This window comes from Cnephaeus nilssonii (genome assembly GCF_951640355.1).
Source record: "Cnephaeus nilssonii genome assembly, chromosome: 10".
In the NCBI taxonomy this organism is placed as follows: domain Eukaryota; kingdom Metazoa; phylum Chordata; class Mammalia; order Chiroptera; family Vespertilionidae; genus Cnephaeus; species Cnephaeus nilssonii.
Window position 1 is genome coordinate 49,804,249 of NC_137081.1, and position 220,094 is coordinate 50,024,342.

Genomic DNA, 220,094 nt, shown 5'->3' on the forward strand with positions numbered 1-220,094 from the left:
AAGGTCTCATGAATAATGCAGTTATAAACAGGTGGCCATGTCAGGATCTCTTCACTTAATGCTATTCTCAAACACACTCTGAGGAAAGTAATTGGATACCTTCATTACCAATTGATCTGTACAGGAAGAAAGTGTGATTAAAAGCTTTGCAAGGCATTGATTGCATGTGCATTAGCTTGCATTGGCCTGCATTATTTTCTACCGAAAACTCACGTAAATTGTAGCAATAACCAGAATTGTGAGGCTTAACAGAAATATAAACTATTTTAAAGCCACAAGTATGAGAATCCAGAGCAATCCTTCCACTGCAGAATATGTAAAAAGCAAAAGCAGCTTATCGTGAGGCCACCTTATAATTGGGTAAGTGCTTGTGAGGCAGTGTCGACTGCTGATGTATTACCAAATGGAACATCTTGTAAAATATGAATCCACTCTAGTCCATTTTCTTAACACCAGTGACAAGAACTGTCAGGAGGCTCCAAGCATCTTCCTGGAACAGCCATCATTAATCTCCAAAATGATCACATTATCTTTTTATTATTTTACAAAAAAATAATGGGCCATACCTACCCCCCAAATCACATACTATTTGTTAAACCTACAAACCTTTGTGCATTCAACCAGCCAGAATTATCGACGCAATTGTGAAAGTTAACTGCTCTTGGTGGTGAGGGGAAGGAGGTAGATGTCCATCATGACCAAGTCATATACTACAGATACAAACTTCTTGACTCCTTTATACAAATCTTCTTTAACAAGAAGATTGAAATGTGGTATACAATTTCAACTATACCATGAATTATTATTATTACTAGTGGCCCAGTGTATGAAATTCGTACACGGGGTTGGGGGGAGAGGGGTGTCCCTCAGCCTGGCCTGCACCCTCTCCAATCTGGGAACACTCGGGGGATAACCAGCAGTCGGACATCCCTCTCACAATCCAGAACTGCTGGCTCCTAACTGCTCCCCTGCTGGCTTGATTGCCCCTAATCACCTATGCCTCAGCCCCGCACACGGGACCCAGGATTCCCTCCTCCAGCCGACCACAGGCACCCGGGATCTGGGCTTCCCGCCCTCTGGTCTGGCCGGCTGCAGCTGCAGGGGATGGTGGGCAGGTGGCTTCACCTGGGCTGCAGCGGCAAGTGCTGGCGCCCGGGACTGCGGGGTGGACGGCTTCTCCGTCTCCCGAGCCACAGCCAGCCACAGATACTGGTGCCTGGAACTGCGGGGTGGGCAGCTTCTCTGTCTACTGTAGCCATCCTCAGGCACTGGCACCCTGTTTCTCCATCTCCCCCAGGACGTGGGGCAGGCGGACGTGAGGCTTCTGCAGCTGGCTGACACCTGGGATCACAGGACAGGCGGCTTCTTTGTCTCCCGGGCCACAGCCAGACTCAGGCACTGGCACCCGGTTTCTCCGTCTCCCCCAGAACATGGGGCAGGAGGACATGAGGTGGGCGGTTTCTGCGGCTGGCTGTGGCCTGGGATCACGGGGCAGTCAGCTTCTTCATCTCCCAGGTCGCACCCAGCCTCAGGCGCTGGGGCCCGGTTTCTATGTCTCCCCCAGGACGTGGGCAGGCGGATGTGAGGCTTCTGCAGCTGGCTGACACCTGGGATCACGGGGCAGGTGGCTTCTTCATCTCCCCGGCTGCAGCCAGCCTCAGGCACTGGCACCCAGTTTCTCCGTCTCCCCCAGAACATGGGGCAGGAGGACGTGGGGCGGGCAGCTTCTACGGCTGGCTGTGGCCTGGGATCACAGGGAAGGCGGCTTCTTGGTCTCCCTGGCCGCAGCCAGCCTCAGGTGCTGGCGCCCGACTTCTCTGACTCCTACAGGCCCAGAGCGGCTGGGGGGCAGGGCTGCTGCCATCTTTGTCAGTTTAATTTGCATACTCACTCCTGATTGGCTGGTGGGCGTAGCAAAGGTATGGTCAATTTGCATCTTTCTCTTTTATTAGTGTATATTGTAAGTATCTATGGGCATTTGTAAGACAGCATTACAATGATTTCTGCATGCTTTTTTACATATTATTTCATCTTAGTGGTTATTATATTAGCAATAAGGTCTATATAATATTAACTATATCTGATTACCTTTTTTCTCCCTGAGATTATAGAGTGATTTATCTAGGTGCTCTGGAGATTCTATAATGCTCATTGTCTATAGAAAGTTTTATTTATATTACTACTGGACCAGTGCACAGATTTATGTACATTGAAAGGAAATTAATTAGAAGAAATATTTTAATATCGCTATTCAGCCTTTCTCTATAATAGAAGTGTCAGAGATGAAAGAAAATTAGTAAGATGTATACAAAATAGTATATAAATTGATTAATAAATAAACAATAACATGATATAACAACAAAGACATGATATAAAAACAACAAAAACATGATATAGAAACAACATTGATAAAAACAATGACTGATAAATTGATTAAACTTATTCTAATATCTCCTTGTATACCATATTAAGAGTAAAAACACTTTCAGAGTGCTTGACTAATTTCCCTTGTGATGAAGTATTTACAACTTTAACTTTAATGTCACATGCTCTTCGAACTCGAGAGAAAGCAACATATAACTGACCATGTCTGAAATCGGGCTCAGGTAGGAATATTCCTACTCTGTCTAGATTGGCACCAGCAAGAGCTTTATATGTCTCGCACATACGCGAGTCAACGTTTGTTTTTACATTGCCAGTGCACGTCATATTTACTGGCTGATTGGTCGTTCAGAAGGTCTGACGGACGGATGGTTGGTCACTTAGCCTTTTACATACAGAGATTACTCTATTTAGTTATGTTCTTCATATCTTAGTTATTCCTCCTTATCTTTTTTGGTTGAATGCATAAAATTAAATATTCTAGTGTGGAAGAGAAAAAATAAAATTCTAAACGTTCATTAGTGTGAGGTTCAATCATTGGGAAAAAGGAATTAATTTTAGGTTATTTAAAATTAAGGCTAAGATCTGCTTCCATTTGTGAAAGATTAACTGTAGTGGGAATTGCCATCACACTGTAAACAAGGAGAAAACTTGACAAAAATGTATGAAACACATATTTTTAGACTTTGGATAATATGGAGCACAGAATTGTGATATCAGACAGAAGGAGTCCTGAGACAACTACGTTTCAGAATCCCTGCCCTAATCGGAAAAGGGCGCTCCAGACCTGACTTAAATACACTTTAACACAAGCCTCAAAAAGGCTAACCAAACCTGAAAGTCATTGAGTATGTACCATATTTAAGGACTACATTAAAATGCATCACTCAGAAATGTAAAATTCACAATGTCTCGTGAATTTTACATTACTGAGTGACAAGGTAAGAAGCAGGAAAATATGACTCTTAAGCAGAAGTAAAAACAAATAGACTCAGTTATGATATTAATTATAAAATAGGCAGACTATAATATTAAAATGGCTATTCTAAATAGTATAACTATGAGCAGGAGGTAAAAGAACACATGTATTGCCCGACTGGTGTGGCTCTTGGTTGAGCGTCGACCTATGAACCAGGAGGTCACGGTTTGATTCCCTGTCAGGGCACATGCCCTGGTTGCAGGCTCAAATCCCCATTAGGGGGTATGCAGGAGGCAGCCAATCAATGGTTTTCATCATTGATGTTTCTCTGTCTTTCCCTCTCTGAAATCAATAATAATAAAAAAAGAACACATGAATTAATAAGGAGAGAATAAAAATTGTTTTAAAAATCCAAAGATATACCAGAGATTTAAAACCATCATTTGAAATGAAAAACTGATTGGGTTAAGCTGCAGTTTAGAAACTGAAGATATCTGGGAACTTGAAGAGATGGGAATACAAACTATTCAAATTTAACAGAGAAAAATAAAACTAAAAAATAAAGAACAGAATCTTAGTGACCTGAGGGCAAATATCTAGCAACCTTACATATGTGTAATCTTTCCAAAATGAAGATAAATAAATATTTTAAAGCAAACAAAACATGTTAATAAAATTGTCACTAGTAGTGCAGCACTACAAGAAAGGTGAAAGGAAGTTCTTCAGGTGGAAAGCAAATGATATCAGATTGAAATGTGGATTTAAACAATGGAATAAAGAGCATTAGAAATTGTAATTATGTAAGAAAATATAAAATATACTAGAAGCCCATTGCACGAAGTTTCGTGCAATAGACCTTCCTTCACCTGGCTGCCAGCACCAGTTTTCTGCCAGCAGCAGTTTTCCTCTGGCCACCCACCAATCAGTGCACCTCCCTCAGAGGAACTCCGATCGGGAGGCGCTCTGATCGGCGGGTGGCCAGAGGAAAACTTCTGCTGGCGGAAAACTGGTGCTGGCAGCCACGCAATCAGCCACCCCGAGTTCCGCCACCGGCGCCTTCCGCTGGCTCCATCGGTCCTCCTGCATTGCTGGCCTTTGGGGCCTACAGGAGGAACGGGGGGCGGGGACTCGTGAGTCCCCGACCCCCGCTCATCCTGTCAGCCCAATTGGCCACCCCAAGTCCCGCCCCCAGCCTGCCGCTGGCCCAATCGTGGGCATAGCGGAGTGATGGTTATTTGCATACTTCCCTTTTATTAGGTAGGATATATTTTCTCATTTTAATATATTTTAAAATTGTATAAAGGAAAGGTAATAACCATGTATGTGGTTTATAATATGTTTGTAATATATATATATAAGAAAAATTCATAACAACATAGCACAAAGGACAAGATTGAATAAATGAAATTCTGTTGAAATAAGGATTTACTCAGTATATGTGAAGTGGTATAATATTATTTGAAGCCAGACTATGACAAGTTAAAGGAGCACATTCTAAATTATAGGATAACCACTGAAAATATAAAACAAAGAAAAGGCTAATAAGCCAAAAGATGGGATATAATGAAATCCCAAGAAGTACTAAAATAATTTGTAAAAATGAAAAAAATTTTTAAAAAAGGACAAATAGAAAACAAAAAGTAAGATAGCAAGATTTGAATTCAACTATATAAATAATTATATAAAGTGTAAATGATCTGAATACTCCAAAAGACAAAAATGTCAAATAGAATAAAAAGAATATCAAACCCACTTTTCCCTTTATATTGAATTTATTGGGGTGACATTGGTTAACAAAATTATACAGATTTCAGGTACACAATTCCACAACAAATCATCTGTATACTATATAGTGTGTATACCACCCCAAGTCAAGTTCAAGCCCACTTTAAATATGAGATACAAATAGATTAAAGTACAAAGATGTGATAAAATATGCAATGAAAACACTATTCCAAAGAAAGCTGGTCTGGCTGTATTAAAATAAAGAATAAGTATATTTAAGATAAATATCACTAGAAATAAACTTGTACATTTTCTAATAATAACTGAGTCAAGTTATCAAAAAGAAATATCAACCCTAAATAGATATGTATATAATAGTAGAATTTTAAAGCACATACAATAAAACTAATGAAACTAAAAAGAAGAACAGGCAGTCACAGTACACTCAGAGATTCCAACGCTCTTCTTTCAGTATTGACAGAACAAGTAGACATAAAATCAGAAATGTTGTAGGAAATGTGAACAACCAGCTTGACTTTATTGACATTTTAGAACTCTCTGCCAACAACAGCAAAATATAAATTTTTTTCAAGTACAAATGAATTATCCATCCAGGTACAATAAGCTGAGACATAAAACAAATTTGAAAGGAATGAAGTTAGACCAATATGTTCTTTGACTGCATCAAAATTAAATAAAAATCAATAAATAAAAGGTATATGAAAAATCCTCCAAATTTTTAAAAATGAAAGCCTCAGCTAAATAACCCATGGGTCAAAGGAGAAATAGAAATGAAAGGATGGACTAGATCTGTTTTTATCTTGAGACAAAAACATTGTGTACATAGAAAATGCCATGGACATTTTTATAAATAACTAGAGGCCTGATGCACGAAATTCATGCAAGAGTAGGCCTTCCTTCCCCCCCCCCCGCCGCCCCCACTCCCCCGGCTGCCGGCACCGGCTTTCCTCCGGCACCTGGACCCGGGCTTCCCTCGCAGCCACGGCTTCTTCGGGAAGGATGTCTGGTCTAATTAGCATATTATGCTTTCATTATTATAGATTTTTGAAAAAGCTATGACACAGCATAGAATTTAGAAAGATGCAAGGTCAGTAAACAAAATTAGAGAGTGTTTCTCTATAATATTAGATAATTATTGGAATATTGATGTTAAATAAATAATAGTATAAACAAAAGCATAAAAATATGAAGTATGTAGGGATAAATTTGACAAATTATGTACAAAACTTGTACTCTAAATATTGTAAAACATTTCTGAGAGAAGTGAAGGAAAATGTAAATAAATGAAAAGAGATACACTGTTCATTGATTGGAAAATTTAATATTGTTAAAGATGCCAATTTTTACCCAATTAATCTGTAGGTCAATACAATCCCAACCAATATCCCAGTAGAAATCATCAAACTAATGGTACATTTGGAAATCCAAAGACCCTAGCAGAGCCAAAGATCCTAGAGGAGCCAAAATAACTTTGACAAAGAATACAAAGTTTGCTGACTTACATGATTTGATTTAAAAAGCTACGATAAAGTTACAGTAATCAAGATAGTGTGGTATCAGAATAAGAACAGGCATACATAAATCTGGAACAGAATAGAGTCCCAAAATAAATCCATAATTATATGACCATTTGTTTTTTAACAATGTTACCAAGATAATAAAATGGAGAAAGAAGATTTTTCAACAAATTATTCTGGAGGAGTAGTACAGCCACATTCAAAAGAAAAATCTTGACTATACCCCCCATCAGTTAAACAAAAATTTTACTTTGAACAGATCTTATATCTAAACATAAAGACTAAAACCATTAAAATTTTACAGGAAAGCAGAGGAGATAACCATTATAATATTGGGTTAACCAAGGATTTCTGAAACAAGATATAAAAAGCAGGAACCACTACAGAAAAAAATTTGATTACTTGGACTGCATAAATATTTGCTCATTAAATACACTGTAAATAAAATGAAGTCAATTATGATCAGGAGGAAATATTTCAATACATGTATCTGACAAGAAACTTTGCTCCATAATATGGAAATAATTGTTATACATCAATATCAGAAGATAAAAAATGGAAAAAAAATTGGATACTTCGCAAAGGGAAAGGTATAAGTGACAGATATAAGAGATATAAGTAACAAATAAACTCAAGATAACTAGTCATAAGGGAAATGCAAATAAAAACCACAATGATATACTAGAACATACCATGAGAATAGAAAAAATTTTTTTAACTTTATTTTTATGGTTGACACTATTAAAGATGTCCCTATCCTCCCCCTTTGCTCACCTCCACCCAGGTCCCGCCACCCCTTCTTTCAGACCATAATCACACTGCTGTCTGTGTCCATGGGTTATGCATATACGTTCTTTAGCTAATCGCTTCACCTTCTTTTTTCCAGTCTCCTACATACCCGCACCCCACAAAAGCTATCCATCTGTTCCATGTACCCATGCCTCTGGTTTTATTTTGTTCATCAGGTTATTTTGTTCATTAGATTCCACATAAAAGTGATACCCTATGGTATGTGTCTTTCTCTGACTGGCTTATTTCACTTAGCATAACAATCCTCAGGTCCATCCACGGCTGTTGCAAAAGGGAAGAGTTCCTTCTTTTTTATGGCCACATAGTATCCCCTTGTTTAAATGTACCACAGCATTTTTGTCCACTCATCTATTGAGGAACACTTAGGGTGTTTCCAGATCATTATAAATAATGCTCCTATGAATACAGGGGTGCATATATATTTTCTGATTGGTGTTTCAGGATTCTTAGGATATATTCTAAGAAGTGGAATCCCTAAAATTCTAATGAAAAATAAATTGTTCAAGCATAGCAAAGACAATTATAAACAAACAAACAAATAAATAAAGCAATCACATTTCCAGACATAAAAAATAGCAACAATTTATTTCCTCCCTTCCTTCCTCCCTCCCTCCTTCTCCTTTCTTTCTTCACAATTTTCTTCTTTCCTTTCTAGTTTCCCTGAAATCCTCCTGCTCTCTCTGTTTCTTCCTCTCTCCCTCCTTTCTTTCCTTTTCACTTATTTATGTAACCTGATCCCATAATGGAAAAGAGTAACTTCAGCCAAGGTATTGGAAAACAATATTCTGACTTCTCACACACTCCTACTACCTTACATCACAATTTCAGGAAACTTTATCTTCAGAAATAGTAATTTTTGGCTGAGCCATCAAATGTATCCAAACCAAGGAGTGACTTTTCAGATAACAAGATGGGTCCTAAGTTGGACTCCAGTAAAATTAATGATTTAAGAAAATAGTACTAATCAGGGGATTTTCATAGAGCAATAATTTATATATCATTTTAATAAATCACAGGATATCTCACTTTATTGGGGCAAAGGCAAAGACTAGTCTTATTCTTAATTCTTATCATGGTTTTCCTTAATTAAATCTACAGTATAAATAATATATATACTGGCAGCAGTTGATACTTGGGGGTATTTTTTATCAATCAAATTATCGACATGCAAATTTAAGGAAAAATGTTTCAAATAAATCTACATTGAAGATTTTAGTGGTTAAAATAACGAAGCACTTATAGCATTTTATATAATGCTATAAATTCCACTCCTGCCCTTAGTTGTAATGAATGACAATAGCTAATAATAGTGGCTATCATTTACTGAATGTTTATTATAATCTGAGCACTATGCTAAACATTTTATTTGTATTATCTCCTTACAAAGAAATCTATTGGATGGGTATTATTATTATCCCCATTTTACAGATAATTCTTAGGATAGGATATGATAGAGATAAAATTCAAGCCTATGTGGTCACACTCGATTACACATCAGTACTTCTAACTAAAAACATGTGAAGTGCCTGCCACTCTATACTTTCATAAATTAAAATAAATTTATATTTGTATAGATATTTATTAGTACCCCATCTTGTTCTAGAATGAAGTTAAAGTACCTCTCAAAAATACCTATGTAGTAGATTGTATTTATGGTACAAAGTTGTCACTCTTCCCTGTATCCACGCCCTTTGCTATGTGGTGTTACAGTTTATCTCACTAAAGAGTGAAATAAATTCATTTCCCACCCTCGAATCTGAGCCTGGCCATGTGTCTTGCTTTGGCAATTCGAATGTGGCAAAAGGCTCTGCATACCAATCCTGAGGCAAGGCTGAAAGAGAGCATGCAGGTCTCCACTTAGTGTCTTGTGCCTGAAAACATGAAAACATGCCTAGGCTAGCCTCCTGGATGCCGAGCCATCTGTCCACCAGAACTAAGCTGTCCAAAGTTTCCCAGTGGAGGCCCGTCTAAATGAGCCCAGATTAGTCACATCAAGCCGACAACCTGCAGATGTGTAAGTCCAGCCCACATCAACAGAGCTACCTATCCAACTCCCAGTAAACTAACTATGGCAATAAATTCTGAATGTTGGATGCCAGTGAATTTTTTTTTTTACTGTGTGTTATATATTATTATTTTGGTCATAAATAACGGTCAGAAAAATAGCATAAGTTTCATTGAGCAAGACTTGGAGCGCTCACTCTATTTAAGACACGATTGTAGGTGCTAAGGCTACAGTGGTAATCAAGAAACAAGGTCCCTGCTCTTTGCAGAGATCATGTTCTACAGAGGGGCACAGAGGAACACATTGTGCACAAGATACTTTCAGATAGTGAAAAGTGCATGAAGAAAATCAGGCTAAAGGGAAGAGGGGGGAAAGGGAAAAGGGGGAGGTGGGCAAAGGAAGGGAAAATGGGGACATCTGTAAGCAATAAAAAAGAAAATGAAGCCAGATGGTATAATAGAGACCAATTGGGAAATAGAAGATGTGAGACAGGAAGTGTGGGGTCAGGGAAAAGGAACATTTTGGTGTGGTGTCACCTTACTTTTGATTTGAGAAGATGACATTTAGGCTGGTACCATGCTTAAGAAGGTAGCCATGCTAAGATTTGAAGGCAAATCATTCCAGGCAGAAAAAAACAGCAGTGTTAGACTCTGGGCTGCTGTTGTGGGTTGCATTGTGTCCTGCAAAAAGAAATGTTCAAGTCCTAACCCCTAGCACCTGTGCATGTGACCTTTAGAAATAGAGTCTTTGTGTATGTAATCAAATTGAGATGAGGACATAATGAATTAGGCTGGGTTTATAGTGTTATTATAGGAAGAGGGAAATTTGGACACACACACACACACACACACACACACACACACACACACACAGAGATCACCACGTGAAAACAGACTAAACGAAGCATTTACAGGCCAAGGAAACCCAAGAAATGTTGGCAACTATCAGAAGCCAAGAGAAAAGTCATGGAGTAACTAGATTCTCCCTCCAGAAGGAGGAATAAACCCTGCCGACACCTTGATTTCAGACTTCTGGCCTCCAGAATGGTGAGAGCATAACTGTCTGTTGTTCTAAAGCAACCAGTTTGTGATGCTTTGTCACAGCAGCTCCAGGAAAAGCATACAACTCAGAACAATGTGGGTGGATTCTAAAACCTGAAAAAAGGCTCATCAACTTGAATATGGTGACTGAGGAGGAGAGTATAGACAATGAAGTGAAAGGGACTGGCAGGGGCCCCATATGGGCACTGAGGGGTTTACAGGTTGTAACTATTTTATTGCACTATTTTTTATCGCTTCCTTATTGGTATATGCTGCTTGATGAAATATCTCACCATCATCAGCCCCACATTCACTTGTCTATTTCTTATTATTCTTTATTATTTCATTCGTTTAATAACTGAGTTTCTCTTTATCAGACATCCTTTAACATTAAGGCATAGAAATAAACAAAGTAGGTATATTCCGTTTTCACAGAGCTTTGGTTTTGTAGCTAGGCTAAAAATAATTAGACAATTAATTACAATTGTGTCAAGCATGATGAAAGGAAAGTTCAAAGCTAAGGCAGGGAAAACCTGACCCAGCCGTGGGAGTTGAAAATTGGCTTAAAGCTGAGAAGTAATGGATGAAAAGAGTTGGCTAAACAATGAATGGGAGTGTCCTTCCAATCAGAGACAGCTGCATGATCAAAGGCTCTTGAAATAAAGGAGTATTTCATGTCTCAGCAAACTAAAGAACACTTCTTCTCTTTTCTCTCTTCTCTGGCTTTTTCTTCCTTCCTCTCTCCCTTCCTCTTTCTCTTTCCCTCCTTTGGTTGTTGATTTTTGTTTCCACTCAATAGAAGTAGAATAGCATCACTTACTCTTTGTGTAAAAGGTTATTTATTTAAGATAGTCCTCAGTATCCTTATTTGTTAAACAGGTGTAATAAAAATGTGTACCTTATGGATTGTAATGAGGATTTAATGTGATTGTGTGCCAATGCCTGGCATGCCATGAACACTCAAAATACGATCTATTACTCTATTTACTTATGTATTCATCATTGAGCATTAACTATGTGTTTTATGTGCCAAGCCCAGTGTTAAGGTTTTTATATAGATGTGGTCTTATGCAATCCTCACAGACTCAGAAAGTCAGGTATCATTGTTCCCAGATGAGAGAACTAGATCCTAGAGTGAGTCAAGAACTTTCTCAGACTAACACAACAAGCATCACCCTGTGATGTATTTGTTTATTTCATCTTTTTAAAAATGGAAAGATGTTTTCTTTAATATTGACCCTAAACAGATTTTTTTAGCTTTGTTTAGATATAGAGATTTTGAACTAAATGTAGAAAAGAAAGATAAGATTGCATGACTCTATAGCTCATTACTAGTAATACTACAAAGCAAATCACTGGGAAAGGGATAGAAAGCAAATTGATTGATAAAAAGAATGTTAAAGGAAATAAATAGTCACATAAATCTGTCAAAATTGAGTCATTATGTTCTTAATTCCTGAGAAATACAATCCAGGTTGATGATACAGATCATTTTTCAAATATGTCTAATATGGGAGACTTCCAAGAACTTGTAGGGTGGATCATTAAAAGCTACAATTAGCCAGTAGCCATCATTTCAGCCTTCTGTCACCATCCCCTTCCTTCTCCAATTCCCATAAGGCTGATTGATGCTTATCACATCCCCTAATGTAGGCTGATGGCCCAAGAGAACAGGAAAAGCAGTTGTACCAATTGGGCCTCAATTTATAGTTCATTGATGATCTAATTCAGATATATATATTTTGGGAAGTGTCCATAAATAAGAAGTACATATGGATGGCTGAATATTCTAAGTGTATCCCCCTTTTTTTCAACAGTGCTATTGAAGCACAGTACATAATAAATTCTCTGATAAATACAATGAAGCAAAGATGGTATTTTTAAGAAATAGTGCTGGAACAACTGGACATCCATGTGCAAAAAAAAAAAAAAAAAAAAAGAATCTAGACACAGACCTTAAGCCCTTCACAAAAATTAACTCAAAATGGATCACAGACCTTAATGTAAAGTGCAAAACAATAAAACTCTTATAGGAGAACACCCTAGATGACCTTGGATATGGTGATGATGTTTTAGATATATCAAAGACAAAATCCATGAAAGAAAGAACTGGTAAGTGGACTTCGTTAAAATTAAAAGTGCTGCTCTGTGAAAGACAATATCAGAGAATTAGAAGGAGAGTCCCATAGTGCGAGGAAATGTTTGCAAAAGACACATCTGATACATGACTGATATCCAAAATATACAAAGAGCTCTTAAAACTCAACAATATGAAAACAAAACAAAACAAAAACTATTAAAAATGAGCCAACAACCTTAATAGGCACATCAGATATATAGAAGGAAATACACCGATGGCAAATAAGTATATGAAAAGATGTTCCATAGCACATGGAAAATTAGGAAAATGCAAATTTAAACAACAATGAGATACCTCTACACACCTATTAGAATGGCCAAAATCTGTAACACTGTCAACACCAAATGCACATGAGCATACAGACCAACAGAAATTATCATACATTGTGGTAGAAGTGCAAAATGGTACAGTGACTTTGGAAGATGGTTTTGCAATTTCTTACAAAACTAGATATACTCTTAGCATATGACCCAGCAGTTATACTCCTTGGAATTTACCCAAAGAATTTGAAAACTTAGGTCCACATGAAAACCTGCACATGGATGTTTAAAGCAGCTTTATTCAGAATTGCCAAAACTTGGAAGCAACTAAGATGTCCTTCAGTGAATGATAAATAAAATGCCAGACAACAATGGACTATTATTCAGCGCTCACCCCCCCCCCCACAAAAAAAACAACAAAAAACGAACTATCAAGCCATGAAAAAAGACATGAAAGAAATTTAAGAACGTATTACTGTGAAAGAAGCCAGTCTGAAAAGGCTAAATACTTTATTCTTCCAATAATATGACATCTGAAAAAGGCCAAACTGTGGAGATAATAAAATAATTAATGATTGCAGAGGCGGAAAGGGAAAAGGCCGAGCACAGAGTATGTTTAGGGTAGTGAAGCTACTCTGTATGATATTATAATGATGGAGAGGTGCCATTATACATTTGTCTAAAACCATAGAATGTAAAACACCAAGACTGAATGCTAAGGTAAACTATGGGCTTCAGATGATTATGATATGTGAATGTAGGTTCATCCTTGGGTAAATAATAATAATAATAATAATAATAATAATAATAATAATAAAAAGTATCATTCTGGTGAGTGATGTTGATAATGGGGAGGCTATGCATGTGTGGGGCGTGGGGATATATGAGAAGTCTCTGTACATTCATCTCAATTTTATTGTAGAGTTAAAACTGCTCTAAAAAGAAGTTTTTTAAAAAAATAAAAGGTTTTTAGTTTACCTTCTAAGACATTTGACTTATTTTGAACACCAGGTGGCAGCAGATATAGCACTTACCAAAAATGAATGAGGAGGAAACTGATTTTGAACTGTATGTATGCAAATTAATGGTGTACACAGAGTGTCCACTGTGAGCACTGTGCTAGAATTTTTTGAACTGGGGTAGCTCTGAAGGAAACAGTCATAATCCAGTGAAGTAAAGAAAACTTCATATTGAAGTCTATAACTTCTATTTAATTTTCTCATTTGATTATTTCTCTTCCAAAAGTGGCTATCATAGAGAAAATATACTAGTACATGTTGCTCACAAACAACAATGTTTCAATGAAAGAATGTTCTATTTAAATTTTACTTAGAAAGATGCATATATCCATACAAAAGAAACAAATCTAAAAGATCAGAGAAGAAAGGACCTTAAAATTAATTGAGCACAGACCTAATTTACGAAGGAGAAAACTGGAATACACAGAGATTAGGATTCACACCCACTGGAAGCAGGTAGTAATTGGTAGGTAGATCAGGAAATGGCTTCTGTACTGTTTCCACAGTACTCTGAAGAGATTCCACTTCACCAACGTGTTTGTTTCAGTCAACAGTTTTGTTTGTGAATGAATCAACTATTGAGGGTTGAGCTTACTTTATGTTTATGTATTTTGTTCTACACTTACCAAATTTTATTTTCATAATTTTAATGTAGTCTGGCTAATATGTTCTAAATACACATATTATCTTTATTAGACATAGAATAGCCACTTCCCTCTAAAGGTACTTACTTGAGGGGCGCCGCCACCTTTGTTGTGGAGTTACAGTCAATTTGCATATTCCATCTTTATTAGATAGGATACAACTCCTGCAGGTAGGTAAAATTATAATTCCATATTTCCAGCTAACAAAACTAAGCTATGAAGGATTAAACAACTTGCCCAAGGCCACGCAGCTATGCAGAAGAGCCAATAAGCTCACTCTATATTTTAAGTACTCAGGTTCTGGGGCCCACAACCAATAAGGAAGGAATATGCAAATTGATGCGATAAGGCGAGAGGCGAAAGGTGGCTCCGGGCTGGAGCGAAGGCGGTGCCAGCAGCCAGGGGAAGGAAGGCCTATTCTTGCAAGAATCTTCATGCATCGGGCCTCTAGTGTATTAAATAAGTTAAACAAGTAAAGCTTTAAAAATAATACCGGGTACATATTAAAACTTCAATAGGCATTATTACTAATTGCACTGGCAAGAACCAAAATAATTGCAAAAAGTTTAACCTAATTACATTTCAAAATTTTTTATAAAAACACTAGAAGCCAGGTGCACGAAATTCGTGCATGGCGGGGGGTTGTCCCTCAGCCCAGCCTGTACCCTCTCCAATCTGGGACTCCTGGAGGGATGTCCGACTGCCCGTTTAGGCCCGATCCTGGTGGGATCGTGCCTAAACGGGCAGTCGGACATCCCTTTCACAATCCAGGACTGCTGGCTCCCAACTGCTTGCCTGCCTGCCTTCCTGATTGCCCCTAACCGCTTCTGCCTGCCAGCCTGATCACCCCCTAACCACTCTGCTGCCAGCCTGGTTGATGCTTAACTGCTCCCCTGCCAGCCTGTTTGCCCCCAACTTCCCTCCTCTGCCAGCCTGGTCACCCCTAACTGCCCTCTCCTGCAGGGTTGATCACCTCCAACTGCCCTCCCTTGCAAGCCTGGTCCCTCTCAACTGCCCTCTCTTGCAGGCCTGGTCCCTCACAACTGCCCTCCCTTGCAGGCCTGGTGCCTCCCAACTGCCCTCTCCTGCTGGCCATCTTGTGGTGGCCATCTTGTGTCCACATGGGGGCAGGATCTTTGACCACATGGGGGCAGCTATATTGTGTGTTGCAGTGATGATCAATCTGTATATTACTCTTTTATTAGATAGGATAGAGGCCTGGTACACGGGTGGGGGCCAGCTGATTTGCCCTGAAGGGTTTCACAGATAAGGGTGGGGGTTCCCTTGGGGTGTGGGGCGGCCTGAGCGAGGGGCCTGTGGTGGTTTGCAGGCCGGCTACGCCCCCTGGCAACCCAAGGGGAGGCCCTGGTATCTGGAATTTATTTTCCTTCTACAATTGAAACTTTGTAGCCTGGAGCGGAGCCAAGCCTGGGGCTCCGGCAGCCATTTCTGTGGCAGTTAATTCACCTTCTACAATTGAAACTTTGTAGCCTTAAGCGGGTGAGCCCGGCCAGGGTGTGGGGAAAGCTTTGCTTCCACTATTGCCGCCGGCAACCCTGGCCTGCTCTCTCAAGCTCCATTCTGCCGCCATTTGTTTGAATTTGTTTACCTTCTATAATTGAAACTTTGTAGCTTGAGTGGAGGCTTAGGCCTGCAATGGCTATGGAAAGCTTGGCTTCCTCTGTTACCTGGGAAACCTTGCTCTCTGTGGTTGTAGCCATCTTGGATTGGGGTTAATTTGCATACTCGCCCTGATTGGCTGGTGGGCGTGGCTTAGCTGGTGGGCGTGGGTTATGTAGTGGAGTGATGGTTAATTTGCATATTACCATTTTATTAGAGAGGATATTGACCATTTGTTAAAAATATATTATTATTTGCCATTCAACCTGTCTTCACTACATTTTCACTTGATAATGCATTCTCAGAATATCATCATGTGTCTTGGAATAGTTAGGTAATTCAGACATCACTAAATCAGGCCTCAAATTCAAAATTTACCATCTTATTCATTACTATATAAATACATCCTTTTAAGCTTTGTTGGAATAAATCTAGAGCAACTTTAATCTAAAGCTATTTTAGCCCCATTATTAGGAAAATACCTTTCTAAAGACTCTACCCAATATTGCATGTGTGATGAGGGATTTTCACTTTGGCTGGGGGGAACACAAATTATTTCTAGCTCTGTGTGAAATCCAGATATTTTTTTACTTGAAGCATTCCATTAGTTTTTTTCCCCTGGCCTTATGTATTTTTATTTATTTCATTGTCTTCATATTACTGTCTATTTATCTTTCCTCCAGAAATGTCTATAGTTTTAAAAACTGGAGTGGCAATTATGGAGAAGATAAAAATGTGGATTTGCACAGTACCACACAGTAAAATAAAATTCTTTATTCCTGTTATGATTTTGAAGTATAACATTAGTTTCAACATGTAAACATCTCCACTTCTTTCTACCCAAGTTATAGATGATCTTTGTGAATAGTCTTAGGAATTTATTGGTTCAACCAGGTATCTTAGCTGGTTGAACCAATAAATTCAAGCCTCCCATAATTCAAGCCTACCCTTTAGCCTTCTCGCTGGCACCATCTACTTATGTCTACATTTGACAGGATCACTTAGTGTTTGGTGAATTCTCAGAGGTGTTTAGTATAATATTCAATGAAAGACTCAGTCTTTTTCTTGATTTAAACAGAAACAAAAAATCTCAGCGCTGTCAAAAGAGCAATAAAAGCACAGACAACATAGACTAAAAGTAACCGATTACAAATACTTGGGAGAATAAGAATGGCACATAAAATAAATAGGTGGAAGGTAAATAGTATTTTGGGATGAAAGAAAAATGGGAAAATAATGAACAATATACACCATGCTTTGCCAATGAGCTCAAAGGCAAAATCTTACAAGGGGTACTTAACACAGACCTAGGAGGCTTTCTCTTTGAAACTTTTAAAAAGAACTTAGGTATATTGAGAATGTATTTGTGAATATACTCTTATGGTGGAAAAATCCTATATAATAAAGAGCTAATATGCAAATGGTTGTCACACCCTTGCGCCGGGATGGGGGGACCTGAAGCCACGTCCCCCACCTGTGCCAGGCCGGGGAACCTGAGGCCGCACCCTCTACCCGGCAGGGCTTGATGGGGAACCTGAGCCTGTGCACCCCACGCGGCAGGGCTTGATGGGTGTGGGGCCGGCCGGGTCTGGGTCTGGCATGATTTCGAGGCACACGCAGGTGGGTGGGGACTTGACTCTGGGTCCCACAGCATGCCCCAGACTCTGACAGGAGGAATATTTTCATATACGTTTTACTAATTTTCTTTCATCTCTGACACTTCTGTTATAGAGAAAGGGCAAATAGCAATATTAAAATGTTTCCTCTAATTAATTCCCTTTTAATGTGCATGAATTTAATAGGGAATTAATTAGAGGAAACATTAATAAAAATACACACTCAAAAATACACACTCATTGGCAAAGCAGGATATATATTATTCATTATTTTCTTAGTGACGGGGGGAAGGGACAAAAAATTCCTTTCCCATCACACAGAGGGAAAGTAATTTTTGTCCAGTGTTAAAAATTGCTATACTTGCCATGGCTGGGTGGCTCAGTTGGTTGGAGCATTCTTCTCCATAACCAAAAAGTTGTGGGTTCGATTCCCAGTCAGGGCACATACCTAGGTTGTGGGTTCCATACCCTGTCAGGGCTCATACAGGAGGCAACCAATTGATGTTTCTCTCTCACATCAGTGTTTTTATCTCTCTCTATCTCTAAAAAAAAAAAAAAAAAAAAAAAAAAAATCAATAAAACCTTATCCTTGGGTGAGGTTTTTGAAAAATTGCTATACTTCATTAAAACCAGCCCAATATTCTTTCACTATCCCAATGGTATTTTCTGAATAGTGCTATATGATATTAACTACCAAAGGTGACCCCAATTTCCTATAATAATTCCATATGGTGCCATCATTTATTAATTCATCCTGGATCTATTTTTGTCTTAATTTTGCATTATTTCTAGGAATAACAAATCCAATAAACTCACTATATTTCATAATATAGTAATTTGATTTGTTCTTGAGTGAGTATTTTGGAATTTATTGATCAAATCTGTGCTAATCATCTTAATAAATTTTATAATTTTAGAGCCATTGATGATTTTTTAGTTGTCTTAATCAGCTAGAGTCTTTAGGTTCTAATTTATCCGCTTAAGAGAAAATATAACATAGATATGAAATCCCATGGATTCTAATTATTCTGTGTCATATGGATTTTTCCCTGATAGAAAGGAGATCAGATGTCAGATAACGATAAGAGAAAGGATTGATTGTGCTCATTTTACTTCTCAGTGACAACTGAGTTGAAGGCTATCTTGAGGGTGTCAAGAAAACAAAATGGCAATGATTGCATCTCATCAAAAAGGCTGTCATTGCTAATACAGTTGAACTCTTCTTATGTCTGCAACCAATCAAGGAGGAGAAGGTGACTTACATTGAGAATTACTAGTATCCCCAAGTGACCAAGTTCACCCTTCAGTGGAGAACCTCAGAAACTGAAAGTTTCCTTCCTTCCTTCCCTAGCACATCTTACACAGCAAGAATGTACGGTCCAAAAGCCTACAGCAAACCTCAGAAGCTCAATAAGCATCAATGAAGGGTAAATCCTGGGGCTTGAAATCCTGTGTGTTTACCACTAAGTACCATGTCCACAACAGAAGGCGTGGACACAAATAACACTAGAGCTGCAAATGCCCATCACTCAGGTTTATACTGCGAAGTGATCTGCCCCTTTTAAAAGCCTAAATCCAGAAATCCACTCTACCCCAAAGTAACCCTTGATTTTTCTCCTTGGTGGAAATTGACAATTTCTCTTTGAGAAAGAGAATTCAGTCCTGTTTCCATCAGTCTTCCTCCCAGCAGGCTGCTGTAGAAAACTCTCTAACTCTCTCTCTCTCTCTCTCTCTCTCTCTCTCTCTCTCTCTCTCTCTCTCGGATTTAAAAAGATCTTTTCACAGTCGCACCTACCCAGCTCAAACTCACAACCCTTATGACCCATGGTGCTCTGAGAAAGCAGCCTCTCCCCATGTCTCCCTCTCCCCCACGTCTCCCTCTGACTCCTCACTCCACCTTAGGAAAAAAAAAAAAAAAAGTATAATTCTTTGCCTGCCTGGAAGACTCGGCGACCCGGTCGATCGATTATAAAAAAGAAAAGAAAAATCGTAGCCTAGACACCGTCTTGCGCGCCACCGCCGGTCTCCGCGGGCAAAGCCCCGGGGAAGACACTGATTCCAGTCTCCAATCCTCAGAGCCCAGGGCCGTGGCCACGGGTCCCGCCTCCTCCGCCGGGAGTTCTCCTCCGGCGCCCACCAAGCCCCGCCAAGTGACTTCTCGGAAACATCAGCAGATTCTGCTGAGCAGGGAGGCAGGGAGGGGTGGTGGGGCTGGGGGAGAGGTAAGGGAAGGGCTCTTCTGACGGTTGGACACACAAACGCACATACATGCACACTTGTACGCGCGCGCGCACACACACACACACACGTGTACGCACGCGCGCGCGCACACATACACACACACACACACGCCCCACCTCACCCCACCCCGTAGGGTAGCTGTCAGTGAGAGGTCGCGACCCCTCCTCTGCCTCCTACTTGGCCCAGAGTGGAAGGGCTACAGCTGCGCCACCACCGCGCCCGGAGCGGGTCCCGGCCTTGCGCGCCCTGGGGAGCGGAGCGCAGAGGGAGGGTGGACAGGTCTGCAAGGAGGGGGGCGGGGGGGACGGATGGAGAGGGGGGCGGGGCCCGCTGGGGCGGGGCTGCGGGCCTGGGCGCGCCCGGAAGGAGGGGCGCAGCGGCGGAGGGCCCTGCCAGCGCTCCCCAGCGGGTGTCCGCTTTCCAATTCCTCCGCTCGCTGGCGGCTGGCCGGGCTGGGCTGGCCCGGGTGCAGGCGGCTGGTGGCGGCGGGCGCCCGCTGGGCTGCAGGAGCCTGAAGAGCAAGGGAGGAGCGGCAGCGGAGGGAACGCCGCGGGAGCGAGGAAGGCTCCCTGAGCCCGCGCCCCTCCGGGGGCCAGATTCTGCGGGGGGACTGGTGGGCATGACCAGCGGGCCAGGTTGCAAGTAAGTGCCTTCTCTCTCGCTCCTCTGGTGGCGGCGGCAGGGAAGCCACCGGGGTCGCCGGTGCCCTCAGCCGCCACACCCACCTGTGTCCATGTTCGCATCTCTCGGCTGTGGCCGCCCGGGGTGAAGCCACCTGGAAAGCAGAGAGCGGGGAGCTGGGCGGGGTGCGGCGGGGACGGCCCACTATTTGGGGCCAGAGGAGCTGAGAGGGCTGGAGAGGCTACTGTGTCCATTGCGGCGCCGGTCCTTGGCGGGTTTTGACCTCGTGAGTTTGCTGCCAGGTTCTGAAATGTGGAAAGGGCAAGACACCTGATGGGGTTTTCTTCCTGTTGATGCCAGCAGAGTTGTTGGATGGGTTTCGGTCCCAGGGACAGGTCTTTTCTTTATGAGCAGAAAAATAAAGTGTTCTCTGCCCCATTGGCTAAGGTGAGAACCAGGAGCTGATGGCTAAAACGTGAGGGACAGGGAAGAGATGCCACAACCCTTTGGGGCACACAAACCAATGATTGACAAGACTGCTTAGTACCCAGTTCTCCACGCAGCTGGTTTTTCAAAGGATTACGCCTTTTATAGTGAAATTCAGATAAGGTTCAGAATCACTTTAACTTTTTATCCACTTCAACAGAAACGGATATTTACTTTCTGGGGGAAAAAATAGGTATTTCGTTACTTGTAGTAAGGCAATTAAAAGATCAAAACAAGATTCCCAAACCAGAAAATGTAATGACAACTTTGTGATTATTTAATTCATTATTTTAGTGTTTTTTAATTATTACAGCTGCAGCTCTCCCGGTAATTTATATCTCCTTTGAAGCGAAGAGCAATTTTTATGAGAGAAGCGTAGGGGAGTTTTTATAAAGCTCAGTTCAGTAAGATAAAGACCAAATCAATATGAGCTTTTAAAATAATGGTGGCTTTTCAGTGGCTGAGTGTGACTTGGGGGTTAAGTTCTTTTCAAAAACACCGACTCTTAATGTTCTTTTCTATTTCTATTGCTGTTTTTCTTCCTTTCTTTTGGTATTTTAAAATATATTTCCACTTTAACATAAATATAGCCTGTCTACATATAATATGCAAACCAAATCAAATTATTAAGTGGTCCTTTTCATTGAATCTTCTAATTATTTTTTTCATCATTTTTTTTAAAAATTAGAGTTCACTTTCTTAGGATTTTAAAAAAAGATCTTGGTTATTTGAAAGCTAGTCTAATTTGATCCCTGTGTATGGAATTATCATGATTGTTAGAATACTGCTTACAACAAAGTGCTAGACAAAATACGGCATTAGATGTAATGGAGGATGTGCCCTCTATTTAGGAAACTGATAATAGTTTTACTTAAGGTCAATTTTTTGTATGTTGTAGGTGTTTAAAATACCTGTCTACTAGAGGTTCCCATTTGGAAGTGAACCACTGTGCAGTCATGGGACACAGTGACATATTTTTACAGAGGGTGGGTACACAGTATGCCGTGATTCTTATGGTGCAGGGCAGGGCTCACCCGTACCTGGTGCTTCTATGCAAGAAAGATGAGTCAGGTCTGGCTCTCTCCCAAGGGCATTCTGGTGCCTCCTTGTGTCTCCTGGGACCCAGAGATAATCTTGGGAGCCCTCCTGTCTCAGTGCTTGTGTTTTTGCTACCTGTGGCTGAGATGTGTTTTGGCAGCAGAGAAAAAGTAAGAAATTCAGAGGTGGGATCAGAGGGGTCCTGTCCAACTTTTTATTAAGACCAACCCATTTTCTCTGTGGCAAGGACAAAACAATAGAGTCTTACATTTTTGCATGAAGAATGAATACTAATATTTATCTACTATCTATTCCTCTTAGATATGTGGGGAAAAAGTGCGAAGTGCTGAAAGGATTTATACGCTATTTTTCTAACCTTGTAAAGGAGCTAAATGTTTACAAATGTGAATGGGCCGTTCTAAATGTCATGATAGTTAGTAATAGCATGATTTTTCCTAAAACTCTGTCCTTAGATTCTTTCCCACATCCATCCTTTGAATAAATGGCTCAACCATCCACCAGGTGTTGATTGCTCTCTCTTCCTCATGATGGCATTTCATCCCTGACCAGGCCATATTTAGATCTATCAGTCTTATTATCCAGACACACTTCTATTCAATTATACTTCTCAGATGTATCTCTTCCACTCTGTTATCTATATCTCTCCTGCCACCAAATTAGTTTAGGCCATCGTCATAATTTACTCGGGTACCTGCTACAGCCTTTATAGTTTGTTCTACTTCCATACATTTTTTTTTTCCTCCTGCAAGTAACTCTTCATAATAAGCAATGATGCCTCTTCTTAAAAATATTCATGGACTCATGACTGCAGAGATATGAATAAATGCAGAACCACAGAAACGGATCAACAGCAAATTCTTTCTGTTAACATGCAGCTCACTCTGTGATCTGGCCCCTTCTCTACAACCTCACTGAACCCATCTCCCTCTCATGTATATGCTCCAGCCACACTGGTCTTTTACTACCTGGACCATGTGGAGAAATTTCCTAAGGCGTTTTCAAATGCTCTTCTTAGAGCCTGGAGCATTCCTTTCTCTCTTTGAATGGCTAGCTCCTTCTAAGCCTCAGCTCAAAGGCCTCTTCCTCAGATCATTCTGGATCACCTTGTCAAAAGTAGGTTGTCATCTGTTAGTTTCTATCTTGGTACCTGGTTTGTTTCCTTCACAGTGCTTATTATACAGCATGCAGATATTTTGTGGATTTGTACAATGCATGCTTCATAGTGCAGGTCTTTATTGTTGAGTTAGCTTCCAGTAGTGCCTGGCATAAAGTAGTGAGGGAGGGTGTCCCCAGATATTTCAATACAAAGATATGACTTATTTCATCATAGAGCACATCAATCCAGTAAATATATGCATTTCCTGTTGTTGTTGAGCATCTGGTACGTTCACAGCCTTGTACTATGATTTTGAATAGGTAAAATTAAAATATCCTGAGATGTATTCCTATCTTTAAGCAATTATTAGGCAATAACATGTCCACAGGTAAGTAGATTATAATGTATTCTTAGGAAAGCAGTGATGACAACTGAATTAAAATGTATTTTAAAGAAAAATTGGAGTGCATGAGCCAATATGACTTTAGTATGAATGACTCCTAATATACAATGATGACTGTATTTGGTTTAAATCTGTATATTTTACCAAGAATTTAGGATAAATTGGTAATTAATAAATTTAAAATATTTTTGCAATAAAAATGAGCATTTGAGTAGGCTCAGCTGATGTAAATATGGTCAAGTGAGGCTCAGGCTTAAGATTTGGTGCTCACATGATCCAAGTTGGTGTTTACTCCAGGCTCAAGGGGCAAATTATCTCTCAAATTCAAAATGTTCACTGAGAAAAGCTCTGAGAGACACTGTGGGCTAATCCAGGAAGATCCATCACTATTATTTGGTGCCAGAGGAGGGACTTCAAACTGCATGCTGGCTAATGATAGCATCATATTTATACACACACTCACAAAACTCTGTGTGGCAATAAAACCTCAATTATTTTTTTTTTGAGACTGCACCTAAGGATAAACCAAACAAGTAGTTTTGCTACTAATATTTGGTTGAAAATTTTGCTTGCAAGTAGGTGACCAGCATTGATTCATGATATTGTTTTCATTTTGGGGAGCTTTGGGTCAAGAATTTGGCAATCATGTCTCTTCCGAAGGACTAAAAGTATTTTATGAATTGTCACCAGGGATTTTGTTAAATGTGCTATTAAGATGGCACATCGTGGTTGTTGTAATGTTTTGGAGTGCATCTGTGTACTAATTGAAGATGGCCTTCTGTTTTACATACCACAGTCCGCTAATTTATTATTTCACAGGGTATTATAGCTTCCTTCTTCAGAACTATGAAAATCAGATTGCCACTTAAGATGGCAAGGTCATACTAAAGGACACTATAAGACTATATAAAAATAATTTTCATATGAGGATTTATGAAAGAGCATTCACGAATGTGAGATATGAAAGAACAGTGTTGGTGTCTCGCCGTCCTGCACAAAGAAATTTCTTCATTGGAGGTTTAACTTACTTCTCTGTATATCTGGAAAGAAATGGCTTTAGGCAACAGGGAAAGCCTCAGCTTTTGGCAGCTAAAGTCGGAATACAGTTTGGAGGAATGAAACTTGGATGGTGAGGAAAAATGCCAGGCCATGGTGAAGAAGGAAAGGAGAAGGGAACCCTTGAGCAGTGCCAATAAACAATAGCCACAGACAAATTGCAGTTGGCATTATATACAGAATTGAATTTTATATTTTTTACCTCACTGACAAAAGAGTTCCCTCTTTAAAATAATAATTGCATTTTAAGTAAAACTATGCTATTATTGCTTTCTTTATAGAGGAAATGGAATAACTTTAGATTTTTAAAGTGATGTAATAGGGAGCCAAATATGCCATATATTATTATTAAAATACACCATTACTTTAATTGTAATTTCATTGCTGTTAATTTTATTATTTCCTTTTGTTGTGTCAAGTGTTTGAGAGGCTGCCATTATTGATCATGAATTTCTTTAAAATGTCTCCTGGATCTTTTACAAAGCTTTCTGAATAACTTATCAAAATAAGATAAAGGTCTAATTCTACCTGTGATTGTCCACTTGGAAATTTAGAGGGAGAAGTACATTTACAATGTCATTAACTGACCATCTCTGCTCTGCTTTGAATGCTTTTTTCTTTCCCAGTCTCCTCTTCTCCATCTCATCTTCTGAACATTTGATAGACATGCCAGTAATACAAATTTTGCTTGATTATTAGGTCAAACTATTAATACAAAGAATTGGATAATTGAGCCTCTAAAGAAGATTAATAAGATTAGATAGATGAATTAAAATATAAGCATAAAGACATTTCTGTGCAGATTTTTAGTGAAATTTTCTATGTGTTATACGCCAAACTTGACTTCCTGTGTCTGGTTGTTTTTTAAAAAATAGGGATGATTTCACTAGACATAGTGTCTGTCAACTGTTCTACTTATTCATAAATATGTACCTTAGAATATAATGTAATTGTTTAAAATATGTCATCTTCTTGAAGGTCTGTAATTTAGAGATTCAGAAAAGAAGTAAATGTAGATATTCAAATACATACAGGAAAGTTAAACAGGGGAAAGTAAAAGAAATGTTACATGATAATGAGATATCCCCTTATGTATATATTTTTCTTGTTAATCCTCACAGGATTTTTATCCATTGCTTTTCAGAAAGAGTGGAAGGGAGGGATCGAAGGAGGGAAAGAGGGCAGGAGGGAGGGAGGAAGGGGGAGAGAGAAAGAAAAGCAAACATGGATGTGAGAGAGACACATGAACTGGTTGCCTCCGACACCTGCCCACCTCAACTGGGGGCAGGGAGCAAACCCATAACCCAGGTACTTGCCTTTGACTAGGAATCGGACCTGCAACCCTTCAGTGCACAAGCTGATGCCCTAACCACTGAGAAACACTGGCCAGGTCACCCCTTACGTATTGCTTTAAACTTCATAAATGATTGTTTTTTTTTTAAGTCCAATGGACAGTGCTTCTTTTGGGGCTTGGGAAAGATAATTGAGTAACTGAATGTATATTTTGAGTAGGATAAATAGAATATTTTACTTGTAAATTGTATCCTTTCTTTATCTGGCTGATGATATAAAGTCTCAGGAAATATTATGGGACCAATCTTTACAGATGATCCTTTCATGGTATAAAATAATACAAATTTTAAGTGAAGGGTTTTGTCTTCTTAATGTAATATATATTCTTGTTACCCTGGACAAACTTGGCTCATAGTAATTAGGTAGGGAGAAGGCAAATGGCATCCTCAGGGGCCAGCTGGGAGCAAGGTTCTTACCATCCCATGAGATCATCCAGCAGGCTTTCAGGAATGAATGTTTGGAGAATGGTTATATAGAGAAGTTCTTTTGAAAATTCATATTATAAACCTACTGTACTTCAGAATTTTTGTAAATATTTTTATAAAGTGTTAAAAGCACGGAAGAATAAAATTATAATCATATTAGTATAGTGGTTTTAGTCAAATGCTTTAATTTCTAAAATGTAACTTCATTGTAAAATAAGTAGTGTCTAATTCTAAGGGTATCTGTGCAAATTAAGTAAAATATATACACATACACACTAAAAAGGGCATTTTTGTGTCTCACATGATAAGTAGTTATTCAATAATGGTAGGTAGACCATTGTGAACACTGTATTATAATCAAAGTGAGTTTTGATTATATCTTAAATACAATGATACAGCATCTAAAGTTCATTGTTGTTACTTTTACTTTTAATCCTATTTCAATGAATATTAACAATGCAGTTTCTCTATTTTTAATGACATCTCTATTATAGGAGGGTTCTATTTTGAATTTTGTATATCACTCTCTTGCTAAAGTTGTCAGTTATAGGGCTATTATAGATAGTTTATATGAAGTATCTAAAAACTTGTCAGCAGGAAAATATGGGAGAGATACTTAAACGTCAAGAATTTGTTAAATATTCAATTACATTATTTTTATGTTTTGAACCTGATCTATCAGAATTCTTTATTAATGGAGAACAGTACAGGGAAGGTGACCTGCCAGATATCCTATTAATTAGTACATCATACAACTAATATCTAATTTTATAGGACATTTTTAAAAAGAGTATATCATAGAATTTTTTACTTATATATGAAATCAAAATTACTCTAATAATTCAGTCATCATGAATGTAACTCCTAATTTTTAAACCAGCAAATAAGATGTCTGATCCTGATGGAAATATTTTCCAATATGTCCACTCACTTGCTTTATTTCATTGGTGATGCATTTACAAAAATAGAATCTTATACAGCAAACCATCAAATTAAGGATAATAACTGAATATTTTATTTGTTTTCTTTATCAATCCATAATTCTTCCCCAGTTACAAAGAATAATCAACTATGTATTGCAAGAGGTAGATCATGGAAATATCATGAAGACAGAAAATAAATATATAACAGATACACTGCCATATAAATAGCACAGTTTACATCTTATTAATATTACTGACAATAACATTAATTTAACAGCCTCGAATACGGTGGTCTCATTTTTGCCAAGCAATACAGTAAGGGATTTGCAAATGCGTCTTTTAAATCCCCACAACCACCCTTTGAGGTGAGAACCCTAAGGCTCAGAAGTTATATTACCTTCCCAAAGACTCACAGTGATTGCTAAACCTGAGTAACACTCATCCTTTTTAATGGAGAGAAAATCTTATTTATCCCAATATACTTTCACATATCCCACACAGCTATACCCTATCGTTATGTTACCAGGAATTCCACAAAAGCCTTTTTAGCCCTAATGGTACTGAAATACTCTACATTTGTAATTGAACATAGCAAACTAAGTAGTTACAATACTAGAGAACAAGAAAAAGAAAGATTGTTTAAATGTTCATCTTGAATGCTGATTCTTGGGGAGTGCATTTGTGTGAAACTGCAATTGAGATTTAGGTGGATGACTGAAGATGTTATAAAATGTATCTATACATTTAAAGTGTTATTAAGGTTGTTTCAGAGGTTGAGAGACTTTACTTTCCTGGTCTAGGGTTGTCATTGCACTACTCTGATTTGACTTGGCCATGAGTGTTTTTGTTTGTTTTATTATGAGGGAGTCAAAACAGGAAAAGGGACTTTCCTAAGGTAGACAAGAGTTGAAAGAAGAGGAGTATTGTCATTAAAAGGGGTATGTATATGAAATGTTGTGGATGAAGTTTATGTATCTTTAAGTGATGTAATGGATAAAATAGAATAAAGTTGCATATATGAGATCCTGGTGTTAGAGGTTGGAGAAATAGAGAAAGTAAAGTGACCTTCTGTAGGGTAAGGAAGGAAGAAGATGGTTCTTATGTCCTAGAAATTAAGAATATATTAGAAGAGTACAAATACTAGTATTCTTAGTACCAAAAATTGATATGCTCAAATGTAACCTAAATCATAGTACTTACTGTCACAAAGACAATTATTTATGTCAATTAAAGTGTTTCTTTAACATCAATGATTCAAGGTGTTCACTCTTAAGGGTTTTAAAACAGTTTTGGAAAATTAATTTACATTATACTTATAGTAATTTCTAATACAGGTAATTTTAAAAATATTTATTATATACTTTGCATGGGTTATAAAAACCATAGGAAATTGGGCCCCTGAGTTCTATGATATATCTCAATCTGTTCTAATGTTTGTGGATTGGAAACCGTGTGCCACAAGAATTTTAAAAACATACAATACCTGACTATTTATTCAAGGGCACTGACCTTTTTACTTAGATTGTCAAATAAAAAAAAAATGACAACAGCCAACACAACAATAGCTGTACAGTGTGAATAAATAAAAATTATACCTTTTTTTTGTCAGATCGGCAAAAAAATACATTTTTTTGCTGTGCCACAGAATTTTAGTAATTACTATATGTGTGCCATGAGTTGAAAAGGTTGAAAATTGCTGTAACTAGACTATTTAAGGGAAAAGAACATAGCTTGTTCATATTGACATCCCTGCATAGTGTCTTACATGCAGTCATTCTTAATCAATAGCTGCCGATTAAATGAATCATTTATTGCTCACCTATATATGCTCAACTTTTATTAAAAACTAGTAGCCCGTTGCACGAAGTTTCGTGCAATAGACTTTCCTTCACCTGGCTGCCAGCACCAGTTTTCCGCCAGCACCAGTTTTTGTCTGGCCACCCGCTGATCGGAGCGCCTCCTGAAGGCTGAGGGCGGGACTTGCGAGGTGCTCCGATGGGGGGCGGTGGCCAGAGGAAAACTGGTGCTGGCGGAAAACTGGTGCCGGCAGCCATGCAATTGGCCACCTGCGTCTTCCGCCACCACCGGCTTCTTCTGCGGGCCCCATGGGTCCTCCCGCAGCAACAGCCGTTTAGGCCTGCGGGAGGAGCAGGGAACGGAGACTCGCAAGTCCCCGCCCCCCCGGCTCCTACTGCCAGCCAATCGGCCACCCTGAGTCCTGCCCCCCGCGCCTCCAGCCGGCCCAATCGTGGGTGTAGCGGAGTGATGCAATTTGCATATTGCCTTTTTATTATGTAGGATAGTTCTTTTTCACTGAAAGTTTCTAAGCATGTGGGAGGAATAACTTAAGGATTTATTAATTTATGCTTCTCAAACCCAGCTTTCTATCATTACTAGGTCCTAATGAAATGTCATATATCTTATTTCCTAGGAAGGGAACAGCACTCCTGTTTATTTTCTGCCACAATTTGGGTTCACTCATTCTAGATGACAATATTTAGTTTTCTTTGCATAAAATAGCCAAACTATTTTAACATGTTTGACACATTACAAAGACCGAAGCCCACATCCTTTCCTGAGAGTTAAAAGATTTTCTTAAGAGGTGGACTGCAGTCACATAAAAAAAAAAAAAAAAAAGAGTGAGAGCTGAAATATCCAATTGGCCTGGTGATCAGTCATTAAACCCTATCTGGTTGCCTTCCAACATGTGTAGGTCAGGAATTGGAATCCAAGTTGGTATCAATGCCACTGAGGTTTGTGGGAAGGGAGAACCTGGCAGAGATCCCAGGAGTGGTGGTAAAGGGATGCTGAGTTGCTCCGGGTCCGTTCCCAGAACTCTTAGCATCACTATTCTCAGCACTTGTATGTTTTCTGAAATTTAGCAATAATTTCTTTTTCCCCTCCCTCTTCCTTTATTCACTCCCTTCCTTCAGCAGGTATTTATTGAGCCAGCTACTCAAGCACTATTATAGACACTGTAGATACAGCAGTGAGCAAAACATGAAACTTTATGCAAGTTTGGAGACAGATGGTGAGTAAATAAATAAATAAATATTTACTCATCATCTGTCCTTGTATTATAATATATGCTGTCAAGAAACATGCAGCAGGACAGGGAAAATTGAGGGAAAGAGGCATCTATACTAATAAAAGGGTAATATGCTAATTAGACTGGATAGACCCAATGTCTTCCAGACGTCCTTCCTGACAAAGCTGCAGCAGCTGCGAGGTCCGAGGGCCTGCAACGCGGGAGTGGCGGTGGTGCGGGAGGGGGGGCAGCCCAGGCGTGGCAGCGGCGCAGGCCGGTCCAGCACCACAGCCCCTTCTGCAGAGGCAGCGGGAGAGGGGGCTGCGTGGTCCTAATCCCAGTGCTGCCCCTTCCACAGAGGCAGCCACAGAGGCAGCGGCACAGACCCGGTCCCGGCGCCACACCTCCACAGAGGCTGGACGGGGTGCAACCTGCTGTGCCTCAACCTCCCACAGCCCCTCCCCCAGCTGGCCTGGCCCCAGATCACCCCCCACCCACCAGTGGACGGGGGCGCAGGGCCAGCGCTAAGAAGCGAGGGCTGAGGACCAGCAGCCGTGGCAGCTGGCAGTGGCAGCAGCAGTGGAATGATGGGGGTGGTGCCTTCCCATGATCAGCCCAGTCTCTTCCCATAAAGGGAGGCCAGACTGTGGCTGTAGGACATCCCCTGAGGGCTCCTGGACTGTGAGAGGGGGCAGGCCAGGCTGAGAGACACTGCCCCCCAGTGCACAAATTTTCATGCACTGGGCCTCTAGTTATTTAAAAGGGTGGATAGAAAGCTTTTTAATTTTTTTCTCTTTCTTTAAAATTTATTTTTATTAAATTTTGGGGGTTACATTGCTTAATAAAATTATATAGGTTTCATGTGTACATGTCTATGATACATCATCTCTATATTGCATTGTGCTCTCTACCCAAAATCTATAACTAGGCACTCAACTCCCTTGACCCTTCACTACCTTCCAATCTTCCTTCCCTCTGGTACCACCATAGTGTTATCTATGTCTATGCATTTTTGTGTGTCTTGTTTGTTCATTTATTGCTTTACATTTTTGAGGATCCTCAAAAAATTAAGAATAGACTTACCTTATGACCCAGCAAACCCCTCTTTTGGATATCTACCCCCCAAAATTGGAAAACATTTACATATTTGTAAAGATATATGCACCCCTATGTTCATTGCAGCATTACTAGTATTCACAGTGGTCAAGACATGGAAACAACTGAAATGTCCTTTGATAGATGATTGGGTAAAGAAGATGTGGTACACATATACAATGGAATACTGCTCAGCAATAAGAAAATGCAAAATACTGCCATTTGCAACAACATGGATTGATTTTGAGAATATCCTGTTAAGCAAAATAAATCAGACAGAAAAAGTCAAGAACCATATGATTTTACTCATATGTGTGATATAAAACTGAAAGCAACAAAAAAATGCTTTTTTGAGGTGATATTTGAGCAGAGACCAGAAGGAGGTCAGGAAGTGAGGGAGCAAGTTATGTAAGAGGAAAATCATTCCAGTCACAAAGAACTTCAATTGCAACATATCTGATATGTTTATGGAACAGCAAGGAAATCAGTGTGGCTGAAATGCAGAGAGAAAGGTAGAAATTAGTAGAAGATGAGGGCCTTTTCTTAATTTGGAAAAAAAAATGCTAAGTCTGCCTAGAGATCTGTATGATAAGCCAATTCAATAGTGATGGGATGGGAGAACCAGGAAGGGGATCAAGTGTGCTTCTCTCCCCGCCCCACCCCCCACTGGATCCCATTTTGGGCAAATAAATGATTGGGGAACTTCTAATTTCCATACATCTTTTTGTCTTTTTTATGGGTAACTTATATGTGATTGTTTTATATTCTATTCCCGTGTGCAATGGCTTAGATCCTTCATTATTACCATTTGAGAGAAAAAGGCTCATTTGACCAGAGGTTACATTTGAGAATATCATTAAATGTTTACATCTGGAAACTAAAACATGGTGCAAGTACAGTACTATTTTGCATAATACATACCATGGAAGCACATGTGTATCCTGTCAAGGTTGATCCACTGCTACTACTTTGACTTTAGTATCCTACTGACTCAATTACAGTTTTAAGGAAAATATTATGAATTAAAAAAAATTAATTGTGATAAAATATGCATAAGATATTTACCATTTTAACCATTTAAATGTATAATACAGGGGCATTAAGTGCATTCACATTGTTGTGCAACCATAATCACCATTCATCTCTAGAACTTGTTCATCATTCCACACTGAAACTCTGTACTCATTAAAAAATAATTCCTCATTTCTTTGCCTCCTTCCCAGTCCCTGGTAATAGTTAACATTCTACTTTCTCTATAAATTTAACTATTCTCAGTATCATGGAATCATACAATATTTCTTCTTTTGTGTTTGGCTTATTTCATCTAGCATATTTTAAAGATTCATGGCATGTATAAGAATATTCTTCATTTTTAAGGCTGTATAATATCCTATTGTATGTTTATACCATACTTTGTTTATCCAATCAAACATTGATGACATTGGTATACAAACAGCTCCTAATTCTTTTGGGTATATACCCATAATTGGAATTGCTGGATCATATACTAATCCTATGTTTAATTTTTGTGAAGAACTGCTGTACCATTTTCCACAGTGAATAAACTATTTTATATTCCCATTAGCAATGCACAAGGCCTCCAATTTCCACATCAGGAAATTGTAAGCAACACCCTTGCTTACATTTTTTTCTCTTTTTTAATAATACCCACCCTAGTGGGAATAAAGTGGTATCTCATTGTGGTGTTGATTTGCATTTCTGTAATGATTAGTGAGGTGGAATATATTTTTATGAACTTAGTGACCATTTGTGTATTCTGTTTGAAGAATTGTCTCTTCCAGTCTTTGTGCACTTTAAATGGGTATGTTTTTGTTGTTGAGTTGCAGGAGTCCTTTATATAGTGTGGATATTAATTCCTTATCAGATATGATTTACACATATTTTTTAAGTTCTCTGAGTTTACTTTTCATTCTCTAACAGTGTCCTTTGATATACAAAAGTTTGTGATTTTGATGAAATCCACTTTATCTGTTTGTTTGTTTTTATTTTGTTGCCTGTGCTTTTGAGGCCATATCTGAGAAAATGTTGTTCAACCTAATTTACCCCCTATGTTTTCTTATTATAGTTTTAGCTCTTTCATGTTGTTTCTTTTTCACAATTACTTTAGACATTACAGAGTCTAACAGTTTCCAACTTCCCTTCACCAATAATTCCAAGAGGTCTGGTTTTTAGCTCAAATATTTCTTACTCTGAGCATTTACCTTCCATTTCAAGAACCCCATCTAATTTTTTTTCTTACATGAAGGATTACAATTCTTGAATTGTTGGAAGAGTGTACCAGCAACTTTAGGGCATTCCTGATGTGGAAAGAATATTATATATTCATATTTTCCTACCATCTGATGGGGTTCATTCACTTTTTTTACCAGTCCTGTTATTGGAAAAGTTTGGGTTTGGTCCCTTCCTGTATAGTCTAGGAAGTCTAATTCCTTGTTAACTAGTTAATAGATTCAGGAACTCTTTATGTTCTTATCCTAAGAATTAGATAATGTAATTAAGTGGAGCAAGAATTCTACCTGGCCCGGGTGGTGTGACTCAGTGGTTGAACATCAACTCACGAACCAGGAGGTCACATTTCGATTCCTGGTCAGAACACATGCCCAGTTGCAAGCTCAATCCCCAGGAGTGGGTGTGCAGGAGGCAGTCGATTGACGATTCTCTCTCATCATTGATGTTTCTATCTCCCTCTATCTCTTCCTTTCTCTTTCTGAAATCAATAAAAACATATTTTAAGGGGGAAAAAAAGGATTTTATCTGCTACAATCATAATACCCTCTGACCCTAGCACAATGTTTTGCACAGAGTGGCACTCATAATACTGGAGTGAGTAGACAAATGAATAAATGAATGCAAAAGAAAGACTATCTTGTTTTTTAAGCATTTAGACTTCTACTATTTAAATCTTAGATTTATTTTAATAAAACAAGTTCAGAAATTTATTTTCTCCATAGTGAAAATTAGTAAAGAAACTAATTTTTCATTCAGTTTTGTTCAGAGTGTTTTTAGAAGTTTGCTAATGAGAACTGAAGTTTGAAGGTTGGAGATTGTACCACAAATATTTCTTGTTCCATTAGACAGTCCTTGTGGAGGTTCAGTCCCATAGGCAGCAGTTTTTCCCATGGGTAGCTACCAGCAAATGAAAACGTGACAGTTTACACTGAATATGGTATATATTGTCATGAAAATAACACATTTAAGTATATTTTGTTTATGAACAGTTCAATACATTCATCATCATAATAGTTAAAAGAGTTAAAGCCTGTAAATAAAAGTTAAGCACCTTTGCCATTGAATTGTTGGATACTCTTTTTGCCTAAACACTTACCGTTTTCAGAATCCAAGTCTCCTGGACAGATACACTATGTGTACCAGTTAATAATGCGGATTTTTTTCAATAGATGGAGTTACACATATGTTGATATGTATGCGATTTGATATGTATGCTATTTTGTTGTATTGACAACAAGCTTCAAAACTTCATATGTCAAATTTTCTGAAGGTGTTAACATCATAGATATTTTTACACTTAAAAATGTCGAATTTCATGCCAAAAAAAGAGCATTTGTGGGAAGTTATAATTCATTACTTTATTTTGAAGAAAAGTGCTGCTGAATACTTCGGGAAGCTTATGGTAAACATGCTCCATCTCAAGATACTTGTGAACACTGGTTTAAATACTTTAAAAGTGATGATTTTGATATGAAAGACAAAGAACGTCCAGGTCAACCGAAAAAGTTTGAAGGCCAACAATTACAAGCATTATTGCATGAACATGCATGTCAAACTAAAAAAAAAAAACTTGCAGAAAGATTAAATGTTGCTCAGCAAACAATTTCTGATTATTTACAAGCAATGGGAAAGATTTTCAAGGAAGGAAAATGTATGCCACATCAACTGAACAAAAGACAAATGGAAAACCAAAAAGTCATCAGTAAAATGTTGCTTCAACGGCATGAAAGAAAGTCTTTTTTTATGACTGATGATGAAAAGTGGATTTACTTTGAGAATTCCAAATGCACAAAATCATGGGTTGATCCATGTCAACCATCAACATCGACTGCAAGGCCAAATCGCTCCGGAAAGAAGACAATGCTCTGTGTTTGGTGGGATCAGGAAGGTGTGGTGTATTGTGAGCTTCTGAAACCAGGTGAAACAGTTAATACTGATCGCTACCAACAACAAATAATCAATTTGAACCACACTTTGATCATGAAATGACCAGAATGTGCCAGAAGACACAGCAAAATAATTTTGCTTCATGATGACACACCATCACACACTTCAAAACCAGTTGAAGACACATTAAAAGATCTTGCCTGGGAAGTATTAATGCACCCACTGTATTCACCAGACCTTGCTCCTTCCGGTTACCACTTGTTCCAATAGATGGCACATGCACTTTCTGAGCAGCACTTCAAAACATACGAAGAAATGGAAAATTGGGTCTCTGAATGGTTTGCCTCAAAACAAGAAAACTTCTGTTGGGACAGTATCCACAAATTACCTGAAAGATGGGGAAATGTGTAGCTAGCGATGGACATTACTTTGAATGTTGATGTTTCTCTTGAAATTATCATGTTTTCTTTGATTACAAAATCCACTGTTATTAACCGGTACACCTAGTATACTGGAATATAAATTTGAGGAAGGATGGGAATTATTTTATTCCCGTTTAATTATTATTCTGTAGCAATGGTCTAATCTGGAATTTTCTTCATGAGTCTAAGCCTGTTTACATCTACTATGAGCTTCTGAAAGCCCTGTCTTAAACAGTAGAAAATAAGAAATGTTATCATGTAATTCACCCATTAAAAAAATCTATGCCCTAAATCTTCTGAATACCCTTTACACAACAATAACCTTCAAAGAGAATACATTTTAAACAGTATTATATGGGTTTCATCTTATTCCGATTGAGGTCAAGGCTACGAAATGCCTTGCTGCAATTATAGCCTGTAGTTCTGAGAGAGTAGAGAAATATGAAACACAGGATGTTTCTGTTTATGAACATGTTAATTTTGTAAAAACTTGTTTGTAAGTTCATGTGATTTATCCCATAGTACTTCAGCATCCTTAGATTAATTTCTACTATATAAGCTATTTCTTTAGAATCATAAAACTGGGTACCTCTTCCCTCTGCCAATATACATTCTAAAAAAATGTCTAAAGCAAAAAATCTTATAAGTACACAACCACTTTTCTTGATAATATCCACAAATATTCCAAGGAATTCTTTGGCATGCATACTACTGAATTCACTTGTCCCAATATTAAATTCAAGAACCTTGAATGTATTGAACTATTCCTGGCCTGTTGTGAGTGTTTCTTCAGAAATTGTCACTATGCTTGGATTTACCTTCTTAAGCAACTACCTCGCCGCTCTTGTTTAATGTTAGGTTCTAGAGCATTCGTTACTAATGAAGAGACACTATCTGACCTGTGCTAAAACGTTCTCCCTTAAAACATTTTTTTCTTTGTGTCTTTCTAGTTTTTGCCTAGGTTCAGCATTTTTAACCTATTGTATAAACCTGCTCAGTACTAAATAAACATGTCTAGTATTGGATGATTAATCCTTTATGCACTTGCCACATTGCTTTACACTTTAAATTATTTTCTTATTTCTGCTTTGAGTTCCATAACATTCCAATTCCTTGGTTTTTAAATCTGTCAGCACTCTCATTTGCATTTAACAAGCCTGATGGGCTTAGTCTTCATCACCACTTAAAAACTGTATACATTCTGCATGTACTGCATGGACTAATGAGCCTTATGTTGACAGGGTCTTTATAAATGGCTTTGTGTGATATATATCACCATATATTGGTAGAATGCAGTGTGGTCTTGGTTTTGCAATGATAATGGCTTTGTTTTAATCTTTAAAATATTTAAAGTTGAAATCTCCTCAAGGATAAATGGTTCTGTACATGCAATATAAACATCTATCTATTATGAATAACCAACTTTATTCTCCTTAAGAATGTTAGGTGTGCAAAGTCAATTTATAGGGAAGTTGATAAAAAGCACTAATAACAATAGTGATTTTTTGCACTTAAAATGTATCAGGAAATGTGCTAAGTGAATGGTTTAGGATGTATTGTATATTTAAAGTGCACTAGGAAATGTGCTTAATGATTAAAGTGCAGTGTCTCATTTTTTCCCTTGGAATGATCTTATACGATAATCATTTTCAGCCCTGCCTTATGATGCAGAAACTAAGCTTTAGAGAGATTAATTAATGTGCCCCAGCACACAAGCTAGTAAGCAGTAGAGATGGAATTTGAACCCAGGTCTCTCTCACTCTGGAGCCACAAACCTGACAACTATGTTATGTTTTCTTTCTTATTGCAGACCTATTTTAGAATAAAGCCATAAACATGTTATGAAATAACATATAAGTAACAAATATTCTCCACTTAAATGTTAATAAGTTTTTACTTTTAATGACCAGCTCACGGTTTATAATTTAAAATTGCAGTTGGTAAAATTGCTATATGGAAAGGATAATAATACTGGTAAGATTTATTTAGTTTAGGCACTATGGTAGGTATTCTACAGAAACTGTTTCTATTTTATCTAATAATCTTTGAATACATATTTTCTCCATTTCATTTATGAGGAATTTGTATAATGCCACAGAGCTAGTTATGTGTTTTAATCAAGAATTAAAACCTAAGTCTGCCTGATACCGAAGTTATTAGACACTTTTTCCTAAACCATGTTGATGTTTTGGAGGAAGTGGATATGTGCATAATCAAAGAGTGGAAATGCATTCTTTATACAAGACTCTATGAAAAGGAGTAGGATCTCTTTTGCAACCACACTTCAGTCTGTGATGATTTTGTGATCTCAAGTAAGGGTTAATTCTGACTATATAAAATTATTGTTAGCTAAGATATATTTTCTCTTTCATATATCATGCATAAATAAGAACACATGAATTTTTCTATTAAACGTTTCAGATATGCCAGCAGTCATTGACAATAACCTTCCTTTTCCCCAACACTTCTTGAGAGTTTAAACTTACTTACTTACTTACTTTATTTATTTATTTATTTAGTAAATTTGAGTTCTATATTTTGTATTCTCAGGCATGGAGACAACTTCTTTCTTTTGATATTTTTTTCTCACCAAAGAACTAGAAATAAATTCCTACTATTCATCTGCCACTCTAAATATAAAGTTGTCAGATACACCTTTAAGGTGTTGCTTTTTGCCTAGCAATTATTCAAAAAAACATAAAATATTATAAAACTCTTCGAGTGAATGGCTAAATAATTTTGGTACATCTGTACAATAGGAATTTATGAAGCTGCTGTAAAGAGAAGTGGTGACTCTATACATACTAATGTGGAAATATTTCCAGGTTATAATTTTAAGTGACAAATGTAAAGCAATGTGTATATATGGTATTATTAGTGTAAAAAGAAAATTTCATAGGTATATATGTGTTTTTGCAAACATGTAGATGGATACACAAAGGACTGGTATAAGTGGTTGCCTCTAGGATAGGAATCTAGGTGCCTAGGGAAAAAAGGAGGGAGAATAAATTTTCATTATGCATACTTTTGAGTTTTGTGGCTATATTTATTCTATAAAAATAAATACAAAAATACTACTTAGGGAAGAAACAAGAGTCATAAACATGCAGCATTAGCCCAATTACTCAACTTAAAAGTGTCCTGTCAATAACTTCTCTGAGGTTTAGGATTATAATCAAATAAAGGGTTCTCAAAAATTTGTCTCGAATGAATTAAATGATGAATGTGAATGAATGATGAATGATGATGAATGATGTATCTAAGTGTCTTACAAACCATATATAATAATAAAAGCATAATATGCTAATTAGACCGGACGTCCTTCCGACGTCCTTCTGGATGACCTTCCAGACGAAGCCAGGGCTGCAGCTGCGGGATTGAGGAAGCCACTGTGGCTGCAAGGGAGGGATCCAGGCAGCCACTGCAGCTGCAAAGGCCTACTCTTGCACAAATTTCATGCATCGGGCCTCTAGTCATCTTACCTAATAATAGACAAATATGTAAATTGACTGTACCTTCGCTATGCCCACAGCTAATCGGAGTGAGTGAGTATGCAAATTAACCCACCAAAGATGGCGGTTAATTTGTATATGAAGGCAGGGCGGGCAGCACCATGGCCTGCTTCGGGGGGTACGGGTCCATCGGGGATGGAGGAGGCCCTGCAAGCAGCGCCAGACACCGCCCACAAGGTACCAGTCCATCAGCAGAGGAGGCGGTGGGGTAGGCAGTGTCAGACAGCACAGGAGGGGTCCGGGTCCATCGCAGGCCCCAGGAGGGGCAGCGGCCTGCCTAGCCACTCCCCGGAGTCCCTGGGATGATTGCAGCCCCGGGGAGGCGAGGCCGGACCCGCCTAGCCACTCCCGGGGGTCCCTGGGAAGATCATGGCCGGACCCGCCTAGCCACTCCCGGGGGTCCCTGGGAACATTGCAGGCATGGGGTTGCTGAGACACAGACCTGGCCTCTGGCCACAGATTCATAGCTTCGCGGAGATCGAGGGCAGGGATCTGCCTCATCTGCAGAGAGACAGAGATTCTGCAGTGGCCCCAAGATGTGGGTGGGCCCAGCCAGGGATCAAGGGGCATGGAAGGACTCCCAGGCAGAAGGGCAAGGACCCTCATCCCTAAGCCGGGGGTTGAGGGGTGGTGCCACCTCAGTGGAGGGGTGCTGCACTGCAGGGTACTGGACTGACTGATGTGATTCAGAGAAGCTCCCAGTGCTAATGGTCCTCGCTCTTCACACTTCAGAGGCAGCGACTCCTGCTTCTGCCTTGACCCAAAAGCAAGCCCAACACCCTGCCCCATGGCAGAGCATGCCTAGGCAGTGAGTGCAAAGCCTTCCACCTGCTCCGGAGAAGCAGGGGCAGTAAAGAATGGGGGGCAGGGGACGGGGAGAGGAAAGAATGTGGAGCATCCGCAATGAAGAGGTGCTCGAGAAAGAGGCTCGGAAGCCTGACTGGAAGGTTTGTTCTGTTTGCCAGGCGGCTGCCTCTTAGGAATCGCAAAGAGCATGGCTCTGAGGGCTTCCTGTGTGCTGAGTCAAGTTCCACAGCTAACTGGAATTGGCCTCAGTTTCCTCGTCTGTAAAATGGATGAAGCGTGTCCCAGTGCCTTCACTGAGCTTTGATGGCCAATTGAGATACTATATAAAGAAAATGAGGGAAGAAGTGAGAAAGAAAAGGAAGGACAAGCAACACAAAAGAAAGACTGAAAGGAACCTGTAAACCCATTGTCACTTAAATAGGGAATATAGTTAATAGTGTTGTAATGATGGTATGATGCCAGGTGGGTACTAGAAATATCGGGGAACACTTTGTAAAGTATATGATTGTCTAACCACTATTCTGTAACTAATATAAAACCTGAAACCAATACAAAATAATATTGAATGTAAAATGAAAATTGGAGTGAAATTTTTATAAATTTCAAAGTTTAAATAAAAGCTGTAAAGGAAGGAAGGGGAGAATAAAAATAGTGTTTTTCATTTTACCACTTCATTAAAAAGACAGTTGTCTTTATATGGTGCTTTTATACTTTTCTAAGTCATTATCTCATTTTAATTTCTGGGCAACTTAAAGACAAGATAATTATTCCATCCACTATTCAAAGAAAGGAAATCTTGGTGTCTGGTCCTAATGATTCAATCATCAAGCCCTTATTGTACAGCAGGGTTAGTAAAATTTTCTGTGCAGGGTCATATCTATACTAATAAAAGCCTTGGGGGTGATCAGGCCAGCAGGGGAGGGTATTTGGGGGCAATCAGGCCCGCAGAGGAGCAGTTAGGTGTCAATCAGGCCAGCAGGGGAGGGTATTTGGGGGCAATCAGGCCCACAGAGGAGCAGTTAGGTGTCAATCAGGCCAGCAAGGGAGCAGTTAGGGGGCAATCAGGCAGGCAGGTGAGCAGTTAGGAGCCAGCGGTCCTGGATTGTGAGAGGGATGTCCAAATGCAGGTTTAGGACCGATTCCACAGGGATTGGGCCTAAACCTGCAGTTGGACATCGCCCGAGGGGTCCCATATTGGAGAGGGTGCAGTCTGGGCTGAGGGACACCCTCCCCAGTGCAGGAATTTCATGCACCGGGCCTCTAGTCCTATATAATAAAAGCCTAATATGCAAATTGACCTAACTAGTGGAATGACTGGTTGCTATGACATGCACTGACCACCAGGAGGCAGACGCTTAATGCAGGAGCTTCCTGCAGGCCCCAGGCCAGCCAAAGCGGGTGCCATTGGGCACCCCCAATTGCCCCGCTGGTCGCCCTGCAGAGGGAGGTGAGTGGTGGCGGTGGCAGTGGCGGGGGACAGGGCTGGCTAGCGGGCAGCACCAGGCTGGCCACCCTGCCAGTCGCCCCACAGATTGGCCCTGATTGCTGGCCAGGCCTAGGAACCCTACCCATGCACCAATTTCGTGCATCGGGCCTTTAGTAATGTATATAAAAATATGTAATGTCATTATTAGCCTTTAGGAATAGTCATCTGAATTAAAGAAACTGCATTATACAAAACTCAAAGTGCAGAAAAGGTTGTGCAGAAGATCTGAGGAGGTGCATGACCCAACTACTGAGAAAAGAGCAGAGCAAAACATTTTATGTCAGTTGGATGGTTCCATTTGAGATACAATGGGCAAACTCAGCATCAGACAAGACTCCAGGGACTGTGTGAATATTTCATTCCCAGGTCTATGCTTCCCAGAAATATATCTTGAAGATAAAACTCTATTCTCATAATAGAAAAAAATATATATGCACAAAAGTGTGAATATTTTAATTATAAAATAACTGCATAGTTCTGTTAAGTAGTAATTAAGATTTCTTTTTACTAAAAAAACAGGTTTACCAAAGGTAAAAACTTGAAAAATGGCAAACTGACAAATAAATAAATGGAAACTTTTGTGAAAAGTGATCAATACCTTAGCGTAGCAAAGAAGGAAATGATGAGTTCCCCAATAGGAAAAGGACCAAGAGAAGAAACAGATTCATCAAATAAGAAATAGAAATGTTCCATGTATTGCACATTTTAAAAGAAACTTTTTCCCCATTAATTTGGGAAGCATTTTAAAATTTACTATAGTTAATATTGTTCTGGTGTGGAAAATATATTTCCATACCAGAGGGAACATAAATTATTATAGCCTTTTTGGAAAACATTTAGCTTTCTGTTTGTACGTAAAAAGACAAAGTAAATAGCTCAAAATATCAGTCATTTTCTCTGAGTAGATTAACTTTATTTTATGCTTTATCCTTTTTAACACTTTCCACATTTTCTGCCAATAAAAATTTGCTATATGTATATTCAATTCTATTAATAACCCCAAATTCGTTATATGCTCAACTTTCTGCATAAGATTATATCTTGGATTTAATGATAATAAAATGTTTCCTCTCTAACTTGACCCTGTTATTTACCTACAAACTATTAAATAAACTTTATTGTTTAATGGCAAACATTAAGTTAGGATAAATCAAGTACGGCATTTGGGCATGTGTCTCTAAAATAACTGTGTAATTTATCACTTTGTTAGATATCCAGACATTTGGTGATTTGTCCTTAAACAAATATATATTTTAAATGAAATGTTTTCAGTTTTGGGGTGCATGAGTATTGGTGAAAATGGAAAAATACTCCTAGTGGATTTTTAACTTCTACTGTGATTACTGCTGTGACGAGTGTAATTCAGAATTAGGGAATTTTAAAGTTTAATTAGTTGGTGTCCACTGTATTGGTTTTCCTTCTCATCCATCTGATCAAGCTTTTGACTTTACTCCTTATGGTTGGGAGAAAGCTGCTTTAATTAAACTTAAGCAGATGGATAGTAGTCTTTATTTTGGTGTAATTAAAATGAGAAACAGGTTATATTTCTTGTGCACATCTGCCTACCTATAAGTTTTAGGAATTGTTTTTTTATGAACACGTTTTAATTTTTTTAATGAGGAGAAAAAGAAAAATTGAGAGTGCCATAAATTTAAAAAAATGTTTCTGATGTAAAGTCAATGATAGCTATTGTATATTATAAGTATTTGAAGGTGCTCTCAGAATATTGAAAAATCTTAAGTAATTTTGTTAAGTAATAGAGTTTGCTTACAAATCAGTGTGACATACATGTTATCTTAAGGACAAGATGCTTACTTGTTCAGGTGTTTGGGTTAGGAAAAGTCATCATTCCTCAAGTGTTTAACAGGTTTCTGTGATGTCCAGATATCACGGTATACACTGGATGTAAATGATAGCTGAGATAAATTTCCTACCTAAGGAGTTTATTTGAAAAAAGCATGGAGACTGATGGAAGAAATGAGGCATTATTGGAACTATGGTAAAAAAACAAAACAAAACAAAACAAACAAACAAACAAACAAAAACACAACACACACAAAAAACAAAACCAAACCCTGCATTAGGGAGCAGATGGGAGTCCAAAGCAGACAGGAGATGAGAAGAAGCTGATGAACAGTTTAATTTATATGTGAGGGAAAGAGGGGATGAAATAAGGTCAGGTCTCTTAATAGAGGAGATGTTGAGCTGCATATGAAAAGATAAGTAATTGGATGATCAGGATCGTTGAAACTGTTTGGACAGAGGGAACATCATGAGAAGGCAAGAATCATAGAAATACCTGGCTGCCCCTTTGGGGAAATGAAATGTAGGGTGATGTATCTGGAATGTAGATTGAATAGGGGGAAAAAGAAGCTGTCAGCACCGGAGTAGGAACGTTTTTTATGCCATACAGAGACATGACAGTTAGTGGTCAGCTATAGAGGATTATTATTTTTTTTATTTTTTTTTTGGCAAAAGGGATCTAAATCAGTATGGGTTCAACAGTTTTAAATTTTCTATTAAGCTATCATAAGCAAGGCTGTGTAATACTGATAATATGTTCAAATTATGATAGGAACACATCAATATTCCAAGCTAGCAGTTTTTCTTCAATCTTACAGGTATAGGTTTATTGCTAGCAATGTCAAATATAGTTTCCACATTGTACATGTCCCTTAACATCATGCCGAGAAAGGAGACTGGGGAAGAGTATTTATAATAGAATCCAGTCCTCATTTTTTTTACTGTCTTACAGTAATAACAAAAACATACCATCTACTGGAATGAAAAAACATGTTTCAAGTGTCACTGTATTATTTGGCATGTAAGCATATTCTTAGGTAGTAGTATCAGGTGCTTCATAGTAATCCCTTAAAACTTCACAATGAGATTTGTTTCTATTCCAATCAAGGAGGAAAAGGCATTTGGGAAATGAATAAATAAAATATTTGTTTTCTGGTAATTAAACTTAACCATATGGGCTTCTGGTTCAAAAAGTTTGGACACACTGAATCCACGTGATATTTGCACCCAACCCCCAAGCCTAATGACGTGGATGGCCATGTTGTATTCACTTGTCCCTAGCAAAGGCGGATGGATCAGCCAGGGAATTCTTCGCTAACTTGGCCTTTCTGAAACCACAAAGTCAGGAAATGCAATCAGAGTGCTCAGCTGAGCCCAGAGCAAGAGCTTTCCTAATGGGTAACTATGACTTGAGAAATCACATCCATTAGATAAAGTGATTAAATATACATCAGTCCTTTGGCAAGGGAGCCATGAAGCTATTGCAACAGAACATCAGGATGTGACCAATCTCTCCTGCTCGAAAAAGAAACATGTTTTGACCTTTGACATGTATCATTTCTGAATTCCTCAGCTTAGTCAAAGGAAGAAATTTTTTCATGGTGTGGATTTATTCACTTCCTGTTTTTTTTGGTGAAATATAAAGTAATTGTGTAATAATAAAACATTATAAAGGAAATATTTCTGAATTGCTCACCCCCCCACACACACACACTTTTTTGTTTTTGTTTTATATTATTGTTCTTTCTTCATGTTTTAGGCATTTTAATTTCATTATTTTTTTAAATTCTTCCAACAGAAGACTTTGTGTCCCAAATTAGATTTTATTCACTTATATAAATGTATCATAAATATCTAATTAGAAAAAAATACGTTTTCTGGTATTTATGAAAATTTATCTTAGGTTTCCAAATATGCTTTTTTTAAATTAAAATGATGTTGAAAGAAAATTTAGTCATAAAGAAATGTCAGTCATAGTCTTAGAAATTTGTTTCTCACTCCTAACCATCTTTTGATTAATGATATGCTGCTCATCATATATTAATAGATATGAATTCCTTTCACTTTTCCCCTTGTTACCATCAGTAGGCAACTGCAAGATGACTGACAAAATGTGTTTACAATCATGGAATCATAGATAAAAGTGCCCTCAAAAATTGTAGCCTATCTCCTTGTTTTACAAGCAAGTTTCTTAGAGCTCAATTCCATGTGTCAAGAGTAATAGGAAGCACAATTAAAGAAATTATCAAAAGTAGTAATTGTCATTTAACAAATTTATTAGTGAATTCCTGATCATACTCAAAGTCAGCACAGATGAGGGAAGGGAGCTCTGATTATACTGGGTTTTCTGTTGGTGAGGCACATATAGGGATGCCTACTTTCAGGACTCCAAGTGGTGGGGATATTATATGCAAAGAGAAGGTGTCACAAGCAAGCCCAAGAATGAATAGGAAATGCCTGGAGGGGAATCGTCACTAGCCTGTTTGATAATCTCTGTGGTTGTGTACAATACTCAAATTACTTGTAAATTATACATGCAGGAAAAATAGAATCATACAGTTTTCAAGCCTGATTGATGTCCTAGTCGAAGCTTCTCTTTATAAATATCTCTTTATAAATATTCTTGATGCCCAAAGATAGTTTGGCTATAGCACACCAAGTTAGAGTTAAGTTCATGAACCAATAGTAGAAAGGCTTTCAACTGGAAATATAGCAGACCTAGCAAGTTAATTTGAAACATTTTTTTTAAAACAAATATTGTACCAGCCTTGCATCCCTGGAATAAATCCCACTTGATCATGGTGTATGATCTTTTTAATATATTGCTGGATGCGATTGCTAATATTTTATTGGGGATTTTAGCATCTATGTTCATCGGGGATATTGGCCTGTAATTCTCTTTCTTTGTAGTGTCTTTACCTGGTTTTGGAATTAGGACAATGCTGGCCACATAAAAAGTTTGGAAGTATTCCTTCCTCTTGGATTTTCTGAAATAGTGTGAGGAGTATAGCTGTTAGTTCTTCTTTGAATGTTTGGTAAAACTTCCCTGTGAAGCCATTGGGACCTGAGCTTTTGTTTGGTGGGAGTTTTTTGATTACTGCCTCTATTTCATCAGTTGTTATTGGCCTATTCAGGTTTCCTGATTCCTCCTGATTCAGTCTTGGGAGGTTATATTTTTCTAGGAATTTGTCTATTTCATCCACATTGTCCATCTTGTTGGCATATTTCCTTCCTTCTACTTATTCTGGGCTTTTCTTGTTGTTCTCTTTCTTTAAGTTGCAGGGTTACGTAGTTTATTGCTGATTTTTCTTGGTTTTGAGGTATGAATTTCCCTCTCAGGACTGCTTTTGCTGTGTCCCAGAGATTTGGGGTTGTTGTGTGTTCATTTTCATTTGTTTCCAGGAAGATTTTTATTTCTTTCTTGATCTTGTTAGTAACCCATTCATTGTATAATAACATGCTATTTAACTTACATGTGTTTGAATGTTTTGTGGTGTTTTTAGTGTAGTTGCTTTCTAATTTCATTCCACTGTGATCTGAGAAGATGCTTGATGTGATTTTAATCTTCTTGAACTTGTAGAGACTTGTTTTGTGTCCTAACATGTGGCCTATCTTTGTGAATGATCCGTGTGCACTTGAGAAGAACATATATTCTGCTGCGTTGGGGTGATATGTTCTATATATATCAATTAAATCCATTTGATCCAGTGTGTCCTTTAGAGTCTCTGTTTCCTTGTTAAGTTTTTGTCTGGAAGATCTATCCAGTGAAGTCAGAGGGGTGTTAAAGTCCCCTACTATGATTGTATTGTTGTTGATCTCTCTGTTAAAGTCCTCTACAAGTTTATATATATTTAGGTGTTCCTATATTGGGTGCATATATGTTTACCAGGGTCATATCCTCTTGTTGGATCAATCCCTTTAGTTTTGCATAGTGACCTTTGTTGTCTCTTGTGATAGCCTTCATTTTAAAGTCTATTTTGTCAGATATGAGTATTGCTACTCCAGCTTTTTTATTCTTTTCCATTTGCATGGAAAAATTTTTTTCCATCCCTTCACTCTCATCCTGTGTGTGTCTTTTGTTTTGAGGTGGGTCTCTTGTAGACAGCATATAGTTGGGTCATATTTTTGTATCCATTCAGCTACCCTAAACCTTTTGATTGGAGCATTTAATCCGTTTACATTTAGGGTTATTACTGATAAGTACTTATTTATTGCCATTTTAATTCTGTATGGCTAAGTTTCTCTTCCTGTTTCTTCTTCTCATTACAGCAGTCCCTTTAGCATTTCTTGTAATGCTGGCTTGGTGGTAAAGAACTCGTTTAGCCCTTTTTTTTGGTCTGGGAAGCTCTTTATTTGACCATCTATTTTGAATCATAGCCTTGCTGGATATAGTAATCTTGGTCTCAGATCCTTCCTTTCCATTACTGTGCGTACTTCATGCCATTCCCTTCTGGCCTGAAGATTTTCTGATGAGAAATCAGGTGTCAGCCTTATGGAAACTCCTTTGTAAGTAACAGTTTTATTTTCTCTTGCTGCCTTTGAGATTCTCTCTTTGTCTTTAATTTTTGGCATTTTAATTATGATGTGTCTGGGCGTGGTCCTGTTTGGTTTCTTCTTGCTTGGGGTTCTCTGTGCCTCCTGAACTTGTGTGATTTTTCCTTTACCAGGTTAGGGAAGTTTTCTGCCATTATTTCTTCAAACACATTCTCTATTTATTTCTCCCTTTCTTCCTCTTCTGGCACACCTGCTATTCTAATATTGTTACGTTTCACATTGTCCCACAGCTCCCTTAAGCTATCCTCCTGTTTTTTAATTGTTTTTTTCTTTTTGGTTCTCTGATTGAGTGATATTTTCAACTCTGTCTTCTAGTTCACTGATTCGATCCTCAGCTTCCCCTAATCTGTTGTGCATTCCTTTCAATGTGTTCTTTATTTGTGTATTTCATTCTTTAGCTCAGATTGTTCTTTTTTCATAGTTACTATAACTTTTTTCGTGCTGTTGAACATCTTTACATCATTACCCTGAACTCTGTTTCAGATAAATTTCATATCTCTGCTTCATTTATCTCTTCTTCTGGAGAATTCTCCAGTTCTTTCATTTTTTTTTTTTTTTTCGTCTCATCATTTTGGCTGTTTGTGACTATGTATTAGGCAGGTCCTCTACACCTGAAACATTTTTATATAGATGGTTTCTCTAGCCTCCTATGATATACTGTTTCCAATATCTACTATGTGCCCCATTGGGCTAAACATTGAGAATAGAAAGATGAATACGATATCAAATCATGATGAGAGTAACCACTTTGGAGATTTGACGACAGTGGTCCTGGGTGAAATAACCATTGTTCTGGCTCTTGAAGGTTGAATAGGAATGTCTATTGGACTGTAGACATCTATCCAGAGCATTGCAGGGGATGAGGCTGGGGTCACTTAGAAAAGGCCCTGATGGGTTAATCTCATATACCTTGGGGGAGACATTGACAGCATTTAAAGAAAGAGTGATGTGATTAGTTTTTATTCATTATTTTATTTATTATTCTCATAGTAATGTGTAGCCTATAGATAAGAGGAAGAGGCTGAAAACCTAGAAATTAGACTTGTGATAATGCAAATAAGAGGTAAAGAGATAAAGAGAAAAGCTGTGGGGATGTAAAAAGGAATGAATTTAGAGAAGACTTAGACAGAATAATCAATAAGACTTGATTAGATGTTAAGAGTCTATTCTGAGTCCCCAGTTAGTGAATGATATCTGTCATTTCTAGTGCTGGCTACTGATTAGTAGCATCATTTAAATGAGCAGGGAGATGCAAGAGGAGATGCACAATTATATATGAATTTGTTGAACCTGAAGGGCATATCTAGACAAGAAAATAGTTATTTTTCATATTTTTACCTTGGAAAGCCTTTCCATTCTTAGTGTGTAGGAAACAATCTATACTAATAAAAGGGTAATATGCAAATTGGTCAGGAGGCCCTCACAGTAACGACTGAACAGCAGGCTGCATGGGGTGACCAGGCTGGCAGAGGGGGCAGTGAGGGGCGACCAAACGACCAAACAGTAGGCTGTGTGGGGCAACTAGGCTGGCATGGGGGCAGTGAGGGGCAACCAGGTGGGCAGAGGGGGGCAGTTAGGGGCGATCAGGCCAGCAGGCAGGTGAGCAGTTAAGAGCTAGCAGTCCCGAATTGTGAGAGGGATGTACAACTGCCGGTTTAGGCCCAATTCCCGGGATCGGGACTAAACTGGCAGTCTCACATCCCCCAAGGGGTCCCGGATTGGAGAGGGTGCAGGCTGGGCTGAAAGAACCGTCCCCCCACCTCCTGTGCATGAATTGCATGCACCAGGCCTCTAGTCTATGTGATAATCAACAAACAATTGCACATGTGCAAAGGTGGTATATTAGTTCATTTTCATTGACTCACATGTTGATTGCTGCCAGGAATCCTCTGGGAGAGTCACAAGTTATCAGCTGGGAAGTGGGCAGTGTCTCCCCACATGTTCTCCCTGATTATACACCTACTTTGAGTACCCAGCCATCCTGCTATAGGAATAGGCTTAGTCCTTCTGGAATATGCTCATGAACAGTTGCCAATTTCTATGTAGGTTCTGGGTTTATCTGAAATCCAGATTCATCTGGGCAACATGTACTTTATCTGGCAACCCTATCCTATGTTTTTCTGTCTCTTCAAGACCCCTTATATAAACTCTAGATCTGAATGTACCAGACCCCTTAAATTCTTGAACATGAATTTCTAGTGCATGTGAAGAATAGGGTTCGGGGAGGATAGTCTACTAGTCAATTCCAGGTACTTCAGACACTAATTCCTGGATTTAGTTGTTATTTATTGATTACTTCACAGAAAATCTAATGTGTTTAAAACAGAAATAAAGCTGGAATAGTACCTAAAGAGCCACATGTGTGTTGAGCATTTATTAGTTAATTATGAAACAGTTAGAGGCATTCTAAATAGCACAGAACTCAAGGCTTTTCACCTCGATTGGGGGTCCACTTAAATAGCACTTTACTAAGCCAGGAAAAACAAACACAACTTTTACAGGAGGAACAACACTCACTAGGAATGCTGATCTCGCAGTGTGACTGCTTGCATAAAAATATCCCCTGGGTATCCACGTCTTTCTAAGGGTAGTGATTCATGAGCCTTCTGGATTTAGGATGATGTTGTGAAGTTATTTTTATCAGTATTCTTAGTTGACATGAATGAAACATTTTACATTTTGATCTAGGAGTTAAGGGGAAGTGAATACAATAGAATATTCCAAACAATATAAAATCCCAGAGGAGACTAAGAAGGTGGAGAAGGCAGTGGCTAGGAAGAGGGAGAGAGAGAGTGACAGAAAAGTGCCCAAAGATTTTAGACAAACTTGCAATACTAATACCTCTTGTTTGTGTTCTCTAAATACCATTCTTTTTTAGGGTCACCATACTACATAAAAACATTAAAAAATATATACCAGACAGATGTCAGCAAATTGATGTGGAGAATGTGGCAGATACATGGGTGACTCAGTCCCAGTCACAATTGCTCATTTTATTTTTCATTTGAAATATGTATATATCTTCAAGCACACTGAGTTCTATTCAGAAGCTCAAGTGATTTGCATGATCACCTCAAAGCTAATGTGCAGATATCTGTTTTTCTATATTTTTGTTGTCTGAGTTTTCCCTCTCCTGGCTTCTCTGCCTACTGTTAGATAGCATATACTTATTATGTGCACTTATATGTCATATGCCCTTTTCAATGAGCTCAGTTCCCACCTGAACGCATGCTTTAGAGAGGACAATGCTGGGTTTTTCTGCACCTGCTCTATGTTTAGTAAGTGTCCAATTCATTTCTGTGTCAAACAATAGCAGGTATCTCTGCAGTCCCTTAGGTCGCTAGCTAATGTGCTCGGTTTTGTTGTCAAGGTAGCAGCTGAACTACATCTTTCACAAACATGTGATACTTTTTTTTTTCCAGCTTGGGCAGCACACCTCCCATTTATTAGGGAAAATGCCCCTAGAGGCTCATCTCTACGTCCTTGACATTGTTCGAACATTGTACACTTTAAAATCTTTAATACGTTCTCTATTGTACAGGATTGGATTGTTTTAAAATATTACGAATTTTAATAAATCCTCTTATTTTGTTGAGATAAATCAAAGGTGTTTGTCTTCCTGAGGCAAAACTGAAACAGTCTATGAAAAATGCCAAGTCATGTTAGATTCATTGGAGGGGGAAAAAAATAGAGAAAAGGTTCATGGTCTTTGATATTTGATTTTTAGAATTAAGGTTAGACCTAAATAATAAGAAGATTTTCATGATGATCTGTTCCATTTTTATATCCCTTGACCAAGCCCATGGCATCGGAGAAAATGACTAAAGCAGGAGAGAGGGGCAAATGTTAGGACATCACTGGTCCTTCTTCCCTTGTTTGTTTACAAGTGGCAAGAAAGTTACCTCCCACAGCAGCGAGGTTCATCCGGAGGCTCGGAGCACGAGGATGAGACGCTCCTCATTGATATTTCAGTACTGGAGTCTCTTCCATTGTGGTGGTTTCAAGGCAAAACCTCCTCAGCCTAGAGATCCCAGTTAGCAGACCTGATGACATAGAACTTCATCACGTGGTCCACGGTGGCTGTTGTAAGTGCAGGATATTCCCAAGATTCAGAGGATGCTAGGTCTAATTGCTTTTCAGTCAGGGTATTGGAGAATGTAACTTATCATGACTATGTTTAAGCAGCCTTTTTTATTTTTATGTTTTTAGAATAATCTTTTTAAAAAAATAGTATCTTTATTGTTAAAAGTCTTTTTAAATAACAGGTTATAACTTCTACAATTAGATGCTCATTTGGGGGTGAGAATGAAAAGATACAGGCTAGACACTGTTCGTTTTATTTTGGGAGGAAGTTATAATAGGTGAAAACACAACCAAGGCTCTCATCCTCGTTCCTAGTCATGGCAGCATAGAGCTCTGGGAATCCAGAGGGAAGAAAAGCAACAAATACCTTCACCTTCAACAGGATCTTCTGGCAGAATTACCTGTTTGGCTTTTTGTTGTGTTTTATGCCTCGATTGATTTGAAATACCTATTTCTGTTGTGTTTTCTTGTAACTTGCATCTTTATGGCAGTCAATAATCCCCTTTTCCCTATTTTTTTTCTTTCTTCCTACTTTTTCAAGAGCCTACTGACCTCACAAGATAAAAGCTTTCAAAACACCAGAACTGAGTTTAAACGCTGCCTCTGCCCCTGTCCTAGCTGTATCAAATGACCTGTGTAAGTCTCCATGGATTGAAATGATAATAATAACACATGCTTAGTCTTGCTGAAAAATTTCACTTGTAACACACTAGAACACTTGATGTATAGCGCTGTAATACTTTATGTATAGCTGCTTTATATATACTAGTATTCTTCTGTTGCACAACTGAACTCCACCTGTTGTCAGAAATCGTATTCTCTCCTCATGGCCTTTACTGCTTTGTAAGAACTCCTTTATCACTGGCCAGTTTTCTAAGCTATGCACTTCACACTCAGTACCAATTTTGTTGTGAAATGTCCTAAAGATAGCCTAAGAACAGAGATTAGGGAGCGAACTTTGGGTGCCACTAAATCATGGCATGTATTCTAAAGCAGGGATCCACTTGCTGCTCTTCCCCACAGATGATAGCTGAAGTCTATTTAAGCCACTTGATGCCCATTGTACATGGCAGCTGTGATATTTTAACTTCTGAAGTAATTGGGGTGTATTTGCAATGCAATCAGCTCAAATCTAATTTATCAGTTTTATGAGGTCTGAACCGTGGTCAGAGCTCCCTTTCAGTGCCTTGAGAAAAAGCTGCTTGTCAAGATAACAAAGGGCATGACACAACTGCTTTCTGACTTGCGCGCCTGCTTCACATCAGAGGCAGGGGATTTTATGTTTGGTGACCTACTCCTTTCACACAGTTTGGATTTGCTCATCTCAAAGCACAGCTGTGACATCAGTGGTGGAAATTTCCACCTTGGTTTGTTATCATGAATGTTTTTTTTCTGTTTGCGTAAAGGATTTAGGTGGCTTTCCATAAGACACACATGGACGGCACTTCAAAACAAATCCAATATTATTTGCAGTGGAGAAAAAAAAATCCAAGCAGTAGGAAATTTCCTTTTGTCTTTTGCACAACAAGATCTAACACATACTGATGAATAGCTCCTATGACAATTACTTATACAGCTCAGGTACATCTTAAAATTCGTTCTCTGTTTCTTTTGACCAAGCCCAGTACTCTAGAGAGGTTGAACGATTCTTAGGACAGATGATTAAAGGATCCCTTTCAAAGCCAATGTAAAACATTACAAATTCTTAGTTTCACCAGATGGCTTCTCACTAAGAGGCTTTATTTGTGGTGTCTCGTGTTTCACATTTTTGTTAACGCCTAGGTGATGGTTAATGGTATCTTTTCAGCAGTGTTGTCAGATTCAAAGGAAATAATAGACACTAAAAAGCCTTATAAAGTTAAAAATATATCAAAATACGGTTTTAATGTTGCTTTATTTTTCTAAGTAATGTGATGTGGCTCATAATTTTTCAATTAAGTATTCTTCTGTGCCAGTTTAGTCTGGTTGATTGGAAAATGATGCTACTGAAGCTAATGGAATGGATTGGGTCCCTGTAGGAATACTTTGCATTTCTCCATGGAAAAACATTTTCTTATACAGTCCTATTTGACCCAAGCTAGTTACTGTATCTCATACAAACATGGAATTGATCCATAGCATTTTGAGATTTAATGCATTGTTCTTTCTGTTTAGTACCCCTCACTCACTTTATGTTATCAAGTATGGCTTTATATGCATTATCTATTGTAATGCAGAAGAGTAACATAATGAGGATGGGCACTTCTTAGATGAGAAAAACCAAGGCTTAGAGAAGTAACAGATACTTGTCTATCACTCACAACCAGAAAATGATAGAGGTGGAATTCAAACTCAGGTTTGTCTGACTCATAATCCCTAATATTATGCTTTGTTCCTCAAACCAAGGGCTCCCTCTTGCCTGATTTTGAAATACATAGAATAATTCCTAAAAAAAAAACCCAACAATTTTCTTTCCCAGAAAAGTCATCTGCCATGTATTTTGCATCAATAGGGAACTTCTTTTATGAAATACAGACATTTCCAGTGACATATATAAAGTCTCCTGAAAGCTTGTGGTTACTATATATAAAAACTTTATTTCTTTCAAAATAAAACATCAGTTAAAATTGTATAAGAATTATCCCAAACATATAATTTTCTCTTATAAACTAGCAAAATATATGACAAAATTTTTGTGTGCTTTCTTTTTCACCCCAAGAAAAATCAATCTTACAATTATATCATATGAATAAGACTTTTTCACCTGTGCTAAATTATATAGTTAATTTATAACACCTAAAAAGATATTATACTGAAGATGTTACCATTAATCTTGGTGTTGAAAGAATGCCAGTTTATTTTTAATTTATTTCAGAGAAAGAAAGGGAGAGAGAAAGAGAAAAACATTGATCTGAGAGAGAAACATCAATCGGTCACCTCCCACACCCACCCTGACCGGGAATTGAACCCACCACCTCTTAGTGTACAAGAGGACACTCTAACTAAATGAGCCACACCAGCCAGGGTGAAAGAATGCTAGTTTTACAACCAATTGCACTCAATGTGATAAAAGTATTTTTGCAATATAAAGGCAGGAATAGATGGGGACATGTTTGCCAGAGTTCTCCAAGGAAGTTTTGGTGATGGATGTGAGACCTGAGCCGTGCCTGTCAAATAGATTAAGTTTTAGACATGTAGATGGCACAATATGTGGTCTCCAAGTGGAACATACACACCTAAGGACTCTGGAAGAATTTGTGTGGTTTGTTGTTGTTGTTGTTAATCCTTATATTTACATTTTCAAATTTTCATACATTTTATGCATAAAACTTTTCACAGTTGCACATGTAGATTTTTAAAAATTTAACAATAGTATAAATTCATGTAGTGGGAGATGCTTAATTTTTTATTATTACTGCTATTATTACTAAATGCTAGTAAAAATGAGTCTAGGATATTTTCTTAATTATAAGGATGGAAAAGCTTATTTTATAATTATCACCATCTTAAGAAAAGGCAGGAAAATTAACTGCAGAAATTGACTGTTGGCATGATACAGGGGTCATGATTGGCCTAGACCAGTGGTTCTCAACCTTTCTAATGCTGCGACCCTTTAATACAGTTCCTCATGTTGTGGTAACCCCCAACCATAAAATTATTTTCGTTGCTACTTCATACCTGTAATTTTGCTACTGTTATGAATCAAAATGTAAATATCTGTGTTTTCCGATGGTCTTAGGCTCTACAGCAGCGGTTCTCAACCTGTGGGTCGAGACCCACAGGTTGAGAACCAATAGCAGGGTCACCTAAGACCATCAGAAAACACAGATATTTACATTACTAGCAGGGTCGCCTAAGACCATCGGAAAACACAGATATTTACCAACAGTCAATTTCTGCAGTTAATTTTCCTGCCTTTTCTTAAGATGGTGATAATTATAAAATAAGCTTTTCCATCCTTATTATTAAGAAAATATCCTAGACTCATTTTTACTAGCATTTAGTAATAATAGCAATAATAATAAAAAATTAAGCATCTCCCACTATATGAATTTATACTATTGCTAAATTTTTAAAAATCTACATGTGCAACTGTAAAACATTTTATGCATAAAATGTATGAAAATTTGAAAATGTAAATATAAGGATTAACAACCTGTCGAGACCCACAGGTTGAGAACCACTAGCAGGGTCACCTAAGACCATCGGAAAACACAGATATTTACATTATGATTCATAACAGTAGCAAAATTACAGGTATGAAGTAGCGACGAAAATAATTTTATGGTTGGGGGTCACCACTACATGAGGAACTGCATTAAAGGGTCGCGGCATTAGAAAGGTTGAGAACCACTGGCCTATTCTATCAGGACGTGACCAAACACAAACATCTCTATATGGCATTGACTGAATAGATTGGTCCTGCCACTGATTTCAATCATTTGTGTTTCCTACACAATCTTGAAATAACACAATAATCTAAGTTATTTGAAAGCAAATACTTTGTATTATTAATATTATATATTCTATACATAGGTGTTCATATACAATTATTTGCTTTCCTTTTTTCTGTTTGTAAGACATCATAATTTCCCAAATGTCAAAGACAGTATAGTAAAATCATGACAAGATTTTTGAAAAGTATACACATCCCTTAATTAATTATTATTTTGATAGATATTTATGACACACACAGAGAAATATAAGTCTGAGACATTTCCTATAAATTGACCACATTATTCTGCAAGTATGCTTACAAGACAATATAAGTAAAACCAGAATCTCCTAGTATTCTTAAAGTTAAGACCAAAACATACCTCATATTTCCTGAATGAAATGACAAGTTAATGTTATTGATGAAATGATTATGGCTTGGCTTCCTTGAAATATAAGCTGTTAGTCAAGAAAAGCAATTAGGAACTTAAGAAATGAAACAGCAATTCCTCTTCCATTTTTCCTTTCATCTGTATTGTGTCATAAGCAAAAGTAACCTAATAGCCACTAATTATAGGAAACCTTTCAGACTTTGTAATTGGATCTTTCATTTTTCCCACAGCACCTGGGAACTAAGAATTTATTCACAGATAAGCATAGTTTATTCCTATGAACTCTTGTCAGTGTCTTCGTATGAGAGTCTTAGAAAAAAGAGACTCATGTTTGTATTTAGGCATATTGGCTAACCTGGTACATTCTTTTGGTAAGAGCAAGTATAATTGTATATCAAGAATATGGTAGCAGGACTACACAATACCATATTTTTTGGTAATATTTGTACAACAAGAAATAAACTTAATGATATGATTAGAATACTGAGTCTAAAACATTAGAAACTTGATCAAATAAAAATAGAAAACCAAGAATCAATAGTACTAATTGAAAGAGGGAAAGTAAAACTGAGAAGTAGTGGTAGAATTGATGTAGAAACAATATTTGATAAAAATACACATGGATATTTCCTTTAAATAATATATATTAATGTTAAAAATTATATAGCTTGGAAGTCACTCCATGTCAAAAGTAGTTTTATTAATTATAAAATTTTCAAAGTATATTCTTCCCAGTTTCTATTATTTGGGGATTTTGTTTTCATGTTTCCCATTTTCCCTTCTTCTCTCTCTCTCTCTCTCTCTCTCTCTCTCTCTCTCTCTCTCTCTCTCTCTCTCTCTCTTGTCTTTAATGCTGTAGAACAAAACGAGTCAGTTTCTTGACATGCCTTATTTCATGATCTTTTCCCCAACAGATTAGCCAGGTAAGTTCTTCACCAGTGAAATGAGGTGTATAGTTCCTGAGGAAGTGAGAGAACATGTCGCTTGCTTCTCACACAGCAGTGGTAAAGCCAGCATTCAGACCTCTGCTTTTGTGACAATGGGGCTTATGATTTTCCAAGTATAGTATGCTGCCTCTGTAGACAGTAGACTTATTTCAAAGAGATATCATAAGAAATGTTATAAATACATATATTCTGCACTAAGATTCCCATTTACTTCATTTTTTACCATTCTATTATATAGAGGTTATTAAAATAAAAGAGCTAATGCAACTTAACATGATTTTTATACTAGCATTAACTTTTTTGATGGTGAATTTGCAATTAATTAATAAATAGTTGTTGAGCAGGAACTTAGATGCAAGGGAATCAAATTTGTTGTTAATGTATTTCTTTTTTACCTAAATAGACTTGATATCAACTATTGGAATGAAAGGTAATAGATTTAAGACAGTTTCTTCAATAAATGGTGTTGGGAAAACTGGACAGATACATGCAAAAAAATGAAACTAGACCACCAACTTACACCATACACAAAAATAAACTCAAAATGGATAAAGGACTTAAATATAATACTGGAAACCATAAAAATACTAGAGGAATCCACAGGCAGCAAAATCTCAGACATGTGCCGAAGCGTTTCTTCACCAATACAGCTCCTAGGGCAATGGAAACTAAGGAGAAAATAAACAGATGGGACTACATCAAAATAAAAAACTTTTGCACATGCCCTAACCGGTTTGGCTCAGTGGATAGAGCGAGAGCCTGAAGACTGAAGGGTCCCAGGTTCGATTCTGTCAAGGGCATGTACCTTGGTTGCAAGGCACATCAACAGTAGGGGGTGTGCAGGATGCAGCTGATCGATGTTTCTAACTCTCTATCCCCCTCTCTTCATCTCTGTAAAAAATCAATAAAATATATGTTAAAAAAATTGATGTTTTTTCTAAAAAAATTTTTGCACAACAAAAGAAACCATCAACAACACAACACGAAAGCACACTTCATGGGAGAACATTTTTTAAAATATTTGTTAAATAATATTTGCCAATATTTGCCAAATATAATATTTGCCAATGTTATCACCAATAAGGGTTTAATCTCCAACATTTACAGGGAACTCATACAACTTAACCCAATCAAAAAATGGGCAACAGACCTAAATAGAATCTTTTCAAAAGAAGACATAAAGGCCAAGAGACATATGAAAACATGCTCAAAGTCACAAATCATCTGAGAGATGCAAATCAAAACAACAATGCGGTACCATCTCACACCTGTCAGAATGGCTATCATCAACAAATCAACAAACGACAAGTGCTGGTGAGGATGTGGAGAAAAAGGAACCCTCATGCACTGCTGGTGGGAATGCAGACTGGTGCAGCCACTGTGGAGAACAATATGGAGTTTCCTCAAAAACTAAAAATGAAACTCCCATTTGACCCAGTGATCCCACTTCTAGGAATATATCCCAAGAAACTAGAAACACCAATCAGAAAGGATATATGCACCCCTATGTTCACAGCAGCACAATTTACCATAGCTAAGATTTGGAAACAGCCTAAGTGCCCATCAGCAGGTGAGTGGATTAAAAACCTGTGATACATCTATACAATGGAATACTATGCTGTGGTAAAAAAGAAGGAATTCTTACCATTTGCAACAGCATGGATGGAACTGGAGAGCATTATGCTAAGCAAAAGAAATCAGTCAGAGAAAGATAAATATCACATGATCTCACTCATTTATGGAATATAATGAGCAACATAAACTGATGAACAAAAACAGATCCAGAGACAGAGAAGCATCAATCAGACCGTCAAATCTCAGAGTGTAGGTAGGGGAAGGTGGGGGTAAGTGGGAGAGATCAACAAAAGGACTTGTGTGCATGCATATAAGCCTCACCAATGGACACAGACACCAGGCGGGTGAGGGCATGAGTGGGGGGATAGGTGACAATGGGGGGATAAGGACACATATGTAATGCCTTAATCAATAAAGAAAGAAAAAAAGAAGTGAATAGGGTCATTTTAATTATTTAACAATTAGTAAATTCGAGTATTGGGTGTATTAATGCTTAGTATGATAATAAGGCCAAAAAAAAAAAAAGAAAAAAAATGATAATAAGGCCAAAGTAAAACAGAATGGAGATGGTGATATTTAGGAAGTGATTATGTAATAATTTGTTTATCTATAGAGTTGTAACTTGCTGAGTAATAAAGCAGAAATTGTTGCCATCACTAAAAAAAAAAAAAAAAAAGAAGAAGCTTCTCCAGCACCTTTATACATTTATCATACTTAGGGGCAGGGGGCCTATAAAAATACATGGACCTGTAGATCTTAAACAGAATGCTGAGAAAATGTATTTCCTTCTCAAGACATTTCTTTAATTTTCCCTTCTCTTCACCCATTTTTACACACGTATTCATAAATTAATTATGAATTTAGAAATTCCCAAATTATGTTGCTGTTAATAAAAGATTCCAAATGAGACTTTTCTGTGGCACGTTAAATATCAGAGTTTGCAATTACCTGTTCATGCCTTTAAAGAAGTTAAGAGCAACCTGGCTGTCATTTTAAATTTGATTTTCAAAGAGCAGTGTGTCAGAAACAGTGTAGCTTCTATGTGTTACCGATGTGTAGGCATTCCTCAATTAAGTTCCTGGGGATTGTTTTTATTTAATTACAAGGTCAGTTAAGCAGATAAACTACTCACTGATTGAATTTCTAAACTCAGGCCTGCTGACAAAAGCCAAATGAGTCATCAGTTAAAAACTTCAGTGATTCTGATGCCCAGACATTTGACAGGTACATACCCTTACCCTAAGCTATATACTTCTGTATTTTGAATTTTTTGGAAGATAAACATCCCTCACCTAATGTTGTTTTTTTCTGTTTTTGTTTGTTTGTTTGTTTTGGTTTTTCCTAGTCCTGGTTTTCCTCTATAGAGCTCTGTCACCTTTAACAAAGTAACCCTCTAGGTCAAGCATGTCAAACTAGAAGGCTAACACGGGCCAAATAAACAAGGTTTAAGTTTATGTGGGCCGCAAAAAAACAAAAGCTTCAATTTTCAGAGAAACATAGGTTTATTTTGATAGAATATGCTGAATACAAAGGGCTGAAATAAATGATTAATCTTAATATGCTAATTAGACCGGATGGCCTTCTGGACAAACCTGGATGAAGCCAGGGCTGCGAGGGAAGCCTGGGTCCTGGGTGCCAGAGGGAAGCTGGTGCCAGTAGCCCGGGGAAGGAAGGCCTACTCTTGCACGAATTTCATACCTTAGGCCTCTAGTCATTAACATAACATAATAGAACATTTTAATAAAAATTAATATTTTTTCTTGAACATTAACTTACCAGACACTGAATAAGTGCACAAATTAATAAGCATAACGCAAATAAACCTTTTTTTGTTGTTGTTGTTTCTGAAAGTGAAATATTTCCTGTTGCACACACCAAACAAGTCAGTACAACACTAATGATGTGGCCATCGGCTGCTAACATATTCGCTGCTAGTATTTGTGGAGAGAAATGGTGCACCTGTGCATAAGGCACATAAGGGAAATGAGTACAACATGATTATAGTAATAAGTCATTAGCAAACTTGTAGTTCATTATTAATAATTATGTATAACAGGATATTGTAAAAATTAAGTTATATGAAATTTTTATTAAAACGTTTCTTACATACCGATATATTGGCTTGGCTGCAAAAATATTCATTGTGGGCCGCATACTGCCCGCGGGCCGTGAGTTTGATATGCTTGCTCTAGGTGACATTTCAGCTTCCTGATTTGTGAATTGAGAGGTCTGATTTAGATTTCCTCTAAGCCCTAATAACTCTAGAATAGTATTTTTAAACAGGATTAGCGAGTTGTAGGTTTGGAATGGGGGTAGACTGGAAGAGAGAACATCAGTGAGTAATGCATAGTAATAATAAATATTGTTTTATGAAGCTTTGTTTTAGGTATAGGTGAATATGTATGCTCAGACACACAGTGTAAAATATAGTTTGTACTGTGGGTCATGGTCCAATATGTGCAAAAAACTTCTCTAGAATCCTAACCAGCATTCCCACTCTATTTATAATGGTTGAAAATGAGAAACTTAGCAAATAACATTTGTTCCCAATACAGAGTTTAATTGTCACAGCCTTAAAAATGCCATTCCCACCCTGGCTGATGTTGCTCAGCTGGTTGGAGCATCGTCCCCTACATCAAAATGTGGCGGGTTCAATTCCCTGTCAGGGCACATACCCAGGTTGCTGGTCGGATCCCCAGTTGGGGTGCATGGGGGAGGTAACCAATTGGTGTTTTTCTCTCACATGAATGTTTTTCTCTCTCTCCCTTCCTTTCACTAAAAATAAAAAAAATAAAAATCCATACCCCAAATAAACCCCAAAATGAAGCCAATACAAACAAGGGTAATTTATGCCTGGAATATATATGGCAAAGGTTTTGTTTTTATTATCTACCCTAAATTTTGTCATGGAAAGGAAAAATGTGTTTAAGCACTATATTGTGCCCTATTAGGGTGAGGTGCATTTTAAAGTATTTGCTGCGTTTTAAAATATTTGCTGCATCCTAAAAGTCAATTGATAATTAATTTTTAATGTTAGCTTTGCTGTACCCTGTTCCTTTCAGAACAATGAGTCTGATAATTGCTATCTGAGATTTGCATATTAAGTCAAGATGGTTAATAATTGTTGAGCCTTGGGAGATAGTAATTAATGTAGTCTTAAATATTCAAATTTTCTTTTTATTTCTAGGCTATAAAATAGATATTATCACTATTGGTGTTGGAAAACTTCAATTAGGGAGAATTGTTTTAATATAGCCATTTATAAACAGACCATTTGGACTAAGGTCTATATACACTATAATTGCTGGAGTCTTATTAAACTACTAGAGGCCCGATCCACGAAATTCGTGTAAGAGTAGGCCTTCGCAACCTTGGCGGCTGCCTGGATCCCTCCCTCGCAGCTGGCAGCTTCCTCGATTCCGTGGCTGCAGCCCCGCTTTGTCCAGAAGGTCGTCCGGAAGGACATCTGGTCTAATTAGCACATTATACCTTTATTATTATAGATTACCTACGGATTCATGGGATACTCTAAGTAAACTGATATTTTTCCTGTGCTTTGAACTTTCTTTTGAGTGCTATCTAAGATATAGTTACCCTATGCTTTATTTTTCTTTTTGGAAAAAATATTAATTATTGTATTAAAATTGTTCAATTATGGGATTGTTTTTATAGCCCTTGGCAAGTTATAAAGTATTTGCTTCTTGAGGGAACCAACCTCATGGTAAAATGTCAAACACTAAGGTAATTTCTTAAAAGTAGAAATAATTGTGAAAAATGAAATAAAGTTAATAAGTATGAAAAATCAGAAGCATGTACAATGTGTTTCAGTGTTGTATATGGTGTTACTAAGAATAACTTTATTCAGAGTTAAGCAGCTTAATATACTATGAATCAGATTAATGTCATTTAATTTGATAGTTTTTAATAAAACTTTATTGCTATTTGAGATTATATTCAACTGCTAATAATAGAGACCTGGACACAGTAGCTCAAAGGCCCAGGTTTTATGCTTTCACTTAATAGAAGCCCAAGGTAGATGCCTAAAACTGGTGCAAAGTCACAGAGTACCTGGTTCCTTCTGCTTTCCTGCTCTGGTGCTTCTCACTTCCAGCCAGAAGGTCACGTTGAAGGATTATGGTCCTGTCAGTTTAGAGAATGGGCTTGAGTTTATTGCATATAGATGTCCATGATTCCTTTAAAGGCTGAGAGTAACAGTGGGAGAAATAGAAGAGTAGTGTATTTAAAGTGAGGGTTAAATATTGAATTTAGTCCATAATAGAAGTTTTGAACTACTTATTTTACAGAAAGCCTTTTTTTCTATAAAATACTATAGTGATTATAGGCAAAATAATTATACCTGCTTTATAAACTAAGTCATATGAAATGGATTCTCTGTTTATAAACTACATCATTTTTCTTTTAAATTATGACTTTGAGGTTAAATAATTATTTTTCAGATGATTCAGAAGAAATGTTTTAATCATTTAGCAAAACAGCTCAGTCTAGTTTCCACACCATGAGTCAACAGTAATTTCTCCATATTGAACAAGAATATTTGTTGAAAACAAGAGAAACTGTTTGACCCAAGCCAAAGGGAGATTTATTGGAAGGTTCTGGGTTCTCACAGAGTTATTGGAAGAATTTGGGAAGCTGGATGAGCTGGAGGTGAAATGAGCAGACTAAAGAGAGGAGCAGAGGCTGTTGACAGACTTATCTGGCCAGGACAGGACTGCTGGACAGTTCTGCCATAGCGGCCCAAAGGCTCCAGCACAGAGGAATTCCAGCCAGACCTTCCTGCATCCTGGCTTCACTCATTCCAGGATCAAAGTAGAGAGCAAGTGAATCCATTTGGATGAGCTTAGGAGTAAGTTTGGCCTCACCGTACTTAGAAGGGTGGAAGGAAGGATAGTTCACCTTAGATTCCCACAGTAAGAGGTAGGTCTCCGGTTTCCACACCACTGCTCAGCCTGGGAGATCCCCCTTCATTCCAAATGAAAAATATCGGATGGTGCATAAACATAATACTAATAATTACATATAAATAAATATATATGTATAGAGACATATACATATATACATATACATAATATGCATAAACATATCTATAATTTGCTTTTGGATTAAAAAGGAAGAAAATAAGATTGGCCAGGTATTTGCAATCAGATGTGGAGTGACTGAATAGTTAAAATGTATACATCTTATATACTTGAAGCAAAAGAAGGTATTTTACCTCAAATAGTATAACTTTCAAATAGTGTCATCTTACATTTGATTTTAAGTGCCATTCGATGGCAATGGTTAGCCCCTCCCCACTCAGGTAATAATACGTGGTAGTTTTCTAACTTGTGAAATTGTAATTCTACAGTTCAGACAATTCCCAAGTGGTTTAGACTCAACTATACCTATTGTCGAATTTGATAAGGGAACTACAAAGTAGTATATTATGAAGAGATAATATGAGTGCAAGAGGTAATGCACTAAGCATAGATTATATTAAAAAGAAGCAATTAAAATTGAGGGCAATGGATTTTGTCTTATCATTGAATTCCCAGATCTCACCCAGTATCTGACACAAAGTGGTTACTCACACTTCTGATTGGTGCTCCAAGAAAAGAAAAAGAAATACAAGGATAAAAAAATATTTGAAATAATGTTCTCAATTATCAGTAATAAAAACAATACACACACACACACACATACAGTGATGCTAAAGGAAGGACTAAATTACCTCTGTTCCCTTCATTTCAAAATTGTTGCCCTGTAAAGAGATAACCAAAGAGAAGGAAGGCAAAAATTAAGGGAAAGCATTAAAAAGGTGTGCTAGGAAGTTTACTAATTAAACTAGTAGCCCGTTTGCACGAAGATTCGTGCAATAGACCTTCATTCACCTGGCTGCCTGCACCAGTTTTCTGCCGGCACTGGGGACCCAGGCCTTGGCTGTGGCCCCCGCCTTCTGCCTTCTTTCAGGGTCGGGGCTTGGCCCCGGGCGGTGGCCTTGGGCTCAGCCGACCCCAGCGTCCCTGCTACGGATCGTAGGAGCCGACCCCCTGGTCGTTGCCTGCGATCCGTGCAGGCTCCCTGCTGGTGCCCAAGGCCGGGAAAGACTCCGCCCGAGGCTTTCCGGGCCTTGGGCTCCGCCACACCCCAACATCCCTGCAATGGTTTCCTGGTGGGCGTGGTTGGTGGGCGTGGCTTGGGCGTAGCGAAGGTGTGGTCAATTTGCATATTTGTCTATTATAAGGTAAGATTTTGGAATTTGTGGTGTTTGTGGTATTCGTTAGTTTATGAAAAATAAACAATCCATTTCATTTCTGAGGTCACTTTTAATATTATTACTTTTGTATCTAATTTTCATTTGTATTTTGCATTTTTGGGTCACCACCCCCTCTCCCCAGTTGTATAAGCTACAGGCCTATAAAACCTGGATTTGTCTCTGGGTTGTAGGGGGCTAGATGTTCCAACTAAGAGAGCAAATAGGTAAAATGTCTGATAATGTACATTGAAGAATTGTCCAGTAGTTAGAAATATAGTTTAGATGTACTTATAGTAACATGTTTGGATCTTAAACCCATAGTGCTTAGTAAAGAAAAGAAAAAAAAAACCCAAACGAAGTATATAACTCAATCTATGTAAATTAAAGACATATAAATTCAAGATAATATTTAGTTTTCAAGAAAACATAATACAAAGATGCATAGTAAGCACATTGGATGGTTGCCCAAGGATGGGAATGGGAAGGGGCTGGAGCGGTGAGGAATGGAACATGGGGCTGACAAAGAAAAAGTAATAATAGAGAGGTTTGCATGGCCAATGATGACATGGGCCATGAACTGGGGAGTTTTAACTCTCTAAACACGAGATTAAAAAAGAAAAGTCTATAGAATACAGGAACTTTGATTTATATTATCCACAATATAGCTAAATTATTATTCAATCTTATAAGCTTTGTGCCAACTTTTAATTTTAAATTAGACTAGCCTGAGTGTATAGAAAACTGGAAATTGAATGTAAAGAGCTTATTAAGTTATACATGTCAAATCCCATGGAAGGACAAGCCAAAGATGATTTTTTTGTTGTTTGGAAGAGCTGAGAGTAGTGAAGATGATCAGACTGCAGAAAAACCTAACAAATGAGAAAGACAGTTCCTATACCATAGCAACACTTAATAAATAATCTTCTGAATGAAGAGGGTGGAGAGAGAGGACTTATTAGGAGTATAGTCCTGATAAAGAATAGCAAGCTTCTACTCAACTTTCCTTCTTGACCAAAACCCCCTTCCTGAATCCAGGTCAGGTGGCTTTTCAATGTGGTGTGTTCTCATTGCTTTCATGATAGCTGAAGTGCAATTATTTACCTGCCCATATTCCCCAATAGACCATAAGTCCCAAAGGACAAGGACCAAGGATGCCTTATTTGTATTTGTGTACCTAGCACCTGGCATCATATCTAGCACTTAGTAGTCACTTTTAAAAAAATGGTTGAAGAGTAAATAACACAGAATGAACATATGAAAGGCATATTAGCATCACATGATTTCACACATATAACAATCATTGTTTGTATAACCTGTTAGTGGGATTATCTTAGAATCAAGATTACTTTCTTTTTGTTTTAGTAATTTGAACAATAAGGAATTGATAACACTTAGATCTTTATGCTTTAATCTTTTGTAGCTTAATAAAGAAAAATCCCAAAGCATATTTTGTTAATTCTGCTAATAGGTTATTGTGATGGCATTTAAAAAAAAATAAAGTTTAGCCCTAGCAGGTATGGCTCAGTGGATAGAGTGTCAGCCCATAGAGTGAGGGATCCAAGGTTCAATTCCAGTTAAGGGCATGTACCTCGGTTGCAAGCTGAATTTCCAGCCTTGTTTCTCTCTTTTGATCCCTTCCACTCTCTAAAAATCAATGAAAAAATAATCCTTGGGTGGATAAACAAAAAAATAAATTTTAGCCCAGCTGGGGTGGCTCAGTGGTTGAGCATCAACCCATGAACCAGGAGGTCAGGGCACAAGCTCAGGTTGTGGGCTCAATTCCCAGTAGGGAGTGAGCAGGAAGCAGCCAATCAATGATTCTTTCTCATCATTGGTTTTTCTGTTTCTTTCTCTTTGAAATCAATAAAAATATTTTTAAATACATAAATTTTAATACCAATAATATTGCAAATAATTTAACTGAAGACTGGTCATTCAAGCTTCATTTTCTAATTACTTTTAAGTTATAGGGTCTTTCAAAATAAGGCTACATTGAAAAATAGTAATTTTTATACAATAGTATACTCTAAGGGAATTCTTGGACAGTATTTCCTACACAAGAGCGGAAAATTCCATCTACTTTTTTAAAAAACTGAGAACAGTTGCCTTAACAATAAAACCACTCAAGGTTGTAGACTGAGCCCAGCTGGTGAGGGCACATGCCCGGGTTGTGGGCTCAATCCCCAGTAGGGGCCCTGCAGGAGGTAGCCTCTCTCATCAATGTACCTCTCTCATCAATGTTTCTATCTCTCTATCTCTTTCCCTTCCTTGCTCTCTAAAAAAACACACACAAAAAAACACACACACACACAAAAAAACACACACACACAATAAAAAACATATTTTGAAAAAAATAAAAGATTGTTGACTAAAATAAATGAAAGTCAAATAAGATGAAAGGAAATCTAGTTTGTATATACTAATTGAAGGATTTAATAAAAGATACTAATTGGAATTCATTCATGCATTTTATTCCACACAGTCTTAAAATCCATAAGACATGGTCATTGCTTAGTATGGTATTTGTTCACTTTGCATGGTAGAATCCATTTTTCCTGATATGACACAGAAGCATACCCATTCTGATATTCTTCAGTTCTTTCTCCATTTCCATTTTTCTGCGTTAGGATCTTTTCCTTCTGCCTAAAAACTTCTTTTAATATATACTTTAGTTAGAGTGATGATTTCTCTCCATTTGTCTTCTTTTTAAATTCCACATTTACATTTATCTTTCAAGAAGTACAATATTCTTATAGAAAAAATGTTGGGAAGCATGAGACTTGGTTGGAAAGTTTGTAAGGAGAATATTCTGATAAAAGGGAAATGTGTGGAAGGACCCCTTCCCTGTTTATCAGAATTCTGACTTAGGGGAGACTTAAAGGAGTGTCGAAGGCGGCACCCCTAATTATTCCTCAACTTTTCTAAACAAGTCTGTGCAAATGCAGACCCCCAGGTGTTTACTGGAATCCTTATGCTTAATCCCTCAATGCCCTTACCTAGAGTACGATAAAGGCCTAATGAGGCAGGCAATCTACACTGTCTGGCTGCTATCAGCCAGGTTGTCCCTTAGCCCTCTCTTTCACAGTGAAACTGTGTTGGAGTAATCTGTTCATCTGTCATTCAGGGGTTGCTGGTCATCCCTGGCAAAAAATATATATATATATACTAAATATAAAGTCCAATGAATTCTTCCAAATTATACAAGCCATGCAACAAGGGCTGGAATAAAAACACAGAACTCCCTCACTCTAGAAGGATATTTTTACTTCCTGTAATATTCTGGATGCCAGGGACCAGTAACTATGAAATCAAGCAGCAGGTCTACTTTGTTCCAACAAAATTATAAGCTAAGGACACACTGCTCTCTAGGATTTCATAATCTAATTCTAGCAGTCAGTTAAGTGAAGTTATGGATTTATGGACTGTAGTTTAAAGGGATAGGGATAAATGTACCTACCCCACCTTGTTGGGGAAAGCTTACTAATGATGAGGCATGAGAAACCACTAGAAGTTACCAGGCTCAGGGGGTTGGGGAGAGTTATCCTGCTTCAAACTAGCTTTCTAGTGAAAGGGACTAGCTAAAGCCATAAGGAAGATAGGCAATTATTTTATAAACTAGAGGCCTGGTGCGTGAAATTCATGCACTGGGGGCAGGGGGATGTGCCCCTTAGCCTAGCCTGCACCCTCTCCAATCTGGGACCTCTCAGGGAATGTCCAACTAAACCGGCAGTCAGACATCCCTCTCACAATCTGGGACTGCTGGCTCACAACTGCTTGCCTGCCTGCCTGCCTGAGTGCCCCTAACTGCTACCCTGCCGGCCCGATCACCTCCAACTGCCCTCCCCTGCTGGCTTGGTCACTCCTAACTGCCCTCCCCTGCAGGCCTGGTCATGCCTAACTGCCCTCCCCTGCAGGCCTGGTCCCTCCCAACTGCCCTCCCCTGCCAGCCTGGTCACCCTAACTTCCCTCTCCTGCAGGCCTGGTTGCCCCCAACTGCCCTCCCCTTGCAGGCCTGGTCCCCCCTCAACTGCCCTCCCCTGCAGGCTTGGTTCCCCCTAACTGCCCTCCCCTGCCAGCCTGGTTGCCCCTAACTGCCCTACCCTGCCAGCCATCTTGTGGCAGCATCTTGTGACCACATGGGGGCAGCCATCTTGTGCGAGGGTGTGACAGTCAATTTGCATATTACCTCTTTATAGGATAACCTTTGGCTGTTTATCTTTGTTTACTTCTGATGCCATTTTAAGAAACTATATAAAGTTAAAAGCAAATTGAGGAAAAAGAGGATTGTATGTAGATTTATAAAGGCTGTCTGAATGAATTCAAGTCTTTCTGCCTACTTAAGTGTAAAAGTTTTGGTTAACTTTTAAATTTCAGGTAACAAATATTATATGGGCATTACCTAAATATGTCAATATAATGGATTATTACCATTGCTTTTAGTGATTGGTAAAGGGGAAGATAAAGCATTAGAGGTAGAACATTATTGGCTATTTGAAAATTTGTGCAGTGTCCAAGTATAATAAACTGATGATCCTCAGGAAGTGTCAGAGCTAAAATTATGCATTTTATTTTGATCAAAATAGGACACATATCAAGACAGCAAATTAAAACATTGGTCAGGTTTCAAAGACCTTTTCTTGCATATTAAATGCAATGCCAAGCAGAATTTGGATAACTGAAGTTGGGAATCCTCTGTTATCTAAGGTTTCCAGCTCTAAGACTCACGAGGATGCCATTTAAGCAAGGTGCAGGATTTCCAAACAGTAGCAAATGTCAGTATGATGAAATCTTAATAACTTAAGACTTAAGATCTCCTCATGTTTAATTCAGTACTGCTGTGCAGCCATGCAATCTGTCTTCCAGAAAAGCACATGGTAACTGTGGTTACCTTGATAAAGAATAATGATTAAGACAATCAGTCTCCTATGCTCCCCCCAAAAAGTAAATTGTACTAGGCAGGTCCTATTTGGTAATTTCTCCAAGGAGCTCTCAAAAGTCAGATGAGCAAATATCTAAGCTTGCCCAGAACAGCCCCACTTTATGTCTATTGTCTTGATGTCCAATGTGATGTAACATTTATTTTTTACATAAAACTCTTGGTTCATAACATGGTTGCTGTGGTCATATTGCCAAGGATGGAACCAAATTTGCAAGTGTATTCCTTACAGTCAGGGAAGATCTAGTTGCTTTCCTCCAGTGATGTTCTTAGGTGTTCAAATATCAGTAAAATGAAAATCTATTGAGAGTCCTTTTAATTACAATTCAGAGAGCAGATAAGACTGGACTCAAATCTGGTTTAATAATTATGTTTTCCGATATTCACCAGATTCAGTTTTCAAGCAGTTTTCACGTTCTTATCTAAATAGTAAGTAGAGCTACTGGATGATAAAGTGCACTGCCTCTTCTCTTTGAATGTTTCAGCTTTGTCGCCTTGCTGTTGACATACAGGATTTATATGATCTTGATATTTCCCTCACCTCCTGAGGCTGGGTGTAGGAAGGACTCACACTCTTCATTTGATGCCAGGATATAGAGCAGAACTTCCAGACTCATGTATAAGTATTTTAGGTCTCATGGAAGAAAGCTTATGTCATCACAGTTCATACTGGAAGTAAACATTGCCTCTCATCTTTCATGATTATGTATTTCTCTTTTATCATGGGATTTTAGATTTTATGAATAGGAAGGGGGTGAAGGAGATGCCACTGATTATAGAAGATTTTAAAATGCCATGGCGGCAAAAAGAGGTCTTTGTAGTTTTAAGCAATGGTTAAGTGTTTCCCTGGTGGCCAGAGTGGGGCTGTTCTTTTGCCTTGTTTTGTTGATATTATCAGGTGTTCAGTATCAGCACAATGAGAATTGCTGAGGCAAATAGGTTTCTTTCATCTCATTATTACCCCACAATTCCTAAAGTAACACAGAAACCAAAAGAGAGATTTTTGTAGCGTAACAGCATCATTCAGACATATAAAATGAAGCCTTAATTTAACAACTTAAAAAATATTTAGTATGTGTAACACTACCAAGTGAGTTAAATTATCCTTATTCTAAAACAAAATACATATAATCCCTTACAGATGTATTTTTTAGCCTACTTAATCATAATGACTCTCACGTATAATTAGGGCTCAGACATTGTGACTCCAATCTAGTGCACATTTGTAGAAAGTTATCATCCCAAACATAATGACTTAAAAAAATTGATCAGCATTTCTAATGGATCTTTCATTGATCAAACTGATGCTATTTTGTACTTTGTAAAATATTATTTTATCTATTAATTATGACCCATTTTAATTAAAAGTAGTTAGAATTATAGGTCTATTATAGCTTAGTTACATTATCGATTATGGCAATGTATTTATTTGATAAAGTCAAATTTACTGAGACATTGTTAATTTTATATAACATCATTGTAATTCTACATCTGTGATTTCTTTTTTAAATAATCTTTTTCATCTTGGAATAGTTTTAGATTTATGGGAAATTTATGCAGATAGAACAGAGTTCCTATGTACTCTATACTCAGGTTCCCCTATTATTAACAATTTACATTAATATGGTGCATTTTCCCCAATTAATGAAACCATACTGGTAAGTATTATTATTAACATTTTTAGTCACCTTTTCTTAGTTTTTCCCTACTGTCCTTTTTCTTTTGCTAGATCCCATCCAAAACACCATGTTATATTTCACTATCCTGTCTCCTTGGGCATCTCTAGGCTCTGGCAGTTTCTCAGATTTTTCTTGTTTTTGATGATCTTAACCATTTGAAGGTGTACTGGTCAGGTTTTTGTAGAACATCCCTGACTTGGGATTTTTCTGATGTTTTTCTCATTATTAGATCTAAGTTGTGAGTTTTGGGGAGGAAAACTGTGTGTACAAGTACCATTTTCATCATATCATTTCAAGGGACTATATTACCAACATGAGTTATCACTGATGATGATAGGTATAAATTATTTTAAAATGCTTTTTTTAAATGCTCATGTATTGATGCCTTTGTGGCTTGAGAATGCTTTAAAAATGAATGGTGTTCCAGCCAAAACCAATATCTGTGGAAAATAGCATTATCTGTTTCCAGAGCAGTGACATTTTCAAAGCAATTTTTCAATTTCCAACAGTGAGCACCAATAAAACATTCTATTTTACTTATTTTTACATTTGTCCACTATCTTAAGTAATTTAGATCTGACCTAATTTGACTCAGATTTTGGCAGACATTCAAAATGATTTATTGGACCAATTTTAATTTTGTAAAAATAGAATTTAAGTTAGCTACAGGTAAGGGACTTGATGGTGAAATATAAAACAGAGCCATAAATTATTATAGAGTTATTAACATATAATTACTCCCCTGCTTCTTTGAATAATGAAATATTATATCTTAACTAGAAGCCCGGTGCACGAAATTCGTGCATGGCGGGGGGTTGTCCCTCAGCCCAGCCTGTACCCTCTCCAATCTGGGACTCCTGGAGGGATGTCCGACTGCCCGTTTAGGCCCGATCCCTCTCACAATCCAGGACTGCTGGCTCCCAACTGCTTGCCTGCCTGCCTTCCTGATTGCCCCTAACTGATTCTGCCTGCCAGCCTGATCACCCCCTAACCACTCCCCTGCCAGCCTGTTTGCCCCCAACTTCCCTCCTCTGCCAGCCTGGTCACCCCTAACTGCCCTCCCTGCAGGCTTGATCGTCCCCAGCTGCCCTCCCTTGCAGGCCGGGTGCCTCCCAACTGCCCTCTCCTGCTGGCCATCTTGTAGTGGCCATCTTGTGTCCACATGAGGGCAGGATCTTTGACCACATGGGGGCAGCTATATTGTGTGTTGCAGTGATGATCAATCTGCATATTACTCTTTTATTAGATAGGCTGGAGGCCTGGTGCATGGGTGGGGGCCAGCTGGTTTGCCCTGAAGGGTGTCCCAAATCAGGATGGGGTTCCCTTGGGGTGTGGGGCAGCCTGAGCGAGAGGCCTGTGGTGGTTTGCAGGCCGGCCACGCCCCATGGCAACCCAAGCCAAGGCCCTGGTATCTGGAATTTATTTTCCTTCTACAATTGAAACTTTGTAGCCTGGAGCGGAGCCAAGCCTGGGGCTCCCTCCGAGGCCGGCAGCCATTTGTGTTGGGGTTATAATTGAAACTTTGTAGCCTTAAGTGGGTGAGCCTGGCCAGGGTGTGTGGAAAGCTTTGCTTCCCCTGTTGCCGCCGGCAACCCTGGCCTGCTCTCTCAAGCTCCATTCTGCCGCCATTTGTTTGAATTTGTTTACCTTCTATAATTGAAACTTTGTAGCTTGAGTGGAGGCTTAGGCCTGCAACAGCTATGGAAAGCTTGGCTTGTTCTGTTACCTGGGAAACCTTGCTCTCTGTGGCTGTAGCCATCTTGGACGGGGTTAATTTGCATACTCGCCCTGATTGGCTGGTGGGTGTGGCTTATGTAGCGGAGTGATGGTTAATTTGCATATTACCATTTTATTAGAGAGGATCCTTTTAATCACAGTTGAAAAAACAAGAAATTCAAAGATTTCTTGCTTTTTACAAGAAATGTTGAAAATTGTCAATGAAAGCTGCTTCCTAAAGACATTTTATGAAAAAATATTTTAAGAGAATAATTCCATTTTTAAAAATATAAATTTCATATGTAATACAAAGTGCTGATAATAATCATTACAAAAGCACAATTCTTATTATAATATTATATGGACTTAATACACACATATCCTACATGAACCATAACAGAGTTGACACTCTGACATTAATAAATTAATTTGGAGCTGCAGTTTGGAGTTGCAGAATTAGGAACTAGTTCTCTAATTATCTCTTAATATGAGATTAGGTGGGTAAAACAATTATGAGAACAAAAAGATGTTTTTTTGTGTGTGCAATATTGTGATCTCACTCTAAAGAAGATGCCATGATAATACTATTAATAAGAAGTGGAAATGTGCCCTAGCTGGTTTGGCTCTGGATAGAGCGCTGGTCTGCAGACTGAAGGGTTCTGGGTTCGATTCCGGTCAAGGGCACATGCCTGGGTTATGGGCTCAATCCCTAGCAGGCGACATGCAGGAGTCAGTCAGTCAATGATTCTCTCTCCTCATTGATGTTTCTATCTCTCTCTCTCCCTCTCCATTCTTCTCTGAAATCTATAAAAATATATTTAAGAAAAAGAAGTGGAAATGTAATAATACGTTTTTCAAAATTACAAATTAAACATAAATAAATATTGACTTATTAAATATATTAAAATTATGTCAAATCAGTTTAAGTGCTTTTCAAATACACTTGTTGAATAAAAAAGCATGACATTTTCCTTGTAAAAAATTAAAAAATAAAGAAAAATGTCAATAAAAATTAATAGAAATAATCCATAATCCCTCAGATAAGAATAAGCTTCATTAAATATATTGTATGTTTAATTTCAGATTTACTTTATATACATTTTAAAAATTTAAATGAATATACAAGTATGTTTCTGTGCGTGTAACCTGCATTCCATTAATTATCCATTATAACATTTTTTAGAATTCATTTAATAGTCATTAAAAGCACTCTTTAGAGGCTACTGAGTTGCTCAGTTTTTCATTTTTTGCTCATTTTTTATTTAATGAAATCCTGAATATTGGACTTTTGGATTGATTACAATTTTTCAATATTATAAAAACACTGTAGTAAACATCTCATAAATGTTGGAGGACATCTGATATTATTGCTTTTGAATAAATTCCTAGAAGGGAAATTATTTGGCAATATAAATGAATCAACATATTTAAAGTTTTTCATCGGTAGTGTGAAATTACACTAAAAAAGTTGGTACACATTATTTATTCCCATCATTCAGATAGGGGGTAATGATTTTTCCTATACCCTCCAAACTAGAGAATGATGACAGACTCTGATCAGGGTCATCTTCAACTTACTTTCCAAAGACCCTAATATTAAGCAAGTGCCTAGGGTCTTCCTTTAGTTTAGCCTGATCAGGAAAAGATCTCCCATGCATAGTACCACTGGCACCCATCATCCCAACCCCCACTGTTTGTACCTACTTCAGTGATTCAAAAACTGTATATTGAGGGTGTGAGTGTACAGAGAGAGTGAGGGGAAGAAAAGGAGGGGAAAAGGAACACTGGAGAGTGTCACTTCTTTCAAAAATTATTTGAGTTCATGACATTTACTTACCTGAATTTCTGTCAAATAATTTTTGAAAGAAGTGACACTCTCCACTTGAATACAGGATATAATAATTCTTTAGCCATCCTTTCTCCAGGAGATCAAGCCTGTGAACACTGAAAGAGTCTGTTGAGGGAAGTAATCTCTCCTACTCTCCTTTATGATTTCCAAAGTGTTTTAATATGTATCTTTTATATTTATATGTATTATATTTATGTATCTTTTTATGTATCATTCATGTTTTAATATGTATCATACTTCCTTTCTTTTTATTATCAAATAATATTCCATGGTGTGGATACACCACATTTTCTTTACCCATTTATCATTTGAGTTGTTTTCATTCTTTTGCCCATTATGAATAATGCTTTTATGAACACTCATGTATAAGTTTTTTGTGAGGCCATATGTTTTCAGTTCTCTTGAGCACATACCCAGTAGTGGAATGTCTCTTGTTTTTATCTACATTATTTGTAAAAAATCAACTTTAGCTTTAATTAAAATATATGTCTGTTCTTAATCATGTTGAATTTATAGAAATAATGAACCCCTTTAAGTCACAGGAGGAGATTTGACTTTGGGTGGTGGGCACATGGTCCTGTATACAGATTTTGTAAATTAGTAATCCACACATGAAACCTATATGTTCATGTTGACTAATGTCATCCTGATAAAATAAAAATAAAGAAATAATTCTATCTAATAAAAGAGTAATATGCAAATTGACTGTACCTCTGCCACACCCTCAATCCATGCTCACCAGCCAATCAGGAGTGAGTATGCAAATTAACCCAACCAAGATGGCTGCGGCCAGGGAGCGAGCAGGAGGCTTGGGTTTCCTGGCAATGGAGGAAGCCAAGCTTCATGCACACCCTGACAGACCCACCCCTAAACTCAAGGCTACAAAGTTTCAATTATAGAAGATAAATAAATCCCAACAAAAATGGCGGCAGCCACGGAGCTGGAGAGAGCAGGAGGCTTGATTTGCCCCCAGCAATGGAGGAAGCCAAATTTTCTGGCCGGCCCAGACCTCTGCTTAAGGCTACAAAGTTTCAATTATAGAAGATAAATAAATCCCAGATAACAGGGCTTCCGCTTGGGTTGCCGGGGGGCATGGCCAGCCTGCAAACAACCACAGGCCCCTCAACCAGGTCACCCCACACCCCAAGGGAAGCCCCACCCTGATCCGGGACACCCTTCAGGGCAAACCAGCTGGCCCCCACCCATGCACCAGACCTCTATTCTATCTAATAAAATAGTAATATGCAGATTGACCATCACTCCAACACACAATATGGCTGCCCCCATGTGGTCAAAGATCCTGCCCCCATGTGGACACAAGATGGCCACCACAAGATGGCCAGCAGGGGAGGGCAGTTGGGAGGGGCCAGGTCTTCAAGGGAGGGCAGTTGAGAGGGACCAGGCCTGCAAGGGAGGGCAGTTGTGGGCAATCAGGCTAGCAGGGGAGGGCAGTTGGGAGGGACCAGGCCTGCAAGGGAGGACAGTTGGGGGCGATCAAGCCTTCAGGGGAGGGCAGTTAGGGGTGACCAGGCTGGCAGAGGAGGGCAGTTAGGGGTGACCAGGCCAGCAGGGGAGGGAAGTTAGGGGCAATTGGGCTGGCAGGGGAGCAGTTAGGCATCAATCAGGCTGGCAGGGGAGTGGTTAGGGTGTGATCAGGCTGGCAGGCAGAAGCAGTTAGGGGCAATCAGGAAGGCACACAGGCAAGCAGTTGGGAGCCAGCAGTCCTGGAATGTGAGAGGGATGTCCAACTGCCCGTTTAGGCCCAATCCTACTGGGATCAGGCCTAAACGGGCAGTTGGACATCCCTTGAGGGGTCCCAGATTGGAGAGGGTGCAGGCTGGGCTGAGGGACACACCTCCCCATGCACAAATTTTGTGTACCGGGCCTCTAGTGGATTAAATAATCTTAGTAAAATACCTTAAAACTAAGGACAAACCAGCAAACATATAGTCAGTTAACTATTGAATTCTGTCATCAAGCAATATCAATTGCATGTGGCCATCAGGTAGACTGAGTTGTTCTTTGTTCATAATTACGAAATTCCATAATTCTAAATCTATAACTGTTCTTATTTCCAAAAATGTCATTGCATGGTTTTCAACATATTCTCTCCCATGAAATGTTGCTATATATCAAAGTACTTATAAGAGGCTTTTAGCTCTCCACTGTTGGAGAGACTGATAAAAGAACCCAGGAATTTATATCAGAAATTTATACAACTTGTGCTTAAATCAGAGGAACTCACCTCCTCCTGTTACCACTCTCTTTATCTCTGTCTCTGCACCAGGATATATATAAAAAAGAGAGTTATTTTGGCTATATTCTCCTTTACCACAGAGCAGCCAGGTTTGTCTTTGCTGTATGATTTGGTGTCATTGGTGTCCCTTTTTAGAATCTAAGCTCCTTCAAGACAAAAACTGTGTTTTCTCTTTACTCTCACAGTTCTAAATATCTTATATGATAACATACCCAGATTAAGAATTTGGTAAAAACATTGAAATGAAGGTGGGTTAGCAAATTTAAAAAGAAATATGATGATACATACCAAGACAAGAGGCAGACTCAATTGTGTGATAAACCATAAAAAGGGCATTTTTTTTTTCAGAAAGCCAAATCAGCTTTATAAAGTTTAAAGCAGATCATTACATTACAAAATGATTAATTTTTAAACTGGTTATTTTTAAATTGATTTACCACGTTCTTTTAAAATGCATACATTTCTGGTAAAGGTTTATAATGATATATTCTGCTCAAATAATTAAGAGGAAAATAAACTATTTTTTTCTAAATATACGTGAAATTTATTTATTTTTTGTTATGGGAACAGGAGAAACTTTGAAAGTAATAATTTCTGCTTCAAAACATATTTTACAAAATCTTTTGTAATGTTGTTACTACTGTGATCCCCTTACCTTTTATATTAATACTAGTGGCCCAGTGCACAAAATTCATGCACATTAAAAGGGAATTAATTAGAGGAAATGTTTTAATATTGCTATTTGGCCTTTCTCTATAATAGAAGTGTAAGAGATGAAAGAAAATTAGTAAAATGTATATGAAAATCTCCCTCCTGTCAGAGTCTGGGGTGTGCCACAGGACCCAGAGTCTAGTCCCCGCACACCCGCACGTGCGCTTTGAAATCGCTTGATACCTAGACCTGGCCGGCCCCACCCCCATTGGGAAAGACCCAGACTCGGCCGGCCCCAACCCTGTCAAGCCCCGCCGGGTTGGGGGCACAGCCTCAGGTCCCCCGGCCCAGCACTGAGGCGGAGGGGTGCAGCTTGAGGTCCCACTGCCTGGCTCTGGGGCGGGGGGCATGGCCTGAGGTCCCCCGTCAAGCCTCTCTGGGCGGGGGCGCGTGGCCTGAGGTCCCCTGACCCAACCAGGCACCACGTCGCCTCGGTCCCTGCTGATCAGTCATTACGTGTCATGGCATGATGACCATTTGCATATTAGCCTTTTATTATTATAATTGGAAAATAAAAAAGCAGACTATGGCTCCTCTTCATTCACCCTCCCTCTGTATGTGATGATGTCAGTTAATGTACACCCTTTTAAGCTGTTCACCGAGGGTTGGCATGGTGGAAGTTAGTGTGTCCCAATTCTCAGGCAACCCTAATGCCAAAAAGAAAGTAAGAGTTTTCACTTTCTAATGCAGGTGTTATGAAGGTATCTTGACTTATTGAAATAATGTCCGTTATTTTTTTAAATAACCTACTTTTATGCTATTTATTTGGAAAATTCCAAAATAATAATATATAGAAAAGTGAATATTCTATTTTTTCTGTAGGTTTTTTTAATGTTTTGTATTCATATATAGGTTAATTAAGGAAGTCATGGTTTGAATGCATATTCTAGTGGTATTTTTACCTTTTTAATTGAATCACAAACATTTCCCAAATTTCCCTCCTTTGTGCTTTCCAAAATATTTTCCCAAATTGTTTTTAATTCAAAAAAGAAATGTATTTTTTATGATTTGTGAAGGGATATGTATCCTATCTAATAAAAGAGTAATATGCAAATTGACCATCACTCCAACACACAAGATGGCTGCCCCCGTGTGGTCAAAGATGGCTGCCCCCATGTGGACACAAGATGGCCACCACAAGATGTCCAGCAGGGGAGGGCAGTTGGGAGGGACCAGGCCTGCAAGGGAGGGCATTTGGGCGTGATAAATCCTGCAGGGGAGGGCAGTTGCGGGGGACCAGGCCGGCAGAGGAGGGAAGTTGGGGGCGACCAGGCCTGCAGGGAAGGGCAGTTGGGGGGGGACCCAGGCCTGCAGGGGAGAGCACTTGGGGGGAACCAGGCCTGTAGGGAAGGGCAGTTAGGGGTGACCAGGCCTTCAGGGGAGGGCAGTTAGGGGCAATCGGGCTGGCAGGGGAGCAGTTAGACATCAATCAGGCTGGTAGGGGAGTGGTTAGGGTGTGATCAGGTTGGCAGGCAGAAGCGGTTAGGGGCAATCAGGAAGGCAGGCAGGCGAGCAGTTGTGAGCCAGCAGTCCTGGATTGTGAGAGGGATGTCTGACTACCCTTTTAGGCCCGATGCTAGGATCGGGCCTAAATGGGCAGTCAGACATCCCTTGAGGGGTTCCAGATTGGAGAGGGTGCAGGCTGGGCTGAGGGACACCCTTACCCCTTCCCCCCGTGCACGATTTTCGTGCACTGGGCCTCTAGTATATTATAAAAGAAATGAATGTGTAAAATAGAATAAAACAGTCTTCACCACCTCATTCACAGAAATGAGTTTCCCCAAGAGAGAAGCAGGGGTTGAGAGCATGTTATGAGAAGAGGATCAGAGAGGCAAGAGGAGAAGCTGGGGAGTGGTGCTCTCAGAAGCATTCTCATAAAGTCTTTTAAATGGGGACAGTTGAGTTGAAATGCACTAAGAGTGAATACATATGAAAAATAAAGGAAATTCATTGTTTTTCATTAAGTTGTCACTTTTTTACTTTAAAAAAGTTCAAATTTTAAAATAAAGGTGGCTAGAAAGCATGGAAAATGTGTTGCATATAATAGTCACTTAATAAATGCTGACTTAACATGCTAATAATTCTGTGAACATCATGTTTTATAGTTGAAACCAAAAAGTGGTTTATTAATAATAATAATGATTGCTATTATTACTATTATTTTGATGTGCCATCATTGGTTGGCAAACACTTAAGACTTTAATTTTCAATTCCCACTTAGGCCTCTTATGAAGGAGCTGAAGGGGAAATAAAATATACAGGATGAAAAGATGGCAATGTTGCCTCCCCCAGGACCTCAGAGCTTTGTCTACTTCACAAAACAGTCTCTTGCCCTCATTGAACAACGTATTGCTGAAAGTAAAACAAAGGAACCCAAAGAAGAAAAGAAAGACGATCATGAAGAAGGCCCAAAGCCAAGCACTGACCTGGAAGCTGGCAAACAGCTGCCCTTCATCTATGGGGACATCCCTCCAGGCATGGTGTCGGAGCCCCTGGAGGACCTGGACCCCTACTATGCAGACAAAAAAGTGAGTGTACTGGGATTGCAGTGGTGCAATCTCTGCCTCTTTCTGTATGGAAAGTTAGTTAAAATTGGAGTGGAATTGAGGGAAAATCCACATCATGACTAAAATATTCAAGTAAATACATATGTAGGATATTCAGAATATCTACTTTTTCTAATTTTTTGTTGAAACTGGTTCTATCATACCATTTTGATTTCCTTAATCTTTTAAAAGTGTTCAGCATAATGTTCTTCCTTTCTGGACATGCCTTAAATGCATACCAGTAGGAACAAAACAAGTGTCAATTGACAAGTCATGGGGATATGTCCAGAGTGCATTTTGTGGAGGTGACAGCTGACTCCCTGGGAGTCTATAAGATTGCTCAATTAATAATGAAGTTTGGAGAGCTGCTTCATTTCCAGTGTTGGAGAGAAGGAGGAGTCTGGGATATCAGGGAGGTAGGGCATAAATCAGAAAAATTTTCCATTGATTCAAGAAGAAGGGAAAAGAGTATCTTATAAAATTACCCAGAAAGTTGAGGAGAGAAAGGCTATTGCAATGAATAAGGATGAGAAATCTCCCGGATAATTTTGACAGACATATGACCCTATTCCCTCTTTGCTCTCATACTCCTCCATTTGTATTTCTCTGTATGATTCCTGTCACATCTTGTCTTTAATATATTAGAGTTATCATGTTCCTATTGCCTTTCTAGAAAGTTCCTTGAATGCAAAACTCATGCCTCATTTAAGTTCAAACTCCTTTCATTGCCTCTTACACTATAATTGCTCACTACACAATTGTAGAAAATAATGGATGAATGAATTTTAAACACGGTATATTGAAATTTAAGAAAACAGTACTTATACTCAAACACTAGGTATTCATTTTAAAACTAATTTTCAATGTAAAAGTGAACTTTATTTTTTTTTTAATTCTTTATTGATTTCAGAGAGGAAGGGAGAAGGAGAGAGAGAGAGAGAAACATCCATGATGAGAGAGAATCATGGATCGGCTGCCTCCTGCACGCCCCCGACTGGGGATCGAGCCCGCAACCCAGGCATGTGCCCTTGGCTGGAATCGAACCCGGGACCTCTCAGTCCGCAGGCCGACGCTCTATCCACTGAGCCAAGCCGGCCAGGGCAAAAGTGAACTTTATGTTAAATTATGTTTAGACATAAAACTAGTACAGTGAAAGAAACCAGGAATATTAAAAGGGCATCCAAAAATAATAGATTCAGATTCATTTTCTTGAGAAGAGTGTCACATGCAATTGAAAAGCAAGATATTCAAACTTATGTCCCCAGTTTAGAAAAATATTGACTATCAGAAGCCCACTCATTAGCTTGTATAAAATGAAGATTAAGTAACAACAATAAAAAGACCAAGTCAACGTGTTCTAGTGAACACGAGTAATTTGCCTGACAGTGCAGAAACGTAAGACAAGGATTTGAACTTGGACTTTCTGATTTTCAATCCAAAAACAATAGATTGTTTTAGTGTTTTGTTATGGCTGCTATTTACTTATTTGGATTTTAAATGTTTTAAGAATGTTTAGTTCTACTGGAATCATTTTAAAAAATTACCATGGGTAGTAGCAAGCACTTTAATTTGTGTCCTTTTATTTTTAGCTGTTATTAGTATTACATCTAAAATAGAAAAATTGATCTAGGTACTAGGATTATTCCAACTCTAATATTTGTGAAAATATTTTTTGAAGGAATTCATATTTTGGAGCACTTTCTGCTAACCATAACAATAGCCAACAAGGATTAAAAGTCTCAAGGTGTTATGGTAAAAATCAGGGATAGATAGTTTTTAATTGGTTTGCTTACAATGCAGTGTAGTGAATGAAGGAAGTTGTATTTTAAACTAATTCCAATGGCCACAAGTTATTATTACTGATGTGGGCATTGAAGGGATATAAAAAAAGAAAAGACACTGTATTTTGGGTGCTCTAGCAACACATGCTCATAAATAGTTCATTTCCTAACCTGCTTAGAAGTGATGGACTTGGAGTTCATTGGCCAGCATGATATATATAGGTGTTTCAATGGTACTGGAACTGCATTGCTTGAGTCTGATGGCAGTGTTACTTTAATATGACACTACCACATAGAGAAGAAAATTGCTGAGATTAATGTACTAAATTTTGGATTCTCAATTTCATCCTGTTTTCTTTTTGATCCTGCAGACTTTCATAGTTTTGAACAGAGGGAAAGCAATCTTCCGTTTCAATGCCACACCTGCTTTGTACATGCTCTCTCCTTTCAGTCCTCTGAGAAGAATATCTATTAAGATTTTAGTACATTCATATCCTTTTAAAATGCTTACTTGCAATGGTTCTTTAAAATGTAGTTTTTGCTCTCTTATTTAATATAGATTTTTAGTCCTTTCATACCTGAAGAGACTGTTTTTAGTTTATCATTTCAATATAATTTGGTGTAGGTCTCTCAGAGATTGGAAGAATGTCACTTTTAAAACTAAGGATAAATTACTCTGATGTATTACTCTCGTGTTCAAAGAGATTTTACAAAGTCTATAAACTTATTAATAACTAGAGGCCCAGTACATAGATTCATGGACCAGTGGGGTCCTTCAGCCTGGCCTGGGGTATTGGGCCTAAACTGGCAGTCTAACATCCCCTGAGGGGTCCCAGAATGCGAAAGGGCACTCTGCAAAGTTGCTGTTGCTCTGCAGCTCCTGCATTGAACGTCTGACCCCTAGTGGTAAGTGCATGTCATACCTGCCAGCCAATTGCTTAGGCTTTTATATGCATAGATTATTTTCTAAGAAAAAGATTTCAACAGGTGTTATAATTAAATAGTCAAAATTCCTGCCATGGTCGTTCATCATATTCCTTGACTCTAAGCTACCTTGTTCGGCATGCTTATCATGTGCACTATTCTGACGAACTGCATATTTATGACCCTGAGTAACCCTCCAGACTGGGCCAAGAATGTAGAGTAAGTGGGTATATGTACATTTTAATATGGTCTTAGTAGTATCATTGTTATACTATCCTTTTCCGACCAGAAATTATTCCATCTATAAAAATTGTGGTGTTTATCTTCCCATGTTATATAGTTTCTTTTCTTTCTATTATTTTCTCTTCTATGGTATTCACCTGACAGCAGTAGAATAGAATATTTAGAAAAGAATAATTAGATTATACAGTCTTTTCCAGAAGAATGAATGTATGAGACACCCTGCCTGTTGTTAGAAATGTTATATATTTCTTATCCTTGGCTATATTCCTGATAGGATCAACATAGGAACTTTCTAGGCATATCTAAACCTATGTTCTTAGAAACTTTCAGTACTTCTACTTTCTAGGAGAGCTTCCGATATGGACATTCTAAGGTTTTTGTGGTTTTTCTTGGAAAGACCTTGACTATTACTTTATTCTAATAGAGTAGGTCCATAAGCCAACAGCCACACTGCAGTAGATATCTTCCTTTGATTAGGAAAAAATAAATTATAAAGATTCACCTAGTGCTGTATTTTTTTCATATTTAACATCCCAATGGATTCTTGTGTCTAGGTACACTTTTACTGGAATATATACTTTTGAATCACTTATAAAAATCCTTGCAAGAGGCTTCTGTGTAGGAGAATTCACTTTCCTTCGTGACCCATGGAACTGGCTTGATTTTATCGTCATTGTTTTTGCGTAAGTACTACATTCAGTTTTGCAAATGGCAAACTCGTAAAAATCACAGACAGCACAATATTTCAGTAAGAACAATGCTTACATTTAAATAAAACTGTATAAAAGCTAGTCATTTGTTGGCAAATACTAACTTTTATAGGAAGATTATTTCTCACTCGAATGTGTATGACATCATTAAGATTGATCATCTCCCTCTGCACCCAGCACTTGGATGGACAGTCTATGTGGTGCCAATTAGGTTCACACATTTTCCAAGTTCTTACTTAAAAACTAATAAAACTTGTTGGAATCATAGGAAAAAAAATAGGTCTTTAATTATAAGTATGGTACCCTTTTTATTAATATATACTGTTCAAATGCTAATAAGTATATTAAAATATATATATATATATATATATATATATATATATATATATATATCCTACCTAATAATAGACAAATATGCAAATTGACCATACCTCCAACACACCCACAAGCCATGCCCACAAGCCACGCCCACCATCCAATCAGAGCATGCAAATTAACCCAAACCAAGATGGCTACAGCCACAGAGAGCAAGGTTTCCTAGGTAACAGAGGAAGCCAAGCTTTCTGCCTGCCCTTGCCAGGCCTAAGCCTCCACTCAAGCTACAAAGTTTCAATTATAGAAGGTAAACAAATTCAAACAAATGGCGGCAGAATGGAGCTTGAGAGAGCAGGCCAGGGTTGCTCCCGGCAACAGGGGAAGCAAAGCTTTCCGCACACCCTGGCCGGGCCCACCTGCTTAAGGCAACAAAGTTTCAATTATAACCCCAACACAAATGGCTGCGGGCCTTGGAGGGAGCCCCAGGCTTGGCTCCGCTCCAGGCTACAAAGTTTCAATTGTAGAAGGAAAATAAATTCCAGATACCAGGGCCTCTACTTGGGTTGCCAGGGGGCATGGCCAGCCTGCAAACCACCACAGGCCCCTCGCTCAGGCCGCCCCACGCCCCAAGGGAACCCCCACCTGATCCGGGACACCCTTCAGGGCAAACCAGCTGGCCCCCACCCCTGTACCAGGCCTCTATCCTATCTAATAAAAGAGTACTATGCAGATTGATCATCACTGCAACACACAATATAGCTGCCCCCATGTGGTCAAAGATCCTGCCCCCATGTGGACACAAGATGGCCACCACAAGATGGCCAGCAGGAGAGGGCAGTTGGGAGGCACCCAGCCTGCAAGGGAGGGCAGTTGAGAAGGACCAGGCCTGCAAGGGAGGGCAGTTGGAGGTGATCAACTCTGCAGGAGAGGGCAGTTAGGGGTGACCAGGCTGGCAGAGGAGGGAAGTTGGGGGCAAACAGGCTGTCAGCAGAGTGGTTAGGGGATGATCAGGCTGGCAGGCAGAAGCGGTTAGGGGCAATCAGGAAGGCAGGCAGGCAAGCAGTTGGGAGTCAGCAGTCCTGGATTGTGAGAGGGATGTCCGACTGCCCGTTTAGGCCCGATCCCGGTGGGATCGGGCCTAAACGGGCAGTCGGACATCCCTTGAGGGGTCCCATATTGGAGAGGGTACAGGCTGGGCTGAGGGACAACCCCCCTCCGTGCATGAATTTCATGCACCGGGCCTCTAGTATATATATAAAAGGCTAATATGCTAAGTGTCCTTCCCTCCATCCTGGTAATGATGTCACATGGCAATGCGCAGCTTCCTCTCCCTAGCGATGACTAGCCCCCTTGCAGTTTCTTCAGCCCAGGAACACAACTTGCTTTATAGCCAGGTGCAAACATTTCCCACTTTAACCAAATGTCTGTGAAGTGTTTTCCCATGCCTCATCTCATTTGATCCTCACAGAACTCCTGGAATAGGTTGATAGGAGACTCGGTGGAATCCTATTTTCTTTTCATTAGCCGGAAAACGGAGATTTAGAAAATTTAGAAACTTGACCCAACTGAAAAGAAGTAAGAAATGGTGGAACTTGAAAATGACTTCAGGTTTTCTCACTGCGCAGAATATAGTCAAACACTGCTGCAGTTAAATATTTTACCTTTTATTCTCCCTGCGTGATCTATAATAATAATGTGCTTCTTGTTGATATTTACTGCTATGTTGCTGACAATTACCTGAAAGAGAAGTTGGAGTGCTTCACTGGGTTGGAAAAAGTTTAGCTAAATCAGAAAGCAGGTCTAATTAATCAAGTTTGTTCTATATCTATAAAAGGCTAAGTTGACTCGCGCATGCACAGTACATATAAAGCCATATAAAACTCTCTCTGGTGCCAGTCGCATGCATGTGTTTTGATCTGTCATTGTCGATCATGAATTTAGTTGACACTTCTATTATAGAGAAAGGGCGAATAGCAATATTAAAATATTCTAATTAATTTTTTTCAATGTGCACGAATTCGTGCACCAGGCCACTAGTATATTTTATAAGGGCTGTCACTGCATATTAAACCTAACATTATGCATTGTATATGTATTACACATGCATCCACAGTTTATTTTCAAGGAGAAAAATATTAACATATAATTGTAATTTATTCACATGGTTACTTTCTTCCAAAATATGTCAGAAACATTTAAAAAAAATTTTAAATCTCAAACCTAGATAGAATATTTTTGGCTCTATCATTTTGATGTACAGGTAGTGGATGTTCATTAAAAGAACTTAGACAAAAACGAAGGGTCTTTAGATTTCTGGACTCTGGTTCCCTCACCCCCTGTCCCACCTCCTTGTCCATCAAGCTCCCTCCTTTCATGATCACACATGACTGCAGTTGTACCTACCACTTGCTGGTGAGACAACATTGTGTCACCCAAGGCTGCCACTTCTCAGGGGGTGTCTCCTTTATTATAGAAATAGACTATACATACCATAAAATTTACTCCTTTAAAGTATAAAATTCAGTGTTCTTTGTATGTTCACAAAGTTGTGCAGCCATCACCACTCTCTAATTTCAGAATATTTTCATCACCCCCAAAAAGCAGTCACTTCCATTCAACCCCCACCCCCCCAGCTACTGGAAGGCACTCAACTATGTTTCATCTCTATGGATTTGTCTACTGTAGTCTTTTCACATGAATGGAACCATATAGTATGTAGCCTTTTGTGTCTGGCTTCTTTCACTTAGCTTACAGTTTCTCAGGTTTGCCACTGATGTTTTATAAGATTATTAAATATCTATATTACCATAATGTTGAGATCTAATAACTGAAGCATGTTATTGTTTATTTAGGCATTTAAGTGTATAAAACCATTTTAATAATATATTTACATTTTGCTCACACCAAATATGTCAAATAAGATCTATATTAATTCAATTAGGTATGATAGGAAAGAAAAGGTTTGCAGAACTATATTTTTAAGACTTTCCAAATGTGGGAAATACCTTGACTAAAGGCAAAGGTAAGTATCATAGACTCTATCTAAATTCTGAATAACTCTGATTTAATTCTACAGGTATTTAACAGAATTTGTAAACCTAGGCAATGTTTCAGCTCTTCGAACTTTCAGAGTGTTGAGAGCTTTGAAAACTATTTCTGTAATCCCAGGTAAGAAGTGATTGGTGTGAAGCATTAGGCCACTCATAACTCCAACTATTTGGGAGTTGTTCTTTGTGTTTGTGTGTGTGTTGTCACTGTGTTTGTGTATAAACTCCCCTATTGCAGATATGTGACAGAGTTTGTGGACCTGGGCAATGTCTCAGCGTTGAGAACATTCAGAGTTCTCCGAGCATTGAAAACAATTTCAGTCATTCCAGGTGAGAGTTAAACACGGGGGCTGACTTTGATCATTTGGAGAAAAGACAAGAAAGACTTTCTCTTATGCAAATTTAATGAATCTTATGTTTTTCAGAAACCTTATTAAAAGTCAGCCTTTGAGTTTAATCAATTGCATGGGTCTTAGAGGATGAAGATGGCCATTTGGCTCACATCTCAACTTGAAATTTTCCCTCCTGTCTAACAGTTCATTTCCCATTTGACTGATTCAGGAATGAAAATTTCAATTTGTTTACATTGCTTTTCATAGAGTTAAGAAAAGAGAGAGAAAATATCAGCATGAAGGTATTGCATGACATATTTCTTTTATCTTTTCTCAACAAACCATTTCTTAACTGAAAATTAGTAAGTTGTCACTATACATTGCAAGTCAGCCTCTTTGTTTTAGTACTAGTATATAGAGAAATGGTTTGTTTGACAAGAATTTACTGAATTGACACTTTTAAAAAATTATTTTTTTACAAGTGAGTGTGGATATGGTTTGAGCAACCAAATTTTTTATTTTGACAATGTGGTTATTCATTGGAAATATTTTACAATTTTTAATTGTTTGCAATAATATATGGAAACAATATATAAAAACCAGCAAATCCACCTTTTTGACCTAGTGGGCTTTTTTTGAGTTAGGCTGTTTAAGGTCACTGACTTGATATAATGCATGCGTTTCCAGGAAAGCTGTGTTTGTTTGTTTCTCATTCAGAAACTTTATTTCATTATGAATACCTTTTTTTCACGCCCTCTGCATTCAGGCCTGAAGACCATCGTGGGGGCCCTGATCCAGTCTGTGAAGAAGCTCTCAGACGTCATGATCCTGACGGTGTTCTGTCTGAGCGTGTTTGCGCTGATCGGCCTGCAGCTCTTCATGGGCAGCCTGAAGCACAAATGTCTGCGGGCTTCCCTTGAAAGTAATGAAACATCAAGCACGTTGGACGACCTTGATGAAGAGCTCTACAGAGGTACGACTGTCCCTACAGTGGTTCAGAGGTTGAAATAAAGCTAAAAGCATTGATCTCGTTGAAGGCTAAATGTTGCTTTCATTTTAATTATTTCAAAATTATTCAAATATGTAGAAAGTTGCTACAGTGTGAATTTGGATCATATTATATTTTTAATCACTCTCCCTGGTTCAAAGCTTTCTAGCAGTCCTGGTATTGGAAGCATGAGATACTTTCATAATTCTCAATTTCTATAAGATAAAAAAGAATAAATTTGCTCTAGAGAAATCAATTTAGCTATGAATTAATACTATTAACTTTTACATTTCATCATAAGATATATTTTATGTATTTAATTTTATTGTATAATCTTTACCTATGTTTATTTTATAGTGTACTTTATTATGTGAGAATATAATTATATTTACATGTATATTATATTTATAACTATAATAGTATTATATACTTTTATTAGTTATAATATAATGATATATCAATTACTACATATTAAAATGAATGTCTTGATAGTATTTCTAAACAGTTCCATACAGCAAAATAGTTTACTCAGATTTATCAGCACTAACCTTATATTATAACCAATGACGGATTTTACAGTTCTTTCTAATGGCTTCTTCAATCTCATTAATGCATCACATCAAAATTTAGTTTATCAGAGCTAGTTCTAAAGGTACCATATCAGATGATCTACACACATTGTCTCAGAATTCTGCTAAATTCACAAGTGTATTTTAGAGTATGTTACAGAAAGCACGAACTGTATGTCTTCTAAACAACTTATCCCTAACACAGTTTTTCTCACCAGAACTGTTGATAAGTTTGGGTGAGAATGAGATCTAGCAAGATTGTGCTTTCTCACACTTGCAATGTGTCTGTATGATGTTGCCTGCATGAATGCATAAACCTTAAAGATCATTAGACTCAGAGTGGGCTGTAAGTCGAGAAACCTTTCAAATGTATGTGCCTGTGATGGAAGGAGATCAGGGAGTAAGGTCAGGATTCTCCTTGGATAATAAAGAATTCTATACATCATTTTCTTTTACTTTACTTGTCCACTCACTGGGGAAGATAAAAGCCAATAAAACGTAGCTAATATATTTAAATACTGTAAAAAAACAATAAAGATATAATCCAAAACAAGAAAACGAAAGGTTTGCAAATAAAATGTAATTTTCTTTTACTACAGGCTTTTGATGAAGAATTTAGCATATTTTTCTTCATTTTTATCTTTATTTTTTGTTTCTAATTTTTGTTAATATGATCTTACATTGTATTTCCAATTTCCAAAGAATTTTATTCCTCAATTCATATGACATAAAAGTAACATATCTATGGTAAATTATTTACATTTACATACTCTTGTGAATCAATGTACAACTTTTATTTAAACAACTTTTTTTTTTACTAGTCCTTTTACTCTTATTCTTGGTTCCATTACTGAGTTTGGAATTTGAATGAGTTTTTTTTAAACCTTCTGAAATGGTCTCAAGCAATTTTTTTTTCCAAAAAAAGTAGAAAGAGTCCCTGAATTTTGTAGTGTGTAAATTATTGCCTTTACACATGAGGGACAGCTAAGCCAACAATAAAATATTATTCCATAATCATTTGCCTCAGTTCTGTACATTATTCTTGATTTTCTTCTGAAATATAGGCTTAGAGAGGAGATGTTCATTATCATGTGTATCACCGTTCATTGCCTGGCCCATCAATAAATATTTGAGGGACACTATATGAGAAATACATAAATAAATAAATAAATAAATAAATAAATAAATAAATAAATAAATAAATAATAAATGCATATTGCCTAAATGTGTGTGAATGTCTATATTAATTAATTTGCCTGCTGCAGCTTACCCTCCATAACCTTCTACTGTTCAATTTCTTCCCACACAGAGTATTTTTATTTCTTGGAGGGATCTAAAGATGCTCTCCTTTGTGGTAACAGCACAGACTCAGGGTACGTAGTATTTGTTTTTAGTGTAAAGACTTAAAAAAAAAGGAAAAACATATTCAGATTACTAATAAGAACCTTTGATTCATATTGTTTTTACATATTTCATTGCACCATTTAATTCCTTCTGCCCCCACAGTGAGTTCAGACTTTATACGGTTCATTGTTATTACTACATACCTTTGAACATAAAACTTGGAGGTAGTGTTTAAATAAAAACAAGATATACATCATATAAGCCTTAAGACAATATAAAAAAAAGATTTCCAGTAAACCCCACCAAACTTTGGTGGGTTACTTTCCAGCGTTGCTTCTTTCTGAAGAAAATCAAATTTTCTTTCCATCCTCAAATTCTCATTCTCCAATCAAGTGTGACTGATAGGTGACTGAATGCAGTGACATTTGGGGCACTCTAAAAAAAAAAAATGGATCCCATGGGCTTGGGTAAAGACATTTTAAGAATCTCATATTAATGCAAATATCCACCTTGCTGTTTCTCCTGCACACCAACTTTATTTCTGCTGCAGCATTTTGTACTTGATCTCCTTCTGCCCAGATAGATATCTCTTCACCAGGGCATATATGCACTGGAAACATAAAAATAAAGGTGATGAGGTGGCTGCTCCCAAAGACACCTCAGAACACTGTTTATTTGGCATCATACATACCAATCCACCAGTTTGAGGAAGGAAAATAGTCTTAAGGCTACAAATCTTACACAATTGCTATGTTTTGACTATTCTTTACATATATATGTATATTCTTTACAATAATATATATAATACACTGAATGGCCAGATTATTATGATCTCTGAACGCATAATAATCTGGCCACTCAGCATATGTGTGTGTGTGTGTGTGTGTGTGAGTGTGTGTGTGTGTGTGTGTGTGTGTGTGTGTGTGTGTGTGTGTGTGTGTTAGAGGCCCGGTGCATGAATTTGTTCATGGGTGGGGTCCGGCCAGCCTGGCCAGGGGTAGGGGACATGGGCAGTTGGCTGGCCTATCTGTTGGTCAAACTGCTGGTCGAGGGGACAATTTGCATATTAGCTTTTATTATATAGGATATACATTGAGTGGCCAGATTATTATGCATTCAGAGATCATAATAATCTGGCACTCAGTGTGTGTGTGTGTGTGTGTGTGTGTGTGTGTGTGTGTATGTCATATATGTTATTGTTTTTAGAGAGAGGAAGGGAGAGGTAGAAAAGAATAGAAACATCAATGTTGAGAGAGAATCATTGATTGGCTGCTTCCTGCATGCCCCCTATTGGGGATTGAGCCTGCAACCTGGGCATGTGCCCTGACCTGGAATCTAACAGTGACCTCCTGGTTCATGGGTCGATGCTTAACCACCCATCTACACCAGCCAAGCTGCTTTGACTATTCTTGATTGTGATTCACTCCAAGAATAATAAAGGTGGGGGTTGGGGGGGAGACACAGTTTTGTTAGAAGCCTATATCAGTCTTTATAGATACAATAACTATTATATGGCATCTGGTGTATGTTTCTAAGTTTTAATGGTGATGATGATGATGTAATAGCAGCTACTATTTATCTATGTGCAGGGACTAGGCTAGGTAATTTGCATACATTATCTTCTTTAAACTTAATAAGAATCTTAACCATTTGAGATAGGTGTTATTATCTTGTTTTCACAGAAAGAAGGCACTGGCCTTGGAAAATTTAAGTAATTTGACTAATTTATCAACTAGTAAATAGTAGGGGGTAGGATTCAAACCCAGTTCCTCCTAACTCCAAAAAAATGTGTTCTTAATTAATTTTCCCACTTTTCTGTAGATTATTTAGCTTGTATCCCGAAGCCACTCTGACTTGTTATTCCTTTCCTCATTTAGTCAGTGTCCAGAAGGGTACATATGTGTGAAAGGAGGCAGAAACCCAGACTATGGCTACACGAGCTTTGACACTTTCGGTTGGGCCTTCTTAGCCTTGTTTAGGCTAATGACCCAGGATTACTGGGAAAACCTTTACCAACAGGTGAGTGCCAAGAGAAACATTCATTGCGTAATCTGATGTATGGCTCTTGCCTGCTTTAACTATGTGATGTCTTATTCAATTTAGAGTGGAGAAAACTCTATTGTCTTATTACTAAAATTAAACATTTCTGCTTCCAGCACTATTAAATGGATAGTTCTTGAATGATAAATTACTTTATTATCTTTCCTGGACTTATTTGATCTCTAAATCTCCCCCACCCCCCTTTGTAAATGTAGCATCCCATAATACCCTAAGTAAATAGCAAGAAATATAATGTAATATTCTCTCCTACCTCTCTTGAACAAACTATGCTTTCCTCATGTGCCTTTCTGCTTGGAGTGCCCTAACACCCAGGCTGTTCTATGCTCACCATGCTTTATTTTTTGAACTCCCATATACAATTGTTATAGACTGAATTGCATGCCTCCAAATTCATATGTTGAAATCCTAACTCCCAGTACCTATCAGGGGGCAGTGACCAGCAGTGGCAGAGGGGCGATTTGCATGGCTCCAAATTCATATGAGGAGAATGACTATATTTGGAGCTAGAGCCTATAAAAAGGTAACTGAGTTAAAATTAATCTATTAGGGTGCATCATAATCCAATCTGACTGGTGGTCTCCTGAGAAAAGAAGATTCAGACATGAGCAAGAGAGACACCAGAAATGCACACACATGGAGAGAAAATGCCATGTGAGGATTCAGTGAGGAGGTGGCCATCTGCAAGCCAAGGAAAGAGGCCTCAGGAGTTCATACATGCCAACACTTGCATATTGAACTTCCAGCCCTCAGATTGTGTGAAATACATTTCTGTTGTTTAAGCTACCCAGTCTGTAGCATTTTGTTATGGCAGCCTAGCAAATTAACACAAGAGTTAAAGACTCAATTCACTTCTCTAAATTCTCCTCTTCCAGTTCAATTGCTCCTTGCTCTAGACCTGCATGCCCTTTGCAGATTATTCAGTTTAAAGAATCTATCTCTTGTACTGCAATTGTTAATTCACATGGTCATCTCCCCTAACTTCATTGTGATCCTCTTGGGCCTTTGGGCTCTATCTTTTCCCCAAGAGGAAGGAGACCAAAAATGATTATTCTGTATTATAAATACCTAGAGGTACATGAAAATTCATACACTTGGGGGGGTCCCTCAGCCCGGCCTGCGCACTTTGGCAGACCAGGAGCCCTTTGGGGATATTTGGCTGATGGCTTAGGCCCGCTCCCCTAAGCTGCAATCTGGCCTCCCTCTGCTGGAGGTGACGGGCTGGGCGATTGGGGGACAGCACTGGCCAGTGAGTGGCCGTCAAGCAGCCGGCCCCACCCCTCGATCGCCCCTCCGCCACTGCCAGTCATTGCCCCCTGATTGCCGTCCCTCCCTCTGCCCACTGGCATCCACCTTGGCTGGCCTGGCACCACCCGCTCGCTGGCCCTGCCCCCAGACCAGTCGTTCCTCTGGTCGGTCAGTTTGCATATTAGGCTTTTATTATATAGGATAACCAAAACTTCTCTCAATGTGCCACAGATTCTTCTTTTGGCCTGTTTTATGTTTATTTAATTTCTGAGAATATTATAAATGAATATAGAAAGGAAATACAAATATAAAGGAAAAAAGGAATATAAATGACTTTTAAGTATGCAAAAAGATATTCACCTTTTCTGCAAATTAAAAGTGGCATAGATTTTTTTACCTGTCAGAATGACAAAGATGAAAATGTACATCAAAAGAGAAATACTGTCTGACTAAGATATGTAGAGGAAGATATTCCTGGGAACCACTGGAGAGAGTAACATGGGAATTTCTATGAAAATTAAAGTGAATATACCTATTGAGCTAACAATTACACTACATACTAAGAATTTATCCAAGATAAGACAACATTAACTGATAGAAAAAGGATTTGAGTAACTAGGCATAAGAGATAGGACTTTTTTTCATTTAATATCTATACCATTTGAATTATTTTTACAATTTTTATTGTTAAATTTTTAGTAAATGTTAATTAAAAATAAGCATAATATGGATAAATAAGTTCAAATGATGGGATTATCTATCTTTTATGAACAAAATGCATCATCGCAAATATTTCTTGTTAGAGAACGAATTTTAAAATTAAAAGGCACTATTTATCTAGTCCTATAATTTAAAAATGAACAAAGCAGTTAGTTTTTTGAGTCATTTTTAGACTGGAGAAAATTTTTCAGGATTATTCTACTTAATAATAATAAAGAATTATATCTAATTTCAGTACAAGTTTAATTGTTATATACTTTATACTAAAAAGTATATATTTTAATACTGATTGTTTTCCATGAAGATATAATTTTATCCCTTTATAGTTTGATAACATGAGATTATGCAGAACTTCCCAATTTGCCCTTGCTTAATATGTCATTCAAGTTGAAACCATTTACCAAAAATACTTTTTTGTTATTAAAATAATGATTTCCATTTTCCCCTAGACACTGCGTGCTGCTGGGAAAACATACATGATCTTCTTTGTTGTGGTGATTTTCCTGGGCTCCTTTTATCTAATAAACTTGATTCTGGCTGTGGTTGCCATGGCCTACGAAGAACAGAACCAGGCAAATATTGAAGAAGCCAGGCAGAAAGAGTTAGAATTTCAACAGATGTTAGATCGACTTAAAAAAGAGCAAGAAGAAGCTGAGGTATTGTTATTTGGCTTAAAATTCTTCCTAGAAGTAGAAGTGCAGAGGGAACACAGCGGCCCTGTGGCCAATCCTCCACCTTCCCCAGGGCGATTTTCCTTAATGGATTCCTTTATATAAACTGAATCTTCATTCTGGTGCGGTCAAAGGAACCAATTCCGGATTGAGTTACAATTGATGTCTGACCCAGTCCACTTTCCCCCATAATCAGCACAGAGAATGTTCTGTTTCTCCTAAACCTGTTACCTGTGATTCCTCAGTGTCTGGGGCATTGTGCAAAGTCCTAAAACATGATGTATTTCCCCAGAAAATTTGTACAGAAAGGTTTAGGAGAAATTATTTTAATGTTAATATTAACAGATACTCTATAGGTAGAAAGAAAAATGGGTACCAATTTTTGTTAATGTAAAGATTTTTAAGATAAAAATGTGAGCTATTAAAAAAATTATACTTATGGTTGTGGCCACTTTGGGCTAAGTCACAAATTTTTAAGGATTTCTCCTTAATCCTCTCTCCAAAGGGGTAATTTAGTGGAAAAGTTTGAGAAGGTTTGTACTAAGAACTAAAATTTCAAGTATTCTGCAAGTCTTAGCACTCATTTGATGGTTTGCCTAGTTAAATCTCTTCAAGGAATCTAACCTATTGAAGAGAGAGTAGTAACCTATAATGCAGAGAAACTTGATGCAGAAAAAATGTTCAGTGCAGTATTTTAATAATAGTAACTATCAGAAAGCATTTATATTTTCAAAAATTAGAAAATAGTTAAGAGGGTTATGATACTTTTGTACCTTAGAATATTTTTGAACCATAGAATTATGTGTTTTAAGAATATTATGACAGAAAAAGGTGTTGTTATAACAATGTATTGAGTGGTAGAATATAAAATTGAGTATAAGACATAAAAATTTTAAAAATTACTTATATAAAGACTGGAAGAAATAGTAATACCAGTTATTTTGGGGGGTGTAGGATTATTAGTGATTTTTATTTTTTATTCACAATATATCTTCCAAAATTTTACAAGGATTTTTTTCTATAATGGTTATCTCAGGAATTTCCTAGGGAACTCCTAGAAGTCTCTTTCATTTTCTTGGGATATCATTCTGTGATAATTAATTTTAATTTTCAGGTAACTTACTCTTCACTAAGCTATAAAGGGCCTGATCCTTTTGATACTATTGCATTAATTATCTGAACAAGATATGCAAATTATCTTATCACATGGTTTATGCTTTATGTCCCAGAATTACCGAGTAAAACTTTCACATGTATTATTAAAGTTACTTTACTATAAATATAGTAATACTATGTAATAGTTTAATTCCAGAACAGAACTGCACTTTGTTATAGTGCAGGAGAAGCAATGAATACATACTTTGTACTAGTAAGATCTCTGATCATAGTGTCAAGAAAATGACATTTCTTCTCATACAAGGGACATGATTATATGCACAATATAATTAAATTCATGGTAGAGAGGTCTCCCATCATCACATTTCCCCAACTTTGGAAATGACTCACTGTATGTGTGACATCTGGATCCAACAGGCAATAGCGGAGGCAGCAGCCGAATATACCAGTATGAGGAGAAGCCGGATCATGGGCCTCTCTGAGAGTTCTTCTGAAACATCTAAACTGAGTTCTAAAAGTGCAAAAGAAAGAAGAAACAGAAGAAAGAAAAAAAATCAAAAGCTTTCCAGTGGGGGAGAAAAGGGAGATGATGAGAAATTGTCCAACTCGGAATCAGAAGAGAGTATCAAGAGAAGAAGTTCCCACCTTGGTGTTGAAGGCCACAGGCGAGCCCAAGAAAAGAGATTGTCTACCCCTAACCAGGTACCACTGACATTATCAAATGCATGTCACCAGAGTTAGGATCATTGAGCAGAATGCTCTATTCTGAGGGAAGAGACCTCAGGAGAGGAGAGTGAGTGACCTCATTGGTATGTTTTTTAATGGGCATTTATGGGAAGAATATGGATGTACATAGTTTTCCATTTAGTTTGTAAGGAGCTTATAGTTTTGGAATTGTCATATCTTCTCCAACAAACACATCTTCAACACAATATATTAGTGAGAACCATTGTAGAAATGAAAAGAGTACACTAAAAAAGTACATTTTTATTCAGTCTGTAATGCCTATATTGCTTATAAACTAACCTCAGACTAGTATTTTCTCTTTTCTTCCACACTGTAGGTAATATATCACCCAAATATCAGTCACCTAAGCTGGAAAGACACTAACATCTAGTCCCATAGGCTGTTATTTCTGCTCATGTGGAATTTATCTTGCCCTTTTTTTCTTTTTCCACTGAAACCTCCATATTTCAGGTCTCTCTGCCTGCAAATCTCCAAGATAAACCATTGCTTCAATTCTCTTTGACATTTTTATTTTCCATTGTACAATGTCTCCAAATAATTTTTCTAAATCAAAGCTGTCCCTCTGCTGAAATCAAATAAAGGAAAAAACTCTGTTGAGTAACTACTGCCTAGAGAACAACACCCACATGTTATTCGGCCTTATCTCCTACCTCTCTGTACTGTACCTTCAGGTACACGGAGCCCACCATGATTTTCCACTCTCACTACATGCCCCGTACTTTCATGCCTTTGTAACTTAGCACATGTAGTTTTCTCTAAGTGGGATCATTTTCTTCCATGTTTTCCTTCTGGCATAGTGCTACCTATTCTCCACCCATTAGTTAGGTGCCACCCATCCCCCAAGTTTCCCCTTGTCCTCCCCACTGCCCTCAATCAGTTTTTTCAGTGCCCCACTCACACTGACTCTTCTTCTCTTCTATGTCTTCATTTCAATTTCCCAGCTTCTAAGAGTTAAGCCTGCAAGACCCTGTCAGACATGCATAGGAACAAAAGATATAGTCCCTGCCTTCAGACCTTGTTATATGCATTTTTTCTATTACTCCCTATGCCTGCCACTTTGTCCTTTACATAGTAAAAACTGACATTTATTGAATTAGATACTTCCAAAGAAAATGCATTCAGTTTGGTCTACAGACACATAAAACTGAATGTTTATCCTGGACATGAGTCATATAAATGTAACTTTTCCCCTCTTTGGTATTGGGCAACTTCTTTTCCAAAATCTAATATTTTATGATTTTGTAAGCTTACTAGTATTAAAAGGTCTTTCTTAAAATGCCTTAACTGAGCTGTCAATATGTAAGGTAGAGTTCCAAGCAACGGAATGCAAAGAAGCATACAGCTTATAAATAAATCAGGAGAGTTTAATACTTATAGAGCTTTAGGAGTGATAGATTAAAATCTAAATAACAGGTTTCAATATCAAATTATTTTTTGAAGTAATATGTCCTTTAGAGCAAAATGGATGGCTTAAGAGATTGTCTACCCCAAGTCACTCCAGGCCACTCCAGGCCAGAATAGGAGAGAGCTGTGCAGCAGCAAGTGATTTTCCTGGTTCTGAAAGGATGGATTCTTCCAGCCTTTCTGTCCCTTGGTTGGAAGAAGTTGTCTTCTTGCTTAATCGCTTTGTTTTGAAATATGTCTCTTTTCAACCAATGTCGAGCCACTGGCCCTCAGGTCAATGGTCTCGGTGGTAATTACGTGAAATGCACTTCTGTTTTAGGCGCTTCAGCAGATACGTGTCATCTTTTCTTTTTCCGCAGTCACCGCTGAGCATCCGTGGCTCCTTGTTTCCTCAAAGGCGCAGCAGCAGAGCAAGTCTTTTTAGTTTCATGGGTCGAGGAAAAGATAATGGATCCGAGACTGAATTTGCCGATGATGAGCACAGCATTTTCGGAGACAATGAGAGCAGAAGGGGCTCCTTGTTCGTGCCCCGCCGACCTCGGGAGCGGCGCAGCAGCAACATCAGTCAAGCCAGTAGGTCCCCCCCAATGCTGCCGGTGAACGGGAAGATGAACAGTGCAGTGGACTGCAACGGTGTGGTCTCCCTGGTTGATGGACCCTCAGCCCTCATGCTCCCCAATGGACAGCTTCTGCCAGAGGTGATAATAGATAAGGCAACTTCTGATGACAGTGTAAGGACATTTTAAATAGCTCAGGCATGGCTCGGCCCTGGTCTTGCATCAGTCAGTCTTTTCTGCTGGAAGGGCCTTCTCTGCCCTGTGAATGGCTCTGCATTTTGCAATACTTGGTAGAAGCACACCTTTCACTCACTAACTTAATCCTTTTACTATGTGCTATGGGCATATCACTCGAAGATATTTAAAACCCCATTTTTAAAAGTTGAGGTAAAATTGATATATATTAACATTAGTTTCAGGTGCACAACATAATGATTGACTGACTATAAGACGCAATTTTTGAAAAAGGTACTTAGTACCTATTATTATTATACTTGAAGATTATAAATCATCCCTTTATAAAACAATTTATAAATGATATATGTCAGCATAGAAAATGCAATGATAATGCTGATCATATTAGTTGATAAGTCCCATTTTTGTAAGGAAATTTGGAGTATTTGCTACCTTCTGCTATCTTTTTCAAGTTACTACTTAATATGTATTATACCTTAATGCAAGGGATCTTATTTGAGTTGTTAATAATAGTAATAAGAATAGTAAACATGTGCTTAGTATTCACAACAGCCCTATGAGGTGATGGTATTGTCCCTGCTTGACAAAGGGGAACTGAGGCACAGAGAAATGAAGCTAATAAATGGCAGTTGAAAAGTTCAAACAGAGGCCCTCTGTTTCAGAGCTTGTGCTCTAAACCACCATAGTGGTAACATAGAAATAAAACAGCTCTGCTTTTTTCCCCCCATACATAAGTGAAATTTACTGTTTTCAATGAAAAAAAACTCCTTGATCAGGAGTCCATGAATAAAAATATAACATCAGAACACACATGAATACAAACACACACATAAAAAGAAAACCAAAGCAACCATTTCTGGAGTTTAGGAATCGCTAAGTGGTTCAAGGGTCTGATTAGGTTTGAAAGTGAGATCTGTCTAGTTTCTGGAGTTTCCAGGTTACCTCTTTAGGCCACTCACTGCCTTACTAATACCAGCAAGGTCTCTGACTAACCTAACAAGCTTTGAACTCATGCTACTTATTCATGTATTCCTATTTGCAGACAATGTAGCATTTCAAGTGAGAATCAAGTTCCATCAAAGCCATGGCCACACATATTTCAGTTTGAATGAATGCATGTGCTTTTAGGTCACATGTGACCTCTGTGCTGCATGACACAGCTTGAGGCCCTCTGTCAAGGCAGTTTTCCTTATCAAACACGCATGTTCAGTTTCTGTGGAAGCAGATCCTTGTTGAGTTTTGCTTTTTGATGTATGTTATCTGGAAAAGATTATATTCGTTTTGAAGATCATTTCATGTTTTTAAATGAAATGTTTTCATTTCATTTGAATTATTGATTAAACAATTGAAATTGTTCATTCCAATTGTTGATGAAACAAATTCTTGTCCTGACTTGGCGAAAAGGAAGTCTCTGCTTCTATAAAGTCAGAAGGTGGAGACTATCAGAGAAAACATGGTGATGGAGTGATCTCTATAAAAAGCCACCTGTAGATATGCATATGTCTGAGAACGTGCATATACTATGCATACATACATACACACACGGGCATATTTATGCCTGTGTGTCTATGTTTTGGTATACATATATATGTACCAAAATAACTCTACAAATTTACAATACTACAACTATACATAGATGTTTGTAAATGGTATGTGTGTGTACACATTATGTACACATATATACATAATACACAAGAAGATAGATTGATAGAGGGATTGAGTGATGATAAATGGAGAGTTGTATAGCTGTTTACATATATGTATGTGTGTGAGCATATGTGTTTGTATTGTTGTCCTGCTCTGAACTGGCATAGTGTTTTAACTTTGAATTAGTTGCCAAGATTGAGAAATAAGGTATTTCACATAAAAATGAGTAATACCTGGTAACACGGAGCTCATATTCCTGCATGGCAGCAATCCTTTGAACTAAACAGTGGTCACCACTTTTAGATGGAGCTTAAATTCTCTATTTTGCTACAGTTCCCATCAGTCTTAATTGTCCTCCTCACACTGAGTAATTTATCATCATATACTCGGATGAGCTCTTCCTTGTCAATAAAAAACTATCATTATAATCACCTCCATTAATGCTGTTACCTCAACAAAGAATAATTAAAGAGATTTATCAGAGAATACTGAGATTCTATCCCTTTACACACACACCCCAAGGACACTTGTCTTGGACTGTTTTCATATAAGACTCTTACATGGTAAAACAACCTGAATTCATTGGAGAGCAGAAAGATAGAGATGGTAATAGTAATCTATAATAATAAAAGTATAATATGCTAATTAGACTGGACGTCCTTCCAGATGTCCTTCCGGGATGAAGCCGGGGCTGCTGCTGTGGCTGCGAGGGAGGGATCCAGGCAGCCACGGCTGCAAAGGCCTACTCTTGCACAAATTTCATGCATCGGGCCTCTAGTATAACAATAAAAGCAGCTTACTTAATTTTTTTATTTTCTGAGTTAATTCCTTTATTCCTCATAGCAAGAATATAAGGCAAGTACTATGATTATCCCCATTTTACTAATGATCAAACTGAGACAGAGAGAGGTCAAATAACTCTCCTGTGATGCAGCCAGTAAGTAGCAGAGCCAGGATTTAGCAGAGCAATCTTGTCTCTACTTTTAATCATGCATTACAGCTGAGTAAGCAAGATTTTATTTTATGCGTATAATTTATTATAATTCTATATTTTAAACTTTAATTAATCATATTTTTAGGGTACAACCAACCAAATACATAAAAAACGACGTTCCAGTTCTTATCTCCTTTCTGAAGAGATGATGAATGATCCCCATCTCAGACAAAGAGCGATGAGTAGGGCAAGCATACTGACAAACACTGTGGAAGGTAGGTAATAATATTCTCTTCGGTATACAGATTTTCAAATGAAATTCAAATACATCCTGGTCAGTACATGAAGTTCTTAGGAAGAATTCAAAGAATTTTTAAAGTGGTCATAAGCAATGGAAAAATAAGCACTGGTCACTAATGGGATCATTTTTATGTGCTTAAAATGGATAAAATTATTTGTGATTAAAGACAGGCATTGGATGATACAATCTTTCAAAGATAAATAGCTTAATGGTAATTAATGAAGAACCTAGGTTAACCCAGAGCTGTGTGGTTCTCCCATTATGTAATTTAGAAACTTGACCTACTCTCTCTGAATTTATCATCCCTCTAATATGTAAAAAAAAAATGATACATACTTCCAGATGTAGATAAATTCTTACTCTGAGCACATTCTATAAAATTGTAAAATGTTAACATGTGCCATGACATCTCTTAAAATTATGGTGAAAAGGCTCTAGAAAAAGTAGGTTAGAGAATATAATGTCAATAATAGTGGTTAAAATCTCATATGCATTAGAAGGGAGTCAGCTCTGACCGGTTTGGCTCAGTGGATGGAGCGTCGGCCTGTGGACTGAAGGGTCCCAGGTTAGATTCCAGTCAGGGGCATGTACCTTGGTTGCGGGCACATCCCCAGTGGGGGATGTGCAAGAGGCGGCTGATTGATGTTTCTCTCTCATCGATGTTTCTAACTCTCTAGCCCTCTCCCTTCCTCTATGTAAAAATCAATAAAATATATTTTTTAAAAAAGGAGTCAAAGGGTGACAACTTTTATAATGTGCTGGCTCCCATTTTCTCCCCCCAAAATATGCTCCAGATCCTACCTTTTCCAAAGGCTACAACCTCACCAACAAAGTTTCCATCCACCTCCTAAATTTAAGGTGAGAAGCAAGTGGACTAAATGGTATGAAATATCAATTGTATGAGTCACTCCATAAATTATTTCCAGTCTCCTTGTTATGGGATTGTTTTCACCTATGAACTAGCAAAAGCTTTTCCTGGAGACAGTATAATTATCCTATTGTTTTCATGGGATTAAGGATACAGAGGGAAGTAGGTATATCGGTGGAAAATATATATTTTCCCTTAAGAAAACGTTGGTTGTCTTGTTTACCATCACATATTAGGTACATGTTTCTCTGAGAGATGCTGTATCAGTTTTCAGTCACTAAATTCACTGCCTTCCCCTCACTTAGGCTTGGTCTAGTAAATGAACATCTGATGGGGTTATTACATTTTTCTAAAATAAAATTACATTATTTCATCTTTATGCAATAATGCTATGTAATGTTACATTTTACGTAATAATGCTATGATTTCATGGAATCAGTACTGTTCAACTTGTAAAGTCTACACCAGAAGACTTGTGAAAGAGTACTGCTGATTTATTTAGAAATAAAACATACAAATGTTCTCTTGTTTTGTTCCTCCCAGAACTTGAAGAGTCCAGACAAAAATGTCCACCTTGGTGGTACAGATTTGCATACACATTCCTGATCTGGAATTGCTCTCCATTCTGGATAAAATTTAAAAAGCTTATGTATGTTATTGTAATGGATCCATTTGTAGATCTTACTATTACCATTTGCATAGTGTTAAACACGTTGTTCATGGCCATGGAGCATCACCCAATGACTGAAGAATTCAAAAATGTGCTCACTGTGGGGAATTTGGTGAGTCACTTGAAATCATTTCTCTTTTGTTCTTTAAGTTAGAAGGATACACAGCTTGGTAATTATGCAAATTCAGAATTCACAATATGAATCATTGTACAGAGTCATGTTTCTGGTGATAGATCTTATTTTTAAATAATTTTGCAATAGTGTTGAGGTTTATAAATAACACTATTTTCATAAAGAGTCACCATTTTTGGAGGTATTAGTGGGTTGTTTTTCTGTCAGTATGTGTCTTGGAATTAATACTTGGAAAATTTGATACTTTCTTACCCATTTTATAATAACATTGCAACTTCCTTGAAAGTACATACCCCACATATTTTCAGAAAAACTATGGATGCTTTGTTTTGATATAATAGGTGAAGTGTCTGGGCCTTTAGAATCCCAAAATATTGGACTGAATGCTGATTTTGCCTCTTACTGATTATATGACCTTGTACAAATATGTTAATCTCTATAATCTTTAATTTTCTCATTTGTAGAATATAATGCCTCATTTATTAAATAATATTATTTCTTCATTTATAATATAATGATGATAATAATTCATTTATCACATTGTTGGGTTAGGATTAAACTTTCTACTTAATTTATTAGCCTGGCATACAGTAAGTACTCAGCAAATTAAACCTGTGGTTACTATCATCATCATTATCATCATGCTTTCAATCAATCAGCAGAAACAAGCCTTAGGAATAAGAATACTATGGAACCAAAATGGTTGAACTGGACATAAGAGACAAGTGACAGGGTGACCTGCAGGTTTCAGGAAGGTATAGGATCCAATTAGGAAAATCAGTGCTAAATGATCTTTTAAATGTGTAGTGTTGGTTTTTACTCTAGCTTAATTAACACCTTATTGCAAAGAAACAAACAAACAAACAAAAAAACTACTTTCTGACAATCTGCACAAAGCAGGCAGAGGTTCTATTTCACGGCCAAAGGGTCCCAATTTATGATTCTTCATAAATATGAATCATCTGGATGCCTTTGTGAATATCTGTATCGGGGAATTTCGCTTTTGCCTTGGTTCTAAACCAGTTGATCTTTAAAGCGAAAGTGTGTTTCAGTCTTCTCTTCCAAATTGCTTACAGATTTTTGTAGTCAGAATGTTTGTACCCCATTTGCTTTCTGAGTTAGCATTCTTCGACCCTTTAATTCCTCTTTAGAAAAAGACAGGATTACCTAGTTTCTAATTGTTGGAGGTTCACATCATGAAAATCAATACCTTCTTGTTGAGTTGACTGCACCACTATAAACACAAAAAGCATTCACTATGTTTCCTATCTATTAGCACAGCCCAAGTCTGAGTGCCCCTGACTTCTTGATGCTGCATTATTTTAGAATTGACTCATGTAGTTATAGACCTAACCATTTCCCTTTGAAATTTCCTGGTCAGTTTCTTTGAGTCAAATTATGCCTTGTAATGAATGATACATGAACAAGTCTTTCACTATTGCCTTTTTAAGTGAGTCCTTTGATACCAATGTCATGAATTAATGATGTTTTGTGATGCACTTTTGTGTCAAAGCTTTGAAAGTCTTGCTTTAGCTGCCACTGTGTCAATTAAACACTTTTTCCTCTTCTATCAATAAATCTTTAAAGAGTGAGTCAACATATTCTTTATTACTCTAAGAGTAGTCAGACCCCCAATACAGACTGGTTCAAAATCTCAGTATCCACGTTTTCTTTTTATTTTCTTCCAGAATAACTCCTCGACCACATAAATTTTTTGCAAAGAGTGACTGTTAGTTGTTGAAAGTTTTATTTATCTGGAATTTTAACATGCTTTTCTCCAGTGCTATCTAAGGATAATGAGAGATGACAGGAGAGTTAGCACTTTTTACCCCTTCAATGCTTGCATTAGAACTGGAGGAATCATTCCTAGTTGATAGGAGTAAATGAGATAAAAACATACATAGCACACTGACCAATGCACAGTAAATGCTAAAGAAAGTCTTTATTATCATTATGTTGATTCTATACCTTCTAATAATACCATAAAAACATTATATTTTTTTCACTTAGGTCTTTACTGGGATTTTTGCAGCTGAAATGGTTTTAAAACTAATCGCCATGGATCCATATGAGTATTTTCAAGTAGGATGGAATATTTTTGACAGCATTATTGTGACTTTAAGTTTAGTAGAGCTTTTCCTATCAGATGTGGATGGCTTGTCAGTTCTTCGATCATTCAGACTGGTAAATATAGACTAACCTTACCTTATATTCTATATGTAAAAATATTTTCTTTGTTTTTGGATTAATATTATTTAAAAAATTTTGGAGGTTTGAATCAAAAGAGAAGATTAAGTCCTGATATCTAATAAAATAAAGTTAATTCAGTAACTAATGCACTTTAGGAGCTCAAAGCCACATGGATTTTTAATTTTAGGATCTTGAAGATGTATTCAGTTGTATATCCTATATAATAAAGAGGTAATATGAAAATTGACTGTCACTCCAACACACAAATGGCCGCCCCTATGTGGTCAAAGATGGCCACCCCCATGTGGACACAAGATGGCTGTCAGGGGAGGGCAGTTGTAGGTGATCAGACCAGCAGGGGAGGGCAGTTAGGGGTGATCAGGCCTGCAGGGGAAGGCAGTTGGGGAGGACCAGGCCTGCAGGGGAGGACAGTTAGGGATGACCAGGCCAGCAGGGGAGGACAGTTGGGGGGGACCAGGCCTGCAGGGGAGGACAGTTGGGGGGACACAGGCCTGCAAGGGAGGACAGTTGGGGGTGACCAGGCCAGCAGGGGAGGACAGTTGCGGGGGGGACCAGGCCTGCAGGAGAGGGCAGTTAGGGGTGAACAAGCCAGCAGGGGAAGGCAGTTAGGGATGACCAGGCCTGCAGGGGAGGGCAGTTAGGGGCGACCAGGCTGGCAAGGGAGGGAAGTTAGGGGTGACTGGGCCAGCAGGAGAGGGCAGTTGAGGGAGACCAGTCCTGTAGGGAAGGACAGTTAGGGGCGACCAGGCCTGCAGGGGAGGGCAGTTAGGGGCGACCAGGCTGGCAAGGGAGGGCAGTTAGGGGTGACCAGGCCAGCAGCAGAGGACAGTTGGGGTGACCAGACCTGCAGGGGAAGACAGGGGCAATCGGGCAGGCAGGGGAGCAGTTATGCGTCCATCAGGCTGGCAGGGGAGTAGTTAGGCGGTGATCAGGCTGGCAGGCAGAAGTGGTTAGGGGCAATCAGGCAGGCAGGCAGGCAGGCAAGTAGTTGGGAGCCAGCAGTCCTGGATTGTGAGAGGGATCCCAGATTGGAGAGGGTGAAGGCTTGGCTGAGGGACACCCTCCCCCCCCCACTGCACGAATTTCGTGCACAGGGCCTCTATTATTAATATAATAAAAAATATTTTCAGTTACATTATACTAGTATAATAGAAAATATATCTTTACCCTGTAGGACAATATTTATTTCCCAGTAAAAAGCTTATGGTTTAAAGAATTTCAGCCATTACAATATATTCAATACTTTGTGGATTTGATAATTAAAAATTAAGTAATTGTTCCCCAAACAATTGTTGTCTAATAACAAGAATACAAAAAAAAGTAAAGACTTTTTAAAGCTTCTTTCTCTAACAGTTTGGACTTTATCCCTATGTCCGCATTAAAATTTTATGAAAAGTATCAGAAAATAGAATTAAGGATAAATTATTAACTCTATATCTGAAACCATGTCAAGAGGCATCCATAGCAATCTTGAACTAAAATTACACACTTCCTTAAAAACATATGGTCATTATATTGGAGCAAGTATAACAAAATAACAGAAATACTGTAAATAGATTAAAATTAAAAATACAAATAATTTTTTGCTAGGTAATGACAATATTTTAGAATTTAATATTTGGAATAAAATTCAAGCTTGGAAACATTAAAACTTAGCATAATAATTAATATTATGCTTTGTGTTTGCTTTTAGCTCCGAGTTTTCAAATTGGCAAAATCTTGGCCAACCCTGAACATGCTGATAAAGATCATTGGTAATTCAGTGGGGGCCCTGGGAAACCTCACCTTGGTGTTGGCCATCATCGTCTTCATCTTTGCGGTGGTCGGCATGCAGCTCTTTGGTAAAAGCTATAAAGAATGTGTCTGCAAAATCAATGAAGACTGTATACTCCCACGTTGGCACATGACTGACTTCTTCCATTCCTTCCTGATTGTGTTCCGTGTGCTGTGTGGAGAGTGGATAGAGACCATGTGGGACTGCATGGAGGTCGCTGGTCAAGCTATGTGCCTTATTGTTTACATGATGGTCATGGTCATTGGAAACCTAGTGGTATGTACTCAGAAGTTCACACATTTAAAATTCTCCATGGAAAATTGTTATATGAGGGTATGACAAGTTATTTTATAATTTAGAATTAATTAGAACTAAAACTATTAATCATAATAGAACATTGATTATTTCAATATACGAATAACAGGAAAGACTCTGAAATATTGTCTTAATTTTCCTGCCAGCTAACCCATACTTATATTTTTTACAAGATTTTGCTAATGAAAGATGAAAGAAGCATAATTTACAAAGTTGATTACTAACCAATAGAATTTACACATTTTCAGTCCTCTGTGAGAATCCTTATTTTTTACAATGTTGAGTTCACCTAGACCCTACCTCAGGGAAGAACAACAGAAATGGTTTTGCACACAAACAAGATTTTGCTTCAGGGATAATTGTCCTGACCTCTTTTAAATCTCATCGAGGGCCAAAATGATTGGCATTGAAGCCACCCAGATCCTAATGCCATTATCTCATTTGAATTGGGTTCAATGGGCAAACCCTTTTCTCTGCTTTAAAAACTTCATTAAGTTGCAAACTGGCACAATTCTTGGACAGAATATTTTATTACAGGAGGTCTGCAAGTATGACATGTTCCATTTGTTGCAACAAGTAACATTTATCTTCTGGGAAAAGTGACTTGGCCTAAGTTACTTCGGCGCAATAGTCAGTAGTCACAGTTTTCTTGTTCTACTTGTTTCTCACTGGTAACATATATTAACTGCAGGAAAACATTAGTGGGGCTTATTAGGTCCATAAAAGGAAATTTGACCAAGGGCTTCCTGCTGCAGGAATGAACTTCAGAGTGATAATGATATTGGTAAAGGGAGTGCTCTCTTTGCGCCTTCGGCCAGTCTAGTCCTTCAAGGGTATGGCTGAGCTCCCAGAGTTCACAGGAGCTGGTCTAAGGAGAGGTTGATGACAAGTCTCACCTCTCATCTACCCCTATCACATGTTCTTGTCTATGAGTGGAGAAGTGCAGGATTCTTCATTGCTGGGGTGGATTTTTACCTTTATTTCAGAAAAGCGTACTTATTTTCTTTTTTTCCTGTCTCCCTCTTTTCCCACCCCCACCCTGATATAGGTCCTCAACCTATTTCTGGCTTTATTATTGAGCTCATTTAGTTCAGACAATCTTACAGCAAGTGACGAGGAAACTGATGCAAACAACCTCCAGATTGCAGTGGCCAGAATTAAGAAGGGAATAAATTACATGAAACAGAAGTTACGTGAATTTATTCTAATGGCATTTTCCAAAAGGCCAAAGATTTCCAAAGAGACAAGACAAGCAGGAGATCTAAATAGCAAGAAGGAAAATGATATCTCTAACCGTACACTTGCTGAAATGAACAAAGATCACGATTTCCACAAGGAAAAAGATAAAATAAGTGGTTTTGGAAGGAACACGGACAAATACTTGATGGAAGAAAGTGAATTTCAGCCATTTATTGATAATCCCAGCCTCACAGTGACTGTGCCAATTGCACTTGGAGAATCTGATTTGGAAATTATGAACACTGAGGAACTTAGCAGTGATTCAGATAGTGAATACAGCAAAGGGGTAAGATTGTTTTATACACATTATGTTTCATATTATTAATTCATATGAAATGAATCAAAATTTCAGATTTTTGTGTTATAAGTTCTTTCTCATATTGCATACTGATGGGTAGTTTTTGTGTGCACAAGTTTACAACCAGCTTCCTGAAGGTGTATCTGGTAAGGTTTTACTTAGTGGTTCATAATTATTGATTTGAAAGTACCAGGTATCTTTAAATCTTACCTTCCTTCAACCCCAGTTCATTAGCAGTTATAAAGTCATGGACAGTTTTCTTCCACAGTGTCCCTTGAATCCACTGCTCCTCTCCATCACCTTTGCCTTTGAACTCACTATTTCTTGCCAAAACCATTCAAGTAGAGTCCCTACTGGTGTCTCTGCCTCCATTTTTCCTAGTCTACTGATTTGATTAGTTTTACTGAGGTTCAGTCCTAATCATGTCACTCCGCTGAAGTATCCTTAGCCCCCAAAGTCTCCTATACACATCTTTAAAGACATAGCCTTCAGCTTCCCCATCACTAAAATTATTAGTCCTTACATTGTAGGAATGATGAGGGTTAAATGAATTAACACATATAAAATGCTTAGAAAGTATTCAGAATTACATATTTTCTGATTTCTCCTCAAGAAGCTGTGATCTCTCCTCATTTTGAACCCCCCACAATATTATGCTTCTTCCTGTTTTTATTATTTACTCTTGTATTTTAATTTTTTTGAGAAATGATTGTATGCATCAAAGACTACTATAAACTCATTGAGAACAGGAATCTCTAATTAAAACTTTTTGCATGCTCCTTCCCTACACCTGCTTGCATATATTCAAAGTATTATTGAGCTATTTTTATTAATATGAAATAGAATAATCATAAGTGATTTTTTATGACAGAGCATTTAATGGCATCTGTTTAAACTTTTAAAATATCACTTTAATATTTTTCCTTTCTTTAGATCACATTTGAAAGTATTTGACAGGTATTTACCAAATGCCTTTATCTGCTTAACCCTATATTAAACTTGACCTCCATGAATTTATAGTGGATTTTGGAATAAAGATACACAGGTGTGTGTGTGTGTGTGTGTGTGTGTGTGTGTGTGTGTGTGTGTGTGTGTGTCTGTACACTGGCCATATGACCAGTGCTAGGTGCATAGTAAATGCTCGATACTTATGCTCGATACTTATTAAGTAGATAATTAAATAAATTAGGAGTATATGTTTCTAAGTAGTCAAACAAATTATTTCCAGGGTGTCAAAGTAAGAAATAAAATGTTTTATTTTTAAAACCTTCCATAGGAGAAGTGATATCTCCAAAATTCAAAAGGTGTGGATTTTTGTGTTTATTATTGAATTCATCATCATTACCATCTAAAAGAAGTTCATTTAAAATTATTGACTTTGAAGTTTGGTCTTTATGAAACATTTTCCATGACATTTCTCAGAGTGTGTCATTTTGTGTACATTCAAATCTACTTGACTATACACTGGACTTGAGAAATAATAAAAGTTCAAGATTTATAGGAAATAGCTTAGAGATAATATTAAGTGGTCATCAACTGTGAAACCCTATGTCTAGAGTGTCTCTCCAATTGCTTGAGATTTAAATGTTTCTAGTTACCACTTGGTTTTGGTTTCCTTTCTCAATTTGAACCACTAAACAATGCTGATTTCCTTTTTCTAAAATGTTTCTATTACCCTTTCTTGTTAACTCCTCTGCTCTAATTCCCCTAATCTTCAACTCCCACCTGAGTTGCCAGATGTTTTAACTGCTTATTCCCTCCTTATAACTTTTTTATCTTTTCATGTCGGAGATAGCTTTGAAATAGTGATTGCCATATTCTTGATGAACCTTGCCCAAGAGACAAATCTTGATTAGCCAGCAAAAAAAATAATGCCTGATTCTATATAAGTAGGTTATTTAAGTCTCAAGCACTACCTTGAGGTATGGTTAGAATACTTGCCCTAAATCCTAGCTTTGATATTTACTAACTCTTGAGAATTTCAAACCTCTCCCTTTTTTTGTTTCCTCATATACAAATTAAAATTGTAATGAAGATTAAGGAATGTATGTTAATAATTATAAAAGTTCCTGTTGGAGAGTAAGTTCCCAATTAATAATTATTATGGGTATGAAATTGAGTAGGCATGTACACACTGTAAGGAGCTACTTGCTACTGATTAAATTTAAAAGAGGTAGCATGATATAGATCTGTGGTTCACAATTTTAGTGTGTAAAGACACACAGGGAGCTTGTTACAAATTCCTGTTCTGGGACATGTTAACCAAAGAAGTTTACAATAAGCATTAATTTGAGCAAAAAGGAATGCAATCCTGTAGGCACAGATTCTGGTAGCAATCCAAATTGCACTCCGAAGAGAACAAAGAAAGACAGGGTTTTTAAAGGAAAAAAACAAGTGCAGTTTCCATTTAGGTCCTCCATGTAAATAAAGGATTGCTGGCTAGGTTAATTGGGATTGGTTAGTTGCAATATGCAAATGAGGTTGGCAGAAACTACCAGGAGGAAGTTAAGTCCAGGAAGCAGTTGCTTTTCCAGGTGGTTATGGCTTGGCCTTGAGCTGAGTTTAGCAACTCAATAGCAGTTCTGAGAACTGACACATGAGATATGCATAGACCCCACTTCCTCAGTGACCACCCAACTCTATTTTAAGTGACTTTCTTAGCAATGCTTAACTCCATTTTATTTCCTCCATTATCAGCCACATCCTTTGAAGTCTCCCCGCCTTAAACTGGGATGCCAGCTCAGCATCATTATTTGCAGTGTTCCCAATGGCCACTGTGATGGATTGAATTGCCACAGGAAATGAACCTAAATTCACCCTGGCTTCTTTTGATCCAGGCTTTTGAGATATCATTATCTTTATTCAGTGGCTGCTTAAGAATCTGCATTTTTTGCCATAGCCAGTTTGGCTCAGTGGATAGAACATCAGCCTGAGGACTGAAGAGTCCAGGGCTCAATTCCAGTTAAGGGCACATGCCTGGGTTGTGGCTCAATCCCCAGTAGGGGGTGTGCAGGAGGCAGCCAATCAATAATTCTCTCTCATCATTGATGTTTCTATCTCTCTCTTGCTCTCCCTTTCTCTCTGAAATCAATAAAAATATACTTTTAAAAAAGAATCTTCATTTTAGCTCAGATGGTGTGATTCAGTGGTTGAGTGTCACCCCATGAACCAGGAGGTCATGGTTGGATTCCCTATTAGGACACATGCCCAGGTTTCCGGCTCCATGCCTAGTAGGGGTCATGCAGGAGCAGCCAGTCAATGATTCTCTTTCATCATTGATGTTTCTATCTCTGTCTTCTTCTCCCTTCTGCTCTCTAAAATCAATAAAAACATATTTTTTGAAAAAACCTGCATTTTGAACATTTTGAACAGGGGGGAAAGAATATTTTTGACCTTTGATAACTTTCTCTCTTTCCCCCTCCACATTAAAAAATGAAACAAAACAAACAAACCCTGTCTTTTATGACTGAGTACCCTATTTTCTCATTATATTTTATGAAGACTTTTCTATCTTCTTCTAGTATCAGCTCTCAGATAGGCAGGTTCCCTTGTTCCAACAGACAGTTAAATGTACACTCCAGAATGAAGTAAAATAGCTATATATATAAAAGGCTAATATGCTAAGTGTCCCTCCCACCTTCTGACCAGTTGTTATGAGGCACACTGACCACCAGGGGTCAGACGCTCAACGCAGGAGCTGCCCTGATGTACACTGGCTTTTACAAATTAGCACTCGGCTTCCCCCAAGTGGGACACAAGCCCTGCCACCACCCCGGAGTGACAGCCCACCAAATCACAGCCAACGCTGCCGAGACCCATGGCGTAAAATGTGGCCCACAGCCTAGCACAGCACAGAAACAATTGCTGTGGGCACTGGGTAATAATGTCACATAGCAACATCCAGCTTCCTCTCCCTAGCGACTAGCCTCCTTGCAGTTTCTTCAGCCCAGGAACACAACTTGCTTTATAGCCAGGTGCAAACATTTCCCACTTTAACCAAATGTCTGTGAGGTGTTTTCCCATGCCTCATCTCAGTTGATCCTCACAGAAGTCCTGGAGTAGTAGATAGGAGACTCGGTAGAATCCTATTTTCTTTTCATTAGCCGGAAAATGGAGATTTAGAAAGTTTAGAAACTTGACCCAACTGAAAAGAAGTAAGAAATGGTGGAACTTGAAAATGACTTCAGGTTTTCTCACTGTGCAGAATATAGTCAAACACTGCTGCAGTTAAACATTTTACCCTTTGTTCTCCCTGCATGATCTACAATAATAATGAGCTTCATGTTGATATTTACTGCTATGTTGCTGACAATTACCTGAAAGAGAAGTTTGGGTGCTTCACTGGACTGGAAAAAGTTTAGCTAAATCAGAAAGCAGGTGTAATTAAGCAAGTTTATTCTATATCTATAAAAGGCTAAGTTGACTCATGCATGCACAATACATATAAAGCTCTTGCTGGCGCCAATAGCACAGATCTGTCATTGTTGATCATGAATTTGGTTGGCACTTCTATTATAGAGAAAGGGCAAATAGCAATATTAAAATATTTCTTCTAATTAATTTCCTTTCAATGTGCAGGAATTTGTGCACTGGGCCACTAGTTTTATAATAAAACACCTTACCAGAAAATGACCCAAGTATGAGTTCAGATAAAGTGCCAAATAAAATGTCTTAAACAGTTGTGAGGAAAGTATTGGCAATAGAACATTCACATTTTTCTGAAGATGAAGTTTGTCTCAGAATCGAGAGAGACACACTGTCATCCCCGTGGACCCATGAGAATAAGATTCCTGCCACTGCTTCCTGGAACACAGACCCAGAACCACAGCCCCTCTCAGAATCAGCCCCTCCAGAGGCCAGGGCAGCCCTCTCAGCACCAGCAAATGGTAACAACCCAGTGCACAGATTTTTACCATTGGCAATGAATCCCTTCGTTATTATGAGCCTTAAATGAAGCATGAAATGCACCCATTCACTCATTAAATATTTACTGAGATCTACCATGCGCCGGGCATGTTGCTAACAGTTGCTTAGGAAAAAAGTCCTTCACCCAGCTGCAGTAATTGAATGTGATTGGCATCTGGCTTAACTAAATTCTTAAGAAGTGTGTCTTTTTTTATTATTATTATTGTGCCACACCTCAAACTGAAAGCTCTAAAGAACTAAATTAATAATTAATTTTTTTAAATGGAGAGCTCATTCTTAGAGGGTCAGAGAGACATTCCCTTTGCTTGTAGCTATTATAGGTTGCTTCCTTCTCTGCTTTACAGATGAAAACAAAAGAGCCATTTTACCGAGTTGTAACATTGATTTTGGAAGCATATGTAAATTTTAGAGAGAAAAGTTAAATCTATCCAGTTTATTTCTCCAAAATATAACACCCTCGTCTGATGTTAAAGTACATAAAGTAGACTCTTGCAGCTCTCGGAGCTCCTTTACTCGCTGTGAATCATACCCCCAACTCGTCCTTACTGCTCTTTTGACAAATGCAATCACTTCCCAAGGCCGGCTTAAGTGAATTTGCTCATCTTGTGTGCTCAGCAGACAGGAAAACATCCTGTGTAAAAATTCCCTCACAGAAAGATCCCCATTCATTCCTTCTCAAGACGAATGCAGATACTTTACTTGATAATTCTTTAATGTTTTGAAATATTGTATGGAAGTTGTGAAGGAGCTAGCTGAGAAAGGAGGTCAATGAAAGCTTCCAAATTTTATACAATCAAACTTTCATATAATCAAGAGTGTCACTCAAAACACTGCAAACATACTAATGCAAAACTTCATTTTCTAAAAGGAAGCAAAGTCCGTATAAGCCCTTCCTTCACTTGATCACTGTCGGAGAGGAAATGATAAAGGAGTACATCTAAGTACATTGTCTGTACATCATCACTAATCCCTTTCCCGCTCACATTTACCGAGCACCTGCTTGTTACGTATACCTGCTAGACACTAGAAAGACAGTATCGTCGGTGCTCATTTCTTCGGTAAATGTAGGCTGAAGGTCTTTGTCTCTGGCACTGCCTTAAGGGCTATAGAGTAAAGCAAGATTATAATTAATCATATAAAAAATTAAAACAGAGTTTTAAACAAAATATTGAGGCAGGATAGAGTATGGGGCAACTAATTTTGATAATAAATTAAAATACTTCACAGAGGAGATGGCACTTGAAGTGTGTTTTACTAGTATAGTAAATAGAGAATTTATCAGGTGGATCAGGACAGAGAGAGACATAGAGAGAGTAGAGATCAAGATAGAGAAAGGAAATGAGAGAAAGAGACAGAAACCTAAAGCACCAAGGAAACCACGGAAAAAATGTATACTTTAGCCACTTTCACCTATATTATATAACCTCCTCCTATGACAACCCTGGAAAGTAGATATTATTAATCTGTATTTACTGATGGTTGACACGATAAAAGATGACACGATATGAATCTGGTTAGTCGCCAATGTTTCTGGGGTCTCTTTGAGTTTAAGTGGCAAGCTTTAACCATTTTAGAAAGGCAAGAGAGTGAATGGGAATTTAATTATTTTCTATCATATCCCTGTAATGTTGCAATTCAGGATCACATTTTTTTGTTATAATGGTGTTGTGCATTTGCTGATTCATGTTCAACTTCTAATCCTCTTTAATGCTAACTTATTAGGTTATAGTCTACTGTGATAATATACCATAGAGCAGAACAAGGCACATTCCACATCACAGTAATAAACCAGTCCATTGAGGATGCATTGAGTCAGAGGTGGCACTTGAGCCAGACTCTGAGGGATGGAGATGAACTCATTGGGTGAATACGATGAAGAAGGAAATCTGAGGCAGAGAAACAAACATTCATAGTGTTCACTTGATTTACTCATTCATTTATCCACCCACCCATTCATTCATTCAGTATTAATTTTGAAAGACATCAACTTTGGAGAAACTTAAATGTGCTTACTTGTTATTAAAGGCATTGATTTTATTGATTTTATAAATATTTGTAGTCATCACGGTTAAATATTTTAATCCTTTTACTATATAATATTTAATTATGTTGTTATTATGTCTACCTCTTTAGATTTTTTATAAAGTTTTTTCCTCAAAAAGGGAGTTAAAGGCAGTTTAGATTTATTCTCATTATTGCATTTGACAAAACAAAATAATTTTTTTTCAGAAATGCTTTTGACTTAGGGATCCATTACAATTATACTTTTGGGGGAAGTTAACATTTGCTCCTGTATTTTATGTATATATTCTTACAAAAACAAAAGACTTCTATCAAATTTTACTTATAACATTCTTTTTTGAAAATTGGTTCCAAACTATTTTTTAAAATCTTTCATCTTAATTCATTTGTCCATATGTCTAAAACAATGAAATTTTGGTCTGACATATTTAAATTAATGTTTCTCATGTTTCAATTTTGATTAATTTACAAACTCCTTCTTCTGCAATGCTGTTTGAAATATAAAAATTAAATAAGTATAATAACTAAAAGTGACTAAAAATGCTGCTTTAAGAATAGTATTGTAAAAACTACAAACTGTTACCCTCATCCCACTCCAGTATCGAGACTCACTTATATTAAGATGTTTTTATGAAGAGCAAAGAGAATACAAACAATTTTCTCAGCTCATTATAGTATTTCAATTCTTCTAAATGACAGAATTATGTAACTGTTCAGCTCATTATTTTTAAATCTATGTTAAAAGATATTTAATCTTATTACTGGGTTTGAAATATATTGCTTCATATTGGGCATATTGTATGTATTGTGAAACATAACAAATTTCTATTTACAGGCGTGTGACCTTAGCCATTTGAAATCAGTTGACTAAACTGTTCCATCATGTTGCATTTCTAAACTTCAGTGCCTAACCTTCTTACTTCTCACAGGGGTAAAACCAAACTGGACCAATCAAGGAAGCAGCTCTGTGCTTTTAACCAGGCAGAGACATATGTGAACACTTTTCCACAGGTTACCTAAAAAAAAAAAAATCATACCTATATGATATTTTTTTCAGTTTCATGCATGCTCTTCAGCTACAAAATTGTTCTGCCTGACTCATTGCAAGAAAGTAGAAACATATACATACTCTTGTTCCATAGAGGAATTGACATCACAGCATGTCACTGGGGCAATTCCATCATCTTTTTGTTGTGCTCTTGATGACTTTCTTGATCTCTCATGTCCTTAGGTCATTTCAAGTGCATGATCTATAGATGTTTATTGGATGGATTTTAAAAGTTGTAAGATATAGAATGTAACAGAGGCCATTGAAGCAACATTTCATCTGAAAGCCTCATCAACTTCCCCTGCTAATTAAAGCTATATATGTATAGATATACATCACATTAAATTGTCACATTATTGCTGTGAGAGGAAAGTTGTATTGTTCTCACCATAACAACAACAGCAAAATGGTAACTGTGAGGTGAAAGATGTGTTAACCAAACTTATCGTGATAAACATTTCACATTATATACGTGCATCAAATCATCATATATACTCCTTAAACTTACACCATGGGATATGTCACGTATAACTCTGTAAAGCTGGAAAAATTGTCTCATTTAAATTCAGTAAATTAAAACTCTCTGAAGACACTGTTTTTTTGTGGGAGAAATATTTTAGACATAAACATAAAATATCAGAACAGGAAAGCAGCATTCTATTGCTAGACCTCTATTTACAGATAAGGAAATGTCTCATCATTCAAACAAGCTTCTTTCTAAGTACACATCTAGAAAGCTGGGCAGAGCCAAAGTACCAGCTTCTAGGCCAAACTCAGTACATTTGAAATGATCTTAAGCACAGTGATAACTAGATTTCTATTTCTTTAGTCCATTAAGTAATTAATATTTGGTTATTATTTGATCATATGCAAAATGCATCAATTATTTACTAGGCCCTGCATATGATCAAATGAGTTGTAAGTGCTTGAAATGCTTAATTTGATTCCAGAAACAATACTAACCATTGATGAGAATAAGTTTCTGATTATGTATTTATTGCATAAGATGTGCAGAGTAACCTCAAGAAGAGGTTTAACTAGAGCATATTATGAAGTGAACACTAAATCTGTCAATAAGATATAAAACACTTTTCCTTAAATTAGAAACAGATTATTATGAATTGTCTTATCTAATATTTTTAACAAGTATAAAATAAAATATAATCCATTGTTTTACTTTTAGTGTATATTCTTGGATTACAGAACTCTAATAGTTCCTTGGGTTGGGGGGTGGAATCTATGTTAAAAAGGGGATCCTTGCCCTTTTTTAATAATCCACTTCATATTTTGAATTTCTCTGTTATTGTTGGGATGTTTATATTATTATTTTCCATTGGCAATGATGAAAGCAGAATTTTATCCTGAAATTGATACTCTCTAGGGATAATAATGCTACCAGTTTCTAATTATATATATATATATATATATATATATATATATATATATATATATGTATGTATGTATTATTGTTCAAGTTTACTTGAAGTTAATTTTAAAGGTGCCCCTAAATAAAACACATATTTTTCTATTTCAAATTGATTGGATTTAGAGGCAATATTTTCTTAGAAAACAATTTTATTTCAGAATTTAGTAAACCTCCTCCCCCCTGGAACCTGAGAAGGATGCACACATATAGAATACTATATATATATGTACAGGTAAAACACAATTTTTCAGAAAACTGTTTCCAGAAATAAAATGGGTGTGTTTAATTCCTAAATTAGTATTACTGTTTTCTTTTTACCAAAGTACTGTTAGAAAACATGAGGTACATGCCAGCAACTGGTCATTCTCTGGATATTTCAGTTGAGGAGAATGACTTAAAATATATTACTTTTCTTTGGCAGAAGCTGCCTATATAAAGGTTAGGAAAGATATGTTTTATTGGTGCCAATTTTCACTTTATATTGTACTTTCAATATTAGAAATTCACATGTTTAAAAACTGGTAATTGTTTCATTTATTGGAATTTATCTTTCCTTGTCCTTTCTCATGCTGAATAGTTGCAGAGATGGCATTAATCATTCAAATGTATAGGTAATTTATTTTTTGTTTGTCATTCTGGTCTTTTTTTAAAAGTATAAATAATATTTAATGAGGGTGAGCCTTTACTTCGTGTTTTGCCGTCATGCTTGCCTCTGTTCCAGTCTTTATTTATCCATTTGTTGCAATTTTCTAGCAGGCCTCAGTAGAACTGTTTAAAGGTTTACTTGTAAAGTTTTTGAGATATTCTTTCTGATTTGATCCACAGTATTCCAGCTACTTAGATATCTATTCTCTGCAAATATTTGTTCTGTGTTAGTGCACTGAATACTGTTGTTAGTTGCTTTAAATTGCAAGACCTCATTGGTGAATGCTGCTTTCCTTTCCACCAGAAAGAAGCTTCAAGACAATACTGTATGATCTGGCTGAGAGATCTATAAGCAGTTCAACCTTCTTATTTGAGCAAACTTTGCTGTGTTTGCCTGTTTGTTTTTGTTTTCAGTCATATAGTAGATACTTTAAATGTAGCTTCTTTGGGATGTTTGCCAGCCATTCTCTTTGAATAGGTGGTTGTTGAGTTTTGTTTTCTTCAGTGTTGCTATAAGTTTGATGGTTTTCTGCTTTTAAGGTCCAGAATATCAGGTTATTAGCGAATTCTACTTCATACCTCTCAAAACAAGAAATGACCAACTGGCATTAACTACTATCCAGACTAACATGAAATAGTCTTCCAATGTGATTGCCTATCTCAGGAAGTGTGAATAATTTCTAAGTGACCAGTTTAGGGAAATTTCTCCTATGACACCTATACTTAACAGTCTCCACTCATATGCCGTGTTGTAGAAAATACATCTATCTGCAAGGCAATCAAAAGGAGAATCATGAAAAATAATAAAGTTTTTAACTTGATCATGTTTTCAGTCATTCAAAGGGGCTGCTTAGATAGCTGCTTACGTGTATAATGAAGATTAGGAACATTTCCAAACTACTTCATCGTTTGATAGATGCACGTTAAAAAATATAAAAAGATGTGCCCCAGGGTGGGGCAAAAGTAGGTTTACAGTTGTGAGTATGAGGAAGAGTTTAATCTTGTATTATTATTTCTTAATTGTTGTATTATTTTCCATATGAACAACATATGCCCCCCCCACACACACACACACACTGTATAGTAGTTCACCTCAAGGGAATAGAATCAGGCAAGTGTGTGTGGGGGGGGGAAGGGTATTTTTTACTATATACTGTCGTACATTTAAATTTTTGATTCAGGTATATAGGTTTATGTGGAGAATGACATTTTAGAAAGTACCTTCATTCATTATCATTATTCAATAAAAAGGCAAGAATACTACTATGGGATACTTCCTATTCGTTATGCTAGTGTCTGCCTCTATGGTCCTATGTTTACACTTACTTTTATTTATATGGAGACTGAGAAAGATAAAAAAATATATCTTTTTGTTTACAAGCAAAGAAGTAATAAAAAGTATATTTCACTTTTTGTTAAAAATAAAATATACAGTCTTAGCCAGTTTTGCTCAATGGTTAGAGCGTCGGCCTTCAGACTGAAGGGTCACGGGTTCAGTTCCAGTTAAGGGCACATACCTCAGTTGTAGGCTGGATCCCCTGCCCTGATCAGGGTGCGTGCAGCAGGCAGCCAGTCAATGTGTCTCTTTTGCATCAATGTTTCTCTTTCTGTCTCTCCTCCTCCTTTCCATTCTTTCTCTAAAAAGGTCAATGGAAAAAATATACTCAGGGGAGGATTAGCAAAAAAATAAATAAAATATACACGAAGATTTCAAAATGGCCTACTTATAATATCAAAGTGGAACATTTTCATACTATATTTATTTCATTGCTTTTAATATAATCATTCTTCCATGCCAAAATTACAAGGGAGCTAAATAACCAATGACTGTGTTTATAGGGATGAAAATAATTATTTAATTAATTATATAAAAGTATACAAATTATTGACATGATCTTCTCTGTGCACTAAACAAGTATAAAAGAAGATTCAATAGTTAATCTAACAATGCCTGCCATGAGAATTAAATGAACTTGCCTTCAAGAGAAAACTATTATACATGTTAGCCTATTTAAAGTCACCCTTTTTGGACCATTTAAAGAAACTTATGCTTTCATAAATATTGATTTTAAAAGTTGAAAATATTAGAACTACTGTCCTATATTACTATGGCATGTACACAAATATTATATATATATGTGTGTGTGTGTATATATATATATATATGCATAATTACTGTATAAATACTTAATGCATTCCCAGAAAAACACTGACTTTTTAAAAAACATTCTAAACTTAACATTTCAAAAAGCCATGATAATTTATCTTGTGATATAAATTATTTGTAGTTCATATTCAATATTTAGATAATTTCTGTTCCAGTGAGGAATAACATTGAATAACTGTCATTTATGATATAAAATCTGAGCCAAACTCTGAATTTAATTGACCAAAAAAAATTGCCATAAAAGCTATGGGGGAAAAAAGGTTTCAATGACAATATACACTCCACAAAATCATCTTAACTTTTACCTTTGCTTATAAATTAACTTGGAATAAGTCTTTTTTGTTGATGCTCTTATAAACAGTGAGAAAATAAAATATTGAAGTTGAAAATGTTTTCATTGATTTAGGCTAAGTCATAATTCTGCAAATTAGAATTATTTTTAATTATTTATAATTTAAAAGTTGTTAACCAAATAACTTATATGTATATATGCATAACTCATGGAAAAAGACAGTGTGGTAAGGGCCTGGGAGTGGGGGTATAGGATGGAGGGGTCAATGGGTAAAAAAAGGGACATATGTATTACATTCAGCAATAAATATAAATTAAAATAATAATAATAAATAAAAAGTTGTTAAAAGTTGTTACCAGCTGAGAACAAAAACCTTATAATGATTTTCTAGTTATCAATATTTTGGCTAATAGCATGAAGGGGCTTTGTATTCTTTCCAGCAACAATTCCTCCCACAGCTTTGCCTTAAAATCCAGGCTAATTCTTTTTCAGGGTTGAAGGACTTTGTCACATGCAGCTGAGAAGTCAAGAACTGAGGACATCAAATAACTGTACTAGTAGTCTTTTAGATATAGTAAAAATGGTGTGTGTTTTTGTGATAATTGGCACAATAGGACATATTAGCAATTATAAGTTTTCCCATTGTTTCCTGGGGTAGTGTATGTTTTGTAACCTTAAGTTTTACAGAATATTTAGTCATAATTAATTTCTATATCCTTTATTTTACAGTAATTTAGATTAATTCAATCAGTTTAAATAACCTGCTTATTAAGTGAAATTTTATTCTGATACTCTTCATAACTGATATTATTATAACTTTTGGCCTAATAGAAATAATGCCCCTATTCCAACATAGATTTCAAGTATTAATTTAATAGAGTATTCACAATTCTTTACTCCCATTATAAAAAGAACTTTGCTTACATCATTCATTATATACAATACTTTATCAATGCCTTTTTCACTGATGTTGAATACTGGGTGATAATAATAGCACTGAGAATTTAATGTGGACTCATAAAGAACACTTAGATTCCAAGTCAATCTCTAAAAATTCATATTTTAGATTAGACCTGTGATATTAATGTAAATTAATAGATTAAAGAATTAATTAACTGAAATGAATATTTCCTCATTTTTTAGCACTTGAATTTTTTAATGATTCTAAACAAAGTAAAGCCATAATCTTAATATGAGACATATATGCTGTAATAATGAGTAGTTTTCAATATTCACATGTTATTTAGCAAATGAGAATGAAAATGAACTCTTCCATTGATGGGCTGCTCTACCCCTTATAAAACAGTATTAGGAAAAATTGACAGAGTTTTGCTACAATTGCTGTATGTACTTTTTTCTAAAATTTCTGTGTATGTGTATATGTGTAAACATCATGTCTGATCATAAAGTTCTGGGTGGGAAAAACTTGATTGTGTTATGATCAGTTATATGATCATAACCACAATGAATCCATCCCTCTCATGTGTTAGTCTGCCATGTTTAATTTCATTAAATCTTCGTTTCAGAGTTTGCATGTGGTGCTCACTTTAGTAGCCACTACCTCTTGACATTTTAAATGATACTTTATGATCTTTTGTACTATATTATACTATAAAATTTCAGCACTACACTCTGAAATTTTATACTAAAATGTGTGGTGTTGGATGAGATAATTACTATGGTCGTCGTTAGTGTCTTGATTCCAATATAATATTTGACTTTTTTGGTCTCGATGAAAGGCTTCTATCTATATCATCCTGATACATATTCTAATATGAGGAAATATGTTTTAATTTTATTTTACATTAATTTCTTTCTTTTAATCAATTTTAAATATCAATTTTTTTTCTGCCAACTGTCAGGTCTGACCTTTCAATTATCAGGTGTTGGCAATTTGGCACTTGTATGATATTGCAATTAGGATCTTGATTGTCATAAAATAATAATATTAGTATAAAGAAATTCTCACTAAACATAATAACAATGTGGCCAATACTTTGCAAATGCTGTAGTTTACATAAAATATTACCTTATGCTAATTATGTCTAACTACTTGTTAGCATAATAAAAATAATAAAAATTATTTTTCACAGGATGTGTAGATAGATCAAACATAAATGCATTGTAAGGTTACTTGAATTCTGTGTGTTTGTTTTTTTATGGCCATCATATTATTAATATTTTTTTTCATAACAGTTTGCATGACTCTGATTAGTAAATATGCTTAAGTGCAAGATTTGAATGAACTCTAAATTAACTCTCTGGTGGGTGGTGAATTTCTTTCTAGAAACCGAACCAGTCAAGTTCCTCTGAGTGCAGCACAGTTGATAACCCTCTGCTAGAAGAAGAGGCGGAGGCTGAGCCTGTGAAATCAGATGAGCCAGAGGCCTGTTTTACAGATGGTAAGAGGAAAATCAAGACCTTGGTTAGCATTCATTTATTAGTGTTTGGGGTTTTATTTTAATCCTAAATTGACCTGGGGTTGTTTATTAAAAGGCAGACTACTCAATTCCATGCTGAGTCAGTCATGGCTCTGTGACCAAGGACAAATCATTGGAGCTTTCTGAGCTTCTTTTTGCACCCTTATGATACTCTACTAACAATAATTTACAGTGACAGTGTGTTATACTGTAAAGCACTCTACTTACAGTGGGATGTTCATACTTTTTAATTTTAGATCCTTAATTCATGTTCCCAGCTCCATGGAACCACTAGAATACAATTTAATGGATAGATGGTACTATTGTTCTGGGTGGGAAAAAGGTCATCAAAAGTTAAAGCTATTCACCAACTCTCTGTAAACCATTTGATGCTGCTAACTACAGTCTGTCTTCATATTCTTTCTTCCTTTTATTTCAGAAGCCACACTGTACCTGTGATCTTCTTTTATATTTCTGAGAGTTCCGAGTTTCTGCCCTCATTTTTTTTAGTGACTGGTTTAATGCACATCCCTTAAATAATAATATCTCCATATTTTGTTGCTTTGTTATCTTGTTATTCTCTAGCCCTATGGGTTTCATCCGTGTTTATAGCTTGAACAGCCATTTCTGTGTTGTGGACTCTTCTTTCATTATTTTTACTCCTACCCTCACTCTTTAATTCTGATCTGCCTACACCTGCCCATTACCTGTGTTGCCTTTAAACATCTAAGGTTTGACACATTTAAACAAGCTTTAGTGGGTTCTCCACATATAATCTACTACTTTCTTCTGTCTTCATCTCATTTAGCAACTTCATGGGCTATCCTGCCTCTCAAGCTAAAGACTTTGAGTCAGTCCTGATCTCTTTCTTTTTTGTCACAAGTTGATCGGAAATTCTGAGGATAGTATCAAGTTCTTTGGTGTATTCTGATTGATGCACACTAAAATTTGAGAACCATCTTACCTAATAATAGACAAACATGTAAATTGACCATACCTTCACTACACCCATAGCCAATCAGAGTGTCTATGCAAATTAACCCCAAAAAGATGGCAGTTAATTTGCATACATAAGCGCCCAGCACCTGTGTCCCAGGAACATCCTGGCACCCAGGTCACTGTGAGGTAAGGCCTGGGCAGGAGCGGACCCCCTGCGATTGCAGGGATCTGGGGTTCTGCTCCTGCCCTAGAGGCTTTAGGACTGGGCAGGCCTGGGCAGGGGTGGAGCCAGCGATCAGAGGGAGCTGGAGGGCCCCTGCCCAGGCCTAAAGCTTCGGCCAGAGGCTTTAGGCCTGGGCAGGGCCCAGCCCTTGATTGGTGTGAACTATAGAGGAAACACCTTTTCTGACTGCACATTGGCTAAGCTTCCTGTATGCCACTGATAATATTCTTAGTAACTTGGGTAATAAGAATCCAAAAAGGTGATCTAGGGTTTTTCCACCACACTTCTGGAGAAAAAAAACGAAGGTCTGCTGCTGGAGGGCTAAAAAATGTCATATATCCTGCCCTAGCCAGTTTGGCTCAGTGGATAATGCCTGGGCCTGCAGACAGCAGGGTCTGGGTTGGATTCTGATCTAGGGCATGTACCTAGGTTGCAGGCTCCTCCCTGGCCAGGGCCCAGGTCAGGGCTCATGCAGGAGGCAACCAATCAAAGTGTTCCTCTCACTTTGATGTTTCTCTCTGTCTTTCCCTTTCTCTTCCACATTCTCTAAAACTCAATGGAAACATATCCTCAGGTGAGGATAAAAAAAAAAGAAAGAAAGAAATGCATATCCTATGAAAGACACATCTTGAAAATGCCTAAAGAAAGTTGTCATTTTTTTTGGTGAAGGGACTGGAGTCCGTGTTGATGAAAACACCTTGGTGGCTGTGGTGACTGGCAGTGGCTGCAGCAGTGGGGTGATGGGGCTGGCACCTTCCCTGATCAGCCCGGTTGCCTCCCACAAAGGGAGGCCAGACTGTGGCTTATGCCCACTTCCTGTGGGGATCGGGCCTAAGCCATCAGTAGGACATCCCCTGAGGGCTCCTAGTATGTGGGAGGGGGTAGGTTGGACTGAGGGACCCTCCACCCCCAGTGCACAAATTTTGTGCACCAGGCCCCTAGTTGGTCTATAAGGTAAAACCTGAAGTCCTTAACTTGGCATGTAAAGCCCTTTTTTGGCCTCCATCTATTCTTTTCTAACAGTATCCCCTTTCAACCCTTTTCATTTTTCTGCCTAACTGAATCTTTTACTACTCCTGCAATTTTTCAGGGATTTTATTCTAAGTAGTAAATTTGAGCTTGACCTAGAAAAGTATGTGGAATTTTCTAAGTAGATATTGTATCATCTAAATAAACACACAAACTTAGAGTAGGATTGCAGTAGAGCACAGAATTTGAAGCCTAATAAACATGAGTTCCAATTGGCCTACTGCTAACTCCCTGTGAAAACGGGAGCACATGTTAAAATCTTTTATACCTCAGATACCTCATCTGTAAAGTGGGTATAACAACTACATCCACATCATAGGGATGTTAAGGAAATTACATGAGATAACACCTAAATTAATTAGCATAGTACCTATCTTCCTTGTCCTCCTTTCCTTTTTGTTTTTAAAGTATTTTGTTAACAATTCTACATAGAAGCTATGATGGCATTGATGCTAATGGGCTTACCATCAGCATCAGTATTTTTTAAAGAAATTATTGACTTGCTTTCATTCTCTAAGACTTTTGCAAATTGTCCCCTATAAGACCCATGCAATAAACAAAATAAAGATAACTATAAACTACTATGGGTGCATGAATTTTCTTTGAATACAAGCCAAATATCATTTTATGGGAAAAGTAAATGATGGCATCCAATTAATAGAAATTTTGTATTTTTGTTGTATCATAAGTAAAACACTTGTGAAGAAAGTATGAAGGAAGAATATTTTAGGCAGAGTAATGAAGGCACATGCCCTGAGATGAGAATATGCATGACATTTGAGGAAATCAAGGGGCTAGTATTAATATAACAAATTGAGAGATGAGAAGAATGGGAAAGTTGAAGTCAGAGGCATAGTAGAGGCCAGATCATAAGAGCTGTGAAGTACATTGGAAGCATCTCATTTCAAAGTCCCACAACACACCATCATGAGAGTGAATGAGTGGATAGCAAGGGCACAAGTTGGACAACTTCTTGGATGTTCCTGCAGTAATGCAGATGAGAGATGATGGGAGTTTACACTAGTGTGTTAGGATTGGAGGTGGTGTGAGTATGAGAGTCTGACAATATTTTGAAGTTAAAGCTAAAGGAATTTGCTGATATGTTGGATGTAGGGTGTGAAAGAAAGAGAAGAATAAAAAATGAGTCAAAGTTTGGGGCCTCAGAAACTGGAAATAAAGACTTCAAAATGAGTGGGCTTGTCAGGATGGGAATCAGGAACTTGTTCACTTACGTTGGAAATGACTCTTAACCAGTTCATGATTGGTCTGCAGGAGCTGAGCCAGAACCAGTGCCCATTTAGAGCAGCATTAGGCCTCCAGAGATTTTTGTTACCTGAAAGGTAGCAGAAAAATGGAAGAAAATGTGAGAGTTAAATCAGTGAAAATGAATACTAAATTTATTTTTTGTTCATTGTCTTACATCCATTGATCCTTTTTAACTTGATGACTATCACTTTATTATTTCACATCTTGTTCCTCTTCTTCACCTTCCTTATTCTGTTTCATTAGCTCTATAATTCAAGACTTCAGGCTCCTTCCCTAGATCTGCTTCTCACCATCCTTAATTCTACTTGTCTTGGCAAACTATAATTATGAACCTGGCATGATTCTTTGATTTTGCTTGCTTTTATATTGTACTTTTATTGGATTATACAGTTAGTAAATTGGGCCAGCATGTGAGATAGATACACACTAGTTCTTAAAATAATGTATTTCCTGTTAATTTGGTAGGAGGCACCAATTCAACTTACCCCCAAAATGTTCTTTGTTTATCAACTCCCTATAAAATAACACATAACTACTTCTAACTTTAATAACACAGTAACCAATTTCTTTGTACCTTTTATTAGAAAGAAAATGTGGACAAAACACTTATTTTAGAGGATTTGGACATTTTTAAGAGGTGGTGAAATAATGATTTATTTTCCTGATGAAATTTTTACGTTAATTGTATGGATCATGCTACTATGTTTTTATTAATGGGTAATCTGTCTTGGAAGAGGTCAATGGTTTCTTTATCATTTGAGAGCATTGCTTTAACATGATGAAACCAAGTTTAAACTTTATGTAATGGATCACAAGAGCAAATTAATGAAACCACCCAAAAGAAATATTATCTACCCACAGGGATCTATTAAAATGTTTGAGAGGTTCTCTGTTATGTTTATACTGAATTAATAGTCCTAAAAAAAGAAGGTGTGATAATGTTGCTAACCAGCTAGATTGGAAATCTCTTGGGAAATGCCTTTGCATAAAAGCCAGACAGGTAGTCAAGCACTCCAGCCTCAAAATGAGAGAAACTCTCTGTGATAAATCCTGAGGGCAATATTTATGAAGCTTCATCCCCGATAAAAAAAGTTGTCTTACCTGTCTAATTAGAATGCATAGTTCCTTTTCTTGCCTCAATAAAGAATAATATTTTTCTTCAACTTTAAGACTGCCAAAATAAATCCCAGTTGGTAAAATCTTCTTAACCAAAGGGTTAAGAAGATCCTGTTCTGAATGAGAATTTTGTTTTTAAGTTTAAGATAATTTCTAAAGTCTCAAGCATTAAGTTAATATAAAAACAAATTCCATTCTAAAGTTTTCCAATCTTTCTGGTGTTTTCTTGTGCCCTGAAAAAGATCTACTATTTTTCTACATAATTTTATAAAATATTTTCTCTTTACTAATGTATTTGAGATATAAGATAATTATTTTAAATACAATAAAGGTAAATTATTTCAGATCTGAGGTTATGTTAAGTGAAGTCAGGTGTATATTTTCCATTCCCTGTTGTTTTTTAAATCCAAGTTTTGCGTAAATTCTAGAATTCACAGAGATATGACCTTTAGATCATGATTAATTCTTAGGTGATTTTAGAACTGTTTTGGAGGGACTGTGTCTTTTCAATCAACTATGCACAGCATATTAAGCTATGTATAGGACTAGAGTAAGTATTGTAAGCAGAAGGGGCAAAATAGACACAGGTTTAGTCTTATTGGAACTTAGAAACTTCCGGAGAGTAAGGGCAGAAACACATATAATATACATAATGGCAAAAATACCAGAGACTTGGGGGAAAAAACATTGCTTGCATTTCTATAAAGCTGGAAATTGAAGTGGGAGGGAGGGAGGGAGGGAGGGAGGGAGAGAGAGAGAGAGAGAGAGAGAGAGAGAGAGAGAGAGAGAGAGAGACATCAATGTGAAAGAGAAAAATCTATTGGTTGACTTCTGCACAAGCCCCAACCAGGCCAGGATAGAACCCCCAACCCAAGCATGTGCTCTTGACCAGGAATGGAACCTGTGACCCTTTGGCCCATGGGCCAAGGCTCTAACCACTGAGAAAACTTGCCAGTGCTATTCATTTTAATTTTTATAATGGCTGCATTTAACAATGGGCTAGTAAAATATCCTAAAAATTTCACAATGTGTTATCAAGAGCTAGGATGAACTGGGTCTCCTAAACCACTGAATTCTGCCCCTTCATATTGCTGTTTCAGAACATTCCAGACTTGACCCTTTTCTCTCCAAAATAACTTTTTTTTGGTAGGAGCTCAGAAAATGTCCTGATCTCAGATGACACAGCTCTGCTAATGATTCCTACATATTCTTTTCTAGCTCAGACTTTTCTCTGAGAGTAAAATTCATTCCTTCAAATAGCTACAGAATACCTGGATGTAGAGATTTCCCTGGCATCTCAGACTCATTACCTCCCTAGTCAGCTGCTGCTCCTGTACTCAGCCTGGGCTCCTCCTTTTATCTCACATCCACATCCAGTCAGTCACCAAATCCTACAATGTCACCTGCCAAATATGTCTTGAATCTATTATTGTTATTCTTGCTGCCCCGGACCAGAATTCTAAATGTTTTTTTGGCTTGGGATCTTTCCTCACCTCCACCCCTCTTTTTTCTCCTCTTCCAACTTACCCTCCACACAACTGTTGGAGACATCTATTTAAATTGCAGCCTGCCTTATCATTCTCTGCTTATAACCCTTCCCTGACTCCTCAATGTTTATAGGATATAGACCCAGTTCCTTAAGGTGGGAGAGATGCTTTCTGTAATCTGGTCAATTTCTCTAACCTCAGGTGGCCTCCTGTGTACACTTTGCTTTCATAACAATTCTGAACTGCTTGTAATCTCTATGCATAGCACATTTGGCTGCCTCTTGGCCCAGAATTCCATGCAAACCCTTTTTGGCTAGTTCTATCATTCAGTTCAGGCTTCACCCCTTCTAGGAAGACTCCTCTGACCTCTCCTCAATGAGCCAGGGTAGGTGGACTTATTCCAGATATACCAAAATAACCCCTGCATATCTGTCAGTTTAGTTGTTAATCAGGTTATAGTCATTTATTTATATACTAGAGGCCCAGTGCACAAAATTTGTGCACTCAGGAGGGGTCCCTCAGCCCAGCCTGTACTGTCTCACAGTCCAGGAGTTCTCGGGGGATATCCAACTGATAGCTTAGGCCCACTGCCCGTGGGGAGTGGGCCTAAGCCGACAGTCGGACATCCTTAGTGCTGCCGCAGAGGTGGGAGCCCTACTTCTGGCTGAGTGGCGCTCCCCCTCTAGGAGTGCACTGACCACCAGGGGGCAGCTCCTGCATTGAGCATCTACCCCCTGGTGGTCAGTGCGCATCATAGCGATTGGTCATACCTCCGTTTGGTCGATTTGCATATTTGCCTTTTATTATATAGGATCTGTCTGCCTAACCAAAACCAAAAATAAATTCCTCAAGAATAAGAAACTCTGTACATAACTAAGTATATAGAAAATATTCAAGAAATATTTAATGGAGAAATGAATGAATAAACCTGAAACATTTTTTTTAATGTTTCTAAATTTTTTATAGCAGTATGTTGTACACCTAGGATCCCAATGTCAGATTTGTTTTCAACTTAGAGTACTTGAAACAGTTTCATCTATATCTTGTAGTCAAGATCTATTTTTTAAACTTGATTTTAGGACCTTCGCTAATATTCTTAATATTATTTAGAGTGGTGCATACTAGATCTATATTAAGGAAACTAGATCTTTCAGCAAATATGACCCTGAACTGTCCTCAGATTTTAGTTCATTTATTCATTCCTCAAATTCAGTGTTCGTTGTGTATTAGGATTGCAAAAAAATGTTTTAAACACTGTAGAAGAGATTGGTGAGAAGTCAGGGAAATACAGAAGACAAGAATATATCCTAAGTTAGAAATAACTGACAAGTATTAAGAAAACACCATGAGAATTAGGAGATGAGAGAAAGTGGCACCCAAGTTGAATCTGTTTGAAGCTGCAGGTATGTGTTAGAAATTATTTGGTTGAGGGATTATCATAGGGACATATTTGCATTAAATCCTGTATTTTAGCTATTTTAATGCATATCTTTCTTGCCAGGTTGCATAAGGAGGTTCCCATGCTGTGACGTTAACATAGACTCAGGAAAAGGAAAAATCTGGTGGAATGTCAGGAAAACATGCTTTAGGATAGTTGAACACAACTGGTTTGAAAGCTTTATCGTTCTCATGATCCTGCTCAGCAGTGGGGCTCTGGTAAGTAACCTGACACCTAAAGCAATAAATTGATTGTCAGGAATTAATGAATTGGAAGATAAAAATACCTTAGCAAGTTGTTTTACCCAATAATTAATCCCTATGATTAGTACTAATGATAGAATGTTAGTTCAGTTCAGTAAATATTCACTGAGCACTTCTACATGCAGGACATTATTCTTGCTGCCCTGAATGCAAAAATGGATAAGACCCAGGTAAGATAAGGAACTTGGAGAGTAATTGGGGAATAGAGGGGTACAAGTGCTGAAAGTTTGTAAGTGAAGAATATACCAATAAAGCCTGTAGCAAGAACCATTGTCTGCTTGGGATTTTAGGAAAGTAGATGATGTTTTGCAAGATCTAGAAATATTAGTAGTAATTTTCCAGTGAAGGGAACATAGTACAATTGGAAGGAAGCATAAAACAGCATCAGATATACAGGAAAATAAAAGTTGGCATACTTAGGAAGTGTTATGGGAGGAAGAGCAAATACAGAGATGGAAGTGGTGGCCAGCGATACTGTGACAAAGCTAGGCAGGGTCAGCTTATGAAGCATCCTGGTTTTTACTCTAAGGGAAAATAAACTGCAGTTTTAGGGTGAGAATGGACAAGTTTCTCAGTCTTTTACATATATCAAGCACATTCAGTGAGAGTTGAAGGGAATCTGGGAGTTAAGAGCTCCCTGAGCCTTTTGTTAATTTGTTTTTCTTCCCTGCTGACACTAACAGAGATGAGCCACTAGAAGCCTAGTTCCAGCTGGAGATACCACTGGAAATTCCACTCTACTCAAAGCAGAATTTGCAAGAACTTCATAAATTGCCTCATAGACAGTCTTCATGGACCCTGGGATTTGATTTTACTCTTACAAGAAGTTAACCTATTATTGTTTTGTGTGTGCTGGTGGAAGATGTGAGACTTTCGCATCAGAGACAAAGGACTTGATTACTCGTGGCATAAAAAGGAGCATGAACTTCAACATGTTTGTGTTGGTTCCCCTTGTCCCCAAATCCCACGGGGCCATAGCAAGAAGCTAACTGTACATGGCACACACAGTGGGTTAGCATCATAGCTGATGAGCACTGAGCTTAGGGAACCCATCCTCTTATAGCAAGCAGTAAGCAACCTGGCTCTTGGTCCCCGAGGGTGACACCACCTCATCTCTCAAGGTTGCTTGTTGTAAAAACAACCTTGAGAAATGGCCTGGATCAAGAGTAATCCAGCCTTGCATTCTTGGCACACCCAACAGGAACACGCAGGGACGTTTAGGGCTCACAGTAAATTGCCTCTCCTAACAATTCTCCTCTCTCAAAAACAGGGGATGAATACGAAATTGCTACTTCACTTATCAGGTGGAATGCAAGTAGGAGTCTTGACAGTGTCTACATTATCTTGTATTCCTAATGACTAAGGAAGTTTATCCCATGCTGAGTCACATATATAACTAGGAGATTACAAAAAATTATAGAAAAGCTTAGAGTAATGCCTTGTTCAAAATATCTAAAAAGGAAGATACCATTTTTGGGGAAGGGGCACTCTCAAAACTAAAATTCAAATGAGTCATAGGAAAAAGAAAAGGGAAAAATATTTCAAGAAGCTGGTGTTTTTGCTCAGGGAATTTGCCAATTGAGCTAGATTTTTAAAACACTTATCTATAAAATAAATAAAAAGTTGTAACTCTAATTTAGTACATATTTATTGTATTTCAAGACCTTTAAATAGGTTTTTCTCTTTTAATTTTTAAACAATCCTGTGAGATTATGGTATTTTGCTTATTTTAGCAATGAGGAAGCTAGGTACAGAGTGTTAACAGTTGCTTGATGTCTCAGAGCTAGTAAATGATAGAGCCATAACTTAACTAAGGTCAAAGTCAAAGCCTCTGTACCTTTTTACTATGCTGTGGCTCCTCAGGAAGGGGAGTGCACACCAGATAGGCGAGTAAGTGGTAACTGAAATGAGTAATAGTAAAGCCCACACCCCAAGTCAGATAGAGCTGCTTGTCCCCTGGCTCTCACATCCACAAAATTAGTCCTAGAAGCTAGGAGCCCCATTCCAGGCTCTGGGACTTGCCAGAGCAAGGTGTGCTCAGGCAGAGTATTTGGCTTTCAGCATCTGCTGGTCCTGCTCTGCACCCCAGGTCCAGGAGCGGCACTCTTCTTCGTGACCAAGCCCCTTCTCGATCTTCCGCCTCAGTTCCTGTCTGAGTAGCTGGCCCGCCTCCTCCAGAACTTGGAGAAGGGAGGCAGAAAAGTCCCGAGGATTGCAAGTCTCCCCTGCACTTTAATTCCACTGACTTTCAGAACCTCTGCCAGCTGCTAGAACCTTCTTTTAGCATCTTAGTAATCTGACCATTCTCTCTGTCCCAACTTCTCTGTTTCCTTCAATATTCATACCAACAGTTTGCACAAAGTGCTGGGGATCATTTTTAGGGTATTGATAGGTGAATTTGGAATAAGGAGAGTAAGAATGGCCCAAGGCCAGGCTTATGGACAGATAGTATTATGTTAATCACTGAGGATACAGGCCCTTTTGCTTTAATTTTCTTCACCATGGTAAATATTGTTTAAACTTGAAAGAGATCATTCTTACTATAGACCTGTTTAAGTCAGCAATCATTTTCAATGTCTTCAGTGAGCTCAGCTCTTTAAGTTTATTCAGATTATTTCCCAAGGAACTTGTGGCTGTGGCTTGTTACTGGGAGAGTGTTACGGGTGCCACGTTCATGGAATGAATATAAGAGTGGTTCGTAGAACTGAAGCTTTTAATGAATGATAAAATATTGTGCAAAATTCAAAGAAGAAATCAACCTCTATGTTCTATAGTCATACTAAGCCCCTGCACATGTTCATTTAGCAAGCCCTTCTGCACTTCCTGCTGTGTTCCTGGGGATGCACAAGCATGTAAGACCTAAAGGAGAGGCTCCAAATCCTAGTGGTATAGGAGAGTGCAGGGAGAGAAAGATATAGCAGAGTGGCTGATCCTGGAAACATGTCTTAAATTATTATGTCTTATCCAATTTGAAGAGAGATAACAGAGGAATCAGATGAGGTAGAAGTCTCTGCAAGTGCCAGAGATCTGGTTCTTTTCAGAATATTCTAAATAATTTCATTCCTTTGTGCCCTCTTTCTTTTCTCATGACCTCTGGTGACCAGTGGCATGCACTGGTGGTGAGAAGTCTAGAATTGGTGTCACACAGTAGCTGTAAAATCAGAAGAAACTCAGTTGACTCATAATAGTATTATATTTCAGTGGTTTTCTTCATTAAAATTTTATTTCTCGTTTTTATTATGAATAATAAGCTTTCAGTTGGAAATGAATTGAAATTTGAATATTATTTCCACAGGCTTTTGAAGATATATATATTGAAAAGAAAAAGACCATCAAGATTATCCTGGACTATGCTGACAAGATATTCACTTACGTCTTCATTCTGGAAATGCTTCTAAAATGGGTAGCATATGGTTATAAAACATATTTCACCAATGCCTGGTGTTGGTTGGATTTCCTAATTGTTGATGTAGGTACTTTGAGTGAAATTTCAAAGAGGATTTTGTGTGATGATTAAGTGTTCTGCTAAGCCTTCACTAATGTTGTATATTATAATTTTGGTTAGCTTTTTGTATTTTCTGTCTATAGGTTTATGCTTTTAGAAATATTAATGTAGCCAGTAGATATCTGTGAGGAATAATAAAAGAGAAACTTTTCAACAAATGTAAATTCTTTTCTCTCCCGTTTTAACATAATTTACTCTTGCATGTGTTTTTTGCAATCAGAGAAGATGTGATTTGGATATCATTCCTGTTGAGACTATGAATAGAATGAACAATTGGAAAGTAAGGGGTGGGAATGGAAAAGGGCAGAAACACAGGTTAAAAAGATAAAATATTGATTTTTTTTACTATATAAAGTTAGAAAATAAGGTGATGGGTACATCAAGTTGTCTTTGTTAGCTAAAAGTTATATAAAAATGGTAGTTAGTACTAAAGCAAATAACTCCAATGTTAGGGAGAAGAGAGGGTGTGGAATTTCAAAGTATGTATCTTAATGACAATGATAGGGAAAACCAAAATTAGTCACAGCTCTTATCCCCATTCAAACACCCAACTTACCATTCATCTCTAGAGTGGTGCTGGAGCAGAGAAATTGGTGTTAATAATTACAAATAACAAATTCAGAGAACTGTTGAGTACCTGGATGAAAGAAAATACATCAGAATGCTTCAGTTTATGTATTATTTTTAATAAAGCAAAAATATTTTTTAGTCATCATCTTGAAATAGTCAGGAAACAGATCCTAAAACAGCTTGTGAGATCAAGGCATCTCACATAGAAATTAAATGGTACAACCCCATTATTGTCAAGTCATTCTTATTTAGTGTACGCTAATTATTTTAGTTTATATTTTCTTGATATAATTTAATTATATAAAATAATGTAATTGTTATATGATATTGTATATTATTTTAAAAGACTTCCTTAAATTAAGCTATGACCTCAAGCTCCTAATTTTATTTTTCTCAGAATGAATTGTCTTCTTCATTCTTTTACTAATTCTTCTAGATTTTCCAAAATCTAGTCTTTGTTGTTAGGAAGAAAGATTCTATAATAAGTCATAGTTTTTAGAGAATTTTTTTTCCTCATCTGATGTCTGGAATTAGAAGACAACATGCAACTTTTTCGAGTATCAAGTGCTCTAACATTTAACCAAGAGTTTGCATTATGAAACTTTTCAGAAAGGGTAAATCAATACAACATTATTCATAGATATCAAAATTATATGTAAGCATAACTATAAACAACAAAACCTGACTGCAAAATTAAGCCAAAACTAATCATATCTACTCTAAAGTTCAGTTTCTCAACTGTTATCTAAACCTCAGTAAACTCTTGCCTTTCTAACAGCTCAATATATAAAATATTAAAAGTAATAACAATTATTTATTTTCTATATAGGTGATGTGCAAAATAATTTTCCCAAGGTATACATAACACCTCATATGTCCTCTTGGGCTTCCTATGGGTTTTTGATGCCTTATATTAATGACTTCATATTGCTTGTTTTTATATTCGCCTTTTATATATATGTTACCTAGTTACTGCCTAGGATGCTTTTGTAATAGTTTTAAAGAAAGGCTAACCAAAATAAGAAAAAAATGATATAAGAAATTTAGTTTATTTCTTTTCTCTTAACCTGTAACTATGATAGTTCTTTTAAAAGTTATTTTAAAATATTTAAGAGATTCAAAAACATTTAAAATGTTACTATAAATATGTTATTTTTATCACTACACTTAGGAAATAAAAGTTTACAAGTAGAGTTGCATTTCTTTTAAACTAAGAAATAAATATAGCTATAAAAACAAATTACTTTTTTGTGTTTGAAAATATGAAGTGGTGATATGAAGGGTTATGTAATAAGCAGAACTTGGGGAGATATGTAGCTTTGATTTGAAATATTATTTAATATTTTGAAAAACAGTAAAGTATATATGTAAGTATATAACATATTAACACATATATTTGATATGAAATGTTTCTATACTGTAACATGGAAGCAAAGTTGTACACAATATTCTTGCTGGTAGAGATGAAAATCTAGGAATGTAGATTTGAGAGAGGACTGAGATTTTTTTTTAATTTCTCAAAGATTAAGCAATTTATCTAGTCTAGTTTTTCTCCAAGTGTGATTCTTGAACCAACATCATTTGCACATATACTGTAGGTGGTAGCTTATTAGGGATACAATTCTCAGAACCCACCTAATATCTACTGAATCAGACATTCTGGTGTTGGGACCCAGCATACTGTTGTAACGAGCCCTCCAGATGATTCTGGTGCATATTCAGGCTTCTGAACCACTGATCTGATTTGATATTCAGAGAATGGACTTATTTGATTTCTGCAGGCTTTTTGATTATTTGACTTAATTGAACATTATTCATCAGTATGAGCACATATATATATATAGTGTGTGTGTATTCGTGCATGCACAAATTTCATGCACCAGGCCTATATATATGCATAGTTAGGTAAATGGATATATATATACTAGAGGCCTGGTGCATGAAATTCATGCACGGGCAGAGTCCCTAGGCCTGGCTGGCGATCAGGGCCGATCCGTGGGGCGACCAGCAGGGCGATCGGGTGGCTGGGGGGGCTTCTGCTGGCACCTGCCTTGGCTGGCCTGGGGCCTGTGGGCTGGGGGAAGCTACTGCATTGAACATATACCCTCTAGTGGTCAGTGCACATCGTAGCGACTGGTCAACGGTTCCCTGGTGGTCAGTGCACGTCATAGTGAGCAGTTGAGCCACCTTAGCATATCATTTGCCTATTACGCTTTAATAGGTTGAAAGGATGACCAGACAACCAGACACTTAGCATATTAGGCTTTTATTATATAGGATATATATATATTCTCATTTACAGACTATACTGTAGTTTTCTCAATAATTTTCACTATTATATTCAATATAATACCCCATTGTGAAATCATGATTCTTTACATTGCTTTTATATAAGGTTTATACTAAAGTTTAGATGTAGTTGAGTTAATTCCATATGCTCTTATGACTTAGCTTTTGTTATGTCCTGGGTTTTATTTCAATTGAAATTTTGATAGCTGCTCTCATTAAATGTTCAGCATTAATATGCAAAAGTACATATCCACTGACTATCAAAGTGTGAAAGGCACATATGATTTTTTTCAGATATAGGAAATAACTTACTTTCCTTCTATTGTTTCATTTTATTTTGGTTAACTTTCTTTTCCACCTATTTCCTTGCAAAGCATTCCTCTTACCCATATTTTAAGGCAATGACTAGTTAACTTGATATATTAAATCATGTTGTTCTTGTTGAGCTTCTCTTAGTGATTGTTCATGATTATTTCATTGAAATAATAATGAAAAAAATTGTTTTGCAGGTTTCTTTGGTTACTTTAGTTGCAAACACTCTTGACTACTCAGACCTCACCCCCATTAAATCCCTTCGGACACTTAGAGCTTTAAGACCTCTAAGAGCTTTATCTAGATTTGAAGGAATGAGGGTAAGAAAATACTAAACTTTCTAACATAATTTGTTTATACTTTTATAATATTCTTATTTTATAAATGGAGTATAAAATGTGAAAAATTAATATGTAGAATTTGTAGTATGTTTCTATTTATACATGCATATATATGTGTATATATATGAACTATTTATGTATATAAGTGTGTGTGCATGTGCATATACACTCAGTTGTTTAGTGCATATGTTTAACAAAGAGTAGATCAGATATTGTTAGGTGATGATCCAAATAAGTAGCTTTTCCCTTCTAAAATAGAAATCTTCCCTATGCTAGAAGATCAAATGAAGGGAACACTGTTAGTCCTGAAAATATCTCTCATATACAAGTCATCAAGGACTTGCCTATATCAGGTGCTCAAATAATATTTTGTAAAGAACTACCTTGGGTATGGGGGCATAAGAAAAAACAAAGGAAGTAAAGTAGCATCTGCCATCACTTTTAATTTCATCCTTAAAAATAAAAATTTCAATAAAAGTATAATTGTCTCCAAACTATATCTGAGAAAACTAAAGCTCTGAGAGTTTCCATAATTTGCACGAGACTGCATAGCACCAGAAAAGAGATTCATTTTGTAAAGACAAGGTGAGATAAATGATGACTCCCAGCAACCTAGTTTTAAGGGCTGTAGTAAACCAGCAAATTCTTTCTAAAATACATGGAGGACAATGGCCTTAGTTTTTCTAATGAGTCTATATCCATATCTGTTGTTGCTCTCCTCATTTTCTTCTTTTCTAGATTTATACCTGTTTTCTCAAGCCTCTGTTCTCTTGGCCAGGAATCAACCCTCATTCATCAATGTAGCAGATAAACACCTACCTATTCTTAAGCCTCAATTAAAAATGTGCCCTGTCTGTCCACCACCAGGCATAATTAGGCATCCTTTCTCTATGTTCAGATACATATAATCCTCATTATACTGTACTTATTTGTTTATCAGACTTCCTCTCTTCCTATAGTCTCAGAGCAATTTAACATGCAAATCAGTCTAGCTCACTGCTTCCCTGAATGCGCTCTACTGACCAGCTATCAGCATCATCAGAACTGATTAGAAATACAAATTCCCAGGCTCCACCCCAGACCCAGCTGAATCAGAAACTCGGGTGGGGCTCAGAAATCTGAAGCCTCCGGTGAATATTAGCAATCGTTTAGACTAGCAAATCTTCGTTATTATTCCTGCTACACTATGACTGTCACCTCTGCTGCTTAATGAACCCAGTGTATGATGGATCCAGGTATAGGAGAGGTCCTGATTATATAAAATAAACTTCAAAAATAAATTTGAAGTACTTTTTCTTATATGAGAATTGAAAAATTACAAGTTACATTGTATACACAAAGATGGTGTTGAATTCATTGACATTACCTCCCCTTTTTGAGCATTAGCAGAATGCTACAATTTATCCAGAACTTAAGATGGATCCCTGAACTTGAGCAGACGTTATACTGAGTTTTATGAACAAATAATATACTTTCCCCTACAAACTTACTTCCCTCAGTGATTAAGCCAGCCCATTATTTTACCCTGTTTGCTTTGTTCTTTATCTATAATAATAAAAGCATAATATGCTAATTAGACCAGACGTCCTCCTGGATGACGTTCCGGACGAAGTCGCAGGGGCAGGGGCCAAGGCAGAGGCGGCCGCCATGGCAGCAGGGGCCACGACCCTTGCACAAATTTCGTGCATCAGGCCTCTAGTCTATAATACAAGTGAATAGTTTAATATATATGGAAGGGAAAACATGTCCATTTAGTCACATTTATTAGCCATGTTAAAAAGGAGATGTTTCTTCATGCTGTGTGTCATTTTGAAAAATAAAGTAAATAATGATTTGCAGCATTTTGTAATCTTGAGGGACAATGGTCATGGAGAGACAAATAGGGAAACAGTATTTCTTCTTTGACATCTTCCATGAAATAGTAATCATATAGTGCCACAGGAACATAGGGTTGGGTGTAGCTGCCCAAGGACATCTGGGAAAGCTTTGCCAGGAGGTGACATTGGGCCATGATTGAGAGAGGGGGCCCCAAGACACAGGCGGGTCGGCATTCCAGGCAGAGATGCTACATGGCAGAGAAGCACAAAGTCCAGTGTGCAAGGCACATGTGAGCAACGTCTAGAAGGATCAGTGTGCCTCGCTGATAAGCACAGAGGGGAGGTTAGCAAGAAATGAAGATGAAAAAGTAGGCTTGAAGAAGAGTTGGCCACTTTGAACTTTATTCTCTCATCCTGTTCCTCCTAACTTTTATATACTGTATGAATCTCATGAAAGTATGAATCATCTCTCCGTAAAGAAAGCAAACCACATGTTTTTAAATAGGATTTCATGCCCACATAGAATCTCTATGGGTCCATCGGCCCCAGGATAATAACTATTGTTCTGAACCAGGGGTCAACATACCAAAGCCCAAAGTTGTTACTGGATTTCAGCCATGCTCATTTGTGTATACTCTTACTACAGTGGCAGGATTGAATAGTTGCAATAAAGATCGTATCACCCTCAAAGCCTAATAATATTTAAGAAAATGTTTGCTAACCCCTGCCCTAGACAATCTCAAAGGTAATCAGAGACCCTTAATGTTTCACCAGTTAAAGATGATTTAAAAGCTTGCTTGATATATTGCAAAAAAAAAATGGGAGCACAATGCTTAACAAATTAGTCTTTTACACATTTGCACCCAAATTTGGACGAGAGCTGAAGTATCAGAAGACAGGTAGGTTTGAAGGACTGGGTAATTAAGAACATCTGGAGAGTGATAAATGCTGCAATGGTCGCCATGCAGGAAAACTGGAGTGGCAAGAGGCACTGGTGATCAATAGCAATGGAAATGCTTAAAAGCAGAAATAAAGTATTGAAGATAAATTGCACTTCTTTTCTGCTTTAACTGAGGCCCAGCACTGTCTATATTTAGCCAAGGACCTACATAAAGTATTTTTGGAGTCGGGATAATACATTTGAAAAGATTGCTCTTGTTTTGCAGACAAGGAAACAGAGGTCCCAAGGTCTTCACTGAATTCACATATCACACACTAGAAGAATCAATTAAATCTAAAGGGTTCATACCACTAAATGATTCTTAATCTTAACTCCAGCTAATACATACCACCAATTTGTCTATATGGGAGAATTTTAGTACTGGTAATTATAGGACTATAAACTTTTAACCGTACATTTTACTTATTTTTTTATGATTTATGTTTATAAATTTCTTTTTTTTCTAGAGTATGCAGATTTTACGACTTCACCTTACATGTATCAGGTTTTGGTTTATTATTTTTTATTTATTCGTTTTGTTTATTTAAGCTTTCATGGCATTTTAGTTATTTTGTTTTGTATTGTTATAGTTTCACTGTGTGTCCATCATGTATTTTTCTAAACATGTTTATCACAGGTCTCTTGTCTTGTTTTGCTTTGCTTGGCATACTGCTGAGCACATAGTAGGCATTCAATTAACATATGTTGATTGCTTGATTTGATGTCTTAAACATTTAAGGGTGGCTTTTCTAATTTCATTAATTCTGCACTTTGTTTCATTAATGTTGCCCATTTAACATTTTTATGAATCCTAATCATTCTTTTCTTTCTTTGAATACCAGGTGGTCGTGAATGCGCTCATAGGTGCAATTCCTTCCATCATGAATGTGCTACTTGTATGTCTTATATTCTGGCTAATATTTAGCATCATGGGAGTAAATTTGTTTGCGGGCAAGTTCTATGAGTGTGTTAACACCACAGATGGGTTACGGTTTCCTACAAGCAAAGTTCAAAATAAATCCGAGTGTTTTGCACTGATGAATGTTAGTCAAAATGTGCGATGGAAGAACCTGAAGGTGAACTTTGATAATGTTGGACTTGGTTACCTGTCTTTGCTTCAAGTTGTAAGTGACCCCTTTCATGAATGCTTGATATTGTAGTGGACACTGACAGAAGTCATTATTTTAAATAATCTGCTAACTAGAAGTTAAAGATAAAGTACTTTGTGACTTTAAAAAGAGACTTGGTGTCAACTAGAACAATTGCCCATACAAATGACTTGTTGGGGTCATTTGACCCCTCGCCATTGCACCATCTGAATATTGCTCCAAAATGAATAGTCATTTTTCTGGATTGCTAGTTTTGCACTACATGGGAATGAGAGGGACTTCTCATTAGCACAGAGCATCCTTAAGAAATGGAGATAAATTTTTTCCTGCCTTTTTTATATAATTATCCTCTACCTCTGGAAAAATAAAAATCATGTGCAAAATTTTCAGGAATTGTAACAGCCTGGAAATAACTGACTAGGACTAAGATTTAGAATACGACCCCAGAATATGTCCCTTTTTTTTCTTGACATAGCACCTTTATATTAAATTGGTATTTTGAAATACAGCAAAACTTATTGATTTGATATTACTTAATGCATGTAACATTAAATGGACTAAACTCATGTGTTGCTGCTTAAAAGTGTGAGCTTCTAAATCAGATTCTATAAATGTTATATTTGCAGGCAACATTTAAGGGATGGATGGATATTATGTATGCAGCTGTTGATTCTGTTAATGTAAGTATTGGTCAACATTAAACTAAAATCTACAAGTTTAAAAAGCTCCTTAGTTTAGTTTAGCCATTTTCAAACAGTGGCAACAAGGAGTCAGTCCTTGGTGTGTACACACAAACTGAAAAACTTCCACCTAATAGTAGCCTAGTGATTAGGTATGCAGCATTGGAGACAGACCTTGATTCAAATTCTGGCTCTACCATATCGTGCAAGCTGTGCAACTGAATCTGAACAAATTCCCTCTTTGAGTGTGTTTATTGACTATATAATTCAAATTGAAAAATAATTCAGTGCCTACCTCATGCGGATCCAACAAGAAAATGCAAGTAGAGCACTTAACACAGTCTGAAAATAATAAGTGCTCGGTAAATAAAGTTTATCAAAATAAAAATGAAATAACGTATTTTATTGATAGTTTTTATTTTTATATTTAAAATATTTTTAATTCATTTTAGAGAGAGGAAAGGAGAAGGGGAAAGAGATAGAAACATAAATGATGACAGAGAATCATTGATCAGCTGTCTCCTGAATGTCTCCTACTAGAGATCAAGCTGCAACCCAGGCATGTGCCCTGACTGGAATCAAATGGTGCCAACCATTGAGCAACACCAGCCAACCCAATTTTATATTTTACCAGACCTGAGGCCCTGAACCTAACTGTCCCCTATACCTGGGCTCCTGAGCATTAAAGAGAAAAAATCAACATGATATAGAAAAATGTTAGTTACATGCAAACAAGTGATTAGAATAAGATGGAACTTGGAGACATTGTAGAAAATAGGTACTAGGCAAAGTACAGAAAATTAGGTAAAGCAGTATAGCGGCAGATTCGGAAATTACCGAAAAATCGGTACAGCGGTCTGGTAGCCTTAAAGTGCCATGGAAGCATTTATATAAAATAACTTCCACACTAAGAAAGCTAAATCCAGTGAAGTCATTTCTGTAATGAAATGTAAACAAAAATAAAATAAAATTTATATAATAAATATGGTATCATCTCTTGTACAGTTTTTTTCTAGGAAATAAAAAACATATTTTAGGTCAGTGGTCGGCAAACTCATTAGTCAACAGAGCCAAATATCAACAGTACAACGATTGAAATTTCTTTTGAGAGCCAAATTTTTTAAACTTAAACTTCTAGCGCCACTTCTTCAAAATAGACTCCCCCAGGCCGTGGTATTTTGTGGAAGAGCCACACTCAAGGGGCCAAAGAGCCACATGTGGCTTGCGAGCCGCAGTTTGCCGACCACTGTTTTAGGTCATTTTGTTACTAAATTGTCCTACCAATGTGAGAACAAGTACTTTATATGGCTAAGCTCTTTGTAGTCATTTCAAGGTTATATTCATGTATTTAGTAAGCATGTAATAAATACTTAATGTTGGAAAATTTTTTAAGAATGATTTTGTTGAATGTCACTAATATGGCTCCTGAAAAAGCTAACTCACTAGAATAGCATTGTTTGGATTACCTTATGAAACCATGTGAAAAAGGAAAGTGATGAATGTATTGTCAACATACTAACTTTAGTTAATTACTTCTAATTTTGTAGGTTGACAAGCAACCCGTATATGAATCCAACCTCTACATGTATATTTATTTTGTCATCTTTATCATCTTTGGGTCATTCTTCACTTTGAACTTGTTCATTGGTGTCATCATAGATAATTTCAACCAACAGAAAAAAAAGATAAGTATTTTAAGTTTCTTTCATTGCACTGAAAAATAGGAACAATTATTTTCCAAAAATATATAATGTGAAATTTAATTTTATATCAATTAGTAATTATCTTCATTAGAACTTCATTTATTTTTTAAACAATTGGCCAGTGTACAGTTATAGATATATTTAATCTCATTTATCTCTGCACAGAAAATAATCTTCTAAGTCAGAATTATTTTTAAATAATAGGGCAACTATTCTGTTTTTTCAATGGTCCCTGTAGAGGATTGAATAATTAAGAAAAAAATAATGCACTAATTATTTATTGAAAACACATTTCACAAATGTTACTTCATTCCGTTCTGAGCCACTGTTCCATGTGGTATGTCTTGGGCTGGTGCTTGAGGAAAAACAACATAAGATATGGCTCCTGAGCTCAAGTTTATATTATAGCAGAAGATATGATACATGTATTGGAAATTAAGATGTATTGAATATTGCTAGTGAGGCATCCCTGGAGATTTCTGGTTTAACTATTGGAACATTTTATAATCTCCTCTTAGTTTTCTCCCATCCTTCATTATGTTGCCAACTAGGGTATGCATCATCAAAAAAATATAAAATCTGTACTTTGACTTTTTCTTCTAATTCAGAATTCTCTTCCCAGTGTTTTCCTAGCTTTTCTTGGTAAATTCTTGATATGCTATGATATTCAGCCCCTATCAGTATGCAACAAAGGATCTAGGCTTCTCTTGACATTTGTATGAAGGCTCTCTCTCATGCCTACTGTCAATAGATCAAATGAATACTAAATTTACATAAAGACTGCATATCAACTAGAGGGGAAAGGTGAATAAGAACACTCCAAGACAGAAAGGGGAGTCTGGTTTTTATATAGGCATTTGATAAATCTTTTAAGATACAATATAATAGAAAGCTGAATATTCTCTAACCCGAAAAAACTAAAGAGAAACCATAACTAGATCATCTTTAACTCCAGGATCCTACAAGTTAATTAAGGATTTCAGAACTAAATAATTATTACATGTAATACATATACTTTATATATGCACATTATATTAAGTATGGAGAGTCATGTGCCTATACCTAGGTAATCCTTTAAGACAGGTTTTATGTATAGCCACATTGCACATAATAAAATACATTTCATTTCTATATTAATACATTTTCAACCTGTCTTAATAATCTGAGGAAAATCTAGACGATGATTCTGGTTTTAACTAGACTTCTTTATTTTTATTTTTTTACCTTGGAGGTCAAGACATCTTTATGACAGAAGAACAGAAGAAATATTATAATGCAATGAAAAAGCTTGGATCTAAGAAACCACAAAAGCCAATACCTCGGCCAGGGGTAAAAAAAAAAAAATATATATATATATATATATATATATATATATATATATATATATATATATATGTGTGTGTGTGTGTGTGTGTGTGTGTGTGTATAATGTAAATTTTCAAATTATTTTCTATTCAACTTTAATATACAACTTTTTCTTAAGCATAAATGATTAGAATTAATTTTGAAAAAAATTGGAACAAAATTGCTGTTTTGAACAAAAGTCCTTATAAAACTTAATATATGTATTTTAAGCACTGTATCTATTTTTTTGAGTGCTTAACAAATGTATTTTATTATGTTAGCCAGATCCACATCTCCCAGTCTGTATTTTAGTCTCTAAATAGCAGTAATAATTCTGTAGCTCTTACTATGAGCTAGGCACTGTTCTAAGAACTCTACATATTTTAACTCATTTAATTCCTACAATAACTCTTATGAGGTGGAAATTATTATTATTATCCCATTTTATGGACTCCGAAATAGGCACAGAAGAGGCCAAACAATTAGGGAGGGCTGGAGTTTGAGAACTAAACCTAAATAGTCGATTTCTAGAGGCTGAGCTGAGATGTGAGAGGGTTAAGCATTGTATCTTAATATTCCTTCTTATTTTTTAATTTTTCTATAAAAATGAAAAATAATTACATATGCATTTATTTTTATCATAGCTACACAACTTATTCCTGCAGTGGCCTGTAGAATATGAAAATGAATGTACTTTAGATTGAATATAACATACTAGGGTGGATATACTTAACAGCCAATCCTATCTAATAAAAGAGTAATATGCAAATTGACCATCACTCTAAGACACAAGATGGCCCCCCCATGTGGTCAAAGATGGCTGTCCCCATGTGGACACAAGAAGGCTGCCACAAGATGGCCTGCAGGGGAGGGCAGTTGTGGGAATTTAGGGGTGATCAGGCCAGAAGAGGAGAGCAGTTGGGGGAGACCAGGCCATCAGGGGAGGGCAGTTGTGGGGGGGGGAAACAAGGCCTGCAGAGGAGGTCAGTTGGGGGGGACCAGGCCTGCAGGGAAGGGCAGTTGGGAGCCTGCACTCCTGGATTGTGAGAGGGATGTCAAACCGCCCTCAAGGGGTCCCAGATTGGAGAGGGTTCAGGCTGGGCTGAGGGACATCCCCCACCCCCATGCATGAATATCGTGCACCGGGCCTCTAGTGTAAGTATACAAGGCTAACTGAATATCAGTCTGATATATTGAAAAACAACAACAAAATGTTTCATTTACTCTGACTTTGATTTAACCCATTAATAATATTTCTTGTAGAAAGCACAAAACTTTGACCAGGGATAATTTATGCACGTTTTGAAGACTGATATCTTTTTAAAAAAAATGTTTTACTAATGTAATGCTTAGTGGATACTACTTGCTAAGTTTACTCTATATTCCATATTATTCCTGTTTATTTGCAGAACAAATTCCAAGGATGTATATTTGACCTAGTAACAAACCAAGTTTTTGATATCAGCATTATGGTTCTTATCTGCCTCAACATGGTAACCATGATGGTAGAAAAAGAGGGACAAACCCCATACACGACTAATGTCCTCTATTGGATAAATGTGGTCTTCATTATCCTCTTTACTGGAGAATGTGTGCTGAAACTGATCTCCCTCAGACACTACTACTTCACAGTAGGATGGAACATTTTTGATTTTGTGATTGTGATTATCTCCATTGTAGGTAAGTGCATTTATTAACCAGGTTTTTATATTGAATGGAACTAAACTCACACATGCTCAGAGCAGGTCCTGAATTCTTGAATATAAATTTACTTTTGAGTAAGTTAAATGAAAGAATGAAGGAACCTTAAAAAAAAAAAACTTTACAAAGCAAACGCCTTTGTGTCAGAATTTCTGAGTTCTCACTGCAGGCCTCAAAGCCTCAAGTTTTCTATTTGTTGGGAGCACATAATACCACTTGATCCAGTATTTGATCTCCAAGATTACCCTTCACAATTGTAGCAATTGCTTCTATATGTAGTTATATCAGAGAAGACCAACGCAGAGTCTGCAATTATTTCCAGTTTTAGCATTTCTGAGAACTGCCCTTTGATGAATGATAATGTTAATAGCCAGGTTATTGGTGACTCTTCATGAAAATTCTTCCAGAGGTCAAAGTAAAGTTAAGGTCTCAAGAAATGTCATCTTCATTTCTTATGGCTTTAATATTTGGCAAGTCTACAAAACATGATCATTTCTCTACCAACCCCAGTCATGTTTATGAATGTCAGTACATGATTTTATACTTCGTTCCCTTTTCATTATCATCACTATTTTTATATTCTTCTGCTCATTCATTACCTGTACATGTCCTGCCCAGTATTTTAGGATTGCATTTATTTTTTAATTATAAATTTTAGGAAGGGATTGAGGATATCATAAATTGGAAACAACATAAAATTCTTCACTATGTGGTTATTTTGACAGAGCATTTTACAACTATAACAAATTACTTAAGAGAAGCATTGAACAGACTATCAAACCTCAGAGGGAAGGTGGGGGGTTGGGGTGGTAAGAGATCAACCAAAGGACTGTTATGCACACATAGAAGCATAACCAATGGACATGGACCCTGGGGAGGTGGGAGCATGTCCTAGGGGGTGGGAGTGGTGGGGGTGGGAGTGGCCAGGGAGGGGCCGATGGGGGATAATGGAGACATATGTAATACTTTAAATAATAAAGAAAAAAAAGAAATTACTTATTTGTCATTTGTATGGAAATATTTTCATGATGTGAAGTGACTAAAATAGATTACAAAAAAAATGCTTATGTGTAACATGATTACATTCATGTGTGTATGTATGTGTGTGTGCTTGCATAGAAAACTGTGGAGTGATATTCAACAAAATATTAACAATAGTTATGGTTGGTGATGTTTCAGGTGATTTACATTTCCTTTTTAGCATTTACTGTATTGCTTGAATTTTCTACATGAGTAGGCATTATTCTTATAATTAAGAAAATTATTGTGGAGGGAAAAATTTCAATGCCCATAAACTTAGTGAAGGAGGGAAAATGTTACAGTAGTAAGACTAAGCATTTTCTTATGGTATTGCTTAATACTCTAATTGCTATGAAATTTTTTTCAATAAAATGACAGTCCTGAAATTTTAAGAGATAGGCTGGCAGATAAAACTATTTAGAGTCTAGATTTTCTATAGCATGGAAATTTAAATATTTTCTTTTTATTCTTTCCCTCCTCACCAGGCATGTTTCTGGCTGAGCTGATAGAAAAATATTTTGTGTCCCCCACCCTGTTCCGAGTGATCCGTCTTGCCAGGATTGGCCGGATCCTACGTCTGATCAAAGGGGCAAAGGGGATCCGCACGCTGCTCTTTGCTCTGATGATGTCCCTCCCTGCGTTGTTCAACATCGGCCTCCTGCTCTTCCTGGTCATGTTCATCTATGCCATCTTTGGAATGTCCAGCTTTGCTTATGTTAAAAAGGAAGCTGGAATTAATGACATGTTCAACTTTGAAACCTTTGGCAACAGCATGATCTGCCTGTTCCAGATTACCACCTCTGCTGGCTGGGACGGGTTGCTAGCACCTATTCTTAATAGTGGGCCTCCAGACTGTGACCCTAAAAAAGTTCATCCAGGAAGTTCAGTTGAAGGAGACTGTGGCAGCCCATCTGTCGGGATATTCTATTTTGTTAGCTACATCATCATATCATTTCTGGTTGTGGTGAACATGTACATCGCTGTCATCCTGGAGAACTTCAGTGTCGCTACTGAAGAAAGTACTGAACCTCTTAGTGAGGATGACTTTGAGATGTTCTACAAGGTTTGGGAGAAGTTTGACCCCGATGCCACCCAGTTTATAGAATATAGAAAACTCTCTGATTTTGCAGCTGCCCTGGATCCTCCTCTTCTCATAGCAAAACCAAACAAAGTCCAGCTCATTGCCATGGACCTGCCCATGGTCAATGGCGACCGGATTCATTGTCTTGACATCTTATTTGCTTTTACAAAACGTGTTTTGGGTGAAGGTGGAGAGATGGACTCTCTTCGTTCACAGATGGAAGAGCGGTTCATGTCAGCAAATCCTTCTAAAGTGTCCTATGAACCCATCACAACTACACTAAAACGAAAACAAGAGGATGTGTCTGCTACTGTTATTCAGCGTGCTTACAGACGTCACCGCTTAAGGCAAAATGTCAAAAATATATCAAGTATATACATAAAAGATGGAGACAGAGATGATGATCTGCCCCGTAAAGAAGATACGGTTTTTGATAAAGTTAATGAGAACTCAAATCCAGAAAAACCAGATGCAACCCCATCTACCGTCTCTCCACCTTCATATGATAGTGTAACAAAACCAGACAAAGAGAAATATGAAAAAGATAAAACAGAAAAGGAAGACAAAGGAAAAGATGGCAAGGAAAGCAAAAAATAGAGCTTCATGTTTAGTACACTGTTTACAGCCTGTGAAGGTGATTTATTTGTGTCAATAAGACTCTTTTAAGGAGGTCTATGCCAAAACTTTTTACCAAAATATTCTCAAAGTCAGTGCAGTCACTAGCTCTGATTCCTTAAGATAGGTGGGCAGCATTACCAAATGGTTATTTTTGCACTGGTAAATGATTGTGTAAGAATTGTAGAGCAACTCTATAGGGATTACTGATTACAGCAAGCAAAGTTAATTTAATTTTATTTGCTTTTAATAAATCACAAGACCATGTAGGAAATCTTTACATCTGCCTTGTCATCTTTTCACAGGATTGTAAGCATTCATGTTTCCCACGCAAATACACACACACGCATACACACACACACGCATACACACACACACACACACACACACACACACACGTACATATCTATAATTGGACATCTACAAAAGTATTTTGTCTTGGCTCTGCCATGAAATACCATGATAGAAGGAATAGACATTAGTAATGAGAGTTTAGTTAAAACATGTTAGTGTTAGGGAACAAAACACTTTTATCCATGTACAGAGGTCATTCTATATTTTGAGGTGCTTAAATTTATTCTATATTGCATCAGAACCAATTTATATGTACCTATAAAATGCTATGGAATTAAAAACATGTGTAGGATATTCATTTCAACAAATACTTTTCATTTATTTTGACTCACGTAACAACCAGAATTAAGATTTACCTTTAGAGTATTGTGCTTTATAGCCTGTACTTTTTATATCCTTCTTAGTTTATACAATCAAAGAACATGAAAAATTATTCCAAGTACTACATATCACTTCACTCAAAAGAAAAAAAAAGAAGATAATTAAAAAAAGAAGCAACTGAAGAAAGCTTTATTTACTATTATTTATATAATCTCACACTATACTGCGCTGCCCCAAAATACCAATGATGACACAACTTTTCATCTCTTTTGTCACATTTTTTTCTGCTGTCTCATGCAGTATTGTTTAGTCATTCTTTAGCACTAAGCAAAATTGTTATTTCCCTTCACTGAAGTGCTTCCTGATATGCAGGTCGCTATTTAATACCATTGCACATGACGGGAGTACAGTATTTACTCCATCACCTCTATACCATCCTAAATATATGTGACAAACTTGGAAATTATAATATCAAACTTTCAACTCAAAATTGACTTTAGAATGAACAAAAAAGCATTCGACTGGGATTCTTGCCAACTTGCTTTCTTGTCACTTAATTTACTCTCCTAATTTGTATAAGCAGTCCTTTTAGATGGCTAATCTTTCATCTGAAAATGAGGAGGCTGTCACTTTGTACTTAAAATTCCATGACTATGAGGTATATTATACATCAATCAATAAAGTACCCCGAGCTTATAACTTACCGAGAACATAATTCATTTTACTTTAGCTGGTGTCCTCTTAGCAAGGGTTATAAATCTAGCTTTTAAGAAATTCTTGTTAATAGTGGCTTGAAAAGAATGGGCATGATGCAGTTTTTCATCATTTCATTTCAGGAATATGAGGTCTTTCTCCTATCGAGTTATACATGTGTAGGCAAAATTGAGTTACGTAAGGAGAAAGTAGTTTTATTTAGATTTTGTGGGAGTTTCAAAGCAAGCATCTAGAAGATATTTCATTCATTTTCTTTTTTAAGTTAAAAGGGAACATGAATTATAATTCTGTAATCAGTACTTAAACATTTTTTGTTGTTATGGCTAGTTAAAAATAAAGAATATTTAAACATACCTATAGAGATGAAGAGGTATGGGTAGAGAATGAGAGACTAAGAAACATAGATATGGGAAAATCAGATAGAAACAGACATTTCCACAGAATATCCTATCTAGAACATTTTTTAATTGTGATGTATTTTATAATACCCATGACAGAGATTATCACTTGTAGACATTTGTCATAAGGTACATATGAAATTAAATTTAGGGCCAAAAATTCTTTACATTTATGTTCAATCATTCATCTTTGATTATTTGAGCCACTTTTCAATTTAATATGAAAGATACCATGCAGTGTTTTCCTAGACTCTGTAGAGCATTACATCACATACCTGCTAAGCCTATTAAAAATACATTTTGACAATTTAATTAGGGAATCATACAAAATATATTTGTAAGATTTTTAATACATTAAATTAATAAATTAATATCACCTTAAATTTGAAGTAAGTCTACCCCTATTATTTTAAACACGTATAAATACAACTGCATTTTGCATATTTATGTGGGATTTACTCAATGTTTTTACATGTCTTGATTTTTATGTAAAAGAAAAAATATTGGCAACTGATTTCTCAACACAGTTTCTTCAGAGCATTTCAAAAAATGATAAAGTTGCTCTTTCTCCTATTTCATGCTGAACTATAATTTTTAAAAAATATATAAAATACTTGGGTTTTGTACATATATATGTTTTCCCAGGAATGTCTAGTTTTGACTTTTTGTCAATTAAGAACAACATTGAAAGTAAGAGATCATTCAGTACAGTGTAAACTTGAAGACAAAGTACACTATTCATGTAGGTTACTGTTTGGCTCTGATTATGAAATATCACACCCCCCCCAAGGCATTGTCATACTGATATTTAAATTACATATCACTGAACTCATTTCACCTAATGATGTGGAATGGCAGTTACACTGTAAAATTTAAGTGAGAATAAAATGGAAGCAAACATATTTGAACACAAATCTATACATATAAATTTGGATAAAAGTGGGAGAATCTCATTTTACCTTTTTGATTGTTACATCATTTACAAAAGACTTAAGTGACTTAGGGGCTGATTCTTAAATGCTGGTTGTTAAATCTCAACCCAAAATGTCCATCATGATTTTATAGAATTTTTAATAGCTTTATTACAAAGAGTTAAGAAAAAAAATGCTTATGTAAATAAAGCAGTTCTAAATAGAAAATTTGGAGAAATGTTAATGAAAGTACATAATGAAATGAGGGCCAGCTAAGTTAGTATGACCAAGTAACTGGCCTGGGTTTAGGACCTATGTGTAGAGGCCACTGATTTACTTAAATAGCTCTGGTTTATTATGTTATGTTCTTGAAGAAAACAAGAATTGCTTCACAAAAATAAATGAATAACCATGAATATAATATGCTGTTTACATAGAAGTCTTTACAAATTTTATACATCTATGAATGCTCATATTTGAGTTTGAGTTTGTCATCAATGAATTGTAGTTATATTTGAGACACACTGTAACAGAATCTATAAATAAAAGACATCAGAAAAAATAAAATGTTTGCATGCATTTTCTGCTTCTGTGAGAACAACCTTTAAGGAGATAAGTTCAGAGCATCTCTAAGTAAGTTGCAGCGATTGATTTAAATAAAAAAAATAAAAAAAAACACAAAAAACTGAAAGAGGAACAGTTTCCAATGTCCTCCATAAGAAGTCTACCAGGATAAGAAAGATGGGGATAAAGAATATAGAGCTCTGCCCTAGCCATTTGGCTCAGTGGATAGAGCTTCAACCTGTAGACTGAAAGGTCCCGGGTTTGATTCCAGTCAAAGGGCATGTACCTCGGTTGCAGGCTGGGTCCTGGCCCTTGTCAGGGTGTGTGCAGGTGGCAACCAATCGATATGTCTCTCTCACATTGATCTTTCTCTCTGTCTCCCCTTCCCTTTCACTCTTTCTAAAAAATCAATGGAAAAATATTCTCCAATGAGGATTAACCAATATATATATATATATATATATATAGAGAGAGAGAGAGAGAGAGAGAGAGAGAGAGAGAGAGAGAGAGAGTTCCAAAGCAATTCACTAAAATCCACAATAGAGTTTGTGCCAACGGGGGAAAAAATCGAGACAGGAAGTGAAATATACAAACATTTAGCCACAGAATGAGAGTATGCATTTTTTGTGCGTGTGTGTGTTGGCAGAGTGATAGTATGGCATACATAATGGCTAAAGGCTTAGGTCCCAGAACCAGAACTGTATTTGGATTCCAGTTAAGCCATGCTTCTGAGTTTTCTGAATACATTATTTAACGAACACATGCCTCAGCTTTCTCCTCTATCAAATGAGGGTAATAGTTCTACGTCAATATATGGTCATAAGTATAGAGGGAGAAAATCCCCAAGAAGCCATTAGAACAATATCTGACAGCACAGAGTCAAGGGTTTATATTAGTAGTGGCACTTAATGTGGCAGTCAGTTTGCCACTAAAAATATAAGAGCCCAGCTGCCTCTTTATCATGTAGGAGCACAATGCATTCTCCCTAAATGTTAAATAATAACAGCATTCCCTCTATTGTATGTGACTGTGTGTAAATATGGTGCCCCAAAGAGTCTCATGCATCCTTTTGATACATAATGAACATTTAGTGATGTGACATATACACCAAACTATTTCAAAATTGAGCAATTTTGATATTTGTGAATTTAACATGTTAAAATTGAAAAACATGTATATTTACAAAGGTTTATCTTATTCCATTAAAAAATTGGGGGCAGTAATTTCCATATTTAGCTAAATAATTAATCCAAATCTCTTTTATTTGAGAAGATAAAAATGACAATATATGAATGATTATAAATATCAGAGAGTAATATTATATTCTTCATACATTATGAATCATGCATATGTTATAAGTATTAGATTATGCTTCATTATATGTTCTTTTACCTATGTTATATACTATTGTATTTTATGATAGAAAGATAATATCAGGATGCTTCACTCTTAAAAGCTTCACAATTTTGGTCATAATTTAGGACGAGTTTGTGCATATCATTTTACTGCACATTTTTATGATTCTGGAAGTACTCTAGTCATTCAATTTAATAATTTATTAGCTGTTTTGCAAAAAACATCATACAGAAGCTAACTTTTTATTCTTCGTAGTTATTTTATCTCTCGTGCCTATAAATGGGTGATTTTTTACAAAAGACAGGATCAAAATAGTCATTTTACTTTGGCAGTTCAGGCCAAAGATTTAAAGAGAAAATATTAAATTTGTAATTAAAATAAAAATGTGTGCACTGGCTGGGTGGCTCAGTTGGTTGAAGTGTTGTATCGTATACCAAAAGGTTGCGGGTTCAATTCTTGATCAGGGCACATACCAGGTTTGAGGGTTTTATCCTTGGTCAGGGCGCATACAGGAAGCAACCAAATGATATTTCTCACATCCATGTTTCTGTCTCTCTTGCTCTCTCTTCTCTCCCTTTCTCTCTCTCTCTCCAAAATCAGTTTTAAAAAACATATCCTCTGGTGAGGATTAAAAAATAAATAAGTAAAAACTTGTCCTTCTGTTTGAATCTAGGACATTATCATTATCCTTGATGTTCTTCGTATGGAAATTAAGAAGTAATTTTAATACAATTTTATGGATGCGAAATAGATACTAAAGCTCTACAGAAAATATTTTTTCTTTAAAAACATGAAGCTCACAACTACCAAACTTTTAAATATCAAAATTGAATTTGACTCCCTTTAGGAAACTAGTAAAGATAGAATCCTCTTGTAATCTCCCTAAACAACTCAGCACATCCTGTTATGTTGGTGCCCTCGATAGAATCAGCTCTGATAAGAGTGGATGGAGAGAAAACAAGCGGGAAAAGAATTACTTCTTCATTTTCCTGCCTAATTCATTTCCTTTTACATATTCATCTTACTCTAATCATCTCAATTTTGACCCTGAATTCAGAACAAAGATTGCTAACTGGTTTAGAGTCATCTAATTTTGTCCTGACTCTTGAAACCAAAAGAAATGTTTACCTCTAAGGAAGTACACATCGTTCATTTATTTTAGATACAAATAGGTCTGCCTTCTATAAGCCACAGCCAGAATAGCACTTAGAGCCAGGTTATGGGCAGAAAGGGATTGGGAAGGGAGCCAGGAAGAACAATGGAAGCCATCTACTTTAGCTTTGTGACTCTAAGCAGAAACCTGAAGCAGAGACCTGAAGAATGACCGCAAGCCAGAAGTGCATGTTTGCCGGCAAGCATATTTTAATACTGCCCTCTGAAATAAAGTTTAACTTTCACTAAGTCTCATGCCTAGAGCTAGAAGGGCATGATTAGCTTAGTCTAATGAAGCCTGTGCTTTGATCTGCACAAAGCTGAGGAATCATATGGCAGCTTAAAATGGCAGCCTTTGGCATTCTTTCTATACTAGCATTTCTTTCTGTCCAGATATTTCCTCTGAGAGTAAGAGAACTCTTTTTTTCCCCGCTGTTTCTGTCATCTGGAGAGCTAAAATCTTCGAAACAAATCTCTTCCTCTTTATAGGATCAATAAAGCAAATTAGACATGACATTGAGAGCACTTAAAGAAATGTTTTTCAGAGTGCAGCATCATCCTATGCCTTTAAGAATTGTCAATAAATGTAAATATGCAAACATATACACAGTAGCACCATATTAGGTAATATCATGAGTTTTTATCTTTCTGTCCCTGACAATGTGGCTGTGAACTTGAGCTTCAGTGTCTTTATAAGAGAACTAGTAGCCCATTTGCACGAAGATGCGTGCAATAGACCTTCATTCACCTGGCTGCCTGCACCAGTTTTCTGCCGGCACCAGGGACCCAGGCCTTGGCTGTGGCCACCGCCTTCTGCCTTTTTCAGGGTCGGGGCTTGGCCCCGGGCGGTGGCCTTGGGCTCCGCTGCACCCAACATCCTTGCTAAGGATCCCAGGAGCCGACCCCCAGTGGTTTCCTGCCATCCTTGCAGGCTGCCCACTGGTGCCCAAGGCCGGGAAAGCCTCCGCCCCAGGCTTTCCTGGCCTTGGGCTAGCCGCACCCAGCGTCCCTGCTACCGATCACAGGAGCCCACCCCCAGTGGTTTCCTGCGATCGGTGCAGGCTCCCCGCTGGTGCCCAAGGCCCTGAAAGCCTCGGCCCCTGGGACCCCCGGGAGCGGTGGGAGGGGCCGGGCCACGCCCCCCAGGTGGCCGATCGACCCCTGGAACCCCCGGGAGGGGCGGGAGGGGCCGGGCCACGCCCCCCGGGTGCTGATGGGCCCGGCCACGCCCCCCCGGGGTGCCGATCGCCCCAGGCACCCCGGGGAGCGGTGGCATGGCCCGGCCACGCCCCCCCCGGGGTGCCGATCGCCCCCGGCACCCCGGGGAGCGGCGGCATGGGCCCGGCCACTGGGCACCGCCATCTTGATCTTCTCAACAGCGGATATGCCACCCGGAGTCCTGCCCCCAGCCTCCCGCTGGCCCAATCATGGGCATAGCGGAGGTGCGGTCAATTTGCATGTTTCTCTATTATAAGGTAAGATGGTACCCATTAGTTCCAAAGTACCTAAGTACAAGGTAAGAACTTTAAAGGGCAATAATTTATTATGTATTTTCTGAAGTTCCTCTCAATCAAGGATTCAGTCATAAATTCAATAAAATGATATGGAGCATTTACTGTTTCCTGGAGGAATGAGCCAGTGATAACAGTATCATGCTATATTCCCATATTGTATCATGGACACATCAGGGAGAAGAGCCTAACCTATCAGGACATGAGTATAAATGCTGAGGAAGAGTTCCTTTTAAATTGGTTGAACCCTAGTGCACTGCTGGTGAGAATGCAGACTGGTGCAGCCACTGTGGAGAACAGTATGGAGTTTCCTCAAAAAACTAAAAATGGAACTCCCATTTGACCCAGTAATCCCACTTCTATGAATATATCCCAAGGAACTAGAAATACCAATTAGAAAGGACATATGCACCCCTATGTTCATAGCAGCACAATTTTCCATAGCTAAGATTTGGAAACAGCCTAAGTGCCCATCAGCAGATGAGTGGATTAAAAATCTGTGGTACATCTACACAATGGAATACTATGCTGTGGTAAAAAAGAAGGAGTTCTTACCATTTGCAACAGCATGGATGGAACTGGAGAGTATTATGCTAAGTGAAATAAGCCAGGCAGAGAAAGGTAAATATCACATGATCTCACTCATTTATGGAATATAATGAACAACATAAACTGATGAACAAAAATAGATCCAGAGACAGAGAAACATTGATCAGAGGGAAGGTAGGATAGGGTGGGGGTAAGGGGCAGAGATCAACTAAAGGACTTGTATGCATGCATATAAGCCTAACCAATGGACACAGACAACAGGTGGTTGAGGGCATGAAGGGGGGGGATAGGAGGGTAATGGGGGAATAAGGACACATATGTAACACCATAATCAATAAAGAAATGTAATAAATAAATAAATAAATAAATAAATAATGGGCTGAGTATGAAGTACTCTGGGTCAAAGTAAAGAAGTCCTGAAAGCAATTGAATAAAAAGGGTCTGAAGTTCAATGAAGACATCAGGGTTAGAGACACATATCCAGGAGTGGTTGAATCCAAAAGCAGATTAAGTCAACCACAGCTTATGCCTGCAAGTAGAAGCATGAAACAGAGCTTGAAGGAGAGGGGACAGAATATTAATAAAGAGAAGCACTGGCCGTAGCCCGGTTGGTTAGAGTGTCGTCCCTGATACGCCAAGGCTGTGGGTTTGATCCCTGGTCAGGGCACAGAAAAGAATCAACCAATGAATGCATAAATAGTAAGTGGAACAACAAATTGATGTTTATTTGTGTGTGTGTATATATGCCTTTCTCTGAAATCAATTTAAGATTTTGAAAAGAAAGAGAAAAGGGTCAGCATTACAAATTGCTACGTAGTAGTCACACAATTAAACACTGAAGTGTCAATTGTTTAATACAAGCCACATTGTATGAGTCAATGAGAAGTGTGTTAAGGCTTAATAGGACTATTAACCACCTCTCATAAAACTTACCTTTCCAGTACCTAGCAGGATAAATATTATAAGAATGGAAATTTAACAACTCAAATTGAATATCCTGTTGTGAAATATGTGCTTGCTTTTTCAACCTATTTTTTAAATTGGGCTTTCAGGACATCAATGGAAATATCAGAGTAAGAACATTTGATAATTTATTTCTCAAAAAAAAAAAAAGAATAAGAACACTGGCAAAATTGTCACAATCAACTTTTTCAGAGCTCTGGAAATTAGCTAAAAGAGCATATTTTCAAGAAAGCCAATGGCTGAATCTCAGAACAGTAAGCTTCACAATAGCTTTGAAAATCAACTGTCCAGCAATAACAGTGAAAACTGCAGCCTCAAAGCCACTAGAGGGGTCAGAATGGTTCAGAGCTTCCCCAAAGCCCTGTGTCTAGAAAATTGTTTGTCAATTCCCTGGACAACCCACTTGCAAAGCTGTCTTTATCTGGCCTGACTCAGAGCACAGCCAGTACAAACAGCTTTTTCCCTGGGGTTGTTTGCAATTATTTAACATTGCAGCTGCCTGAGACATTAATGGGTAAACAAGATTATCAAACACTTTTAAAGGAAAAGCTGGAGACTGAAATATTCATAATGGACTTTGTAAAGATACAACATATTTCTGGGGAACTACAAAGCACATGCATTTACAAGGCTGTGAGCATTGCATGCCATGAGCATCCCAGGGCTGTGCATATGTTCTGAGCTCTGACCTCTGGCTGACCTTGAGGCTTGCATATGCAAGAAGTAAAAGCTAAGGTAGAGTTGTAAACTGCCTGCCTGCATCTTAAAGGTATGTCCCATCCCTTCAAGCGAACAGAGGCACTCAGCAAAGGCTGGGATATTTAATGGTCTAAGGCAGTGGTCGGCAAACTGCGGCTCTCGAGCCACATGCAGCTTGTGAGCCGCGGTTTGCCACTCTGTTGACTAATGAGTTTGCCGACCACTGACCTAGACTCTCTATTCCAATAATTACAGGCAGTTGTTGTTCTTTGTGATTAAGCCCGGCATCTAAAGAAATTCCTATCCAGTCAGCTGACCATTAACCTAGAGACTTCAGTGTCCACACATGACAAAGAATACAGACTTTACTGATTTAGTCCAGGAAAGTCACTAAATAAACAAGCAGCAGCAGTCACCACCACAAGCAAAAGCAACAATGACAAACCCAGGGAAGAAGGAGAATCTGAACTTAGTTAAATTATTAAGTGTTTTTTTAATTAGAAACCATGAAGGACAGAGGCAGTGGGATAACATAGACAAAGTATTGAAAGAAACATTGAACCAGGAATCCTATATCTTGGAAAACTAACCTTCAAAATGAAGGAAAAATTAGGACATCCTTATAAAAACAAAACTAAGAGACTTTGTTGTGAGCATATCTGCCCTACAAGAATTACTAAAGAGAGTTCTTAGGCTGAAATGGAAGGACACTAGACAGTAACTCAAATTCACATGAAGAAATAAAGAGCACCAATAAATAAACCAAATCAGTAAATGAGACAATATAAATGTATTATTTTTGTTGGTAATTTCTCTTTTCCTTTGATGTGTTTTTTTAAATATATTTCTTATTGATTTCAGAGAGGAAGTGAGAAGGAGAGAGAGATAGAAACATCAATGATGAGAGAGAATCATCGATCGGCTGCCTCCTGCATTGAGCCCACAACTCCTGGCATGTGCCTTTGACTGGAATCGAACCCGGGACCCTTCAGTCTGCAGGTGACACTCTATCCACTGAGACAAACCAGCTAGGGCTCTTTGATGTGTTTTGAAAAACAACTGTATAGAGCAATCATTTTGCATCTGTGTTGATGGGCATATAATGTGTAAGGATATAATTTGCATGACAAAAGAGCACGGGAATGGGGAGAGAAGGGAGATGTGTAAGAGCAAAGGCTTTGTGTACTATTGAAATTATATTGGTATTAACCCAAACTAGATTCTTAAAGTTAAAATGTTGACTGTAATCTGCAGGGCAACCAGTAAAAAATAACACTTAAAAAAAAAAAAGGAAAGAAATGACAAGGTAATTAAAATAGAATACTAGAAAATATCCATTTAACACAAAAGAATGCAATATAGAGGGAGAACAAAAAGACATAAGAGGTAGAAAATAAAAACACCGTGAAGCATTTTCTATCCAGTCTCTTCTATCTTAGAGCAGCCCATAAAACAGATTTATTAGACATATGTCAGCGACAAGAAAATAATCTTAGGTAACTTGCCCAAGGACACACACCATGAAAGGTGTGAAACCAGTTCAAATCCAGATCCTTCTGACTCCAGGGATCACATTTTTCCTTTACTTTAGGGAGTGGTAGTCAAAAAACACACACAAAGTCAGGAACAAACAAAATAACAAGACTTGGGTTAAATGTCAAGCTGCTTCTTAAGGTCGTGACTGTTTTCTGACTATCCTGGATGTGTGGCAGATGATGTGAATTGTATTGCTAGCATCAATATAGCTGGGGTATATAATCAGGTGAAGTGAGAATCCTAAAAGTAGAATATTAATCAGAATGTAGTGCACCAACAAATCTTGGGACACCTTTCTCTACTCTTTCTTGTTTTGTTTTGTTTTTTCTTTGTTGTTGTTTTCCTAACTCTTTTATATATATATATATATATATATATATTGATTTCAGAGAAGAAGAGAGAGAGAGAAACATCAATCACTGATTTGCTGCCTTCTGCACACTCCCCACTGGGGACCAAGCCTGCAATCAAGGCGCATGTGCCTTGATTGGGAATTGACCAGTAACCTCCTGGTTCATAGGTTGACGTTCAACCACTGAGCCATGCTGGTCGGGCACTAGCTCTTTTTAAAAAAATCCCTTCCCTCTAAACATTAACATCCTAAACACCACGAAACACAGGCATTGAAGTAAAAAGCGAGTCACTGTCAAATAGGATGTCTCTGTTTTGTAATTGCAGTGAAAAGCAAAAACTATGGATCAGTTCCCAGGATTAAACTGTTCATAAAGTGGTGAAGTTTGACCCCTTTGTTAGAGAGTCACCACCTTCAGGGATAAAAGGAGTGGGAGACTGGTCCCGGCCTAGACCAGTGATGTTAGGTGTTAGTCCAGAGCAGAATTACCACAGATGGCTGGGCTGCACGCCCAGTTTCTGGTTTAGTAGAGCAAGGGTGGGCCCCAAACCTGCAAGTCCCCAGGCGCTGCCGAGGCTCTTCATTCAGGGACCACAGTGGGAGCAGGGCTGCTCCAGATGCCCAGCCATTGGTATGTGTATCACAGCTGGAAGAGCACTGGCCGAGACGCCTGCTTCTCAAACTTGACTGCACAGTGCGGTCACTTGGGCACCTTAATATCCACGTCTGGGTCTCAGCCTAGAGATTCTGCTTTAATTGGTCTGGGGTGCAGGCTGGATATTGGGGTTTTAGAAACTCCCCAGGTGATTCTAAGGTGCAGCTAATTTGAAAACCAATGGACGTTGCTTTGCACTTGAATCTACAGGTGCTATATATTTCACACACAATTCTTGGTGACCACTCCCAAAACTGACGCATCAGAAAAGCACTCATCCCCTCATTTTCCTAGTTTGTTTCAAGTGTGTGTTGATGGTAGGAGTTGGAGTGCCAGCTGAGAGCCTATGGACTGTGCCTAAGCTGTAAGTCAGGAAACTTTCCTGAGTGCCTGTCTCTGCTGCTCTCTGCGGGTGTGATCTTACTTATTTGAATATGACATTAACTTCTCTGTCCCCTGTTCTGAGCAAGTACAGATAGTAGTGAACAGTATGTAAAAGAATTTGGAAAATTCTTGGAAAAGTTTAAAGAGTTATAGAGAAGAATTATTTTTTCTTTTATCTTTTATCTTTATTGTTGAGATTATAAATGTCCCTCTTTTTTCCCCCCATTGCCTCCCTCCACCTGGTTCCCGCCCTGCCCCAGGCCTTCGCCACTCTCCTGTCTGTGTCCATAGGTCATACATAAATGCACATAAGATCTTTGTTTATCTCTTCCCACTCCCCTCTCCAGCCTCCTTCTCTCTGAGAATCATCAGTGTGTTTCATTTCCATGCCTCTGATTTTATTTTGTTCACCAGTTTATTCTGTTCATTAGATTTCTTATTTATTTTGATTTTTAGATTCAATTGTTGATAGGCATGTATTTGTTGTCATTCTGTTGTTCATATTTTTTACCTTTTTCTTCTTCTTCTCCCTCTTCTTAAAGAATACCCTTCAACATTTCATACACCAAGTGGCCAGATTATTATGATCTCTGAACGCATAATAATCTGGCCACTCAGTGTGTGTGTGTGTGTGTGTGTGTGTGTGTGTGTGTGTGTGTGTATTAGAGGCCCGGTGCATGAATTCGTGCATGGGTGGGGTCCAGCCAGCCTGGCCAGGGGGAGGGGACATGGGTGGTTGGCCGGCCTGCCTGCTGGTCGAACTGGTCGAGGGGACAATTTGCATATTAGCCTTTTATTATATAGGATATACACTGAGTGGCCAGATTATTATGCGTTTAGAGATCATAATAATCTGGCCACTCAGTGTATAATACTGGTTTTGGTGGTGATGTACTCCTTTAGCTTTTTCTTGTCTGTGAAGCTCTTTATCTGACCTTCAATTCTAAATGATAGCTTTGCTGGGTAGAGTAATCATGGTTGTAGGTCCTTGCTATTCATCACTTTGAATATCTCTTGCCACTCCCTTCTGGCCTGCATAGTTTCTGTTGAGAAATCAGCTGACATTTGTATGAGCATTCCCTTGTAGGTAACTAACTGCTTTTCTCTTGCTGCTTTTAAGATTCTCTCTTTGTCTTTTGCCCTTGGCATTTTAATTATGATGTGTCTTGGTGTGGTCCTCTTTGGGTTCCTCTTGTTGGGACTCTGTGCTTCCTGGACTTGTAAGTCTATTTCTTTCACCAGGTAGGGGAAGTTTTCTGTCATTATTTCTTCAAATAGGTTTTCAATATCTTGCTTTCTCTCTTCTTCTGGCACCCCCATAATTCAAATGTAGGTATGCTTGAAGTTGTCCCAGAGGCTCCTTATACTATCTTCATATTTTTTGGATTCTTATTTCTTTTTGCTCTTCTGGTTGGGTGTTTTTTGCTTCCTCATATTTCAAATCATTGATTTGATTCTCAGAATCCTTTACTCTACTGTTTAATCCCTGTATATTATTCTTTATTTCAGTCAGTGTATGCTTAATTTCTGACTGGTCCTTTTCCTTTTTTTTTTTTTAATTCTCACTAAGATCCTTGAAAGTCTCACCAAGTCCCTTGGAGGTTTCTAGAAGATTCTTGAGTAACCTTATAACTGTGGTTTTGAACTCTATATCCAATAGTGACATTCTTCTTTGTATCTGCATTTTGGCTGCTACTGTTTGTTTCTATGTATTGGGTAGATCTGCTGTGTCTCCTTGAGTTGGTAGAGTGGCCTTGTATAGTAGGTGTCCTATAGGGCCCAGAGGCTCAGCCTCTCCAGTCATCTGAGTTGTCAACTCGAGGTGCACCCCTTTGTGGGCTGTGAGCACAGTCTTGTAGTTGAAACTTGAATGCTGTTAGTGTCACTGGGAGAAATTGACCTCCAGGCCACTTTGCTGTGAGGACCAGCTGTGCCTACAGTGGGAGAGCTGCTATGCAGCAGACACCCTTATGGAGCAGGACTTGCTTCAGTGGGGCTTTGGTGCTCACTGAGTCTGCCCCTTGAGTGTGTCACTTATGGATATGTAGAGTTGTAATCTGGTATGGTCTGACATTGACTACTGGATACATTGGCTCTTGGGTTTCCAGGGAGGTGCGAAGTCAGCCACTGCCTAGGGCCACCCAGCAGGAAGTACAGAGAGATTTTCAGATTCCTCCTCTTTGTATCAGGTTTGGAAGTGCTCAAAGGGGGCCCAGCTATAAAGCAAGGCAGGCTGGTGCTGGTGCCAGTTCTTGGGTCTTTTATTGATAGGTTTGGAGCTCTCTGACCCAGCTGCAGCTTGTTTGAGATTTTCAAGGGCAGGCCATTTATATGCAAAAGCTGCTGCAGGAAGCTTGGGTGGGGTTGTAAATTGGATGAGGCTGAGGTGGAGTCTTAGGGAATCACCAGGGTGGAGCAGACAGAAATGGCTGCCAGTCAGCCCTGCAACCGGGGAGGTCCCAGCACTGGAACAATGATCCCTATGAGTACCTCTCTCTGGGAGAAGGCCACCCCCAAGTTCCTACCCCGATGCCAGACAAATATGGCCCCCAGACCCTTGCCCTGGTGCTGGAGCTCAGAGGAAGCAGGACCTTGTAAGTTCAGTTCGTGGTGCTGGCCTTTTAACAGGAACAGCTGGGTCTCCAGCAGCCTGTGTGTCACTGAGCTTCAATCTGCACTGGTTTTTACAGCCCGTAGTTCTTACTGCCTGTAAGGACTTCTTTCCCCAGCTCTGGGACCCTGGGCTGGGGGTCTGGTGTGGGACTGGGCCCTCTTGCTCCTCTGGGTGGCCTCCATAGAGATGATCTCCCTCCGCACCTCCTACTAGTCTCAGTGTGTTTTCTTCTTCACTTCTCCAGTTGTAGGACTTCCATTCAGCCAGCTTTTCGGTGGTTCTGGATGATGGTTGTTCTGTATTTTAGCTGTAATTTTGATGTGGTTGTGGGAGGTGGTGAGTACAGGTGTTTACCTATGCCTCCATCTTGGTTCTCCTGAGAATTATTATTAATGCATATGATGACAGTGGTGCTCATAGGTGGTATATAATGGCTCAAAAAATTAGTCCAGCTCCTAGTTTAAAAATATTCTCCCAGGAAAATCTGCTATATAAAAATCCCAAGTAGGAATGTTAAAGAGTAGCAACTCAAATGCTACCTGTTACTGAAATTTCCCTTGGTCCAGGGTAACCAATGGCTTATAATTCTCAGTGTGAATATGTAACATCTTGTTCTACCTTTCAGAGGTGTCTCCTTATAGAATCCGCATATTGAGGACAGAAGCTATGCATTTTCCATATATACACTTGCTTAACTAAGTGCTAATCGCCTAACATATTACTTCTGCACATATGTGAGGTTAAAACACATTACCTTCTTTCTACTGTTAAACACAAGATGATACTCAGACTGCTCATTCCATAAAATGTTTTAAAATGATAATATAGTAAAGCATGAAACATAGTTCCCTTTTGGCCCGCAAGTTTTAACAATTCCTTATATAATGGCTCCATCTTCTGGTCAATGAAAGAACGAGTTTTTCAGGCTCCAAAATTCAGGCCACAAATAATCTTGTCTGAGTCAGAAAAGAATAAGGTGAATTTTTATTCAGAATGGTTCCGCAAATTTGACTAATATTTCCCCTGAGAATTTTACTTTTTTATTGTTTGAATTGACCCCTATCTCTGTAATGCTGCCATGTGAAGGCGAATGTGGCTGTATTTGTCATGTTCCCTCTAATGTCCTTTGTCATCGCTCCCCATTCTTTCTCTGGGTAGCTCTTCCCTGGCACTCGGATCCCTGCTGCTGCCCCTGAGACTTAATGCAGACTTGATGTGTCATCCTCTGTACCTAACTTTCCATTCTAATTTGGAAGAAATGTTGGCTATAATCACAATGAGAAATTATGGATACCTGCACTGACCCGCGAACAAAGTTTGGTTCCTACCGATGGAATGTCTAGCAGAAAGACAGATGCTCAATAGCAGATCTGGAGCCAATATGTATATGAGATCTTTGGGGTTTGTGGGCTCAGCTTAGTAGGAGTGAAGACCTATTGGAAAACATTTATTTTAAATGAATAGGAAAGATGTGTACTTAATGAAAAAAAAAATGACAGTGAACCCACTTACTGTTTGGATATAAGTCTCATGAAAACATTTTATTCTTCTGTCCCTAGTCTATTTGATGTTCCTCTGGCAAACATACCACAATGTACCCTTATTCTCTAGTTCATGCAATACAGTGAAATTTTAAAACTACATTGCAATGTCTATTTGAACCTTCGCAAATATAACTTACTGGTGCAATATAACTGAATATTGATATATACAGCTAGTTTAGTATTTTATAAATCCAGTTTGAGTTTTATTGTTTTGCTTTTTATTAACAGGAAAGAAACCTTTTCTTGAAATAGGGAGACAGTGACATACTTAAATAGAAATTTCAATTTTACTCTTTATGTTTATTTATAGAAATTGTGATTTACTTTCGTATGCATTCAAGGGTTCTGGGCCACAATAAAAGATAGTATTCAAACCAAGACATAATGAGTCTAAAAGAATATTACTCATACTAAGGCATGTTGAGTCTATCAATATGTCTCTTGGGATTGAGCATATACAAGCAGTTAGCTGGGAAAAAAATGTTAGAAATAAATACTATACTTTGTTCTCTGTAACATTTTCAAAAAGTATAAAACCTTTACTAATGTTTTTGCTACAAAATGGTAGTGGAAAAACTTAGTCTCTTGTGGTACTTATATATGGAGATATTTTAAATAGTTTATTAAGATGAAAGGACAAGAAAATTACCCCAAACGTATGGTAAAGAAACTAAAAAATATATAGAAATAGGATATGAAATGCTCCAAATAATAATTACTGAGCCTTTTTGAACTTCCAGTGGACACAGTATTTTCACAAACTCTTACATTCTCTGATATGAAGTGTACCAGGAAAATAAATGATCACCAATGATTTTTTGGTAGAGTAGCTAATTCAATAGATAGTCAATAAACATTGCTATTGGTTGCTTTCCATACAAATCCCAACCAGGGATCGAACCTGCAACCGGATATGTGCCCTGACTGGGAATAGAACCAGCGACCTTTCCCTGCAGAGGATGTTGCTCAGCTGAATCACACCAGCCAGGGCTTTTCTTCTCTCTTTGATAACAGCCATTCCAACTGGTGTGAGGTGTGGCTCCTGTTCTGTGGCTGATGTTGGGAGCTCCCACTCTTCCTTGTTTCTAGCATCTGTATGTCTCAGCTTCGCTGGTCTCCTCTGTGAAACCAAAGCGGGTCCTTCCTGCAGTGGCCCAAAAGGCTGGAGAAGCTGGTGTCTCCTGCCACTCTCCTTTCCTGGGGAGGAGAACTCTTTCCTCAGCTGCTGGCCTGTGACAGCTTGGGGACTGAGATGACACAGACAAAACTAAGCTGTTCTGCCTTCCCTTTTTGTTTTCTCAGGTTTTGTTCTTCCACAGTATTACTCAAGTTTCTTAGTTGGAATCCTGAGCTCTCCCAGAGCTGCGCTTGTTTGTGAATGACTGTCTCATTGTTTATCTTTGTGGGTGGATGAAGGCTGGGGTCTCCTATGCCACCAATTTGGTGACAGTACTAATTATTCTATGTCTGCGCATCACAAGTAGAAAATTTTTGAAGATCAGACTGTTTTTGATAACCTTAATTTGAATAAAATAGTAAGAATCTTTTTTTTTTATTATTATGGCTTGCTCTGGAATCTATAGAATAATTATTGGTAATTTAGTCTGCATAAGCCCAGCATAATAAAACCACTTGGGGTCATAGGAATATATTATGCTTTTTTCATCAGTCCCTTGTTTTCATATCTGCTGTCACTATCGAGCCAAGGACACCATCTTTTCATAGCCAGGTTGTGGCAAGAGTTTCCTGTTTTCAATCCATTAGTCACAAATTAATCTTTCTAAAATCTAGTCAATGTTCAGATAGATGGTGCTGCTTAAAAACAATCAGTGTGCTCCCAGTACCTACGGGATAAAATCCACACTGATTATTCTGATGCTATTCCTCTTATCAACTCCAACTTGCTTTATCATTTTAATCCTTCACTATTCCCCCATTTAATCCTGTCACCCCAATCGATCAGAGCTGCTCCCCTGAAGATATCAGACACTTTTCTGCATCTGCCCTTGGCCTCGTGCTATTTTGCCTGCACTTTATCACTCTGGCATCTCTTTCCCTCAGTCTCTCCAAGTCCCCCCTTGCCCGTTATTTGAGTACAACCTTGGGGACCGTAAAGGAGAGAAGCTTGGCATGTGCCCAGGAGGTGATGCTCAAAGGGCCGTTTACATCAGGACAGGAGCCAACTGGAAGAAGGGCATTACCGAGAGGACACTCCAAAATCAATCCTGGAGGAAGAAAGCAATTTCCAACCTGCGAGTAAAGTGGAAGAATCAAGAGCTCTGAGATTTGATCAAGTGAGTTTCCAAGTCAGACCATCTGAGCAAACAGAAAGTCAGAAAGCTAGTGTGAGCGTTGAACTGGAAGATGGAAAAGGAGTAGGTAACAGTGTGCCGGAGACCGGTCCGAGAATATTATCATCATGTATGCTCCACAGCTGTTCTCTCCTGTGGGCATGCTTTGCAGATTTGGGGGATATCCTTGAATGAACAATATTGCTCTACTGGACACATTCCTCATGGCCCAGTTCAGTATAATCCATTCTAGGCCTCTGTGAAGCTTCCTTAGATCACGTCAACATGTAAGAGTCCCAGCTTCCTCTGACATCACAGCACTTGTCTCTGTCCCTCATTTGGCAATGACTCCTGTGATTGCCTCAGGACACCTTTGGAATGGTGGTTTTATTTTTACTTAAGACTTACATTTGTTTGATTTTCTGTGGTTGTGTCTAATATAATCTTATTAGGTTATGAAATCATATCTTCCTTCAGTATGAAGATATGGAGCTTTTATTATTTTACTCGAGGCCCGGTGCATGAAAATTCATGCACTGGAGAGGGGGGTCCCTCAGCCTGGCCTGCCCCCTCTCAGTGGCAGGAGCCCTCAGGGGCGGGAGGTGACCCGGGGATCAGGGGAAGGCGACGCCCATCACACCACTGCAAGCCTCAGCTGGCCCTGGTTACCTGAGCCTCAGGCAGCCCTGGGTGGCTGAGCACCCACCATCCGAAGCTTGCCTGCACCTCGGGACGGCTCTGGGCATCTGGGGGGCTGAAAGGACTGGGGGACTCAAGAGGCAGGCGCACAACAGGGCTGAGGGGACTGGGCGCCGCCATATTGTGGTTGTGGGCACTGCCATATCTGAGTACGTGGCAGTCAATTAGCATATTCCTTCCTTATTGGCTGTGGGTGCCACCATCTTTGAGGGCAGGACAGTCAATTAGCATATTCCCTCCTTATTGGTGTGGGCACTGCCATCTTTGCGATGCATGAGGGTCAATTAGCACATTCCCTCTTTATTAGATAGGATATCTCCCTTTATTTTACTTTATTTTTTAAATTCTCACCTGAGGACATGCTTAGAGAGAGGATGGGAGAGAGACAGAGAGAGAATCCAGTTGGCTCTACCTGAGGCATTTGTTCTTTCTCTTGACCAGCCGAGACCAAGACACCTTAACTGCACAAAAATTAGGTCTATAAATCCTGCCCAAAGTGAATCCTGGTATTCTTACCAAAGAATAATGGAAAATAGACTCCCAAATAAAGAACAGCTGGGAGGACTGATGTACATTATCCTATCTAATAATAGAGTAACATGTAAATTACCATCACTCCGCTACGCCCACGATTGGGCGGCAGGAGGCTGGGGGACGGGACTCGGGGTGGCCTATCCGGCCATTGAGAGGCAGGGATCCGCTGCAACTGAGGGGGGCTACCCTGCTGTTGAGAGGCGCAGGGCGCCCCCTGTGCCTCTCAACGCCGCTGAGGGGGCCTGCCGCGGACACCCAGCTGCGCCTCTCAATGGCAGGGTAGCCAGGTGTCCGCGGCAGCCCCTCTCAACAGCAGGGTAGCCCCCTTCAGCGGCCGTGGACCATCAAAAGCGGGGGAGCTGGGTGCCTGTCTGCTCCGGCATCAGGCCTTTCAGAAGCCTCCGCTGAGCCGGAGCACCAGCGGACAGGCACCCAGCTCCACTGCGAAAAGCGAAAGCGTGTAGGGGACCCTACACGTGCATGATTCAATCATGCACTGGGCCTCTAGTAGTCCAATAAATGTAACTGTGAGGCTTCATAGATCAAGGTTCATTCTGGTGAATTAATTTTTAAATCAGTTTAGAAAATTGAGCAGGTGGAATGAGCATGGGGCAAAGAGGTTATTTAAAATTGGAATATAACCAGAGGCTTTAACCTTGGGCAGACTTGGCCCAGGAGTATGAGAATGAGCTTTGGGACAGGAAGCACAATCAGGTCAAGTAGGAATGCAGGGAGTGGGCAGAGTGCCAGGTGAGGATACTTACAGGATTCAGACCTTACTTTCTACTCAGAAACCCCTTAAGGTCATGTTTGCAAAGATTCCAACTGGTTCACGCTGAATTGAAGCTCTGTGTGTGAAAGATAATGATTTTATGGTGAAAGGACAAAGGGACAAATTAACAAAATATAGCGATGCTATACCTGACATGGATCCCTAGTACCCAGGTAGCATCTAGGTTGCATAGAATTGTATTCAAGAACACCTGCAGTGGGTGAGATAAGCTGCCCACTTATTCCTCAGGCATCACCAAACTAACACAAAGGTCTTAGAAATGCTTTTTTATTCATTCAGTATCTGAATATACTCACACGTCTACACAACATTTATTAACCAATTTTACTTTGGAACAAGAATAATACCTTAAGCCTGAAAATAAACTACGATTGACTGTATGGAGTTTAAAAAAATAATGATTTATATACAATATGTATTTCTAGTCTTTGTGTTACTTTTTACTGCTTCTATTATCTTAAAGAATAGTAAGTGCACAGCTTACTCTGTAAGAAGATTCTAATTTCTGTATTCTCAGCAGTGGACCCCAAAACTCTCATGTCTTCCCTAAAACAGAAAAAAGTTATTGAGAAAATAAGATTCTTTTAGAGTGAAGAGAGCTAATCTCAGCATGAACACACTTTGAAGAAAGATTCGGTTACACAGGTTGTTCAGCACTGAACAGGATACTTTACATTACTAGTGAATATAATAAACCTAGACAGAAAAAAGAGGTTGACTGCACATAAAGAAGTGGAGACAAGAAAAATCAACATCTTATTTTCTTAGTATGTGGAAGAGAGTTGAGAACCAGTGAGTAGCTGCTTGATTATTTTTGATAAACAGGAGGAACAAGAAGACCATCAGTCCCATTTCCATGGGCAAATACAGAATTTCAGTGAGAGAACAGGCATCGCTAAACTGATGAGAATTCTTTAATCCATGGTTAAATATTTGAGCTCTACTTCTAAAATTATGTTTATACCTGTTACTCTCTTACTGAGGAGTGTTCTAATACGTGTGAGTTTAGTTTACTTCTTGGGTTAAAGGAACTATAAAATAAAATGAGCAAGTTTTCATTTTTATGGATTCCAAGGATTCAGTAGGAAGATGGGTTCATACCTTCCCTTTCCTTTCTATAGCTAGCCATGTACGAAAGGAATTTTAAGAGATGTGTTCTGCAAAATGAAGCTCACTAAGAATAAAACTAAAAGAGAAATAAAAATACAGAGCAGCTATCTGAATGTTATACCTTCCCAACAACTATATTTAAACATTTCATCCAATGCACATAGGAACTATTGGATATGTTGTACTTAGTTCCCCTCTATAAAGATAGCATCGGAGATGCCAGACAAAAGCACTGATTATACATGTCCCACAATCACTATTTAACATGAATATTGCTATTGGCACACATTGAAGCACTTAAACCCAATTTGCATATGGCTAGGAAGTAGTAATACTGGACTTAGGGGCACATTACAGTGTTTTTAACTCCACACGCAGACACTAAACCAATGTGGAGACTAGCAATTTTACCAACTACAGAGCACTTTCTAACACAGGAAAATAAAGGAAGCATGTTATATATTGGTGGGAATATATTTTATGAAATAAAGTCCTTCTAAGAAAAAAAATGTTCTTATATCATTTCCTCAGGGCAGCAAACTAGGGTGTTGTGTGTACAATATTAATATTACTATTTAGTATTACTGTGGCGGGTGCATAAAAATGTGTGTGTTGGGGGTAAGCAAATAAGTGCAGAAGATACTGCAGTCTCAATGCAGTTTCCCAGCTCTGGGGGGATTACTGACCCGAGTTCCCAATTCCAGAAAGAGCTTCCTCAAGGCAGCAGCCTCTCTGACTTCTTTGCCAGCTGGTGGTTGGAACCTTTGCTTACAAAGGTGCCGAGATAGCTGAGGCCAGCATGCTGGCAGCCCATCTTGCGTCACTATCTAAAGATGTCTCGTTTCTGATAGCAGCAGTGGGGACAAAAGATCTGTTAGATCGCAGTGGAGCAATGAACCAGATGAAATTGCTTTGGGGAATCTCAGTCTAAAATATTGCAGGGAAAAAATAAAATAAAATAAAATATTCCGGAGAAACATGCATTTGTCTCCCAAAAAGGCAAAACTAGGATCATCTCAATCTGAAGACTTATGTACTGCTGTTAGGCATAGAAAACATCAACCACAAAAATGCAGCAACACTAATGTATTTTAAAATTCCAGAAAGATTATAACATGACTTTTAAAAAGAATCGTAAGTGGCAACACAATATGTGAGTTCCCCCAAGCAGTGAACAGTTAGTTCTTCCTAAGGACCTTCTTACCCCTCACCCAATTTTTAAAAAATAAGCAGCTTAGTTCCTTGATGGAACACTCTGACAAAGAAGTGCTTTAGTGTAAGCTTATTTTCCCTTCACTAGCTTCAGGTTAAATCTGCCTGAGGTTTCAGAATAACATTTCTAAGATGAAAGAACTTTAAAAGTCAGGTACAGAATGCTAGCGCCAAATGGAAATAATGGAGATAAATATTTACTCCATGTCTGGTATGCAGCACATGCTGAACAAAACGGTAGTAACCGCTGTTCACCTGAGCGTATGTTCTAATGTATGTGTGCTGGGTTGTGTGTGGAGGGGAAGGGGAGGGAATCTGAAAAATTTTTGAAACGATAAACAAATAAATGGACAAGATAATTTCCAGTACTGGTAAATTTAGGATGAAGGGAAGTCAGTGTGATATGAGAGGCAATGACTGTTGGGAAAGGGGAAGAAGGGGGCTGAATTGTATTAATTTGCTAGAGAAACACCTTGCTAAGCAGGTGTATTTAATGTAAAGCTGGAATGACTAGAAAATAACTCATTTAAAGATCCAGGGTTAGAGCATTCCAGACAAAGGAAACAGTATGGGCAAATTCGCTAAGCAGGCTATTGAGGAAAAGAAGGCTAGTGTAACACGGTAGGAAATGAGGCCTGAGATAGGCCAGGGCCAGATCTTGGAGGGCTTTGTGTAATTTGATAAAGGCTGTGGGTTTTCTTTAGGATGCATTAAACAGTGGGATAATATATTTTGATTTACATTGTTTTAAAATTTTTATTGAATTTATTGGGGTGACATTGGTTAATAAAATATAAGTTTCAAGTGTACAATTCTATAATGCATCATCAGTTTATTGTATTTTGTGTTCACCACCCAAAGTTAAAACTTTGTCACCATTTATCTTCCCTTTACCTTCTTCTACCTCCTGTCACCCCCCTTTCTTTCTGATAATCACCATACTGTTGCCTGAGACTGAGTATTTTTTTAAAAACTTTTGCTTAATCCCTTCACCTTTCTCATCCAGCCCTCAAACCCCCTTTCTCTCTGACAGCTGTCAGTCTGTTCTCTGTATCTATAAGTCTGTTTCTATTTTGTTTGTTAGTTTATTTTATTCATTAGGTTATACACACAGGTGAAATCCTAAGGTATTTGTCTTTCTCCAACTGGCTTATTTCACTTAGCATAATACTCTCCAAGTCTATCCATGCTGTGGAAAAAAGTAAGATTTCCTTCTTTTTTATACCCAGGTAGTATGGCCAATAGACATATGAAAAGATGCTCAACATCCCTAATTATTAGAGAAGTGCAAATTAAAACCACAATGAGATACTTCCCCACAACTCTCAGAATGGTTATCATTAATTAATGATTTACATTTTAAAAATATCATTCTGGTTGCTTGCTGGAGTAGAAACAGGGCAAGTGTGGCAGGAATTATAATTGTGAAGGTTTTTCAATAGAACAGGCAAGAGATTGTGGAAATTTGGATTAGGGTGGTAAAAATGAAGGAGGGCAGATGTAATATTGTAAAAATGTAGAGAGACAAAATGATCTTTTGGAAATTAGTGAAATGCCAATTTCCCAAGTTTCCTTCAAAACATTCACTTATTCATTCAAACATTTGTTGAGTTGACTTAAGTTCTGTTTTAGTACTTGAGATATAACAATGAGAATGAAACCTTGTAGAATAATAGCTTAAGTAGATTAGGAAAAACCGATAGTAGCTATAATATTTTAAAATAGAATATAAAGTATTTTCCTTTGCTTCCTTTTAACAGTTTTTTAAATACATAAATACTATATTTTATTAAAATTTGAAAATAGAAATATGCAAAAAAAAGGAAAGGAAAAAATAGAAATTTCCAATAAACGTACCAAAGAAAACTACATTTTAGTTAAGCCTTCCTCATTTTTCTCTTGCTTTTAGCTATTGTTTTCTTAATGAGAAGTATTAAACTGGAGTTAGGAATGTTGGTATATGGTTGGAATGTGCAGTTTCATAATTATGTCATCAAGCTGTAGTTAAGGAATTATGCTCTAGTTTTAGCCGGGGTTGACTGGAAAGCAGGCTGAGGCCATTAGTCACAGAGGAGCAAGTGGGAGGGAAATGGGATTGAGCTGAGGCAGGGGGAGTAAATTCAGGTGGTGCTTTATGGGGCTGGCCTGCTTCACCAAGAAATGTAACTGGTCACTCAGACGTGTGGGGTGTCTCTGGACAGGTTATCAACACCATAATTTGGAACTGTCCCCAAGAGGAGGGGAAAGAGAGGCAATCTATCTGCGGGCTCCTTCCTCTCCCTGCCATGTAGCACTTTAATACCCTGACCGCAATGGTTCATATGACCAGATGTGGAGAACAGAGACAGAGGTCCTGGCAGTGACCTCAGAGCTCTCTGACCACCTCTGTCAGGTGCAGCTGCCATGGCTCAAACAAGCCGAGGTAGCCTGTACAGCAATTCCATGGCGGGTGAGGCCAAGGAGATAGGAGGTGAATATAAGAGTCCTGCAAGAGAGCCTTGAAGCCAACTTACTTTTGGCTTTTCCTGATTGCAAATCTAAAGATTTCGCCTGGCCAGTGTGGTTCAGTGGTTAAGCGTCGACCTATGAACCAGAAGGTCACAGTTTGATTCCTGGTCAGGGCACATGCCTGGGTTGTGGGCTCAATCCCCAGTGTGGGGCTTGCAGGAGGCAGCCAATCAGTAATTCTCTCTCATCATTGATGTTTCTATCTCCCTCTCCCTTTATCTCTGAAATCAATAAAAATATACATATTTTTTAAAAATCTAAAGATCGCGTGTTCCCTTTTAACCAACTTAGATGTTTTATGCCAAAACTATGAAAAATGTTTAATATCTAATTATAAAATTGCTTTAAAATTTGAAATATATGCATACACATACACATAAGTATTCTTAAAAATCTGTAAACAGTCTAACTTTTTCTCCAATAAGTGATTGTTAAAACAATCTCCTTTTCCTTTTAGGGACAATGATACACTGTGCCATGGCAAAGTTTAGAGAAGCCCTTTAGACTGAAAAACTTAGCCATGTTATCTTTTTTCCCCAGATCCCACCTGCCAGAGCTACACCTGAGCCACTTGATAAGTTTCCAATAACCACAGCAAGTGTCCAGCCAGCCTGAAGGTAGCCAGGCATCCAGCCTGGAAGTTTACATGCTCCCCCAAGAGCAAAGAGTTGTCTAACTACTTTCTACTTTACCATTCATGCGCTAAGTTTCATGGTCAGTATTTAGGTAGTGATTTGCATGTATTTTTACTTTGATCTTCATAATCTCATTTAAAATTCTTTCTAGCCCTGGCTGGCATGGCTCCGTGGTTAGAGTGTAGGCCCTCACAACAGAGGGTCAAGGGTTCAATTCCCGCTCCTGGGCGCATACCGAGGTTGCAGGTTTGATCCCATGTGTAGGAGGCAACCAATCCATGTGTCTCCCTCATATGGATGTTTCACTCTCTTTCCCCTACCCCTTCCCTTCCATTCTCTCTAAAAATCAAGGGAAAAAATATCCTCAGGTGAGGATTAACAAACAAAAAATCCTTTCTAAACTTGAGTTTGAAGCCAACTTTTACTTTGGAATAAGGAGGCTGGAATTTCATACCTCTGAATGGACCTGTCATTGGATGCAGACAGCCTTGGGAAGGGTGTGACCTGGTGTAATAGATGCTCTTCAGCTGAGAGAATGTCCCACGGAGGGACATATTGAGAGCTGTTGGCTGCAACACTACAACCAATGCTTGAGTCCTCAGTGGGTTCAGGGGGTGTACCCCATTATAAATAAAGCATGTTAAGGATATATCATGTAAACCATGTTAGACTAATAGTAATCATGGATTTTAAGGATGGACGAGACACAATCTGATATATATATATATTTAGAAAGGTCTTTCTGGCTGCAATATGAGGAACGGATTTGAGAGAAACATGACTAGAAGCAGCGAGACCAGTTGAAAGTTGGTTAAAACATTTCAGGCAACAAAGGATGGTAGCCTGAAGTAGGATAGTGACAGTAAGAATGGAGAGTTATAGATGAATCTAAAAGATACTTAGGAAGTAGAAGGGACAGGACTTGGTGTTTGGGTTTGAAAAAATCAGAGAGAGAACAGTGTAAGTTGTAACCCAAATTTCTAGCTTGGACACGCTTGATGGGGAACAAAGCAAGATAAACCAATTGTTTGATTGTTATTGTATTTTTTTAGTAGTAGGAGGAGAGGCTAAATTCAATTTTGGAAATGTAAAGTGAGTTACAGTGGCGTGTATGTGGGGATTACTAAAAAGCTTATAAGGGTCTGGATCACACGAAAGTGATTTGGACAAAAATAAAAGTAAGTGGGCCATCGGTATAAATGTGGTAACTGTGGATAAGAGAGATCAAGGTTGCTCAGGAAGGTGTAGAAAGTGAGAAAAACAGAAGGCCTAGGATAAAACCATGAGGTCTTGATTTTTCTTTTTCATGACTCATTAATTATATTCCTACCCTGTACTTTCAACTTGATTAGGAAGGAAAGAAGAGGAGTGATAGTTTTAAAATAACTTTGATATCTCAAACACATTATCTCATTATCTTATAATCTCAAATTATCATCCCTATTTAACAGATGAGAACAAAGGCTAAGAAAATTTAAGCAACTTCCAGAAGTCACAATGCTATCTACATATATAAAACCCTAATATGCAAATAGACCAAACGGCAGAACAACCGAACAACCAAACAACTGGTTGCTATGATGTGCGCTGACCACCAGGGGGTGTGTGCAGAACATGGCTGGTGTCCACAGCAGAGTGCGGAACATGGTGGGCATCGGCTGTGGCAGGATGGTGGAGCAGGTGAGTGAGGGTGCCAGATCAAGGTGGGGCGCCAGTCACTCATCCGGGCAAGCCTCTGGTGGTTACTGAAAATTCTTTGCTCCCATGTGCTGCAGTCCCGCCAGATGTTCACACCTGCTTCCGGCACCAGATCTACCACTTACACCCACTGTCAGTGCCCGGCGCCAGCCCCAATCACTCAGCAGTGTCAGCGGATGCAAACGGCGGCTGCCATCCCTGATCGCCCCTCAGGAATTCTCCTCCTCCCCCTGCTCCTGAGGGGTGATTGAGGCAGCAGCAGGTGTGAGCAAGCTGGCGCAGCCAGCGCGCATGGGAGCAGCAGCGGTGGGAGGGGCCAGGTGGAGTTGCAGAGGATGGGCCAAGACCTGTCCCTGTGCCCACCACAGCCTCACGGCCCACAGTTCCTTTCAAAGTGCATGAATTCATGCACTGGGCCCCTAGTGTATTAATAAAGCTAGAATCTCATTCCAGATCTACCTGTGTTTTATTGTAATTTTTATACTATATCATAGCTAAGTTCAAATGACCATGTAGTGTAGATTTATGGTTAATTATAGTTTTTACTAGAGGCCCAGTGGATGATTTAATCATGCACCTGGTGCACCAGCGGGCTGGCTGTCCGCAGGTGCCCCAGGCCTTCCGAAAGCCTCCGGCGCTGCGGAGGCTTTCGAAAGGCCTTGCGCCGGAGCAGACAGCCGGCCAGGTCCCCCGCTTTGGCCTTTGATCGCGGGGGACCTGGCCGGCTGTCCACCGGTGCCCCAGGCCTTCCGAAAGCCTCCGGCTGCTGCGGAGGCTTTCGAAAGGCCTTGCGCCGGAGCAGACAGCCGGCCAGGTCCCCCGCTTTGGCCTTTGATCGCGGGGGACCTGGCCGGCTGTCCGCGGGTGCACCAGGCCTTCCGAAAGCCTCCGGCGCTGCGGAGGCTTTCGAAAGGCCTTGCGCCGGAGCAGACAGCCGGCCAGGTCCCCCGCTTTGGCCTCCGGCAGCCATGGCACAGACGCTGAGCTCGCAGCGCCAGTGGCGCCGCGAGCTCAGCGTCCTGCTGGCCCAATCAGCTACCCCGGCCACCCTGAGTCCCGCCCCCTGCGCCTCCTGCGGGCCCAATCGTGGGCGTAGCGGAGTGATGGTAATTTACATATTACCATTTTATTATGTAGGACTAGAGGCCCGGTGCATGAATTTGTACACAGGGAGTGGGGACCACGGGAGGTTGGTTGGCTGGGGAAGGGACTGCAGGAGGTTGGCCACCAGCCCCGAGGAGGAAGCCAGCCCTCAGCTCCCCTGGGAAAAGGGCTGCGTCTGGTGCCACTCACCCCCGGTTTCTCAACCCAGCCTGAGCCCCAGGGCCCTGGTGGGGTCAAGAGAGGAGGTGATGGTAATCGGGCTGGGTGTGGAAGGAATGGATGCCAGACGCCGATGCCACTGTCGGCACCCCACTACCACGTGGTTCCCTGCCTCCCCCCTTCCTCCTTTCCTCACTGCCACGCCGCCACCGTGGCAGGCAGGCAGCTCCCAGGGAAGGGAGAGGATGGAAGCGAGACAAACCCTTTCAATACATCACAGCGAGGGAGCTGCTCTGCTACATACGAAACCCCAACCCAGAAGCAGGTCTCTACGAATGATTTAGCACCAGGGACAGATGGGGGCTGGCCGGCCGGGGGGAGGGGCCATGGGAGGTTGGCTGTGGGAGCGCACTGATCACCAGGGGGCAGCTCCTGCATTAAGCGTCTGCCCCCTTGTGGTCAGTGCGTGTCATTGTGACTGGTTGACCGGTCGTTCTGGTCATTTCGGTTGTTCAGTCATAATGGTCACTTAGGCTTTTATATATATAGGTAAGCATAGTCTTATTTTGGTTTACATAATGTGCTAACCTTTAAAAATATTTTTTTAAATATTAAAAACTGAAACTAGAAAATTCAAATCTGCTTTAAGAAATAAGAATATGGTCTCCTATGTTTTCAAACCTTAAAGAGGATGTATTAACTTTTTTTTAACAAATAGAAAAATAGAAGGAAATGGCTCTATCTATCAATAATCACTCTGTGGAGAAAAGTTTCTGTTTTCTGATGGGAATTAAAAATATATAGCAATAGGCATTTAGGACAAAATTACCTCACAACAAAAAGTGTGTGTACTGTTAGCACTGCTGTTATTTATTTATGTGAAGCTAGAATTACATGCCCAGATTATGAAAATGCCTGAATGGGTTTCTCAGGGCTGTGAGAGACTGTGACTGCAGAAGCCTATGGGGGGCTTTCTTGCAGGGGTTCTGAGATACCTCCTCCCACCCAAGGCTTCTGTTGAGAGAGATCAGTGGTCTGAGCTCATTAACATCTGCAAATGTCCTCTCTAACACTCGTAGGCTCAGAGAGAAGGAGCTGTCTTCCTGCTGGGCAACTGAGAGAAATAGTTAGGTTACCAGAGGGACTTTTTGACCATTCTCTTAAGTGGGTAACCCTTCATTTGTTGTTGGCTCCCTTGGATATAGCCTCAATATGAAAGATAGCACACAGTCTTCAGAAGAGCAGCATCTCTATCTGTAGTTCCAGTGGTGAGGCTTGAATGTAGAATAATGTTCAATTATTATCTGTCATTAAAGAGTGTTATGGCACAGACAATTGTATGGGTGGACACATTTAAAACTGCAAAGCCTCATGATTTGCTGTAATGAATGTTAAATTACACACATTTCAGTATTCCTGGTCAGCCCCAACAAGGAGCAGAAAGAAGACCTCCTTTTAAAATCATCCTTTGTCTCATTAAGTATGTGTAGAATATTGGTTTTGACATTAAGATTTAACTGGGTCAAAAGCTGCTATGTAGCCCTTGAAATATTATTTTGCTCCCTAAGGAAAAAAAAAAAAAAAAAAACACATTTAAATTGTGCAGATCCCATCCATCATGAATGTGGTTTTTTAAAAGGATAAAAATAATAGAGGATTGTGGGCTTTTTTTAAAATATAGTATACAATTTTAAAACTTGAAGGAATTAAAATGTGTTTAAGTGAGAGAAACCAAGATGGCGGCATAGGTAAACACCTAAACTGCAGCCTCGCACAACAATTTCAAAAATACAACTAAAAGACAAAACGGACATCATCCAGAACCACAGGAAAGCTGGCTGACTGGAAATCCTACAACTAGAAGGAAAGAGAAAACCATAAGGAAAATCAGAGGAGCTGTAAAAGACTGAGGTACGGAGACATGGGCGTGCGCATGCAGAGAGGCCGGAGCCGGAGAGGACGGGCAGCTGAGTGCCTGGCTGGCGTTCTCTAGCAGGAAGGAGATAAAAGCTCCAAACTGTGCTGTACCCCAGCACCAGGCGAGACTCTGGGGGCCCAGGCTCATACTGGGGGAATCTGGGCTGTAAGGCGGAAACTCAGGGGAGCGGCAAAAGGCAGAGCTCCAGGGCACGCACGTGAATGCGCACAGAGGACGGACTGTTGAGTGTGCCACAGGATTGCTCTAGCGTGAAGGAGACAAAAGCTCTGGACTGCGTTAAACTCCAGTTCCGACTGCACTGAACCCCAGTTCCGGGCGAGAATCTGGGAATCCAGATTCATTGGGGGAGAGACTAGACTGTCTGGCAGCGGGCGAAACGCGAGGGCGCCTTTCTCTCAGAGGTGCTTGCAGCGAGTACCGAGGGACACAGAGACCCAGGAACCTCATAGGGCGGGGCCGACGGGAAGCCAAGGCTGTAGGCTACACCCTGAAGCTCCACCCTGAAACTCTGCCCCATCCAAGCTAAGCACAGAGGTTTTTACAATTTTGCAAGGCTGTCTCCTGGCGTAGACACAGCTGATCCTCACAGCCAATTGGCCTGGAGGTCAACTCCTCCCACTGATACCAACAACAATCAAGGCTTAACTACAACAAGACTGTGCACACAGCCCACAAAGGGGTGCACCAAGAGTGTCCACCTCAGGTAACTGGGGAGGCTGAGCCACTGGCCCATATAGGACAACTAGCACACAAAGCTACCCTACCAACTCAGGGAAGCAGCAAAAATGGGGAGACAAAGAAACAGATCAAAACCAAAGAAATGGAGGAAAACAAATGACTGGACATAGAGTTCAAAACCACAGTTATAAGGTTTTTCAAGAATTTCCTAGAAAAGGCCGATAAATTTAGCGAGACCCTCGAGGATATCCGAGAGACCCTTGAGGATATGGAAAAGGACCAACTAGAAATTAAACATACACTGGCTGAAATAAAAAATATTATACAGACACCCAATAGCAAACTAGAGGAACACAAGAATCAAGTCAAAGATTTGAAATACAAAGAAGTAAAAATCACTCAACTGGAAAAGCTAAAAGAAAAAAGAATCCAAAAATTTGAAGATAGTGTAAGAAGCCTCTGGGACAACTTCAAGCATACCAACATCAAAATTATGGGGGTGCCAGAAGAAGAGAGAGAGCAAGATACTGAAAACCTATTTGAAGAAATAATGACTGAAAACTTCCCCCACCTGGTGAAAGAAATAGACTTACAAGTCCAGGAAGCGCACAGAACCCCAAACAAAAGGAATCCAAAGAGGACCACACCAAGACACATCATAATTAAAATGCCAAGAGCAAAAGACAAAGAGAGAATATTAAAAGCAGCAAGAGAAAAACAGTTAGTTACCTACAAGGGAGCTTCCATACGATTGTCAGCTGACTTTAAACAAAGTGTTGTTGTTGTTTTTTATTCCAAATCAAAACATGTACCACAGGGCTACATTGCCTTGTTTCATAAATACTTGATAAATAATAAATATAGGATGATAAAACACTATCAATTGATAAGTACTAAGTAAAAATGTCAAGTCATATATTTAGAAATTTCAAGGACACTGAAAACATTACTAAAATTAAATACTTGTAATTTGCTTGGGGCAGTGACATTGCTTGATTTTAAAATATCACACACGAATCATTCCTCACTTTATCTTATTGGCTTCACTTCTTTGAGGAAAAAAGTGTCCTTCTGTCATTGCAAATGCTAAATGAAATGCATCAGTAGAAATTAATAGGCAATAGAACCTGATAAGTTCTCAGGGAGAATGTTTGTATGATGAAAGTTTGGCAACTGTTTCCGTGATTAATCACAATAATGCACAAACCCTTGGCTTCAGATAAACTGTCCTATTCCTTTTTCTGGTATATGTCTCCTTGCTGGAATATTGCTCTCCTTTCCTTTTCTCTTCAAGGAGGATTAACCACTCCACCCTCTTTATATTCTTCCCTGTGACAGCTCCGCCTCCACTTCTTCATTCAAATCCCACTTTCCCGGGAAAGATCTCTCAGACCACCAAAGGAGGACTTTTCTTTTGCACTTCAATGCCCTTTATATTTCCACACTTCACACTGATCTGATCATACAGTGTAATATTATCACATATTCCACAGACCTTAAACATTACAAAAGGATTGAGTTGTATGCTCTACAGGGTAGGTATGGGGATAGGGAGCCAATAAATATTCCTTGCTGATAGTTAGAGTGAATACACAGCAATGGCTAAGTACATCGGAAGCAAGGACACTTTAAAAATCAATCAATCAGTGGATCTTTGGTTAGCACACATGCTGAAAGTGAACTTTCTTTATGAAGACAGAATACTTTCAGCCTTGCCTGTTACAGAGAATTGAGAACAAAGGGAAATATATATATATTTAAACTTAGAGATTTTCAATTTAGTTTCATCATAAAGTTTACTTTGCTAAAAATTGTCTTCCTCCAGCTGACCAGGGATCAAAATTCCTATCTCTATGTGAAGCAAACAAGGAAGATAGAAGTGAAAGTGAGTGACCACTCATCACAGGCCCAGTGACTACCATATATTTTCCACTAAAATTTATAATAATTCTGCCCTAACTGGTTTGGCTCAGTGGATAGAGCAGCGGCCTGCAGACTGAAGGGTCCCAGGTTCGATTCTGGTCAAGGGCATGTACCTTGGTTGTGGGCACATCCCCAGTAGGGGGTGTGCAGGAGGCAGCTGATGGATATTTCTCTCTCTCATAGATGTTTCTAACTCTCTATCCCTCTCCCTTTCTCTCTATAAAAAGTCAATAAAATATATATTTTAAAATTTATAATAATTCTATGAGAGAGAATTATTATTTCCCTTTCCCCCCTCCAAAGGTTTCCCTGAATGCTAGGGAACCAGGATTACAGAGAGAATTTGGTCAAGATGTGGTATTTCCTATAGGCAATATTTACTCTGCTCTGTTTTGAAAAACCAATTTATTTTTAAATACAATAGCTTATGTTTTTAACACTCAATATATATAAACTGTCATTATTAGACTAATTCATTAGGGCTCAAAATTTAAATATCAAACCAGTAACATTACATTTTAAAAATTGTCTCATATTAGTACAGAGAAATAGTGCTTTGGAATTTGTTCTAGAAATATTTTTTTCTAAAAACCAACACACTTAAAGCCATATTTTATCTGCTTTGTATTTGTCAAGGTAGCCTGTGGGGCAAAGGCAAAAATTGGGGTTTCATCAGCCTCCAAATTTTATGATTTGTTAATTTGTAATGTGCCTTAATACTGGAATTAGATGCAAAGATTTTCTACCTAACTAAGCTTGCTGGTGGAGTCGTTCCTGTACATGAGAAATGTGTTTGCATTTGGAGCCCAATTGCCTGTCCTCTGCGAAGAGGGCAATGTTTTCACATCTGAAGACATTTGCAGCTGTTCAGCTAGTTGACTAATCACTTCTGAGATTTTCTTCCCCAAAATAAAAATCATCTGGGGACTAATTTTTAGTCAGAATAGTAACAGAGCTTGGCATTTCCGAAGATCTGTTCATCACTGGGTTTCACAGGCCTGAGCCCAACTCTGAAATCCTAAGCTTCTCTCCCTGGGGTCCAAGTGGAAGCCTGAGTAGGAACAGAAAGCTCTGTGGCAGGTTTGAGTCAGGATTGGACATTCCTTACTCACGTTTAACACTTCACAGCCATGTGGCCCTGCACTTGATTAGTACAAGCCTACCGTGTGATGTGCTGCAAGCAGCACTATTCTATGCAGAATTCTAAGACCTGGGACGCATCCTGGCTCTCTCTTAGAATTAGCATGGAATTAGCAACTGCCGTACAGACCTTGTGTGGATCTAATACAAATCTAAGTCTCTTGGGTAGTGATTTTCAACCAGTGTGCTGCAAGAATTTATAAAACATGCCAGAGCACTAACATCTATTTAGTCAGAGCACTAACATCTTTTCCCTTAGATTGTCAAAAAAAAAAAAAAAAATGACAACAGCCAACACAATGACAGCCATCTGGTGTGACTGAACAAAATTATACCTTTTTTTTTTTGTTTGATTGGCGAAAAATATAATGTACTTTTTGGTGTGCTGCAAAATATTAGTAATTAGTTTATGTGTACCATGAGATGAAAAAGGTTGAAGATTGCTGCTCTATGGGATCAAATAGTATATAAATGTGTTCTGTAAACTATTAAACAAGTTCATACAACTATAATTTATGATTAATATTTATCTGTCATTAGCCCAACATTCTCATCAATTTCTTCACTTATAAGGGGGTAAGAAGATCATGACTCGGCATATATAATGTTATACGAAGAACATGTTTAGAGATTTACTAAGTGGCATACATTCTAAATTTTTTGTAATCCAGCTATATCTACAAAAAATCTGGGCTATTTATTGTCTATTTTAATAATTTATTTTTCATTTAGTTGACCCTAGTCAAGAAACCCTATATGTAGGTCAAGCTCTAGGAACAACTAGCTATGTGCCCTAATTTTTAACTGAGAAGTCCGAGGTGGGTGGGTGGGTGGGAGGGGTAGGAGAGAGATGAGACAAAAGGGATGGACAAAGGGGTCTGGGCCACCTGCGTTAGCATCTACAGCCTTAATTCTCTACCCCCAGGAAAACTCTGGCCTTAAGCAAAGGGAGCTGGTGTAGAGCTCTACGTACTCACTGATTTCATGTTCAAATGTACAAGGAAGCCAATATTTGCTATTTGAAAACAGCGTTTCTAAAGCTAGGTTCCAAATTTGGAGTTCTGACTAAAAATGCCCGAGGACTTTGCAGAAGTCATAAAGGGTGGACATCAAGAAATGTTTGTTGACTGATTGATTTGCAGACAGGCAGGCATAGCTTGGTGACCAAATCAATTAGAATCCCTTCTGGGAAGTCATCGCCTAATTAGGGACCACATTTCTCAACCTTCATTGCATCTAAGTGGAGCTGTGCGACTATTTCTCCCCCAGGAAATAAAAGCCAGTTCATGTGTGTCACCTGTGGGCTGAGAAGTAGGTGTAATTCTTTAGGATCTCTTTTTCCATCTGTTGGCTGCCTCTGAGTAGGTAGAGGCAAGAGAAGCCGCAAGACAGAAAGATCCAGGATTCATGAAGGATCCCAGAGAAGGCCACCTCCCCGCCAGGAACAACCACATAGAAATCTGCATGAGTAAGATAGACAATTTCATTGTGCTAAGCCACCAAGACTTTTGGGGGTACTGGTTGCTAAAGCTAGTGTTACTCTAATATAAAGGGCGAAATAAAAAGCTCACATTTTACCAAGTTAAACCTAAGATAACTAACAAAAAGTACTAAGGTGATTGAGCTGGCCTAGAAATAATTTAATTTTCAGTCATGAGGCAAAAATGGGACATTAAAGTAGAAATTAATTTATAGGAACATGAAGAAAGTTACAGTTGTGTTCTCCCTTGAGTTTATGATTTGTAAAACTCATACCTGTCAGTTACTAAATATATTTTAATTTTGCTGTCACCTGTTCGGACAGATATAGTCTGCTTTTTTGCAAGCCATTTCCCCTATTTATTCCTATAAGCGAGTGAAATGAATAACATCCTCCATGTGGCTTTTTAGTGAAATAGAGACTGGTGCAATATTCAAATTTTTTGAATAGCTTATTTCAAGGTGAATGTGACTTGGTTCAGAAGTCAACTATCTTCCATGTAAAAAGTGAGTTGAATAGAAATTAAGAATGCCTTTTTCCCCCTGTAGAATTAGAGAGCTTCTATTCCAGTTAGGGCAGGAACCCTCTACAAGTTAAAAGTGAAATGTTTGGTTTGAGGGGCCATCATGTTCCAGGTCCTTTAAAGGATATCAGTATTATTCCTGTCCCAATATGAAAAGCTGCTTTTGGCTTAGAGAAGCATTCTTGCAAACTAATTGTGTATCTTACAAAGCCCTTCCAAGGCTCAGCAGGAGGAACCACGTGCTTTTCAGTCTAGCTGATTCTAGCAAGATAACAGGCGGAACTGAAAAGGAAAAAAAAAGGAAAAATCTCTTTTCTAAATTAATGAGACTCCATTTTATTTAGTAATTGCAGAAACCTAAAGGATTGGAGCTTTAATTCCATGTTCATTCATTCTTCCGTAGTCAGAATCTTTTAAGAAAGAAACAACTTTTTTCAACCTTATTTTGAGGGTGAATATGGGGTGAAATGGTACATGAGATTATTTTCCCTTTTCATTCTGAGAAGTTTTCTGCATCTTTCTCCTGCATCCATTGGACTACAGTGTACATATCATCCCATTGTTACCCAAGTAATATTCTATTTCAAAAGTAGGATCATTTTTCCCCCATAGAAGACACAGATCTAAAATGAGAAGCCTTTTCCTTCTTTTGGAAGATAAATGAGTTTAGACTAAATGATCACACTGAATGCTTTATGATTTTACCAGAACTACCTAAACTATACTAAGGGAGAATGAATATGGGGGAAGCAAGCTTCTTTGCCTGAAAGAAAGAACCGCAGTTTTATTAAAGGGGTGGCAATGGGCTCAGCTAAAAACACAATTATTCCAGATTCCCCTGCAGGAGTGATGGCATTTTGCACAGTTATGACCCATAAGAATTAAATCAAAGTTTCCAGGGGGTCTGGGAAAGCTCTTGGAGAAAGAGCTGATTCAGCTGGCACTTGCCTTTTGCCTTTCATACTTCCTGTCCCCCTACCTGGAATGTAGACAGGATGCTGAAGATGAGGCAACCATTTTGAGACCACAAGGCAACAAATTAGACGATAAAAGCCACATAGGATGGCCAAGCGGAAGAAAAATGAGCTGAGGTCCCGAGGACTGTGGGTTTGCCAGGACTGTAAAGTCCTACCTTAATGTTACTTGACCTTAAATTAATGTCACTTGAGAAAAACAAAACCTCTATTAGATTAACCTAGTGAAAGTTGAATTACCCTTATGAGTTGTCAAACCTATACCAAGTTAACACAATTAGATTGTAAGAAGAATGCTAATTTTTTATAAAAACAGTTTCTTAGCAAGGATTTCAAAAGCATTCATTTACTATGGTGATTATTAACCTGATATACTTATAAATTATTTTTTTTTACATTACTTAAAATGACTCTTCCAAGGAACTCTACTAGGCAATAACATATGCAACCCCCATAAATGGATTATCATGAATGTGTTTCAGCCCTTCATTTATTCATTCAGCAAATATTTATTGAGGACCCAGTAAGTACTGTTCTAGGGGCAGGGATGCAAAGTTGAAAACAAATGCTTGACTATAAGGGGTTCAGTTTACTTAAAAGTAATAAGACAAAGTATTTTTTTTTTTAGAAAACTCTTTTTTCCAATTCCTTGCTTCCTATGTGTTGTTTATTTCATGAATATTATTCTACAAGAGATGGAAAAGCCTAGCACCACAAAATAAAAGGATCTTAACCACAAACGTGGTGTCCATCACTTAATGTTCAGAACACTTTTTTAATTTGAGAATTTAATTCAATGTTGCACCAATACGTTCATTAGCTATGAGAAGTAACTGAATAAAATGTCTCATTCTATCCACTGTAGAACTTGTTTTCCCAAAAGCAGTCTACTGCTAAGAAGACCAGTGCTACTCCACTTTGGTTTTTGCCATTTCTATTATTTTAAAAAATAAAAAATACCTTTACACCAGTATCCAAGGACAAGCATTCACTGGAGTACAGTAGGCAAAATACTGTGAAGATCCGAAAACCACTTTACACTCACCTATTCCTCTGCATCACCTTAAGCACACCATTTAACTTCTTTCTACCTCTGTTCCCTTAGGGGTGAAATTAGATATTGTATTGTTCCAGGGACCTAAAATTCTCTTATCTCCCTGCTCTATTCTCAGTGTGACGCACAAGTAGACAAGTTTCCCCACTAAGAGCAGCACATTAAGATTATTTTTAAATGATGCATGGCTTCTTCTCTATTTCTGTTGTCTCAGGAATTATGTCTTAGCCCACATCCCCATATCAAACCACAGTTTTATATATAATTAAATAATATAATGCATCTTATATTAATAATACCATACCGCTATCCTCAGGATCAGAATATAGGACAGGCTTTATTATTTCTAGCTTTCAAGGAGATGTATTGCACACATCTGCGATAACTGAATAGAAATTAGATGGAAAGAGTATATTGTTTTTACTTTGCTACTTGAAAATACTCACCCCATACTTGGAAATGAGCCGACCAAAGCTTATTTCAAAAGCACAGGAATGCTATTGCCCCATTCTCAGAAACTGCTTTCAAACTCTAACAAAAGATTCATTATATGCAAAATCTGCATGCTGAAATTCCGATCTTCCCTTTTGGTATTGACAAAGGAAGTAATTAATTCACACATCTAACAGTCATCTGCAAACCACCACAGAGCGGTGCCTGCTTTTCTTATTGCTTTCACAAAAATATTTCAATTTGAAATACTTGAAGCACCACCAGTTTAACCCACCCCATTCTGAATTTGATATATAAGATTTAAAGTGCCCTGACCTGGCTTGCAACAAGATGTTTAAGGAATGTGAACACTCCTTACAATCCTTTAGTTATCATCCTGCAAACCAACTCACACCTCCATCTCTTACTCTCATTACATACATACATATTCCCCTTACTCACCACAATGAGTTAAAGGCAGTCAAAAGCTCTCGGTGGCAGCCTTTGAGTCATTACTTTGCGATACCATTCCCTTCATCTTAGGTGTCATGGTACAGTACTTTGCAGACAGCAATTCATTCTGCTAGGTTTGCTGCAAACACTGAAAGAGGTGTCTTGCATTTGCTGGAAGATTTAGCTTTTATGCTTCTGGTCATTCTTCCCATAAAAAGAATGAGACCAGTTTCTGAGCCATTCTTAACTCTCCTTAGAAAACATTTCAAAAGAGAAAGACAAGAAAGACTTCATGATTTTCATGCAAACTCCCAGCCTGCCTGCCTGCCTGCTGCTGCCAACACTTCTAACTCTTGCTGGTGATGACATTCAGCGAGCTCCCCAGTCCCGATGCTTCTTATGTAAGGCTGTCTAGGTCAAGTGTAGGAGACACACTGCTGGCCTGTGAAAACTCATGGAACTGTTACCTTCTGATTAACACTTCAGGGACTATGGAAGCTGGAGGAAGCTGAGCTTGTACTACATCTTTTGGGGGTAAATATTTTTGCATGATTCAGTGGTTTATATGCTTTAGTCTTGGCAGATGCCTGTCAGCCATGCTGAGAGGTGCAGGGAGAAATTACTAAGCGATTCCAGATCTGTTAGCATGCTTGAATAAGCACAGTAAATGTGTTAGCAATCCTAGCTTTAAGCGTTTAAGGAGTAAATGAATCATAAATTAGCATTTGTTTATCAAGCATCATCTCTAACCATCAGGGAATGAATGTTGATTTGACTGTTTAAACTCTGAATGCAATTCATTTGCTCGGAGGTGTTGTACGAGAGATGATTAGATGTAGCTATTAGTTTGAAGAGATTTACTGCAGTTCTTGGCTACTGCATTGCTCTTGTCTGATCGCAAATTTGCTTCCCTTGTAAATGAGCTAGATGTTTTCCTGTATGTGTTTTCTGTTGTGATAATGTGAGAATGGAGCCTGGCAGTTTTGTGACTTCAACAAATAATAAATCCTGCCTACTTAGTGCCAAGGTGAATACTGCAGTAAGAGCGCCATTCAGTCCTAGCACTGAAGGATGTTGGGTTAACTGCATTGATTTAAACTGTGTTGTGTTTAGGGGACTTGGCGGTATGATCTCAGGTTTGACATGAACAGTTAGTTATTCACTCTGAATCAAAGTAGAAACGTATAGCGCTGATTCTGTTTTAGACTCTCAAACTGTGTCCTGGTATGGGAATTCATTAGAATAGCAGGCTCTTCTTGAATGCTGCAGAAAAGCTGGGAGAAGTCGCAGGGTGAGATTGCAGCAGCAGTGTGATATGGGCAAGGAATTTTAATAAGATTTAACCAGAGATGATGGCACAACAGATGGCACTAAATTTAGAACGTAGCTGGATATTTAAACAACTGAAGACAAATGCAGCACATTTGAGAGGGTTTGGCTTCCTGTGCGCCCTTGGCCAGTGAAGTTCAGTCCCTTGAACAGGACAGGATGTCATGAGTTAGTAAAATGCAGGCTGTGTACACTGTCTTCATGATGCAGAGAGCTAAGTGGGAAGTTGAATGTTCAGTCACTGGGTATCTCTCAACAGGAGCACTGTCACAAGGCAGGTAATCAGAGCACCTTCACTAGGTAAACAGGTAGTTTTCAGTCTCTGGAATTTCTTGCATTCATTTCGTTAACTTAATGAAAATGAGTGTTACTAAAATAAATTTCTTATGGGCTACTTTTCATTCTATTCATTGTGATTAACAGTAGCACATTGATTACTTATGATGGGAATATACTGCTCAACATTTTATGCTATATTTCATTGATTAAGCATGTACAGTTTTCCCGAATAATTTGAAGAGACAGTTATAGTTCCTCAGGGACTGATTTTATATTACTGATGTCAATCAGCATTTTCCCCATAGACTTAGCTTGGCATAAGCGCCTCATCAGACCAGGTTTTATTCGGTTTGGCATACAGAATAGTCCTCATAACTGTAATATTAAAAATGATGCATGCATACTTAGTTGTACTCACAATCTTTGAGTTTATTTATCTCCCAGAAAACACTATCAGTACACAAATGGTCTAATAAGGATTTTCATTTGATACTTTTTATTTGCCCATTGTCTAAAGGAATTCTTCTTTTTAGTCGATGAAGCCTAAAAAGTTCTCTTAATGTCTTCATTTTTAAAGTAAAGGATTTTGATTTAAAGGAGGTATAAAGTTAGTTTTGGTTCTGCTATCTGTAGTTTCTCTAAGGGAATTAGCTTTATTGATTAATCTTTGCTAACATGAGATTACATGATAAAGTGAGATTATATTTTTAGAACCTACAATATTAGGCTAACATTTATGGAGTACCTGTTCTAGGCCAGTCAGTGGTCCTCAACATGTCACCTCCCAACTAGAAGCAGCAGCATCACCTGGGAACTTGTTAAGAATGCAGATTCTCAGGTCTCACTCAAAACTTACTGAGACAGAACCTCTGGGATTGGGGTGGGGGTATTTGATTTTTAACAAGCCCCCCCATGTTACTGTGAAGCATGCTAAAGTGTAAGAACCACTAGCTGGGCAGTACTTTGGTTAAATATCATGAAAAATAGGTTTTACTACATGCAATCAAATGTACATTACATGATGAAATTCTCTATTTTCCTGGTTGCCCAGATTTCCCAATGTAAGCAGTTCTGTGTTCTAAAGTTTTGTGCAATTTCATATTTAGTGCATTTAAGCCTAAATTTGTCCATAAGAAGCTTTATTTTCTGACAGTTCCATTTTTTAGTATTTATAATTTACATAGTGTGATGGGGAAAACACTCAAGGATCTGTTTCTTCTATTTGCTCACTGTGTGACTGGGCATGTGTCACTGATCTCCTCTGATGTTCAGTTTCTCCTTTGTATAAAGAGGGGTTGACCTAAGCCAGGGTTTCACAACTTGGCACCACTGACATTTTGGGTCAGATATTCTTTCCTGCGGAGTCGGTCCTGCACATCGTATAATGAGGAGCATCCCTGGCCTCTACTCACAAGGCGACAATAGCAACCCCTGGTTGTGACAATCAAAAATATTTCCAGACAATTAACACATGTCTCCTGAGGGAAAAATTGTCCTTCCCACTCCTTCACATCTCCTCTCCCCCGTCCCCATGTTTGAGAACCACTGGCCTAGGTTAACTCTACTATGTAAAGTTATATTATACTAAATAATACAACTGCATTATTTCTCCTTTTGGAAGCAGACAGGTTAAAAATTACAAATAAGTAAGTATATGTCTTACTGGTATAACACAGGTATAAGCTGGGGCCTCTTTGCCCCTGATGGTATAGGTATAATTTGCTCAAATACCTGCCAATTTCACAGTCGTGGAGTCCAAAAGCCCTCTGCAACTTCACAGGGACTTAAAGTCTTACATTATCTCTGTGTCCTGGGGTCCTGGCTCCATGTATACCACCTTGTCACTCTAAAAAAGTGACCCAGATTCCAACTGTCACTAGTTTCCACCAGAAAAGTATTTATTTATCTATACCAATCATCTTTGGGTTTTAATAGATTTCACTAAAGATTTGGGATTTCCCCGCTCATCCTCCCCCTTCGTTCTTCCATCACCTTGCCCTTCCCTGCAAGATGTTGTGAGAGCTACAAATTCTTCTTCTCTAGGATACACAGTAGTCCAGCTTCTCACAGCTGTTATAGCTAGATGTAACTGCCCAAATCCATCAGAGTTCAGAAGATCAAGAGCCTTTGGTTTAGGGCCATTTCCCCTTCACAGAAGGCAGTTGGGTTCATATTATATCATCATAAAGTCATACGACTGAGACTGATACTGAGTTTAAGTTTATTTTCATGGTTTTAGAAGTCATACTGAATGGTAGCTCCTGGCCCTTAACATCACATATTTCATGCTACTCAGAGAATTGTAAATTGTATCGTCCCAGGAATTGTTACCTCAAACAATTCAGCAGCTTAGTCCTGACATTTCCTAAAGCTGATATGTATGATCAGAATAGATATGTCCACATGAACACACACATATACACGCTTCACAAGTTAGAAATTCTTTTTAATTCACTGTGCTGCAAATTCAAATTAAGTGTTTTTCCAAGATATCTGTGAATTAGGGATTTAATCTAAAATGTACCAGATATATATATTTAAATTAATCAAATAGCATATATTTCATAATTATATATTTATTTTTAAGTAATTTTATACAAGATTCATTCTGAGACGCACAACAACCTCATATGAAAGGTCCTATTACTGTTATCATTTTACAGATAAGGAAAAATCCCTCAGGATCTCCAGATGCCAAATCTATTTCTCTTTTCACTATTCTACAAGGCAAGACTCAATAGTGTATGTAATTTGCACACTTTGGTGAGTACACTTTCTGTTTTTTTTATAAATACCTATTTAAGAATCGTCATGCTCCAAAATCATTCAGATACCTAAGGGCTGATATGTGTTACCAAGTCTTTGCTTTAGTTGCTACAATTAATATATTTCCCCTGACTTATCCTACATTTATTTGTATAATATACTTAACTAGAGGCCCGATGTACAAAATTCGTGCAACGGGCTCAGACCCCCGCCGTCACCGCCGCTACTGTCTCTGCCTCAGCCCCCGCCACCGCGGCTTTGTCCGGAAGGTCATCCGGTCTAATTACCATGTTATGCTTTTATTATAATAGATTGTTCTTTCTGCATGTTACTAACGTACTATGACTTCAACATATTACTTATTATACTATGACTTCAACATATCACTTATTATACTAGTAATCACATGTATTATATCACTTAATATCTCAAAATAACCATGAGAATGAGAAAATTCCCCCTCCTAAAGGATGAGATTAAATTTAATTTAACGTAAACGAGTTTTAGCAGAGTTGCTGCACTGACCCATCCACCTGCTCAGTCTTCATGAGACAATAGAGCCATAGCAACAGACCCTCTTTTTTCACTGCTACACCCCAGTGCATGGCACAATGTTGGGCAGATACTGAGTCTCAGTAAATGTTTACTGAATGAATGTTGCATAATTGTCATTGCTATCTAATTCCATTATATTTTGGACTTTACATAACGTTATTCACTAAGCCATTTAAATACCAATTTACAAATGAGATCTAAAAGGAACAATCAAATTCTAAAATAAATAAATGGATTCATTTATGGCTGCCATATATATGACTCTCAATCATTCATGCTACTTTCATTTAACTTGAGAAAAAATATTGTTTGGGTTTGATATGGAGACTTTCTCAGATTTGCAACCTGAAAAATTATTTTCAACATCAAGTATAAATTCTTCCTTTAAAGTACTAGTTTCCCCAAACCAGATCACACTGCCACTTGCAACTTAATTTGATCTTAAAGTAAATACCTGAGAACTTGAAAGATCTATTATTCCATCTTAGAATATTAACACAGAAAATTTTGTTAATAATAGAAGCTAAATTAAACACATATTCAATGAGTGAAATCCAAACTAACTGATTATATATGCAAATTCCATTTTTCTGAAGCTGTCACTCAACTCAGTAGTAGAGTCTTCTGTTCAGAGTGGAAGTTGTCAACCTACATCCCATCCCTGTAGAGTTAGGGATGTGAGTTTGTTGTCAAACAGTTCCCTTCCTTTCCACTAGTTAACTCCATGACCACAGACAATTTATTTAACCTCTCTGAAAATCTGTTTCTTCAGCTGCCAAGCAAGAACCAGACTATCTCCCTGTCAGAATTTAAAAGATATAATGTATCTAAGTGGTTTATTACAGTGCTGTTCACAATATTAAAAGTACTAAGAAAATAATAGTTTATAGTAATATTTGGCATCACATACTCCCCAGTATATCAGGCTGTCATAGGGAGTCCCCCTAGTCTTTTCTGAGCAACTAGAACATTGATATCAATATCAGGATTGGGACTTAAAAATGCTAGATTCAAGGATTGAGGTTCAAAGAACTGATGAGTCAGGAAGTAGTGATTAGGCAGGGCAACGCAAACTAATGACGGATGAATCCCTGGATTCCTTCACACTGTCCCTAAAGATACTTTTCAAAATGCAATACCCTAAGATAACTAGTCAGCCAGGTGTCCACCTTTTATTCTAAAATGTCAGCCCCTACTCTTAAAAAATCAGATCATCAGGATAAATAATCCTTTGAGATATTTGAAAAGCCTAGGAAATGTAGAATTTTTTCTCTACAGTTATTAGGAGGACAAACAAGTTTTACCGAAAAAAGAAAATTTTAATTACAGATTTTATTTATTTTGAAAAAAACCAACAAAATAATTTGGACCTAAAGATAAAACCAAACAAATTTCTACCAAGCTAATGTGAACTGTTTGACAACAAAGCCTGAATTAAATAATTCCTCTGATTTTTTTTTCTAATCTTAATGTTCTGTGTAAATAAATTTAACTCTGGAATATGATCATACAAATAACAACCAAATCCAAGGTGATCACATTTAATAGGCCCATTGAGTTTATGCATTGATAATTAATTATAAGTAAGTGACTCTTGATATTGACATTTTATCATTATCCTAAAGTGCATCATTAGTTACATATGTCTCATGATCTAGACTTTATTTGATAAATATGCTCATTTGTGAAAAGTCATTGCTTTTTTTTTAAAATGACATTATAGTTCTCTGGTAAAGTGGCATTATACTTATTTTTATGTCCAGAAAAGTGAAGCAGTGAAATAAGATACCTAAAAGACTTGTCAATGTTCTGTTATGATTGTCTCATTTGCGGATACAAGGAAAATAGAACAGGTGCCATCTTCCCTATGAAATTTCCTAAAAATACTGTTATCACCTAATATTGGGGGAAGGGAAAGTGGCAGTAATAGTAAGAGAGTGTTGGTTTCAATTGTACAGTTTCTAGTGAAACCATTGTAGAAATTTGTGTATTAGCACAGTCGGGACATCAGAAAGAAATGTTTTGATCTATAGATTTACTAAACATTTCCCCCTGACATAAACCACCCCTCCCATATGCACACCCACCTTGTCTAAAGAGCATTTTAGGAACAAATAAGCCAATTATAAGGATACTGCTAGTATTAGTCAGCGCCCTGACAAGAATAGATGGCTCCTTCAAACTGGTGGAAATAAAAAACAAAATATTTGGTTTTAGCTTCTCAGCACCATGTTCGCCTGGTTTCCTTGTGAACAGAGTCCCACCTTTCTGCAGCAGGTGTGCCAGGCCCTGTGTGATCTGGCCAACTGCCCACCTATCCAAACTCTAGCCACTTCCACAGATCCAACCTCACATCTGTCTGTAACCAGTATTCCTCTTCTTAGAATGCACTTTCCCTTTCTCCTCCACATATCTTAGTAAACTCCTATGGGAAACTCCTGTGTAAAGTCAATACGTTTTATTTCCCAGTTAACAAAGAAAAAAAAATTGATAATTCTTACTGATAGCTGTCAACCTATGGATGGTTGTCAACACCAATAGAAATCCCCAATTTGGAGTGCAGTGAAGAAGAAAACTTTATTCATTGTAAAGCAGTTCAATTATAATAGAGCAGGGCTCTGAGGCAGTCCTGAGGTCAGGCCCCTCTCTGGCTAGATAGCTCTGTTCTGCTCCTCTTGGTCTGCTTTGCTCCGGGGAGACATCTTCAGTGTTTCAGCTCAGCAAGGGAGAGGCAGTCTTCAGTCTTTGGTGGAAAGGGAAGTACACTCTCAGAACCAGAGGGAAGCTGGCTGATATAGACAGAAGTCTCCACTCCTGGTCCCTGATTGGTTCATCCTCATGTAAATGAGGACTCCAAATCCTCCCAGTTTGATTGGTCCAAAGGCACTGTCCTGATTGGACAGAGTGGAATCACTCTGGTAGGTTGATGGGGGTATAGCTACACTGCTCCAGTTGGATGGGGTAAGCCTCAGTCCTACTGGCTGAAATAGGATTCCAGGGACTCCTTTATAAGGTCTGGCTCAGATGGCAGAAATACAGCACAAGGAGGCAGTCCAGTGCAGAGGCACACAGTTCAGTGCAGGCTTCTCTCTAGAGTGCAGTTCACGTGAGAAGCATCTGCGTAGAAATGGATGCTAGGCTCTGGCTATTATTATTATTACTATTATTATTATTTAAATTTGATCCCAGTTAGCCAACAGGAGCCCTTCTTATTAAGTATCTTCTTTCTCAGGGTCTACATGGCAAAGGTATAGGAAACAGGGATCTTAATGCTATTGCTGCTGGAGTACAAAATGGTGTCAAAATTTTGGAGGAAAGTCTAATATATCTACCAAAGTTAAAGACACTTACCCTTCCACTCAGCAGAGCCATTTCCTGAGAATGAAGCCTACAGAAAAACTTACACAAGTGGGAAAAGAGCTTATAAAGTGATGTTTTATACCAGCATTGTTTGAAATAGCAAAAAAAAAAAACACCCAAAAAGCAAAAACAAACTAAAAAAAAAAAACCCTAAAAATAAGTGTTTATCATTTGAGGACTGATTAAATAAATTTAATTTTTTGAAATTAAAGTATTCTAAATAATAACAAGGTAAGAGATTCAAGGTAAATTATGTGCATTAAACAAGGCATACATCTATATATATATAGTGCTTTGTCAATTCTGGGAAAAAACAAAACATATATTTCAGATGGTTGGATAGCTATAAGAAATTTCAGAAAAGTTGCAACAAGGTTGTTGACAGTGACTGCCTTTGCAGAATGGGCCTGGGGAAGAGAAAAACTGAAAAGTTAAGGTCCATAAAGGACAATTGACATTCAAATGAAGGGTAGGTTAGGCGTTTTCTCGGTGGGAGAAGGGAAGTGCCTGACTCAGACTTCCAAGCCCACCTTCCAGAGGTGGAGGGAAGTGTTAGGGAATGGTGAGGACAGTGGCTGATTTACATGTTCTGGGTGCAGAGAGATGTGGGTAGTCTTAAGGATCTGAGGCGGCTCTGAAGGTCATTGCCGACAGTAGTACTTTTCAAACTTTAATGTGCACAGGTATTGCAAATCCTGCTTTAGCAGGAAAGAGTGGAACCCAAGATTCCCAGGAGATGCTCATGCTGGGAGTCCACTGCCATGCTTTGAGAAGCAAGTCTTTAAATTTAGAAAGTCTGGTGTTTTTGTGTGTCTTCTTTTTTTTTTTTAATATATTTTATTGATTTTTTACAGAGAGGAAAGAGAGAGGGATAGAGAGCTAGAAACATCGATGAGAGAGAGACATCGATCAGCTGCCTCTTGCACACCCCCCACTGGGGATGTGCCCGCAACCAAGGTACATGCCCCTGACCGGAATCGAACCCGGGACCCTTGAGTCCGCAGGCCGACGCTCTATCCACTGAGCCAAACCGGTTTCGGCTTTTTGTGTCTTTCGTCTTTACAAATATCAAGCAGAGCCAGAAAGCACTTCACTTTTGTTTTTTGAAAATGAGCTGAGCAAAAGCAGCTCATTGAGGATGATGCCTGCAACACGAAGCTTTGCCAGAGCAGCCTTGTTGTGAAGTGTTCATGATCAGCAATTCTGCTTGTAGAGCCTCCGCATTTTTAACAAATGTGGACTCTGGAAACTAAAGCAGTGCCAGACCGAGGCAAGCTTCTCCCCTCCACTCCTCCTGTGGAGTTTATTTGTTGACTTGGTGTTGACATAGTTACATTATGTGGAAGATTGAAGAATCCGAAACAAATGAAAAGGAAGAACTGCCATCTGCTACCCTCCCAGCCTGCCCCAGACCGCAGCGCCCCCAACATGTTTGGCAGAAATCAGGCTGTAAATCTACTGCACACCTACCAACTCTCTTGGTTTGGCCACCCGGAGAAATGCCTTCCTCCATTGCATCCTGAGTGAGTGCAATGTGATGTGATCCAGCCCAGCGGGGAGCAGCTCTGTCATCTCCCACTTGATTGCCTTTACAGTTGGATCCCAGAGACTTACCACAATGAGCTTAATAATGTGATATTGCAGAGGTTTATATAAAACAAGACAGTAGGAACTTGTGGTAAGATTGGGTACTCTGGAGACAGATTGTTGGTTTCAAGACCACACTTAATCATCTCCTTACTGTGTGACCTTGGCCAAGTTACTAAACTATTCTGAGTCTCAGTTTCCTTATCTACAAAATTGCGATAATGATTTCAGAATCCATTTCATGAGATTGCTGCGGGGTTTCAGCAGTTATCAATTATTATTTCTCTTAGATCATTATTAGAAACTAGAAGCCCGGTGCACGAAATTCGTGCACAGCGGGGGGTTGTCCCTCAGCCCAGCCTGTACCCTCTCCAATCTGGGACTACTGGAGGGATGTCCGACTGCCCGTTTAGGCCGGGCCTAAACGGGCAGTCGGACATCCCTCTCACAATCCAGGACTGCTGGCTCCCAACTGCTTGACTGCCTGCCTTCCTGATTGCCCCTAACCGCTTCTGCCTGCAAGCCTGATCACCCCCTAACCACTCCGCTGCCAGCCTGGTTGATGCTTAACTGTTCCCCTGCCAGCCTGTTTGCCCCCAACTTCCCTCCTCTGCCAGCCTGGTCACCCCTAACTGCCCTCTCCTGCAGGGTTGATCACCTCCAACTGCCCTCCCTTGCAAACCTGGTCCCTCTCAACTGCCCTCCCTTGCAGGCCTGGTCCCTCACAACTGCCCTCTCCTGCTGGCCATCTTGTAGTGGCCATCTTGTGTCCATATGGGGGCAGGATCTTTGACCACATGGGGGCAGCTATATTGTTTGTTGCAGTGATGATCAATCTGTATATTACTCTTTTATTAAATAGGATAGAGGCCTGGTGCACGGGTGGGGGCCAGCTGGTTTGCCCTGAAGGGTGTCACAGATAAGGGTGGGGGTTCTCTTGGGGCGTGGGGCGGCCTGAGCGAGGGGCCTGTGGTGGTTTGCAGGCCGGCCACGCCTCCTGGCAACCCAAGGGGAGGCCCTGGTATCTGGAATTTATTTTCCTTCTACAATTGAAACTTTGTAGCCTGGGGCAGCAGCCATTTCTGGGGCGGCAGCCATTTCTGTGGCAGTTAATTCACCTTCTACAATTGAAACTTTGTAGCCTTAAGCGGGTGAGCCCAGCCAGGGTGTGCGGAAAGCTTTGCTTCCCCTGTTGCCGCCGGCAACGCTGGCCTGCTCTCTCAAGCTCCATTCTGCCGCCATTTGTTTGAATTTGTTTACCTTCTATAATTGAAACTTTGTAGCTTGAGTGGAGGCTTAGGCCTGCAATGGCTATGGAAAGCTTGGTTTCCTCTGTTACCTGGGAAACCTTTCTCTCTGTGGCTGTAGCCATCTTGGATTGGGGTTAATTTGCATACTCGCCCTGATTGGCTGGTGGGTGTGGCTTGGCTGGTGGGCGTGGCTTATGTAGTGGAGTGATGGTTAATTTGCATATTACCATTTTATTAGAGAGGATTATTTGAAAGTAGTGATGTTGATATATCAATATATTTATTTCTGAGTACCTACTGGATAGTAGGCTCTGTGCTGAGTTAAGGTATTAATCTCATAAAGATGTTGTTTATCTCTGCAAAATATTTTACATTCATGTGTTTGCTTTTTAAAGCTAAGAAAAAGGGGAGTGCTTTTAGAGATAAGATGGGGCACAGTTCTTCTCCCCACTTCTCCCCAGCCCTTCGCGTTTGGTAGAACTTGCAAGTTTTCCTCCCTGTGCTTGTAAAGCAATGGAAGTGTGAAGAAGGACAGTGTGGATGAAGGGGCTATACACAGAGAAGGTGTAATGGCGCTAAAACAAGATGATGAGGTACCAAGCGACGTGCAAACTTGGGAGGACTAAATGTGCACATGGGAGGGACAGAGTTCAGAGCCCAGTGCGAGCGCGGCCGTGGAAGAGGGGCCACCCCAGCAGAAGCTGCTGAGTGCACGTCCAGGGAGGGGAGTGGTGGGAGTGAAATGTCAGGGAGAAGTGGGGCCAGGGGATGGAAAGACCCTTAGTCCCCAGAGGGCTTGCCTTGGGTAGACAGACTCTAGGAGCCCCGTGTCTTCTTGCTTCTTTAGAGTTGTGCCCAAGGCAGGCCTTAGGAGAAAACTGGGGCTCTTTCCCATCACACCCCACCTTCCAGCTAAGGAAGAGGCTGCATTCTCCTGTGGGCCCCCTCCTGCCGGGTCTTCCCAAGCTCCGGTGCTGCTGGACCCTGGGGCCATTGCTCCCCCTCTCACCTGTTAAGACCAAGGGGCGACATTGGCTCTTCTCATGGCTGCTTCCTGGATGCTTCATCAACCATCTTAGCCTAGTGTGTAAATAGTTTCTCTGGTAAATTATTTTCACTTAATTTGACCCCTTTTGGTTAAATGTGTACCATCTATTTCCTGACTGAAGCCGAGGTGCAATTGAAAGATTTTGATGTTTCATGGAAGGTAGCTCTGTTGTGACGCCCTAGAGAGGAGACTGGGCAGATGAGAACATGAATAAAGGTACTGCTGTCTTGGGGAGCAGAGGAGAGAGGAACAGGCAAGCAGAAAAGGGGAGTTAGGACATTAACAAACAGCTTAGAAGCCACAATCACGTGAAGAAGGGGAAATAAGTAAATTCTGCGTTTCACCGTTGCTGAAGTCATGTAAATTTCCCCATTTTGTATTTTCTTAGTTGCAGAAAGAGTAAGGGAGCAGAAATGTAAATGGTCACACTGCACGTGTGTGAATTAAAGAGGTGCAGACGCAGAAGGAGCCCTCTCCTGCTCCCCAGCCTGCTCTTCCCCACAGAGAGCAGGAATACAGGTTGCTTTAACGTCATGATAATAACCAGAATGTAAAGACTTTCAAAGGGACAGAGTGGGGCGTGGAAACAAATATGTCAGTCTCTGAGCTTCCTCATGTATCAAGTGCCATGGAGAATGTTAAGGCAAGTTTTGTCATGACAACATCCCCTGATGAGTAGGGGAATCTGTTTGTTTTCATCTGACTACAGAACACCAGATATAGGAGACTGCCCACAGGTCTGGGAGTACGGCTGCCCAGCACTTCTCTCCTACCCCTAAACCCCCAGTGATCCCAGCTTTGGGTAAGAAGACATTCTAGTGCTCTACTATCCAATATGAATAGGGACAATCCCAGAAACAGCAACTCAGTTCATGGGCCACAAAGTTTCCAAGGCATTCTGGGAAGACTGGGCTAAATGTAATTATCGTCTGGCTCTCCTTGAGGACTTCTCCCCGTTTGTTAATCTGCTCTAAAGAATTGGAAGCCCTGCCGAAACCGGTTTGGCTCAGTGGATAGAATGTCAGCCTGCGGACTCAAGGGTCCCAGGTTCGATTCCAGTCAAGGGCATGTACCTTGGTTGCGGGCACATCCCCAGCAGGGGGTGTGCAAGAGGCAGCTGATTGATGTTTCTCTCTCATCGATGTTTCTAACTCTCTATCCCTCTCTCTTCCTCTCTGTAAAAAAATCAATAAAATATGTTTTTTTTTTAAAAAAAGAATTGGAAGCCCTGAAGGGGGCCCTGAATGACCTCTGTCCATTTTTTGGCCCGTAGTGGAATTCTTGCTTTTTCTAAGGGGAGAGAGAAGAAGACATATAATCATATGTGATTTGTGTAAATTTGTGAATAGATTTCTGAAGATAGAAACTGCTTAGGGATGTGTAAGCGGTGTTGCTCTCTGGGAGAAACGCGGCAGCACCTAATTCTAATGACACGTGCACACATGACGGAGAGCTTTGCTGTGCTCTTGGTGAAGTCAATGGCTTTCTGCCTTTGCACATGAAAAGAAAAGGATGCTAGAAAGAGTCCTTTAAGGCAGGGGTGGGGAACCTTCTGTCTGCCAAGGGCCATTTGGGTATTTTGACATTATTTGAGGGCCATACAAAATTATCAGCTTGAAAATTAGCCTGCTCTAGTTGGTCAAACAGTTAACGATCGCACTCCTAATGCCGTGGCAGGGCCAGACCAAATGATTTCGTGGGCCTGACGTTCCCCATCCCTGCTCTAAGGGAACAGGCACTACATGTTTGCTTATGCTAAGTTATAGCAAAGTTCACTTTTATTCTGTAAAGAGATGTCTTCATAAATATCAGTTATTTGCTTTACTGCAAAGACAGTCCTCTTCATTATAAAATCTAATTAGACCTCCTCAATATGTAGACAAGTGATGTGGTTGATTTAAAGATATATTAAAATAGCAAACTGGTATTTAGGTTCCAGTCAGTGATCAACCCAACACTAGCTTTAACTGACTTCTTTGCAAAGCGGGGAAATTGCTACATTAATTGGATCATGCAAAAACACAAGCATAATATTTAATTGACTTAAGAGGATGGAAAAAAGCGCATGTAAGCACAGAGCAGAACCCAGCACAGTCACTCAGTTTTGTATGATTGTTCATGCATTTTTAACAATTGAGATTTATCTTTCTTTCCTCTCTTTATCCTTCTGTGGCAGTTCCTTTGGACACAATGCTTTATATATTATGATATATTTTATCTTGTCTCAAGAGTTTTATGGAGCTTTTATATATTTAAAGAAAAGGATAAAACTCAACCATGTGAGACAAGTTTTATTTCCATATATGAAAGATAACTGCCATATAAATATGATTTCTGATTCTAAAGAAACAAAATAAATTTTTAGATTACATTTTGGCTTTTCAAATAAATTTGAGAACTTCATGACCCTTTGTTTCCTGGATATTTCCTGGGACTGTCTTTGGGCCTGCATTCCTGAAATCTGTCAGGGTTGCACTCTGAGTAGCTGGTGCTCATGCCCTTGAGCTTGAACCCTTGGTAGTTAATTAATATTTAAGATTAGTACATGGAGCTAGACCGAAGGACGGTCACTTTCTTTAACCTTTGCTAAAACCAATGTTGGTTAGTGCATCACCTTCTTAAACAGTAACTGCAATCAGATCCTCCATCGCATCCATCTCTCTGTCAAACATGAGTGAAAATCAATTGTGGCATTTCTAGAAATATTCCACTCACTTCCATTTTGCTCCTTATGTGCTGATGCACCTACTCAATATTAATTTCCTTCATGTGGAAAAATTTGAATGGACTTTTGTGGCATAAAACTAGCTGTGTGACCTTGGACAAGTCACATCGCTGCTCTTGACATCACTTCTCAGATCCAAAATAAGAATCCTTGTCTGGAGGGTCTCTGCGAACTTTGGAGCGCCACAGGTCCTCAGTGATTATCATCTCTCTAAAGCAGTAGTGAACATTTTTTGAGGTCAGTTGACATTGTGTTTTATAAGGTTTAAAAAAGTTATTTTATCCTACATATAAATGTTTGTGTGGTTTTCTTCTGGAATTTTTATTCATCGATAGTCAGCAGATGTCATCAGTTCAGAAAATACCTTAATTCAACCACAGACACTGGCATATGTTTGGGAAGTAAAAATAAGACATTGTTCTTGCTCTCAAAGAGATTGGGGGTGGAGTCAGGTGGTGGAGGGGTACACAGATAAAGGGCAGAGGGGATATAGCCAGAAAAGAGAAGGTCTCTAAGCAGAGGAAACGAAGGAAGCAAGCTGTCAAAGGTGTGATGCTCCTGACCGATTTTGGGAAAGGCAGAGAGTTTGTTGTTATGAAAAATGCCGTCGATGGCATCCTCAGTAGATACTGATAGTGGACTCTTACACCTGAGCTGAAGAAAAAAATAGATAAATAAACCAAGCTCCCAAATAAGAAAGAATTTAAAACGAAAAATTCATACAGAACACTAAAGTGATTTTTTAAGTGGAGATATAATTAACATAACATTGGATTAAGTTTTAGGTGTATAACACAATGACCTGATATATGTACATACTGAGAAATTATAAAGTGATTTTTTAAATATGTTGCTTGGTTGTAAAATAGAGGATGAATAATACTTATAAAGTTATAAAAAGTAGTTTGATAATTTAGTGCCCATTTTGAGCCAATATTGCAATGCTGACCTCATTGGATGTTTTACATTCTTATATTTAATTCCCCTTTGAGAAATAAGGTTTGTATCTTACTGTGTCTTGACCATAAAACTGATTTATTTGGTTTAGGATGACCATTATTTCTTTCTCCGATACCAATGGAAAAGGAAATTGCAATGCATCTTCCAACAAGGAGACATTGCATCCCTGGAAATGCTTGCCTATGGATTTATAATGAAATTATGGCTTTCATTGCTTTGGATGGAATGGAAGGGGAGGCTGAAGGCCCTGATGTTCATCAATGATCCCGCAGCCTCCCTCCCACTTTAAAATACAGCATTGTGGTGAGGTCAGAAAAACCCTTCCTTTTCTTCTCCTCTATGACTAGAGAGAGACCTGGGAGTCATTTTAATGACTTTTTGAAATTTTTTGTAAAACTTTAAATATTTTTCTGTGTGCCCACAACATACTGACTCTACAGACATGAGAAACATTTTAATATAAAATAAAACAGCAATTCCAGTTATTAGACTCAATACATTGTAGGTGATCTTAAAAATGGTAGTCGACGAGTGAAAAAAAATCACAACCCTATAATAGATTTGATTCAGTGCATGCAAGGGGGAGGGACATGAACTATTTTTATATCATGCTTGATAAATTAGCTGATTTGTGTGCTTAGGGGAGGGTATATGGACTTTACCACAGTCTCAAATGTCTACCTTCTAATACTGGTGTTCTGAAACTAATAGGCCAATTTTGTTCTATTAAGAAATTGTAACTTTAGCCCGGCCCTTGTCGCTCAGTGGTTGAACTTCGAACTATGAGCCAGGAGGTCACGGTTCGATTCTTGCTCAGGGCATATGCGCAGGTTGTGGGCTCGATCCCCACTGTGGGCCATGCAGGAGGCAGCCAATCAATGATTCTCTCTCATCATTGATGTTTCTATCTCTTTTTCTCTCTGAAATCAATAAAAAATATATTTTTTTTTAAAAAAGACACTGTAACTTTAAACTTGCTAGAAAACTAGTTGGCTGTCGTCCTAAAAGAGGGTTCTTAATTGCAGTTTCTGCATTTATTTATCTAGTAACAGGTAAATTCCACATTCACTTCTGGCTCATTTTCAAAAAGACAAATTAACATGGAAAGTAAAGGTAAGAGTTCATTATTTTCTGCTAGGAAATGGGCTTTATTTCTGAAATAGTGGCTGCTAAAGGCCCTGTGTTAGTAAATGCTTGGGGGAGAGCAAGGCATTGGTATTAAGTCTTCGCAGAATGCTGCATTATAAGAAAAAGTACTGGGAAATTCCCATCTACAAAAGCAAAATTCTCAGTGTAAATTATGTTTACTGTGGGATCACATCAGTTCTGTGCTTTAGCTGAGTTCCATCTTCTGATCACAAAGGGGCAAAGCCAGGATGTGAAGTGAGGTGATGATACAGTGGCCCTATGGATTTAGAGTCATAAAGTCTGGGTTCAAATTCTGGCCCTGGCACTTGCTATCCATGTTGGAATCACTCACCACTCTATCAGAAGACCCTCTACCACCCCCAGCCCCTACGGCATCCCCATTAAACCCTCTGGGACACCATCCCAAGGTCAACTCTGGGTACCAACATCCTTATCCCTTTCCTTAAGGGAGGAGTTAGCTTCATGTCATTGGTGAGCCAAATTCCCAAATTACTGAAGGATCTGGAAACATTTTCTGCCTTAAAACTCAAATGTAATTTATAATTCTGAGGGGGAAAAAATCCAAAATTCAAAACAATGATTTGGCCATTACTCTGGGAAATTTTTGGCCAAAGATCAAGTGTGACCCCCGCCCCCCATCTGCCTTCCGGGCCCAAATTAGTTAACTCATTTTATAAGGCAAGTGGGTAAAATTTTCAGAACCCCAAGAGATGGAAATCAGACAGAATGTTTTGATAACACATTCCTTTATTTTCTTTCTTTTTTAAAAAAATATATATATTTTATTGACTTTTTACAGAGAGGAAAGGAGAGGGACAGAGAGCTAGAAACATCGATGAGAGAGAAACATGGACCAGCTGCCTCTCGCACAACCCCCACCGGGGATGTGCCTGCAACCAATGTACATGCCCTTGATCGGAATCGAACCCGGGACCCTTCAGTCCGCAGACGGACGCTCTATACACTGAGCCAAACTGGTTTCGGCACATTCCTTTATTTTCTATACAATAAAATATTAAATAATATTCTGATATTAATCACACAGATACTTCAGCCTTCTGACGTCGAGCTTTCTTTCAAAGTTCTAATTGTAACAGGTGATACTCCTGTCTTAGAACCGAGCGATAAAAGTAACTGGTGCAGCTTTTTCCATCTGAGCCACCTCTCTTCCTCTTTAATACCCAAGACTCACAGATGGTGATTACGTGCCACTGCCGTATTCCCTGACTCTTTTGGACATTGAATAGTGAACTGCTGCCACTGGCCCCTAACAGAGCTGTACCAAAGTAACGATCCAATTCGCATGACGGAAGAACTATTTGAGGACTAAAGGACATCTTATGCTTTCATCCTCTTTGCCTTGTAGACATTCCATCACAGGAAAGGCACAGCCCAAGCCTCTTAGCCAGTTTAGCAAGTCCATGCAGACACAGGTTAAAGGATTGTATAGGCATGTATATTCTTTCCTCCTTCTGAGACAAGATTACAGAGAATCTTTTGGATTGGCTAACATTCAGAAGGCAGGGAAGAGGGGAAGTTACCATTTCATTCTTTGAAACCAGAAACAGAACAGTGAGAAAGAGAAAATTATATCTCAATAAATCAACTTGATTCACAAAGATTAAAAAAATGCACAGCTGGTTCCACAGGGAGTTTATAATTTTGAAGGTGAATAGTATATACATAAAACTCTCAGCACAAGGTCAAAAGGAACAAGTGTTATAGGGTAGCACACATAAAGTTTCTTTTAAAGTTATCTTTTGCCATATTTTATGAATAAGTGATTTAAGTGTATATTACACTAATTTAATAAAAATCTCATATTTTACTTTTATGCCAGGCCTTATATGAGGAATATTTAAAGTTACCGATGTTGTTAAATTGCTTCAACTCTGACGAATAAAATGTCCTCTGTATGGACTGGAGAGCTATTCATTCATTGAACATACTCATTGTGCAATGGGTGAGATGTTGGCCTTTTTTTTCAGTCTGTTTATTCTCTTATGTCTAATGCTTTCAACTTAACAAACAACCATATTTCACAAAATAAAATGTGAAGTTGTTCTGTAATTAAACGAAAAAAAATTCTACCTATGGAGAAAAGAAAGAAAGACATTTGAAAAAAAAAAAGAATATGTGGCCTAAAAAATTGGTAGAATTTTTCCATATACAGACAGGGGGAAGGTCTTTCAAGAAAAGTGAAGGTTGTGAGCAAAGATACAGAGGTGGAAGGGGGTGGGGTGTTTAAGCAGCATGGCTTTCCATTCCTCTAAAGTGTCAGAGTAAACTCAGCTAATGGAGAGTTGTTGATCCAGGTTGTTCACTGATGTAACCTCGGGAAGAGTGACTGGCATACAACAGGAGCTTGAGGATGTGAGTAAATGACGTGCTAGAATATGAGCAGCATTAATAGCTTTCAAGGGCGAGGGCCATTGGATTCCTGCAGTGAGTTAACTGGTTAGGACTCCACTGAGTAACAGAAACTAAGTGCAACTGAGCAAACGTGGAGTTTATGTGTATCTATCATGGAATCCCAAATCAGGAAAGTATCTGGATCTTGGGAAGGACTGGAGCCAGAAACAGGAAGTCAGTCTGGCCCCTTTTGCCACTACTTCTTCCATCCCTGCAGGACTCCTTTGTCTCAGCTCCCTGGCCCACCTGGTCCTGAGTCTGCATGGGGAGCGAAAGCTGGACCCTGCAGCTGCTAGGATCAGAGGGTCAGGCTCCCTCCCCTGCTCTGGTTCTCTGTAACTTGGAGCACAGGCTCACCTCTGGAGATTAACGAGGCAAAGCTATAGAGAGCACTGTTATGAGCAGACACTCGAAAACTTGCACCCTATAATAAGCAATTAGAAGGCATTAAAACATGTGGCCAGGGTGTTCTTATTTTTATGCCTATATATCTAAACCATAAGTACTCTTAATATGGAATATGTTAGCCTAAGATTTTAAAAAATACCTGTTAGTTGACATATTTTCCACTTCTTTATTTCTACATCCTAATACTTATTTACCAAATATTGGTCGTCTGACTCTCCAGCTCCTTTCAGCATTGTCCTGACTCTACCAAAAACTGAGCAACACCACTTCCAGACAATGACTAACTTTATTTAATGTATTCATGCCACCTTGATTACCCTTTGGAGGATTTTTAAGCTGGAACAGGAAATGATTACTCAATTTCTTTCTTTTATAGATGAGAAGATGTGTCCATGAGTAATTTATAATTAAGGGCTAGTAAATTTTGCAAGCATAGAAATGAAAATTACATTCTTGTGATTCTAGAACAAAGAAAGAAAGGCGGACTTTTAGTATGTTCTAAAGAACAATGGATTTTGGGCCCAAGAGCCTTAGTGTTATTGCTTTGCTAGTTATATGTGTGGCCTTGAGCTGTACTTATAAGGTTCAGAAAGCCTCAGATGTACTCTCAAATGTACAAGGAAAATAACTATAATAATATTAATAAATATTGTACCGTCCTTTAGTAAAAAATAAAATGTTGAAGGTGATGCCATTTAATAAATGGTAAAGCACATGCCATGATAGTTATCAACAACAAGCATGTTAGGAGGAAAACAACCAGGATGAAATATTTTGTACAAATGACTGCAAATAACTATCTACACTTAGTTAATTGTGAGCTTATACACCACCAAATGTTAAAGGCTGTTTGAGTTTTAAAGGACAGTATATAACATAGGAAGCTCTAAAACCAGTTTCTGGAATTATGAATAGTTTCACATAGATTCCCCAATGTCAGGAAAACCTGATGTATATGGCTTACATAATTCTATCAAGAGGTGATACTTAATTGGATTCAAAATTGGCTTACTAAAATATGGTCATATAATTAAGCTTTAGGTTATGTCCACAAGATAGGGAAACATATTGTGGTAAAAGAAAATAAAATCATAGACATTTAAAGTGGGGAGATAATCTTGTTTAACTTCCCATTACAGATGAAGATGAGGAAAAATGTAAGTTTTCATAGAAGAGTTCAGTGACTTTCGCAAAGGTACACCTGAAGTAAAACTCATATCTTCTCACTCTGAGCTGTTCACTATCACATAAAACCTATTATTTAAGCACGTTATTAAAAATGAGGAAAATTTTAAGTAGATCCCCAATGGAAAACTGCAGATCTGTAATAAGGACCACCCAATTTTCTTCAGGTGGAATAAAAACACAAAGTTTTATTCACAAATTTTGTAATTTGTAAAGACTATAATGATTCATAGTGGGAATAAAGTAATTCTTTTAAACAAAAATAAAATGCAAAAACAATAAAGCTACTTGCTATATTTGAAGATAGCTATACTTAGTTTTAAACTCATATTTGAGTCATTAGATGTTTAGTATGATAGAAGTATTGGAAATGAAGGAGAAACAAGAGGGAGAAATAATGAGAGAATCAAAAGGGAAAGAAAGAGGCTGAGAGAAAAGAGGTTGAGAAAGAACATGTAAATCCGGCTAATAAGAACATATTTAATGTTGGACCACTAGATGGCGATATAATGTAAGGTGCTTCCTCGACTTTTTTTTTTTTTTTTTTTTAAACAAGCTATTTGCTGATTTGTATTAGGTACCATAGAGTGAGGCCGGGATGAAGCCGAGAGGATGCTGCAGAGGTCTCTGGTGCATGTGTGTATGTGTGCGTGTGTGTGTTTGTGTATGTGTGTTCTGCCCCAGTGAGACTGCAGCCCTTGTAAATCCTTGGTCACCTTTTACAAGAAGGAATCTGAACGATTGCAACTGAAGGCACGTTGTTATCTGGTCTCTGGGAGATGCAGTTCCTCATTGCAGATGGGTAATTTTCCTTTAAATCAGGTAAGCCATCTGGTTGTTTCGTTGCGATGTTAGACATATTCATTCCAGTTATTCCTCTGGAAAAAAAAAGCCCTTGGAAATACAGTTTGGGCTGAGCAGGAAGTCCATTTTTGTCTGTGAATTCGGACTAACTGTCCCCCTCCTCCCTCTCTTCTCCTCCCCTTCTCCTCCTTTTCCCCTCCCCCTCCCCTCTCAACCTTCCATGAACTGAATTCAGGTTTGTTTTGCAGCTCAGCATTTTGATACAAGATGGGATTCTTTGGCCTGAAATAGCTTGGAACCTGGCCAGTTCTTGCCTTTGCTTGCTTCGATCCTATTCAAGGTCTCCCTTGAAGCCCCCTCCTTCACTGGGGCTTTAGAACTGCACTAGCTGGGAATAGAGGTCATGGTGTTCTTAAGGAGGGAGCAAACATTAGATCTCAGTGTTCAAAGCCCAGGAAGGGAAGGCAGCGGACGGACGGCTGCTGGAGCCTAGCATTGCAGGGGTGCTCAGCCCCCCCAGGCAGAGGCTGGGCTTTGGAGGGGAAATGCCTCATGGCTTGGGCGAGAAGGGGACAATGATCTCTCCCCCCACACTCCGATGGAACTGTGCTAACAAAGGAGCTGGAGGGCAGTGGGCACAGATCCTTTCTGTGGAACCAGATGGGAAATCCTGAGTTACTTTTAATTAGACAGAGGTCACCGTCAGCAATGATACTGCAGATGCTGTTCCGTTCCCAGGGTGAACGTCTTGCTTTTCCAAATGGCACAAGAAATGTCTCTGGGTGGATGGGAGGCTTTCCCGACCGTCTTCATTGTCATGGATTCCCTCTCTCCTACCTGTCTGAGGCATGTGTGTAAAGACACCCCCACCCCACGTTTACGTCTCGTGTTTCTTTTTGTTCCTTTCCGTTACTCCCTGACAGCTGTCACTCCTCTTTAACAAATGAGTCCGGATAGAGTGGTGGCAGGTGCTTTGTAGGTGTCTGATGAAATGATTAAAGCCAAAGCAGGGCAACGTTCTGTCCATACGTGCATGTGACTAAATATTTCTGAGGTGCCGTAGCAAACTTGCAAATTGCCAAACGCTGTTGCTATTACACTTATCAAAGGTGGCTTCCTTTTCTATGGACTGACAGGTTCACGTGGTGCAGGCAGGTTTCTGATGCGTTAGTGTAGTAACAGGGCAGATTTCTCCATAAAGCCCTTTAAATCATCCCAAGAGGGTGATGCCAAACAGAAATAGGAAATTTCCATGCTGAGGTTGGTGGATTCTGCTTGAGGAGCAGTGGGTACCTTGCTGCTCCTATTGGCTGCAATACCTGGCAGGGCCAGGGTGCTGCACGTCCCCGGGCGTCTGACACTTTCTTCCCCTCCTCTGTGCATTTGGGAAGCAGAACAGCTACGGTGAAACACTCCTGTGACCCTCCCTCTGTGGTTGCTGCTTTTGTAATTGCTATCGAGCCATTGCACCCTTCTTCTAGGAGCAGTGTTGCAATTTAAGGCCTTCCTCCACAAAGCTCCTTGAAGAGATTTTTAGATGTGTCTATTTTAGGAACATAATGTGTAGACAGGAATGGATGGCCTCAGAGATTTACGGGAAAACAATTTCGTGGAGAGGGCGAAGTAACATTATAAACCACTAGAACAGAGCCCAGTGGCTGGTTATAGATCACATGAACCCGGCAATAGAATTAGATTCATTGAACTCACTGCAACTCATTTGATGACTTTTTCTTTTTTCTTCCCTCTTAACATGGTTGGTCTGTTTTTTTCCAAACATCTCTTTAGGTGGCCAGTGCATCCAGAATGCTCATACTGGTAAAAATAACGCGTTGGATTTTGCAGCCAATATTAATAGTCTTCATTTAGTTCCTGTGATAGAGACTCGTTTATTAGGGCAGTTTCCCTTTAAGGCATGGTCCAGAGGGTTTCTCCATGTATGGGAGGGGAGGGGAAGGCACAATTGGAGGCCTAATTAATTATACAGTATCCAAGAAGGCACTGGGGATTTCAGACAGGATTCTGCTTTATTAACCAGAGATAGCAGGGTGAAGGGATGGACTAGAGACCCAGAAATAAACTCTTGGCCACCAACCCAGGAAAACTCTGGATCTCCCAGAGGAGTCCAGTAAGAAACAGTCTAGCTCCTTATGTAGAGGGCACTGTCAGGGAACCCAGAGATTCAGAGAGGGAAACATAAGAGCATCTTCTCTGGGGGTGGAGGGGAGAGCCTGGGGCTTGTTTGGAGTTATCCATAACACGTACAGACCAGGCAGTCCTCACGAGTTTAATTGGTATGTGCTTGACACATAAAAGCACCCTTCCGCAATTTAGCCTGTGGGCCCATACCTGGTATTTTCCTCTGGGGTAGTTGAAGAGGCCTATCCCATCACTTCTTCCCTGTAAGTTCCAAGAGCAAAAGAAAGACCTGTTCTCTCAGCTACTTGGGAGGGGAAAGGAGGAGGAAGAAGGGGGTGGAAGAAAGAGTGGGAATCAGCAACTGAAGCTCTCACAATCTTCCACGCAGGGTCCCGGATGCTGTGACTGTGAAGTAATCACTTCCCTTTGAAATCCTGATTAGTCAATTAAGCATGTTTCACAGCTCACTTTAGATGATGCTGGGAGAGGGCAGAGGTGGGAAAGAGAGTTATTCTGAGAGCAACTCTGGTCAGTAAAATAAGCCAAATTTCCCCAAAACTGTGCCTTTCCAGCTTTTTCTTTTGGTCATGTTTCGAAGTTTCCAGCTATTAATTATTTTACTTAACAAAGATGTATAACATTTATTTGGTGCCAGCCACTACTTTACAAATATTTTCCCATTTAATTCCATGAGGTAAGTGCTATTATTAATTATCGATTTATTATAGGAAACCAAGGCACAGTGAGGTTAACTTGCCTTTGGTCAGACAGTCTGTAAGTGGCAGAGCCCAAACTTGAACCAGGGAGTCTGGCTGGAGTGTCTGTGCTCTTGCCGCCCTATCACCTGAGTGATGGTGGAGCTACGGCTTGGCCCTGATAGTCAGGACTGAGGTTGGTGCAGTCTGTACATGGCAGCTGTAATTCATCTGCTTTCTGACACACCAAAAGTTCAAAATACTTTCTTGGAATGAATACAGATCCCCTAAATCTGCATTAATTCATTAAAAACAACAACAACAACAAAACCCAAATGTGCTCTCCTATAGCATAGGTCATTCCCTATTCCAGGTGCTGGAATATGGGGAAAAAAACAAAATTCCTGCCCACATGGTGTTTTCAGTCTAGTGATGGAGGTAGGAAGTAGACAAATCAACGTGTAATGAAATACCAGTGAAGATACTTTCTCTGACAAAGAATATAGCAGGGTAAGGCGATGGCGAAGGCAAGATCAGCATGAAGGAAGAGAATGTTCTAGGACTAAAGGGGCCTGTTTGCCTGTGAGCCTCAAAGTCCAGTAAGACAGGAACAGGAGTTTGCAGCAAATAAAACAAGGTTTATTTTTAGAAAATGACCCAAAGACAGGTTAGCCAATGCTCTAAGTCAGACCTGGCTCCCCAGTGGCCTCTGGGGATGGGTTAAGTCATTAATACAGGAGTAAGGGTTGTGGTCAGGGTTGCGTTCTCTACTGATGGGTTGGTGCAGGATGGGGGTAGTTGGTCAGTGCATCTGGTCCTGATGTCAGCTTGGCATTCCTTCCTCTGGTTTTGCCATTTTTTTTCTGGGCGTGGCGCTGAAACACAACTGAGGCGTAGATGTTATCTCCTCTGGTTTGATCAAAACTCTGTCCCTGGGGTAAACAGACCCAGGCTTTGTTCCTAAGATTATTTTATTTGAATCAGAACCTCATTGTCCTGAGGGCTTAAGGAATAAGTGAGTGATCCTGCCACAGAGAAGGAGATAGGTGAGTCAGGGTGCTGGGTGAGGCCAGTTTAAATCAACAGGAAAGAAAGGAGAAACAGTTATACTAAAGGAATGAAATTCCTACACTGTTACAAAAATGCTATTAAGGAGGAGCAGGAAGTGATTTTTATTTGAATGAGGTGAAGGAAGAGTGTTCAGGGCAGAGAAAAGGGAGAAACACAGAGGTCCCAGAGGGCACAGTGCCTCAGGGGTATAAGGAATGGCACCTGCTTTGTGATCCTGAGAGAAGAAATGGGAGGAAATGGGCCATGGGGCGACCTGCGGAGTGGGTGAGTGTGCTCTCATTGTCCCTGGCTTTGACAAAAATCAAATCAAGGAGCAATTTAATGGTGACAAGTTACTAAGTTAAAAAACAAAACAAAACAAAACCACACACACACACACACACACACACACACACACACACACAAAGTCATTTTCACACACAAAACAAGTTTTAACAAGTTTTGTAAAGTTCTTTGAAAAATGCTAATGGTTCCTAGAATACAGTAAAATTGAAAGGTGTTTAAAAGGCACTATTGATTAAAAAAAAATCTGTTTGAATTGAAATTATTGGTCAGATGTCTGCAAATTATCTGTTAAAATAAAAATAGCCCGTGACCCAGTCGGTCTTGTTTGCACTTAAGGCCTTACCCTGAGATGACTGGACTGAGAAGGTGCAGCCACGGCAGACACTGAGGATGGAAACCATCGGTACATTCCCTGGAGTGGTCAGGGCACTGCAGGGGCTCAAATCATTTTCTAAAAATTAATTAATATTAATGTGATGTCAAAGTAATATGATGACATGTAAATATAAGCTTTAGTGTTTCCCCTGAATTGAACCTTTTGTTGTTATATTTCTGTCTCTTCAAACTTTACATTCTAATGGTTTATGTTTTTATTAAAGGCCCAGTGCATGAAATTTGTGAGGGGGGTGGGGGTGTCCCTCAGCCCAGCCTGTACCCTCTCCAATCTGGGACCCCTCCAGGGATGTCCTACTGCCCCTTTAGGCCCGATCCCACTAAACGGGCAGTCGGACATCCCTCTCACAATCCAGGACTGCTGGCTCTCAACTGCTTGCCTGCCTGCCTGCCTGATTGCCCCCTAAACACTCCCATGCCAGCCTGATTGATGTCTAACTGCTTCCCTGCCAGCCTGTTTGCCCCCAACTTCCCTCCTCTGCCGGCCTGGTCACCCCTAACTGTCCTACCCTGCAGGGTTGATTGCCCCCAACTGCCCTCCCTTGCAGGCCTGGTGCCTCCCAACTGCCCTCCCTGCTTGCCTGATCACCCGCAACTGCCCTCCCTTGCAGCTCTGGTCCCTCCCAACTGCCCTCCCCTGCTGGCCATCTTGTGGTGGCCATCTTGTGTCCACATGGGGGCAGGATCTTTGACCACATGGGGGCAGCCATCTTGTATGTTGGAGTAATGGTCAATCTGCATATTATTCTTTTATTAGATAGGATAGAGGCCTAGTGTATGGGTGGGGGCCAGCTGGATTGCCCTGAAGGGTGTCCCAGATCAGGGTGGGGGTTCCCTTGGGGCATGGGGCAGCCTGGGCGAGGGGCCTGTGGTGGTTTGCAGGCCAGCCATGCCCCCTAGCGACCCAAGCGGAGGCCCTGGTATCTGGAATTCATTTATCTTCTACAATTGAAACTTTGTAGCCTTAAGCGGAGGCCTGGGCTGGCCAGGGTGTGCGGAAAGCTTGGCTTCCTCCATCGCCCAGGGAAACCCTAGCCTCTAGCCTCCTGCTCTTCCAGCTCCATGGCTGTTGCCATTTCTGTTGGAATTTATTTACCTTCTAT

The 220,094-nt window shown here is 38.5% G+C and overlaps 1 protein-coding gene across 1 annotated transcript; it reads left to right on the forward strand.

The window, feature by feature from the left end:
* Positions 1-20,441: 20,441 nt before the first annotated feature.
* On the forward strand, positions 20,442-154,150 carry SCN9A (sodium voltage-gated channel alpha subunit 9). Its single transcript, XM_079782446.1, has 27 exons — positions 20,442-20,601; positions 81,258-81,564; positions 83,735-83,852; positions 84,416-84,506; positions 85,085-85,213; positions 88,632-88,723; positions 89,701-89,907; positions 91,801-91,864; positions 93,713-93,854; positions 96,311-96,517; positions 98,066-98,350; positions 100,159-100,530; positions 103,278-103,407; positions 104,845-105,083; positions 107,115-107,288; positions 109,009-109,365; positions 110,453-110,929; positions 125,755-125,869; positions 133,449-133,603; positions 136,944-137,117; positions 140,522-140,644; positions 144,265-144,546; positions 145,158-145,211; positions 146,759-146,900; positions 148,146-148,243; positions 149,668-149,938; positions 151,465-154,150. Exons 2-27 carry the CDS (start codon positions 81,307-81,309, stop codon positions 152,655-152,657), a joined length of 5,949 nt encoding a protein of 1,982 aa, XP_079638572.1. The 5' UTR covers positions 20,442-20,601; positions 81,258-81,306; the 3' UTR covers positions 152,658-154,150.
* Positions 154,151-220,094: the final 65,944 nt, after the last annotated feature.

Coding starts and splice junctions, on each gene's coding strand:
- SCN9A (XM_079782446.1), top strand. CDS start 81,307: ATGGCAATGTTGCCTCCCCCAGGACCTCAGAGCTTTGTCTACTTCACA. Junction 105,084..107,114: donor TGCTCACTGTGGGGAATTTG/GTGAGTCACTTG, acceptor TTTTTCACTTAG/GTCTTTACTGGGATTTTTGC. Junction 146,901..148,145: donor CCAACAGAAAAAAAAGATAA/GTATTTTAAGTT, acceptor TTTACCTTGGAG/GTCAAGACATCTTTATGACA.